Genomic DNA, 288,358 nt, shown 5'->3' with positions numbered 1-288,358 from the left:
AGGCTCGATGATGACGTGTTACCTCCGAAGGCAATGGAGCAGGAACCCAGAGGTTTGATGAACAGCGACTGTGCCATGCAGGGAGCGTCAACACATCTGGAAGGTCCAGGGTTTACACTCAAATGACTTGACAGCTTAGCTGCAGCTTGCACGTGAATTCAGGGTCGACTGAAAATGAGGAAGCTCTGCATTGTGAAATCCTGTTTATGCTGTATTGTCAGTCCTTGAGGCAAAATGCCATAGTAGCTACATCGCATTAGCAAGAAGGTGATGCGTTACCAGCAGGTTAATGCCTTAAAAATGTTCTTTATGTTACCGGCCTCTGTGTAGCACATTTAAACATTTTGAATGAGCTGTGGCACTTAGGGAGTCAGAAAGTCCTTCCAGTGCGGATCTGGGATTTTCATTGGCAGTCATGGACGTGTACTGTCATTTTGTGTGGTCAGTGGACCCTGGTGGGTCCAACGTAGTATTTATTGATGGTGAGTATTGTTACTTGGAGGATTAAGGAGTGTCTGATTTTGACAAAGGTCTTTGTTATTAACTATATAGAAGGGTTGGTGAGCTGTAGGGCGTTGCTGTTTATTTTGTTCTACTTGGGGGATGGTCAACCATTGTCCTGAGGTAAAATGACCTCCTGAGCAATATATTCATTCTTTTGCTACCACTTTCTAATGCCCCTACCCAGTCACAGTGAACTTGCAGGCTTAATGCAGATGCTAGTGTGACCAATATGCACTACCCTTCACTTGGAGTTTCAGAAGCAGATTATTGAGAAATGAATCAACCAACCAACTCAGCACCCACCAGGACCTCGATGCCACGCAGTTCGGATGCAAGCCCAACCACACTACAGAAACATTAATCATTGCTGCTACAGACATCTGCATGATCCAAGGAGACAGGGCAGCCGGCATTCTGCCGGATCCTTCAGCAGCATTTGACACGGGCTCACACTACATCCTCATCAGGTGTCTGGATGAGATTGGCATCCAAGGACACCCTCTCCTCTGGATCTGCTCCTTCTGAATGGACAGAACACAAGATGGAAGCCTAGCACCTTATTCCTCGAAAGCCCAAAATCTAATTTGCAGAATGCCTCAAGGTTCATGGCTCATCCCACTCTCTTCAATGCATACATGATCACTCTAGCCAATGTTATCCACGCACACAACAGCAACATCCCCTCCTATGCAGATAACACTCAACTCATACTTTCCTTCACGGACAAGACCCCCAAGACAACATATAAGTTCACCACCTGCATGACCGAAGTCCCTAACTCAATGAAAGCCAACTGTCTGAAGCTCAACACCAACAAGGCAGAGGTGGCAATATTCATCAATAACACCTCACAGTGCTACTCCAACTGGTGGCTGACTGAACATGGACTCACATCCACACCTAGAACCCACCTCAGAAAACTTGGAATAGTCATCAACAGAAAACTGGACATAAGCGCACAAGTCATCACCATTACTGCATCCTGCTTCTACACACTGAAGATGCTGAGGAAGATCTTCAAATGTCTCCCAAGCAACATTATAAAAATGGCCACTCATGCCCTAGTCACCCAAAAATTGGAATATAGGAACAGCCTCTGCGCCGGGATCATTAAGCAACTTACTAGAAGACTACAAACCATCCGTAACGTGCCAGCCAGACTCATCCTCAACCTCCCACACCAAACTCACATCACACCACACCTCAGAGATCCCTGGCTCCCGATACACAAAAGTACTCAGTTCAAACTTTTCACACAAACATTCAAGTTACTACACAACCCAGACCACCCACACTGAACAATTGTATCTCCTTCCACCAACCACCCAGAGACTCTTGCTCCACAGGACTCCTACTCACACACATACACAGGACCAAATCAGGAGGACCGGCGTTCTCTTGCATCGCTCCTAAAGCATGGAATGACCTTCCACTCCACATTAGAGCCTCCTCCTGTCTTCTTGAATTCCGTAAGAAGCCATAGACCAGGCCTTTAAAGTAAACAACCTATCATAGGAAGGCAAGGAACACACACCTGCTCAGCACCAGAATACTATCACGGGTGATAGTGTGCTTTACAAATACACATAAAATAACATAGTTGTACCTGATTCAAGATAAGTCTTCCTTATTGAATCCTGAGGGGAACAATCCTTCAACATCATGAAATATATTACTTCCTATGAACACAGGTTAAGAGTTATAATGGATGCACTCAACTTTCCCTTCATGCGCACAATACATTGTCTGGTCGCCATAGTTTAGGAATAGTGCAGGTTTGCAATGAAGCACTGGTCTAACAACTGCTGCAAAGATAATGTCACAATTAGTCCAGGAACTTGTTAGAATCAACTTCCTCAAAGACGTGTGATTTGTTAGCATCAAAGGGCACATCCAACAATTGTTTCCTCCGCAGATCTGGTTTGACCTATCCGGAAATGACATTTGCTGTGCTCTTACCTAAGTGAAGGTGCCTTCACTGATGCTATTAAATCTGTTTTCAGTTTACCTTATTGCAGATGATATTCAATACTTTCCAAGTATGTACATGTATTCATGACTGGAAGGAGGCATTTTATGTGCAAACTAAAACATCTGTACTTTCACCCAAAGACCTAGTCCATATGGTCCAATCAATGCTTCACCTCTTTTTCATGAGAATATACTCTGTAAAGACAAATATTGTGGATAGATTCCTCTTCATGGCAACCCTATTCTTTGGCTTTCTGCCTGGGATGCCAAATAAGCTGTGAATATATGTGGTCGGTTTAGTTACTTTGAATATTGTTTCTACTGACGGCAAAAATGTAAACAAATTACGTTTTAGGTAAGTAAATAGATTCAATCATGCAAACATTACTCGTGTGTGAATCAGAGACAAACGCGTCACTGAGAGTAAAGACTGGAGTGGCAAAACAAATTAAACAAACGGCTTACATTGTTTCTTTATTGACTTTAGTGGCCTTTATTCCCAGAGTCCTAAGTGATTTTGAAGGGTACATGAACGGCAACGAACTCAAGAACTCATTCCTGCCCAGTGTCCACTAGAAATGTGCCTTTGTCCCACCTGCAACACTGACACCAGTGCTACTAATGTTAAATAGTACTGGGTACCAAGCAGCTAACAGTGACTGCATGCCATGTGCAAAAGAGTGGCAATTCCGCCAGTCACCAAACCCACAACTCCCTTCTATCTAAGTTCAACAGTGCTATATAAGAGTCATGATCACAGCCGTGCTGGTCTCTAATGCAGAAGCCTACAAGATTTGTTGCAATCAAGTCTGGAGTGAGGAAAATAGAAAGAAGCAGATGGATAGACATGTCAGGAGTTTTCTTTCAAGTAGGCGGGAGTATATCCTTCTCTCCATTTTCACTTCCTTTTGAGCATCTTTATCCATCAGTCTCACTAAAGTGAATTCATCAAGTTTTCAGGAACTAATTTGACAGTCGCCTATGGAATGGACTTGCAAAGGTTAAACAATGGCCTAGCCATTAACAGGTGACAATTGTCTGGTCTAAGGAATCTTTTGATTTGATTTATTTTTATAGAACACACATATCTGTAGAAACACAGTTAGAAATGAAATGAAATGGAAATTTATAGAGCGCAAACATTCACCCAAGGGTATCATGGTGCTTGCTCAGCACAAGACATACCGGAACAATCAAGGCGGAATGCAGATTAAAAATGGTTGGATCTGAAACATAATGAGACAATACTAATAAGCATTTACAATGCAATGGTTTTGCCTTTGTTAAAGTTTGAGCTATTGGCATTGCTCTTGACATTTTTATTTATGTTTTTTTTTAACATAAATAAATGGCATTGTCATTTACAATGCCACTAGCTTTATCTCTCGCGAATGACACACAAACACCCACAGAGAGCCCCCCCACACACACACCCACACCGAGCCCCCCACACACACACCACACCGAGCCCCCCACACACACAGCCACACAAAGCACCCCCACACAGAGCCCCCCACACACACCCACACAGAGCCCCCCACACACTGCGAGCCCCCACAGACTGCGAGCCCTGCCCCCCACACACTGCGAGCCCCCCCCACACACACTGCGAGCCCCCCCCCACACACACTGCGAGCCCCCCCACACACACCCAATGCCCATCTGCTTTCAACTGTGTCCACACGCAATACAGTAATTTCCTCACAAACCCACCCATGCCCCTACCTAGCTGCCTTCATTCTAACCCAAAAGCACTTTCCAATTCCCCTCTCTCGAGAACTGTCCCTCAGCACCACATAACCACTCCCACCCAAAAATAATATATATATATACACATATACATATATTGCAGCTTTATATAGCTCGAACTTAACCCGAAGATATCAGAGCGCTTAACAGACAAGCACATTATTTTTAGGCAGAGGGGATTACGTGATTTGCACAGAATAACAATGTTTAGGCCTGCCGCCAGACAGTAAACTGGTTCGTTCCCCATCTTAAAAGTTGGCCGGCCCAGCCGTTAAGCCACAGCCTCTAGCACCCTCTATCTTTACATCATTAATCTCGTGCCCCTCACCCCTCCGGTGGCTCCCTCCATCGTCTCGGGATCAGCAGGCTGCGCACTGAGATCTCCAGACGGCTCCATCACGAACAGTATCTTCTGGGTGACGTCACGCCGCCACCCCCACCTTGAAAAAGAGCTTGGGCTGGCAGCGGAAGAGGAGAATATAACACCGCACAGAACACTAAATAAAAATCTTCCGTTGCTGAGAACAATTGATACCTCAGAGACATTTTAGTATGTTAAAAAAAGTAACATTTTCGGTAATTTATAAAAACATATTTAGTTTAAAATATAATACAACCCAGCAAACACATTTTTACTCCTATGAGTGGGGCTTTACCATCGTTTACCAGGTTTTTCAATATACCCTATATTTGTTTTTGTTTTTGCTTTGAGAGGTCACTAGCTTAGGTGCCGGCTCCTTCCCAAGATGTCCGCCAGTCCACAAAGATCGTATTCTCCCAGAGTTTGAGACCTGTCAATGGCCAAAGCTGCCCAAGCAGAAGGCCAAATCCAACCCAACTCCGAGCAGTATCAACCCAAAAACCAGCCCAAAGATGAAACGCTCACATTTTAAAACAAGAAAGCCCTGTGACAGGGCCCGCTAGGACACCACTGGCTGCCGCCGCCCACCCTCTTCAAATCAATCAAAGTCAATGGCACTCAAGCGGGAGGGGCGGGAAAGGGGGAGGGCAGAGGGGATTACGTGATTTGCACAGAATAAAAATGTTTAGGCCTGCTGCCAGACAGTAAACTGGTTCGTTCCCCATCTTAAAAGTTGGCCGGCCCAGCCGTTAAACCACAGCCTCTAGCACCCTCTATCTTTACATCATTAATCTCGTGCCCCTCACCCCTCCGGTGGCTCCCTCCATTGTCTCGGGATGGGGGGGGGGGTAGGGTGCGAAGTACTTTCTAATTACCTTCCGTGCTCTGACTGCAGAGTGAGTCATTTCGCACAGTGTGATCTTCGGCGCACGGCACCAGCCAGTCCACCGCCGGGGCTGCAGCCTCCATGCACAGGATGCAGAGGTAGCAACAGGAAACGGCTTGTGCAGTGGCAGTACGGCACACACTGCTCTTGGATGGAGGTGCTACTCTTGCATGTCCACGGACAGCACAGTACCCCTGCTTCCACACAATGGCAGCGCTGGACACTCTGGTCTTGGTTGGAGGGGTTGCTCCTGCGTTTCCACATACAACACAATCCCACGGCTTCAGCACTGTGGCAGCACTAGACACTAGTCTCGGTGGTAGGTGCTGCTCCTGCGTGTCCACGGACAGCAAAGTCCCCCAGGGAACATTCACACACAGTCTCACTTTACTTGCCTCAAGTGTTCCTCCCTGGACTCATGGAGGGGGTGGCATTTCATCGAGGTAGAAACATGGGCCTACAACCCCCCGCATGCATTGTACCCATGTATGGGTGTAGACTTGGCTGCCTCGACTGTAAAACGCGACACTTACCAGCCGCAAAGTCCCCGCCTGCGGTTGTGCTGACCAGGACTGCAAGTACCAGAATGCAATGGGAGTTGGCGGGGCTTGGCCTGCCCACAGCTGAAATGGAATAAAGTGTGAGGGGTGTGCGCCGCAGCACGCTGATTTATAGGCCTGCTCTAGCTCTTTAAGGCCTAATGAGAGCGGGTATTTTTTCTTTTAAATAGAAATAAAAAAATAAAAAGCTTTTCGCGGTTAGACGGGGAGTCGGTTGAGCTGGGGCCGGAGGTCATGGAGGACGGAAGGAATTTCAAGGAGCGATGGAAGGGATGCCTTTGTCTATCTTGCACAGTCACATATAGTTGCCATACACCAACAGTTATCTGCATAACTCCAGAGGCACACAGTTGCCCATTTGTAGAACATGCGGAATAGACACAAGGCAGATGTTTGTCCACTCACCTGAAACTCAGATGTGGAGAAGTACAGCACCCACAAAGCGCTCTACTCAGGCTGGGGTGTACCGCTGCCCCCAGTCATCGTCCTGTTGGCTGGGCTTCTCTTCCTAGGCCTCAGACGTAAGATGATGGCAGTAATGCAGCACAGAAGTGGCCGCAATGCTGCACTATGTCCCTTCCACTACTCGTACAGGGGGGTCTCAAAACACGGACGGCTACTATTGTTGTACTGTGCTTCCTTTGCATCGCTGACTCTTCTAGCGCCTAATAAATAATTAAAGCATTAAAAGCAGGTCTAGGCTCCACAGCTCGTTTTCCCGGCGCGTGGAAGCGCAGCGGCAGAGCCGAGACGGTGAAAAGCGGCCCTAGGCGCTGCGCCCACCCAGCCCCCCTGCCTGCCCGGGAACCTTGTGCGAGCTCGAAGGGCACACAAGGCTTCCTTCCGCGAAAGCTATTCCCACACTAAGCATTGGGGTGTTTTCCATGCTAATTGAGTCACTTAAAGCGCTTTCTAATTTAACTTTATAAAAAAAAGCCACACTGCGGCGATTTACATTTTTTTTTTAGGATATTGAAATGAAGACGCCAAAGATGAAACGCTCACATTTTAAAACAAGAAAGCCCTGTGACAGGGCCCGCTAGGACACCACTGGCTGCCGCCGCCCACCCTCTTCAAATCAATCAAAGTCAATGGCACTCAAGCGGGAGGGGCGGGAAAGGGGAAGGGCAGAGGGGATTACGTGATTTGCACAGAATAAAAATGTTTAGGCCTGCCGCCAGACAGTAAACTGGTTTGTTCCCCATCTTAAAAGTTGGCAGAGTGAGTCATTTCGCACAGTGTGATCTTCGGCGCTACTCGTACAGGGGGGTCTCAAAACACGGCATAAGTTTCGGTGACACAACCTGGCTAACAACCCTGTTTCAATATGCACGAGGTAAACGGAGGGGGGGGGGTCGGAAAGGCACGGAGAGCAGGAGGGAGGCCGGGAACGGCCACACATTGACAGCGGGAGGGGGGCGGGAACAGACACGGACAAAGCATTAAACAAAAAAAAAAGCACTCACCTGGACATCTTCCGGCAGATCTCTTGCTTCCTGCTCTCCACTCCTTCTCCCGATGACGTGGTGGAGGCTCGGCCGGCTGGGCCAATCCCAGCGCGGCCCTGGCTGGAGGCGGACGGCTGCTTCTTTCGGCTGGCCGGCCTGAGGAGAGGGAGGGAAACGGGCTGCCACGGAGCGGGAGGGAGGGGCTATCGAGCGACTTTTGTGCAATCGTCCCGAGCAGGAAGGCAGAGGCAGGTGCCGCCAATGCCGGACCAGAATCGGGGGCGTTCCCGGCTTTTGGCTGACGTCGCGTGACGTCGGCAAAAGCCAAAGAATCTCGGGAACGCCCCCGAATCTGGTCCGGCATTGACGGACAGGCCCCTCGTCCAATGGCTATGCTCCATTTATGGAGCTAGCCAATCGGAGGAGGGGGCGTATCCCGACCCACACACACAACTCAAGAGGTTTTTTGGCGCATGCGCAAAGCGCATGGCCAGGCAAAACCTAAAAAAGTGGCCAGCCCTTACAAAAAGGTATGTTTTATGACATTTACTGTGGGTAAGGTGGTACTAGATGGCTTTAAGATGTGAATTAAGTTTATTTCATAAATGAGGGTCAAGTAGGCAGAGCTAACAACATGCTAACTAACAGCATTTGGTGATTAAAAGCAGCAAATTAGACTGCAAACTTTGTGATTTATAGGAACTAAAATGTTCTTGTTGAGAGGACTTCACTGTTGCATAGGCAACATGCCCTAAAATTAATTCTGTGTCTGGTAGCAAACCAGTGAAAGTAGGTTCTAGCTTCTGAGGCATGATTCCAGATAGGTAACTCTTCACAATTCAAAGCTTTGTATCCTCTGTTGTTTGGGCAAGGTAGTTTCACATAAGCCTAGTGCTGGAAATTATGGTTACTAGTTGAGGGGGGTTGAAACCCTTCTCAAGAAGCAACCACAATTCGGGTGAAATCGGACAGCAAAGCCCAAATTAACCTGCTCTGTGTCAAGCTACCAGAGTGTTAAGCACAGTCAGGCTTAACTTTGTGACAATGTGTAAAGTATTTATGCAGCACTTCAAACAGTAATAAAGTGAAAACACAACACGAGAAAAATCCCACACCAATAAAAAAAAAAAACAGAGTAAAAGTTAAGAAATTATTTGACATCTAAACAACAAAACCCCAATCAGTAGAACTGGAGATATGCAATTTTAAAGATTTTAGGTAAGTATAGCACCAAAAAGCACAAATCGCCACTAACAGTTATCTGGTCGTGCGATACCGGATGAAAGTCACAAGGCTGACCACTATGGAGTGCGGGCCGGATACAGGGACCAGGTTAGTCCTGCTGAAAGAGTTACATTCAAAGTCCAGCGTAAAGAGTTCTGTTCGCTGTGTAAGGAGCAGGTAGAGGTTTGCGGATGGTTGTTGATGTAGAGCGAAGATCCTGTCGAGCGTTGCAGAAGGTTGTCGTTGAATCTTCATGTTGGTGGTCACTGCGATCTGTTGATACTGTAGCGAGAAGTGTAGATCTCGCGCTGCTGGGCGTTTATGGCAGTCGCTGTAGCACGAACAGTTGAGTTCGCTGGAACTTCTCAATGGTGGATGGAATTGAGTGGCAAGATCTTGGTGTGAACAGGCCTGTTTGGATTTGTAAAGAGCCCAAACCTTCAGCAGCGCACAACTGAGGGCACACCAAGGTCCAGGACCTGAGAAGCACTACTTGGTTTCAGAAACTCACCCCAGCATAGGCTAGCAGGGCTCTGGTAGGTCCAGACAGCAGATCAGCTGGGCAGGTGCAGGGAGCCGCAGGAGCCTGTTATGTCCCTGTAGCTCAGAACAGGAGGTCAGTCTGATGACCCTTGGAGTCATTTCAGCCTGGGATGTAGGGTGCAGGTCCAGTCTTTCTTCTCAGCAAGCAGGGCAGAAGGCCACAGAGCAGCAGAGTGGCAGTTCTTCTGGCTGCAGGGTGGGGGTGTAGAAGCTGAGTCCGTCGTTGAGGTATGCTTGTCCGGTGTTGTGGAGGGCTTTGTGTGCGTGGGTGAGCAGCTTGAAGGTGACTCTCTTCTCGATAGAAGCCAGTGGAGGTCTCTCAGGAGGGGGTGATGTGGCTGCGGCGTGGGATGTTGAGGATCAGTCGGGCGGAGGCGTTTTAAATGCGTTGCAGACTTCACAGGTGTTTGGCCGGGATCCCTGCGTAGCGTGCGTTGCCGTAGTCCAGACGAGGGCCTGGGCTACCGTTCTTCTTGTTTCGGTCGGGATCCACTTGTAGATCCTGCGGAGCATGCGGAGGGTGTTGAAGCAGGAGGAGGAGATGGCGTTGACCTGTTTAGACATGGAGAGGGAGGAGTCGAGGATGATACCCAGGTTGCGTGCGTGGTCGGTGGGTGTCGGTGCTGTCCCCAGCGTGGTCGGCCACCAGGAGTCGTCCCAGGCTGCGGGGGTGAAGCCGAGGATGAGGACCTCGGTTTTGTCCGAGTTCAGCTTCAGTCGGCTGTTCCTCATCCATTCTGCGACGGCCTTCATTCCTTTGTGGAGGTTGGTCTTGGCGGTGTGCGGGTCCTTGGTGAGGGAGACGATCAGCTGGGTGTCGTCGGCGTAGGAGATGATGTTGAGCAGTTGATGACATCTCCGTGATGTCATCAACTGCTCATTCAACTCTGCCACCTTCCCAGAAAGCTGGAAACACGCCGAACTTGGCGCCATCTTGAAGAAACCCACAGCAGACCCCTCTGAACTTAAAAACTACCGACCTATATCCCTCCTCCCCTTCCCCGCCAAAGTCATTGAGAAAGCCGTCAACAACCAGCTCGCCGCCTTCCTTGAATCTAACAACTCCCTCGACCCCTCACAGTCCAGCTTCCGAGCCAAACACAGCACCAAAACCGCCCTCATCGCAGCTACAGACGACATCCGAACGCTACTGGACAACGGAGAAACAGTGGCCCTCACCCTACTCGACCTCTCCGCCGCCTTCGACACAGTCTGCCACAACACCCTTATACAACGCCTCAGCAACATCGGCATACAAGGAAAAGCCTTGGACTGGATCATCTCATTCCTCACCGGGAGAACTCAACGAGTCCGACTTCCCCCATTCAACTCAGAGGCCACTGAAGTAATCTGTGGAGTACCACAAGGATCTTCACTCAGTCCCACCCTCTTCAACGTTTACATGAGTCCACTCGCCTCCATCGCGTGTCAACACAACCTTAACATCATCTCTTACGCCGACGACACCCAGTTGATCCTTTCCCTCACCAAAGACCCTAACACCGCCAAAACCAATCTTCACGAAGGCATGAAAGAAGTAGCCGAATGGATGAAACATAGCCGCCTAAAACTCAACTCAGACAAAACGGAGGTGCTCATCCTAGGAACCTCCCCCTCGGCCTGGGACGACTCTTGGTGGCCTTCTGCCCTGGGCACAGCACCCACACCCACAGGCCACGCACGCAACCTGGGCTTCATCCTAGACTCCTCTCTCTCGATGTCCAGACAAGTCAATGCAGTCTCATCCTCCTGCTTCAACGTACTTCGTACTCTCAAAAAGATCTTCCGCTGGATCCCCATCGAAACAAGAAAGACTGTCACCCACGCAATGGTCACGAGTCGACTGGATTATGGTAACACACTATACGCCGGAATCACAGCAAAATTACAGAAAAAACTCCAACGCATCCAAAACGCATCAGCGAGACTCATATTGGACATCCCTCGCCAAGATCACATCACCGGACACCTAAAAGACCTCCACTGGCTTCCTGTCAACAAGAGAATTACATTCCGTCTTCTCACCCACGCTCACAAGGCCCTCTACAAACTAGGACCCGAATGCCTCAACACTCGACTGTCCTTCTACACACCCACCCGCCAACTTAGATCGTCCAATCAAGCCCTCACCGCAGTCCCGCGCATCCGAAAATCCACCATGGGTGGCAGATCCTTCTCCTTCCTGGCTGCCAAGACCTGGAACTCACTCCCCACTCACCTCCGCCTCACTCAAAACCACATCTCCTTCAGAAAAGAACTCAAAACCTGGCTTTTTGACAAAAATTGATCCCCCCTTCCCCAAGCGTCTTGAGACCCTCTGGGTTAGTAGTGCGCTATATAAATCCCTGAACTTGAACTTGAACTTGAGGTGGTGCTGGCAGGCGATGTGGGCGAGGGGGGCCATGTAGACATTGAACAGCGTTGGGCTGAGGGATGAGCCTTAGGGTACGCCGCAGGTGATGTCGGTGGCTTCGGCGCAGAAGGAGGGGAGGCGGCGCTCCATGTCCTCCCGGAGAGGAAGGATGTGGTCCAGTCGAGGGCTTTCTTTCGTATTCCGGCCTCTTGGAGACGTGTCTTTAGTGTGCGGTGGCAGACCGTGTCGAAGGCGGCTGACAGGTCCAGGAGGATGAGGGCAGTTGTCTCACCGTTGTCTAGTTGCATCCTGATGTCGTCTGTGGCGGCGATGAGGGCTGTCTCGGTGCTATGGTTTCTTCGGAAACCGGACTGGGAGGGGTCCAGGATGTTGTGGTCTTCGAGGTGTTGGGTCAGTTGTGTGTTGACGACTTTCTCGATGACCTTCGCCGGGAAAGGGAGTAGGGAGATAGGCCAGAAGTTCTTGAGGTCATTGGGGTCCGCCTTGGGCTTCTTGAGGAGGGCGTTGATCTTGGCGTACTTCCAGCCTTCCGGGTAAGTGGCTGTCTTGAAGGAGCAGTTGATTACTTTCCGGAGTTGGGGTGCGATGATTGCATCGGCTTTGTTGAATATGTGGTGTGGGCAGGGATTTGATGGGGATCCTGAGTGGATGGCATTCATGGTCTTGCGTGTTTTGTCATCATTTACGTTGGTCCAGGCAGTCAGGTGGTTGGCGCGGGTGGTGATTGCCGGATGGGTGGTGTCTGGCGTAGTCGGTGCAGTCGTGGTGTTGAAGCTGTCATGGATGTCAGCGATCTTGCGGTGGAAGAAGGTGACCAAAGAGTTGCATATTTCTTGTGAGGGCGGGATGTTGTTGGTTATGGCGCTGGCGTTGGAGAGTTCCTTGAGGATGCTGTACAGTTCTTTGCTATCGTGTGCGTTGTTGTCCAGGCGGGCTTTGAAGGAAGATCTCATGGCTGATCTGATGAGGTGGTGATGTCTGCAGGTAGTGTCCTTCTGGGCTGCGTATCTGTTCGATGTTTGTTCGTGGATCCATTTCTTTTCCTGTTTCCGGGAGGTACGTTTGGACATCTGGAGTTCTTCGGTAAACCAGGCGGCTTTCTTGCTGGTGCGACTGTTGGATGGTTTCTTGAGCGGGGCGAGGGTGTTGGCGCAGTCGTCGATCCAGTGCCTGAAGTTGCGGGCGGCGGTGTCTGGGTCGGTGGGTGGGTTCTGGTCGAGGGTGTCAGAAAGCTTGTCCTCGGTGACCTTGTTCCAGCAGCGGCGGGGAAGCTGTTGGCTGTGATGGTGCGTGGTGGGTTTCTTGTAGGTGAAGTGGATGCAGCGGGATCCGTCCAGTGGAGTTCAGTTGTGTGGTCGAAGGAGACGCGGGTGCTCGTGGTGAAGATGGGATCAAGCGTGTGGCCGGCAGTGTGGGTGGATGCGGTGACCAGTTGTCTGAGGCCGAGGTTGGCGAGGTTGGCGAGGTTGTCAGTCAGGGTGGCGGAGTTGGTGTTGTTGTTGTTCCTCGAGGTGGAAGTTGAGGTCCACAAGGAGGAGGTAGTCCGTGGATGCGAGTGCGTGGGTGGTGGCGAGTCACCACTTAAAGCAGCCTGTCACTTCTCATTAGAGATGAGCACAAAAGCAGCTGTTCATTAATTCAATATACAATAAAAATTACAACTATGAGTCACCCAAGACACTGTCATCGATCTGGGGGGACCTGGTAAAGCCTGAATAGTCGCACTTGTACAAGGGTGATGGTTAGTAGTTGTGATGGTAGCTATTCGCAGCGCTAGCAGGGCAATGTGTGGTGCATGTTGCAGTGGCCTCCTGACGAAGCCCCTGGCACTTTTTTCTGTTTACAAACTAAGCACTGCCGCTCTCCTGAATGCTAGTCTAAAAGGAAGAATGCAAGACCTTCCTCTTTAAAAAAAATTAAATATTGGATGCAATTTTTCAGTTTCTGTTTACGTTTAGAGATGATCTCATACATTCTAAAGATACGTATTTAAGGCATTCCCAACATCCCCAAGCCTGATTGTAAAAGGGCCCCATATTTAAATAGTACTCACCTTAAAATCTCAACAAATAGAGGTAGTGAATTATGGATATTCTGTTAGATGCCACTCTTTGTACTATATGTTTGTTAACATAAATCGCTCTACCACAAAATGTGCATGTGCCATAGTAGTGTTATTTTGGTATCCATCACTCATTTATTTCAGCAACCGTGCAATGCCAAAAACGTTAAGTGGTAATTGATGGACTATTGTCATTTTCTAAGGTATATGTAATTCTCATATTGCAAATATTTCATTAGGAGTGGGCAGGTAACACAGTTGGTGTTGTGGTCGGATTTACTTGAGATATTAACCTGAAACTCAAGAATTGGTCCATGCTGACAAGGAAATATCATCGGCTGTCCTTCAGTCCATAGAGTTCTGTTGCTAGGCACCTGCTCATGGTATTGGTGTTTCAGACACTCTCAGGGGTTCTAAGCTAGAAGGCATGCTTAATAAGACTCAGATATTGCTTAATGTTAACAAATATAGTACTATGAATCACATCTCATGTTGAAAAATCCGATAAGTCTGTGGCATCATCCAACATTGTCCCAAAGAAATAAACAAAAATGTCCTCTACATCATCACTATAAGTTCAATTGGGAAAAAAAGTGCAGAGGTGGCACTCAATTAATTCTGAAATCTGCAATTAAAGCACAGAAGCACTAACACAAAGCCACACTTCAAAGCTGAAAAGGACATAACAGAGCACCATCACTAGGAGAGCCCTCAGAGCCTGATGCATCAATTGAAAATAGAAGGCCAAGACGGCCTCCAGATACCCGCAACTAAATGGAAAGAATGTCCAAGCCCATCAGCCCCAAACTTACGACCTCCAAACTGACCAAACTCATTAGCCAAAGAAAACTCAGGGCGCATAGGGGATATGAAGGCAAACACAAGGAGATGATGGATGGAGTGCTGAAACGTTCAGACATTGACCCCCAGTCCCAGATCTGGGTTGAATCCATCATCAATCGGAATATGAAGGCAACAGCAACCTCCAAAAGAGGACCATGGACAGAGTCAAAACGAGGAAGAACTATAACCTGCAAAAAGGAACTACCACAATCAAGTCCACTACCTCCTCCTATGCCATGGTCTGAAACTATGTGACCTCAGGGGCAGGAAAAAAACAGGGTAAATGCTGCTAATGCCAGCCTAGTTATACCCATCTCGGTGGATGGAGCTTACACTTTCAGTATAGTTCTGAAGTTTTTCCTGTCTTGAGATGGGAATCACCTCATCAGTAAAGATTGAGAGAAGGACGAGAGGCTTAGAGGTAATTGGGACTGGTTATAGAACAATAATAATAATCCTAGCGGTGAGGGCTTCCAACTGGTGTGCACAGGACAGGATTATTGCTATATCAATTCAATGTTATTAATCCAATCAATCACGCTCAGCCTTCTGTAGCCCACCACTGCAGGACCACCTCCAATGAAAAATACCACAATGAAGGAAACGCCGTATTCAGTAATCAGTATGTGCAAATGCAAGTTTGTTCCCAACTTATTCAATCAAAAAGACAGATTTCCTTGAATCCACAGAGCCACAATTTATTACACGTCACCTTAGGATAGTGTTTCCACAACGTTTATGATAGTTCATCAATATTAATTGACAAGCTTGTTGCAGTTCATCAACAGAAGTTCCTAATAAATTCAGGCAATGCGTTTTGTCCAACGTAGGACGTCATCAGGGCTATAGTTCAGTGTTCTTTCTGTGTAACTTCTACCTATCACGCAAAAGGTTCTGGTTTTTATTTTTATTTTTCTTCTAAAATAATGGTTTCCAAAATGTTATGAGCACCGTATTTCATTAGGTCATCCGTGCCTACTTAATTCCCAATCAGCAGTTCTTACATATATGTGCTTCCAAATTCAACAACGATTTCCCTGTAAACAGCTATTACAATGGTCTTGTAAAATCATCTCACTTATTTGCAGTCCAATCCCTTCATTAAAGCCCAATTCAGCTAAGACTACTTCATTCCTCGCAGCCGGCCCAATAAATCCCGCTGTCTAAAGAACAATAGTGAATTAATGTAGAAAGTGTAAACAACAATTCCCCACAGTTATTTCACTTTGACTGCTCTTCCTCCTCCACACTTTCATATGAATGGCATTTTACTTTGGCCCGGATAATCATCACAATGCCCTTTAGCACAGCAGGATAGTAATAATAATAATACAAACTTGTAAAATGCGAACATATCACCCCTTAAGGTTTCAAGGTGCTGGGGGTCGTCAGGGAAATTAAGTGAGCTGCTGTTCAGAGTCACATGATGCTGAGCTGAGCTGCTGAATCGTGGTCCCTGTGCTCCGGAGTCAACTGCTGTGGCCGCTGCACCACACCTCTCCCACACCTGGGCGATTGATCTGCAGTGGCCGCGGGACCATAATCTTGCCCCTGGCATTATGTTCAGCCAATATTTTTACCTTTTTACATGTATAACTTTGCTAGAGCTGCCTGGAGTGAAGTAACTAGGACTGAAGGCACCAAGTCAATTTGCAGCCACATCTACCATAGGAGATCCCCCCGCCACAAGGTGAAGATATCCCTCGTCTATGAACTGGAACAAGTTCACTCTGCAGCACGCTGAAACCACTGGACACTGGGGCTTTTACTTAGAGTTGAATTTGCTCCAGGAGTGTCCTGGAATATCAGGGAATCACCACTTTCTTTGGGATGCTATAAAAAGGAAAAAGCACTGAAGCCCTGCATAACAACAACTCTTTCAGAAAAACTTAAATATTTTTAAAGGGACAATGTCCCTACTTAAGTACAGGACACAAATACAATTAATTGGAACAGCTTTAACCCCTTCGATGCTGATGACGAGCTCAGCTCGTCATCAGCCACGGGTGACGTGTGCGGATGACGAGCTGAGCTCGTCATGTAACGCGGTTTTCAGAAAAAAGCCGCACAGCACAAAAATCACCGCAGCAGCGATGCGGTTAAAGAGTTTCCCTAGCTTTGCCAGCACCACTCACTAGGACTTTGAAACCAGAGTCTCGCAACCCTAGTCCACCGTGCCCTACTATCTTAACTAACAATGCCACACGCCTACAGTTCACCTACAATGTTTTTTGTAACACATTAATTTACAAAAAAGTAACTGGCATCATAATATTTACTACAACCATCCCTGAACCCAATAAATGAATCTCTCACCAACCACTGTAAATACATAACATCGCTCTAAATGCGAGAATTACTGTGCCATTAGTTACAAAACACGAAAAACAAATTTAAAATGATATTTGATTCCTGAAAAATAATAAAAGGTACGTGTGTTTAGCCACTGATGCGTGGAAAATCCATGCATTATTCTGGTACAAAGGAGCGACATTTGTAATGCACATTATAAATAGTAGCCGGTCCCATGACTCCAGCTGGCAGCGTTTTCACGCTTAACGTTCTCACCCTTAAGCTCTGCAAAGGCTGTCATCATAGAGACATACCAGAACAGCTTACCAAGCAAAAGGAAGCAGAAAACCAAAGCACTTCCGTTTAGGTACACCCAAAGCTGTTGAGGGAAAGAGAGAAGAGGTGGTGGTGGTTCACGGGCAGCCTATAACACGAATTAAATTCACATTTCTTAATCTCACAATAGGCGTCATACAGAACTAAACAATTTGGGAATTGAAAGGAAGACCTGTAAAGCAGCTTCTTCTGCCCATACCCGAATATGTGGAAGAGGGGTTCTTTATTTAAAAGCTACCTGCACAGAGTTCAATTGACAGTCGACTGAGGAGTGGTTGGCCTCACTTTGGGCATATATTTCTAAAAGATAACATTGCAATATTAAGAGCTCCACTGAAGACAAATGGGGTGGCCCAGGGGCAATAATAGCTGCTACAGACCTTCTGCTCCAATATGACATTTTGATACACAGAATGCCTTGCAAGCACCACCGTTTTTATTAAGAGAAATATGGAATCACTGAGTGCTAGGAAGTTTATTACTCCCTGCAGATCTGGAACTTTTCCTCATGGAAATGTGAGGAATATGCATGATTTTAGCTAAAGTTTAAGGCTTGCAGGGTATTCTGGGTAAGAAAACATTGTGGGATCAGCGCCGGCCATGCTACTGTGGACTTTCCTGGGGGTCTAGATTTCAGAAATGCCTAGGTTCAGAAGATTTCCCTACGGAGAGGCCTAGCCACGGCCCAAATACCATAGACACCCATATCGACAAACGGGTTAATTTGCAGAGCAAAAAGTTTGATGTCTTCACATTGTGTTTTGGGGACTGTTTTTGTTGAAGACGACAGGGCCTGCCACACAAGGAGATATCATTTTTATTGGAAAAACTATGGGAACACAGAACATTAGAGTTCCAGCACGAAAAACACCAGTTTACATTACTGGCACCACTTTTCACAACAGAAGACGTTGGGATTTATCACGATCCTATCATATATATTTCAACATCAATGATGATATTTGGACATTAGGACTGGATGGTTAATATTCAACAAAACCCTTTGCCGATATATTGGGGCCTAAACTACTTTGATGATGAATGGCATCTAAAACATGATCTCTCTCTTAAATTGCAAGTGTGCTTGCAAATAACTGAGTCACCATCCATCCGCAAGTGAAACGCAATATACGAAGGAAAACAAACTTACAATTACAGGCCCCGAAGTTACTACAAATGAGCCTTGAGAAAGCCCTGTGGGCGAAACGCGCGTCGGCTGCTGTGGTGCTTCTTGTGAATAGTGAATATTAAATACAGACCTCAACATAAGAAGATCTGATTGGACCATTTGATTTTCTTTCCCTTTCTCCTTCTTTATCTATGACATTGAGGATCTATAATATGTAAGACGTGGTGTTTCCACTGGATTGTTTGGAGAAATATTTACACATTTGTTCTTTTTGGAAATAATGAATTTGGTGTGCTCAGGTGTTCTGAATTTGCTTGTATGACATAGGCTTGATTCCTAGGACTGATTGACACTTTGGTGGGTAGGTGTTACACACCTTTAGAGCACCCCGGCCATAGATGCTGATTGACCAAACAAATTGTCTCTTTATAACTGGCATAACATTGAGATGTGCGGTTCAATGTAAGCAAACCCATGTTCTTGTAGTTGTACAGAACATTAGAACATGTGGCGCAGTGGCTAGAGCGCTAGACTTTAAAGCTGGGGATCCCGGTTTGAGTCTCGGCAGGGACATGCTACTGTGATTCTGGGCAAATCACTTAATCTCCCGGCGCCTAACAAAATTAATGTGTCTGTCTGTAATGCAACTGATGCCCATGTAAAGCGCTTTGATACCTTCGGGTCTAGTTTGCGCTATATAAAACTCCACAAAAAAAGAAATTATTATCAACTGGATTTTTCTCTATTTTTGTTTTTTAAATGTAAACCAGTGATCAAGAATGTATACGTTTTGCAAAATGCCCTCTGAATCACATGAGAGTATGGGTACACCAAATTCCGAGTTGTACAAATAACCACACATTCCTAAACTCAGTGTCATTGGTTTCCGTCATCCAATAGAATTTACCATATGAATTGCTGCAGCTCAGAAGCATTAGGAATATAATTTTAATCTGCTGTTCAGTTTTTAGCTCTGGGTATCGCATACTTTTGACAACTAGTATCCCTAGAATCATAAAGGTTTGGCAGATGCAACGATACATTACTTATGTAAATCAGCCATTTTCTACATATTTTCCTCATTTTTTATTTCAACAATTAATATCTGTGGGAAAACCAAGTGTAATCTATATTTTTTTAATCTATTTTATTTATTGAGTTTTGGATAGTGCAAACGTGAGCCAAGGGTATGAGAGCGCTTTACAGAGTTAGTACAATGGCGATTACATAAGGTGCTTGTGGTGTACATAGAAAAATGCAAAATGGGCAGTGACAAATAAAACAGAAGAGTACAGAAGACAGAAGGATAAGTGGATCAGAATAGTCCGGTGGTAGTTAAGGTAGCAAAGCAGCAATTACATGGGGTGCATAAAGGCTGAATAACATAACAAGATGTTTGTTCCTCAAAACTCGGAAGATCATGATTTTAGCACAGCAAATCTTTTGTTTATATCATTTTTAATTAAAGAAATATGCTTTCTTGCACAGCACTTTTTCCCATTTTTCCAAAAAGTGGGTACCTTGAGAATCCCCAACATTTGGGGAATAAGGATGTAAATTTGGCCTGGATACCTTCTGTGGAAAAATAGCTATTAAGGCTTCAGCGCGACTTGCCCCAAACAAAAAAGGAAAAGGGCTTCAGCAGGAGAAGCCTCAGCAGCTAAGGGGATCAAGGCCCTCGCTTCGATTATAGGCTTTGCATGCGGATCGTGCCTATAATTCAGGTTCTGAGCTTTTAACAATCGCATCAGCCCTAGGCTATGGATTAAAATACAACACTGAATAGTTCATGTGGCTCTCAGTGAATGTTGATTTGGTCTAGTGCAAGGCAGTGGGAACTTCGGAGTAGACATACACAAAATATAACACTTACAGCCAGATTCATCAAGCGAAATGCGCTCGCCAAAGAGCCAGATTCTGAGAATCTGGCCCTTTGAGAGTGCAATTTTTGCATTTGGGATTCATCATCCCAAATGCAAAAATCGCTAATACAGAATTCGCAAATTTGCGAGGATTAGCATTTAAGGAATCTCTAATAGAGATTCCTTAAATGCTATTCATGAAACATTTAAAAATTGCGAATTCGCAATTTAGGAGCGCTATTTACCACGAAGACAAACCTCGTGGTAAATAGCAAATATTTAGAAACATGCATTTAAATGCATTTTTCTAAGTTGCATGTTACACACACACATGTCCTTTGGACATGTGTGTACGCAACACCAATGTAGATTACATTTCAGGGGTGCTACAGGGTGTCCTTTGGACACCCCTGCACCCTTGAAATCGCATCCTTATTTGCGATTAGCAATTTGCTAATCGCAAATAAGGAATGTGTAGGAATCGCAATTTATTTAGCGATTCCTACATGAATCCCGATTTGCAAGTCCTTAATAGCGATTCCTTAATAATCGCTATTAAGGACTCGCAAATCGGGACTTTGATGAAGTAACCTTGCAGTCTAATCTGCGAAAACGAATTTGTTTGAAAAGTTTTAAAGGTGTTCTTCACTATAACTCAGTGAAGCATTTTTCTTTGAAATGCTGCAATCTTCATGTACTTTATAAAGTTTTTAAATAATTGGAAATATGCCATTCAAAGTCGGTATGGGTGAGAAAAACACAGCTAAAACATATTTAGAAAGTGATTCCTCAAGCAAATATTTTACAAAAATAATAGCTCACACAATTTTTTATGATGTGGTAAACATCTTAAGCATGCACATTTGGGTTCAAATGAGTCACAAAAGTAAACCCAGTCAAATTTGAAAACCGAGCTAAGTCTGAAGTTAGCTATGCTAGCTCAACGTTGAAAACATTGGTAATCTCGAATTTGAACTACAAGATGGCCAAAAGCTTGGCTATACTGTACTCTTGTTATTCCCAGTACCGGGCACACTCCTCAGTACGGAGCAAAGTTTCTGGTGCAGTATATATATATTTTCCCGGACAACACACTCACATTGAGGGTTGATTTAGGTGAGTCGGCTGCATGTTTTATGAACTGCCTACTTGTCATACAAGAATTGATGGACAGCAACTGGCTGATACTAAATTACTGGATATTGTAGACAATGGTGAAGGGCAGTAGTGATAATCTCGGATTATGTCAATTTTGGCTCAAAAAGCTGGGATCTTTTTCTTTACTGGTGGCTTCAGGTTCAGAATCAAGACTTTGGACTTAGCTCAGAGCTGTTCCATTTGCCTTAGGTAAACGTTGTTACTGACTTTCCTATTTTCATCACCATGTGTTGCGGAAACCTTTGCCTGCTTCAGCGTTAAAAGGAAAATGTCATCCGCACCAGTGATTGTTAGCTCCCTCCTGAATTAGTGTAAATTAGTATATTACAACTTGTGCAAAATACTGATTCCACAACTGTTCATTTATTCAGAAATATGATTCCATCTCATTTCATTTGCTGCAGTAGTTACCAACTGAAACGATAATTGTGTTAAAAGTGAGGTGCGTGAATCACAGTTCATTACCCCATCTACCCCCGTTTTTTGTTGTAAAAATGTATTTTTTTCTTCTCAGATTCCTCGGTGAGAACTACATTGCTCCAACCTGTCCTTAGTCTCTCTGCTGTCCACATTCATGGATATACTGCGGGATAGGATGACGTTTCACATATAGGTCCACATCCCTAGCCCTAGGATCTGTCTTCTTAAGCTTTTTTGGTCGGTTTCAGACAGGTTTTTGAAGCAATCCTAAAACAACATGCTTCTTTATCAATGCAGTAACGAATGCTCAAAGGCTGTAATCTCTGGGGTATTTGCATGCCCAATCATTAAATTAACCACATCGCATAATCTGTCGACATGGCAACTACACCATGAGTCCTTGGAGTAGCATACTTCCTGCGGACATGCGCTCCTGTTCAGGACACAAGTCGGGGTACACGCAGGTACACGGCGTTCACCCACTCTTTTCACAGGGTGGATGTCGTTCCCCCAGCCACATTTTGGGGCCCACAGAAATATGCTGACTTGTCCCGGTGTAATTTTCAGACACCAGGACACGTTCAGCAGCACCAGTTGTTGTCTGCTTTCATTTCCCAGCAACAACCTGCAGGCAGGAGGGAGCTTTTTGTCACCTAAAGCTGGGCCAAAGTTAGGGGCCATCAGGCCTCCTTTTTGTTTGAGTATCCTGACTGGAGGCGGCCTGGTACCTTACACTGAACCGTAAATGCCATGGAAGGGAAACAGAGGCACACAGCTTGTTATCCCTTCACAAGTACCTAAGAGACGCAGCTTTTGCCTTTGTACAGTCCCTGTATATAATGGATGCATGCGCTGTAGGAATGTCAGTTGTGTTGGTCTGTCCCAGTATTTATACAAATAAAAATTTCAATAGCACAATTTTATTTCTATTTTAGCAGTACGCAACCCAATGCAGGGTGTCAGAGCTCTTTACGTAACATACACATTATACTTTGACAATAAATCATGTACATGTGTAAATCAATGTTCAAGATGAGTTACATGAGACAGTGAGGGTTACGAGGTGATGGAGTCACATGTCCTTCATACCTCACTGTAGTCTTTTAGAAGGAGTACAATTTATGAACTGTAGGTAACATAATGCTCTCTGTGTTAAAAGCAGTAACCCACTTTACCACCTACATAAAATAAAAATCTGTCATCTGCGTGATTGATGATGTGCTTTGCAGGAGACACATTTACCTTCTCTCCTAATTTGATTCAGATCTGGGACTTTACAAAACACAGATCTCTCCAGCAGGTGAATTAACCACCAGAGTTATCTCACCATTAATACTATTTCCCTGAGATTTACTGGGCACCTTCACAGCAGATGCCTTAACCCAATCACATTTTTTTTAAATGTAGACTTTGCAACCAATTAAGCATAGCAGATCTACCACCATGCATCTCTTTGTTGCCAATTTCTTTCTGGCAGTGTTTGAAAAATAAATGTATTAGTTGAGGCCTAGATTTTGTGTCTGGATTACTCCACTTTTTTGGCACAACCCCAATGCCAAATCAAATTTGTTATATCTCATAATGCACTTAGATGTACTCCTGATATACCTGATAAACATATGTTTGAGGTCTTAATATCTGATGTCACTTCTCGTGATGTCAATTGCAGTAAGGCCACTTCCTGTGATGTCACGTGCAATGCCGTGTGTCGTGACATCGTGTAATGTGATGGCACGCATCATGATTTCCCTTGCATACTGCCTAATCTGGTTAATCCCCCTACTTCTTTTTTAGGTCGAGCCTAGAGCAGCGCGCATGCGCTGCATGCTCGACTTTTAGTAGGGTGCTTCAGAAAGCTTCCCAAGCTCACTACACGCTTGGGCGTGTGTTTTTTTTCCCTCACAGGCTAATGGGCTTTGCATGCGTCTTTCAAATAAAGACAGCAAGCTATTGGGCAAAGGTGGGTGCATTTCCCACCTTTGCTCCACCCACGGCCTATTGCTTGCAGTTACCCGCACAGGTCACATCTGTTTTCCATTATCGTTCCCAGACACGGGCGCAATAATTGAAAACAGATCGCTCGCTGTGGCGCGCGCGCACTACTCGCGGGCTTGTTTTTTCTTCAGACTCCCAAGATGCAACGGAGGATCAAGACGACAGATGTGGGCTCTCCCAGGTAAGATGTATTAGAACTGTATTCATTGAATTGTGCAGGCGTTTACTGTATTGTTGTTTGTAGAAAAGTTAGACGCTGTCACAACTGTACAAGGCCGATGTCAGTTTCTCATTACCTCAAACCGCAAGAGTGCTCAGTGAGCCCTTCCGTATTGATGTCAGTTTCTCAGTGCCTCAAAACCAAAGAGTGCTCCCTGAGCACATACACAGGAAATGGTTCTTAGCAGGGTAACATAACTGCATCGCAAGCCCTTCAATGCTTTGGGAGCGGTTTTCCGTGAGCCACTCTTAGCAGGGCAACGTCACTGCTAACAGGCTTTCCTCCCTCTCGCACAGCATAGCAAGCTCCTTTGGGCGACTTCCCTCGTGCACGGCCGTACAAACTCCTTTACACTTCCACAATCAGGATGAGTAGCTCGTGGCCTACTATGTGCTCAAGCTACTTATTAAATAAATATCGGTACCTGTGATAGGATAACGTGGGAATATCCATCACCAACACCAGGAACTCACTGTCAGAGGTTCCAGTCAATTAAAATCTTCAGTAGATATTCTCTTTACAGTTCGGCTTAATTTTCATTCACGTTACAATATCCAGGGGTGGGAATGCCGGTTGTCTGTCCCCTGCCAGACCAACTTGCCGCCATGTAAAGAAAACACTGATTTCGGTTTCTGCTTTCTTTTATTCAGTACTTCACGGCATCCCAGCAACATACAGTTGATTCACCAACACAGAGTTCAGCCTCCTTCTCCTCCCTGGAATCCTCCCTCCACATTCTAATTTCCATACAGTCAACTCCACAGAATCCTTTTTAAAACCTACCCTTGAAAATAAATGCTTACAAGGCTCTGCTCAATGCTTCCTTACATCCAAGTTAGCTAAATATAAGCCTTCATGCTCCTTATGCTCTCCCTCAGCAAATCATCTTATGATTTTCCATTACAATAGGTTTTTCAAGGCGGCGGTACTTTCTCTGGACTTAACCCAAAAATATGGACTTCTCTACCTATTGAATTGAAGTCTATACCTTTTCATCTACTGTTCAGAAACTGCCCCCAAATTCTCCTTTTCTCACTCCAACTTATCCCTCTTCTACTGTTCTACCTCCATGTATCACCTATAGATCTCCAGGGTATTTGTTGAAGATAAAAAAAATCAAAACAATAGATACACAAACAATTAAATGATCTTCAAGGCAGAGTCATAGTCCTAGAGAATGGAGTGAGGAAGACTGAACGCGCACAGCACCATAAATAAGAGTCTAGCGTAACTGGGATTTTTTTATACCAGCAGCTCAGAGAAGAGCAGGACTACGACCCAAAACCCAAAATCTTAAAATCTGAATTTGGGATGTCCTAAAAGGAGGCAAAGGAGACAACTTACACAACATTGTCTTGTAATTGTTACAGACTGCCCTTGACCCGCTGGGTCCCTAATGCCTTACCCACCCGCACCCCCCCCACCCCTCTCCCACCACGGAAGACCATTACAACTAGGCTACCTGCAGTTTCCTTGACATCAGGAACAAGCATTGGCATAGCAAATAGGTCTCGCCTTTGGGACCTTATAAGTGTTTATTTTTCCAACACAATATGCTAGGTGCAACAACATCAAGTGTTGCATGGCTAAGCACTTATAAGGTCCCAAAGGCGAGACCTATTGGCTATGCCAATGCTTGTTTAGGACTTGTGTCCTGCTCCTGTTGCACTTTAAATCAGAGGTATGTGTTTCTTTCTCAAGCTAGCCAGTGTTCCTCTGTGGGTAAGACAGATGCCCTCATTATGAGTGCAGTGGTAAACTCTGCTTGCACAGGGACTGGAATTCCAAGTTCTGCAGTAATTATTGTATCCTCACAGTATCGCCAACATTTATGGGAGAAAAACGTGTATACTCTAATACAGGGGGGAATTGGGACAGAACGCACCAAATTCTGCAAGTATTTTCTCATTTTCCAATAGTAAAGGCAAATGTGAGTCATTTACTCCTCCTAGTAAATACCACACCCCACTAAATATTTATTCAGCAATATCATGTGTTGAGAAAGGCTGAGATGTTGAATGTCCGCATCGGTGGGCAGACTGGTCCATCTATTAAATAACAAGTAGAGTGACATGGTATTTAGCACAGTGTGGTAGAATTTGGGTAGGGTTGTAATTTTTCAAGTTTGATAGCTGCACATAGATATTATTGTTTAAAGTGAACTGTGTGCTCTTACAGTATTTGTGCACATTGTGGAGAGGTGTGGTGCAGCGGCCAGGGCAGCTGACTTCAGAGCACAGGGTTCACGGTTCGATACCCGGCTTCAGCGGCAGCTCAGCACCAAGTGACTCTGGGCAATAGCTCACTTAATTTCCACAACAGCCCCCAGCTCCTTGAGACCCGTAAGGGTGAGTAGTTTACGCTTTACAAATACAGATTTTTTTTTTCATTTGTATTTACTTGTACTCTGCCATTGCGCTGATGTGTTTTTAATATTATGGTATGACAATAACAATAAGATTGCGGCCATTTTAAGTATCGCATAATGGTCGTGCTGATGAACATCGATCAGTAATGTTCGCATACCTTGTATTTCTGCTTAATTTGTTTCATTAATTCCAGGTGGTTGGCACTAGCACTCATGTTTAAAGAACATGATTTAATTTTCATCATCAGACTTTGACCCAGAGCGGGAGGGAGAGAGAGGAAAGGCAGAAAAAGGAGAGGAAAGGCAGAAAAAGGAGAAGAAAGCAGCAGAGACAGATAGGAAACAGCACAAAAGGGAGAAAGCAGAGTTAAAACAGAACCTACAAGAGTCCGAAAAAGTTACAGGAATTGTAGTGTTGTTTGGAAGAAACAAACAAATGAGGTTAAATGAAGACCGGGCAATCTTGGTATTTGGCAAACCCAGTTTTCTGCAGTGCCACATATCTGGGTAGCTAAAGTACCCAAGCGAGCAGTTAATGGTGTGAAAATAGTTTTCTCTGCATATATTTAATAAAATGTTATCAAAACTCTGCAAGTTTTGCTCATTTTACAAAGGTTGTACAATTTTACAATGTGAACAGTTTGAAAATATTTTCATAAATTTAGGTTTCACGGGCAAATATTTTTTCATAACCCATATTTTGAGGAGAAATTCCAGCAGAAAAAAAAATTTCTGCAGAAATTTCCATCCACAACCTACGTTTTGCAAAAGTGACAAAATGTGCAACGTTGTGAATGTTGTCTTCTTTTGAAACTTCGCCCAAGAAATTACAAGATTTATACAACCCTTAAAATTACCAAGATACTTTTCAGAAGAACCTTTTTTTGCTCACAGGTAAAATGCTGAAAATGAGATTTTAGAAGCGTTCCAGAATCTAGAAAAGGGATTACAGGGAATGCCGAGTAGGTCTGGAAAAGGGACTGCTGAGCAGTTAATTTACTGCACTGAAAGAATACAGCTCTGTGAGCTAAGAAGGGGCCGCTGTTTCAGGGATCTATAAATAGGGCATATTTCACAAGAAACGCCTTTGCAAAGACACAGAAGTGCCCAGTGCGCCTCGACAGCACTAAAGTGCAAATCTGCAATGGGCTCATGTGATTGATGCCGTGTAGACCTTCATCCATTAACTGTTGAGCCATCATTACTGCTTGGTAAATATATAAATAAATAATGAAAATAAATTCTATTGTTGCAGTGCAGTAACTTCTATACCGTTCTTGACTGTATGGATGTATGGACCTACTGCTCTAGTTCCTGCCCTCTGGATGTCCTTTAAGGTTTTCATAACCGGGAACCATAAACTGTTCTGCACTCTATGGTGTGACCATGGAGAGTGCCATCATGCTGTGCCCATGGAAGAGTGCCATATGTTTCGGTGATGATCGGTGGCATACGTCGACTTTCCTGGAATGCGCAAAAAATAAAGGTCCAGATTTACTAAGTGTTCACACAACGCAGAGCACCAATCAAAATTGCTGCACTGCGTGAATTGGACAGAGAACTAGGCCTTATCTACACAGAAATGGCACAGTTCTGGTCTCTCTGCCTGGCACCGCTGCACATAGTGCAAGGGTGTCCGCTTTGTGGTCTGCATAGTTTTTGTACAGGATGGGGCACCTTCCTGTACAAAATATGCTTGAAAGCTAAATCCAATATGTGGTGTGTTGCAAAATGCAGCACACATGCAAAGATGGACAAAAAACAGAGGAGCAATAAAGATATTTCTCCTTGTTACACGGAGGCATGGGATTTCGGTGTAAATTCATGTCTCAAGTGTTTATAGATATGGATTTGCATCAAAATCCATAGGCACCACCCAAGGAACGCCTCCCTGACGCAAAGTAATGACAGCACATTGACCGCATTGTGCAATTTGCCATTTGCATTGGTTAGTAAATCTCCAACAGGGTTTTGCGTCAGGTCTGCATTAAAAAAGTAACGCAAAACCAAAGCAAAACCTTTGTAAATCTGGGCTTTCTCCCACTTTGACAGTCGCACAAAAAGGAAAACTAAAGCAACATTTTAGTAAATTTGCAAAAGAAAAGTAAGCACAACTTGGTCATCCTGAAAAAAATGCCTCTGTTCAGAGATCAGATGAAAACCCCTGCATCTCAGGGACAGATCTTGAGGATGTAAAGTAAACCTAAATATGCCCCCTCTCTCCACCCTTGATATCATCCAAAGAAATTGTCCTTATGCTCAGATTTCCTTGCGCGTTGTTTCCACTCTTTATTTTATATATTTAGACAATATTTTATCGTGCACTGCTCTATTGGTACAGTTTAGTTTTGCTGGGATTACCAGTGGTAAACTTTAATATCATAATTGCTGCTTTTCAAGTAGATTCTGTAAAGTTCCTCTCAATAATGATTCAAACATTGGATCATTCTCCTTCTCCCCTTTAATATTACTCCCCCATCACAGTTCTCATTTTCTTAATCCTTAGCCACCTCTCCAGACATTCTTGCCTTCACACACTATTCTGCCAACAACTTTTACTTTTCCATCTATTCAAATTACACTTACTCAAGCGGTCACTAATCACTGGTATCCATCCTCTCTACTTCATAACCACACAAAACATAGCCATTCTCAACAAGCATTTGCATTGCAAAAGGTCTTGCATTTGCGAGGGTTTTAGCTATTGGATTTGTAAATGATAACGACTTTTATTTAAGTGTTGGTTTTTTTAAACCGATAAATTAAAGGCATTGTTATTTACAATGGCAATAGCTTAAATTCTCGCAAATGCAAGACCTATTAAGACTGGAATGATTTTGCAACACAACCGGGTGTTGCAATCCATTTAACTTGTGTCCCTGCTGTAGCGCTGGACAGTGGAAATGTGAATGTGCGTGCACTACATTTTCATTTGTATTGGTGGCAAAGAAAGCAAGAACCTGTGTTAATGTGAAAGCAGGCGACCATGTTGTTAATCTTAATGCAGGCACCGTGCTGAAACCTAAAGAGCGGCATCTGGGGGGGGTGGGACGGAGATGATGGGCTACAAGGGCCATTGGTGAATTTGTGTTAATTTTGGCAGCTGCGAATAACAAAAGAATTAAGCGGCTGCCTCGGGCATGTCTTAACAGCCGTTGCAGGAAAGTCGTGTCTGCAATAGGACAAAGTAATTAAAGAAAATAGTGCTCACGGACTAAATAAACATAAAGTGTAACTACACAAGTAAAAAGTCCAGTCCTCATGGGAGATTACAAATGCAGACAAGGAGTTAGTAAGAAGGAACTAACAAGCCTATTAAGGAATCAGAAGCAACCATTTAGAAAGGACAGCAACAGGAGCCAATCGAAAAGATGGGAGGAGAGTGGGCGGAACTTCAAGGCCATACCAGAGTACAGCATGCCTCACAGAGTAGCGCATGCGCTGCCCATGCTCGACCTAAAATGCGGTCTCCACTCCACGTTTCACGTTAGAATTATTCATCTGCTTTGCCTCTTTTCCCAAACTCTTGAAAGACCAGCCTTAGTTAGGATCACAAACATCCCTCAGGCCTAGATTTTATAAGGCTTTCCGCTGGCTCAAACGATGCAAAGTGACACAAGGGCTTGCATGGTCTTAATTATCCAGCACAAAAGGTGATTTTTATTTGAAAGGTGCCCTTTCTCGGTGCAAAAACGAATTGAACTGCTTTGCATCGCTTTGTCTCAAGACAGTATTACTCTGGCATATCAGTACGAATAACTATAGGTATTAATGCAAACCCTGATCTACAAAGATAGCCAGACTGGGCTTTGTGTACTACATGGGGAAATGTGTTCATGTCTCATTAAAACACAACGTACTACATGAGTACAGCAGGGCACAGCACACATCCAACACAATGGTTCCTTCTGAGTTTCTGGAAGTATGCAAATTTGTACTGGGAGGGTATGCCTTCAGTACAAATCGTATGCCAGGCAGTGTACACTCACAACAGCACCATGTTGCTAGGTTGTGTATCATAAAAGGCAGTTTTTGGGCCAGCGCTGAACAATATAGTTCTGGACATTTTTACATTTTTCTCCCTCTTGATTAACTCAGCACAGCAAATTTGGTTACTGCCATGGCCGGATTTGCCGTAGCAGTCACCGGGCGTTTTCCCGGTGAGCCGAAGGCTGTTTATTTTACCCGTAGGAGCTGGTTTTGTTACTGGGGGGCAGTTTTGCAATAGTACTGCAATATCACCTCCCTGTAACAAAAGCGGGAACGGTGCTTGTCCCTAGCACCCGCTCCTGGGTGTGGTCGAGGTGTGGTCGAGCAGCAACCTGCCAGGGCTGGTTGCTGTTCACAGTCCCGCCGTGGTCACTGCATTGCATTGTGTAAAAAAATAAAATAGCAAATCTGGGTCTACTTTTGTCATCACTGCTTAAAACAAGCATTTACAATGCAATGGTTTCGCCTTTGGAAAAGTTTGAGCTATTGGCATTTTAAATGACAACATTTGTATTTATGTGTTGGTTTTGAAAACAGATAAATAAATGGCATTGTCATTTACACTGCCATTAGCTTAATCTCTCGCAAATGTGAGACCTATTGTACCCTACGGACGAGCTCAGCAGAATGCAATTACTCACGAACAAAAATCACGCAACGAAGACGAGGGAAACTTCAAAATATCAGAAATTACAGCCATTTGAGCAACAAGAAACTCCAAGAAGCTAGTGCTCCCTCCTGTAACTCATATTAAATGGCAAAATTACAGGAAGCTAAAAATAATGACACAGACAGCGGAAGGGGGGGACGCATAGCTGCCAAGGTTTCAGATTGCCATGTGTGACATTTTCATAATTTCAGCATATTTATGAGTGACATTTCAGCGACTACGAGTGACACTTTCTCACGAACAAAAATCATGCAATGAGGACGAGGGAAACTTCAAAATATCAGAAATTACAGCCATTTGAGCAACAAGAAACTCCAAGAAGCTAGTGCTCCCTCCTGTAACCTCATATTAAATGGCAAAATTACAGGAAGCTAAAAATAATGACATTTCAGACATTGACAGCTGAAACGCTTAGCACTGAGAACTTGCTACACTGCATGAGATACATAAATTCACTACATGGAATTCAGTTGTGCACGTTTATTTTAAGGTTAGACTACTGCAGTGCTATATTGTAGGCCGCTTGCAGAGATCCCCCCCGGCCTTTTGACCAATTTTTAATGAAAAGTCTCACCTTGCTCTGGGAGTGACGGCAAAGGGAGCAGGAGCAGTGGCAGTAGGAAAATGATGACTGACATTAAGCGCAGGGCCCGTGCGTGAATAATCGCCGCCTCAGCGTTCTGAGAGGGTGCCCTGTCAGTGGCGGTTTGTGCACACCGTCATAGCGCGTCACTACAGTGGGAGTCGTGTGCGTCATTCAACGCACTTAAAGGAATGCACGGAGGACACCTGGAACTTTGATGGCAGCAAGGCAGCCATCTTGTCATCTTATGTTGAAAATGTTACCGTTGTTTTGTGTGTTTTAATTTTTTTTTGGGCAGCGCTGTAATCAATTAGTGCAACCGAACAGTGGTTTGATGCAGTGATTGGGACACTTCACGTGCAGTTTCCCTGCTCAAAAGCCTGCACTCCATTTCAAAGAAAATTAATTTGTGCATAATGATTATCGTGATTAAGAATGCGGGCTATGTGAAGCAAGATGCAATTCTTCTGGTGAGTGTTCCCGAGAAAGCTTACTCGAGGCCCGCTGTCTGATGCAGTCAGGCGGTGAGCAAACGCCTGTACCACAAAGGACTGCCATGCTCAACTTGTTCCATGGGCTGGCTCCAGTTGTATTTTCAACTCAGTGGGGGAGGGATGCTGCAGCTGTTCCGAGCTTGTGCTAAAAGCTGCTTCTTTTTAAGGAGAAACTGCATGCATGGGCTTCTCCTCCGAACTTCTGCAAGATTTTATTGGATGAAATCCCATGAGGCTGAAGTCTTGGACCACAGTAAAAAAAAACAAATCAACTGATAAGGCTGATAGCAAAAAGAGTAAGCTGTACATTAAGCCCTTGCACTCAATGAATGGTGGAGTTCCTTATATCCGTTGCCTAAAAAACAGGCAAGAGATCTTTCTCGCTGTCCTTTTAAATTCCAACAGTGCAACTGAGAGAGTACTTTGTGCGCTCTCAACAAAGCACAGATATTCCAATAGTTACCACTGCGCTGACAATATCGTTCTCCATCACCACACAAACAAACAAGGGAATTCATTAGACCGAGCCCTTAACATATGCCAACAGATCCCACATGGTCCTCATGGATGGCTATTGTGTGTTTCTAGAAACTCACATCTCCCACACTCGCCACTTTCAGAACATCCTAAAGTTAAAGGTGGAGACAACTATTGCACATTAACGCAACATTGCACAGATGGCCCACACAGACAGCGGGAGGGGGGACGGGCACACGGACAGCGGGAGGGGGGTGGGTTAACAGGCACACAGACAGCGGGAGGGGGGCGGACACACAGACAGCGGAAGGGGGGGGGCGGGCACACAGACAGCGGGAGGGGGCGGGCACACAGACAGTGGGAGCAAGATTCCGGCATAAACAGAGCACAACCAAGCATGCGCCTAAAAGTTAGTGCTTTGACACACAGGCATGGTAGCACTAGAATACATTGTCAGAATATCAACTGACATGAATATCGTCTCCTAGAAACCGTTTACTAAAATATCACACGGACAGCGAGAGGAGGGGCGGGCACACGGACAGCGGGAGGGGGGGCGGGGTAATGGGCTTACGGACAGCGGGAGGGGGGCGGGTGAACGGGCTCACGGACAGTGGGGGCGGGTTAACGGGCACATGGACAGCAGGAGGGGGGGTGGGTTAACGGGCACACGGACAGCGGGAGGGGGGGTGGGTTAACGGGCACACGGACAGCGGGAGGGGGGGCAGGTTAACGGGCACACGGACAGCGGGAGGGGGGGGCGGGCAGGCACACGGACAGCGGGAGGGCGGTAAGGAAACAGCCAGCGGGACAGGGACAAGACGAACAATGAACACAAACATCAGTGTAAAAAAAATTAAAAAGTACACGCCCACAGTGGCCACGTCTTCATGACGTTGCGGAGAGGGAAAGATTCGGTGGAACGCCCACCAATCGCCTCAGGAAATGATGGACAGTTCTCTCTTCCAATGGCTAGCCTCCATTTATGGAGCTAGCCAATGGAAGAGAGAGGCGGAACGAAGGTCACACTGTTCTAACATTAGATTTCGCCTGCGCCGAAAAGCTGCGCGGTGCGCAGCTTTCGACGAGGCGAAACCTAAAAAGGCCTACCATCTATCCCCAATCTTCTCAACTAATCTGGTGCCTTTGATAGAACAAACAATGACTTATCTTCCCTTTATATCTACATTAGCTGTCACCTGCACTGCACTCTCTTGACTCTTCTCAGACCCTACAGACCATTTCTTTCATGCTTCTCTTCCAGTAAAAGTTGAGCAGACCCTGGCCCTTGGAAACTTTTTTTTCCTATATGCAACCTCTCACACTGTATCATGATCTCCCTGTTTTGTTTTCTTAACCCTGCATGGTTGGACATTCCATCCTTAGTTTGACTTTGAGGACTGTGTTATACTATATCTAATATCAACCTCCATGTCAGCTTCCATAAACGTGGCTTTGACTGCTCCACTAAGATATCCTACAAAGCTAAGGAGGCTTTCAAAGCCCAGATTCCCATCTCAGAAAAAGTACCCAGCGTACTGATAGGAAGGGAACACATACACACCAACTTTGTTTTTGTGAAGGGGCCTCTACAACTTCAAGGTTCTTAAAAAAAGACAGGAAATTACTTTATGTTCTGCACCCTTGCACATTTTACTCATTTAGCAATTTTGATGTTACACAAATCCATTCTCCCAACTTTTCACTAATTTCTTACCTTTTGCATTTTTGCCTCAGGTACAGATTATCTATTTTAGAAAAAATTATATACTAATAAACATGTCTAAACTGTTTTGTTAATTCAGGCACCTCCTTGTCTTTTGTTGTAAAAGAAAACATGTGTAGGCCCCAACGAAACAGTTCCGATTGTGAAACATTAAATATGCCTTTGTATAGTTGTTGGGATTTTCTAAATATTGTATGTCCTGGGGTTGCCTCCATCATCACTGTATATTGATAATACTGTGTTTGCTACTGTCTTTTTTTATAAAGCTGTGCATGCAGGCCTTTGGACCTGAGAAGGACAATATCGGCTATATTGACTATCTGCAACCAGACATTGTACAGTTAATGACACAATTCAGAAAGCTTTTTCTGTGTATAAGTCTGACTTTAGCTCAGAAAAATGCCAAACTCTACATGAGTTACTTTACTTAGATTCACAGAGGATGCCCTGGCAAAGCTTTGCATGTGTATATTTGTCTCTTACAAAAGGGGACGTTCCTCAAACTCTACAGAAGTTTCTGCATTGATAAGTGAGAACTTCAAGGATTTCTAGTAGAGTGTCAGGTGATATACAAAAAAATACCATGCAAATTATGTAGCACAGAAAGTAAGGGGATCTGCATAAAATACCCAATTTCTCCAAACAGTGTCAGAGGGGAGGGGGGCTTCACAACGAAAACGTGTGTCCTTTGATGAATCAACAAACCAATGTTTGTAAATCACACATGCAGATTTACCTCAGTATGAAGAATCTGCACATGTATGCACACACATGGTTAGAAAAAACAGGCAGCCACAGTAATTTACAATTCATAGAATGGCTAATGTTTGTGCTGTATACCACAAGAGGGGACCAGAGAGATACAAGATAAGAATGGGGATACCTTCCCCAACAATAATTCACATAAACTGAAAAATGTCCAGGGGGTAGTTCTGAAGGGAACTATGTTAGAAAATCTCAAACCTACCTGATCAGAGATCTATGGTTTCTGCTTAAAGAACAAGAACCTTCACCCACCCAGAGCTGGCATGCTTCACCACAGGGCCCCATCTAATGTTACAGCCTTTACAGTATGTCATGTTTCAACTCTTTTCAGCTGTGTAAAGGGCTGAAACATGTTGAAGGGCATAACGATTCCCTTTCTAGCCTATTTTTTTAATCATGCAAAGTAGAGACACAAACAAAGGCATTAGTCTACCAGTAGGTAGTTTTAACTTTCCTCTCCTCTTTGTATCACATATTCCCCACACCAGTGATCCTGGTTTTGCGCAGCCACTCCATTGCATCCTTTAACCCCAAAGAGCTTCCCTCATTTTTTCGAGGTTTGAAGCCCACATTGGTATTATTATTATTAATATTATTATTATTATTATTTTTATTATTATTATTATTATGCGTGATTTGTAAAGCCCATGGCTACCTAAAAAAAGTTTCCTAGTGCTAGCCTCCTCACTGAACCAGTCAACCAAACATTCACAGTTGCAAATGTATCCAATCTTTAAGCTATTTATAAAAGGCTGTGAGCGATTTACAGGCTCTCAGAATACAATAATTCTGCTATCAATGTGATGAGGGCCCCTATGAAGAAGCACGGGCTCTGGGTGGGTGAGGGCTCTCATCCTTTAAACACAGAAACCAAAGTAATCTGATCGGTAAAGACTTGAGATCTCCCAGTATTGATTCCTTCATAACTATCCCTTGGTCAGTCTTGTGTTTATGTGTGATATTTGAGCTGCCATAATACCTCCACTTTTCATTGCACCAAAGCAAAACTCTTGTCCTAAATTGTATATTAACTCTATAGCAAAGACGGCCAAACCAAGTGTTTCTGAACACAAAGGGTTAACAATATCCATATTACTAACTCTCATGTAAGATCTACCTGAAGCCAATATAATTTCCTAAAATCTTGGCTAAAATATTAAAATGTCTTTGAATCTCTTTATCGTACATCTATACATAGGTCTGTTATCTTCCCATAGGATCATGAGATTTATTTTCTTATTAGAACATTGGAATGTTGAGAGCTCCTTGGAAGACAAAGGGGTTGCTCAAGGCAATAAGTGATCTAAAAGGGGGGTTATACCCAAGAAATCCACATGGGACTTGGGTGCTATATGGTGTAGGAAAGAAGGGTCCCAGTAGAACTTTGTACATTTGCTTACATTTATTGTAGAAAAATCAAATGTAATAACAGGCAATGTCAATTAATCACAATGCATGAGCCATATCATTTGGTAAATAAAAGTGCCCCAAGAAAGGAAACGGGGAGTGGGATAGCGTGATGCTGTGAAGGAAAAGGACAGTGAGGGGATAAAGTTGGTGACAACTTATATATTGCGAAATTAATTCAGAATGCAATACGGTTCCGTGGCTTCAGATCCCTGAGCCGAAGAAGTAGGGGATCATAACATATCCCAAAGGTATAAACTATTTCTGTTGACACCGAAGTATTCAAATTAATGGGGGAGTGTCAACTGAACAAGAGATGGAGGTAGCCGTCGACGTTTCGACCCCGCGCTACACTTGTAGGCGTGTATATTGCCTTACATCGGGGTCTTCATCAGGACAGGATAAACAGCAAGGGAGCACTACAATATTACAAATTGATGGCCTTGTAGGTGTGTTTGTCTTGTCTCATGGCTGGCTTTAAAAACTCTGCACACTTTCCACTTCAGAAGGATTTTCTTGCAAATATCTGTCTTTTCATGTCTTTATGTTCTGATAGTTGGAGTCTGCTAGCTAGGTGACTGGGTGTGGTCGACTAGGGGTTGATGACGGCTGGAAATGGGCTTGTTTTATGGCATGCCAGCAGCATGCCATCCGCTCACAACCGTTCTGCAGTCATGCTGTGGTTCCACTTCAAGATTGTCTCAGCAGTATTATACTCGGCTTGAAAGAACCGTTTTCACCAGCTCAAGAGTTATTTTGTAGTCCCCACAGGATACGGCAAAGAACTGGTCGTGACTCGATACCAGCTCTTCACACGCCAGCTGGCCCGACCTTCATCTCACACGGTGCCTTGAACTCGACCTCCCACGTAGACCAAATCGTCAACAAATGGAGCGGATAAGGGCTGCAATCTACTTGTGCCTCTAGCGTGGAATGCTTTAATACCCTTATAGTCCTTCTGCCTCAAGCTATAGTGCTTGTTAAAAGACTATGCCTCAGGTTCGGGGCATTAAGAAAGCAGTATAGCCCTCAGCAGCTGGCCATACTCGAGCCTTGTTCTGACATCACAGCATGCACGTGGTAAGGAATGACAATGTCAGGTTGACTTCTGATATCACAGTGGTCCTCTATTTTGACAAGTGATTTACCAAGTGAAGATGGATCATAGAGGACTGAACCTGTATGTGTCCTATTAGTATGTGAAAAATAGCCCTGTTGCTTCAAGTGAACAGACATACGGCCCCATTACAGTGGGACGGTAACCCGAAAACAGATTACAAGAAGCCCAGTATTTCCAGGCACACCAGGGCGAAGATACGCATGAAAATTGCCCAGTAATCAAGGAAAACATCCACTGGTAATGGTGCAGTAATACTGCCCAATAACAGTAATATGGGCTACATATGTGTGCCCTGAATATTGACCACAGAATACAGAGGGCACAATTTCGGAAACAAACATTGAAAGATAAGTATGTCTAGATTTTCTGTATCTAACGCTACATATTTGTATCTTCGTGGTATATACATCTTCAAGTTCAGCTGATGTGGCGTTAGGAATAGTAAATCCATCCTTACCTATATGCGCTTACCTTTCAATATTTTGACGCTCGAAATTAGCAGGCCATGATATTCTGGGAGTGGGAATTCAGTAATACAACCCTGGCTACAGTATTAGCCCAGATATGCCACTCAATGATCCCCTTGGAGAGAGAAGCAGGCCTATACTCCTAGGCCAATGAGAACTGTGTACAAATTATTATCGGTACAGTATATCAATTAAATGTATTGACCTTGGAATGATGAAAATGTATCACTATTTTAGTAGAAATTTAATGAGTCCTGTATTTGCAATTTTCCTTAACATCAGTTCCTAGACTGTATAACTTGTAAATAAGCACTTGTGCACTTTATTCACGTATGTCACTTTGCACTGCACCATTTATGGAGCACCTACAACATCAAATTTTCTACCAAAATGTTGACAGATTGAATCATTACAAGATCAATAAATTGTATTTATATACTGTAACCCATAATAATTAGTACCCAGTTCTCATTGGTCGAAGGAAGATAGGCATTATCCTCTCTCCAAGGGGATCACTGTGTTGTACATCTGATGTATTACACAAATCTCTAGGATTACGGGGTTCCCCTTATATGTGTTATACAGCATTAACACAGCATTTTTACTGGGCATATATACTCGGGTCCTCAATGTTTTGCCGCCTGTGCACCACCGCTCATGATGTGTCAGTTTGGCAACTGCTTTTCTCTCACTCGTGACTCCTTTGCAGTAGACAAATAAAGTGGGAGTGCTAACAACAAACAAAGCAGCAACAATGCAATGACTTCTGTACAAAATTCAGGCATGGCAAGAGATATTTCCATCTCCTGCTTTTTAGCACTTTTTGGAAACTATCAGCCAGATTCAACATCGTCCCGTTTTGCGAGTCCTTAATAGCGATTATTAAGGAATCGCTATTAAGGACTCGCTATTAAGGACTTGCAAAACGGGATTCATGTAGGAATCGCTAAATAAATTGCGATTCCTACAGCTTCCTTATTTGCGATTAGCAAATTGCTAATCGCAAATAAGGAATAACTCCCCATTCATTCCTATGGGCCTAAAGGCCCATAGGAATGAATGGGGGGTTAGGTCCATAGGAATGAATGGGGAGTTATTCCTTATTTGCGATTAGCAATTTGCTAATCGCAAATAAGGATGCGATTTCAAGGGTGCCAGGGGTGTCCAAAGGACACCCTGTAGCACCCCTGAAATGTAATCTACATTGGTGTTTCGCACACACATGTCCAAAGGACATGTGTGTGTGTAACATGCAACTTAGAAAAATGCATTTAAAAGCATTTTTCTACGTTTTCGCTATTTACCACGAGGTTTGACCTCGCGGTAAATAGCGGCCCGAAATTGCGATTTCGCAATTTAAAAATGGTTAATGAATTGCATTTAAGGAATCTCAAATAGAGATTCCTTAAATGCAATTCCTCGCAATTTAGCGAATTCGCAATTACCGATTTTTGCATTTGGGATGATGAATCCCAAATGCAAAAATTGCACTCGCAAAGGGCCAGATTCTCAGAAGCTGGCCCTTTGCGAGCCCATTTTTCGTTCATGAATCTAGCTGAAAGTCTCTGTGCATGAACAGAACGAATCATCAGTACTCATAACTGCTGTGCTTTCTCGGTGCAGAACTCGACCAGAAAATAAAACAAGCATTGATAAATCCAACAGCTGTGGCTACTTATAGCAAAAAGTCCTGGTAATGATGGAAGGGATGAAGGGGTGGGCTGGAGCAGCAGATCGCTCCATGAGAATGGGGTGGGAGACTGAGTGTGGTTACTGGAAAAGCAACATGTGCTTTGGAGTGGTAGGAATGGATATTATTCTATTTATTTATGCGTAGACTAGTTATGGTTGTACATCTGTATGTTTTTATTACAGCCATTTATAAAACAAACTAATTAATTGCTAAACCTATTTTTAATTTCGGAATTGTTTTTATATATATATATATATAGTTACTTATATGTATTTATGTGGTATTTACATAATGTGAATCTAACCAAAGAAAGTGTATGGGGTCAAAGATACAGGCAATGAGTCCAGTGAGCGATTGGGGGTATAACTGGGTTGTTACTGCATCGTGATGTAGAGTTCTTTAAATACTTTATAATAAACTGATTGAAATTCTGGCCTTTGGTATTTATAGTTCTTGGACTTATTGCAGGAAGGGATGTGCTAGAGTCTCAAAAATGCAAAATCCGTGGCTTGTATGTTAATCCTCCCTGCCACGCTTGTCCGCACTATGTTCTTCTGGGCACATCGCTTCATCTCCATGTACCTCCGTGTTTTAGTTGTCAGGTACAGGAGTGCTTAGAAAAAGCACCATAGGAGTATAAAGCGCTATGTCAGTGGAGACACTGCACAGGTGGCAGGGCAGCGATTCGTACGTGTAGAACGGAACATGTGGAAAGACATAGGACTACAAGGAGAACAGAGTATGTAACAGTCTATAGAATAATGCACATATAAGGCAGTTAGTAGCTGGGGCAGAAGCTGCATAAGACATACACAGATGACTGCATGTAAAGTGCAACATGGAACAGGACGATAATCACTGCACTAAGTCATCAACCATTGAGAAAGAATTAGGAATAAAGCAAGAAACAGATCACCGCACGCACGGCACAGATCGGTGGACACAGAATGGGGGCAAACACGGCACAGATCACTGCAAGTAGAAGGCACTGATCACTGAATGCAGCAGGACACTGATCATTACATGAGGAACGGACATAAGATAAAGTGTATTTGTAACATAACGTGTATTTGTTTGCGCACGTTCAGAGTATCTTGGCGCTGAATAACAGATGTTTATTGTTACTCAACTCAATGGTACTCATTTTATTGACTTCAGGGGGATGAAAGGCTGTGTGGACTCGCAGGGATTTGAACCTGTGACACAGGTCCCTACAGCTGACGCATTCGTCCACTAAGCCAACACACCCGGCTTAGCCAAGTAAGCAGCCAGGTACAGTTCACGGCAGGAAGACTGGACCATATAAAAGGCCACATTTGAAAGTATGTAGAAAATAGGCACTGGCAAAGTCAATAGGAATGGCCTTGAACTTCCTTGGTAAACTGGTGCAATGGTTTATGTTGTTTATTTTCTATTGCAAGCATATGATATAATGCTAAGAAAAAAAGGAAATATGATGGTGCCTACACCCGCCCTCCATATGCTTCAATAAAAATGTTGAATAAATAAAAAAATAACAATTGCCTATAATTTTATTGGAAAAGTATAGGTGATTTCTAGGCGGTCAGAGGGGTGTAAATGCAACAGATTTAAAAACGAGTTTTAATTTTAATGCACAGCACAGGAAAATATGGTGCAAAGAAAAATCATGACTGGCATGAATGTAACCTGAAGACAGTTTAAACACACATAGGTGGCTAAAATATATATATTTTTTTTAAGTATGAAAAAAGTAGAAAGCATCAGCAGTGTTGGCCCACCACCGCTGTCACTTAAGTGCACTGCTTTTTAGGCAGATGTACACATCTGATCAGAAAATGCTATTGCTCCAAGGGCAAGAGAGCCAGAGGCTAAAGTGGGCAGAGCCAGGGGTGTGAGCTGGATCTCTGCACAGAGAGGGGGCTGCTAATGGACCTCACTGACCTGTTTAAAGCCAGAGCCCTAACCACAGCTGCCCTTATTCATTGCATTAGACTTGTGCCCTTGATGACAAAGTGCTCTGTCCCTCCTGAGCATTTTGGGCTTCTCTCCCCCCTGTAAAGGCGAGGTGACAGCTCCCTGATGTATAAGGGTCGCTCCGTAAAATAATGCCTTGATTCATTTGGCAAGAGAGAGTAAATTGTCCGTAACCAGACAAGGCGAGAGTCTTGCATTTCGAGGTCTGAGGCGTCTTACTTTCTACCAGGTGCCGCTGATACAGAGGTCAGTGATATCGAGTAACATGCTGCTGACTGTGACTGCTTTCCACGCCTCTTGAAGTACTGGTGAGCTGACCAGCCTGACCCCACGGACAGCCTCCTGTCCCGATTAAGAATGTTTGCTGTTTGGCAGGCCGCGGAATGCAGGAATGTGACCTCCACAGTTTAAAGCCCTCACTCGTCCCATTGAGCAACACACCGAGTCAGCGAATGGAACATGGCTTGGCATTGAGTTACCAGAGCTTGTGCAATGGGCACAACTATTGCATCCTGCAGGCCGTACACGTCCAACGTTTGGACAGCGTTATGCTCCATTTTACACGTGCTGTCAGCTGTGTGCTTTTTAGGGTTGTCCGACACAGAGCTTCAAAGGTGTTGGCAGACTTAAAACTGAAAAAATGTATGTATATATATATTCACAGAAAAAAACATAGGTTTTAGGCCATATATAGTTAGGAATTTGCATTTACAAAACCTTGAAAATTCACTGAAAAAACCATTGGTTATAGACCATATATAGTTAGGGATTAGCCTTTTCAAAACCTTATTTTACTCACACAAAACCATTGAAATTTCATATATAGTTAGTTGCACTAACTATATATCGCGCACCCGCAATCCACTGCTGATGATGTCACATATTACATCATTCATGACATGGTTAGTGACATCACTGATGACATCACTGATGACATCTCAAATGACATCACTGATGACATCTCAAATGACATCACTGATGACATCACTGATGACATCTCAAATGACAACATTCAGTGACTGTATGTTTCTGTAAAGTTAAAATATGTCTTACATATTGAAGAATGAGTGGATGTATAAGTGTCTGGAAGAAGGATTTAGTAGGTGCATGACTGACTGTATGAGAGAATGATTAAATGTGTCTTACTGAGTGCATGGGTTAGTGACTAAACTGTCTTAATTTGTGCATCATTATATCTGTTGTTCTACAAACTGCTGCATGTGTTGATCAGTAGCTATATGAGTAACTGTATGGGTTATTCATTGGTTGTCCAAGTATTTGTATGGGAAACTGAGTGTGTGTGTATGGGTGGCTGGGAGGTGTGTGACTCTGTACATAGATGTGTGAGTAGTTGATTCACTATATGTATGGGTTCAAAAGTGCATGTGGAAACAGCTGTATGGGCGGTTGACTGTGCATGAGTGTATTAGTGAGTGAATGGATATCTCAGTGCTACATGTCAAAGTAAGTACATATGTAAAACACAGTACATGTGAGAGTTGCCATATATAAATAACTGTGCATAAGAGCCAGTGAATGTGTGAGTGGCTGTATGGATCATTGTGAACATGTATCAGGGATTGTATAAGAGAGTAAATATGTGTTAGTATATGTTTGAATAAGTAAGGTGTGTATAACTGTATAGTTGAGAAAATGGAGGTGTGATTGATTTTTTGCATAACTGACTAGGTGTGTGAGTAACTCCATGGATGAGTGACAGTCTGTGACTGTCTGTTTACACTGATTGTATCTAAGGTTATATTAGAGTCTGAAGAGGTTCATGGTATTATCACATGAATGATATCATCAGTGATGTGATCAGTCATGTCAAATGAGATGTTATCAGTGATTTTATCAGTGATGTCATTTGAGATGTCATCAGTGATGTCATCAGTGATGTCATTTGAGATGTCATCAGTGATGTCATTTGAGATGTCATCAGTGATGTCATCAGTGATGTCACTAACCATGTCATGAATGATGTAATATGTGACATCATCAGCAGTGGATTGCGGGTGCGCGATATATAGTTAGTGCAACTAACTATATATGAAATTTCAATGGTTTTGTGTGAGTAAAATAAGGTTTTGAAAAGGCTAATCCCTAACTATATATGGTCTATAACCAATGGTTTTTTCAGTGAATTTTCAAGGTTTTGTAAATGCAAATTCCTAACTATATATAGCCTAAAACCTATGGTTTTTTCTGTGAATTTCAATGGTTTTTAATAGCAAATATCAAAAGCTGTCAAATGTCAAGTACGTGATAGGTAAAAACTTTTCGTGTTTATGCATGCTGATGTGCTTTGAACGCTGTCCCCCCCTCCCCTCTTTTCTCTTAGTAGTACTCTCTCTTTGCAGATAGTGAAGAGTAGTTAACGCAGGCCTTTACCCCCGTTGTAATCCGTCGTGCCTGCTTGTCTCTCCATTTGATTGATTGTTATCCAAGCATTTACTGTTTTACAATTGATTCTCTTTGGTTCATTCTCTATTTACAAACAAGCACAAAGTCGCAATACTCTGTTTAGTCTTTGCAGATAGTGAAAAATCGTGAAAAATCGTGTAAAAAAATTAAAGTAATCGAGCAAAATCAGTAGGCCACTAATTGGATCTCTTTTTGACCTCGCTAAAATAGAAATATTAGGAACAACCCTTCATGAGAAATACGAAAATAGTGAGATGAACTGAGCTCCACACCATGAGGGCTGCAAGACAGCTCGGCTCCGTCACTCACCCCGCCCAAAATAACGACAAACCCTATGCAAATATTAAAAATATATACAACACACCAGCAAAGTAACAGGGTAAAACATTTTATTAAATAACTATTTACATAACTATTTTATACTTTTTATTGCCCGATCCGATTAGATCAATCGATCGAGCATGAAACTCATGCACTCTGATAGCAAGCGTTGCTACTGATGCTATGCAGACCAAAACTGGTTTTCAGTTTGTACATTTTTCTAGATTTTTCCATCCAAGGTTGGTTGAGTTTGTAGAACGATGGCTTCAGATTTTCAACATACGGTGTGGTGGCGCGGACTGGGAGGGGGCGCTTCGCTCCTGCCCCCTCCCCAAGTAAGATTTTCATACGTGAAAGTACGTTAATGGTTTTGGTCCCTGAGTTGCTTCGATGTCACTGCCATTCTCAAATGGCATAAGTTCTGGATGTTGGGTGCCATAGTTCAGAGTTCTGAGCAGCGCTTGTAACACTGTCTGAAGCTTATTTCCACCTACTGCAGCTTCACTATTCTCAAAGTAAGTGAGGGTCGTTTGTGGACCTGACTGCATTTGAAAACAATGTGATATGGTACCTCCCTAAACCGCTTGACGGAGGCCCCCGAGGGGCGGTGTGATGGCACGGACTCGGAGAAGACGCTTGGCTCCGACCCCCTCCCCAAGTCTTATAGCACTGGTGTAGCCTGAGATCGCCCCCGACATAGGCGGCCGGCTCCCGGGGTCCGGCGGAACTTTTTGCCTTTTGATGACTCTTCTATTCTGGACCTTGTCCCACAATCCGTTTGACCTGAAGACACGCTGTAGTGGGGCGCCCCTTTACCGTTTTAGTTACCATTCCGCCCGATTTTGCTACACTGTGCCTCTTCCGCCATTCAGCTGTTTACCGCCCGCTCTTGCGACTACAGCGTCTCGCTCACCATGTAGTTGAGTTGCTCCCGCTCTTGCGATGCAACGATAAGCGACTGCCACAGGACTCTCAAAATGGCGGCCGGCTCTTCAGATTTGGGCGTGGTCCACTAAAATGGCCCTGGGACACCTTGGAACTCGGACGCTTCCCTGATAGGGCTTGGGTCCCATTCTCGAAAGCGTCCCCTCAGCCGTGAAGATTCTACAAAAGTCTTGGGGGCCCCCGACTCCTGCAGGCTTCTGGTGGGGAGCGGCTGCCATGTTTGCTCGTGGAATGGCCATGACGGAGCTACGAGATGGTGGTGCTCTCATGCTGACGCCAGCTTTAGTCTGAAACATCCAGAAACACTGTAGACTACCAATTCGATCAGTTCCGGTAGCGCCCCAACATGACCCGGTAGAGAAGAACTTGCCCTCCCCTCTTTGACTGATGGTTCTTGTTGCCTGTCCCCTCTGTTGTCATTTAACAGAACTTTTTGGACTGCTGAAAGGGGTTGTGTTCCGAACGCTGGTTGGTGGAGACATTTTGACTATATTCTTGACCTACGTTGTCGCGTAATGCGTTATATGACACACCGCGTTAGCGCACCCGGAAGTGATCCGGGGCGCGGCGCGCAGCGCGTAACGTAAGCATAACAGGTCATGTGACTTGTTAATAAAACTTTTTATTGGTTCATTTTACTTTTGTTATTTTAATAATGAAAAGCTTGGTCATATGACCTAAAAAATACGCTTTTTATTGATTTCGAACATTTTTTTTTTTTAAACATATATGTTATAATGTTCCAGGCTAATGTACTTTCCCGGAAAATTTACAACTGTCCTGCAAGTAAAATATATTCCTTTTTCGAGAAAAAGGGCGTTTCTTCGTCCCATGACGGGGCCGTTGAGTAAAAGAGGCTCGGCCTGCTGTCTTACTCGCCGATACGCCTGATTATCAGATTCTTATCGATCACTTTATGTTGCAGGAGTGGAAAACACAACTGCCCTTGACCATTTATCTTTACTGCGTTCCTACGTATTATACCTTTTATCAGTCATGTAATTGGACTGCTTTATTTCACTTGCCTTTTACTGATTCGAAAACAGTGACTAAAAGTAAAAACTTTACCAATGTAAATACTACTACCATGTTTTGTTTTAAAAACCTTTATTGTGAAAATGTCAGTATACAAATACGGGCCTATAACCACGTGGGCCGGCCACGGAGCAAACTGGAAACGTATATGATGAGGAGACATTTACACTGTAGAGGAACGTAATGAGCGGGCCATTAGGTTGCAAGAACTAAGGTGTCTAACAGTTGCGGAATCGGTGGACGTACATTTTGTAATTAAAATACGACAAAGCCACTTACAAAAAAATCATCTAGATATACATTTGCGGGCAAGTACCATGGGTGACGTTAATTCGAACTTTCAATAGTACAGTAATCAATAACACATCAGAACTTAATATCAATAGGGATGTCGAAATATTCAATCAATTCTCGTCCCCGCCCGCCATGAGCATCAAAACTGCATTCATATCTCGTGATATCAAGGTTGTTCAACCAGTACACAACAAGGAGTTACGAGTCCCATTTATACCGGCGCCATTTTGGGCGAGGCCGGGCAGGTCCAAGATATAGTCAAAATGTCTCCACCAACCATCGGCCAGACCAGAACCCCTTCCGGCCCTTTATGCTACAAGATGGTGTCTTCCATTCAGAAAATATTGTTGGCAGCATTTTGAAAGGAAAGATAAACAGCTGTTCTCCTAGTGAGTCTCACATTGTTACATTTAGGAAGAATGTTGAAGAGTAGTATGTTGAAAATCTGAAGCCATTTTTCTACAAACTCTCAATCAGCCTTGGATGGAAAAAAAAATCCTGAAGAATGTACAAACTGAAAAACAATTTTTGTCTGTATAGCATCAACAGCAACGCTTGAGTCAGCTTTGTGTGAAGCCGCCATTTTGATTCAATCAATAACGTCCCCCTGCACACATTCAGGGACCTGGTCGTGTCTTCAGGTGAAACGGATTGTGGGGCAAGATGCAGAAAGGAAAAGGAAAAAAGTTCCGCCGGACCTCGGGAGCCGGCCGCCTATGTCATGGGCGATCTTGGGCCACACCAGGGCAATAGTGAAGCTGCAGCAGGTGCAAATAAGCTTCAGACAGTCTTACAAGCACTGCTCAGAACTCTCAACTATGGCACTCAACATCCAGGACTTGCCATCCGGATCTTGGCGCCTTGTGCTGGTTCCGACCTATTCACACATCGGTCCACTACTGACATCACCTCATAAGCCAACGGGGCACCCCACGCCGACTTTCGGCGCAGCATTGTAGGATGGCCACACCAGTGCGGCAACTTGCTGGACACCACCTCGGTGCCATCCGGATCTCGGCGCGTTCGAGTCACTGTACCGCAAGAGTGACCGGAACTCAGCTGGACACGCCGTCTTTCGGCGCAGCATTGTAGGATGGCCACACCAGTGCGGCAATTTGCTGGACACCACCTCGGTGCCATCCGGATCTCGGCGCGTTCGAGTCACTGTACCGCAAGAGTGACCGGAACTCAGCTGGACACGCCGTCTTTCGGCGCAGCATTGTAGGATGGCCACACCAGTGCGGCAACTTGCTGGACACCACCTCGGTGCCATCCGGATCTCGGCGAGCTGTGCTGCCTTCGGCCTACTGTAGCCGCAAGTGCGGACGCAACTCAGTTGGACGGCGAGTGAAAAGATAAGGGGCGCCGCACTGCAGCCGAGGAGCCTCCATCTTGGGGGAGACGCACAGCCCCCACTGACTGACGCGACCTTACAGGCCAACGGGGCGCCCCACGCCGACTTTCGGCGCAGCATTGTAGGATAGCCACACCAGTGCAGCAACTTGCTGGACAACAACTCGGTGCCATCCGGATCTCGGCGCGTTGTGCTGCCTTCGGCCTATTCGCACATCGGTCCGCTACTGACGCCGCCTCACGTGCCAACGGATTTTCTACGCTTTTTGTAGCCCTATGCCGCATAACAGGTCATGTGACTTGTTTATAAAACTTTTCATTGGTTCATTTTACTTTTGGTTTCCTAATGATGGAAGGCTTGGTCATATGACCTAAAAATAACACTTTTCATTGGTTTAGAACATTTTTTTTCCCAAACGATGAAAGCCCCACCTTGTTTCTGGATGTTTCAGACTGAAGCTGGCGTCAGCATGAGAGCACCACCATCTCGTGGCTCCGTCGTGGTCATTCCGCGAGCAATCATGGCAGCCGCTCCCCACCGGAAGCCTGCAGGAGTCGAGGGCCCCCAAGACTTTTGTAGAATCTTCACGGCTAAGGGGACGCTTTCGAGAATGGAGCCCAAGCCCTAGCAGGCAAGCGTCCGAGTTCCAAGGTGTCCCAGGGCCATTTTAGTGGACCAGGCTCAAATCCGAAGAGCCGTCCGCCATTTTAAGAATCCAATGGCAGCCGCCTATCGCTGCACCGCAAGAGTGAGCGCAACTCAACTACATGGTGAGCGAGACGCTGTAGCCGCAAGAGCGGGCGATAAACAGCTGAATGGAGGATGAGGCACAGTGTAGCAAAAGCGGGCGGAATGGCAACTGAAACGGTAAAGGGGCGCCCCAGTACAGCAGACGAGCCTCCACCTGGGGAGGCCCGTTCACGCCGCCACCCCCACACCTTCCCCGGGGCGCCCCACGCCGTTTTTCGGAGCAGCATTGTAGGATACCAAAACCAGTGCGGCAAGTTACTGGACATCACCTGGGTGCCATCCACATCTCAGCGCGTTCTGCTGCCTTGGGACTATTCGCACAACAGACCGCTACTGACGAGGCCTCCCCCCGCACCACCCGGGACGCCCCACGCTGTTTTTCTGAGCTGCATTGTAGGAAACCAAAAACCAGTGCGGCACCCAGGTAACATCACCTGGGTGCCGTCCAGAACTCAGCACGTTGTGCTGCCTTGGGACTATTCGCACAAAAGACAGCTACTGACCATTGTTGCTTCTTTTTGCCAAAAAATGTTTAAATGTATTTACAGTTTTTGTTGCGTTCGATATATTTATAAAGTTAATAAAGTTTTATAATCCTACTTTGTTGGAGTACTATATATTTTTAAAAAATCGGGTGAAAGGGCCTTGAATCGGGTTATTGTCATGTGTGGGCTTTGGAAGTGTGCTGCTACAGGATCGGACATTTCAAACTCAAATGCACGTTCTTTTTCTTACCTTTCCGAAGCATGGAGCGCAATAGCAGGCAGAGAAAGGGTGATGCAAGTGTTGAACACTGCCTGGCCTGGCAAGTTGCTGGCAGTGCCCCCCCCCCCCGCCCGCTCCTGAAAGAGGGCACACACACACCGCCGCCCCGAGTACTTCACATATCTTCAAAAGACCATGCGCTTGTTAATGAGGCTTAAATGGTTTATCACCCCTTCTAGAGCCCCTGCATCAGCCCTCTGACGTTTCCTGGAAGAATTAGCACGTAACACAATACCAAGCCCTGTCAGCTGAAACCCCCGAGGAATCGGGTTTTTGCTTGCAGGAATCGGGAGGCGGGAGACTAGCACTGAAATCGGTAGTCTCACGCCTGAATCGGGAGGGTTGGCATGTCTGGATTCTCTGCAGCTGGGGCCATAAACTACATCCGCAGGGCTAGGTGATAGCCTGGGACCGGCCTGGACAATCGGACACAGAGGAAGAGGAGTGTCAGAGGGTGCGGTAGTGAATAGGGTGAAAGGGAGGTGTCGGGCGGGCACAGGGTGTGATTCTCAGGGAAGAGCAGCGCAGATGGGGGGAAGTTTATGGCCCATGCATGAGAGAGAGAGCGGGGGTGACCAGTGCGTGGGGGAGATGCTTGCGAGGGTGGGGAGCCGTGCTGAGAATCGACGGCGTGCAGAGAGTGGGTCTGGTCAAGGCATCTAAAATGGCTGCCGTGCACGACAAAATTGTGGCATTGGAAAAAAGGCAAGATGGCGCAGACAATGTTTATCAATAAGGATTCGTTTATAACAAAATATTTTATCGCAGTGACAAATTGGCGGTCAACACTTCCTGATTTCCATCGAATCGAACGTTAACAGACGTCACGCAGCAAAAAAAAAAAAAAAACGCTCACGCACAGCCGCTGGAAGACATGTATCAACATATATGAGCCTCCTCAGCCACCCTCAGAAAACATAAGGGATCAGGATAAGTCTCCCGCACCCCCTTATACCTAGTAATTTAATTAAAACGAAACACAAAATGGCGAATTCCCGTTTCGCTACCAGTTTGCGGCCCAGTTCGCGGCCCGAGAAGCACTTCTACCGTGAAAAATCAATTTTTTTTTTCCCCACGGGACCCTTTAATAACCCCAACATCATTTCTAGGGGGTCAAGAGGGGTCTACCTTGCCCCCTTTCATTAAATTCCCCCTTCGTTTTTCACCTCTTCTTCTCTCTCGATCCTACCGAGAGATAAGATGGCGCAGGCACAGCCGCTGGAAGACATATATCAACATATATGAGCCTCCTCAGCCACCCTCAGAAAACATAAGGGATCAGGATACGTCTCCCGCACCCCCTTATACCTAGTAATTTAATTAAAACGAAACACAAAATGGCGAATTCCCGTTTCGCTACCAGTTTGCGGCCCAGTTCGCGGCCCGAGAAGCTCTTCTACCGTGAAAAATCAATTTTTTTTTATTTTCCCCACGGGACCCTTTAATAACCCCAACATCATTCCTAGGGGGTCAAGAAGGGTCTACCTTGCCCCCTTTCATTAAATTCCCCCTTCGTTTTTCACCTCTTCTTCTCTCTCAATCCTACCGAGAGATAAGATGGCGGCCGCTCCGGACTGTTTAGAATGTTGACAGACACCGGAAAGCCAATCAGCTTCGCATCGCAAAGTTCTGTTTCGCGAAAAGTAAGCGGACCGGAGCGCAGCCCGGAGCGCTGTTACAGATATATATCTTGTTTTGAACGTTAATTTCTCAAAATCCACTGGAGCACATATATTGAGACCTAGCAAAGGCACATCGGGCTAACAGTCCCTACAATTTTGCCAAGTTTCGTGCAAATCCATTCAGCCGTTCGAGCTAAAAGTGAGGCCAACCGCCCTATGGAAAACTCAATGTTAAAAACGCGTTTTGGGACCCCCCTTTTTTCTCGGCCCCCCCTTGACGAAACCCCCCCAAATTTTCAAGGGACGCTCAGAAACAAAATGTGCAATTTTCCTGAAAATTTCAGCCGATTCCGTCCACAAACGCCAAAGTTATTAGACATAGAATTTTCAAAAATCCCATAGGGAAAAAATCCTAACTATATATACCTACTGGCGACAGCCAGTAGGTAATATATATGATTAAATATAAGGCTTTGAGTTTGAACTCTTCATCCAATGGTCTACTCAGCTGTCATTTAGATTGTGCTTCTGCCCACAGTCTAGAATGGCTAAATAGGATTTGGTGGACGACTTTCATTTCTGGCACTTGTTTTATTTATAACACTGGTATCCACGAAAAGAAAAAGGATATTTCTTTGCACTTGTCCCCTTCAGCCAGATCACTTCCCCTCACCTGGCACTGTAGACCAGAGTAACAAAACTCGAGGCAATGAAAGCTAAGATAACAGAAAATAAACACAGATTCGATTTTAATCTTTTTAAAAGATGATCGTGCCAAAGTGGGGGTCAATGGAAGAATTCCTCATGATGTAAGTAGTCGCACCTTTCCATGGAGTGACCAAAAGACCACAAGTTATGGCTCATTTGAGCATACATTTTTTCTTCGGATTTGAATGGCTGGGCCTTAAGAAGGAAACATTTCATTTAACTTTTCAGGGAGATTTAGTAGTACAATGTTATTAGGATGTTTAAGTCGTTCTGTTTCGCGAGAATACTATATACACTTCTATGCTTAACACGTGCAAGCACATTTCGTCTAAAGAAAATAAAGTGCAAATAAATAGTTTGAGGTTGTCAGTCCCTCATTTAATAAACAAGCTAAAAGCCGCTCAGGGAAAAGTCCAGAACAGGGAAAACTATAGCAAGCCTCAGACGTCTTACGGAAGCTGGTGGAAGTCGTAATATATTGTTTTTTTTTTTTTTACTTCCTCGCTCCTAATACCATACATGCCAAACCTCCCGGTTCAGAAGAGAGACTACAATTTTCAAAGCAAGGCTTCTGCCTCCCCATTCCCGCATGCAAAAATCCGATTCCTCAGCGGGCCTTCAGCCAATCAGAGACCCGGAGCAGGGCTTTAAGTGGGCCGGGTCTAACTAGTTCTGAGTACTGGCAGTGTTTTTTAAAGGGGGCTTGAAACTGATCTCTTTCGGGCTCTGTTTTGTGCCCCAGCACAGGCGGTCCGTTTTTTTCCGCAGCCAGTCCGTTTTTTTCCGGACTGCAGTGACAGCATGCACATCGGTGTGCGCGTGCTCACACTGCTCACTTCTCATGATGTCATGCCAGGTGAGCGTTGTAAGGGAGGGGAAATCCTTTAAAGAGAGTAATTTTCTCTCTGGATTTCTTTTCTCTTTTTGAAACTCAGGAGCAGGAGCATTGTCGTAGGGTCACCAGGACTTTAAGTGGAAGCTTATTCAATATATGATAACCCCTTCGCTGCTGGCCCGTTTCCGCCGCTGTGTGATAAACAAATGAACAGGGCGGGGCCGTGACGAACCCCAGCCGTCATCAGTACACGAGCACCGCGGAGCGTGACGGCTGGGGTTCGTCACCAGCATGCAAGGGGTTAAAAATTGCACCAACAGTCTGTGAAATTTGCTTCCACCTCCCACAAAAACACACAGGACCCAAAATCTGTCAGGTTCATGCCCAGCCTTTAGCATGGGCAAGCTGGGCCCGGGACGCCAATAATCTGTATGCAGCGCCCTTCCCATCTTGCTCCAGCCCTGTTCTTGTCCCTGCCTGTTCGTTTTTGTCTGATTTGCCAATATAAAGTGGTTTTTAGTCCTTCATTATTATATGGTTGGTGATGTTTTTAACACCCCTTTAGCCCCCTTCCTTCAACTCCCTTCATCCTCTGACCCTTGCTGACACACATCAACAAAAACCATCATCTGCGGGACGCAGCTAAGCTATCTGTGATTTAGGTGAGCTGGGGGAGGTCGGGAGCGGTTTGTGTTTAGGGGCAGGTCCTTGCTCATCCAGGTACTGACCAGTGAGCACAAAAGAGAACCCCTTCTTCCTCATTAAATTCACTACTATCAGCAAGGGCGCAAAACTTCTCTCCGGCCAGGCCCAGGGCGCTATCTTAGCAGGTTCATGTAGTCTGTGCGGTGCCACAAAGCAAAACAAGGAGGAGGGAGCATACCCTCAACTGCTCGGTTCTTGGGCAGTTTCTTTTTTCCTTGCACCTCGTTTTGCAAGGCAGAACCACAAGACCTGCACAAACCATTAGAACATCATAATCAGCCTGTTTCTCACGTTCAGTATGCTTGGGCAGATTTTCTAGCTCAATTTGGCCTGCAAGCGCATAGAGAACATAGGCGGGCGAATCTGTGGAATAGTTTTGGCCACCTCCAAAACTCATCTACCTTTCAACATCATGAAGTAAAAAAAAAAGGGCGTAATTTTGCAGCAGATATTGGCATATGGGCTTAAAAATCACTGACATGATTTTGGCGGAAGGTTTTGCTTTTTAGAAGGGGGAGCAGATCAATACATTTAAGAAATAAATAAAAAAATTAGAGCTAAAAATAAAGACTAATCTAATGTGGGATTCATAAGTGAAATAGTGTTGCAGCAAATTAAAAACATTGGTAAACAGAACTGTTTAATTAGCATAACATCCTGCAACACATAGTCACTAAAACATTTGCCATGGCAAATAAAACACAAACATCATCAAACTTGTTGCAAAACGCTTAAATTGCTCTGCATCCCAATAGGAAAAGATGAAAATTATTGCTAACATGGCAAATAGAAAACTACAAGTGCACCAAGAAACCAACTACACCGCACATCAATGAAATAAAATTTAGTCTGGTTAACTTTCTGAAACTTTTGTAAATTCATCATTAAACACTCACAACCTTCAAAAAAGCGAATCCACTAGAAATGCAAAAAGCACCAACCCAAGCAAACTCTTCAGAAAGTTGAAACAAAATGGTCCTTGACAGCAAGACAATGACAAAACGTTGGGGTGAAAAGTTGGGGGAGATAATATGAAAACATCACCCTTTAAGCAAAACACTTGCATCCATCTAACTTATGGGAAAAGGGTGGGGGAATAGTATTGGAAATATTTACACTTACCAAAGTAGTCAGCCCTGGGCTGAGCATCCATCTCTTGCTCAAGACGCTTGGTGATTGCTTCCAATTTTATTTCCGCGGTGGATGGCCCTGGTTCTTGTTGCGGCCTGAGACTCTGGCAAGGCAATTTTACTTTGGTGGTGTTGGACGTTTCTTGGTGCAAACTGCTGTGGTCAGAATCTGATGGATGAATGTTGACTCCTGGAAGTGATAGGGGAGTGCGTGGAGCCACATGTCCGTGAGCTATTACGCCGTGGACATTCTTTTCAGGATATACCCCATGGTCACCACCAGCTGTTCCCCGCTGGTCCTCGTGATCTTTGCAGTCACTGTTTGTCGATGGGTAATATGTGTGGGACTGCTGACCCACTGCATTCGAAGTTAAAGGGCTAGGAACTGAACTGGAGACTAATGATTTTAGATTACCCTGAAACTGTGAACGATGTTCTGTGTCAACTTTGTGTGAAGAGTCATGGTCTAGCCTCCCATTTTCCGTGTGTTTGTTCAGGTACCCGGAAAATCCATGAGCAGGCAATGCTGATGGGACAGAGAAAGAGGAGGATCTTTGTTGCGTTAGTCCTACTGGCTTTTCATTAACAAAGTTGACTGAAGATGACAGAGCGGCTAATCGGTGCGAGAAAGAGGATGATCTTTGACCTAGTGGGGTTTGTTCATGATTGTTCCAGTTTTGAGATTCATTTGTGTTTTTTTGATTCTTTGAGCCAGTCTCTGTTGTCCTACTGATTGTTGGCAACTGTTGATAAGGATAATCGGCATGGTCTTTCACAGGGCTCTTTGGCAGCTGATTGTTGTTAAGTATGCTTGACTGTAAACTTCCTTTTCGAGGCCTTGAGTCTAGAATCTTCTCGCGACCTCCTCCCCAACCAGGGCTAACAACTTGTGCATCATGATGGTTTGGAAAAACTGGACGGGAAGCGCCAGGACTCATCTGTTCCAACCCTGAGTAGCTATACTGTGAGCCTGCCGATTCTCCTTCGGAGCTACCCCTTCTACCGTCGTGAGTATGCTTGTGCCGCTGCATATCTGTTGGAACATGGTTGGAAAGCATGGGTTGGCTGCTGCTGCTGCTCACATTCCCCGAGTGCCCCAAAAGTGCAGCTGATGAGCCCAGTGGTGGTTTGGCAGCACTTTCCACAGGAGACAGCTTGGTGCTTCCTGATGCACCCCTCAAAAGGAATTGCTGCTGCTGGCTTCCAACACCCACTCCTCCATTGAGTGAGCCAGAGCAAGACACATTCTGATCCTCCTGTTGCTCCAGCAGTTGCTTTTGCAAATGGATCCTTGCCATCTTGGCAGCAAACACCTTTCTTGTCTCCTCAAACTCAGGGTTGTTAACAACCCCCTTGTCCACCCGGAACAGCCCATCCTTCGAGGCTTCGTACAAGTTAAGATCTTCAATGAATTTGCTTGCTTCCAAGCCTAGGTCGTAGTTATCCATCTGTACGGACTGTAATCTTTTTGGTGACGTTAGATGTTCATCAAGCTTTAAATTACTCAATTACATATTACGTCTCTACATAACATACACAGAAGCACTTGTTCTCTGTTGGTTATTCACCTCAGGTGAGAAAACAATCATGGCTGCTCTAGAGTGATTTACATGAACACATTTCCAAAGTCATTGGTAGAGCGGATACATGGTCACAGGGCTCAAACAAAAATCAACATCTGACTAACCAGTCTGCTGCTGAAATTCCAGTGTAGGCTCAGTTTCTGCTCTGCTCAACTGCATGCAAGTCTTTAACCAGTGCAAAAAACCGGAGACAGGTAACCGCAGGTTCGCCGCGTTCTTCTACACTCCAAGCCAGGCTTGCGGGCATATGCCTTCTAATGGCGACTGGAGAAATCCTTTTGTTCTTCTGACGTCTCTATATCTGCCTCCTCTGGCTCACATCTCTGTTTTTTATAGACATCAGACAGATCAGGTTATATTTAGAGGCCGTGTAATGAGTCAGATGTTAAGAGACATTCATACGCTAGGGATGACAGCATTACTCTCAATCGGCAGAGATCCCAGTGGCCATCCCTAAAGGATGAAAACATGTACATTTTAAAGAAGGAAACCTTAATAGACTGTTACATCATTTTAAACAACATTTATAAAATAGGTTTATGAAGCCCTGAGAATAAACCAGTATGACAATTAAAATAAAGACTGTAGGCTTCCAGCCAGATTTGAGGATGGCATTCCCCCCAGGTCAGGAGTTAAGCTGCAGTTGTCTTTTTTTTTTGTTGCCCAGGGAAACTCCACAAGGAAAAAAAAAAGAGATCCAGTTCCTCGTGATGTGGCCACCCAGAATTCTTTGCATTGCTTCTGGCACATTCCAGACCACACAAGTATTACACCTGCACTTCCTTCCTCTCACTGCTCTGCCAGGCGAGTGCTGGAAACTAGGGAGCATGTAGCGGCAAACGGAGATCACAAGGCAGAAAGTCAAGCACTGGAAATAGACTTATCTGGAGAGCAGCCATGGGGACAAATGAACAGGAAACATACCTGGCACAAAAGGGAGCATTCCACTGGATTCCCTACTATGCTGTTTAGAGTAGAGTTATTATCTAAAGACTGAAAGGTCCTCTCCCTATTCAAACACTGACACTAAGAGTGGCGCGCTCAAATATTTCTTCGGTCACCGATCTTCACTTGAGTGAGGTTAAACTCCCTTGCCTGCTTCCATATTCAGCGCCACAGCCTAGAGTTCATCTAGCAGCTAGAAGCGGTGTACTAAGGCACCACTACAACCTGGATTACACATAGGGAATATTTTGGCCAACAAGGCTAGCCTTAGCCAGTCGGTTTCGGGTGTATTTTGCTTTTTTATGCGACATTCTAGAAATACACCATTACACCACTTTGCATACTTCTGTGCCATTCGCTGTAAAGATGTACCACAAATGCACTGAAACAACAACAATCAAACAGCTTTTGTTTGTGTTGGGTTTTTTTTGCACTTGTTTTTAGTGCAAAATGAGTCCTTGTGTCAAAAATTGGTGTGAGGATGCACTTGTGCTAAAATATAGTTTGAAATGGCAGATTTGCATTCCACGCAATTATGCGTGATTTTGGTGAAACTTGGCATAATTACATAGAAATATCTGAGTTTCACACACCCATAAATGAATCCCAACTCAGATCTGATGAGGTAGGAGTCAAGAGAACAGCTTATTTAGGCAAATAAGATGCATATTATATTGATTCTCAAGCTTACATGTTTTTTCGTGTGGTGTGATATGAAGATTTTTGATGTGTTAGATTCCCCACTTCTAATCCACCACTTCTGTTTGGTCAGGAAGGTAGCAGGAATCCCAAGCCTTATGTGGGCGATCAAGTCCCTTGAAGAGCTAGAGGGCCCCTAAGCATGATGGCGTGATGCTTAAATGTGCAGATCTGGAGAAGCAGTGGACTAGTGGTCTCCATCTATATACGAATTTGTGCTACATCTGCGCTAAGTTGTGTGTCACCTGCTTCATCGCGAAGACTTGCCATAGCTTATTGAACCATAGAGTGATGGGCAAGGGTCCCTTTTTTCCCCATATAAGGCAATATGTTGTGTCTCACCAATCCCGGTTTTATGTAGCCTCAATGTTCAGTTGTGTGATGTCTTACCTTCCAGATTCTCAGAACGTAGACCCAGGATAGTCAGTGACTGGTCTGTTGATATGGGAAATCCCGATGCCCCTTGATATATCCCACCACCGATTTCCATACTGTCTGGATGACCACACATGACTACCAAATGTGGGTGATAGTATCAATCTCATCCCCACTCCAACCCATATCTGACATAGTCAGTGAAATGTGAAGAAGACGCTTGGGTCTCATGTACCATCTATATATTATTGTGTGTGTCAATTCCCTGTTGGGATACTTTGGTATGACTTTGGGATGTCAACATAAAGCCCCTCCCATTCTTCCCGAGTTCCATCTCCTCCTTATTCTAACAGCTCCATTTCTGTGTTTGACCTGCTGAATTGGACTGTTCTGTAGATGTTCGAGATGAGCTCTCTGGAGCTGCATCCCTACAGACTAGCTTCTCTGTCGAAATCAGAGGGAAGGCTCTTTATACAAGAGCCTGAAGCCACTCAAGAGGGAGGTAAGTTCTTTATTCGATAATTGGCCCTTAGGTTACTGTATCAGCAGGTAGGGTCTGTCAGGACTTCATTCTCCCTCTAGCTGCCACCATCTCCTAGCTTCCACTACAGACTACACACCAACACCCTGTTACTTTATTTACTCTCAGTATTCCGGACACTAGCATAGATATACAGGAAAAGGGGACACACAGGATAATACATTTTCAAAATGTGTTGGAGGCCTAGTAGCTTCTGTAGCCCTGGAGGAGTGAAGTGCCCAGTCGGGAAGTTAGGAGTACTAGTTTGCTTTGCCGATGTTTCTCTTACATTGAATATCAGACTTAATTTGGTCTCAATGTCCTACATTCCTACCTTTCCCGATATCAGAAATTTCCATCCTGCATGGAAAATGTAAATGAGAGACAGTGAAGAATTGGTGTATTAGGCGATGGGAATTAGGTTAACCCACCATTCACTGCTATTTTATCTTATACTATCAAGAAATGTTCTTACTGGAGTTAATAGGAAGGCATTGCGTGGGCACTGTGACTTTTCTAACCAAGTTAACCCCATACATTGCAGTTCATTGTTGCTCAATCCATGATTAACGAGCCATTTGTTCTTGCTCTCCCTCACCACAATTCTGACATAAAACAAGAGATGCACCATACAGTACCACAGGATTTCTGCTTTGTCAGTCCTCTCATCCCTGAGGATGCCATAGGGACCTTTCTGGGAATACGGGACTATCTCCTCCTCACATAAATTCCAACAGATGCTGCAACTTCGAGCAAATCTAAGTGAGAGGGATGCTAATTTGGAGGGAGTGAAAGAGGTAGAGGACCCTAGGTATTACGTTTAATCGCCTCAACCAAAATGCGAATTCAGAGGGATTGAAAGAGGCAGAGGACCCTGAGGAATATGTTTATTTTGAGAATGTTTATTCACCTCAACCAAGATAGGTATAGGGGAGTCATCGCCTTAAATCCATAAAGTTGTTCACGTAGGGACACCAGTTCGCCTCTCTCCAGTTTTTCAATTTGCTTTTCAGGTTGCGACCCAGATATCCAAGTATGTGGGTTACTATTTGAATGGGTAACAGAGTTGGAGATCCTCAATACAGTTCAGAGAAATGCTCTGTTTAACAATGGTCGATTTGTCTGTCCTCTTAGAAGCTCAAGCTATTTTCAAACATATGTAGGTCCTCCCGTATAGTTGGTGAATAACTCTAGGATTGGCTAGGGTAAGTCCTCATCTGCAAAGTGGCAGATTCTGAAGCCTTGTCCCCAAAAGGAATTCCCCTGATGTCACTACAGGCACTAATCTTCACCACGAGGGGTCCAACCATTAGGGAAGACAGGAGAGGGGCGATCGAGCAACACTGCTTCCTACTCCTGCCCTGGGGAAACTCTGTGGATCTCAGCCATGTATCCTACCACAAACCAGTCCTTCATTCCCACCCTAGATAACATGTTCTCGAATACATCCTTCAGCATTTCCCAACTAACCCAGTTAAATGCCTTCTCCACACACAGTGAAAGCTAAATAGACAGCTTAATTTCAGATTTGATAGGCAGTTGGTGGCAAATAGTGATTTTAGGGATCATATGAGGAAGTGGATTAAGCTATTCTTTCAGGAAAATAAGGGCTCAGCCACGCAGGCCATTATTTGGGACACTTTCAAAGCGGCGTTCCGTGGGGAATGTATTAGCTTCTCATCTTTGAATCAAAGGAAGGCGAGACAGGAGTTGGATAGACTATATCAGCAACTAATTCAGTCTGAAATATTATTGATGAAGGGGGTAGTCAGCGGGGTGAATGACTTGAGTAAATTGGTGGACATAGTCGCAAAGGATAGAGCGAAAGTGTTGGGATTCTGGAGAGTAGATAACGCAAGGAGGTTTTTAACATCTAGGATGGAAAAGCACGAGTACGGTGAGGCAATAGGGAAAAAATTGGCGGTACAATTGCGAATAAAAGAATCAGCTAGCAACATTGTGCAAATGACGGACTCTGCGGGGGTGGCTCATTCGGATCCACAAGAAATACTTAAGATCTTTCAGCAGTTCTATTCAGAACTATATGACCAACAGAAAGGGGTGGATGATGGTGGACTAGATTGGGCGGTAATGTTAGAGGAGGGTTTAAAAAGACTAGACCCAACAGTTGCACAATGGTTGGAAGGTACTATCACGGGGGAGGAGGTGGAAAAAGCTGTGAAAAGTCTTGCCACTGGAAAAGCAGCCAGGCTTGATAGGATACCCGGTGAGGTCTACACACAATTTTATAATGATATTAAGGAGGAGTTACTAGAAGTTATGCAGGCTGCTCAGTTTGGTTCCCCTCCAAGGTCGTGGGCTGAAGCGACTATAGCAGTTTTCTGTAAGAAGGGCAATCAACCAGAGTTAGTAGGCTCTTATCGGCCGATATCACTGCTAAATTTGGATAATAAAATCTATTCTAAAATATTAGCTAACCGGTTAACTCACTGCATGGCTTCTTTAGTCTCATACCACCAACATGGTTTTATACCAAAAAGAGGGACGGTAGAGCATGTTAATAAAGTAATTTCTTTATTTGATATAGCTGCTGTGAAAAGGAACGATCTTGCGCTGATCTTGATCGAGTACAGTGGGGGTATTTGTGGAAATTAATGAGTAAAGTGGGGTTTGGTCAAAAATGTCTTTATGCAATTCAATCCTTATATCTACATCCTATGGCTAAGATTTCTGCTATGGGCCTACTTTCGGATACTGTTAAAATCACACGTGGTACACGTCAAGGATGCCCCTGCTCCCCTCTTTTGTTTGCCCTTTATATTAATCCTTTTATAGAGCAACTAACTCGGAATATTTTGATCCCACCCTACAAAGTTGAAGAATATTATTTTTCGGTTTTTGCCTATGCCGATGATATTGCGGTGACAACTGTAAATCCCGGCACTGCAATAAAAGAAATCGAGCGGTTGGCGAAGGTTTTTGGGACGGTAGCTGGATATAAACTAAATGAGGCGAAAACGCAAATTCTTTGTTCTGAGATTGTAGTATGGCAGGATTGTAGGGTAGTAAGGGAGGCAGCATACTTAGGTATTCAATTAAGGGCAAATATGACTAAATTAGTGGAGGTCAACTGGAATACGCTTATGGCCAAAATTAGGCAATCTCTGGATAGATGGGAGCGGCTATATTTAACCATTATTGGACGGTCAAATGTCTTAAAAATGAATGTACTGCCAAAAGTCCTATACTTATTTAGGTCTATACCGTTAGAAGTCTCAAAAGATAAAATACAGGCATTACAGGCAAGATGTGGGAAATTTATTTGGAGCCCAGGAAGACCAAGAAGGGCAATGAACTTCATGACTTTACCGTATTCAAGGGGAGGACTGGGGGTCCCAGATTTTTATTTGGATTATGTAACCTGTTTTCTTTTGAGGATGAGGGTTTTGATCACTGGAGAGACAGGAACTGATGTGGCTAATGCCCCGAATATTTTTGACATTCAGTTAGGAGCATTTGCAAAGCAATCTTTAGTTAAAGAGATTGACGGGAGCTATTACAAACGGACTCGGTTTAAGGCAGCGCTGGGGGCGTTTAAGGTTTGGAAATGGTTTGCGAAAATAATGGGGATAGGGAAAGTATCGTATTACACGTCCTTTAGCGCATATAGGCTCCTACCAGGTATCTTCTCTGACATAATGGGGATAGGGAAAGTATCGTATTACACGTCCTTTAGCGCATATAGGCTCCTACCAGGTATCTTCTCTGACGCAATGGCTTTAATTTGGCAGCGGAAAGGGATTAGGATCCTGGGAGATATGATTTAGGAGGAAGGGATTTGTAAATCCTTTGAGGATATGATGGATCAGTTTTCGCTGCCTAGGAGTTTTTTCTTAAAATTTTTACAAATTTGTGATTATTTAAATCGGCGAAGAGGGAAATTAGAGCAAAATAAATTCATTGAAGGAATCAGGAGGTATGTTAAAGTAGGAGTGGTATACCAATTATTACTGTCTGTTAAGAATGATGATATAGAAAAAGTAAAGATAAAATGGAGAATTAGTAGGAGACCCAGAGATAGAGGTGGAAGACCGTCTAATATTATCTAAGGAGGCTTTAATGTCTGCAAATTTGAAAGCCCAGTTTTTTAAGACCTTATATGATTTATACTACACTCCTAGAAGAATGGCAAAATGGGGAGGGGGAAATGAAGTTAAGTGTTTCCGGTGTGGGGAAAATGATGCTGGGGCGATACATATTTTTTATAGCTGTGTTAAACTTCAAGGTTATATCGTAGATCTTGAACAGTTTTTGTCTTTGGTGCTTAGAACATCTGTTGTTATTACTCCGGCAATGTTGTTACTGGGTAAAATTCCAAAGGACAGGATACCGGAACCACTATTTCAGCATCGTCATTTTATATTCTTTGCAATGACTGTAGTACGTCTGTGCATAGCTACGGAGTGGCTACAGGAAAAACCACCGGACTTCCATCAGTGGCGTGCCAGAATGCTCAGTTTATATAATTTGGAGTGGAGTCTTTTTCTATCAAAGGCTTGAGGAAAAAAAGACTGGGCATAAAAATTTGGATTGCGTTTAGGGATTACTATGAGGAATGAATTTTGCTGTAACACTTGTGGAAAATGTTGAAATTGTGAATTGGTTACTCTGTTTTTCTCTGCAGTTTTGCTGTGAAAGAACAATAAAAAATATTTAAAACAAAAAGAAAGCTAAATAGCTGGAATTTTCCTTCTTCTGTCCTTGTTCACGAGATATGCAATACACATAATATTATCACTCCTTTTACTTTTTGATAGCACCCACCCTCTTCAGGATCTACCAGGTATGGAATGTGATCCACAAGTCTGTTCGCTAAGCTATTTCTAAAGATTTTCAAGTCGGTATTCAAAAGAAATATTGGTCTATAGGCTGCACAGTTACTTTCATCCTTCCGTGGATTGTGAATTAATGTCATGTCCACTTTTTCAGTGTGGCCAACATGACCTCAAGTTCCTATGCAATTGTAGATCTCTATTGAGATAAGGGGACAAGGCCAGGCTAAAATCACAGGCTACCCTCTGTGTTCCCCAGTTGTGATGCAGGGTTTTCCTATAAGGTGGTCCTGGGCCACATTAGTGGAGTAGAGATTTAGACGACCGGTAACTTAAGGTGTATTAAGTCGCATGGTGCATGAGGTTAGTAGAGCTATGTCTCTCAGAGGGTTTGTGATTAAAACTAGTCATTGTCTGAGAGAGAAATGGTCTGCAAAATTATCTTAATCTTTATATATGTGCTCCCACCACCATGTGCCTTCAGGCAAGACCCCCACACCCCCCCATCTGGCGGCGCCTGGACCCCGGAGGGGTTATTATTGCTTCATCAGGGCATCTGGCTATTTTTTTGCTTTTTTGTGCAGGAGTCTGAAGTTGTCTTCTCTTGGAGCTCCTTTTTTCCAGGTATTGGTCTGCTTCATCCACGTGGTCTCTGCCGAAGCTTTGTAGTCTACCACCTTGATGATCCAAGAGGTTACTGATCTCAAGCAATGATCATGGTTGTTCCTTCCAAGTAAATTCCAAGCATAAAGGATCACCCCACTGCTATGACACTTGCTGAACCATGCAGAAGTCAACCTATGGATGAAAGTCTCTGCATTTTATCAGGATGATTGGTGAGAGGTCCTAGAAGAGCTGGAGTTTGTGACCTCTAAAGAGGATTGTGTCTTTCTCTCGGAGACTGCGCTTTCTTTCCTTTGTCTGCCTCGACCCTTGCCTCTGCTCACCAAAGGACCCAACACTAGCACTCAGGCGGGCTCTAAGGTGGGCTCTAAGGAGCTGGTGTACAGCCAAGGATTACCAACACGCATATTCTACTCTTCTCCTGTCAAAATCTCTTTGGGATGCTTTTACATTGGGCTGCATCTAATTTGCAAGAAAGGTCAGGCTCCATATTCAGTCTGTGTTGACATTTCCATCTTCATTGGGCCCCTCTAACCCCCTCCCCTATAGGGGAGGGGTTAGAGAGTGTAGGCAGAGGTGAGAGTAAAGGCACCCCACCATCCACATCGGGATATCCTTCTCCAAGAAGCACTCTCTTCAAGACTCCTGGGGGCCTTGTTCAGTAGCTGGATGTGTTCCCATCAGTAAACCCGCACGGGTCTGCCTTCCAGGCCATTTGCCTGCAGGGGGGCTAAAGGCCCGCTGCTTCAATCTGTCCAGGCATCTTCCTGTGGCCCCACCCCCTCTCCTTGTTCGCTGTTGGTCAGGGGGCTTGTCTGCTGCATGGCCTGTTCTCAGACTTCTGGGACTACTAATCTGCTACCATGAGCTGGAGGCAAGGCTCGGTCCCAGCCTCTTAGGCAAGCAGAGTGTAATGTCTCCCCCATCAAAAGTGTCCCCTCCAGCAGGCACAGTCTCCAGCCCACAAGGCCTCCCGGGGTCGCTTCACGGGCACCTGATGAATGGCCCATCCGCTTCCTGGCTCACTCAAGGTCCTCACTGGTCTCTTTCTTCACAGGCCTCTATTGCCCCGGAGTATGCAGTTGTGCGAGTCTTCTCACTCAAGGACAACTCTGCAGCGCCCCCTGGAGCCCAACCCATCTCCGGGATGCATCCTTACATTATTCTTTGCCAGGGTCTCAGCTTCTCTCCACGCAGGGCAGGCAGAAGAAGGCAACTCCGTGCAGCAGGTACTTTCTCTGATCTTCAATGCATACTCATCAACTCTGAAAGACCCAGCAACCTCCACAATCGGCTGCTTGATACATTCACACAGCCTCCAAGGTGGTGCCTTCTCGCATAACAAGATTAAGAAGAATTAATTGCAATGTTTTTTTAACTAGACTGTATTTTGCTGTTTATCTCACTAATTGCTGTCTTTCCAGAGTTTTTTAAATTTATTTATGATTATTTTAATGTTATCAGTTAATTCTCAACCTTTTCATTTTTTTATAACCATTGTAAGTTGTGTATGTGTAAAAGAATTAATGATTCAAATAAATTAATATATTTGAAAAATAGTAAAAGATATGATAACATGAAATAACGCAATGTAGGTTAACACGTATACTTGGGATAGGTAGTTTATACTTTGGATAATGTTATGTGCTACTGGTTTAAATGGGAAGAGCAGCAATGTCCTTAGTATAGTCATTATCCATAGCTTGAATTCAATAGAATTAGTATGCTTGGTTATATTCAGCTCACTGCCTCTCATCACACGTTGAACGCTTACTGGAACTGATGGGTTTTCAAAGTTCCCTGAAGAATGGGAGGTATAATTGCACTCCATGTTTGTGTCATTTTAACCTCAGTTTACAAATTGTCTTGGTATAGGAGAACCTGAGATTTATTTTTACGGCACAGTATGTAGTCAACTTCTGTAAAAAAATGTTTTAAAAAACACTGAATTCAGCCCCATAATGCTGGTGTCTACATCAGTTTGCACATTTTGCTTGTGAAAACCATACTTGAATGCCCGCATTGTTAAGCTTTACCTCCCTAGGGATCTTTCTACATTGGTTAATGTGACCATTTTATAATAGAAGTTGGACTTCTACATTATTTACCCAATGCAGTTCTTTGCAACTTGGTGGATTCTAGTACGGACTGTCGAACATCGCTGTAAGTGTAGCGTTGGACTGCATATCTGAGACCCCAACACACACTACGGTCCTTTATCTCAACCTTATGCTTCAGGCACCACAAGCCTTAAAAGAGTGGCGAAGACACAAAGCTAATATTTCGAACTATTTAGCCAGGGCTTGATGCTGCATGCTTAACCCGGTATCCAAAATTATCAAATTGATTTTTGCTTATAGGTGGAGACCTGATGAGCGCCTTGCATCTAAACATTTTTAGGGTGTTTTAAAACTAGAGTTTATAACACGAAACAGCTTCTATAAATGTATATCGATGATGGCCCCATAACTGCACAGACCTTTTATAAATGCTCTCTACTAGATTACCATCATTGCTATTGCTCTTACAATACTAGCTGAGAACGTAAGGCAACTTCCAATGAAGAAGTCCTGATTAAAGGCATTTCCTGGTAAATAACATGGTACATTCAGCAGAACCTATTCTACAGCTTTGACATGGCTATTTATTGGTCAAAGAGCTTTGCTAATGGATGACTGCTGCCATGCGAATCCCCCTTCTCCAGATGACTGTTCTATTGAGCCACATTTTAGGAGGGGAAAGCAAAGGGGAAGGACTCAGTCACTTACAAAGTTAGATTAAAAATAATTGCGGCTGCACCAGTAGGGGGATTTCTTCCCAAAGTTGTTGAGGGGTAGGACCAATTAGCTATGTGGGATAAGGACATGGCATGTTTTCAAACCCAAGCTCTGTTAGGCCCTTCCATGTCTACTTGACCGACATAGTGTCAGGATGATTACTCGGAGCATCTCACGATTTGGTTAATGGGGATATAATTTATTTGGATTTCCGTTCACACGCGACTGCCTTGGTGTTTGTTCCATTCTGGATATTGAGGTCCTTTCAACTGCCACCTCGCATTATAAGAGGCACTGTGTAAACTTCATTCTTTTTACAGATGTGGCGTTCAGCTCACTCAGTCCCACCCAGTCACCTGCTATGTTATTGGGCTCCTTTCGGTGGGAACCACTCCACCACAGCGTGCGGCCTATTTGATTCATCGACCCAAAAGTAATATCCTCTGCTGTCCTCAGGCAATCTCTGTGGCAGTCTAATTCTAGCATTACCAAGCTCCTGCTTCTCTGGCCTGTTTTCTACTTTTAGGGCAACCTATTACAGACCTCTGTAATATGTTTTTTGCCGCTGCACGAGACTAGGTAGCGTCCCTGAGGAAAAATTGTAAATAACTAGAAAGTCTACGGAGAAAGAGCGTTCTCTGGAAATTTGGAAGACAGCTTCCAGACAACACAAAATGGCAACATACCTATGCGTTCAACTGACGTAAAATTAGTAACATTTTAGCAATTCAATGTGCTTTTCTCTCAGAATAAGAACTTCTCGTGTTTGATTCTATGAGCATTTTGTTTTTTCCCCACCCCAATTTGTATTTATATATTCTCAGTGAAGGACTGTGTACGAAACTACTGAAGGTCATTCAGACCAACTGCATGTTGGAAGATTCACTGCCAACAATGGCAGCTAGAAAGCATGCAGCGCAGACAACGTCAGACCAATGGTTACCACATTAGCGAACAACTATTTGTTATGAGAGGCAGCTCACCCTAGTCTTGAAAAAGGTCTCACCGACTTCTCTCCTGAAAAGAATATTCTATGTACCTCTTAGGTTCTCAATTTTTCTAAGAAAAGGGCCCTGGCTTGGTATGGTAAGAACCTAGAAAATACACAAGCAAAGAACTGCATGCAGAATACTTCGGAGCCACCTCTGTTCCACATATATGTATATTAGGCCTCTTGTTGACCTTCTGAGAAGCCAAGCTCTCAATTTCAATGCCACACACATTTATCTGCGTTTTAGTGGGTCAGGCGAGGACTTCAGGGAGGCTGTGTATAACCTGTAGTGTGGGAGCTATATGGCAGAAACCTAATGCAGCCAATACCAAGGTGACATCCCTGGGGATAGGCATCTGCTCTCGGGACCTGCCCTATGCTCTTGGACATTCTTTTATAGACACAGTCAAGAAATTAAGTTTTACCTGAACCTAAAGTTACACCATTTGAGAGAGTCCTTTTTTGCCACCCTAAGATTTCCATGATGTTGTAGGGGTGCAGTATTTAACACCAAGTGGACTTACAGGAATGACTCCTACCGGAGTCTCCCTGAGGCACGGTTTGCAGTGATTACAGTGCACCCACAATGCGATAATCATGTACATTTTTGGATTGAAGAAAAGAGACAATATGTCAAAACTTGAGTGTGCCATGCGCTCACTGGCTGCCGCTTAAATCTAAGGTAATCTTTCTAATCTTCACCCGTGTTCAACAGCCTCCATAGGCTGGTCCATGTCTCCTAGTTGAAAACTGTTCCAGTATCAGCCTAATCAATTCTTCGTCTCAGGCGTCAAATGATTTTCACACAAAGCGCCCATCCCTTGAGGCTAGAAGATCTGGAGGCTGGGGACTAAGAGTGGAGAATGTTTATGCTAATCCACACTCGGCAGGAAGAATGGCGAGCAGCGGATAAAACATGCTCTCCTCTCGAGTGCAGTGATCTCTCAAAATCGTTGTTTGATGGTTCTCTTGCCAAGAACGATGCTGCTCACGGTGTGTCTATACAAAGATGACATTCAATTAAAATAAAAACAAGCACTGGTAAACCCTAAAGGCATGGGTTTTATGTGGAATACATGCACATACAAGCATTTTCAAATGTTGTGTGCAAGCGTTGCATGCATACATGATGTTTATCACATTAAAGCCTTCCCACTGGCTTTGCAAACGGTGGGAAAAAAGGTACAAAAAGGGATGTGACAGGGTGCGCTGCTGGAGAGTATTTTTCAGAAATTATGACTTTGGTGGTTGGGAAGATGTGGAGATGGCTTGCACTGAGAGAGGCATTGTGCTAGGGAGGTGGCGCAGACTTTGAGTTGATTTTCGGACCTTGGTGAGGAATTAGGTGAGGTGGTGAGGAAAGGCTCTCTTTGAAGGCCGAACGCCAGTTCGCCAGGGACATCTGAATGTATGCGTGGGCAGAACCAGGTAGGAGGTACAGACTGCTGGTGACAAAGGTGAGTGAAGAATGGTGCATGCGATCGAGTCAGAGAGGCGGTTACAGTTGCCCAGTTTGCTCCCTACGAAGGCACACGGGTAGATCTTAATGGAGTGGAATGTCTACCCTAATGTTTCTGGCAGACAGCAAGAGGGGAAATACTGTGAGGAAGAAAGAAAATGAGGGGGCAAGTATTTCTGTGCCTTAAGAGTGGTGTGTGTATCTGTTTTGCGTGGTATAAAGTCAAGTCAAGTCAGAGGATTTATATAGCGCACTACATACCCGGAGGGTTTCAAGGCGCTTAGGAAGGGGAGGAGAATTACTTGTCAAATATCCAAGTTTTAAGTTGCTTTCTGAATGCTAGGTGGTTCTGGGTAAGGCGAAGGTAAGCGGGGAGAGAGTTCCATGTCTTAGCAGCCAGGTATGAAAAGGATCTGCCTCCCATAGTGGTCTTGTTGATGCGAGGTACAGTGGCGAGGGCTTGGTTGGAAGAACGTAGTTGGCGGGGGGGGTGTAGAAGGACAGTCGTGAGTTGAGGCATTCTGGACCGACGTCGTAGAGTGATTTGTGTGCATGGGTAAGCAGTCGGAAAGTGATCCTCTTATTGACTGGAAGCCAGTGGAGGTCTTTAAGGTGACCAGAGATGTGATCGTTGCGTGGGATGTCTAAAATGAGTCTGGCTGAGGCGTTTTGGATTCGTTGGAGTTTCTTCTGGAGTTTTGTGGTGGTACCTGCGTAGAGGGTGTTTCCGTAGTCCAGTCGGCTCGTGACCAGAGCGTGGGTGACTATTTTCCTTGTTTCGGAGGGGATCCAGCGAAATGTTTTCCTAAGCATGCGAAGAATGTTGAAGCAGGAAGAGGATACGGCGCTGACTTGTCTGTTCATTGAGAGTGAAGAATCCAGGATGACGCCTAGGTTCCGTGCGTGGTCAGTAGGGATGGGTGCTTTTCCGAGGGCTTCCGGCCACCAGGAGTCATCCCATGCAGAGGGGGATGTACCTAATATGAGGACTTCTGTTTTGTCCGAGTTCAGTTTCAGACGGCTGTGTTTCATCCATTCGGCAACTTCTTTCATTCCTTCGTGTAGGTTAGTTTTGGCGGTGCAGGGGTCATTGGTGAGAGAAAGGATCAGTTGAGTGTCATCCGCGTAAGAGATGATGTTGAGGTTGTGTTGGCGTGCGATGGCCGCGAGGGGGCTCATGTATACGTTGAAGAGGGTTGGACTGAGTGAGGATCCTTGTGGTACGCCGCAGATGACTTCAGAGGCCTCGGACTTGAAGGGTGGGAGGCGCACTCTTTGGGTTCTTCCGGTGAGGAACGAGGTGATCCATTCAAGTGCTTTTCCTTGGATTCCGATGTTATTGAGGCGTTGTAGGAGGGTGTTGTGGCAGACTGTGTCGAATGCTGCAGAGAGGTCGAGGAGGATGAGGGCGACTGTGTCTCCATTGTCCAGTAGAGTACGAATGTCGTCTGTTGCTGCGATGAGGGCGGTTTCAGTGCTGTGTTTTGCCCGAAAGCCAGATTGTGAGGGGTCGAGGGATTTGTTGGCTTCGAGGAAGGCGGCGAGTTGGTTGTTGACAGCTTTCTCGATGACTTTGGCCGGGAATGGGAGAAGCGAGATGGGGCGGTAATTTTTTAGTTCGGTGGGGTCTGCTGTGGGTTTTTTCAGAAGGGCGGTGAGTTCAGCGTGTTTCCAGTCTTCCGGGAAGGTGGCGGAGTTGAAGGAGCAGTTGATGACGTCTCGGAGGTGTGGTGCTATGATGGAGTCTGCTTTGTTGAAGATGTGGTGAGGACATGGGTCTGTGGGGGATCCTGAGTGGATGGAGTTCATCAGGCGGATGGTGTCCTCAGTGGAGATTGGGTTCCAGTCGTTAAGGGTGTTCACGGGGGGAAGATGATAAGCAGATGGTAGGGTGGGTTGGTTTCCGGGTTGGTTGTCGAAGCTGTTGTGGATGTCTGCAATCTTGTTGTGGAAAAATGATGCTAGGGAGTCGCAGAGGGTTTGAGAGGGGGTGATGTCGTTGGAGTTGGCCGAGGGATTGGAAAATTCCTTGACGATGTTGAAGAGTTCCTTGCTGTTGTGAGCGTTGTTGTCGAGTCGAACCTTGAATGCTGTTTTCTTGGCTTTCCGGATTAGTTGGTGGTGAGTGCGGGTGGCGTTTTTGAAGGCGTCCTTGGTGCTGGTGGTTGGGTCTTTTTTCCAGGCCTTTTCAAGGGAGCGGCAGAGTTTCTTGGATTTCTTGAGATCATCGTTGAACCATGAGGCCTTCTTGCTGCCAGGTTTGTTATGACGCTTTTTCAGTGGTGCTAAGGTGTCAGCGGTGTTGGATAACCATAGGGTGAGGTTAGCGGCGGCTTCGTTAGTGTTGGAAGAGGGGGCTGGGGTGTGTTGAAGGAGCGATGCGGAGATTTGGTCCGTGGTGATTTTGTTCCAGTTTCTTTGCAGGGTAGGTTGGAGGTGGATGCTGGGTTTTGGTTTGTTGTAGGTGAAGTGAACGCAGCTATGGTCCCAGGGTTTAACAAGCATTAATCAGACTCGGATTCTTCCCTGTGTACAGATGATACACGCCATGGGAGGTGTTTACCCCCAAGTGATAGACGAACTTGAAAACATAGCTTAAAATACGTTTTAAGAAGATTAACATCCTGCAATGGAACATAGAGATAAACTGCTGAATGCACTGTGTGCACGAACACGTCCACGCTGCGTGGGCACAAGCACACAATGTGTTCTCTTGTTCGAATCCTTAATCACAAATATAATGTTCCTCCGTATACTGTCACTCCGTGGGAGCCTGACGTTTCAGCTGGAAAATGCGTTTCAGAGTGTTGCAGAGGCGAATGAGTCAAAATAACCATGTAGTACAAAGCAAAGCCATCATGTGCCTTAGCAGCAAACAAATCGCCTCATCTGATGTAGGAAGCGATTTTTTTTGTGCTTACGTCTGAGAAAAAAACAGGGAAGTATGAACTACCACGCTGCCCACGATTCCACCTTAATTCGCGATTGCAGAGTCCGTCAACAGCCTTTAACGAATCTGCCTTAATCACACTGAAAAGTGTGGATGCAGCGACTACAATAGGCACAGTTCATTGAAGATTACAAGCCGGCAGTGTCATTTCTGTGGAAGAGTATCTTTTTTCGCGCTCTGACTGGGCTCAGGGAGAAACGGTAAGAAGGCGGGACCGGAAAGCTCACAAACTTGGCACGAGGGCAGAGAGCCTTTCACACACATCTCTGATTCATTTCCACCAGGCGGCCGGTGGTCAGAGTCAATACTGTCTGAAGAGCATGTGAAATGAGGGGGTTTAAGTGGGTGGGGCTCACTTCAGAAGACATCAGCACAGTCGCTGCACTTTCTGAAACTTGTGCACAGCGCCAAGAAGCTGGCGAGCACGGCGTTTGAACTTCATTCTCGCCCACCAGAGAGCAGCGTGTACACGTCACGTGCCCCCGCAATCAGGGTTTCTCGGTGACTGTGCCCGCGGGGCATCGGGTTTCCACTGCAGGGATTTCAGATCCCCAGTTAATTCGTGCTGTCAGCTGCAGTCGTGGTTCACTCTCTGGATACCAAGTGAACTAACGTGCCTCAAAACAATGACTTATAAACAAGCATTGGCAAAGCCAATATACTTCACAAATGCGAAGTCTATTGGCTTTGACAATGTTTTTTACACGTTGCGCAGCAGTTGACCTGCTGTGCAGCATTGCTTAAAGTAAGCTTGTCAATTTGCAGTGAAGCATAAATACAACAAGCATTGGCAAAATACAAAAAGACACACGAAGGTGTAGGAGAGTGTTGACTAATACAAGGCAAGTAACACACAAGACAACGTTAGACAAGTTCATCCACTATAAGTGTCTTAATGGCATATGTTACTATGAGAGCAGTGCACATGGCACAGCTTGGCAAGTCACTAGTATGTGCCAGATGGTTTACTCCAGGTGCAATGGGACTGTATAAAAGTAAGACCCCTTTGGGGGAGGGGGAGGGAGTGATTTCTAGCAGATTTTTTGGGGCACTGAATATGTAGTCATTTCCATAACTGTGTCTACTAGGACTACTGCAATGGATAAAAAATAGTGGTGCCTAGCAACAATTCTTGGACATCGGTTTAGCAATTGGTAAACCTAGAGTTGATATGAGATGATCAATCAACTAGTCGATGGCACCTGAATAGATCCAAGATGTTAGGAACCAGACCAGAGTTGGCAGTGACCGAGGCTGGCAGTAGCAATGCTCAGGGCTCTGCCTCTACGATGAGGGATAAATCCCTGGAAACATTTGAAGTAGGATTTGGTGGGACTCTGAATCAAGAGTAGCAGATGTGACATCAGCCTTCATGAGTAATAACGAAGGATGCAAGTGATATTTGTGCTGTGTGGGACATTAGCGTCAGGGCCGCCACGTCCGTACAGGGAGGTGTGACTTACGGCGCAACCAGCTAGTGTCAATTTTGGAAGCCCGATTGCAGCTGAGAGCTGCGATAGTTACCCAATTGTGAGGGAAAGGTATTTTTTTTAAGTCAATAAGAATTTGCTTGAGGTAACTGGAAGCTTCACACAGTCCGGGCTCACGGGTGTTTTAATCAGCAGTTTCAGCTCATTGACTTGGGCTGGTGCAGCACAATGACAATTCTTACTTGCTGATTCAGTATAGATGTGTATTGTTCGGACTTATTGTTTTTCCTTTATTGGACAATAGTCATAATTTAATTGATAAAATTGACACAAAAGAAAAACAGCACTAAGTCTTTAGAGTATAAGCCAATGCAGACCGGAAGGGCTCCAGAAGATTAACTTTCAGTGCAAGACTAAATTGGGTTAAATAAACATTAAAGTTACTAGATGACTTCACGTCATTAGGAAGCAGCCATAATCAATTTTTGGTTATCCACAAACCCTTTCTATTTAGAACTTTTGTTCAATGGGCTCGATTGAGGTGAACCAGAACTACAGATCCCAAAATGCAACAGGTTTTTTAATGAGACTGTGGCACTGCTGTATGGTGTGAATGATGACTTGAAGTCATCAGGTCAAAATGAACTGATCCAAGCAGCTGAGGTTACTTTCAGCTTAAAACAATGTGGGCCAATGTAGACGAAAGTCACATCATGTAAGACGAACTGTCTCAAGATGAGCACAGCCATTGTAATCCCTGCTCGGACACCATGTCCGACTGATGCTTCTATTTGTACAACACAGATAGGAAAACAAATGCAGATTAGATTGTCTTGATCAGGAAGAAAAATCAACAATTCATGGAGGGATTAGCGAGCACGGACAGCAGTGGGGAATAACACGAGGGACGATTGGGAAGCAACATGGGATGGGCCATAAATACAAAAAGACACACTAAGGTGCGCGGAAGGGAGCAGCAAGGATGACAGTGAATGGGTAGGGAAACACACATGAAGGACTTGTGGGAAGAAACAGCTGGAGGGGGAGGTTGTAGGGAGCACCAACAATGGTAAGTGGCAGGAGGCTGGGTGGTGAAAACAAGACGAGGGATGCCTGCAGCCAGTAGAAGGACACTGGGCAAAGACAGGAAACTGTACTTGGTCCAAGCCCCATTGCAGACACACACAGAAGACTCAACATTAAAACCCCAGGATAGAGCAGGAAGGCGCAGGTGACATTGACAAAACAGAAACAAGGAAAAAAAAGTGATGTGGGAGCCAACCAATGGTAAGTAATGGGTGGGCTCTAAGCCCCTTTTAAGTTTTTTTTTCTTTACAAGAGATTTTGCAAGGGCTGTGCAGGTGAAACCTAAAAATAGAGAGACCACTACGCCACGCCCTCTACACGCACCTTCCTTCACCTGTTTCCCTTCCGGAATTTAGCCAACTTGAGGCCCAGGTGATGATGGGGAACCTGGGCAGGGGGGGGGGGGGGGGGGGGGGGGCTGTGTCCCACATATACCGTACCCTAGTGAACAATGGTCCTGCTTCCCTGGATCGACTCCGCGCTCGCTGGGAGGGTTGGGTGGATCCCTTGGAGGACGCGGTTTGGAGAGAAGCCCTTTTGGCGCCCAGAACCCTGACCACGTCTACCAGGCTGCGCCTGGTGCAGATATACTACCTCCTTGCGTCATACCTTACCCCGGAGCGGTTATTCCAGGCCCGATTGCGTCCCTCCAGTCCTCGGACTGTCCGAGATGTGGCATGGCCGCTGCCGATTTTTACCATATGTGTGGCACAGCCCGGTGATAGGGGTTTTCTGGTGGGGTGGAGCGAGAGCTTACACAGGCGCTGGGATGGGCGGTCCCTCACGATCCCCTGCGGCTGCTGCTGGGAATCTTTGATGGTCTAGATGGCTCTAGGATGGACAAACGGCTCTTGGGGACAGCGGCGGCGGTGGCCAAGAGAGGCATACCATTGCATTGGTCGCGGGCTAAGGCGCCAACTGTGGGGGGATGGAAGAAAGAGGTGGACTGGTGCGGCACCCAGGAGGAGGCCCTCTTTGAAGCTAGGGGGTGTCCGGAATTATTTCACAAAGTGTGAGGGAAATGGTTCAATATGTTACCACCATGATTTTCTGTTGCTCCTATGTCTCAGGCTATGCTGACACCGCCATGCAAGTTTTGCGGCGGACTGGACTGAACGGACCCTACCTGTAAATTTTATTGCTTCAGACCTACTACATATGTTGATTGATGAGCTGCAACCAATGAATTTTGTTTGTTTATGTGCAATCAATAAAGTTGATTAACAAAAAAAAAAAAATAGAGAGACCAGGAATGGGGGCGTAAGCATTCAAAAAATTGATAAATCTATATATCGTAGGTAATCCTGCTTCTCCACCCGTTGGACATTTTCAAAATCCTAAGAAGTTGGTCCAGACATCTATGAGAATTGCAGATTTCTGGGCACACCATTATTTAATTTGGTCATATTCCTGCGAAGTGCCCACAGGCAAACAAGCCACCAGACTGGGGTAAAGGAAAATGTGTATGTTGCATTTGCTTCCAGAGAACCCTGTTTATAATTCATGTGGAAAACGTTTTCTTTAGCTGGCTAGCCAAAGCAATAGTCGAACACACAAACACCCACCTTGCAACAGTCTGTGAAAGATGGCAGAGATAGTTAAGAGTGTTCCACAAGAAAAAATGGGAGAGGATATTGGCTTATCATTCAGTAATATCCAAGACCGGCTGGTTTAAATTTATACAGTGCACTGAAAAAAGGCTCCCATGAGTCGCCCCCAAGCTGACACGCTTTGGATCGCCTGTATGCGATGAGTGGGATTATAACTGAGAACATTGGCAACATGTCCAGCAACCTGTAAAAATTCTCCACTGATGAGGGAGGAACTCTGAAACACTGGTGTCTAGAGATACAAATTCGAAAGATGACAATAGCGGAAAAATAATATAAACTTTGAGTGCAAAACTGACTACAACTATCAAACGCTTTGTGGCAATGGCGCTGTTACATACAAGCAGTACGTTCCTACCCACTATCACCACCGTCCTGCATGGGGCCTATTGTCTGTCAAAATCAACCAATTTGGGGCATGGTCATCCAAGATGGCCGACAATACACTAATCAGGACTTCCCCAGTGCCATAATCAAATTTTTCACAATCGTGTATGTAGCCTGCCCACAAATCTGCCTTACCAGCTCCATAGGTGGCTGCCCTGTTGCTGGATGCCAATGATAGGCTGTACTACCGCAGACGCCGCCTGGCTGCGCTGGAGGACTGCCATGGAAGAGCTTGGGAGCACAAGGCAAGGGGAACGTCGCCTGGGGAGGATGTAGCCTTAGCTGCGGCTGGGCTGCCCGGCGCTTTCTGTAAATGTAAATTGATACTTGTTTAGCACACTACTCACCCGCAAGGGTCTCAAGGCGCTTGTACGAATACCGCTGTGGAACCCATCCTGGCTTTCCCTGTGAGGCGTCCACCCCTGGGCACCCCCAAGGTGGAGGCCAGGCATTCATAGCGTTGTGGGGGCTGTTGTGGAGATTAAGCAAGCTATTGCCCAGAGTTGCAGAGTGGGACTCCATGATTGGAATAGGCACCGAGGCGAGAATTATCAGGTCCGTGGAATTTTGAGCCCATTTCCCGCCGAGGCAGGGAATTGAACCCTGGTCCCGGGCTAGACCTCTGCATCAGGGTCTGCCGCTCTAACCATTGAGCCACACTTCTCCACTTTCTGTGAGGCCTCAGAGGACTGGGGTGGCTCCCAGTGCTGTGCTGCAACCCTAGACAGGCAGAGGGACATGGCAGACACCTGTGTTGTGGCGGCTGTGGGCTGTGCCAGAGGCCTGAGAGATGGTGAGGGACTCCTCCTCTCCTGACTGTGTCGGGGGTGCTCCTTGTTGCGTTGAGAGAGGAAAGCCAAGAAATTGGCGCAACAGTAGCTTGGGTGCAGAAGAGGGGGAGGGCACCTGTTAATGTGATGGTATCTGCCTCACCGTTTGCTTTTTGCATTGGTTGTTTTCTTTGAAAAATAAATGTAAAGCATTAAAATAAAAAAGAAATCAATCAATTCTTTCCAGGTGAAAACGCCAGCAGTCCTCGCTGTGGAATAGCAGATGCAAATCTGATACATATGGTGTGGTCTTGACCATCACTGTCCCAAATTGGAAGTCATGGTGAGACTGGAACGAGTAACAAATACACTACAGTAAATGCATGGGAGGCCTGCATACTGGGAAACTAAAAAGTATACCCTAACAGCACAGTTTCTTGATCTGGCTATTTTACTGGAGAAGGGGGCCTTCACAAGCGGCTGAAAACCATCAGTGTACCAAGCGCTCATGAGGGGAACTGAGCGCTGATGCAATGGGGTGAAGCTGATGGTTGGTCGCTCAGCGGGGAAGAAGTTTTCAGACTTAAGAAATGAATCCTGTCAAAAGTATCCTAGCACACTTCTGACTGGGTTCAAGGCAACCACCATAAACAATCTACACCTGCCTTAGTCTAGATGCAGAATGCTAGTGGAGCAGTGTAAATTTAGGCTCCATCTTCATTTATGTGCATTTACATGTAACCTACATATCCAATGTGTCTTTAACTTCATTAACCTGGGTGTTTCACTCGAATAAGAATTGTAGTAGCCATCACTTCTGAGCAATTTAAGAAATCATATGTAGCTGTACTGAGTTGAATGATAATCAATGTAACTGCTTTTTCTGAATATATTTACACTTTTAAAACACATTTTTCAATTGCTAAGGATTAATAATACTGTAATGTGTTTCCATTTTGATTTTCAAGTTAACTTAGCTTGACATTGTGCCCATTGCACACTTTAAAGTTTGCCAGTATGCGGTTATTGGGTTCATCGTTAGTTAGCATACCTATTGGGGTACTGTATACAGTGCACGTTTATTTTGACATGTGCACCACGTAGTATTATCTATATGCATATACACTTTCTGTACTTTTATTTGTATTACGAATGTGAGCGTAGAAGGGATCCTTTCGGTTCTGATGAAGAAGCCAGGGGAGGGCTTCGAAACATGTTGACATAGGAGAAACGGCTCATTATAGCATTGTATCTCCAACTCATTCCCCACTTTTAATAATACCAGCTCAATGGAATATTAAAGTTTTTTTCCCCACAGAGCCAGGTATTTTTTAACTTATATTAACTCCTTCACTCACTCACTCACTCCTGGCCCTTCCCCTCACGTTCCTACACTACACATAGTTTTGTTTTTTTCTAAAATTAGTGCTCCCGCACAGTAGTAGGTTGCAGCACGCCCCATTACACAGCGGGGCGGGCAGACACCTAAGATGAAGCATGACACCAAGGGCCCTTTTGGTGTGTGAGGGGTATTTAAACAAAGCTGTGTGCTTTCCACCATTGTAGGAGAAACACTTTGTCTGGGAGAACATGGTCATATATCAATTCTAGGGTGGATCCCTTTAGTTTCTCATATCCTTATTCTCAACCTCTTTGAAAATACCTAACTTTCTTTCATTTCTTAATTTAGACAGACTGAGCTCCTTTATGGAACACATCATTTGGATATTTTACATTCTTTATATATTGTTAGTATTTTGTATTTTCTAACAGGTACATTTAAAATACTTGATAATCTAAATATTCTGGCTGTATTATTATATTTTCTTAACCATTGCAAATTTCACTAATTGATGATCCGAATAATATTTGGAAAATAAACATTCACAATTGAATACTATCCTCTCGGTTATTACAGCAAAGCCACATTGGTTTCACTGTATTTGAAACACATTTTTGATGATATTAACTCCCTCTCAGCGCTCCAAGTCAACAATCAAAGGTCCATCCGACCATTGGGGGGGATTCCGGTTGACAATTTTTTCAAGAGATTAGTATTCAAATACCTGCGCTCCATCAGTAGTAAACTGTCACTGAGCTAGGATAGTGCCGGGAAGTGCGATAGCAATGTATGCCAAGATATACAGTGGACACTTGCAACACACTGTACCTGTTTTTGCTCCATGCCTGATGATAGCGCTGTTCACGTTTGGTATCCTCCTTATGTGCTACCCTACATTAACAAAAACAATAAAACTTGAACTTTGTTTCTTCTCCCTTAACCGCATCGATGCTGCGGCGATTTTTGCGCTGTGCGGCTGTTTTCCCTTTTCCGCGATACATGACGAGCTCAGCTCGTCATCAGCACACGCCAACCGTGGGTGATGACGAGCTGAGCTCGTTATCAGCATCGCAAGGGTTAAAGTTTGACTGAATGTCATAACATATTCCTGTGTTGCCTACTAAAATGTAACCGTGACAAGAAGCTGTGTAACCAATCTGGCCTGCTACACTCGCTGTTTGCAGTTACAATATGCAGTGTGCGTTTCTGCAGTTGTAAGGTGCATCTCTACCCAGACACAGATTCTGTTTCTGTGACTCAGATCTGTCAACTGTGGGTGCAAATGAAACTTAGTTCACACTTTTGACTTGGTCTGCAAGAGTTATGTGAATTGATTTGATGGTGACATAAAGCCCTCTAACAAAACTACAGACTTTAGACAACTTTTTTTTAACGTAAACCAGCTCCATTGACGTAACTAAATTAAAAAAACTTCCAGATGCGCAAGTATGTTCCAAACAAATTCTGTTATCAGTCTAAATCACCTTGGTGCAAACCAGTCAATACTTAATTGGTAGTCTTTTAATACCAAGTAAAACAATGTGCAGGTGCAATGCAAACAGGTAGGGTACACAAACAATACACAAAGTCGAAATTCAAGCATACAATCCAGCAGGATTGAGCAAGAATGCGACTATGAATATCACACAAGAGTAGAGTTTGAAAGGTCCCCCAGGGCCATCACGTCCAACTTCTAGTTGTTATGCAAAAGCAATCTCTATACTGAAGTTTTACTTACTTGATCATGAATTTCTATAAAGCCCCGCAGAGATGATCTTCCTGCTCCCTCCCACAGGAAGCTATTCCTGTTGCTGAGTGTTTTTGTTGCTGGAGAGAGCAATTCATTTATAAAGTCTTAAGCAGTTAGCTCTTGCAGCAACAATTGTGTTCTATAAAGGAGTCATTCTTGCTTGTAATTTACCCCTGTTATTTATGGAAAGCCACCACGTCCTCTTCCATTCACCCTTTTCACAGTTAAAATGGTCTCTTTTTTTAATCCGTTTTTTATTCTATTTGAAACAATCAGCCAATGTATGTTCTGTATTGTAATAAGGCATGAACACATAAATGAACATATTTTTCTCAATGTGAAATGAGATTATAAATTATTGCTTGCCTAACATCATTCGATTTTCCTTTAGAAATCCTGCTACTTTGAAGTTTCCACTTGTATAATGTGACCCTAGAGCTTTTGCCAAATGAATACAATCCCACTATTTATTACCAGTTTCTGCTTATAGTTTGGATTGGTGCGTTCTAAGAAGTGCAGCTCTGTGCTAATATTACCAAATGTTGCTGTTTTTCTGCATTTATTGTAGCTCTTCTGCAACTTTATGATGTTCCTTACTTTCAAGAACGTAGCGTCATCCCCGGTTCATAAGAGAGCTATAGACTCCAACGCCCTCATTGTTTGTGGATGCCATGCCAGTCACAGAAATGTCCCCTGAGGTACTCCATGGGCAGGCTTAGTTTAGTTTAAGGGTGCTCCTTTTTCCACTGTCCTCGTTGTTTATATGTTGCTGTACAGGGAGATATAGTTAATCAGCAGGTACTACAGGGCATGTATTACTAACGATGGGTAGTTGCAAAGAAAGAGTAAGTTGAGTATGATATAAGAGTGAGAAGGATTTCACTCAGAAGAATTTCCAAGCTAGTCAAAGGATGAGCTACAGAAGAAAGGGGATAATTGAGACCAGTAGTCACCACAACCAACCAGTGGAGACACTGAAGGTGAATATCATTCCGTGCCATCGCGGACACCCCTGAATGTTGCTTGCTTCCATGACATTGCCTTACCTGTAGTCTAGCGATCTGATCAGCACATGTTCGTGCTTGCTGGTCGTTGCTTTGGCTGCTACTCTTGGCTCCTGTTTCCCTCCTCCTACGTCTTCAGTTTCTTGAGATGCCTGGATATCTCAACAACTGCCTGAATTCTGCTACTGCTAGAGACAGAAGATTTTGCTGGCTTCTGCCTGTTTAGGCTGCGCTTACCAGGCAGCATCAATTGAAAAGACTTAAAATGAGCTGAACAGGAATTAGAGGCTTAAAGCCTGACCATTGCTTACCATTGGTTGGCTTTATTGTCCTCTCATTTGCTTGCTTTTACTCGTTGAATTTCCTTATTCCAGTCTGTTCATCTTATGTTTATTCTTCCCCTGGAGCATAGCCTCCTTATCTCTCTGCGTATCTTCTGTCTTTCAACCATCCAACCTTCTAGTTCTATTTCTTTCTTGTGTACTCCTCCCCCTCTCCCAATGCTTTGTGTTGTTCTTACCCGCGTGTGCTTCTTCTCCTGCTCCCTGTTGCTGTCAATATTGTGTGCTTCTTGCTCTCTCGTATCCTTCACCCCACCTCATGCTCTTCTCTCTCTGCAGTGTGTTCCTCTCTCCATGTGTGCTCCCCTCCCCCATCCAGTATTGCTTTCGTACAATGTTTTATCCTCCGTTCATGCATCAACTCCCTTCATTTGCTCCTCCATTTCCCCCAACCTCTGTGGTCATTTTCTTTTTCTTAAAACCAAGATTTCCCATTAAAAAAACTTTATTTACCAATTCAAGTGGCATTCGCAATTTGAGTCAGTAATTAAAAAATTAAAGCGAATGGGGTCTGTGTCATTCCACTGGTGCGTGTTTGAGCTCTGACACATGCACACTCATAAGTCTTCTCCCATGCATTCGCCAGTGACACGTCATCATATCATTGCACCTTTTGTATTTATTTGACAATGTTGTATAGCTTTGGGAAATAAGAGTGCATGTATCTCTAGTCCCTGCCTTCACCCACCATCTCTGACCTTGCCCCCCATCCCCCACCTGTTCTCCATTCTGTTGCGGTTCCCTCCCTCTTCCCCCACACCACCCTCATGTTGCTTGTTCCTCCTCTCCTACACCTTCCTTGTATTGCTTGACCTCCCCATCCTTCCCATGTCCGTTATGTTGCTAAACCCCCCCACTCAAACATAGGTTCTCTCTGACCTCCCCAACCATCCCATCCCAGATAAAGAACATTAATCAAAGGCAAATAGGTCTCCCAGATGCAAGTTTGGCTTTGTTAAATTTTTTAGACACACTGCCCAGCAACGTAGGCTGCTGTGCAAAAAAAGCACTCTGATTCGCTCAAAGCTGGTCATATCATAGCACTTTTATTTATTGTTTTCCCTTAGGCCATGTTGTACAGCAGCCCCTGCTGCTGTGCAACATCTCTAAAAAAACTGACAAAGCAAATAGATCTTGAATAGATTAAACATATTGGCTTTACCAATGTTTGTTTTTTCTAACCCTTGGCATCCTTTATAAAAAGAAACTTGCAACAACAGAGACCTTTGAGAATACTTGCATTTTTGCCATGTTTGCCTTCTTTCTGCAGCACAATTGCACAAGCTTCAGACGTGCTACCAGACATTTGTAAATACATAACAGGGATATACTCACTCACACATCCTGATAAGGTCTACTATACGGTTTCACTATATGGTTCTCTCTTTTTATTTCTGGTTTCTTTTTCAATAGCCCTGTAGTGTTCTCTGTTACTGGTTAAAAATAAGCGGCGGGACACTCCTTGGAGTAGCCGAGCGCTATAAAAGACACAGATAACATAACATAACATAACATTTGTACTAAATGTCGTTGGTTGCACTTTATGGGATCAGTGTACAATTTAAGACTTGCTCACCTTAATTAAAACTCTGAAGGAATGCATGATATGCTTGATATGCTAGGCTCTTGCCCTAAAGTAGGGGCATTGCTTAATAACTAATAAAAAGCTTTGTAATGCTTAGATCCAGAAAAATCATCATTGGTTACAATTCTACAGACGCGGAAAAGCCTGATTTTGAAATAATAATAAGAACACTTTGAGGAGTCAGAATTAGAGAAAGTGTAACTTGTCCTAAGTTCTGGGGAAAAACATGTGTTGGCTCATGCTCTTATGTGTGACGATAAGAATCATTACAGATGCTGTATAAGTAGGGTTGGATTGGGATCACAAATTGGCCCGGGCACACCAAAACAAAGTGGCCCACATTTGCGAGTTGCAAAACACTGCTTCAGCGAAGTTGTATGAAAAGAAAGCGGCTGTGTGGCATGTTTTATTAACTTCACTTTGATAAAAAAAATTGCACAGATTAGTTCACACTGCTGCACCATACATGAATGCAAGTGAGACCACTTCTGCTCAGGCCCCCTGCCCCCGCTCAATCAGCATACAATAATGCGCCGGCCCAGCGAAAGAAAGGGAGTGATAGCTCCGCCCAGCTGCCTCTAGAAAGGCAACGCAGGCACCCCCTGGGCCCTTGGCGGCATCCAAACAGCACGGACAGCCCACAGGCTGCCTGAAAAAGCAGCCCACAGCTGGAACTCGGCTACTGGCCCTTCGGCCATTTCCCGAGTGCCCGCGTTACCAATCCGACCCTGCATATAAGTGTTCTTCTGAGCAAAGGAATCACACTGAGGCAGCATATTGTGGAGGATTACCCTTGGCTGGCTCAGTGCAGGGTCCTGTACCCTTACTAGATGGAAACTGAAAACAAGCATTAGCAAAGTCAATAGGTCTGGAGTGGAGTGTGAAGTTGTGGATTTTGTAAAACTTTATTTCAAAAACCATTTAAAACAATGGTCACTTGTCATTTGTGCATAAGCATACACATGCATACATAGCCATCTGGAAATTATTTTTATAATATATGGACTAAAGTACTCTCACCATACATTATTATGACAATGCAAGTCACTGAGGAGTTCCAGGACCATATAGAGGAAGGAGACCAAATGACAAGTTCCTTTATACGGTTACCAAACTCCGAGGTGACCTGATCATGTACTGCAGGGGGTACTTTATTCCTTATAATACATGGTCACACCACCACCTTGCCTACAAATCACTTTAATCCTTGGTATGTAGCTCTTTCATATGAAAAAGAGAGCATGTTTGAAAATAGGAAGAACAAAAATAGAATCTCTAGTGCAAAATGAAACACAAAAAAGGCTGCTAGATATTAGCTGCAAAAGATATTAGAATCAGTTTAATATGTCAGTTTAAAAAAAACGCACAGTAGCTCAGAATGTGTAGGCACATACAGAAAGATTCAAAATGTTCTCTAATTAACTAAGGTGTGCAAAAAACAGTTTGCCACACAAAATAACCTTTCTGCTTGTTGCTAGAAAGCTAGAAAACCAGAAAGGAAGAAAAAAAAGCAACATTTGAGTTTGTTCCTTAAGTAGCAGTTTTAATTCTGCTACATGACCTAACCTACCTTTCCTTCCGGCTGATGGCAGCAGGCATTGTGACATCAGAACTGAACTGTAATGAGTTATAACAGATGAATTACGATGTCATTTCTTTATAATAGGTGACCTGGTATGTCACAAGCAGTCTATTATATACAGGATCAAGTACTCCTGCCTTACATTATAAGTATGTTGCAAGTCACAGAGGAGCCCCATGACCTTGTAGAGGAACGAGGCTGAAGGCTGAGTTCCTTTATTGGGTAATGGAACTTCAAGATGACTTGCAATATCCTTATAGTGTACGTCGGGGTATTTTACCCCTTATAATAGGTGGTCACACCATCCCCTTTGCCACAAACCACTTAAACCCTTGGTATATACCTCTTTCATATAGCCTTATGGCCTAGTGCAGAGGGCTATATCTGCTGTTAAAGGCCCTGAACCAGAGTTATTGTCCAAGCCACAGGCAAAGGCCTAAAATTGAGGATGTGGCCTGTAGCAAACGTTACAGCCAGAGGCAGAAGGGCTATATGGCTATTAGCACTTACCACCCACTAACGATAGAATGTTCTTAATTAAAAAGGAGGAACAGTAAGATCCACTATAAGCCCAGAGATATTCTAATGTTCTAATGTAAGAGAGCATGTTTGTAAACATGAAGAACAAAAATAGAATCTAGTGCAAAATTAAACACATCAAAAAAGAAGTGCCTTAATTGTTGTTAGAAGATATTGGAATCACTTTAATACAAGTCAGTTTTTAGGTCTCGCCTGTCGATGCGCATGCGCATCGAGCAAGCGAGACTATGGGGGCTTATCCACTCTTTGTCCAACTTGCAAGGAATCGTGGCGATTCCTTGCAGTGCCCGTGACTTTTAAGCTCAATGCGCATGCGCATTGAGCTTAAAAGCGCGTGCACATGCCCCCAGCCGCCTGCCTTGCCTACTCTCCTGCCCCCTCACTTCTTGATTGCACGGCAGCTAGGCCGTGCCTCCCTACTCTCCTCCCCCCTCCTCCTCCTACTCTCCTCCCCTGTCTGCCTGCCGTGTCGCACCTCTCCCCTCTCCGCCCCCTCCCCTGCCCGCCGTGCTCTCCCCTCCTCTCCTTTCCCACGCTCGCCTCCTGAAAGTCGTCTTCGTTTTGTCTCACTTTCACCCCTTTCTATTTAATATCCCCAATTTTCTCCTTTTTAGTTTTTATTTATTCCAGTTCGTGTGTCGCCTCTTTCTTCCTTTGACCATCCAACCTCCGTTTTTGTTCTTCCTTTGTCCCTGCTCAGCAGCCCCGCATGCCTTCCCCAGCAGCACCGCACACATGCCCCTCCCCCGCTGTCCCTGGAGCAGCGCGCAGACACCCGCCCCCTCCCCCGGTGACATGTCTCTCGCTGCCTCTGTTTGTGTTGGTGCAGCGAGAAATGTTCTGTCACAATCCCGTCCGTCAAATCCGGCTTCGTATCCTCACTCACAATGTCACGGGCACCGCGGCCTGTGCCCTCACACCTCCGACGACCACTCGGTGCAAATACGGACTCTCTCCGTCAGTACTGCGTCATCAGTGCCTCCCACGGCGACCCCCTCTTCCAACAGACCACCCTCCCAGACCAGCAGCCCTCCTCTCCCTTTCACCCCACAGAAACCGTGCCCGCACTCATGACGTACACGCCGTCCTTTCCTACCCACACACCTGCACTCACACTGCCTCTCATCTTCTGCATCCCACAGCGACAGTCTCTCTTATCCCAGGCGTCCCACGCTGAGTCTATTTCAACTCCGGCTTCCCACAATGACCGTTTCTCCCGCCTCATTGACAGTCTCTCGTTTCCAGTGTCTCTATCTCCTGCATCCCACACTAACAGTCTCTCTCGTATCCTGCACGCCACACTGACAATCTCTCTCATTTGCTGCACCCTACATGACAGTCTCCCACGCCTCGTACACACAGCAATTACAATATCTTGCGTCCCCTGCACGCCACACCGACGGTCTCTCTCGCCTCCTGCACTCCATACTGACAAGTCTCTCTCTCATCCTGCACGCCACACTGACGGTCTCTCTCGCCTCCTGCACTCCACACTGACAAGTCTCTCTCGAATCCTGCACGCCACACTGACGCTCTCTCTCATTCCTATACTCCACACTGACAGTCTCTCTCGAATACTGCACGCCACACTGATGCTCTCTCATTCCTATACTCCACACTGACAGTCTCTCTCGAATACTGCACGCCACACTGACGCTCTCTCTCATTCCTATACTCCACACTGACAGTCTCTCTCGAATCCTGCACTCCACACTGACGGTCTTTCTCGCCTCCTGGATCTTAGGCTGGCAGTCCCTCTCATCTCCAGCATTCTACAGTGACACTCCTCTTTCATCCTGCATGTCTCAGCTGCCTTTTAAATCATCTACGCTCCGCGCTCCACCAGACAAAGGCACCACGAAGCTTTGCTGAGCGGCTATAACTGTCAATGCCTAGAGCGTGGAAACAAATGTCTGGAGCTCGTGTTACAAACACCCTACAGTTGTAGCTAACATGGCATAGCCTCGGGCAACTAATGGTATAATATTGTGCTCTCCATAGCTACACAGTCCTGGACGGCTGCATTGCCGATTGTTGCTCCACCGGGGCAAGAGCTGTGCCACCCTTTGAAGATCCCCGCTGGCTTTGTAAATAAGCCCCGTCTGGGTTATATATATGCCATTTGGCTATCATTAACATTGAGCAGAAGACCTTTCTGTGCCTCCCCAACTCTCCTCCCCCCTCCTCCTCCTACTCTCCTCCCCTGTCTGCCTGCCGTGTCGCACCTCTCCCCTCTCCGCCCCACCCCTGCCCGCCGTGCTCTCCCCTCCTCTCCTTTCCCGCGCTCGCCTCCTGAAAGTCGTCTTCGTTTTGTCTCACCGCTCTCCGTTTACTTTCCTGCCTCCCCCTCTTTCACCCCTTTCTATTTAATATCCCCAATTTTCTACTTTTTAGTTTTATTTATTCCAGTTCGTGTGTCACCTCTTTCTTCCTTTGCCCATTCAACCTCCGTTTTTGTTCTGCCTTTGTCCCTGCTCAGCAGCCCCGCATGCCTTCCCCAGCAGCACCGCACACACGCCCCTCCCCCGCTGTCCCCGGAGCAGCGCGCAGACACCCGCCCCCTCCCCCGGTGACATGTCTCTCGCTGCCTCTGTTTGTGTTGGTGCAGCGAGAAATGTTCTGTCACAATCCCGTCCGTCAAATCCGGCTTTGTATCCTCACTCACAATGTCACGGGCACCGCGGCCTGTGCCCTCACACCTCCGACGACCACTCGGTGCAAATACGGACTCTCTCCGTCAGTACTGCGTCATCAGTGCCTCCCACGGCGACCCCCTCTTCCAACAGACCACCCTCCCAGACCAGCAGCCCTCCTCTCCCTTTCACCCCACAGAAACCGTGCCCGCACTCATGACGTACACGCCGTCCTTTCCTACCCACACACCTGCACTCACACTGCCTCTCATCTTCTGCATCCCACAGCGACAGTCTCTCCTATCCCAGGCGTCCCACGCTGAGTCTATTTCAACTCCGGCTTCCCACAATGACCGTTTCTCCCGCCTCATTGACAGTCTCTCGTTTCCAGTGTCTCTATCTCCTGCATCCCACACTAACAGTCTCTCTCGTATCCTGCACGACACACTGACAATCTCTCTCATTTGCTGCACCCTACATGACAGTCTCCCACGCCTCGTACACACAGCAATTACAATATCTTGCGTCCCCTGCACGCCACACCGACGGTCTCTCTCGCCTCCTGCACTCCATACTGACAAGTCTCTCTCTCATCCTGCACGCCACACTGACGGTCTCTCTCGCCTCCTGCACTCCACACTGACAAGTCTCTCTCGAATCCTGCACGCCACACTGACGCTCTCTCTCATTCCTATACTCCACACTGACAGTCTCTCTCGAATACTGCACGCCACACTGATGCTCTCTCATTCCTATACTCCACACTGACAGTCTCTCTCGAATACTGCACGCCACACTGACGCTCTCTCTCATTCCTATACTCCACACTGACAGTCTCTCTCGAATCCTGCACTCCACACTGACGGTCTTTCTCGCCTCCTGGATCTTAGGCTGGCAGTCCCTCTCATCTCCAGCATTCTACAGTGACACTCCTCTTTCATCCTGCATGTCTCAGCTGCCTTTTAAATCATCTACGCTCCGCGCTCCACCAGACAAAGGCACCACGAAGCTTTGCTGAGCGGCTATAACTGTCAATGCCTAGAGCGTGGAAACAAATGTCTGGAGCTCGTGTTACAAACACCCTACAGTTGTAGCTAACATGGCATAGCCTCGGGCAACTAATGGTATAATATTGTGCTCTCCATAGCTACACAGTCCTGGACGGCTGCATTGCCCATTGTTGCTCCACCGGGGCAAGAGCTGTGCCACCCTTTGAAGATCCCCGCTGGCTTTGTAAATAAGCCCCGTCTGGGTTATATATATGCCATTTGGCTATCATTAACATTGAGCAGAAGACCTTTCTGTGCCTCCCCTACTCTCCTCCCCCCTCCTCCTACTCTCCTCCCCTGTCTGCCTGCCGTGTCGCACCTCTCCCCTCTCCGCCCCACCCCTGCCCGCCGTGCTCTCCCCTCCTCTCCTTTCCCGCGCTCGCCTCCTGAAAGTCGTCTTCGTTTTGTCTCACCGCTCTCCGTTTACTTTCCTGCCTCCCCCTCTTTCACCCCTTTCTATTTAATATCCCCAATTTTCTACTTTTTAGTTTTATTTATTCCAGTTCGTGTGTCACCTCTTTCTTCCTTTGCCCATCCAACCTCCGTTTTTGTTCTGCCTTTGTCCCTGCTCAGCAGCCCCGCATGCCTTCCCCAGCAGCACCGCACACACGCCCCTCCCCCGCTGTCCCCGGAGCAGCGCGCAGACACCCGCCCCCTCCCCCGGTGACATGTCTCTCGCTGCCTCTGTTTGTGTTGGTGCAGCGAGAAATGTTCTGTCACAATCCCGGGAAATATCACCACCTCCGGGGATTATTTATTAACAAGCGGGCTCCTGCCCCGCCTCTCTCCTCATTCGATCTCTCTCATTCGGCTTCTTCTGCTGCTCTCCCCTCCTCTCCTTTCCCACGCTCGCCTGGGAGCCCTAATGAAATGTATTGACGCGGGGGCTTAAAAAGTTTGAAGACTAGGGCTCTAGGGCCTATTGGCTTAGCCTGTGGCCAATGTTAAGCTCCAAACTCCTACGAAAGGTGATGTCACCCATCAAATACAGGTAGCCCCGCCCACACTCCACAAACACCCTCTGCCTAACAGCTGAACAAAGCCACACTTGCGTCGAAGTGGAAAGTCCCCGACGATCTCTGTTCGATCTTTAGTCTGCTTTGCTTTCACTTTCTTTTAAGACAGTAAAGTTAGCATTTCCAGGAAAGGAAGGACACCCACGCGCAGTACATGTGAATGCCCTCACCCTCACTCACCCTCAACCCCTCACCCTCAAACCCTCACTCACCCTCACCCTCACTCACCCTCACCCTCACTCACCCTCACCCTCACTAACCTCAACCCCTCACCCTCACTCACCCTCACCCTCACTCACCCTCACCCTCACTCACCCTCAACCCCTCACCCTCACTCACCCTCAACCCCTCACCCTCACTCACCCTCAACCCCTCACCCTCACTCACCCTCACTCACTCACTCACCCTCACTCACTCACCCTCACTCACCCTCACTCACCCTCACCCTTACTCACCCTCACTCACCCTCACCCTTACTCACCCTCAACCCCTCACCCACCCTCAACCCCTCACCCTCACTCACCCTCAACCCCTCACTCACCCTCACTTACCCTCACCCTCACTCACCCTCACTCAGCGCAACCACAGCATCTTCACTAAATATATTTAATAAACTTTAAGCTATTGGCAATATAAAATAAAATCCATTTTATTTACGTATTAATTATTAATTGTTTTTTAAAGCCATTGAGTTTTTTAATATCAATACATATAAGTCCCGTTAATACAAAACATGTTGCTTTACAAATGCTAGAGGTGTCACATTTACAAAAATTATAACTATTGGCTTTGTAAAGAAGAAAGCTATTAATTTAGCCATTTAGAAAAAACAACACATAAATTAAAAACAAAAAAATAAATAACACCTATAGCTCAAACTTTACTACTGCGAGACCTATTGCATTTGCAATGCTTGTTATTAAATAACTCACAGTAGATTAAAATGGGTAGAAGCTTGCAGAAACATTCATACTTTCTAGAACTGCCTAAGCAGTGGAAAAATAAACATGTTGCAATAAATATCTCCTTTGTGGTTGCCACTCTACAGCTAGAAAAATAGTGCAGAAGAAACAAAGGTAGGGGTTTGTTTTTCTTTAAACAGTTGCTTTAATTATGCTTATGACCTGACCACCTTTTCCACTTGACTGCTGGTTCTAGCAGCATTGTGACATCAGAACTCAACTGTAATAAGCTATTACAGTTGAGTTCTGGCATAATTTCTTTATAAGCAATGACAGGGTGTGTCACAAGTCACCAATATTGAAGAAATTAGACAAGGACTTTCATACTATTTTCATATTATTACGAAATTATAGTCAGGTTTTTATACAGGGACTGCAAAATCCCATGTATTAGAATGTTAAACAAAATCTTTCAAACCTGGCTGCCCATGCATGCTCACATAGGTGCATGTGATAATTTTTTACTTTTGGAAAACATTCAAAGATGCCCAAACATGCATGGAGTGTTGGGGAAGCTACCAGACCCTTGTCAATGTTTAAACAATATATTAGTATTTTGTTTTTAAAGCTAAACTTATACACACTGTCACAGTAATCGCTGGCACTGAAAGGAGCTACTATTTGTGTGGATGTGCAGCTTTTAAAAAAGCAGAATGTAAAGTAAAGTTAAACAATGGCTGAAGTAGGCTGTCCCACTGCTCCACTGAGTAAGCTGCACAAAGTAGATGAATATTGTAAATGACACAACAACAAACCAATGGATGAAGAGGGTTGGCAGTAAGCCCTATAAGTTAAGTAATTATATGTATAATTTTGCTAAAATCAAAATGTCTTGGCTAACACAAGGCCTAAAAACGTTTCCAGAGCAATTTGAGCGATGCCCGTTCAAAGAGTCCTCTGCAGATTGTTCCTCATTATGTGGAAGGCTTCAAGGATTACAAATCAAAGGACTCAAAGCTACATCATTAAAGAGACCCTTAACTTATTGATTTTACGTCTCCATTCCTCTGTGGAAACTATTGAAGTGCTTGCTGTGGCCGTGGGATTGGCAAAACAGCACAATTCTTAACGAAACATAGTATTTATTGAAAATTATGTTTTAGTAACCAAGGGCCTTATTTAGAGTTTGGTGGATGGGTGTTTCCTCTTAAAAGGAATGCTGTCCACCTACTTATTAGGAAACTCTAAACGAGGCCCCAAGATAGTCTTAAAAGTTGTCTTGGGAGGTGGCATGGTAAGAGTTATAGCCTACCCATGCTAAGTGAAATCAGTCTTTTGGTCTCACCTTGGTATCATATGGAGATGACACCCAGTTGGTCATCTCCCTGACTGCAGAACAGTATTCAAAAGCAGTCAAACTAAAGCCATATCTCACAGCAGTTGCCAAGTGGATGGCTAATTGCTGCCTGAAAGAGAGCAATAAAAACAGAAGTCATGTTAATTGGAAATTATTTAAAGTGCTGGCCAGAAAGCCTTGGGCCCCATGCTCAGCCTAAAACAGTTATCAGTATTCTAGACAGGGCCGGCTTTATCGCTGGTGGGGCCCAGTGCGGCAATTCTTTTTAGCGCCCCCACACCCTATGACCGCCTCCTCTGATTTTCTTACTACCACCAAGCAAAATTGCCCCTCTTCTCTCCAATCATACCTTATTACTAAATACAGCGCCCCTCCTGAGATCAGCGCCCCCCTCCACAGGTCAGCGCCCGGAGCGGCCGCACCAGTCGCACTGCCCTAAAGCTGGCCCTGAATCTAGGAATCTAGCTAGATGACAAGTTGTCATTTAAGGCTCAGGTGAGGAACCTGGCTGCAGACTGTTTCGGCACTTCAATAAGATTCCTTAGAAAGGTCCTGGAGATACTGCCAAACACCACCCAAAGAACTGCAGTCCAAGGCTTCGTTACATCTCATCTAGACTATGGAAATGTATTATATCTGGGTATTTATCAATCTGCATTAAGAAGATTGCAGATTTTCCAAAATGCCGCAGCTCGCCTTTTATTGAGGTTGCCCAAACATCAGTCTGCATCAACTTCTCTGTTCAAAGTTCTTTGGTTCTCCCTTAAAAGAGATCCAATTTAAAGCCCTATGCTTAACTTTATGAGACTTTAATAACGAGGCCCGGAGCCTGTTGCCTCTTTTGGTACAACCAGTTATGGAATTCTCTTCCATCTGCGCTTCAGAACTCCCCTGATGAGCTCAACTTTAGGAAATCCCTTAAGAACTGGCTGTTTGAGCATTTGTGTTAAGATCGTATCTGGCTTCTGACCATCCTAAGACTGAGATGCCTTTGGTAGGTAACCATGCACTTTATAAGTAACAACATAATGGAATAGAATAAAGAATCTAATGTGCTTCACATTCTGGTAAATATTTGAGTTATAACATAGATAATCCTACTTAAATCGACCTTGAGCTGTACTTCTGTCAGGCTACAGCAAGTTTCAAAAGTTGTGCAGCAGAAGGGTTGCTTACTTAAGGGAGGCAATAACATTAGTTAGTAAATCTTCAGGCTCGGTTTAGCATCTGCTTATTACCCAGTACTAATTGTACTACATTATAATTGAGTGAATTGTAAATGACTTTACTTATTAATTATAGTGGAAGCAAATTTGTAGATGTGTATTTTGTTCTCCAGAAATCCTCACTTCTTCCTGTTTCGAGTGGCCAATTAGAACTATGTGCCACCTCATTATTATGGATAATGTTTGACATGTCTAGACTAGTTCACAGGTCAAGCACTACTAGGAGGAAATCTCAAGGGTGACGTTTCCACTGGACGCACTCCTCAGAACAATGTATGCTAAAGAACAAACATAGACCTTGAACAGGGTAGGACTCAAAGAGGATCACTGGGGTGCTCCTCACTTTATAGGCAAGGAATCTAATCACAAACCTGGAAACTCTGATTCTCCAGGAAGGATGCAAGCCATTTCCACGCCAACTTTGTCACCTCGGTATTATGTAACTTTGCAAGAAGAAGTGCGTGAGAAACCATGTCAAAAGCAGCGCTAAAATGTAACAGATTCAAAGCTGTGGTGCCACTTTGATCCAATGTAACTCTTTCATCCAGGACCATAGCCAGGAGTGCCGGCTCATTGCTATGGCCAGTACAGAATCTTGTATGTAAGCAATGAAGGAGACCACTCTGCTCCAGAAATTTAGACAGTTGCTTGTTGACTTGCTTCTATAGAACCTTTCCTAAGAAAGAGAGACTTTCATTTATTTAGATTTATTTATTTAGCAGTCTTACGTAGGTAAGCTTTGTTCAATTGAGAAGGTCAATATAGTCTGATCAGTGTGGTAGAACCTTGCCAGATGTTCTTCATTCGTGACCCCTCAGCAAGTTTGAAAAATTAGGTCTTTAAGTCGTTTTCTGAAATGTTTGTAAATTGATTCAACTAGCCGGTGTTGGTCAAGGGCTTTTCAAAGCATGGGTACATGCACTCCCAAGTATCTGCCTACATATTTAAGCCAATTAAACGATTGTTGGGCGACAAGGTGTGCAATTTAAAAGTGAAGTATCCTGGTTCGTATCTAGTGGGGATTAGAAGAATGTTGATATTTTGGATCTGTTCATCAGTAGGCTTTTTGGACAGTGCAGAGGATTTTGAAGTTAACTCCTAAGTCCAATTAGGAGCCCATGAAGCATTTACTGTGTTGGTTTTATGCAGGGCTGTATTATTTGAGATAGTTCAGTTACACTCTAGCTTTGGCTTTACCTCTGTTCAAACCTGTCAATGAATGTGTTACAGAGCTCTAAAAACAACTTAAGTTATGGTACAACTTGACCAACTTGACTCTCCATCATGATTCTTCCTTTTGTTTTTAGAAAAGGGAGCATTTTTGAGAGAATGGAGAGATGTACCTTAAACCCTTTAATGGGTGTGCTAACTTGCCTTAAAAAGAAGAGATCAGAATCAAACAAACTCTTTGCATGGTACACCTCAATTGCGTATGAACATTTGCAACGAAAGCACAGCGCCCAAAAATTATTTTTCCATTGGTAATCTCAGAGCAAATGTACTTTTTACGGCAGTAGGTTGGTACAAATGTCCTTTTTGCAATGGCCAGTTGGCGCAAAGGTCAGTAAAACACACCAATCAACCTGTGTTTTAGGCTCAGTGCTTCCCAAACTTCTTGGAACCACAACCCACGTTTTAGTATGACAAACTTTCTCGATCCACCTAGCTTTAATGGACCAGAGTCGAGCGATTTTATTTACTTAATTAAGCAACGCGTGATAGTGCATTGTTATTTGCAGACAGCACATTTTTCATTGAAATGGTCATTACGTTGGCGCAGATATACATTTTTATACATAACGGGAAGGTCAATTACCCCCTACTCACCACTGTTAATGCCTCCGTCACTCATGGCATCTTCTCAGAAGCTCTCAAGGCAGGGCAGATCTTCCAAACTCCTTACAACCTACACTAGACTCAGATGACCAGCCCATGGCACACCTATCTTTAATCGGCAAGGTCATCAAACAAGCAGACCAATATCACATCAGTGATAACAGCACAGACCACTACTGTACTGTAAAAAATTGGGAGTATTGGTTGAGGGGATGAGAATCCACGTTAAACCATTATCACATCCCTGTCAGGGCTGTATACAAAAGTCGCAAAATAAACCTGTTCTTAACCCTTTGGTTGCTTGGCACGAAAACAGTCAGACCTAACTTAGAAGCAATGTGAAAAATATTTATTCAGTATTCAATCAGTAATAAAGTGGAAACACAAGAAAAAATAAACAAATTTTGTTAAATAAAGTAAAATGAACCCAGAACAACAAGCGTCCAATAAGTAGAACCGGTGTAATGAATAATTCAAGTTTAAGGTTCAAAATACCGCCAAAAAGCGATAAGTGCCAACCGTGGTCATCAGGATGAGCTTGAGCAGGACAAAGTTAAAAGTTAAGGCTGATTGCAATGGAGAATGCGTAGAATACAGGGACCAGGTTAATTTGAATACAATGTTTTACCTGTGGACTTAGACTTTGGGATGGAAGAAAAAAAATCCTCAGTAGGGCAAGGCAGCAGCAGTGGCCAAATAGGGCTCCATGTTATTGGACAGCTGCTAAGGAAGGTCTTGTGAGAAGGTGCCTCACCAGCTAGCTAGATACCTTTCACACCTTTGGATTGGTCAGTTTTCTGGAGCTTGGATATTTCCAGAGGAGCAAGGCAGCAGACCGTAGCCGAAGAGGGCTCCACAAGTCCAGACACCTTTGCTATGAAGTCCAGCTGGATTGGATTTGCTACTGTGGATAAGAACGTAACAGGAGCAACAGAATCTTTGGCCCCTTCGTCAGATCGGCTTGGTAGGTTGGCCTTGGTTCACCATTGCTTGTCACAAAAGTTGAGAAACAGTTTTATAGTCCCAGGTTCAAAACATTTAGGAGGGGTACACTTTTACAACAGCAAAGGGCAGTAGTGGATAGCACTTTGGGGTTAGGACTTACTCCAGCAGAGGTCAGCAGCAGGGTTCAGGGCAAGTTCAGTTAGAACTGGTTAGCTGAGCTGATCAAAACAAGGTCTCTGAGAACTTGTTGGATCCCTGTAGCTCAAACAGAAAGTCAGTCAACTGACCCTTGAGTCACTCTGGGGTCCTGGGTTTAGGGCAAGTAGTCTTCCTTCAGGCTACTCGGACAGCAGAGTAGTCCTAATTCTAATTCTTCACAGTCCAGGGGTTTTCTGAAAGGGGTAATGGATATGTCATGTTTACGCCCAGTGCTGACCTGTGGATGGGTTAACTCCTGGCCACTCCCTAACCAATGGGGTAAAAGTTTGTATGGGGGACCCTAGCTTCTTTTGCAGCACTTCCTGTGTATTGTACTGTACACTATCCCACAGTGCCCTTTTCCACCTAAATCCAACATGGCAAAACCCTTGTTCCTCTGGTGAGAGCTCCCTGTGTACACCCAGAGGAGTGGCTTAATAATGGGCAAACCCTCTCTTGTGGTCAACCCAAACCAGACATGGGACAGATCCCCTGTCCCACTGGGTTTGGAGCCAAGCTGACCAGGAAGACAAAGGGAGGAAGGCCTAGGTGCGTCAGTGACAGGGTAGGCACACTCTGAAGCACAAGCAGCGGCTGGGCACAGGCTGCAGGCCATCCTACCCAAGTACGAAAAACACCTTTCAACACCCAAGCCTTTTGCCAACTGCCTGGAATCAATCTACATCTCATCACAGGGGAGCAATTCACCAGTCAGGTGACATTTGGCTTGAGCAGGAAATAAACAACTTACATGTCCTAATTTTCAAACACCCTGCCCTATGGGAATTTAGGGTCTATCTTAGGGGTGACTTAAAAGTATTAACAAGCATTTTCAATGCAATAGGTCTCGCATTCATGAGTTTGAGCTATTGGCATTGTAAATGACAATGCCTTTTTTTATGTGTTGTTTTTAAAACCGATAAATGAAAGGCATTGCCATTTACATTGCCAATAGCGTAAACGCTTGCAAATGCAAGACCTATTGCATTACAAATGCATTTGACGCCCGTGTTATAAAATTCTTAAAAAACATAAGGAGAGCGAGAGAGCATGTCCTGGCTGAAAAAGCTGGCAGGGCAAAGCTATTTGAAAAAATAGTGCTCGGAGGCTGTAATTAAATCCTACAGAGTAACAATATATTTAAAGAGGGGTGTCGCCATGGGAGGTTAGAAAATGAGACAAGGCAGTACTAAGGAAGGACTGCTAAGGCTATTGACCAATGAGCAGTCACAGTGTACAGTGGACAATGGACACAAGCCAATAAAAAATATGGGCGGAGCTTCAAGTCCCTACCTAAATACAGCAAGTGCCTCGCAGAGCAGCGCATGCCCAGGCTCGACCTAAAAAGGAAGGCTTAGGGCTGGCAAAAGGCTTATTTTGGCAGATTGAAAATGCCCACCCATGTTACAATAGCAGACCTATAGACTTGTTTCACGGTGCTTAGTGGGTAACCGAATGAGTGCTGCAGCCCACTACTATCATTTAATTTGCAGTCCCTGGGTCATGTTGTACCATATACCAGGGACTTACAACTAAATCAAATGTGACAAATATGTGTATGCCTATTTTATCTTATTTACAATGCAGAGCACAAGAACATTTCTATTGCTTAGCAGGAATAAAGTGTTCAGAGTCCTGTGGTCAACAAAAAATGGTTCAGCTACAGTAGCAAAAATCTAGGGGAATACCAAGGAAGATATGGGCATTTCCAACACTTACACATCATACGCAATGCCCTCCTGACCACAGATGAAGATGACTCAAGCCGCCTGATATTGCTGGATTTCTCAGCTCCCTTTGGCACAGTCAAACATCCTAATCAAACATCCTCATTCACATAGTGGAGTCTCTAATGGGATTTACTGCCAACGTCCTTCGCTGGTTCTCCTCCTACCTTTCTAATCAGCACCCAGTCTTCACATGGGTACATCCAGGTACCAAAAAATCCATTTCACTTGGAGAGTTCAGCATGGTTTCATACGGTCACCATCAATCTCCTAATGGAGCCTCCTGGGTTTCTACTCACAGATAACAGCATCAACATTCAACATTATACTGAAAATACAAAATTCTCCTTGAAAGTCTCCTCCACTCTAGACCTTGAATGCCTCATTGGCTGTCTGTACCTCATAAAGACTCAAATGCCCACTGTCTACCTGAAGATCAACCCATCCAAGACAAATGTCCTGTTATTTGTAAAAACAACAAGCAAGAGACAGTACAAACTTAACTCAATGACATGAACCTTGATGGCTTTGAACCCCAACATTTACTGGATGCCAAGTCACTTGGATTCACTCTGGACATCAACCTCGCGTTCAAGGAACACACTACAAAGAAACAAGGATGGCCTGGTACCAGCTCTCTTGTAAAGAAAATTAAACCATTCCTTCCAGAAAGCAACATCATAATTGGGGTTCAAGCACTCATACTCTCGCATCTGTATGGGGTAAAACTCTGCTCCACGGCCTACCAGATTCCACATTCGCCCCTCCCTTAAGGGCATCCTACATGCTGCAGCAGGCCTCACCCCCATCCTGATAGAACTCCATTGGTTCCTCTTGCTGGTCCACACCATCTTCAAAATCAGTTGCATTATTTACAAAGCCATCATGACCAGCACCCCTACTTATCATGCAGACACTCTCGCTATCTCTGGTGGATCTCGACACACCCGCATTCAGGGCATCATCAGAATGGAGACTAAGAAGGGTACAAAAGAAAAAACAAGGCAGAAAGCCTTTTCCATCCATGCGAACAGGATCTCATACAACATCCCCATAGCAGTCAAAACCAGCGCAATGCTTTTCAACCTATAGGAAATACTGCTTTAAATAACACTGCATCACAATTGAGTAAACAGGAAACCTCTGCTCCAGGTGCTTTTATCACTTATTGACTGTTGGCTTCCATTTCACCCGTTAGAGTGCTCCGTTGCCTTTTGGCTAGTTCCCAGATGTACAAATCCCACATACATTCATACTATTTGACCCTGATTTTATTGGCGGAGAATCCCCCTGAACTCTCTTATCACCCAATCACTTTCAAAGATCACCAAACTCCAATATAATACACTCCGAACGTCTGCATTTACGGTTGAAGCCATGCTGTTTTTTGATGTGCAGAAGTTATACACAGAGGTATTTCGATAATCACAGCACAAGGGGTTAAATTCATGAGTGAGAAACAATATCAGACTTAAAAGAGACATTGTACGTATGGCCACTTTTGTTTCCTTCTGTAACATGGTTCTTGAATCTGTGTGGCATTAAACTGTGTTTTCTCAAGTCATTAAACTGCACTTGCAGTAACAAGATGAAAGGGCACCTTTGTACAATAGAAATAAAAGTGGGAATCTGTGTTTATTAATATGGCTGCCGCCAATAATGTGTTATTGGGTCACAATTGAAATGGATCACATATTAAGTGGCAGTCCCAACTTTCGGCTGAAGCACCGGAGAGACCTCCTCCCCAAGCACCATCCCGCCCGTGGCAAAAACTGGATACGGCCTCATGGGCCCAAGCACTCGTCTCTTCCTCACCAGTGCTGGACCCAGACCCCTCCAGAGCAGACGTTCAACTACGCGGCTGGATCAATCAAACCCTTGACGCTATCCTTCCCGTCAAACCCCTCCCCAGTAAGAAGAGAACCTTCAAATCTCCTTGGTTCACCCAAGAACTACGCCAACTCAGGAAAAAGTGCAAAAAGCTCGAGCGCCTTTGGAGAAAGGACTGGGCGACTGAAAGCAAAAACAAATATAGGTCCGCCATGAAGCACTACAAAACCTGTATAAAAAACACCCAGGCAACCTTCTTCGAGGAAAAAATACTAGATGCAGCTAACTCTGCCAAAGAAACCTATCGCATCGTACGCCTTCTCACTAAAACCCCAGACCCTTTGCCCACACCAGACCAATCGGGCACCAGATGCAACCAGCTAGCTGAGTTCTTTGCAACAAAAATTAATAATATCCTCAAATCCCTCCCATCTCCCACTACCTCCCAACTCCCCGCTACCCCCCCCCTTGTTCAGAGGCTCCACGCCTCCAAACATTCACCCAGGTCACCACAGAACTATTCCTGACCACTTTACAATCCGTGAAGAGCGGGGCTCCATCAGATCCAGCTCCTAGGAGCAAACTAAAACTGGTCGCCTCCACTGTCGCCCCTCCCCTCACCCACCTGATTAACGCTTACCTTACACTTGGCATTGTTCCAGCCAACTGGAAAAAAGCTACAGTCAGGGCACTTCTCAAAAAAACCTACCTCGATCCAACGGACCTATCCAATTTTAGACCCATCTCTCTCCTCCCGGCCATCAGCAAAGTAGCTGAGCGAATTGTCAACCACCAACTATCCCTCTTCTTGGAATCCAACAATCTCCTGCGCCAATCCCAGACAGGGTTTAGACCTGGACAGGGAACAGACACCGCCCTACTAGCCAGGGTCGAGGAGGCAAGAACCATCATAGACGCAGGAGGATCAGTGGCAGTGATCCTCCTCGATCTGAGTGCCACCTTCGACACGGTGGATCATGCCATCCTCATCCACCGGCTCAGCTTGGTAGGAGTTTCAGGCACCGCCCTGTCCTGGATCAAATCCTTCCTTGAAGGCAGAACCTTTCAGGTGTCCGATGGCACAGTTATGTCCAGAGCTCTCCCTCTCCAATGTGGGGTCCCCCAGTGCTCCTCCCTGAGCCCCACACTTTTTAACGTCTACATGTCCCCTTTAGAGGACATTATAGCCCCATTCGGCATAAAAACAGTCATGTATGCCGATGACACCCAACTGGTGGTGTCCATAAACCAGTCGAGTAAAAGCCTGGACAACCTGGCAGCTTGTTTTGAGAACATCTTCCACTGGATGTGCGAATCACGCCTGAAATTAAACGGAGAGAAATCCGAGATCCTCCTCTTGGGAAACCCACGCAAACTCCCTCCATCCCTCTCTTGGCCACTCTGCATGGGATCACCTCCCACCCCCAAATCAGAAGTCAAGAGCCTTGGTATCTGGTTGGACCAAGAGCTCAACTTTAAAGCCCAGGCCAGAAAAACCACAGGCATCTGCTTCGGCCTCATTCAAACAGCGCAGAAGATCCTCCACCTAATCCCCTTCCAATCCAGGAAATTGCTCATGCAGGGGCTGGTGAACTCCAGATTAGATTATGGAAACGCCCTTTATCTAGGGGCCCCGGCATCGGTTATTAACAGACTGCAATACGCCCAAAACGCGGCTGCCAGACTCCTAACCAGGACCAAATCTAGATGCTCCGCCAAACCGGCCCTCAAGAGCCTATACTGGCTCCCGATTAAGGAAAGGATCACCTTTAAAACCCTTTGCATTTCACACAAAATAATGCAAGGCAGAGGCCCGCCGATCCCGAGATCCCTCGTCAAACCCCATCAGTCTAACAGACAACTCAGATCAGACGCCCTCTCCCTGGCCAGCGTCCCCAGAATAAAAAAGGCCCGCTTTGGGGGGAGACTGTTCTCCTACAATGCTCCAAAACTGTGGAACTCCCTTCCACTTTCCATCCGAAGAGAACACAACCTACTAGCCTTCCGTAGGCAACTAAAAACATGGCTCTTCCCATAATACTTCACCTCCTCTTTCCCCCCTCCGGAACAATAGGTCGATTGACAGCGCTGGGACGCCCCAGGGTAGCTACGCGCTTTATAAATCCGTATTCAAATTCAAATTCAAATTCAGTCAAGGGAGTAAATAAAATTATTCATGCATCCAAAAGAGTTGGACGTTTTTGCGGAGACGCTACATGAAATAATTAAATTGGTGGTCTGATGTTCTTGATCCCATCTTTCAATACCTTAGTACTAGTAGTAATAATTGTAATAAATGTATTTTAAAACATGCAATACCAAGTCAGATCCCACTTCAGTTCATCCGAGTCAAATACAGAGAACATTTAAAGTTGTTTCCAGAGTATAATCGACCGACATGTAATCTTGCAAGGTTGACACAGTTAGAATATTAACGAATGTGGTTGCAAGTTTTCAAGACCAGGTAGGTGGTTGTTGGGTTGTTATTCTACTTTGTGTAAGCATTTAGCTTGTCATGGGTTTTTTGGTGTTGCACACATTCACCTACAATTTCAACAATAAAATGTAAGCCAAAACCTCTGCAACAGAAACTTTCTGCAAAGAGTACTACGAATCCAAAGCTGATAAACAGATGACACAGCATGTTAGTAAATGGCGAGCGGGATCATTATTTACGATTTTTCTAAGAATCAGTATAATAAAACAAATTATAGAAAATGTGGTTAGGAGATGGAATGCTTGCTGTTGAAAGCCAATACACCCAAATATTGTATTTATTCAGAGTTTTCTCTTGATATACGTTTCACACTCAATCCAAGAATACGAAACCTGTTTGACTAAAGACAACAGACATTGCACAGTTCTAACATCTGCATCTCGCATATGTATACTGAGAAGATGCCATGCCAACAAAGCTTGCAAGCACAGCACTGCATTGTAAAGAATTGAGGGAGTAGAGGACAGAGGATATGTGTATAGGCTACGAGTCTATTGCACATCGTAGGGCGACTGGAAAAATATTGACAATAAAATTTACCAGCTGATAACTCTGTCATTTCAGTGTAAAACGTCACTGTAGAGTTTCCAAACGAGACCATTATGCTCACCGCATCCCTTCAGTAATGCCCTTAGCCTCTGAGCGACCCAAGATTGAGAAAAAGAACAGATTACTTTTCAATTGAGAATCTTAATCCCAATGATATCTTGCTAAATCAGGAGTACAGTTAAAAAAATTAATCCTTAGAGAGATTAGAAAAAGTATTGGGCCCACTAAGCAAGAGTGTTATGCGGCCCTAACTAATTTGCTCTCACTTGCGTTTGTAAAAGCAGCTGACAACCTCATCACATTGTATTCTAGTCTGATTACTTTACTCCAAAGTACATTCAGTAATAAACATTTTTTTCATAAACATTAATATGCCATCTCAGTAACAATTTAAATGCCTATTTTGGCAATAGTTGGTCGACAGGTTGTCTACAGACTGATAAGCGTAGCATTGCTATTAGTGAATAACAGACTTGTTGTGGGAGAAGGATGTAAGGCTGTTTGGTTCACCAATAACCTCCAAAAGTCAGACGCTCCTGCAGACGCTTTGAGAAAATCTGGCAGAAAAGGAAAACCACTGAAGACCAGAACAGCTACAGGAACGTCCTAAAGGAATACCACCAGCGCATAAGAGCCTCTAACGCAACAAACGATAAAGTACTGTGCGACGTCATACAGCAGTTCACCAAACCCCCCACCGAATACACAGATGTCTCACCATCCCAGGACCTCTGCAACAAGCTCAGCTCCTACTTCCACCTAAAAATCAAGGCCTCTACAACAGCTTCAGCGAACCTCCTCCAGACACCACCCCCGACCTCACCACCGACAACCAGCAGACCATCACAACCTGGAATACTGCTATCCCAGACGACACCATCACAACCATGCAGAACACCCACTCAGGAGCCCCCACGGACCTCTGCCCACCGCACATCTATCACAGAGCCGCCGCCGCTTTTGCACCCCAACTAGGCCAGACCGTCAACGCCTCCTTCAAATCCGGCATCTTCCCCGACGACTGGAAGCCGGCAGAGGTCATACCCCTCCTCAAGAAGCCCTTGGCAGACCCAACGGACCTGAAAAACTACAGGCCCATCTCCCTCCTCCCCTTTGCGGCCAAAGTCAGAGAGAGATTCGTAAACACCAAGCTGACCACCTTCATCAAAGAGAACGCCGTCCTAGACCCCTCCCAATCTAGATTCCGCAGCAACCATAGCACAGAGACTGCCCTCCTTGCCGCAACCGATGACATCCGCATGCTACTCGACCAGGGCCACACCGCAGCCCTCATCCAGCTAGACTTCTCCGCAGACTTCGACACATCTCACATCGCACTCTCACAGCCAGACTCCACAACGCCGGCATACAGGGAACCGCCTTCAACTGGATCTTATCCTTTCTCTCTGGCAGAACCCAGAGGATCAGACTCCCACCCTTCCTCTCCGAACCCACAGAGATCAACTGCAGAGTACCCCAAGGATCTTCCTTTAGCCCCATGCTTTTCAATATCTACATGGCCCCCCCTCGCTGCCATCGTCAGACAGCATGGCCTCAGCATAGTACTACACGCCAATGGCACCCAGCTCATCCTCTCCCTCTCCCTCAAGAAGAACCCTGAAGACACCAGACTCTGCTTCCAGCAAGAAATGAAGGACTTTGCAGCATGGATGAACAACAGCTGCCTGAAGCTCAACTCGGAGAAGACAGAGGTCCTCAGACCCTCCACCACAGCTTGGGACAACAGCTGGTGGCCCTCCGCCCTCGGGAGCCCACCCACCCAATCAGACCACACACGGAACCTCGGCATCATCCTTGATTCCTCCATCAGCATGGCCCACCAGCTCAACTCCATCACCTCCACCAGTATCAACTGCCTCCGAATCCTTCGCAAGACCGTCAAATGAATCCCCCTGAATGCAGAAAAACCGTCACCCATGCACTCATAACCAGCAGACTGGACTGCGGCAACGCCCTCTATGCCGGAATCAACAGAACTCTCCTACACAAGCTCCAAACCATCCAGAACACCGCAGCCAGACTCGTCCTTGGAAACTCGGCATGAACACATGACCCAACACTTACAAGACCTTCATTGGCTCCCCGTTGAGAAGAGAGTAAGCTTCAAACTTCTCACCTAAGCCTACAAATCCCTCCACAACATTGGACCCAAATATCTCAACGAGAGAGTCTCCTTCCATGTACCCAAAAGGAACCACAGCTCCACCGACCTCGCCCTGGCAGAAACCCAGCGCATCCGCAGAAACACAGCAGGCAGAAGAGCCTTCTTCTACGTCGCAGTCAATGCCTGGAACGAGCTCCCAGTCAACATCAGACTCTCCCCTACTCTGTACACCTTCAGAAAGTGCCTCAAGACCTAGCTCTTTGACTGACCCGGATCTGCACCCCCTCACCCACTCCCCCCTAAACCCCCCCCCCCCCTGCGCCTTGAGACCATCACGGGTGAGTTGCACGCTTTATAAAACCCTGATTGATCGAGATCTGGAAGCAAGGGTTCGAGATATGGATATCAGGATAGAACTGATGTTAAGGGCAGATCATAAATAAGAAGATAGAAAAGACAGGGGAGAACAACAGTGTGTACATATGAACACATACCTATTTACCTCAGTCCTAATACTCTCATAGGATAAAGAAAAGTGCTGTGAAGTGTAATTTCGCGATAAAAAGGGCGGAGATGATCCCACTCAAGCATGATGTGAAGCAAATAGAAAATGGGATAATTTACCACTCGATTCAAATTTCACACCTAAACAGGAAGCTATTGTTTGTTATGATGTCATAGGTCAAAATAGAAGGTTAATTGAGGTAATGCAACCTCAAAAAACATTAAAGTAAATTTAAATTTCAATTGGTATATGATCATGTGTTCGTTACTGTGCACCATTCTACTGGTCCAATTCACAAAGGAAAATGTTGTTGTAAATGTAAATTTACTATGTTTGTGCACGCCAGGAATGCACAAAGGGATTCAAGGCAGGCATCAATGTGTTTATGCAATTGTAAATCCCATTCAAGAGGTGGGAAGAGGACTTCCAAGGACAGGTTTGGAAGTTTGGGAATACCCACAAACATGCCTCTGTGGACTTCCCAAACTTTCAACCAACTTCTTTCCACCCTAGAATGGTCAGAGATTTACTCCAGCACAGGGCTGTCATAACATTTGTTCCAGGATGGGAAGCAGAGCGGATCACACCCACATTTGGTAAGGCTGTAGGAGAAGGATTTTCTTCAAAGGGAAAAATGATTTCCCCATGACGAAAAAAAGGTGTGCATTTGCACTTAGTCCTATATTCACCGTGTGAGTTCTCCTCTTATGGTGAACTCCTCAAAGGAGGACGAAGAGCATTTTGGAAAAGATGCATGATATTAGGAGAAGTAAACCTGCGCACAATATAGCTTCCCAGGCACACTTCTGGCAATGATTGTGAAGTGCAAAAAATAGGAAAAGTATGCTTAGGCGAAGGCATTAATCTCTTCACCTACTTTACTCTTTATTACGAAAAGAGCCCTCTGATGGTATACGCATTTGCCATTTCCATCTACTATGCATTGGTCTAGACACAAACTCTGTGATTTTCTAACATATCCTATACTTTTCTTTACCTGCTTCCAGTTTACATTTGTTAAACTGTATTTATTTAACATTATATTCAAGTATCTTTTATTATCTTGCTCCAATTAGCTTTCATCTCAGATGCTCCATAGCAACCCTCACATTTCTTCTGCTTTGATGTTCTTAGTTCGTTAACCATTGCAAAGCACTCCGTGCTGTGTCTAAATTAAATTTTCTCCCTTACAGAAACCTACTTTGGAACAATCACATTTGTCTATATGCCAGCGCTTTCTCTATCTTTAAAACTTATCCTGTAGTTTCTGTCTATGGCTCAAGCTGCACCACCCTGACTAGGTCAAACAAGGCAGAGAAATACTGTCTGTGTTCACATTCAAAGGGAAGGAGGCCTGGCAGCTTGGACTGCAATGTTTTTAATGAAGCAGGAATTTGAAAATGAAAGAACGGTCGCACTCCTTGTTCAAAAAGAAAGGTGATATTTTAATATGAGTAGGTAGGTGCTGTTTGGTATACCCCACTGAGTATTGGGGTCCTGTAAACTCACTGTAGCATTATCCGTAGGCACGTATTTAGTGTTCGATCCCAAGTACGTATCTTAAAGCGTCATAGCTTCCATAAGGTGATTTCGTTGGGAAAAGAACCCGAATGGATTCGAAATTAAGCGTCCGGCGCCGCCATTACTTCTAAGTGTGCGTGACCCGGAAGTCACACACACTTAGAAGTAATGGCGGCGCCGGACGCTTAATTTCGAATCCATTCGGGTTCTTTTCCCATCGAACACTAAATACGTGCCTACGAGACGCATTAACGTCCGATTTCTAAGAATTTCGAGCCCCTGAAGAAGGGCCTAGTGCCCGAAATGCATTGGGCATATAATTAGAAAATGGATATAAATGTTTGGATGTGACTGCAACATCATAAAGAAATGATTGGAAAAATGAAAACATAACCAAAAAAAGAACTTTGAATAAAACTTTATTCGTGCAAATCAAATTACAACAGTTTCACAATCTTCTTTACTGCGTGCGTTTGGGGACGTTACCCTCAATCAGGATAATGCTACAGTGAGTTTAATGAAGCAGGAACAATGGTTGATTTGAATAAAATTGGTCCTATCCGAAAGTGAACATTCACCAAAAAAGCAATATGGAAAGCAGATTTTTACTAAATTCAAGCATTTCTGCCCAGAACCTTTTGTTTTTTTTTCACTGAAATGCTGTTAGTTGGACTGGTATGCCCAGGTGTGGTTCTCATAGCTCACCCTGCCCAGGGCTAAAGCTGCACCTCACTGATGAGACCAGAGAATGCTGAAAGAGGTCTGGGGCTCAGGGCCGGAATGGCTGTAGCGGGCACCGGGCATTTCCCCAGTGGGTTGTCAGGGTGGGGGCCGGTTTTGGACCTCTTGGGGGCCGTTTTCGTTACCAAGGGCTGGTTTTGTAGCATAGCTGCAATAATGGCCCCCTGTAACAAAAGCGGCAGAGGAGAGACGGGAGTGGTGCTTCCAACTAGCCCCCGCCCCTGGGGCTGGCCTAGCTGTTTGCCAGGGCCGGTTTCAGTTCTCAGCCTGGCCGTGCTGGGCTGCTCATGTTTTCTTCCTTCAGAGGGGATGTGGCCTGGCAGTTCAGATCGGATTGCAGGACCAAGGTTGATATGCATATGTTTGTCTTTTTCTGCAAAGGTGCATTGACCAAACAATGAGAGACAGGACTGTGGTTCAGATTAATTACCAGTTGATGACCATAAATCAAGCATTTAACCATTGACTTTTTTTGTTTCTCAGTTGGATGCAATATGCCCAGACGCGAGTCTTCGAGCTCCTGCTCCTGAAAAACAAGCTGATTCTCACTGATGGGACCCAATAAGGCTGACAAGCAGTATAAGGTGCTAGTGTTGCCATTCAGAAGGGGCATGACCTGACACGTTGGAATAGGCAGTTCCTTTTGGAGCAAGACCAAGGCTGATTTGGCTCCTGTCTATAGTAGAACAGTGAACAAAAGCATGGACTGAATGTGGCCAGAGTAATTGTCAGTAGCTGAGAATACTTTAAATACTCCAACCATCGCCTTTTTGTTTTTCAGACTCAAATTCTCTATACCCAGATGCAGGTGCAGTAGCTCACTGCACTACACCTAGGACTCAAACTGCTCCCAACTGATGAGGGCCACTGAGGTTGAAACTGATTTGAGGTATTGGTGTTCCCACTCAAAGGGAAGACAGCCAGTCAGTTCATACTGACTTGTTCCTAATGGTGCAAGGCCCGGGTGATCTGCATATGGTCGGTCCCTGTTTGTAATGGCAGGGTAACGAAAAAAAAGAAGCGGGAATGATCAAATCGATGTTCTAGTTCAAGGTGAAATTCATTTAATAAGTCCAATTGCTAGGGGTACAAAAGTTTCTGAGTTTTATAGAACAGAGTTTTGTATTTCATATTTCTAGCTCCACTAGAGGAGAGCTCTGTATTTCTCCACCAGATTTCTTTTAGTGTCTGGAAAGGTCTTTCTTTCTAAATCTGCTCACTTACTCCTGGTCCTTTTTGGGTGGTTCTGTTTTCTTAGAATTTGAGGCACACAAGACAGGGGTTTGGGCTGACACGACTTTGTCAGGTTTATTGAGGGTAACAAAACCATATCTGTGTTTTTTGGGGTATCTAGACGGTGTTACGGTTTTTAGGTTAGAATACTATCATCTTGTTGACTGGGTTGGGTTTGCCATCCACTGGGTGGAGGGTTCTGAGGCTAGTATGCTTACATACAGAATGGGCTATCCTTTTTTGAGGAGTGTGCCACAAATGATAGGGATACGATATTTAGTTTCTATTCTGCAGGTATGTAGCCATTACTCTCTATTAACGCTCTATTTTAAATTCATACAGTATGGGATGGAAGGAACATGAGTAAAAAGACCAAGAAGGAAGGGGGGTGCCTACATAGGAGACCTGGGGTTTCCAACAGTAACCCTGTTATAAAGAGACTCACTGCAAAACAGGTTTCCACATACAATGATGAAATCACACAGATGACTGCAAGTTGACGTAAATAATTAATTTACTCTCTTAATTTCTATGCAGGTAAGTACTTAATCAATGATAACTCAATCAGAATGAAAGAAAACAGAGTCCGTGGTGTTAGAGTTTCTAAGGGTTTTATTCCTCATAAAGGAATCAGGATATCATGTTCTGACCACCACAGGGGTGTCAGAAGGGATAGAGCGCTGAATTTTATTGATAATACATAGCTTATATACTCGATTTATACCATGAGAATCAATGTAAGAGGCGTAACAGCTGAGAGAAGACAAGATAACAGTATACACGTGGTACTAGTACATCATCAAGAGGCGTAAACTAGGCATGAACTAGAGGTGTGTGCTAGAAACGTCACTGATAGGTGACGCAAGTGGGTGGCACCAAGGGGTGGTGCTAACAGAATGTTGCAATGTCAGCAGAAAATCGGAAGCTTGGATGCGCGCGCAGCTGCATGACGTGTGATTGACGGGGTGCAGGGGACTTGACATTCACACTGACGGAAAGAGACAGAAGTCTGGCATGTCAGATCAACTTGTACTTCTATCATATCTGATATCTGATGTTTAGGAACTAGACTATCTGGGCGGAAAGGTCTCTAGGGCAGAAGCTATTCTACACTAACTGTGGATGCGTGTATAAGCGCCTGAGTGTCTATATGTGAAGCGTGGGGCACGGGGCCTTCCATGGAAGCATGGCAACAGAGGCTATGATTTACTTGCGTTAAGACAGGTCGGCCCTTTGGTTCTGCAGCTGGAGAGGATGTTTACAGGATCTAGTAGGCAGGAATGCATTCTCGAGGAGCGGAACAGATAACTCGAAGGTTATAGTCAGTCTTGGCAGAAAGCAGGCTTGAGCTGAGCGCGAGGGGCCGCGCTGAAAGTAGGACAGAGTTCACGAGTACAGAGGTAGCCTGGGCAGAGTCAGGAGCCACAAAAGAGGTTCAGATGGCAGGAATTCAGGGCCTACTCTTGCTAGAGCAGGAAAAATACGAAAAGTGCACTACAAAAAGACAGTGGCATAGCATACTTAGGAACGGACTATATAATCCATTCATGGTGGATCTGGAAGAGGACATGTTAACGTTGGACGCAAATGTATTTGCGTCTTCATAGCTGACACAGGAGGGAAGTTACATGCACTTTAAGCTGGTACATGGAGTCGGTGGGGTACGCGCTAGGGAACACAACATGGCCAAAATTTAATTTTCCTCATTCCCTCCTTGTTCCCTACGGACCCTTCATGAAATATCGATCCTCATAAGTCGATCAGTCTGTTCTTGTAACATCATTTGTTCTTCTTTCTTTCGGTTACGTTTTGAGTGAAAACTGGAATGTTCAATACAAGAGGTGGCACACAGTCCACAAATCGCTGGCCCACACTGCAGGCACAGGCAGCAACTGAATACTAGGACTAGGCCAATGCCTAGGAAGGATAGGATCTTCCATCCCCAAGCTGTTAACGTTGTCCAGAACCAACCGGACCAAGTCCAGGTGCCTGGATTCTGATGTATCTGATTTGCAATTTTATGAAGACGGGTGATAGCTTGATATACAGATGGTGCATTTTGTGGAATGAAAACACAGCAGCTTGACCCGATGACCTTACAGGCTCCACCTCTATCTGCCAAGATGACGTCAATTACAAGACGATTCTGAAGGACAACAAATCGCATAGCGGACTGCTCTTCTGTTAAGTTACCTAAGGCGGAGGTAGTTTCATTTACTACGGCTTCAAGTGTTCTAGTTAATCTGCGTATTAATTTACTATTCTGAACAGGTCCTAAAAAGAAAAAGAATCCTTTATTAAAGTCAGTGTACTGTTCCCATGCCGTTTCTGTGTAGTCGACAAGTGGGACATCTCTTCTGGGTCTATTCTTTACTAGATTGCTATTTCTATGGTAATCAGGAGGAGCTAGAAAAACAGGTGGCAGGAGGAATGCGATGTAACAGGTACCATCCCAATCTGGAGGTAGACGAATGTATGCGGTATGACCACAAACAAAGTAGGAATGACTGATAGCTTTGAAAGATGATTTTCCATCATCACTGAATTCGACCACAGTAGAGCATTTACTATGACCTAAATGTACGGAACCTTTCTTCTTGATACATAATTCACCAGTGACTGGCAGTACTGACATAATAGGTAGAACTGGTGTGGCTTCGGATTCGACAGTAAGAATCATAAGGCTAACTGTATAATTACCTAATCCATACACTTCATTTTCTAGATCAGTTCCTATTCTAGTGGGGAGTCCCTCCTTATCCGGGTAACAGACGTCTAGTAGGACCAAGTTCAGGTTTCCCCAAACCCAACCCCCATCGAAAACAGCAATATCGGGATCTATAGAATTAATTATCTTAAACCATGCTCCACAGGAGCCATTGTGAGAGAACGGGTAAGAAAGAGAGGCAGGGCTCCCTTGTAATTCTGATAGGGAGGGAGTCGGCCACATATCCAGCAATTTGTAGCATTGTTAGTTTGATGAGAATGATGTAACATACTAATGAATGTATTGTTGCGCAGCGCGAGTCTGTAGGAAAGCTCATGAGGAGGTAACTCACTAAAAGTGTGTTCAGCAGAGACATTGTAAGCAGATTGTTCACGCTTGAAAATAGGATAGTAGATAGGTAATAAGATGCTAGCAATAATAATTAAAACACTGAGAATAAACATTATTATTAGTGTCACTATGCAGTGACTACGGAGTGATTTGCAATATGTACGTTTCTTTGCTTCTCTCTCTCTATCTCGATCTAGGGGATACATGTCAGAAACTATTTAACCGATTCACCTAGGGGAGGACTTAAACAATTAAACTGTCTGACTTGCTAGATCGTAATTTCATGCGGTATTGTTCTTGAGGAGTTTTTTCTCGTTTGGATTCGGTAAAGTCTTTGGTAACACAGTCTTTGGTGGGGGTGGGTGTGTCTTGTTCCGGTTTCAGTCCTGGGAATGTTTTGATATGGCTTAGGTGGACCCACCCCTTTCTGCCTTCCAATTTGACTGCGGTCTTTGTGGTAAGAAGAACGGTCTTCGGAGACTTCCAGCGGGGCTCCAACTGACTTTTTCTGTCGAAGTTGCGGACGAGGACAGTATCCCCGGGGCGGACGTCATGTGGCTTCACATCAGTGTTGTCAGGGAAGGCTGCGGCAACCTGTGAACGACATGATTGGAGTGCAGACATCAAGGAGGCAAGGTAATCTGTCAACATATTAGAATCAACATCAGTAATCTTTTTAGGAATGGGCGTCCCCCACATATTCGGTGGTCTTCCGAAGACCACCTCGTACGGGGATAGCCCTGATCTCGAATGGGCGACCATTCTCATATAGAATAGTGCCACTGGCAGGGCGACTATCCAGTCGACCCCTTTTTCCTGACATATTTTGGCAAGGCGGATCTTTAATGTCTGATTATGCCTCTCAACAAGGCCTGCGGCTTCTGGATGTCGGACACAATGGAACTTCCACTGGTATCCTAGTAACAAGGAAACTTGTTTCATTAATTCGGATGAGAATGGCTGACCGTTATCTGAGTACACGACACGAGGCATGCCGTATCGTGGGAAGAATTCACGAACCAACTGTTTGGCAGTGGTCGGAGCAGTGTAATCTGGGACTGGGTATGCTTCGGTCCAGCGGGACAGAGCACAGACAACTACGAGAACATATTTAAATCCTCGACAACGGTCCATCTGGATATAATCCATCTGGAGGACTTCAAAAGGGTGATCGGGAGGATGAAATCCACCTTGCTCTACAGGGACGCTTTTACCTGGATTGAACTGACAACAGATCATGCAAGTACGCACTTTCTGTTTTGCTGCTGCTCGTAAGTGTTTATTGTTCCAGAGATTTTGTAAACTATCTAGCATTGCCTTTTCTCCTAGATGTGCAGGACTATGTGCTGTATTTATCATGACTTGAACCATAGAGTCAGGGAGAAACCATGTAGATTTTCCCTTCGTCATCCAACCTTGATCTGTCTGGATCCCTCCTAGTTCGATCCATTTCTTTATTTCGTCTGCAGTAGCATGTGTCTGAATGTCAATAACATCTAGTGTGGGATCTCTGACTGTCATACAGTTTGTCGGATCTGTTGTCTTTGTCGTGTCAGTTGTCTGAGTGTGAGTCAGTGCTGTATGTTTTGCTGTCTGATCTGCCAGGTCGTTACCCTGGGAAACAGAATCTGTGACTTTAGTATGTGCTTTACACTTCATGACTGATATGGCTGAAGGCAGATGTATTGCTTCTAACAGTGCTTGAATGAGAGGACCATGCTGTATCTTTGTACCATGAGAGGTCAGAAAACCTCTTTCTTGCCAGAGCATGCCGAAGTCGTGTACGACTCCGAACGCATAACGGGAATCAGTGTATATGTTGACATTTCTGTTCTTGGCTAGAATACAGGCTCGGGTCAGAGCGATGAGCTCTGCTGCTTGAGCAGACAGTGTATCAATACGATGTGTTTCTTTAACTTCAGTTTCAGTGGTCACTGCATACGCGGCCACTAACTCTCCTGTACTTGTTCTCATGCATGAACCATCCACATAAAGTGTCAGGTCTGGATTTGTCAATGGAACATCTGTTAAATCTCGTCGGGGCTTTGTTACTGCATTAATGATCTCTATACAATCATGTGGAGCTGGATCTGTCATAACTGTAGGTAACAGTGTTGCTGGGTTCAAGATACTGCAGCGTCTGATTTCTATGTGTGGCTGGAATAATGTCAATTCGTAACCTGTCAGTCGTGCTATAGTCAAGTGTTGAGTCTGGGTTCTGTTTAACAGAACCTCGACAGAATGTGGGACTTGTACTGTTAACTGATGACCTAAAACAATTGAGTCGCTTTGTCTGATTGCTAACGCTGTTGCTGCTACTGACTTTAAGCATGCAGGGAGTGCCTGTGCTACTGAATCCAATGTACTTGAAAAATAAGCGCAAGGCTTATGTGAACCTGCTTGATCTTGAGTGAGGACAGACAACGCTGTACCGTCACGTTCTGTAACAAAAAGTGTAAACGGTTTGCTGTAACATGGTGTTGCTAAAACTGGCGCTTGGCATAAAGCTTTCTTTAATTCCTTAAAGGCTTGTGTATGTTCCTGAGTCCAAGGGAGGACAGTCGAAGTCGCTGCCTCCTGTGTCGTTAACTGGATGAGTGGTTTAGCTAGAAATGCATATTGAGGAATCCATTGTCTGCAGTACGAGGTGAGGCCTATGAAGGCCCGCACTTCCTTTTGTGTCTGGGGTCGTGGCATGTTTACAATTAACTGAATGCGATCGGGAGTGAGCTGTCTCCCCACTTTGGACAGCAAGTGACCCAAGTACACAACTTGCTGAACACAGAATTGTAGCTTCGAAGGAGACACCTTGTGTCCCTTGTTGGCCAGGAAATGCAAAACTGTCAGAGATGCTTGTTCACATTCGGGCTCACTTCGTGCGGTGATCAGTAGATCATCGACGTATTGCAGTAAAGCGGTGTTAACTGGCATTTGGATACAATCTAGTTGTCTTTTCAGTGCTTGACTATAGATGCTGGGGCTTTCTGTAAATCCTTGAGGTGCGCGGGAAAATTTGAAACTTCGTCCATTTAAACTGAATCCGAAGAGATATTGGCTCTCCGGGTCAATAGGTACACTGAAGAAAGCGTTCTTGAGATCGATTACAGTAAAGAACGTTGCTTCTGAATCAATAGCAGTCAATAGGGAGGATATATCGGGGACCACAGGATACTGTGGTACAATACATTTGTTCAGTTCTCGAAGGTCAATCACCAGCCGATATACTGGCGGTGCATTGCGGTCTGTACGTTTAAGAATTGGAATGATGGGTGAATTACAGATATTGGAGTCGGTCTCTACGACCACTCCCTGGGCAATAAGCTCTTCAATTATTTTCAGTAAAGCCACTACAGCATCGGGCGGTAACTTGTATTGTCTGATTCTGGGTAAAACAACTCCTGTCTTGAGTGTAACACGGTATGGTGTGATATGCATACAACCTACATCAGCTGGGCCTTTTGCCCATAAGTGATCTGGTACATTTTTCAATCTGACATCAAAGTCACGTAGAACATAATGACCCTTGAAATCCCGTAGAAAGAGTCTGACTCCCTCTGGGGAACAGTATATTATAGCTCCTAGAGCCTTCAGTGTTTTAATTCCTAACAGATTTTCGGGACATGATTTCGTAAGTAACAAATCTGTAACTCGAGATAATGGACCCACAGCTAGTGGTACTGGTTCCGATACTTCATTTACAATAGGCTGTCCTGAAAAACCAAGGGAAACATTCTGTGAGCCTGAGAGGGGTGCCCCTGGGACTTCATTGTGACTGATAGTAGTGCGACTTGCCCCTGTGTCAATTAAAAACTTTCTGTCTTTTCCTAATACGTGACTGTGTACATAAGGACCTTCTTGATCTACAGGAATTTCAATAAGAGGCAAATCACTTTCCCTCCCTAGGCTGTTTCATGTATAACGCTGATAATCTGGATATGCCGACTGGGCATACTGGTACATCTGTTGTGAGACTTGCCGAGTTGCGGCAGCGGGCTGTGTCTGAGCATGCTGTGGCTGCGGTACTGCTACTGTCTGTACTGTATGGGACTGATCATGCATAGGCTGTGTATTCTGTATTGGCTGTTCGTTCTGTGAGGTCTGTTGATGACCCTGTTCATGTCTAGGCGGACGCGGTCTTTCTTTAGTTTTACCTGTCTCGATGTTATGTTTCAGGACTGGACATTCATGTACGTAGTGACCTGGCTGCTTGCAATAATTACATGTCCCTTTAACGGGAGCGGCAGAATGATTTGTCTGGGCCCCACCTTTTCTATGACCGTCGGCTGGAATCGTCTGAGCTACTAACATTTTCATTTTCGTGTCTTTCATACGTTTCTGTTCCTGATCTTGTTCTTCCCTAATTCTGTTCTGGTGATATTGTAACATTTGTAACATCTGTGATGGCGTATTTGCCTGCCAAGTACTTTCAACTTTGTACACTCTATTTTTAGGTTTCGCCTAGCGGAAGCTGCGCTCTGCGCAGCTTTTCCGCGCAGGCGAAATCCTGTTGAGAACCGTAGGGTGCTTTGGTTCGGCCCTCGTCGTTGATTGGCTGGCTCCGTAAACGGAGCCTTGCCATTGGACGAGGGGCCTGTCCGTCAATGCCGGACCAGACACGGGGGCGTTCCCGACATTCTTTGGCTTTTGCCGACGTCACGGGACGCCGGGAACGCCCCCGTGTCTGGTCCGGCATTGCCGGCACCTCCCTTGCTCCCCCTCCCGCTTGTTTCCTGGTGTGGGAAATTAAACAAAGGTTTCTTTCTTCATACTGAAGCATCAGTGTGTTCCTGCAGATACTGACCTCGGTGGAAATGACAATGTTCCTTTAAGACGGCCTCCCACCATGAGGCAGCCTCGGCAGCGGCGAGGTGCGCCCTGTCTGCCTTGATGTCACGACAGGCAGAGGCCACCCCTTCGGAGCTCGCGGAGGCGGGCGTGCTGTTTCAGGAAGTGACTCGCTTTCACTTCGCTCGCAGCGGCTCTTCGAGACTTCAGGAAAAGAAAGTTGGGCAGAGCTGCAAGCTGGTCCGGCTGCTTCCGAAGGCAGGACCATGGGGTAAGCTCACGCGCTTGGCGTGCCTCTTTCAGCCCTGCTGTTCCACATGGGCCCGTCTCTAATAGAGCATCGTGTCTCAAGTAGGCAAAGGCTTGCATTATACGTTCTTTGTCAGACCTAAGAACATTCGTAACCTAAGACCACTCGCTCTTGTTCCCAGTAGGTTGGAAGGGCTTTCCAAGTGCAGGCGGCTCTCTGTCTGTCCCAAGGACAGAGGGCAGTGACCTGGCTCGTTGCTGCCCTATGTCCCGGGTTAAGTGCTGTTTGCTTGTTGGGAGCTGGCTTCCTCTCTCCAGATGTTTCTCTTGCTGCTGCGTCGAGAGCGCTGTACAAGTGCAGACTAGCACACATCTACAGTTCAAGCTTTCACAGGGGCAGCAGCAGGGTTTCTTGTAAGACAGCACCAGCAGTAACTTGTACACAGGATAGTACAACAGACTTATCTTCTGACACCCTACAGGGAAAAACCATGTGTAGTATTTACACCCTGCAGCGGCAGTGTTAGTAACACACATTGCTTACGATGGACAGGCAGGCACTTCTATAATTTGAGAGTACCAGCACTTTTCAGAAGAGGTGATGCACGTATATTACTAGTATAACGGCACTTTTTTGGTAGCATACGGGTGTTCTAGGATAGAGAGGGCCGGCAGTTTTACATTTTAATTTCAGTGATTGTGTGTTCACGTAGGCGAATAGGAGGCTCGCGTTTTCGGGGCTGTGTGGCGAATTTTAATGGTTGTAGCTTGTAATGAGCCAATTGTGAGTTCCAAAAAATTCAAGTGCCCCAAATTTGGTACCACATAGGGTATTCCGGACACCTCTGTGAAGCCATGCAGCAAGTACACCTTTGTTTTAGCAAAAATACTTGGAATGCATGAGCGCAGGCGTCCATATTGAATTCCTGCAGATTATTCCACCCCTCTACTTGTGCAGCCAAGGCAGTACCGGTTAGGACCAGTTGTGACTTTGGTTTACTGGGAACCGCATTGACCCCACCATGTTCTACCAGGCTCACCAGGTTCTGACAGCCACTCAGTGGCGATGTGCCTTTTTCTAAAACCATCTTTCTAGACCATTTTCGACGCTGCAGGCAATACAAACTTTGGTTAACGACTCTGGAGGCCATTCCCAGATGTTGGCGAAAAAACAGCTGATTGAAAGTGAGACCTGCTTTGTCTAACGTGATGTGTCTGTGTTATAAAGAGCAGAGCTGTGAGGCGGCACCAGTTTGTTGCGTGGTGCTTTGTGCTGGATAAGCTGGTCTTGAAAATCACTGTCCGTATAACTGAGGCACAAACTGTTCCATCAGTAATCTTGCATTAGAGATTGCTACAGAGTGCAGTCTACAGGGCGGGCCTCGCATGCTATTCTGTCCAGCCCCCTGGGGTGTCTACAAACAGCAGGTGTAAACTTTTGTCTACTGCTTGTGCAGTGCATGCATCACGAAACTGCATTGTGTTTTGATGTCCCCATGGTGGCCAGAGGTTTCTGGCAGAATCGCCATTGCTGCTCTTTTTAAGGAGTGGATCAGATTTAGCGTTGCAGAAACACACCCGATACCCTCAAAGCCCCCCCTTTGAGAAAAGCACATAAGCTCAGTTTCTGGAAGACTGCCTTGAAGCTCCTGTTGTAAGTGGCGGATATAAGTAGCCTCTTTGTTGACATCGACTGAGATTGTCCCAGAGTTGGTAGGGAAGTTCGGCTCAGCTGACACAAATCCAGGGGTCAGAAGGTCCAGGAGTGAGTCCAGAGAAGGCCTGGCATAGGACATTCTTGAGTTTCCTTTTGAGCTTAGAACAATCTTTTTTTGTTGTCTACAAATCCGGTTCAAACTGTTCCAAATGTTGTGGATCACATGTTCTCAGAGTTTTTCCATTGGCATCCGTTTTGTGGAAGGACATGGGAGTGATCTGTTGTCAGATGCTGATCTCGGGTTGCCAAAAAGGCTGTCATTTTGGAATAGTGACTGCTTGCCTTTGACACTGTACAGAGCTGTGCTGCCTTTTGGTTAGGTTCTCGCCATACAGAATCCACATATACACACACACACACACACACACACACACACACGTACACACACACGTACACACACACACACACACGTACACACACACACGTACACACGTACACACACACACGTACACACACACACACACACACACACACACACACACGTACACACACACACACACGTACACACACACACACACACACACACACACACACATATATATATATGAACACAAAACTCCCTCCAAAGGAACGAGGCAGAGACCCAGGAGGATACAGTTGGAAGCAACTTTAATGAAAAAACTGGCGAATGCATTTCGGCAGACCACTGCCTTCCTCAGCGCCCAAAGCGTCCCAACTGTGCATTCACAGCATAGTGGTGAGTTCAACCCCCATGTACCTTGTTGGAGCAGGTACGCTCCTCCCCCTTTCAGCCAATTTCCACACCTGCGTTGAGTCCCGTTGTGTAGAGGGACTTCATTTCCCAGAATCCAACAGTGAGACCCTTGGGAATTGTGCGCGGGGCGAACAAGAAACAGTTTGTCAAGAGTCAGTGCGGGGGGTACAACGAACAATGTCCAACCACTGGAACAAAGGAAAAGGACTGTGCATTTGTAGATGGGGTTTTCTTCATTGCCTACCATACACATTTCTCATGCCTCATTTCCCCACCTACTTCCTGCGAGCATAATGCAGTGGTAGTCCCTAAGACAGGTAGCCAACCCTGTATATCAAGGTATTAAAGAGATTTGTTGGCTTTTATATGGGTCAGTACAATCAGTGTTGTCACAATATGCCGCAAAAATCCAAGCAGACGTCATCAAACAGCAATATTTTAGAATGTCTATTTGTGGTGATTGTCACTGATGCAGGAGAAGGTAAACAAAACTGTTTACTTTCTTCCCTTCACTGCACGTCCCCTTTGAAGGCCCCGTATGCTTGTCAAACTATATATGTGTGTATATTTTTTATTGTGGGGAAGGTGCAGCGTATCATTTAAAGACCTTTAAGTGTAAATAAGTTGCAATCATTAGAAGTCTGTGAGGTTTTCTTGTGAGTTTCATTGTTTCATTGGCGTGCCTCTGTGGGCAGAGGAACATGTAATTGAGCTTTACTCCTTCAATAATCCTAAAAAAAACCTGAAACTACTCTTTATTATACTAGACCATAGGGTTTCGGATCTAGTTGGGCAGACGCTCGTGGGCTCGGGTTCTGTTTTTGAGTCCGTGGCAGAATTGCTAGTACACAAGTCAGTTGTCCGTTTTGTTACTCTGCCTGGTCTAAAAAGTTTTGTGTACGTGTGCATAGTGATGGTGCAATTGTACGGACATGTAAGAGAGTCTGTATTTGACCAGACAGGTATAGATGCTCACAGTCCATGTACATATTGCTATATCGGGACAGTCCAGACTTCCACTGTAGACCCCTGTCGCAGCCTGTTAGATTACAGATCCAACAACACAAAGCTGCCTTAATAATCCTTCAGTCCAGAAGTAGGACGTGGCTTTGTGCCAGTCGAGTGCAGATGTTTGCACAACTACTTTCAGATGCTTGACCCCGGGCTTCGTGCATGTCTGTTAAAGTACAGAGAAAGATGTATTTACAGTGTTTAAGTTTGACATAAAAAGTAATATTTATTGGAGGAATGAGTCTGGCAGCTGCATACGCTGGCGGTACTGATGGTGGAGTGGGAGAAGCTCAGCTTTGTGTAGTTGAGGAAAGCCCTACTTGTGTATTTAAATGCCTTCTCCTATTGGAGAGAGTCCTGAAAGCTGGAAGTCACCCCCCCCCCTTTGCCCAGGTCTTATTTCTGCCAGCTGGCAGTGGAAATTGCTCATTGCAGGACCACAGCGAACTGTTCTTAATGTCATTGTGCTGTTTCTTTGTACTATTTATTGTGATCTCTTAATTCACCCTGGATGTTCACCTGGTGAACGTGTGAGCCTGGCAATGGCTGCCTTGAGGATTCGTATGTTGGGTGCATTCTGCTGTGCGCTTTTGCATTCCATCAGTTGTTGATGACGGTTGGAGTCCATTCTAAACTTTGTAGGAAATATTTCTACTGTGGTGGTGCTGTCCGTCAGCTAAGATGAAAGTGAATTTTTATGCCCCTACATGCTGCTCAGCCCCAAAATATGTTAATTGTAGAGAATCATTTCAATGCTCATGCAAGTACTGATGCCTTTTTAGGAGATTTGAGAGCTAAGGTCTCAGATTGAGACTCATGCAGGTTGCTACTAGTTGCAATCCAGGAAGGAATTTCCTAATGTTAATAGAGACTATAGTCCAGACCTAGGTTGTTTTGTTTGATATCAGGGTCTGTTAAATGTTCTGGTTCTCAGAGCAACTTAACATTTAGTTCATGTTGTCTGGAATTTGAGGCTGATGTGCCAACAGGTGCTTATGCAACTGTTTGAGTCTCTGACCATCCATGACTCCTTTATGGTGGATACAAGAATGCTGCCAGCGGCATACAAACTCCTCAGAACTTTCCCAGTTATTACTATTTACATGGTGTGTACCTCTTGGGGATTTTATATGGCCTCCAAGGTGAAGAACATTGGAATTGTGATGAACTTCAACTTTGCCATAAACAGGAAGCTTTTCATAAGACTTGCCCTGTTATTTATCTCCGAGAGAAAGTCCTCTTTCCTTGCTCGCTATTCCCTTATACACAATCTTTGCAACCCCCCGCACCCCAGTATATTTTGGACAACAAAGGGATGAAAAGATATGCACACTCCAAATCCAAGGACTCTGGCAGAGCACGTTGCAGCTTTGGGGGCAAAACAGTTTTAGTACAACAGTTGTTCTGTGGCATGCCTACCACAGGATTGCAGAAAACAGCAAGAACACATACATTTTAGCAACATTTTTTAAACCTTCCAGTTTAATGAAGCCTTTGACGTTCTATCTTAGGCCCCTTATCTCTCTCTTTATGGTACTTATTGGGTGCACTAAAGTCCAGCTTATGAATCATGTACCCCAAGATGAAAAATATCATAGCAACATTTTGATGTGGCATGTGTGCATCTTATTGTATTATTTTAACTTGTTTCTTGGTGCCTGTCTTTACCTAATGAATAGAGCATCAGGACGGGACAGGGCCTGCTCAAATCATTTTCTCAAACAAAAGTAAGGCTCACCTGCACCCTAAGCCAATGAAGACTTTTACACTGAAGGGCATCCTGAGGTTCTTTACTCCTCCCTTTAGTACATAGGCGATGATGCTGTTTTTACAGTCATTAACGAGTGACTGGGTGATGGTAACTTTAATTGCGACATGGAATATTTTATTTTTAGTATTTTACTTTTAGTTCCCTGCCCCCTCGCTGTGCTTGCTTCCCTGCCCCACTACTTCGAGAGAAAGCCCCAGGCTGCTGAAAGGCCGGTGTATGTTGGAAAAAAAACAAATAGGGCTTAGAAAAACAAACGCCTCTCTGCGTGGCTTCCCGCCGGTGAGGGGCGAGGGCGCGTTTCGCCAGGGACCCCCATTGTCATGCGGGAATGTGCGAGGGACTTTCTTCTCATTAGGAGGTGGGGGGTGGAGCGGCCGCCGGGGCAGGGCGTGGTGCTCGGCAGGAGATGCAGAGATAGAAAGAGAAAGGGGGCTCTGTGCCCTTTTCCGAGCCGGGCTAGCCTTCTCTTGTCACTCACCTGGGAATATTTTAAGTGCGCAGTATGGAAATTAGCGAAGACGCTCGTTTTATACTTTTTGAACCCAAAGCTACTCTTTTTGTTTCTGAAGGAGGGATTTAATTAAGCTATTTGTATTCCAATAAAACACATTTTAATACATTTATAGTACAGATCCAGTAAAAAAAGGTAGCATTCTTCATATATTTGATTAGGCAGGAACACACCCAAAAAGTTCACACTAGTAGTTTAAACTCACTATTTCTAATCATGCATCTTTACTGCTGTTCATCTGTAAAGCTGTAATCATACATATTTTTTGTATTTTGCTGCTTTCACGCCGAGACTATATTATACATAGGGGCCCATACGTGCTCTTGAATATACATTGCGCCACCTGGCAGCTCTGCGACACGAGCTCAGAGGATACTGCCACTACAGTAGCTCGGAGTGTAGTCTGTAAACAGAAAGGTGGGAATAAAGCAAGTGTCAATTGCAGAATAATTGGTACCACTTGGTACCACTGCACCAGCCACACTACTTCCCTACTGACCGTTCTCCACTTCAGCCCCGTCTAAATTACAATTCCTGCTTGTGACCCTTTTGCCTGCTTGTGCTTGTTTTCCTGACCCTGTTGCCTGCTTGTGCCTCCGTGTGCCCCTGTTGCCTGCTTGTGCCTCCGTGTGCCCCTGTCGCCTGTTTGTGCCTCAGTTTTCGTGCCCCTGTTGCCTGCTTGTGCGCCCCTGTTGCCTGCTTGTGCCTCCGTGTGCCCCTGTTGCCTGCTTGTGCCTCCGTGTGCCCCTGTCGCCTGCTTGTGCCTCAGTTTTCGTGCCCCTGTTGCCTGCTTGTGCGCCCCTGTTGCCTGCTTGTGCCTCCGTGTGCCCCTGTTGCCTGCTTGTGCCTCCGTGTGCCCTTGTTGCCTGCTTGTGCCCCTGTTGCCTGCTTGTGCCTCCGTGTGCCCCTGTTGCCTGCTTGTGCCTCCGTGTGCCCCTGTTGCCTGCTTGTGCCTCAGTGTGCCCCTGTTGCCTGCTTGTGCGTCCGTGTGCCCCTGTTGCCTGCTTGTGCCTCAGTGTGCCCCTGTTGCCTGCTTGTGCCATGTGGGTGTGTGTGGAGGGCTCTGTGTGGCTGTGTGTGTGGGGAGGTTTGTGTGGCTGTGTGTGTGGGGAGCTTTGTGTGGCTGTGTGTGTGGGGAGCTTTGTGTGGCTGTGTGTGTGGGGAGCTTTGTGCGGCTGTGTGTGTGGGGAGCTTTGTGCGGCTGTGTGTGTGGGGAGCTTTGTGTGGCTGTGTGTGTGGGGGGGGCTCTGTGTGTGTCATTTGCGAGAGATAAAGCTAGTGGCATTGTAAATGACAATGCCATTTATTTATGTTAAAAAATACATAAATAAAAATAATGTCAAGAGCAATGCCAATAGCTCTAACTTTAACAAAGGCGAAACCATTGCATTGTAAATGCTTGTTTACTAATGGTAGGGCATTTTCTACTAATTTTGTTACAAAAAGGTGTGGATATGACTCACTACTAGTTTTTAGACCACTATTGATAATGAAACATTTCTCGAATCTTGAATAAAAGTCACTAGTATCTTCATCTTGTTTCTGTTTACAGGACGAGATTGCGTCCCAATCTTCCTTTCTTGTTGTCAATAATCTTGGCAAAACCTGTACTATTAAACCTGGTAATGCTTTAGTCTTATCCCCAAGGCCTAACCCTGGGACTCGTTTGCTTTCTTCGTCTTCTATTTCTGCCCATGCTATCTTTGACTCTCCCACCTCCCAATCTTTCTCCTTTAATTTTTCGTAAATGCCCGTGGGCAACAGTACTTTTAACATTTTCATAATATCATCGTACGTGTAATCTCCCATCAGTAACATGTCTTTAAGCTCTCTATGAAAACCTGCAGGGTCTTTATCATGGCACGGAACTAATTTCTTCATTTCTAACAGTTCTAACTTAGTCAGTGGTGTGTGAACATACACACGCTTCAAGCGTTGGTCCTCACCCATAACTGGATGTACTTCTCGTAAGGGATTCTGACTTTCAATGCCACCACCGCATTGGATGTGGTACGTTTTTCTTTCTGGAGGCGGGGCGGGAACATATTCAGAGCTTAGGAAGGTGTAATACTTACGTCGCTGTTCTAGAATTATTTGTATTAATTTGGTACTGAAACCTCTCCATCTATCCATGAGTAGTGCTTCTAATGTTTCGTGTAAGGGACCTGGATCAGAATGATGGTTTCTGAACTTGATGAGGAGGTGCTGAATCATATATTCACCTGCTATTTTCTGCTCTTCCGGGGAAAGGTTCAAGAATGTCTGCACTAACGTGTCATCATTATACATGTCTGGGTTCTCGGCCCATAATACAGCTGACCGGGCTAATTCCTGTTCGTCCATAGAATTGAGTACATGGTACCCCATTCGGTCTCGAAGTCTTTTATCAGTTTCCTGGAACTGATGTTCAGAAGAATTCGGATTTGTCAACTCAGAGAGAAAGACTCTCTTGCTTTCTGGACGGACACCCTTCCTAAGGTAGGCTCCCCTACCTACATATGCTATAGTATCTGTAGACCTTCCTGGTGTTTCATGTTCTTCTTCCTCCTCGGAGGAAGCTTTATCATTCCCTTCCTGGTGTGCAGTCAATACTGCCTTTCTAATTTTCTGGGACATACTGGCTATGCAAGCCCCCTTATCATGCTTTCCGTCGGCTATATTTTGACCCCACTTATTTAATGCGTCTAATTCACTTTGATCTGTCCCGGGCCTGTCTCGTTCTCTTATTACACAATTTATGAAAAATCGTAATATCTGTGCTTGAATGTCAACTTTCTGTTTATGCATGGCAGCTTTGACACTGTCGGGGTCTTTCCCTGTCAGTATGAACTTATATAGTCTGTCGAGAATTTCCTGCATTCCTACATAGCATAGCAAGTTATCGGTGGCAGATCTTAATCGTAGTGATGCCAATATCATTAAATCGTCTTTTCCGGGTACTGGATCATATCTGCAAACTGACATCTTATCTTTGAATGCGTCAAGCCGGGATGAGTGGGGAGACTGGAAAGGATTCTGCGTGTCCCTTAAATGCAATCTGTGTGTCGGTGGCGGGGTCTGAAGACCCGCTGTCGCACCTCTTGAGGCGGATGCTTGAGCATTATCTCTCTGCGGAGTCTGGATCTGAGTCTGAATCTGTCGTTTAGTAAGATCAGGTAGGACTGGTTTCGGTAGGTCTGTTTTGAGTACGGGGAGTGGCGGAGCTGTCGGAACAGAGGAGGTCTGTCGCGGTACCGGCGGAACCGGATCTGGGGGCGTAGTGCCACCCCCATCCCTGTCAGTAGGCAGGGCACGAACAGGCAGATTGGTGTAAGCTGGTACTACATCCTCTAGATATGAATTCAGGAATATGTCTTTAGTAGTTTTATGCATTACTTTAGTTGGAACTAATGGTGTCGGTAAGTTTTTCGGTATCTCTGATTCAGTTTCAGATGTGCCATCTGCTGCAAGATACATACCGTTTACAAGATTATTTCGGGCACGGTCTATTTGTTCTGTTTTTACTCGGATCCCTTCAGTAACTAATTCGTTTTCCTGTTCTTTATCTGATTCTTTAAGTCTATCCTCTCTACGGAGTGCTTTGTCAGCACGCTTACGTGATTCCTTACGCCAAAATTCTATGGCGTCCTTCTGAGATTGTCTAGCTTTCTTTTTCCATAATGCTTCTTCTACCCTCATGATGCACTCGGCATCCCACGTTCCGGTAACAGGCCATCTGTGTCTTTCGTCTAGGTGCTTGGTATAATCGGCCCATAAATCTAGATATAATATGGCATCTATGCCATGTTTCTGATACATAAAATTGCCTGGAGTGTCCCTAGGGGGGATAGGAATTTCTTCCTCCAGTAACCCTTTCCTAGTTCCTATCTGTTTTAACTTGTTGAAGAACGGCATCTTGCTTACTTATTACTGAACGCTAGATCTTTATTCCTTAATACGATTTTACAGCTAGTTGATACAAGAAACACAATAATACACATTTAAACAGTCACATTCATACCACAACATTAATCACATAAAAACATTGAAGACATAGATGACTACCCCTCTATACTAGATGTACTGCTCAACAGTACGGATACACTGGTGTAACAGTGCAGAAATTCGGAATACTTGATATACTGCTAAACAGTACAGATACACTGCCTAAAAACAGTGCAGACCGGACTTGTGTACCCAAACCCGTCTAGATACGACCCAGCAATGGTACTCACCGGGAAGCACGGAAAACAGAAGGCCTCGGAAAACTCGACTGGACTCGACTCGAAACTTCGGAAAACTTCGGAAAACTGGTGGGCCTCTTCACACCTCGGACCTTGCTTCTTTCGGCTGGGCTCGGGTCGGGATCCTCCGCACTCCTCACCGCCTCGTCTGGGCACTGATCGCAGTCTTCGTCACCTCCGTGGGTCAGAGGGAGATGCAGGAAATCCTGCCAGTACACGTGTGTTCCGTCTAACTGATGGCAGGGGACAGAGTTTGCAACGCACCAACCGGCGCGTGAGGTGGGGGAGGGGTCCCTATTCGGGCGCCAAAATGACGTAAATAATTAATTTACTCTCTTAATTTCTATGCAGGTAAGTACTTAATCAATGATAACTCAATCAGAATGAAAGAAAACAGAGTCCGTGGTGTTAGAGTTTCTAAGGGTTTTATTCCTCATAAAGGAATCAGGATATCATGTTCTGACCACCACAGGGGTGTCAGAAGGGATAGAGCGCTGAATTTTATTGATAATACATAGCTTATATACTCGATTTATACCATGAGAATCAATGTAAGAGGCGTAACAGCTGAGAGAAGACAAGATAACAGTATACACGTGGTACTAGTACATCATCAAGAGGCGTAAACTAGGCATGAACTAGAGGTGTGTGCTAGAAACGTCACTGATAGGTGACGCAAGTGGGTGGCACCAAGGGGTGGTGCTAACAGAATGTTGCAATGTCAGCAGAAAATCGGAAGCTTGGATGCGCGCGCAGCTGCATGACGTGTGATTGACGGGGTGCAGGGGACTTGACATTCACACTGACGGAAAGAGACAGAAGTCTGGCATGTCAGATCAACTTGTACTTCTATCATATCTGATATCTGATGTTTAGGAACTAGACTATCTGGGCGGAAAGGTCTCTAGGGCAGAAGCTATTCTACACTAACTGTGGATGCGTGTATAAGCGCCTGAGTGTCTATATGTGAAGCGTGGGGCACGGGGCCTTCCATGGAAGCATGGCAACAGAGGCTATGATTTACTTGCGTTAAGACAGGTCGGCCCTTTGGTTCTGCAGCTGGAGAGGATGTTTACAGGATCTAGTAGGCAGGAATGCATTCTCGAGGAGCGGAACAGATAACTCGAAGGTTATAGTCAGTCTTGGCAGAAAGCAGGCTTGAGCTGAGCGCGAGGGGCCGCGCTGAAAGTAGGACAGAGTTCACGAGTACAGAGGTAGCCTGGGCAGAGTCAGGAGCCACAAAAGAGGTTCAGATGGCAGGAATTCAGGGCCTACTCTTGCTAGAGCAGGAAAAATACGAAAAGTGCACTACAAAAAGACAGTGGCATAGCATACTTAGGAACGGACTATATAATCCATTCATGGTGGATCTGGAAGAGGACATGTTAACGTTGGACGCAAATGTATTTGCGTCTTCATAGCTGACACAGGAGGGAAGTTACATGCACTTTAAGCTGGTACATGGAGTCGGTGGGGTACGCGCTAGGGAACACAACATGGCCAAAATTTAATTTTCCTCAAAGTGAAAACCAGCAGCAAGGGAACGGTTCATGGGTAAACCTTTCTTGCCCTCCCTTTGTTTTTAATGATCTACTGAAAGAGGTATGGTCCCTTTCTAATAGACTAAATCTGATTAATTGTGAAGGAGAGCCAAGCCTTCAAAGGTCAAAGACAACTGTCTTGATTAATTAGTACTATTCGTTATTTGCTTTAGAAATTAAATTAATGTAATTAGATGCGTAAGAAAGTGGGTTATTGGTTGAGGGGGTTGGAAGAAACAACCACAATCCTTTCCAGGGTGAACAACAATAGTCACTAAATGAACCTGTGCTTAACCCTCTGGCAGCTTGGCACAAAGCAGTCAGGATTAACTTAGAGGAAATGTGTAAAGTATTTAAGCAGTACACAAACAGAAATAAAGTGAAAACACAACAGTAGTAAAATCTCAAGCAAATTTAGAAAAGTAGAGTACACTCAAATAAATAAAATAATACCAGAATGACAGAAAGCCAATCAGTAGAACTGGAAATATCTAAATCCTAATGTTCTAGTGGAAATAGTGCCAAAAAGAACAAAGCATCATTCACAGTCATCTAGTCTTACTAGACCAAGGGGATGTCACTAGTTGAGGCTGATTGTGATTGAGCACGAGCAGGATACAAGGACAAGGTTAGTCCTCCTAAAAATGTTACCATCTCAATGTCCAGCGCAAAACGTTACATACATGGTGAAGGAGGTTGCGAGGAGCTGGGAGAGTGTCACAATGTTCATCACTGCAGCATGGGGAGCAGGCATCACGGACAGTTGTTGCTGGAGCTTCATGTTGGTGGTCACCATGGTCTGCCATTGCTGTTGCGCGTAGTGAAAATCTTGCATTGCCGGTTGTAACTTTAGCATGAAGAACAGGTTGCACTGGAGCTTTCTGTTGGGGGACGTCGCAAAGAGTCCAAGCTTCAAGATTTCACCTCCTGTTCTTTGGACATGCTCAGATTGATGCCAGCCAGGCATTTAGTACTAGGAGGACGCCTCTTGGAGATCAGGAACTCAGTCTAGTAGAGGGCAACGGGGCACAGGCAGGCCAAATTGCAGGTCTAGTGCACCAGGTCATCTGGGCAGTTGCAGAGAGGCCTCTAGCGCTTGATATGTCCCTGTAGCTCACACAGGTCAGCTAACCAGAGTCACTCAGGTTAGACCTGGGATAAAGATAAGCAGGTCCAGTCATCCTTCTCAGACACCAAAGCAGTCCTCAGCAGTGGGGCAGTCCAACTGTAATGTCCACAGGTCCACAAGTGTTCAGATGAGTGGCTTCGGAGGTCCAATATTCATACCTGGTACCAGATTTTGTGTGCAATGGATTCTCTATCATAACCCCCATCTTGGTCTGGAAAGGCCTTCCCCTTCTCAAGGTCAAGGCTCCAAGCTTTCTGGGTGACAAAAGACATGGAAGGCCTGTTGTCAGATTCTGGTTGTGATGGAGTGGAGTTTGGTACAGGGACCAGGTTAGTCCGGCTGAAAAAATTATGTTCTCAAAGTCCGCTGCAAAGAGTTCTATTTGCAGTGGAAGGGCAGCGAGGAGCAGGCAGAGAATTACGGATATCATCACTGTAGCATGAAGAAGAGCAGGACAGGCATGACAGGGTGTCATCACTGTAAAGTCAAGAGTCTGTTGGGCAGCGCAGACGTAGTTGCTGGAGCTTCACATTGGGGGGGTCACTACGTGTGGCTGATAGTGTAACCCAGAGTGTCACTGTAGCGTGAAGAGCAGGTTGCACCAGAGCTTTGTATTGGCTGTCGTCGCGGGCAGTAGAGTCTCGCTGGGAAGGGGCTCTTCATGAAGAGCCCAAACTTCTGGGTTTAACCTCTTCTTCTTTGGAGGTGTTCAGACTGATGCTAGCCAAGGGTCCAGAACTTTGGGGGTGATGCTTGGGGATCAGGAACTCATTCCAGCAGAGGTCAGTGGGGCTCAGGTAGGTTCAGTATGAGGTCCAGTACAACAGTTCAGCTAGCCAGTTGCAGGGAGGCCTCTGGAACTACTTATATCCATGTTGCTTCATGCAGGAGGTCAGCCACTGGAACCTTTGAGTCACTCAGATTATTCTCATTTGAAGGTAAACAGGTCCAGTCTTCCTTCTCAGACAGCAAGGCAGCCCTCAGCAGCACAGCAGTCCTTCTTCCGTAATGTCCACAGGTCCAGGAGTGTTCTGATGAGTGGCTCTGGGGTTCTAGAATTTATACCTGGTGCCAGCCTTTGTATGTGTGTGGGGAGGGTCGTGGGGGAGTCCATGTCCTACTGCCATATCTGGTTTTGGAAAGTTCTTCCCCATCCCCAGTCAGTGCTCCAAACTGTCTCACTGACAAAAGATATGGCAGGCCCGGTGTCAGATTTCTTTGTATGTGTGCAGGAGGCAAAGCCCTTTGGAATTTAAGGGGGGCTGGTTACAGCCCCTCCCAGTTACCTAGCCAGGATAGCCCAGCCTGTCCACACAAAAGGCCCCTTTGCGTTACTGACTGGAAGCAATACACAAACCCCAATAGCAGAGCCATTCACAGTCATGTGACCCAGAGCACTGCCAGAAGGCACAAATGTTTAAGACAAGTAAAAGCCAAATTCCTAACAGTCGTAAAAGGGAGAGGGCCAAATATTAGTAGCTAGATTTGGCCTTGTTAAAGTAGTAGTACGACAAGGAACCTAGCTACCATTTTTTGTGCTGCTATCTTCTTAAACAGACGAAGGGCCAATATATGATTTCATTGGTTCTGGTTATTTATTTAGCCATTACTTCATCATTTCATAGTGTTATTTTTTTTTCATTTCTTATGAGTCTGAAATGGAGAAAACACTCTGTTTCTAATAAATGTAAGACAATAAATTGTGAACATGACTAACAGCACACTATACACAGTACTTTACAAATAATGCAGGCCAATAATTTAAAAATAATACAACAAAACAATACACCAGTCGGTTGTTTCAAGAACATCAAACATAAAGCAATCCCATTGTATGTAGTTCATATGGTCCTTAAAGGGATGCTAGCCATTCGGAACAAACATAAATGCCGTTGAGGTTAAGTCAACACTAAATATCCCTCAACGCTGCTTGTATTCATAAGTTGGTATTTGCTCAATGGAAGAAAAATGTGCTGGCGCGTTTCAAGTCCCAGTCACACTTGTGGAATTTTCAGAATTGTAACTTAAATTTCAAATTTACCATTAAAGCGGATTTTAAATTACAATTAATTTGAGTGTAAATAGCTGCCTGCTACCAATAAAGTTATCACTTATTAAATATATAAAAAGGTAACCCAGTTTTAGTCAATGGAAGAGATAGGCCTTACAGCAGTGAAAAATTATTTTAGGGTTTTTTCACTGCCAGGACATACAAAGCTTAAACGCACATGTTCTACTTATTAAATACAATGTACACCCACGAGCCCTTAAGGTCTACCATAGGGGTATATTATAAGTATTAAATAGGAAGGTTTAGGCCTGACAATAGGTTTACTTTGCCAGGTGGAAATGGCAGTTAAAAACTTCACTACAGGCTGTAGTGCAGGCCTCAGACATGTTTTAAAAGGCAACTTTAGTGGGGGGCACAATGAGTGCTACTGCCCACTAGTAGCAATTAATTTACAGGCCATAATGTAGTACCATTTACTAGGGAATTACAAGTAAATTATATGTACCAATCAGGTAGGTGCAACTGTGCTATGTTTTAGCGAGAGAGCACAAGCACATTATCACTGGTTAACAGGAGCAAACATCACAGAGTACCAATACCAACAAAAACTGGTTTATCACCAGAACGCAACAATCTGGGTGACACCCTACAAAAAAGAGCCAGGTCCACAAGATGCCACCACTTTACAAGCATCTATAGTGATCGGAGCTCAAGCAGTAAGTGTTGTTAACTAAAACAAACTTTGGAACTTGCTCCTTGTTCTAGTGTACATAAATAACGAAATCTTCCTTTTCAGGAAACAGATTAGTCTTTGCTCCTCAGGTTGGGTTCTTACTGCCTGGATGCCTGTTCTCTGGTTGGTTTAGCGCATAACAAATACATTGAAAATGACAGAAAGGTGTGATTAAATATATGCCAAGGAAAGTCAGTCCAAGAAGCTTGTGGGCCCAGACTTTGCTAGTCTTGCCTAGTCTTTGCGCATGTGGATATAAATCTCTACACCTATCTGACAGTCGAGTTGACAAGGGAGAAAAATGTCTACTATATTATTTCTTTAGGACTATTATATTTTGGTGGTGCATAGAAATAAGTGCAGATATTAAGCATAACATGCTAAATTAATCAAATGTACTGGACTGATGGAAAGGGATTCAGTAAATCTGTCAGAGCACTTGGGCGTCATTGTAGTCAACAGAGAAGCATATTTCCCTTTTGAAATAAAGTGTAAATCACATTTGTGATTGTTTTTAGTTGCTTAAAAATGTAGGGAGGAAAGGTTCTTTTGAATATAATGGGCCTGGAGGTTCTGGCTGGAAGGCAATGAGCATGGTGCAATAATATTCATGACGCCAAGGGTTATGACTATTTCTGCATTGAGTAATGATGGATCTGTTTGAAAAGGCTCTATTGCTCAATGCAATTTAATATTTGAAAGGGCATTTGGCTGCAGGCTAGCACACTTCACCTAACATGAAACTCAGTGACACAACCTGTGAACATGTACAGTATGAATTCATGTTGAGAGTCAGATATCTCTAGCTATATAGTTTTATGAAAAGCTTACATAGGTATATGGTTCCAAAATTCAGAGATGTGGTTGACAATTTGAACCAATCCCTCCCCCCAAAAAATCTATCCTTTATGTGGGTCACAGCTGGGCTGAAGCAGATGGGGGCAGCTTAGGACAAGAGCGCCATCAAAAGGAACAAGTATTTTCAATGCAATAGATCTCGCATTTGCAAGAGTTTAAGCTATTGGCATTATGAGTGACATTGGCTTTTGTTTACATGTTTTGATAATTAGCACATAAATAAAAGGCATTGTCGTGTACAATGTCAGTAGCTCAAACTCTTGTAAATGCAAGACCTGTTCAAAGAAGCAGACGCCATTGGCCCAGCTGCTTAGAAAGTGAAAGCGCGCATGGCGCGTTGAATGTTGCAGGAAAGAATGTCTGTGTCTGCAGTAAATTTAAAGAAAATAGTGCTTACAGACTAAAAAAGACTCACCCTGTAACAACCAGCCCTCATAGGAGATTACAAATGAAGATAAGGAGGGACTAACAAGCCTATGAATTAATCAGAAGCCAGTATTAACGAAGGACAATGACACAAGCCAATTACAAATGTAGCTGGAGAGTGGGCGGGGCTTCTATTCCATACTCAATACAGCAAGGCTCACATAGCAGTCAGTGTATGTGCAGCCCAGGCTCGACCTAAAAAGGGTCTCTGTTACTTCCCAGTGATTAACGTCATCTATAACAATTCTTGTACTGCAGGACTCAGTTATTCAGCCCTTATGATGGGTCACATCGCAATGCAATAGCGAGCAAATCATATTCAATTTCCCCTAAAGAAGACATACTGAGAAGCAAGCAAAAGGCCCACTCTTCATTTAGGATTTTTGTATTGTTTACTTCGTACCTGACTAGTTGACGGTGCTAAGTATTGGAGAAAAACACTGATAAATGTTTTTGTCTTACAATTGCAGGCTAACAGAACTATTCTGAACAATTTACCACTTTAAACGTTTTTTCCTAACTGATGAATCGATCTTTTTGACTACCAGTTTGGATGGAAAGCTCTATTCTGGCTGTATTCTGCTTTTATTTGAAAAGGCACTTTCTGACCCTTTTTTTATATCAAATTTCATGGACATCCTGCTACCTCACAGTAACTTCCTACATTTCCATCTCCTTCTCTTATCAATTCCTGCTCTCCAAGGCTTATATTAGAAATTCGTTTTTTAGTTGGCTTGTATGCAAATTCCCCACTCTACCTTTGCTCCCTGACTGAATCTTCACCTTACGACTTATATTCTGGTGCGTACTCCTTAACTCAAATACGTTGTCTTCTCCTTTGAAAATTCTCAATTGGAGACGGAAGACTCCTGCCACAGAAATAGTCAACAGACTTTACCTGCCATCACTGCATCCTGTTGCCACAGGTTTCTGTATGATTTAGTTTATTTATTTTTGGTGAATATTTTTTAGTTTCATTTGGCCTAGTTTTAGGAAATGTGACAGGTTTATATCTCTTTTTCAAATGTTTACTTTTAAATCCCTGCACTGGAATACGATATTTTTAGTTATGCATTTTCTCGATGTAATGAAAATACATAATAATATTTTGAAAATAAAGATTTTCTCCAGTTTGATTTTTGTCAAAGAATGTTGTCATAATAGTTTCAACAGTATCACTGTATTCAACTTGTTCACGTCCTCAAAAATGGGATGATGAAGCTAACTCAGCACCACGCTCCCTTAGCCAGCTCTAGTAAACATGAGTGCGATTCCTATTCCTGCAAAACAATTTGATCCTGTCCAAGCATTCCTGTGAGACATAAGAGTAAAAGGTATCCAAGAAGATGTGGACATGAAGGCCAAAGGGCAGCATACCAAGAGCACTGGTACATGCATTCCAAATAAAAATAATCCATCATATCCAAGTAGGGTAAATGGATACAGCTTAACCTTGAAAGGTGTAGACGGATACAGAAATAGTATCTACATAACTTAGAAAGTAGGGAAGTGGGGGAGTCCACAGAGAATGAAAATGGAAAGTTACAGACAAAATAGTCCTGTAGCATAACCACTATACGAGAAAAGGCATGGGAACTACAAACTACGTCAGTAGTCTGAAAACTATGGTGCCCCATTCTGTATGAAGAGCCAAGAGGGCACAAGCTGATTGAAACTCTCTCCAATAGCATTTTGCCAGCGTATTCGGCAAAGCGTAAGATACAACTGATCAGCATTAAATTGTTTCAAATGTTAGATACTTTAATTTACGTAGGTAAAAGGTAATAATAAACAAACAGTAATTGTTCTCCAATATTTTTGGAAAAAATACATGCCCCCTCCCCTTTAGAATCCCATCTTAACTCTGCTCCCTGGCTTATATCATATTTTAAATGGTATGTAATTAAAATAGTTTTGCGAATTTTCTTTCAAGATGAATTCCATGTCTATACTGAATTGAAATGTTTTATAAGGCATATACAAGACTTTGTTTACCTTTCTACGAAGAAATGCTTTCAAACTCGACTGCAGTGTTTTTATATAATCGCAATATTTTAAAAAATGTAAATTAACAAAATAATAATTTAGGGGGGACAAATTGACAGACGTGAAATTGATTAAAGAATACAGATCTTGATGGAGGCATACTAGCGCAGATTGAACTCAAAAGACTTACTGCCAAGAGAACAGAATAGATTCTGATTGGCTGATGCTCATCTTATACATGAGCGCAACCCCTTTAGCTGTTAACAAGGATGGGACTGTTGTCCGAAGGTCTCAAATGATCAAGAGTAGTTGACTAATTTTACAATACTTTCTGTGCATGTACTCAAGCACAGCATGCCTTACTTTGTCAAAGAAAAGAAAATGGCAGGTCCATATAAAAACTATAATTCAGCTATCAGTTTTGCCATATCATATACACTTGATTTTTACATTGCCAGCAAACGCCACTACTTCTGTGTTCAGAGTGAGACGACCAGTGATGCTAATAATGTGCGACTCTAAGAGTGCATACATGAGCGGTTGAATCGCAGAGTAAACTGGGTCTCTGGGCAAATCAATCCTCTGGTAATTCCTGGGAGAGCAATTAGAACAATCTTACTTTTGGTTTACAGGTTTGCATGGTTCCAGAGGGCAGGGGTGCACCAGTAATTGGGTAACCTGGCACTCTTGGCACTTTGAAAGCGCAGCCCTGGAAGACATCAACTTCAGAACTGCACCCTCAGAAGGGCAAGGCCAATAGATGAGCTAGAACTCACAAGCTTGCAAAATAATCTTGGATGATGATTTGCCCAATAAAGAAATGAACAGGAACCCCACCATATCCATCATCTTTTCTTGATGGGTGACCACGCATCCCTGAGTAGCGCTACGCAACTCTGCATTGACTCAATACATTCCTAGAAGGGAGTGAAAACGCATATAAGAAGCACAATTTTTTGCTTGTTAAAAAGAGGCCACTCCACAGAATGTGGTGGTGGAAAGGTAGAAGGGTAGTGAGGAATCGGTGGTTATCCACCAGAAAGACTGTTTCCTAAGGTAAGAAACTTGTTCTTTTGATGGATACTTCTAACTGATCACCTTGTAATAAATACCAAAGCAGTAGTTCCCCAGCTATAGGCAGTGGAGAAGACTCATACTAAAACAGTCTTGTAGAACCAAGTGAGTAAAACGCCCTTTCTGTCAGGGGCCTGGCTGTCAAGGCACTAACGCACACATCACAGCCTGATAGATGTCAAGGACAGGCATTCTGCTTGCCAACACAGTGATTACAGTATTAGCCCCGGTGGAACTGGCATTCAGACATTCTGTGATTGCTTCTTAGCCAATACAAAGCAGATCTTAATACAGAGGACTATCCTTCTCTTTCTTCACCCTGAGAAATAAAAAAGCAGTTGATCATCCACATGGGGTTCCTTCATACGATCAATATTAAAGCTTAAAGACCTTTTGGGGTCTAGTCTCTCCTTTTCTTTAGAGATGTGAGGAGGGGCGAAGAACACTGATAGGATGATGAATGGAAGTGAGTCAGTACTTTAGGTAAGATCACCAGAGTCCTCACCACCAGTTTGTTCAGAAAAAAGGTAGTTTAGGGTGGTTGCACAGACAGTGCCTGAAGTTCACGCACATATTGAACTGAAGTAATCACAATAATGCAAATAGTCTTTAGACTCAGAAGATGCAATGCGCATCTGTGCATCGGCTCGAGAGACTTACACATGAGAAACACCAAGATAAAGTAAAAGTCCCACCTTTAATAAACCCCATCACAACACAAGGACGGCTGGTCAGGCAAACTCAAAAAGGCTGGCAAATATTTTTTTATAGTGCCCCCTGCAATGTCTTCTTGGACCAAAAAGAAAATGAACAATAGAACATCCAATAGTTTGGCTTGTAAAGGGACTGCCCTGCGGACTCCACACCAGGCCATAAATTTGTCCCACTGACCACAGTAAATGAACTTCGTAGAAGGACGCCCGGCAGCAAGGATGATATCCAGTGCAGTTACCTGCTGCCGCTCAACAATGACTCATTGAGGTGTATATTGTGCAGGTTTGAGTGAAGAGCCTGCCCTGCTGCTTTGACAGAAGATCCTCCCAAAGTGGTAGTCTGATCGGCAGACAGCTGCTCATGCCCAGACATTCTGGGTATCATGCTCTCCTAGCCCAATCTGGATCCACTAGGAGGGCTTATGCCCATTCATTCTGGATTTCTTTTTCAGAACGTAGGAGAGTCATGGTGGGAAAGCATATAGGAGTCCCATGTTCCATTCCAGATGGAATGCATTACCAAGTGAGTCGATTCACTGAAACGCCTTTGTGCGAAAACATTTAACCACTGATCATTTTCATTGGTGGTGAAAAGATCTAGCCAGGGTTCTCACCGCTGTTGCATGAATCCCTGTGCCACCTCAGGATGTAGATGCCATTTGTGATGTAGGTGCCGCCAGCTGAGCTTGTTCCCCCTGTCATTCATGCAGCATGCCAGGAGGATCACAATCAAGGAAATGCCCTGATGCTCCAGCCAACTCCAGAGGCTCACTGCTTCCTGGCACAGGACCCAGGACCTGACTCCACCCTGCTTGCTACAGTAAGTACCACATGGATGTTGTGTTGTCTGTGAGAACCTCCACCAGCCTACCCTTGATGATTCGCAGGAAAGCCTTCAACGCAAGACGAATGGCCCGCAAATCCAACAGATTATGGCACTTGGTTTCTGCTAGAGAACAGAGTGCTCTGATCTCCATCTCCCTCTGATAACTTACCTAACTCAGCAGTGATGCTCCATCACCACCATCACCTCTGGTTGGGGAAGGGGGATGGGCCTGCCACTTGTCCTGTTGAGGTGGAGTAGGCACTGCTGCAGTCTGTGTGCAGTCTTCCCTGAAATCTGAATCGCATGCAATAGGTTTCATAGGTACTCGCCCCACTGGAACTTCAAATTCTATTTTAGAGCCTGAATATATGACACCTGGGTAGCTGACAAGGAGGATGCAGGAGGCCAAAAGACCAAGAAGCCCCAAAACTGCTCTCACCGAGAGAAAAAGCAGAGAATGAACTATCGAGGTAATAGCCTGAAGGTCGTGGACTTGTTGCAATGAAGGAAAGGCCCTGAACTGTACTGTATCCAAGACAGCTCTAATAAAAGGAGGCCTCTGTGAAGGAGTGAGGTGAAACTTTGACTCATTGGTCATGAACCTCAATGATGTCAGGAGGTTCAACGTCATCTGGAGGTCATCTACGACGGACTGTGGTGAACCTGCCTTCAACAGCCAGTCGTCAAGGTAGGAGAAAACTAGTATCTTCGACTTCAAGTGATGGCTGAGGCTACTGCCAATCTTCAATGTGAACACACTAGGGGCACTGGTGTGGGGGAAGGGGGCACAGCAAACTGAAAAATACTCTTGGTCCACCTTGAACCACAGGTAATGTCAGTGAGACTGCATGACTGGTGTATGAAAATGTGTCCTGCAGGGCTGAGAACACCATCCAGTTGCCAGACTAGACCAGATATGAAACTGAAGGAGCATTTTATCCTTCCATAGGACGGCATTCCGAGCACAACGGCCTGAGATGGGGCTCAGTTCTTAGCCCGAAGAGATAGCAAGAGTATCAACACTCCAGTTTCTAACTCTGGAACCCGCTCTGTGGCTCTTTTGGAAGTAAACTTGCACCTCTTACAATAGAATGGACACGTGTTTCCCTGAGAATCACTCTGAAGTGGGAGAATGGTTGGTGGAGCAGAAAGAAAAGGTAGGATTTAGCCTTGTCAACTGTGATTGTGTGCCTCTAATGGCAAGCTCAAGTGGCTTGGTGGCTGCTTCCATAGAGGAAGGAATTGGAAGGACAGCCAGGTCTTGAGTATCCTCCTGAAGGTCAGCAGGTCTTGGGTCTGTCGTAGGCTCAGTGGGAGGGTGTTCCATGTCTTGGCGGCGAGGTGAGAGAAGGATCTCCCCCCGGTGGTTGTTCTTCGGATGCGGGGGACAGTGGCGAGTGAGAGGTCAGCGGAGCGTAGCTGGTGGTCGGGGATGTAGAAGGAGAGCCGTCTGTTGAGGTAGGCTGGGCCGGTCTTGTGGAGTACCTTGTGTGCATGGGTGAGGAGCTTGAAGGATATCCTCTTGTTGACGGGGAGCCAGTGCAGATTTCTCAGGTGGGGGGTGATGTGGCCGTGGCTTGGTACGCCGAAGATCAGTCATGCCGAAGCGTTTTGGATGCGTTGTAGTCATTTGATGAGCTTGGTTGGGGCTCCAGTGTAGAGGGCGCTTCCGTAGTCGAGTCTGCTGCTGACGAGGGCCTGGGTGACTGTCTTTCTTGTATGTGTCGGGATCCATCTGTAGACCTTGCGGAGCATGCAGAGGGTGTTGAAGCAGGAGAAGGAGACGGCGTTGACTTGCTTGGTCATTGAGAGCGTTGAGTCGAGGATGAATCCTAGGTTGCGTGCATGGTCGGTGGGTGTCGGGACTGCCCCCAGTGCCGTAGGCCACCAGGAGTCGGCCCAGGCTTTAGGGTTAGAGCCTAAGATGAGGACCTCCGTCTTGTCCGAGTTCAGCTTCAGACGGCTGGTCTTCATCCAGCCGGCGATGGCCTTCATTCCTTCGTGGAGGTTGGCTTTAGCAGTGATGGGGTCCTTGGTGAGAGAGAGGATCAGCTGAGTGTCTTCAGCGTAGGAGATTATGTTGAATTTGTGCTGTCGGGCTACGTGTGCGAGCGAGGCTATGTAAAAGTTGAACAGCGTTGGGCTGAGGGAGGATTCCTGGAGTACGCCGCAGATGATCTCGGAGGCTTTGGAATGGAATGGGGGAGGCGGACGCTCTGGGTTCTGCCGGAGAGGAAGGAGGTGGTCTAATCTAGAAACTGGTCTCGGATCCATGCGGCGTGGAGGCGTGCCCGTAGTGTGCGGTGGTAGACGGTGTGGAAGGCGGCAGAGAGGTCTAGGAGGATGAGTGCTGCGTTCTCGACGTTGTCCAGCAGGGTCCTGATGTCATCTGTGGCGGCGATGAGGGAAGTCTCGGTGCTGTGGTTGCAGCGGAACCCTGACTAGGAAGGGTCCAGGATTCTGTTTTCTTAGAAATATCGGGTTAACTGTCTGTTGACGGTTTTCTCCATGACCTTGGCTGGGAAGGGGAGAAGAGAGATGGGCCAGAAGTTCTTGAGGTCTCTTGGGTCTGCCTTAAGTTTTTGAGTAGGGCGTTGATCTCGGCATGTTTCCAGATCTCTGGGAAGGTCTCGGTCTCGAGGGAGAGATTGATGACGTTGCGCAGGTGGGTTGCGATGGAGCTGCTTGCTCTGTTGAAGACGTGGTGCGGGAATGGGTTTGACCGAGAGCCGGAGTGGATTGTGCGCATGGTCTTTATGGTGTCATTGATGCTCACGCTGGCCCAGGCTAGCAGGGGGTCGTGGTTGATGGTGTGCGGAGGGTCTGTTGTGTTGCTGTTTTTGGGGCTGTCTGGGTGTTAAAGCTGTCGTGGATGTCTGCTATCTTGCGGTGAAAGAAGGTGGCGAGGGAGTCGCACAAGGCTTGCGACGACGGGATGTCATTGGTGTTGGAGCTGAGGTTGGAGAGTTCCTTCACGATGATGAAGAGCTCTTTGCTATTGTGTGCGTTGTTGCCGAGGTGGTCTTTGAAGGAGATCCTCTTGGCCGCCCTGATGAGGTGGTGGGGGTTGTGGATGGCGTCCTTGTGTGCTGAATCGGCTGTCCGGAGTTTGTTCACTGTGCCAATTCTTCTCTAGTTTCCGGCAGGATTGCTTGGAGGCTAGGAGTTCTGAGATGAACCAGCTGGCCCTCTTGCTGGTGTCTCTGTGGGGGGTTTCTTCAGCGGGGCGAGGGTGTTGGCGCAGTCCTCGATCCAGCGTCTGAGGCTGTGGGCAGCGTCGTCGGTGTTGGATGGTTCAGTAGGTGGGCTGATAGCGAGGTTTGCATGTAGTTGGTCTTCGGTGATTTTGCTCCTGCAGCGGCGGGGGATCTGTTGGGTGCGGTGGTGTGTGGTGGGCTTCTGGAAGGCGAAGTGGATGCAACGGTGGTCGGTCCAGAGGAGTTTGGTGGTGTGGCTGGCATATTGCCTGCCAGATTTATGGCTGTGGACTGGGAGTACTCCTGCAGTGGCTGGGGAGACTGACGGTGCCTATATGCCAGCCCCATACATTAGACTCAGAATTTCTTTCACTGTGAGGAAACTGGTTAGCAGGGGGTCAAAACATTCGGAAAGTGTGCCATGGCTCTACTTTGATGTAAGCATTCTATGGCAGAATCAACATTTTTGCTGAACAGGTGAGAGTGATTGAAAGGCATATCCATGAGAGATGCCTGTATGTCTTCTCAGTTTCGGATGGACATCCACGTCTGTGATGTCTGGCCACCTGCCTAATCACCGATGGGCAAGAACAAGGCATTGGCCAGGTGCCCATTAAAGTGCCGGCAAGGAATTCATTGAAAGGTAGCAAGGGCTCAGATGTGGCTGGCCCAGGTTATAAGATTTCTGCAAGGACAATTATTTGAACCTCAATATTGGGCAGTTGTTGATCCATGAACTCCGCTGTTGGTCAGATTACCACTGCAAATGATACACTTTCCTCCATTGGAGGTCCAAATGTTGTCCTGTAAGTCCATGTAAAAATGGTCACCATAATGTAGGGGTACCTCCTCCTTCCCCACCATCATCAGCTGTGGATGGTGGCAAGCTTTGGTCAGAATCAAAACCAAAAAGATAATGTAGCCCACGGCTTCCTCTTGAATTTGGTGACGTACAGCTTCATTTCTCCGCTCTGTATTGCCTTTGGGTGCATGAGGGCGCAGTGGTTGCATGATTCCGAGTTACATCCTGAGCCTAAACACCAGAGATACACCACGTGCAGGTCTGTGACTGACATCTGTTTTCTACAGTCTGGGCATGGCATGAAACAGGTCTTAGGTTAGGCCATTGTTCCCAGGCTCACTGGAACTGGCGAAACTGTGAGTGGTGTTCCGGATGTGCATCAGAAGGCATGGAATAAAGGAACTGACGTCAGCGCAAAGGGGTAGTGCTTATTTGAGGCACGGCTCCTTCACGTCCGAGGCAGTATGGAGTCTCTGCGGAGCTGCACAGTGCCACTTGGTGGCATGCAGGACCAGGGGGAGTTCCTCCACATGGGCGTCTGAGTGTCGCTCCACTGCTTTATCGCAGTGCGAGAAGCAGAAATGTAAAATGGTACAAATTCCATTTTACGTTACTGATTTTCGCACTGCGAGAAAGCAGAAGAAGGGTATGCCTGGTTGTCGGTGGGTGTGTGGGCGTGTCGGGGAGGAAGCCCCAGGGCCGACCAAACCAGTCATAGCACATCTCTGTATTCTTCATGTAGGCTGCTGCGCAGCCTGCATGTAGAAAACGGCCTCCACCTAGACGCCTGTAAGGACGGCTTAGGGGAAGAGAGGGAGGCTACCTTTGGCTGCTTCGTTTTAGCAGGGAGAGCAGGAGGCGTGATGCGGGAGTCCGGGACCGGAGGCGGAGTTAAGTTTTTTAATTTTATTAAATTAACCCCCCACCCCCTCCCCGCGTAACCCCTAGTCCAATCATTAATGCAGGCCGCAACTGTGCAGGACCATTGGTGGTGAAAGATTTCCGGATCCAGTCTGGCACCTGGGCAGTATTTTAAGGTTGGAACCTGCGGTTAAGAGTATCCATCAGAATAAATTCTTCTAAGCCAGTAGCGAAAAGGAATAGATTTTCTTACAATCCAAAGTTACGTGAAAATGCATTGAAAAAGAGAACATATTTTGCACACCGTGGGCCCGATTCACAGAATGAACTTAAGACTCAATCCTAACCTTACTACTATTTTGGAATTCACAGAATGCACTTACTACTTTTGGCATTCACAGAATGAATTTACTACTTTTGGTATTCACAGAAGTTAGGATTTTGTCTTACGTTTGTCTTAAGACAAACTTAAGACAGACTTAAGACAGACTTAAGACAGACTTAAGACAGACTTAAGACAGACTTAAGACAGACTTAAGACAAAATCCTAACTTCTGTGAATACCAAAAGTAGTAAGTTCATTCTGTGAATACCAAAAGTAGTAAGTACATTCCGTGAATGCCAAAAGTAGTAAGTGCATTCTGTGAATACCAAAATAGTAGTAAGTTTAAGATTGAGTCTTAAGTTCATTCTGTGAATCGGGCCCAATGCTTTCTATGGTTCTGGCAATATCTGTTCTGACTTCTCTTTTATCTTGGCTCGTTTACCAATGACAGGTTTAGGATTCTCTGGCTACTTTCTGCTCATCTAAGGAATGGATCAACTTTTGGATGAAAACAACTGTGAATACATACTCATTTCAGAGAAACGTGTTAAAATCACAAAAGCATTGAATATGACACAATGAAGCATGTTTCAATTTCAGACCATTACATTTTTAAGTAATTATTACATATATATTTTAAAAAACATTTTACTGGACTCAGAATGCACAAATGGTGGCAACTACTCAAACGGAAATATATACTTAAGTAAAAGCTCTAAGCAAAGCATACACAAGGTTTTCGTAAGATTCTGGCCAATGAGTGAAGCTAACCCCAAAGTTGGAGAGGGGAGGTTGTATATCAGAATACAGATAGCAAAAATATGGATAGAAATATTGTCATAAATATCGTTTACAAAAATATCACTTTGGGTGTAAATGGTCTATCATTATGTCCAATGTGGCAATATTTTTTCAAACAATATTTTGGTGCACAATATCTCTATCAGACAGTATTTTGGTTAAGATATTCTGGTACCACACTGAAAGACGAGGGGTGTTTGGGGGAAGAGTGTTCTTGCAAACAGCTGAAATGGTATATTACTCAAGGGACAAACCATAAGCTCTCGAAAATCACAGGGCACACCTGCTAGCAAGCGGATTAAAAGGTACCTGAAGTTCTGACAGCAGCCCACACGGACATAAACTCACAGATTCTTAATGGACTAGGCCCCTGGCCGGGGAACAACCCTCCGCATACTTTCCAACTCGTTTTTAATGTGTTGAACCTGGTAATCATATGGACCTTCCCTCCGAAAGTCATCTTCAATTAGGCTTTTTGTCAGACCAATGTCTCTGCACCAGTCTTCAAGACATTTTTACAAACTTCCTGAAGCCCTTGCTTTCTTTGTTGGGTACCTCGATCCAGGAAGATCAGAACTTTTTGTCCCAGCATGAAACTTGCTCATATTTGACTTCTGCCACCACATTAAAGGATCTCTTTGTGGCATGCCTTAGTCCAACCATATTAGTTCTTTCAAGGACCCAGGTGGTCCCTATTTGAAAGGTTTTATCACTCTGAGCATGTTAACGCATGGGGCCTGATCACCATTTATGTCAGGGACTAGGAAACCATACAGAAGCCTATCCCCAGGTCTGACTCAGGTGAGACCTGAAAAGGAAGCATTTGTTACGATCCACCCTGATCAGAATACAATATTGCAATGCTGTAATAGAGAAAGGAGTGGAGTAACTACCTTTAAATCGCCACTGAAGCCCATTCTCTACAATTCAGACTTTCCCCTCAGCCTAAGCGACTTGGGTTTTAGACAATGGCCGGATTGCAAGAGGCAGTACTAGGTAATGTATGAGGGTTTACACACTTGGTCCCTTGACTCATGTACTCAAATGTGGCTGTTCCAACCCATCGGTCCATATCAATACACACAGCTGATACACTGGATAGGACAGAGAGAGTGAGGGTGGGTGCAACTGCAGAGCTAACAGCTTCTGAAACTCTGCTGAGAGTGCAAAGCTTCAAGATGGGTATATTCAACTCTCAGGTAATTTAAATGTATCATCCAAAGCCACTTATATACCTGCATGGGAGGCAGAACAGGGAATAGAAATCTCAGGAGAATCAGACACAAAAATCTGACAGTGAAACGCACACCTCTGCATTTCAATGACAGCACCAGGCAGGAAGTGTCATTAGATAGTGAAACGAGCAGCAGAACACACTAACAGAACGTGCACTTTAACACATTTGAGTTGACGTCATCTGGAGTGGCACGTATCAAAGAAGCACAACTTTCAGTGACTACATTGAGAAAACGTTGGATGAGCTGGACTTCCTTTGAAGAACTACAACAAGGCGAACAAAGGTAGGGTGCAACCCTCCTTCCGGAGGGGCCCAACTAAGAGAGACACCTCCCTATCTCCCCGATCAGTCTTCCGCGCCGGGACACTTCTGAGTATCAGTGCGCGTTACAAATGGCGGCTAACATAACATAACATAAAAGAGCTGAACAGGCAAGAGGTTGGAAGAGAGCCTCCTATGAGAAATCAGAACAGGAGTGTGACTAGTAACTTAGTGGTCACAGTGACAGACACACTAAAACCAATGACCCTGTACAATAGGAGTGGTGGATGAAGGAGTCTGTGTTGCAGACTTAAATGGATGACGAGAGGCACGCCTGGAGAGTAGGTCATGGAGAATTGCCTTGCCCTCACTAAATAAAGACATCTGTGGCAGGCACACCAACAGCAATAAATCATTTCAGGCATGAAAGATATAAAATGTTTTGACTTCAATTAGTTTTAAAGAAAGATCTGAGTAAATCGTAAGGGAACTTGCGTGCTGCGTAAGTGAGAAACCTAACAATTTGAAGAGACTATTTAAGGAAATACTTCACTAGGTAGGGCAGCTTAAACAGAGTGCCATACAGCAAAGGGATCCTACCATAGATGTCACTTGTAAAATGTAAACCCTCATTCTTTTTTCTTAAACCAACCTGAAGAACCTTGTTATATCCAGAGAAGACAGGTTCAACGTAGTAGGTTAATAGATGATTTATTCTCAGGAACAAGTACAGCTCTCAAACTGCCAGAGTGCCACTCAGTCAAGTCCCCAACATTCCAACATTGCTAAGCAACTACAACATAGTAAAGAGATACCTAAGGCAATACTTCTTAAAGGATATATACAATACAAAAATCAACATAAACAGTAAGGCAAATAAACTAAAAAGATAAACTAAAACAAAGAATATAACAAACCTCCATTAAGCTAGGTGCAGTATAAAAAAGTATAAAAAATGATGCAAGAATGCGTGGGACCAATGTTGGCGTTAAATGTAAGTTACCTTTACTAGTGCACTGTTTAGGAGCGGAGGGGCAGGAAGTACTAAACAGTTTTCCAGATTAGGAAACAGGCTTGACTCAAGGTCAACATTTGAAAGACATTTGCCTAAAGAAGCTTGCAATATACTAATTGTCAAGTGGACCATTGTAGAAAGGTATCATTTTGGACAAATGGTAAAAGGTTAACGGGAGGCTGTTGAGGAATATGTTGGTGCTCACAGAGAATTAGCCTCCAGGTGCAAGTTTTGTGCCTTAACAAATGAAGGATTCAGAGACCAGTTTCTGTTACATTGTAAATTTGAGAATGTCTGGGAGGAACTATGGTCGAAAGATGAGCTGCTATCTTTTTAAGTATTGGTAGAGTCTAATGGGGTATAGAAAGGGTTTAGGTCTGCAGGGAAAAAGCAAGAGAATCAGAGTGAATTTGGTAGGAGACAACAAGCCTGATAACAAGAATGTGAGGGATGGCAGATTCAAAGGACAGCATTTCAGGAGTGAAATTAATCTTTACCTGGTTAACAGTAGTGATTGCACTGACAACTAAGAGCATTTTGCAACAGATGTGAAAGAAAGATCATTATGTAAAATCTTGCAGAAGCTGTATGTAGGAGGGATTCAATGAAGTGAAGGAAGTTTGTGATGAGATGGTATTACAGGTGATGGAGCAAGGTAAAGAACAAGATTTTGTTCAAACTTGTGAAATTGATTTCCTATAATGGTAATTTAATTAACAAGCTTGTAGTGAAATTATTAATCAACTTAGATTAAGAATACATTCATCATTATACGTGGGAAAAACTAATGTGCTTTATGTTGCATACGCAAAGAAAAATAATAAATTAACCTTGTCTATTGACTTTGTCAGTATTAAATGCGGCAGTTAAATTAATGGCATGTGCTTATTTTATGTGCTTATGTTATGTCCTTCTGTGATAAAAGCTCATGGAGTTCCTGCGGTTCGATAAAGGAGAAGTAATTATAATGCTGCCTATTTGTGCTTCTGCTAGGTAACATAATTAACAGGATTAATTAATAAAGAGGGAGGGTAACAGAATGTGTTTCATTTCTTTCATTAATTAATGTCTTGTGTTTGTTTAATTATAGTTTCCAAAGTGAGGCCAAAAGATGGTTAAGAAAACATGCCTGACAGAGCTGCAGACGTGAAACTTGTCCAGAGTGGAGCATATTGCACATGCGCAGCAGTGAAGATTTTTACTGCATTGTTACTGTGAATTAAAAAGCAGTTTCTTTGGTTGTGTTGAACATGCTCATGGAGAGATTGCTCAAGGACAGGAACTTGATTTGTCTGCCAAGGTTAGGAAGTAAACGTCCGAGGCTCGAGAAAAGTATCATTCTTGAGGAAGCCGAATACGTGGAAATAAAAGACAATGGGGCCTATATGAAGCCTGGACTTGGTAAACAGTCGGTGGTGACATAATAATTCTTAATCAATGGACTGACACTGGACAGCCAATGAGAAGCTTGGTTTTGTTGAAAAGAATGTAAAATGTAGAAAGTTTAGCTAGAGAAAAAGGTATAAAGTCTGACACTATGTGCAAGGAAAAAACTCTTACTTTCCGATTCCTGAGACATGCTGATGGACCTTTGGCGCATGTAAGGACAGCAGACTTTAAATGATTTTTCCATTTTAGATGAAGAGAGAATTAGTCAGGGAAATAGATTTTAAGGAATGGGAATTGTTATTTTGCTAATACATTGTTTTCCTGAGCTTGCTTTATAATGTCAGTTTTAAATTAATTTCCTTATTAAAAATGCTGCTTTCTTATTTGCTTATAAAATAAAGATTCAAAACGTAAATGCCTATTTCCTTATGATTAATAAAATTAGAATTGAAGAAGACAAGCTGTTCTTGTTTATTCATGGTCTAGTTACCATCAGTTGATTCAATCGCCTTAGTGATCTGTTTAATAAATAATAAATGTTTAAAACCATGGCAAAGATGATAAACTGCAGTTGTATATAATAGTGTAAGTAATAAGTGAGCAAATATATTAATCAGATCACCTGATTCAGTTGCTCAGAAATTGTCGAATTGGTATTATGGGCCTTTATATGTTTTTTGTGATAAATGGTGAGTATTGAGGTGTTGGGTAGCGTTTATGAGACAGTTTTTCAATAGGAGCGCTGGATCACAGGTGGGAAGTCAGAATGGAGCAATTACAGAGTTGATTGAAATGGAAGGGGAAAATAGACGTGATGTTTGACTCGTGAAACAGATTACCACAGTTTCTGATGTACTGTACAACTAACTGTTGAAAAACAGAATAAAACTAGGTAAGATGGACATTAACCCCTTCGATGCTTATGACGGAACGGTTCTGTCATCAGCGTCGGTTGGGCTGTGCTGATGACGGAACCGTTCCGTCGTGACCACACCCGTTTTTCGAATCTTCAGCACAGCGCGAAAATTCGCGCCGCGCTGAAGAGATTAAGCTAGAAGGTTATGGGGGGACAAGATATTAAAATGAAGGGGCGTAGCCAGGTTTGTATGGAATTCATGGGTAGGGTCATTGTAGGCAAGGTGTGTGTCTCTTAAAGGGAAAAGCATTTTAGGATGGGTTCATCAAAAGAAAATGGAGTGTACCTGGACCCAAATGCTTCATCACAAATACAGGTACGTCAGATTGAAGGGGAATGTGTGGATTTTGGATAGAAATACCTTGCTGTATTTGACAATATCACATTAAGCTGAATAGTAAATCACAAATCGTCACCACTTATATTAGTCCCATGGGGATATTCAAGTTTTTCAGTGGAACATGACAGCTATTTAAGATAAGCTTGTTGGTTAGAATATATTTTATTTATGGAAAAGCAGTGGAGGAGCATAATGAACATTTACGAAAAATACTGCCAAGACTTGAAGATTACAGTTTGACACTAAAAACTGAGAAATGTTGTTTTTGAAAAAAATGAAACCCATTACTTGAGACAATGTATATCGGGAAGTGGTGTCAGTCCAAAGAAAGAAACGATGGAGACCGTACAGAATTTAACATATGAACAGGTATCTTTTTTTTGCAGGGTATAATTCTATGGCAGGTCTGTGGAAAGCTTGCTAGAGTAACATATGAGAAGGAGTTTCTCCGCAAACAACGTAGTGTTGTGGTTACCGACTTGAGTGAAAACAGTCTTGGGACAGTGTTAATACAGGTTGTTGAAGGCACTGAAAGTAGCATAGAATCTGTTTCCAGCTCATTAAGAGGGGCTGAGTTGAATTACTGATATATACAGAGAAGAAGGAGCTTGCAATCAACTGGGCTATCAAATTTAGAAATAGATTTTGTGGGGTAGCGTGTTCACAGTGAAATCGGATCACAAACCACTGTGGGAAATTTTTACTAAGAAAATACAAGGTTCAGTTTTTGTTACATTTTTATTTGTTCTATTATGTTTTTGTGGTCTTAATAGAAAAAGAAGATTTTATATCCTCGGCTGTATGCCTTTAACCCTTATGACATCTTAGTTCTGTGGTACTGATATTATGGTTTCATGTTGGAATGTAATGTTTAGTATGTAAGCAGAGGAGTAGTTAGTTGAAGGGGAGACCTTCTTACATAAGACCCTGACTATCCGTTCTCCTGTCACTGCAGTGCCTGGCTCTAATAAATCTTACCTTTATTAGTGAGCTATATTGTAAAGATGAAACAGTAGCTCCAAGTTCTTCTGTGAACAAGGCACAATTTAAGTACGTCTGAAAGGTCAACATAACAATACACAGCTGTACACAACTACAACATTTGTTATGTAAATAAAGCCGCCTACCTGAAAGGAAATCTGACATAATGGTTGACCAATCCCCTGGGGAACTGCGCAAATATAAATGTATAAAATGTTTCTGTAAAGAGATTAAATAGAAAGGGTAAAATATAAAAATTGGGAAACAAAGGGTAAAACACAAAGTCAATAGGAGAGTCATCACACAAGATGAATTTAAAGGAAATTATAAAACATGAAAATAAAAGACCTTTCACACTAAACAAAACTCGGAGTTAGCATTACAACCCCACAGTCCACTAATGGAATTACCAATCTTATATTTAGCACCATTATGTCAGTCACATGAAGCACATATTTTTATGGCTCCTATGGAAGAAAGAGGTTTTTATTCACAGAAAGGCCTGTAGCATTTCTATGCGGGTGTGGGAGATCAGAGGCTTGGATGTCATTCCCATCAATTAACATTGCTGGAGAAAAATGTCGCTTGGGAAAATATGTGGCAATGCAAAAACCTTCCTTTTCGAAGAAAGTGCATGCCCCGTCTGGACAGTATTTTCGTTTTTGAAGCGTCCAATTTAATAACACGTTTCTGTTGACATCTTACAAAGCAGTGTGCAGGGATTTACCATTCGTACTGTAGAGCCCAGGGCTACAGGCGGGCTACAAAGAAAGCCAGTCCTCTTGTTTTGTCGAAGTGTTGCAAGTGATAGTAGGCTTCCATAACAGTGTCTTCACTACCCTTAATTAGACAACAGAGTAGTGAAATAGTGCTCCTGATTAAAGTATGCTCTGCTGATTACAGTTCTCAAACTTTTCAAACCGTTCCCAAAAAGTTTGAGAACTGTAATCAGCAGAGCATGCTTTAATCAGGAGCACTATTTCACTACTCTGTTGTCTAATTAAGGTCACCCAAGCCCTTTGTGAAAAACATGTTTTTCACTGTTTCCCATCCATAATTCTGCATGTTATCAGTGTATATAGGATATGTAAATGTATCTTTCTTTTTCACTTTCATTGGTAACAAATGTAGAAATTGCAGCCTCTCTCCGAGTTTGTGGAATTCTTTTTGGTGAACAAATGGAGGTCTACATGTGTACTTGGAGCCCTCATTGGACGCTGAGATAAATACAAGTTGCATTAGAAAGGACAGATTAAAGTTCACTTGTCAATCCAGGATACACAGTAGAAATCAAATAAATCTGTAAGCGTCCTTATGTGAGTTTTCATGCACCATAGTTTTATCTATTCAATATTTAAGTGATTAAGAGAAACCCCTGAAGAAGTCCGGCGGACAAAATATGTGATGGCTGAGATATAAGAATAAATCTTGATTTTCATACCATGTTCTTTTAAAGTCAAGATACTTGGGGATGGTCACAAGTGAGCATAAAGGAACATTACATTTACAGTTTGAATCACGGTTTGAAGTTATTGTTTTTGAGTCAAAACAAGCTGGACAACGAAGCCATGACTATAAAACCTTTATGTATATAATACAAAGGAGTCTGTGTATAATTAAAACTTGGACTATTCAGTAAAAAAAAGCGATGAGCATTCATTCGTTAGCAATGGTGTTGTTTAGCATTGATTAGCACCATTGTGATGCAAAGGGGCATTTTTATGATCTGGGTTTACCGCGCAGCTGTCACACAATTCTGCGAGTATCGCCAGGAGCGGGACTTTAGCTCCACCCATATGTCGGGAGCTGGGTGTACATTTTGATTGGGTAGAAGTTGCCTGCTTCCACAAAAAAGTTCTTACCCTTCACACAGCTGTGATCATTTTGTCTATTTCCAGCTCCCTGAGCTTGACTTTTCAGGGGCTCACACGCACGTGCTATTACAATGCAATTAAACTGTCATAGATAACTATATAATTGATGACATTTATCTCTGGTGTTAGCACAGATGGGAGGAGGGCAGTCATTAACATGCATATATTTTTAGGTCTGACGTGATAGTGCATTAATATGCCAGACCTACTGGCATTGCCAAAGCTTGTTTACACTGCCAAGACAAAGGGGCTTGGAGCTGTCCGATGCATGCCTCTATGCCCAGACAACCAGTTACTATCTTTTCAACCTGCCCCCTGCTGTACCTGACCTGCCCATCTTGACATCTCTGCTCATGACTCCATATACTTAGAGAACTACAGTCAACTACATTCAAGTCAGCATGGTAACCATGATGCACCAGCGCAGGATGTGCAGTAAGTGCAGCCATTAGGCAGGCCTCCTGCTCTCCCCGCTGCCACCACTACCCTGGGTCACTCCTGGGCTAGGAGCCTGCCCTTTGCCAGCAGCAGCCAGCAGACCTCGTGTCAGGCCCCTGTGCCTGCAACCAGCACAACGCCCCTCAGGTTTCTTGCCCCCAGGCCCCTCTCCCTGCACCTTCCTCTTTCTGCCTCGTCTTCCTGCCCTTTTCCCGCTCTGTCCCACTCCCGCCACCCCAGCGCCCCTCCCAGTGGCCTAGTTGATGAAGGCTGCAGCATGGTTGGGCAGCGTACTCATCATTGGTGCACTGCGCCAAAGGCAAGCCTGTCTGCACCTGTCTGTGCCTGGACCATGCCCAGCACCAGGACCCCTGGTTCTCCCACCATCTGCTGTTACTCCACAGACGAGCTCCTGGACATCAACACCGGACGGCAGAACTCCCGCTGCTGCACGCCGTTCCAGCGCTCCACCAAAGGACCTTTCCCCTGTCACCACTGCCGCTTCTTCTGCCTCACAGAACCACCTACCCATACAGGACCCAACAACACTACTTCCTATAAACCACCAAACCCAGAATAGCTACACTGCATCCTGCTCAACGCCCGCTCCCTTAGCAAAGATGCCACGGAAATCTGGGGCACCATCACCACTCTCACACCAGATGTTGCCTTCATCAGGAAACATGGCTCAACCCCACCTCCAACCCCGACATCGCAACTGCCACCCAAAACAGATACAAGATGATACACCGGGATCGCCCCAACAAGCACGGCGGAGGAATCGCCATAATATTCATTGAAACCATACAATGCTCCGCCATGAATGACGACCCAACGCCTTTCAAGGAGCCCCTCATCTTCCTACTGCACATTGAAGACAGGACAACCATAAGAGGCACCCTGGTCAGCATTCTGAGGTGCCATCAGCAACATCATCACCCCCCATCGACTCACTCCACTACGTTCTGCTAGGTGACCCTAACTTCCACAGTGAGGACCCCAAGGACACCAACTCGACATCCCTACTGGAGAATCTCAACAACATCGGACTTGCTCTCCGAACACACCCACAGAGCCAGACACGCCCTCGACACCATCTTCTCCTCCAGTGACAAAATCAAATTGACCCACACCACGGAACTCTCCTGGACCGACCACACAATCATCCATTTTACTATCTCGAAGGCCCAGCACACCACCACCAAGAACCAAAGCGCCACCCATGGCAGCTAGAGAAAAGTAATGGAGAGCAAATGGTCGCAGACTCTCAGTACAACACCACCGGACATGTCCGGCAACCTCGACCAGGCTGCGCACAACTTCTCCGAGTGAATCAGCAAATGCGCAAACAACGCCCCCACCCCCCTTCCCCCCCTCCCGAAACTGACAAACACCAACAAATCACCAAGACAAGCCACCTGGTCGACCTCGGAGCTCAGAACCACCAAGTGCAACAGTCTTCTACTCGAGAAGCGATGGCACATCAACATGGACCCCTCCGACAGAGCCTCACAAAAAACAGCACTCTACGACTACCACCGGCACATCAAGGAGGCCAAAGAATTTGCATGTAAAGTCAAATTAATGGAAAGATAGAGGAAGCAGATAAACCATCAACTCTGTCTCTAACGCCCTATAGTTTATTCACTCTTATAAACATTGAGCACCATGTTGCTTCTAATATTTATCCAGAAGGACAGCCAATTCAAAACTCTAACATCAGTAGAAACTTCGAACAAATATCTCCTAGATCACGGATAGTGCACAATACTCATCAACCATTTTTTTCACACTTCTTTCATTTTTCACAAAATTACTTTAATAGCAAACTTATGTATATTTGTCAAAAGTCCTGCCCCTCCATGTTTTACATTTAGCAGCTATTTATGAATGTTAAAGATTGGAAGAAGTATTTTATTTGAATCATGAAATATAGCGTAACAGGTTATAGCTACAACTTTTATTTTTTTTAAACCTTTATTAATCAGTTAGTTTCATGTGAACCAACTTTGCAGCAATAAAAACAGTAACCACGGTGTACAGCAAGCAGGTATGAGAACACTATCATACAGAGAAGTAAGCATCATTATTCACCATCAAATATGTAGACTATAGCCATACGGTAGGGCAGGCCGGACACATCACCACCCCAGTCCAGAGACGCTGAACAGCAAAGGTCTAACCGTCTGAATCAGCGCATTCATCACTGAACAAAACAGCATCCCGGGAGGTGAACCTGGCTCCCAGGTTCCTCCATGCGAGTATATCAACCCCCTATCTTATCATCCCTCCTGCTTAGCTTCATGAGAATATTCTCTACTTGCATCCATTTCTCTACATCTGTGTGCCAGTGTGACACCTTCGGTGCACGTTGACTAATCCATGTAATAGCCACCCGCTGTCCTAAAAGGGACAGTGCTAGCTGCAAGAATCTGTGTGCCATCTTGTGGTCTTTTGGCCTACTTAGATTCCCCAACAAACAAAACTGTGGCATGAGGGTAGCATGCAGCTTAGTGGTACATGCGAGTTCGTCCAACACCAGGACCCAGAAGTCCTGCACTCTGACATTCCCAGGCCGGGTAAAGGTAGTCACCCCCATAGGACCCATAGTGAGGGCATTCGTCAGACCGGACCTGTGATATCCCTCTTAGAGTGTGGGGTGTCAGATAGGTAAGATGTAAAAAGTTATAATGAACCAGCTTAAAGCGAGCATTACTCAAAACAGTATTCGCGAGGGCGCAGACGTAGGCCCAATCAACATCTGCCATAGGGGCCCCCGGTCAACCTCCTGGGTCACCTGGACCTGCAACAGGCCACCAGCAGGGTCTGACACTTTGTATATCAAAGATATTAGATGCTTCCTTCACCCACAGGACAGCGGTGTCCCCAGAGTGCCCAAAGCCTCTGGGGCCACTGGAAAGTTGATCCAGGTTTGCCTAGGTTTGCCCAGCCCCAGTGCAAACTCCACCTGCACGTCCTCAAATGAAATGCTGTGTTCATTAGGGAGGACCCCAAGTAACTCACAGCCCCCATTTCTCCACGCTTGAAAGTATATATTTTCTGTCATCTAGCGGATCGGCGACAATAACCAAACCAGCAGCTCATGATGAAAAGGGGCACGCCACAGAACTGTTACCAGCTTCTGCCATATATGAGTGTTCTGCCTAATCACGAATGATGCGTCGCCCAGGGCTCCAGAGCCCTCCATCAATATTTCCAGGAGCTGCCCAACATCAACCGTTCCAGCCAGCATATGCTTCTCCCAACAGTCTCAATTTTCCAACGAGCATGCAGCATGCCGCATGTGTGGTACATAGTAATAGAATTCGAGCAGCAGCACTTAAAGTCTGCCCCCCTCACAGCATTTGGTCAGGGTCGCCAAGACCATCCTACTCTGCTTCCTGGCCCAGATAAGGGAGAGAAAAATTCTGGCCAGCTGCCTGAACACACTAGATGGCAGCAAAGAGGGAATTCTGTTTACCGTACAAGCAAAGCAGCAGTAGCACTGTTGGACCTGGCTCTTTCTGCAGGGTTATACCACAAAGTTTTGCCTTCCTCTGCCTATTTTTCTGACATTCTTTTTGTTGGCTTTAGGACTCTGGGTACTTTACTACTGCTAGCCATTGCTAAAGAGCATGTCCTCTCTCCTCTAAACATAGTGGGCCCGATTCACAGAACTAACTTAAGACAAAATCCTAAACTTACTACCATTTTGGTATTCGCAGAAGGCACTTACTCATTTTGGTCTTCACAGAAGACACTTACTCATTTCGGTATTCACAGAAGTTAGGAGTCCTAACTTTAGGACTCCTAAATGCCTTATGTGAATACCGAAAGTCTTAAAATTAGGATTTTTCTCAGTTTAGGAGTAGTAAAGTTAGGACTCCTAACTTTAGGACTCCTAAACTGAGAAAAGTCCTAATTTTAAGACTTTCGGTATTCACAGAAGGCATTTAGGAGTCCTAAAGTTAGGAGTCCTAACTTTACTACTACTAAACTGAGAAAAATCCTAATTTTAAGACTTTTGGTATTCACAGAAGTCATTTAGGAGTGCTAAAGTTAGGAGTCTTAACTTTACTACTACTAAACTGAGGAAAATCCTAATTTTATGACTTTCGGTATTCACAGAAGGCATTTAGGAGTCCTAAAGTTAGGAGTCCTAGCTTTACGACTATTAAACTGAGAAAAATCCTAATTTTAAGGCTTTCAGTATTCACAGAAGGCATTTAGGAGTCCTAAAGTTAGGAGTCCTAACTTTACTACTACTAAACTGAGAAAAATCCTAATTTTAAGACTCTCTGTATTCACAGAAGGCATTTAGGAGTCCTAAAGTTAGGACCCCTAACTTCTGTGAATACCAAAATGAGTAAGTGGCTTCTGTGAATACCAAAATGAGTAAGTGCCTTCTGTGAATACCAAAATGGTAGTAAGTTTAGGATTTTGTCTTAAGTTAGTTCTGTGAATCGGGCCCAGTATGATTGGGTTACACCTGTTTGGCATACTTGATTTACTTATCCGTTCCTTGTAAAGTGGTAAGCATAAACCCAGGGCCTTTAAATTAAATGCTACAATTGGACCTGCACCCTTGCTTGTGTTACCCACAGAAGAAGCCCTTCAAACCTGTCTCAGGTCTGTCACCTCAGGGCATGTGTGTGCAGTTTACTGCCACTTCAACTTGGCATTTAAAACTACTTGTCAAGCCTTCAACTCCCGTTTTATTGCACATAGGTCACCCCTAAGGTAGGCCCTAGAAAGCCCTTTGGACATAGGGCTGTGTAAGTAAAAGGTAGGACACGTGTCTTTGTGTGAGGTTTGTCCTGGTAGAGACAAACAGCCTGTTTGGTTTTTCATTGCTGTGAGGCCTACTCCTCTTACAGGCTAGCATTGGGAATTCCCTTACATATTTTGTAAATGGCAATTCCTGATCAGAAAGGAGTGGCATTGCCCTGTTTGGTATGTTTAGAATAGTGGTGATAAATCCTGCTTACTGGTGTAGTTGGATTTTACATCACTATTTTAGAAATTACACTTTTAGAAAGTGGGCTTTTCTCTGTGTTTATGACTCTTTGTGCTTTGCAGTCTGACTGCAGTACACCTCTGAGCTGGCTGACATCTAAACTTGGTGCATACTTTCCAGAAAACACAAGAAAGGAAGAGCGGAGTGTGATAGGGGATATATCTGCATTCATCTACATATTGACAGTCTTCCTGTGCTAGGCGAAGTGGTTCACACTTTACAATTGTATAGGTTGTGTCTTGCTATCACACAAAGGGCTGATTTACCCCCACCCGATCGTCTGGAACCAAGGCTGGGTTGAAAGGGATTGTTGTGCACTTCTAAGGGTTCATCACCCCTTCATCAAAGATATTCTTGAGTACATGTACTGAAGCTCTAACTCAATGTTTTTAGACACTGCATGGGATTTGTAATCAGACACTGCTGGCTCTACAAACTGCAAGGAGCATCCGCCATTTGGACTACCTGCTTTGTTGTGCTGGCCTGTTGTCTGCTGGGCTGCTGGAGGGAATGCTGGTCTGCAACTGGGACGTTTGTGCTGCCTGCCTGCCTGCCTGCCTGCTGCTCTCTTTGTGCCCCAAGTGTTTTTCAAGGACTCATACCTCTCCCTAAAGTCTCTAGCACTTTGTGCAGCCCTCCCCCACCCCCTTTGGGAAGACATTGCCCCAATCAGCACATGGCTGAGCCACCGTTCTGCACATAGGGAGGCAAGGCACTTCCTGGGGTATCAAGACGTTGCCCAAGCGAAGAGTTAACTGTTTCCCTTTGCGGAATTGGCATGCATGACGAGCCGCATTTCTCGAACAAAATGTTGCTGAGGAAACAAGGAGACACCTCATGTCACCAGCGCTGCAGTGACCCCGCCCCCAGGGGAAGCCTGGGTTCGGGTGCCAAGGGCTCAGCTACCGAGACCCGCCGTTGCTCACAGCACTACATAGAGGAGCCCCCTTTCATGGCTGATGCCCAGGTCAGAAGCGACCTCGGAGGTACCTGGGCCAAAAGGGACTTTGCTGTACTTTGCCCAAGCAGCTGCATTTGGTCTGCTAGGTGCAGGTAGCTGAACTAGGTAGCCCCGCGTGACTGTGCAGGTAGGTTGCCCCACCCCCTTTGGGATGTATCTTGGGGACACTTGATCGGCGGTTGTCATTACGGGGTGAATCCTCGACAGAGACACCTGAGCACAGCGTGGAACCGCTGCTAGGGACTTGCCTGACCTAGGAAAACTTTGGATTATCGTATTAAAGATAGTAGGCGCGCTGGTGCTTCTGTGACCTACGTTGTGTACCTGATTACCTTATAAAGGTTGATAGGATAGGAGCGCAGGAGCGCTGTGTCCTATGGTTTAATGATGATGTATTGTGATTTATGTGTTTTTCCCTAACTTAACTTGCATTACATACTCTAATGATATAATGTGTGTCGTTTTTTATCTCGCCTTGATCAGGATACTGAGTACTATCTGAATAATTGCATAGTGAGCAAAGTATTTATGATTTATGTCATTTTGGTTCCTACGTTGTGTACAATGTAGTATATTTTTTACATAAACCTGTGTGGAGTCTCTTTTTCTGGTGTATTGTTTGTGTTGTTGAGTGAGTGTGTTGCACAAAAGCTGTACACATTGCCTCTCGTGATAAGCCTACCTGCTCTGTGCCAAGCCACCTGATTGTGAGCACAGGTTATCTTTGGTGTGTAACATTTACCCTGACTAAAGTGGAAGGTTCTGTCTTGAATAGGTGCATACCCTAGGCAATCAGAAACCCCATTTCTAACAAGCACCAACTAGGAGATTGCTATCCTGCCCATTAATGATAGTGGGAGTGTATTCCAAAAGGCGACCAGAGTTCGCAGTGAGACCAACACACTCCCCACATTAAGGTGCAAATGCTTCGCCCCGGAGTGCACAACCATAATCCCCAGGTAGCGGAAATGATCCAGCTCCCAATGCAAGCCAATGTCCAGCAGGCGCTCCACCGGAGTTTCCACCACTGCAGCAAAAGGAAACAGCAGGGACTTGTTGCGGTTGATCCGCAGCCCCAATAGGGCCCCAAAGTCGTGAAACAGACGAAACAGAATCTCAAGAGTGTTTTTGGGGATCTAAGACTCAAAGCATCATCCGCATATAGCAATATAAATGGACGGACATCCCACAACTCTATGCCCCAGTCATGCATCTCCCGCCGAGCCCACACCGCCAGGAACTCCTTTGCTAGAGCAATGAAGAGTGGGGACAGTGGGCAGCCCTGTCGCGTCACCCTGCCCAGAACTCCACTATCTGAACGGTACTGTCCCACATGCACTCACGCACTGGGCTCAGTGTAAAGAAGCCTGATCCATCCCAAGAACAGGGGCCCGAAGCCAGCAGGACCGGCAGGACCTTGAACAAGTACCTCCAAACAACAGTATTGAAGACCTTTTCCAGGTCAATAGAAACCAAGGCCATTTCATCCCTACAGCCCGGAACCTTGTGCAGCACATGCGTCAAATACCTAAGGTTCATCCCAGTATTGCGTCCTGGGATAAACCAGCATTGGTCTTCATGAACGAGGCTGGCCAAGATGGGGTTCAAACGATTAGCCAGCAAGTTGCAGAGAATTTGTACACCAGACTTAATCATAGTGAGAGGTCTATATGCCGCTGGGTAGGTCTTATCTGTGGAGAAGTGTGGCTCACTGGTTAGAGCGGCAGACCCTGATGCAGAGATCTGACCCGGGACCAGGGTTCAATTCCCGTCGCGGCAGGGTCTTGAGCTCAATGTCCGCGGACCTGATAATTCTCGCCACGGTGCCTACTCTAATCATGGATCTCACTCTGCAACTCTGGGCAATAGCTTGCTTAATCTCCACACCGGCCCTAATCGCTAAGGATGCCTGGCTTCACCTTGGGGTGCCCAGGAGTGGGCGCCTCACAGTAACAGGCCAGGATAGGTTCCTCAGCGGTACAGCGCGGGGACACACTGGCTAGTGTATCCAGGTGCTTTATAAGCTCACTTACTTACTTACTTATCCACGAAGACGTACAAATCAGCATACAAATGTCCCCCTCCCTCATGGCGAGCAACAATGCCCCCTCTCCTTTGCTTCCACGAAGACCTCAAAAAGGCCCTGTGTGAGAGCAGCTGAAAACTACTAGAAAAGCACTGCCGGGAAACTATCCCCACAGGGAGCTTTAGTGCACGAAAGCATATGTAATGCTGCACACATTTCGTCGAGCTCAAGGACAGAGTCTAAGTCCTTATCCACAGCCTTAACAATTCTAGGGAGCTTCAAACCCTCTAGGAATCATAAATCAGTTCCTGTGTGATTCGGGGGTCTGCTCTATGCACATTCTCCAGGTGTCCCTGAAAGGAAGGTAGACACAATGTCCACCCTGGCTCTCACACTTGCACCATCAGTGAGACACTGGAGGTGGCATATTCTCCCTCTGCAGATCCATGCAAAGCAAATTGACATCTATGGAAATAGTTTCCATTTTTTGTTCAAGCGCAGTCAGAGTACCATGAATAGCTGCCAGCAGCTCTGCCCGCGAGGGCTCCGAGTCCCTCTATGGGGATCCCCAGGCAGATTACACTGCACCCTAAAAGGTGATCCTCTGGCACAGTTGTCGCATCATAGTATACTGCGTAATTGTATCAGCAGGGTACGAGCCGCCCTTTGCTTCCCCAGTGCATCTCTGCAGGTCAGCCGGGGTTCAGCGTGCTGTTTTGCTCTAGTTCATATGTAGACAGGCTGGTACCACGCCCATACATGTGCCCAACCTATCGGCCCCCGGCCAGCCACAGGCAGTTCCACAGCCAGGTGTGTGCATTCCCAGGGGCAAAGATGAACCTCACTGCAATCTCTGATCTTCAATGGCACTCAGCGCCCAGACCTCTATCAGTCGCTTGGGCGTACCCGCTCCTGCCACCTAGCATTTGTACATGCAGGTCACCTCATGCTGACCCTCCCAGTGCTCAGTCAGGCCGCTGAAAGTCTAAGGGCATTCATTCGCCCACCGAAATGCCAAGGGATACCCCCTTATGGTATCCTCACTGTTCTGGGCAACCCACTGGTGATTCAGCTAGGGCCCTGCCCCTGAACCGTGTGGCATGCCGATCCAGGTCTTCACTCCACCGTTTGGGCTTCAATCTGTGCTGCGCAGAGGCCACCACAGCTCCAGCGTCGACCCTGGCTCGCCTGATCGCTCCCCACTAGCCAGGGAGGACCCCCTGGGGCCTGCCGCCCAATGTTCGCCCGTCGTGGCCATCCACCCGTCGATGCCCCAAGGGTAGCCGCAATCCTCTGCACTGGGGGAGAGGGAATGACTCACCTGGTACCCACAATGCCACTGAGCCCCAGCAGCTATGTCACGGTAAAGGCATGCCATGGGTAACGTGGCCTCCACAGCCCCCTCCTAGCAACAGCCACCTGCTCCTGGGCCACGTCAAAAGCCTCACAGTATGCCCCCAGCCCCTGCCTGAAAACTAGCAATTGTCTACCGGATCACACGGTCAAGGAGACCCTCTCAGCTGCCGTACCGCTCCTTTCCTGCTCGCCTGGCTCCTCCCAGCGGGGCTCCCTCCACCCGAGCGGCACAGGCCTCACAGCCACTCCAGGCCAAGGCACCACTGGTAGGACCAGCAGTCTTCACGGCGGGCCCCAATCGGCACAGCCTGTACCAGGTCTATGGCTCCACCCCAAAGTGGCTTTTCAGCCACTGTGCAGTACATGGAGCAACAGGATTCTTCAGGATTTCGAGTGAATGGGCCAGGAGCTCACGTCCTGTCAGCCATGTTACTAGACCACGCCCCCAGTGATAGCCATTACTTAATTAGTTTCATAAAGGTGAATCTCAAGCAAATGCAGAGTTTAAAACATATTAATTGTAAAGAAGACATGTTAAATTTCATAAGTGTAGCAGATGCCATTAGCAAAATATATGATTTTACATTTCCTCTACTCTACACAAGCTTCGGGATGATCTGAAAAAAATTATGATCGAAGCAGGAAAGTGTAGAGTGAGAAAAATAAGGGAAGACAAAACTATTTTACTGAAGCATTATTGTGAAGATATTTTAGTGGCTCTTCGCTCCCCAATATTTGAAAATAGGGGCTTTCTCCACAAACTTGAAAAAATCTGGAATCCTTGGAGGGATAATCTCCAGTGCGACTAGCCTCGTGAGAGCCATATGGCTTTTGAAGCAGTGAATTAATAACATCTTGCTAATGTATGTGCAATGTCTATTGCCCTATTGTGGGCAGCGCCCCACAAATTGGGTTGCAAATATTAACTGCATAGCCTGAGGGTTTTTGGTTTGTTGTTTTGGCGATCAAAAATACTAATAACAAGTTCATTAAAAAAAATTATGTGTCTGAAGAAAGCGGATGGTGGTTACAGGTGCCCTAATCCCTTTGAAATAAAAATTACTTCTTACACCAATAACAAACTAACAATCCTGTGATGGAAACGTGCATGCTCAAAAAGCCTTCTGAGGCAAAGTGATATGCTGTTTACAGAAATGGACATCGTTTGTCTACAAAAACCTGGCTGACCACAGACTTACTAAACCGGAAATATCACATATTTCATAGAATAGGAGTTGGATTCAAGTTTGTTCATTTTTTAAATAAACATTGGGATCCTATAATTAAATGGTTCATCACAATAATTAATTAAAGATGATACGCCAATACCTCTTCATAGGAATCCTCTTTCTTAGGCGCTACCTCCCTGAAACGAAGCTGTGTTCGAATGCTCGTCAGGCTGTTCCTAAACATTGTTCCTAAATTCTGATTAATTTTTGTGACCCGACTTCTCTGCTGCTATCTACACGCACTGGGCACTTTACCGGCCACATTGAGGGGTAGAATTACTGGTAGGACACTGCCATTCTGCCGGTTTGCGGTCTAGTTTTTTCAGCTGGGCTTGCCTAACGTTCACGCTGTCGCGACCGCACAGTGGGCACGCCTTCGGCGTGCCTAAGGCAATCCTGTCTGCGCTCGTCCGCGCTCGATCCTGGCTTAGGGCCAGTCCCCCTGGTTCTCTCTTACCAGCTACTAGATTCTACTCCAGGGAGCAGCTGTTGGGTTGGGATCCTGAGGGGGGCAAGGCCTGTTGCCCAAGGATTATTCCTGAATCGATAAGGGAAGGCCATATCGAGTGTTGCCCCAAGTGTCGTATTTTGCCTCGCATTTTGGAAAACCCTATTAATGGGAGGAGCAATGCACTTAGGCCCAGTCAAACAGCTCAGGTACCCCTCAAATGTCTTCGCCTCAATGCTAGGTTATTAATCAAGCATAGTGTAGAATGTGCCTTGTTCATTGAGGATCATAACATTAAATTAGCTTTCATAACTGAATCTTGGACTGATGAAGCCTCGGGACCTGACCTTGTTAAAGCCATTCCCTCTGGCTTTCTCTGCTATACGCTTGACAGACCTATTATAAAAGGCGGTGGGCTGTCAGTTATTTATCATGATTCCTTGAAGCCCTCTTTTATTAAGGCTTACAAACAGACATGTGAGGCATTGTCAAATAAAATCCAAATATCAGACCATGATACCTTCAATGCCATCCTCCTCTATCGACCCTCGGGTCCCAGGGGAGCATTTTTAGACTCCATTGGAACTCTTTTAGAGGAAGGGTTGGGTGATACGTTTTTCACAGTGCTGGGAGATTTCAATTTTTATCTTGAAGATTTTACTGACACAGACGATATCAGACTGCAGCAATGTTTTAATGGAGGCGGCCTTAAGCAGCTTCTGGTAGATCCCACTCACTCAGAAGGACATACTTTGGATGGTATCTTTTCCAATAATCCTAACAATACCTATACAAAAACAGTACCACTTACGTGGACTGATCATGTGGCGATCCTATTTGAATTGAAACAAGTCAAGCACTATCAATATAAGCCTCTTGTTAGGGCGGCTACAATTACGAGGGCCTGGAAAAGCATGGATAGTCTAGCTTTAGGTAATCTCCTGAAAGCCTCATTACCTGCCCCTTCTTCTAATGCTGAGGAAGCCACGGCCTCCTACACGGAATGGCTGGATTCTGCTTGTAGGAAATTAGTGCCTGGCAAACTATACATTTTTAAACGGGCATCGCCTTCTGCCCCGTGGTATACAGAAAAGTTACAATTACATAAGCTAGATTGAGGCTGGAGAAATGGGTACAAAAATTCAGAGAGAGAGAGACATATAAAGTAAGCCTTTCCAACTATAAAATATTGCTCTCGGAAACTAAAAAGATATATTTCGTGGAACAAATCAGGAATGCGGGACCCTCATATAAAGTCCTGTTTAAAACCATTTCCACACTTACAACTCCCTCCAGCCCCAAGATTGCGAGCAACTCTGATTTTTGTGAAACTCTTGCTGCTTTCTTCCTACAAAAGGTGGAAAACATTTTTTCCACATTTACTCACACGCCCAAGGTTGCTGATGAGGACGAGGTAACAGAGCTCTATAAGAACAATAGGCCTACTTCCGTATTAGATCATTTTACATCATTGGATCTACAGGGAGTTTTTAAATTACTATTTGAAATTCGGTCAGGATCCCCCCTGGAGCCTTGTCCAGTTGCCATATTGCAACAGGTTCCAGAAACTATAGAGGAAGTTCTCACCCCTTTGTTCGGTTCTATCTTCAAAACGGGTCACTTTCCAGGACCGTGCAAAAAAGCATTGATCCTTCCCTTTTTAAAGAAACCTAATTTGGATCCAATGGACGAGAACAACTATAGACCTATCTCACGTCTCCCTTTTCCAGGAAAGATGATTGAGAAAGCTATGAATGGCCAACTCAACTCCTTCCTCCTGACCACACAGTTTGGTTTCCGAGCGTAACACAGTACAGAGTTGGCACTGATCAAATCTACAGAGGAAATCAGAGAGGCCTCGGATCAGGGTGGTGCTGCTAGTCTTATCATGCTGGACCTTTCGGCCGGATTTGATACGGTCCATCATGAAGTTTTGATGGACCATGTATCTGCGGTAGGGGTATAAGGCAAGGCCTGGCACCGCCTGAAAACCTTTCTGACCAGTAGGACACAAACAGTGGACCATGGCAGAGATAGATCTAGGCTCTTCTCCCTCCCCTGTGGTGTGCCGCAACGGTCCTCGCTAAGTCCCACACTGTTTGATGTATAAGTGGCACCACTGGCAGTTCTGATCAGATCATTCGGGTTCCAGCTAACCTCTTATGCGGACGACACACAAATTGTGTTGTCCGTTCAGAAGGGGTCAGAGGCTGAGACCGGTTCAAGATGCCACGACTGTATGCAGGCGATTGCAACCTGGATGGCATCTAATTGCCTCAAACTTAATGCAGGCAATACTGAGGTGATTGTTTTTGGGAACATCCCTAACCTCTGGACTCCCGATTGGTGGCCAACTGCAGTGGGCACACCCCCAGTCACTGTGGCTCGGGCAAAGAATTTGGGAGTGATTCTTGATCTGAAACTTTCTTTAAGTGATCATATCAATAGGGTTGTTTCGTCCTGCTTTTTAATTCTTTGAACCCTGAGGAAAATTAAGTTCCTCCTTCTGGAAGACAGCCTGAAGATAGCAGTCACAGCGCTCGTTCTGTCACAACTGGATTACTGCAATAGTCTCTATGTAAACATCCAGAAGAGAAATGTATCCAGACTCCAGGTCATACAGAATGCGGCAGCCAGGATGCTAACAGGGACACCCAGGTTTGTCTCGGTGAGGCTGGGCCTCAGAACTCTTCACTGGCTCCCCGTCAAGCAACGGGTAGAGTTTAAGGCCCTGTGTATAGTCTTTAAGGCTCTTAATGGCATCAGCCCGGACTTTCTGAAGCACGGGATTCAGTGGTATGTTCCTGAAAGAGTTTTGCGCTCCTCTAAAGCCAAAAAAGTGATCCATGCCCGCTATAACAAAGCCAGCTGGGGTGGTCGGAGTTTTTATCATTGTGCCACTAAGGTATGGAATTAGCCTGCCTCTCAATCTCAGAAACTCAATTGAGCTTCTATCTTTCCGGAAAGAACTAAAAACATGGCTATTTACTTAAATATTTATATCCGCTTATGGCCACAGTTTCTCTTAGGTATGTAGCGTATAGCGCCAGGACACCTCAGGGTAACAGAGCGCTCTAAAAGTCTCATTAAAATGAACATAACATTAACATAACAATAGACTGGAAGTCTAAGCAAGCAATAACATAAGCGGAATACAATCTCCGAATGAGGCAAGAATAGTCAATTATTTAAATTGCTCTAGGAAATAAGAAGTTTAAAGAATTGTGGCATCATATTGCTACCAGATCTGCTGGTAAATAAATTAGAAAGAATGTTACTCCTTTTAAAATATTAAGGACCTGCTTCACAATTATTACAATATATTTAAAATATTTAGAACTATATCTAAAACATCACATATGTATTATTTATTTGTAGTGAAATAATAAATATGTACTCTTTATTATATTTGTTCAACATTAATATATAGTGTCAACTATTTTCGCAGAGGCCGCCCCGCAGGGGGCTCGAGGGCCGGCGCCTTAACCCACACCAGGCCCCTGGAAGGAAAACCGGTTCGGGGCGGCACCCCCAGAAGCGAGAAAGTCCGGGTCGCACATCCTTGCGGCCCCCCGCTAGCCTCGCCAGGTAGGCGCCTCACCCAGCGGCCAATGGGGTTGGGGCAAGGGGTAAACCCCCCAATGGGGAAGGAGGCCGGCTAGCCAGAGATGCTAAGTCGGGGGCATAAGAACACCGCACCCCTGTCCAGTTGGCATCTTGAACCCGGGGACAGCGGCAGCACGGTGAAAGGCTCTTGGCCCAACCACCCACACCAAAGGAACAGCAAATGTCGCAGTGCTGGAACAAGGGCTGGGAATGGGTGAAATAAGGAGATAATACTTGCTACGGAGACACACCGACGGGCGGTGTGTAAGAATTGGGACCCTCACACTGGGATGCCGAACGGCAGGGTGAGTTGTCAAACAAGGAGAAGGGGGTAGCAACGGAGACAGCACTCGCCGCCCAGCCCCCGCCGGCTGGCAGGGCACAACAGAGACCAACATGGTGGCGAGTAGGGTCCTAACTCCGGGAAGGAAGCTACCCCCGCTCAGAGGAAGCGAGGAGACAACCCAAAAGAGAGAACGAGTAAACCGCCAGTCCAAAGGGACAACGAAGTGATCCGCAAAAGGCAAGCGGATGATTTATGACCACACATGACAAGTCATGAAATAGTGCTGTATGACAAATGCCATATGACGTATGAATATGCATGTATGATAATAAAACTGCGGCCAACATTGCCACTAAGAGAATAAAACAGTGTTGGCTTATTTATTCGGGGGACCATCGAGGGTCCCAAGCATATGGGTACATACACATGAATGGGGCGCAGTGCGGGGGTTATAAATAATGTAATTTAAAATTATTTCCTATGGGACTTTATTTTAAGTCCCTACCTCCATTATTTTCTATAAGTGATACAGTACCAGTGGTTGGTCGTTTCTAGAGCTGACATTACAACAAAAGTGTAAGTTACTGAAAAAACGTAAGTTACTAGAAAAGTGCAGTTTGTGAATAGCAAAAAAATCAAATATGGCAACTTACACACCTTTATGAATCAGGCCCTTGGATGGGAAACCATTTTTCTAGATTGTTATGCAGTTGTGGAGAACATAGAATATGTATATATTCTGGAACATCTACACAAATTCTCCTTAGCAATTGGGATGCTGGTTCAATCCACTGAATCTTTCAGGATATCAATAACTGCAGCTGTGAAGTAAGGCACAAGGAGCAGACAGCTTGCTGCCATCTTTATCCAGCAACCTCCTGTGTCTTAATTTTTCATTCACCAGTTACTCTTCAACTATATTCAAAAAGCGGAAATCCAACCTTCTGTGAAGGGAAGTTTAATTACAACAGTATTTTTAGAAGGCCATGTAGAGGGTATCATATTCTAGCCCACCAACAGGTGCCCATCACTTGTCACTATGCTTAAAGGAACAGGCCTCACTTTATTTCAGCTTGATTTCATTTGTAATATATAATGCACTCAACGGGGTTCTCTGCTTTCCTTGTGCATGTTGTCTCCATGAGCGTGTTACATGCACTGCCTCCCTGTCAATCAGACCCCACAACCATGTACTGCACCGCTGACGTCTTTTTCAGCACCGAGGCCCACAATCACCTTCTCACTGCTCAAATGTCTACACTACAGCACAGTTACAGCCCAGAAGTGGTCGACTTTTCAACCACTGTGCTCATTTTGGTAAAAGTTGCTGATAACCTGCCTCCCAGCACACTCCTAGGCTATCTATCCTTCTAGCATGGGCGCTGGAAGAAGTGGGGGGGGGGGGGGGGGGGGGAGAGGTGCAGCACCTCCCAAATAACCATGCTGGAGTTCAGAAGGTGAATGGGCAATAAAGGTGCCTTTACATTTTGTTTTTATCTGGTCACATTTATGGTGCGTTCAAAAACAAATCTCAGGTTATTTTCTTTCTGACAAATTGATGCTTATTCTTTTAACGTGGAAATTGGTGTTTACTTTTCTTCTGATGACCACAAATTTTGAGTATTTTGTGAAGTGAACTATCTGCCAATCTGGCTGTAGGAAGTCAGTTGTATTATAAAACAACAAGTATAATATATCTGTACCTGAATTTTACCAATATTTCAAAATATATCAGCAATTATTAAAGCACAACTGAAGCACTTTTATTGTAATTCTGAATGGACAGGATCAAAACAAATCAAGACACTTTAGTTGGTGATGTGCAAATGGTATATTGTCTTTTCAGGAAAACTGCATGTCAGTAAGAATTTTTTTTTTTTTAGCACCCATTTTCATTGAAATTACTCAGTCTGTAAACAACAGTGTGCTATTACACCATGCATTACGACAGTGTGCTTCAAAATGTACCAGCAGCTACATACCACTCTCAAGCTGAGTGGGCGTGGCTCATTTGCTACACTTGTTCTGAGTGTGGCACTTGGATGTTTCACAATCTCTAGGTGAGGTAACACTGACGGCAGCACTCCCAGTCTGAAAATTGTTTCAGCACCACTGTCTTCTAGTTTCCAAGCACTCAGTGTCCCCACAGGTACAAACCGGCTCCCCAGGGATCTCGTTGCCAACAAGATGAGATAATACAAAAAAACGTTTTGTGGAATGCTGTTTACTGTAACACGAAGGAACAGTTAGCACCGCCATCATCCTGCCAACATCTGCCAACCACCCAGCCCGGTCCAACATTCCACACTCTCTCTGTGCACACACATTCCAATCTCACTCATGCGTGCGCCGCCACACCAGCAGCATAAACAATACTAGAACACTTAATAAATGAGTCCAGATGCCGCTTTCTATAGCAATCACCGTGAAATGAAGTCGCAGGTCATGCATGACAACTACATTCTTTCTACAATCATCTTCAGTCGTTTTCCTATCTGGCTTCAAAACGTACGGATCTTTCCCAAGTCAAAACATTTTGTACTTGCGCGCTTACAATTTCTTTCTACAAACACATTTTGTTCAAGCTTATATTTTCTGGAGATCCGGAAACGCTCGTGCCCCGTTACTTGCTATTATTTGTTACATCGCTGATGAAAGTCGTGGCCTTGTTTTGAATGCTTTTGGATTTTTGTCTCACGCGCGCACGTGTTTTGTTTTTTCAATGAATGTATATATTTTATTGTACCTCACACTGATGTATTTGATCTTGCCCAGTTTTACAAATGTTTTAAATAAAAGGAATATAAATGTTTTAAATAAAAGTGAGAAACAAATCGTACTTGGTGCCAAGGAAAGGCGGAGTTTCTGTCTTTACTGAGCAGTGGAAAGCTTTCTATATTAAGGCTACAATTCATCGCTGTCACATAACACCATCCTGTGTTCAAGTTGAGTTTCCTGTAGCATCAAAATATGGCGGTGCTACAGCGCCTGGCAAACCGGATCCAGTCACCCGGGGCCGCACACTTCACGGAAGCGCTTCCGCTTCCTGCTCACGCAACTTGGATGGAATGCGGTGTGGCCAGAAATAGATTCCACAAAGTGCTGATGGGCTACTTTTCCAGTCTTGAGCGAGATCCTTTTTGTTGCAGTCAGCAATGCAGAATAAGGTGGGGATGGGTGTAGACGCACCAAGTTGGAAGTTTGTTAGCAAGGCACATAGCAATCCTCACGCCCCCTCAAGGACGTGGCCCCCGATCGTGCAGCAGGTGGAGTGCCACCGAGGTCCAAAGCCCTGACGGACGCATTGAAACCGGAAAATTGTTGTCTTTTAACAACCCAACTTAAGTTAAAGGGTCTATTTTCCTTGCTTGTTCCAATATTCATGGCACCCTCGCGCGATTCAACTTCCAGTTCCCCTAATAAGGCCCGGTTCTAGAGGGTAGGCCAGACCCACCCAAGGAAACCTTGGCCCACCCAAGGCCAAATCAGAACTGAAAAAAAATGCATTTTTCACCTTAATGTTTCCGTGGGATCTCCCTTATCATTTATTTGAATGATTAACACCTTTGATATGGGCTACTTTCAGGCCTGGGGAGAGGTGTGAAGTCAGCAGAGTTTATTAGCTGCTGTGATGCACAAATGGCATGGATATCCTGAAAACTGAATTATGATTCTGGGCTTATTGCATCGTGTCTGTAAACTTCAATGCTTTGCAAAGTAAAAAGTTGCCAACATTTTTAAAAACATGAAAAGCTGTAAAGTAGCTCTGTACGGCAGCAGAAATATTGCTGCTGCTGTATACATGACCAGGAGAATGCTGCAGTCTCAAAGTTCTGCATCTTAAAGATTGGACAAGCAGCGTCCCTCCCCTTGCCCAAAGCTGGAAGCACATCAAAGAACCAGCTCTTTGGGTGCTGATTATTGTGTTAACAATGTTAAATGCGGACTGATGCGGATACCAAGGGCCGGCTTTAGGGCAGTGCGACCGGTGCAGCTGCACTGGGCCCTGGCCGGTAGAGGGCACGCTGATCTCAGAGGTGGGGGTGGGGGTTGGGGCGCTGTGTTTAGCAATAACTTATGATTGGAGAGATGAAAAGCACTTTGGCCCAGTGGAATTGAGAGAATCCAAGGAGGCGGTCATAGGGCATGGGGGAGCCAAAAAGGATTGCTGCACCGGGCACCACCAGCACTCAAGCCAGCCCAGCCGATACCTAAAATATCCAATCGATTAAATACTTTGTTGTTTTTGGCCAGTACACACTCACCTTCATGACCCACCCATACTTCTTTATGGCCCACCCAAAGAAAGAATTCTAGAGCTGGGCCTGCCCCTAATCAAGATCAGAAGTTAACACCTATAAAGCAGCCCATATCGCCAATATACATTATACGGCTGGGCACAAGTCGGGGGTGCAAGCGGGTGGACGACGTCCACCCACTATTTTCACAGGGTGGATGCCGTATACCATGCCAAGAAGTTGGGCCCCACAGAATAATGTGCTTAATGTGAATAATGTGTGTAATTTACAAACACCGGGACACATTCAGCAGCGCCTGCACATTGTTTGCTTTCGATAAGCAACAACGTGCAGGCGGGGACGGGCATTTCAGACTCCTGCTGGGCCTATAACAAAGGTCCAATTTGAGGGGTCATCAGGCCTCCTTTGTTCGAGTCTCCTAGCTGGGAGCAGTCAGGAGCCTCACACCTAGAAGCAACAGCAGCAGAGATGAAACAAAGGCTCACACCTTGGTAGCACTTCACACATAACTTTTAAAGATGCAGCTTTTCACTTTGTTCAGGCTCTGTTTATGCTGTGAGAATGTCAGATGTGTTGGTATTCCCAGTATTTACACAAAATAAATGTAATTTATATAGCCCTTACTACCCATGAGAAGGCGTTGAAATAAGCGCTACTCATCCTAATGTAGGGTGTCAGAACTCTTTACATCACACATACATATTACATTTACAATAAATCATTTGTATTTGTAAATCATTGTACAGGATGTGTTAAATAAAACAGTGGGGATTACAAGGTGCTCACTGTGCTCTGTTAAATGATTAACAATGCAACTGCAAGTAACCCACTTACCGAGCTACCTAAAATAAAATCTGTCATTTGCATGTTACTTGTGCTTTGAATTAACCCTCTATGCTACTTTGAGTCAAAACTGATGCTAGCCAAAACACAGATCTTTCAAGCAAGTGCATTAACCTCCATCCAGAGTTATCTTACAATTATTATTCATTCAGATTTACTGGAACACAAAGATCTCTGCAGCAGGTGACTTAACCACGTAAGACATTTTGAAATACAGTCTTTGCAACCAATTAACCAGAACAGATTTACTGTCAGTTTTCTTCTTGTTGCCACTTTCTTTGTGGCAGAGTTTAAATAAAAATAAATGTATAAGTTGAGGCCAAGATTTTGTGTCAGGGTTAAGTCACTTTTCTGGCACAACCCTGACGTAAATGTATTTTGGTATTTACAGTACCACACATTGCCCTGCCTTGCATTACCTTGCAGCAGATAGGCATTATATGGCTGGTGCTGGGGCATCCCTGTGCATCCATTGATATATTTTGCCACAGAACCATATTTACATAGACTTGTAATGGTGAGTCTACCCGAGGCTGACTTAGCAAGAAGAAATATATACATTTCTCCTCATTATTTCCTCTTTGCATATATGCTGCATTCAGCAGCACACATACAAAGAAGAAACAGCCTCAAAGAATAGTTTTTGGGGAACTTTGGGAAGAAAAAAAATACACAAACTTTTTCTTAGGGTCCTATTGCTGAATGGCAAGGTTGCAATAACCTTTTTCTTTCACTACCCTACACTTGCTTATCCTTGCAGGTTGTTTTTCCAGCCCCTTTTATGCAATCACCATTGTTTTCTTCTCTCTTTCCCGTCTTCCCTTTCAGACTTTCTCTCTTGCTTCAAGTGATTGTCTAGTTGTGAAAAATGAGCCCCAATCTCCTAAAACGAGTGCAGGTGGGTAAGGCGGAGTAAGAATACTTTGCATAGGAGAGTGGCCTCACCTCTGGAGAGCGCAGGCAGCTAAAGCTATCACATCTACATGGAAATGTGCTGCATATGTAATATTATGCCTGGTTGAGTAGGATGGTGGTAGAGCTAGTTTGTTCAATCCTTGGGTAAAGGAAGCTTTACGCTGACATAAGGCACCATTGTTTTATGTGTAGCTTACAAAAGTGTGAATCTTCTCCTGTAATCAGGAGGGTTTGCATGTATACTCGAATTGCACTGAAATGTACTCATGATAGACATGCTAAACATATATGTGAGGGATTAAGATCTGATGTCACATCTGGTGATGCCACTTCCTGTGAAGTCATGGCTTGTGATGCCACTTCCTATGATGTCAATTCCTGTGATGCCATGTGTGATGTGCGCTGTGTTGTTGTGTGCTGTTGCAGGCCATGATGTCACTTGCATACTGCCTATCTAGGTTAATCCCCCCACTTTTTTTTAGGACTTGTGCCCTTATTATACAAAATTGCAGTCACTCATGTATTTTAGAGGTGCTCGAGCCGATGAAAGCTCGAGCCAGGCTGAAGCCTGGCGTTGGCTCACCTTAAGGTCCTTTTGGAACCTTGAGCCCATAACGAGCCAAGCTTTCATGTGGCATCGGCGTGCCACCCTCATGCACAAAAGAGATGAAAAGAAAGCATAAACAGTTGGGGGAAAAAGAAGAGACCTAGATACCTGTTTAATGGATGATTTGTGCAAAGTGAAACCAGAAAACATGGATTATTTGCAGCTTCCCAACTTAACCAAATTGTATGATCGTAGACAAATATATTTTACTGTTCCTCCTTTTTCTTCACTATCACATATGAAAGCACCTTTCATACACTGGAGTTCAGAATTCCAGCTGTACAAACAACTATTGTTTGATGTAATAGGCTATAATGTTGCTTTGTCTATAACATGCTGGGCCACATACAGCGTTCACATAACTACTTTCTTGCCTCTTAACCCACTCACTAATGGCACTGTTGCCAGGATGGAGTACAGGGGCAGGACTGGATCTAAGTTTATGTTTAAAAACTAGCAATTTCAATAAGTACATCTCGGTGCAGTGCTATAATGTAACTTAAGCAGGCTCCCACCCGACCTGTATTGCTCTCTATAGGCTAACTGGAGCTCAATGGGCTGTCCATCACTGAGCTGTGTAAAATCAAAAACATAGGCATGCTAATATTTATACTTTTATTATGTTTTTAAACTGTTTTTAAAAGTATTCATATTACTACAATAAGATAATCTGCTTATACAAAGTTTAAAACATATTTGTGAAAGACCGTCAGCAGACGTGCCTGACTCAAGATGCAGTCAAACACAGGCATGATACAACCTAAAGTAAGGCTTGGCATACAGAGCAGCCTGACCCAGTACATAAGGTTGCAACTCAGGCACTTAGTGCCCTGGACATGATATTCTGACTAAAAGGGCATCACTTTACCACATTAGATTTGCACTTTCGGACATTGTTGCCATCTACTGGATGGACTAGCCTAGGAAACATATAAATCGAACCCAGGCTGAATGCACTGGATTTATCTTTTGCCTCTGCATCCTTTTGGTCAGACCCTCTTGCGGAAGCCTAAGTAATCAGCAGGGACTTTGATGGTACCCCCTACCACCCACCTAAAAATAGATAAATGGTTGGTCCTGATGAAGGTGGATGTGAATTGTTTGTTTCACCGAAACGTGCGTTGACCTGGTTGTTTTGAATTCCCAACCTACACAGCAATTACAGATATTCCCTGAAGTGTTCTCTCGGTTATTTTCAACAGTGTATGTCTTAGCGGTTGGGGAGGTTATGTCTTAGATGTGAGAATGTATTTTTGTGTATGGGGTCAGAATGGTTGTGTGTGGTTAGATATAGGGGGCATACCATATGTCAACATTGATGAATGTTTTATTATATATGTATCTGTTTTAGCATGATAGGATACATATTTGCTGTATCACAATGAGGAAGAGTTGCAAATTTTCATTCGTGAATAAGTTGTGGCTTCACAAACATGGTTTTGACTTTGTACAATCAGATTATCTTTTTGCAATAATATAATAATATGAACAAGTTTAAAAACAGTTCAAGACATAATACAAGTATAAATATTAGCATGCTTATGTTTTTGATTTAACACAATTCAGTGATGGACAGCCCATAGAGCTCCAGTTAGCCTATAGAGAAGAGATACAGGTTGGGTGGGAGTCTGCTTAAGTTTCTTTTTGTCTTTTCCCCTCTAGCTCCTGGAGCTATAATGAATATTTTTTTAGGGGGTACCTTTCCTCATATATTGGCAATGCTATAATGTGACATCATAATGCCAAAGCTTCAACATGTTAAAGAAATACACTTTTTCACATTTTAAAGAGACTATCATATTCTACTCGATGCTTGTAATATTTACATGGTAACTATTTTCAAGGCTTGGGTCATTCATAGGCTCTAGGAGCTAAGCCACACTCTTGGCTCGGATCGCCCTATTATTTGTTGGCTCGCCAACTTCTAATGCTTTCTCTACCAATCCCTCTTTCCTCCTTGGCGAAACAATGGCTCCTCTGCCATATGCTGCAGCACTACACCCAAACTCTCACATATTTAGCTTCACTCTCAAATCCTCAGTATTGGTGCTGTTTTTGCAGCACATAAAAACAGCCCCTGGAAGACTAAACTACTACACAAACCACCCACAAGACATTTAAAGCCATCATCAAGAAACTGCAGCTCTTGCAAAATTCTGTGGCAAGCACAGTTCTTAAACATCACTGATGGGCACAAGATTCACATGCATTAAGAAAATGACATTGGCTGCCTGTAGTATCACGGATTAAACCTAGATCTCTTGAACTTATACACACTAATACATGACAAGACACCGAAATGGCTGGCTGAGAAATCAGGGACACCTTCCCAGGTATGGCATAAAAGAAAAATCTGCTTTGCCTCTAAAAAGTCTTACGGATAAGACTGATGGGAGCAAACTTCTTGCTACCGCCAGAGAGGACTGCAACATGCTTCTGAAGAATATGAGAAACATGGCTTAGCACATGTGACTCAAGAAAGCGTTAAACACACTGTCTTTGAAGGTGCCTTCGATTTATCTAAAGTGTTTAACAACATTTCATGGTTTTGGCGCTATAGACCTTTTAATAATATGGACAGAGACTTATTGAACAGTCACTTTATATTCTTAAATTAAACATTTTAAAAGATAAACAACGATGCAGCACACTTGTACCTTGAAAAAAAGCAAATCACACTGTGTTGTAACAAAGGTTACGTGATCATGGTTGCCCAGTGCCCGGGAGATTTCTACAAACCGGACAGGTCATTTACTATGGACCTCGTGAGTCACCTCTGACATTACCTATTTTAGCACAATGGTCTAACAGGCCTTCTGTTGACTTTTTAATGACTGACAAGTCTCCTTGGTCTCGTCTGTGATGGGCAAGACATTGGCTATATCATCGAATCTGAATCCTACTTTCTTTTTAGGAGGCACAATGACTGTATAACAAATCTCCAAGACAAAATCAAAAAGATAGCAAAACAAAAAAGTCGCTTGAATTCTTGATATTATTCAACGTACTAGGGTACATTTTTCAATAAGACAAGACCAAAGGTAACTGCGGCGTGCAACTGATTATAGGGAATACTTTTTCTAGTGCACATGCATGTGTGACTGATTTTAGTACAAATTTATTATTATTTATTTTACAGATTTTCTTTTTTTAATACATCTCATTAAAAAAATTATATGTATTGAGCGGCAATCAATTCCGATACAGCAGTGAAATGTTCCCACTATGGGTCTACATATATACATCCACCATAAAGAACCAGTCAGAACAGCAGGTAATTACCACATTAGGTGTAACCCTGGTATATTTTCCACATACCCCATATCTTTTCGAATTTATTGGGGCAACCTCTGCTCTAACAAACAACTTTCTCAGTACCCATACATCAATCCAGATCTTTACTCCATTGTTCCGCTGTGGGTGGGTAAGCCACCCCCCATAGTCTGGCAATTGTTCATCATCCCACGGCAAGGCAAAATTATAGAACATATTCTGATATTTACTAAATGTGTTGTCTTCCCATGTTCCTAGAAAGCATAATTTCGTATTCTGGAGCAACTAAAGGTTGATCACACCAGACACATTTTTCAGAACTTTGTTCGAAAATTCTTGTACCGTGGGGTATTCCTATTTGCTGTGGATGAGTGTACTAATTAGTCAACATCCTTGCAGGCATTCATTAGTACTCGCTAACCCAATCTTTGGTGATAAGGCCCTTGTGTAATAAGATTTTTTTTGCATATAGGCGATACTGCTTTTTAGGTCTCGCCTGAGCCAGCGCTGCACTGCGAGACAGTAAGTAAGTGGGTTTTTCAAAGTGCTTCCACACCCTTTTACTGGCCTCAAGTTTGCGGTTAAGCACGCGTGCAAGCGCGCAGCCGCCATCTGGCTTTCTGTTATGGCTTATTAAGCCTTACAGCGTGCAAATCACTTTTACTACCCCTTCGCTTCTCCCCCTCCCTCCTTGCTAACTTACGTGTTTTTTAAAAAAAAATCTTTGTGCTCGCGCGCGCACACACACAACTCCCAGTCGCGGCAGCACGTCTTTTGACGATGTTGCACAGGGTCCCGATGCTGTACAGCACCACCAAAAGCATTTGGCAGAGCCAGTAGGTTCCAAAGTCGATAACGATTGGATTTGCCATTGCTTGCTCTAATTCGTGTCTCTCACAATCTCTGCCTCCCCCCATGGCCCACTCCGCTTAGTACTTGCCCCTGTCCATCAGCCCTTCATTCGCACGCGCCTATCCTGCTCGGGCATCAATTTCAGCTCCATGCCCTAATCGCCGCGCTCATTCTCCCCATCCTGTTGATGTTTTCATGTTTTCCCTTCTCTTTATGCTCTATTTCCTTTTTTTTGCAGATTTATATAGCACGAACTCGACCTGAAAGTATTGGAGCGCTTTACGTGAGTACCGGTTACGTTACACAAGAACTCCTTTCCATGTTTCCTCCTCAATATCCCCTCTGTCTCTCCCTTTACCCCTTACTCTCTCATACCCAAACCTTCACAGCCTTCTTTCTCTCTCTTTCTTCCCCCTCCCCCTCCTCCTCCATGCCCCCATTTATTACTCCTTACCCCCTCTGATTCTCTATGCCTCCCCGGAGCTCAGGAGACCTCCCCGCCTCTGGTTTCACGCTGCCCCGGGGGCCTGCTCCCCAGCCCTGTCTCCTGGATGTGTTTTGTTTCCTGCTGTCTGTATTTGCGGAGTCAGGACGGGAGCCCTCCCCGGGGGCACATTCCCCACGAGCATCATGGTCAGGCAGCGCCAGCATTGTGTGGCTCTTTATTTTCCTTATGAATGATGCATAGGTGCTTTCATTCCGCCCAGTCGCTGAGCGCGAGCCGGAGGGGTTGCGGCATCGCCGAGTGGCGTTTCCAGTGCCTTGAAGACACTACCGCATGGTTGCCTCGTTTTGGGACCTGCAATTTACGGAGCTCGGACTCATGGAGGCGGCTGTAAATCCATAGACTATGTGCTACTGCTTAAGATGCAGCAGTTCATGGCTTGTCCCACGGCTCCTTGAGTATTTACAACGTGAGGACCCCTGGACTGACGCATTGGTCCTATGCTACGCTATAGTGCTCACAATGCTTTGCATGGAATCACAATTACCATTATACAAGGCATTGCTCCCTGCATTCTGTAGAGGGAGAACTTAATGACCAAGTATTCTGAAAACTTTACCACCCACTGGTAGGCACTGTGTGAAACTCACTTTGCTGAGTCTGCTGCTCTCACCCTTTCCCTTGCAGAGGCCCATGAGCAACCTCCCCCCAACCCCTGTGAGTCACCTCCCCTGCAGCCCCCCCTCCACGCCACTGTTTATATTTAACTATGGCGTGCTGTGAACTGCCCTTCCCCTGCTATCTTCTCCCACAGCATGCTCCTGTTTATTATTTACAGCGGCTAGTAGTGCTGTTAACAGGACAGTCCCAACAGTTTTATGGCACTGGCGTGAAAGGCTTGCACGGTGTTTTGATACTGTGAGAGAGGCACTTTAGTACAGAGTGGGCTTAGCATAAAGTTCACAGGAGGGGTGGGGGCTCGTGAAAAGCGTCCTCTTTGCGGGGGGTTCTGAAGAACTGCTCAGCTTCAGGCCACTGTGACCCCCCTACCCCCACACACACACACTTAATTGCCCAGATCGCCAAGGGAGTGTTGCATGTTTTCCCCTGCCTCCTGTGCAGGGCGTTTTGGCTCATTGAGTGGCCGGACTTCAGTGCAGACGCTTTAGGCAGCCGGGAACATCAGGCAATGTCCTAGAAACGTGCTGTGTGTGAGAGGCAGGCAGAGCCAACTTATTATGCCACAATCGATGTCAGAGTGGCGATGTGCCTGCTTCTTCTATGCTGGCGGCTTGCATCCCAGTCACTCTCTGTGTGTAGCTGCCGGACTCCACAACCGCCTGCCTAGTGTCCCATGGGCAGAGGCAACAGACCTCGACCAACTTCCGGGAGAAACAGTGCAACTACATGGAAGCACTTGAATGCATTATCTGGACTCCTTTAAAGGTAGGTGGAGATTCAAACTACCACATTTGTTGCAACCCGCAAAGACAGCCCAAGTTCGCTTGATGAACTCCATAGAGCAAGACTCGCAGTAAATGTTCATGCTTTATGTGTTCCTGCATTCTTTCATGATAAGCCACAAACGTTGCGGTTCATTATTGTTTTTTTCCCTCCACCATGCCACTATTTTGCTATTATGGGAAACTACATTTCGTGCAAAGATTAACTTTAATGGTTTGTTCACATACCCAGGACTAGTAATGTGCATTTTGGATTGCTGTTATTAGTGCTAAAGAGGGAACTGGGAATCAGAGGGATTATACTTCATAGAGGTAACCTGAATAAACTTCGGTGGTTGCATTTATATATATTTCTTTATACCATCACTTATGTCGTACTGTATTTGTCCCCGGAGCAATGTGTTGCATAGCTAAACGCTTTTACGGCCAAAATGCGAAACCTATTGTCTATGCCAATGCTTGTTTTGTTAGGAGTTCCGTCAAAATTCTATCCACCAGGGGGCTGACATCCTCTACTAGGGTACCCACAGGTATATCAGTTTGAAATGCTTGCCTGAGTCTAATATATCTGCAGACCCGGTTTTCTGGCATTTTGTACACTTCATTTAGAGTCTGAAAAGCCTTCAGGACATTGCTGCCCCATACATCACTAAATGTTCTTCTACCAATTATGTCCCAACCCCCAAAGCCAGTCAGGCCGCCCATGTCACACAATTGTGCTGAGCCCCAAAGTGGAATGTTTTTTGTTATCTAGTACACATGTATGTGCAACTGATTATAAGGAATACATTTTATTGTGGAATGAATGTTACCCCATTTGTTTTAATTGCTAAATCCTCAAGTATGTATGGCATCAGTCACTTCTTGAATCCGAACTCTCAGAACAGATGAACTAGATACAGCGAGGCCTACAACAACTGAGTTAAATATGATAGTAGTACTTAAGAGTCTATGAGAGCTATGTGTCTAGTGTGATTGAGTCCATTTAATGTGACCCTACTTACTAGATTTTATTACAAGTCATGAAGCTCTATTATACAGTCTCTATTCTTGCTTTAATTTGTACAGCACTTAAAAGAACACTACAACTCCTACATTCTTGCTCCTCTGGGCAGGAAGTTATTAACACAAACAAGGGGCATCCCTACCTATAAATAGAAGTGGTACATACACCATTCTATTGCTACTAAAGAGAAGTCCATTACAAAACACTGTTTGCTAGCATTGGATTGTGATTTACTGTACATGTATTTATTCTTGTTTTGCTGTTTAAATCAAGTTTTGATTTCTTTTGGGCAGTTTTAAAGGGTCTATGTTAAATTGTTAGTTTGTTTTGAGTCCATTTCACAAGCACTTTCTTTAACCCCTTCGCTGCTGATGACAAGCTCAGCTCGTCATCAGCCACGGTGGTCGTGTGCGGATGACGAGCTGAGCTCGTCATGTAACATTGCCATACAAATTTTGCCGCACAGCAGAAAAATTACCGCCCGCAGCGATGCGGTTAAGGGTATTTGGTTGTGAAATTGTTACTTTGTTTAGTTTTGAAGCTGGTTTGTTTATTTAAGGTGAAATTGGCCTGTTTTAAAGACTCAGGTAAGAATAATTACATTGTAACAGTGCAAGGCTACTAGGGACCTTTGCCCATATTTATTTATTGGTCAGATACATTGTATTATTTGTTACACAACAGAGCTTGCCTGGGGCAGCGTTTATGCAAGCAGATGTCTAGATTTATGTGAATGCCATTTAAAGGAACAAACTTTTTCCTTTGTGATCGTTTTCATATATTTGATAGAGCGTGTTCAAAGAAATATTTTGGGGGATCAATTCCACGTTGTTTGCAGATTAAAATTGTTGACCAAAAGTTTTATTAACCAGGAGAATTTTTTCAGAAAAACCTTTGTGAATCTTTGAACAAAACACTTTCAAATATAATTCATAAAGCGGTCTCTTCATCATTTATACTCGTGGCCACTGATATAGGAAACCCAAGGCGAATGCTATTACAAGCTCTTTAACTCCTGTAGAAAACAGGTTACATTTTGTAGCCATGGAGGCAAAAGAATGATAAATAAAAATGGTTTTTCCTCCCGAGTAGGATGGAGATGAATTTGGTGGCAGTTCAATTCCACAGAGAGAGAACCACTTGCTGTCAATGGCAAAACCATATTGTGGGTAGTATGGCAGGCCTAAGTAATGGTCTGTTGTAATGTTGTTTACAAGTCAAAGGGCAAATACTGTAAACAAGGAGTCTCATAATCCTCAAGGCACTCCACCTTACCAGAGACCCTTGCGAGTCAGGAGACTTCCTCAACATTTGCATGATTTCATGGTGGGATGACTCAATGTTCTCTGTCTCATGTTTCTGCCTTTCCCTGTCCTGTCTTTTCTTCTCTTCCCATTCGCCTTCCCTTTTGTTCTTTCAAATTCCCTACCTGCGTGTAGAGGAAAGGGGGGTATGTTGTAATCTTGTTTACACTGTGGCTCCGCTCCTCGTGCCACTGTGAAATGTTGGGGACTGAAGATTCTACAGTGAGAGGCGCACGCTGACCTGTCAGTTGGAAGTTGCTGGCTGAAGGCGGCAGGAGCGCTGACTCTGTGTTGCTGTACATTAATAAAACCTGGAACCATCATGTTGTTGCCCTTTATAACATGTTCACTAAATACTATGACAATTATTAAGGTGCTGGTGATGATGGTACTCATGTCCTGAAAAAGAAAACCTGACGATAAGCCTCATATTGTTATTTTGGACGAAGGAGGTAAACCATGTTTGAGCTTTGCCGCATTCAGCATCCAAATTCAGCGATTGCCGTTTATTGATGAATAAATTAGTTCCAGGATAAAAAGTTTAGTGGACAGGTGTAGTTGACCAAAAATGAGAGCGGAGCGCACAAGGCCAATAATATCTGAGAAAGAAGCCATAATAGATGCTAAAATTGTAACTTTTTTTGCAAACTCTGGAAGAACCTTAGAAAAGGTGTGGCTGGGGCATGGTCCTCACACCAAGATACATTATTGGATAGCCTGGGCCCGGTTTCCCATATTTTGTGTGCCTCTGAAGAAGCAAAATAGTCACGGGGTCAATTGGATTTAGAATCAATTTCTGGTTGAGCTCAAAGGACAATCTGTTTTTTTGGGGAACAGAGGGCTTTGTTTGAGAGAGACACTGGACTGTTGTTGCGTATTGATGTCAAACTTTAGGAGATAGCAGGCTTGGGTGTAAGGGCTAATTCTCAAGGGTCTCTGTTTGGGAACTAATTTGTTAAAGAAATTAGCTGATACATTCAGTACCTTGACTCTCTGGACAAGGTGCAATCACCATTGGACCGGGTTTTTGGACAGGTCTCACACAGGGCCACACATAGGGGTCGTTTCACTGACTAAGGAACCTTCTACCCTCAGCAGTATGGATACGTAAGGCCAACATTCTTACCACAAAGAAGAAGGGAAGGACGTTTTGTCATCAGCAGTGGCAAAGCGGGAACTCAAGGTAAGTGTAGTGCCCGCTCTCTTTGTGACAGTGAGAGGCAGGTTGATAGCATAGTCAACAAATATTTTTTAATATCAAAAGACCCATGGGTATTACAGAAGATAAGAGAGTTTCAAACAGAATATTATGCAACCTCAATATAGACTAGATGGCCTTTGCCAATCCAGTTTTCTCATCATGGTTGGGATATGGTCATTGCACGCAGAGGTACAGGAGGTGTTGCAGAAAGGGGTTATAGAGCCATGTCACTCACATCCCAAAGGTATTGTCAGCAGCATCTTCCTACTGCAGAATAAGAACAAAAAATGGATGAACGTAATACATTTGATGGAGCTCAACCAATGTGTTCTAATGTTGCAGTTTCAAAGTGGAGCCTATCATAGGCTTTACAGAAATCCTTTTTCCATCGGACTAGATGGTGCCTCTGGATTTAAAAGACACCTACCTGTTAGTACCGATATGTCAAGCACACAGGAAGTACCTGTAGTTTCTGTGATAAGGACACGTATTCAGTTTAAAGCCCCTTTCATTCAGTCCATCCTCCACTCCTTGGTGTTTACCAGACTAATGTGTCCTCTGGCGGCAGACCTCAGAGCACAGAGACTAAGGATGGTGGTGTGTTTGGAAGATATCATATTCCTAGGAAAGCAGAGAGGGAGGCTGGTGAACGAGGTTCAGGGGGCCATAGAGTTGATTCAGTCACTAGGTTTCATTATCAATATGGAAAAATCTGAATTTGTGTCTCAAGAAGGATGAGATTCTGGTGGGTTCCTGAAAGGAGATTCTTCTGTTGCCTGAAGTAAAGTTAAAGGTGATGAATAAGGAGTTGAGGGTGATATCACAACACCAGATTTCTTTCCACCAATTGGTGATCCAGAAACAGAAGTCTACTAGGACAAAAGCAGAGTCCTTCAGCAACCAGACAGTGGATCCACAAGAACTGTCTTGGCATCCTGTTCTCTCCCCTTTCAAGTGTTCTCCAAGTGTCATATGTGAACCCATCAGACTTGTCAAGCAGGAATGGACACTGCAGTGTCAAAAATTATGCCCACAGCCCCCACCGTATACATTCTGTGGAGTTCACAGGGGCCATCTCTGCCCTTTCAGGTCAGCCTATTGTTTGATCCTGGGAGGCATTGCACACTTATTCAAGGCTAAATACGGGCTGTAGAAGCTAGCGAGACAATGTAAATTAGCCTTCATGAACTTTCAGAAGGGATACGGTATCTTTCTAAAAAAAGTACTTTTACTTAATATCTATTCACATTCTGACTTCACCATTGATTTTGTCTTTTATTAACTATTAAACATAGATGTTTCTTTTCTGGCTGGTTCCATTCCTGTGATGCAGCATTAGTATTTTAATCTGTATTCTGGGTCTCTACACAGGACAACTAGGCCTACCACTGTGAAAACAGTTTTGGGGTACTAGTCACTTTAAGAACTTTTTAACATTATATTTGTACATGTCCTACTTTTAAATACCATGTACCCTGCCTTGCAGGCTACAGAGGGAAAAGGTTTTACATATCAAAAGGCTTTATGTTGAAAGGTCACAGTGCATGTTTTCCATTGTTGCAGTTAGAGTACAGTGGTGGGCCTCAAGCCATGTTTGCACTGCGACTGTATGTAGTAAATGGCACAATAGGTACTGCAGTCCAGTCCGCTAGTGACATTTAACTTCCAGGTATTGTGTACACAGCAAACGATTTAGTAGGGACTAATAGGAAGTTCAATATACCAATTAGAAACATGTCACTTCGACCATGTTAAAATGTGAGGCAAAAGGACTTTACTACTAGATGGCAGGGGAAGTGCACAGATTTCTAAAGCCAGCAAAAATATAGGATCCAGCAAAAAGTGAAAAATCTGATGCGACCACGCAGATTAGGCAGATTTCCTACAGGGAGCACCTGCTGGTCTGTCAATTATTGAAGGGTATCATGTATATTCATCCACCTAAATGTAGGTGTTCTTCATGGGATGTGGAGTTGGTTCTACACCTTTTTTCTATCATGGGAGGACAATGACATGTTATCCTTGAAACTGTTGTCAGGAAAATTGGTATTGTTAGTCTGTTTGGTTTCTTTTCAAAGGGTATCAGATGTTAGAGCACTAGATATTTCTGCCATGCTGTTTTCTGCTCTGAAGGAGGGGTCATATTTCAAGATCAAGACATATCAGAAATGCTTCTACTTCAATCAAGTTACCCGCCTTTGCTCTACAATCTAAGCTATGTGTGGTCAAACGTCAAGCGGTACATACAAGTAACAGAAACGTTGATGACATGGGATGGGGAACATAGTTTGCAACACGGTGTTTACACCGCACTACCTTAACAACGCTGCCATTACAACACAAGTCGTTACTGCGACTTGCGCTGGATGGCACTGTTGGTTAACACCGGCGCGAATTTTTGCGCGGTGCTGAAGGTTCTAAAAAACGGGCTTGGTCATGAAGGAACGGTTCTGTCATGAGCGTCGAAGGGGTTAAGGAATACTGTAATTTTATATTCCAACACCTTCCCTACTGTTACGTGGACTGGTGTTGGAATATAAAATTATAATATTCCACAGTCCGCGTCCTCCACCGCAAGTCGTAACGACTTGCGTTATAATGGCAGCGTTGTCAAGTACCGCGATCTAAAAGATCGCGTTGTACTGACATACATCCACATGGGATCTGCAACTTTTGATAGCTTTGTGCAAGCCATGTAAGCCTGTGGGTTCTACCACCCTTAGCCGGTGGGTTAAAAGTATAATTGTCATGGCAAGAGTACACACAGATTGTTTTGGGGCAAGAGGTGCAATAACTTTCAAGGATTTTGGGCTGGAGCAAGGTTGAAGGATCTTTTGAGAACTGCAGATTGTTCAAGTGTATCTACATTTAAAACTTTCCATCAATAGAGCATGCAGCTATAGCAGTTGTGAACCTGTATAATAGAGCCCCTAGTCTTGTAATAACATTTCAGATTCTCCTAGATAATATTGAAGGTGAGCCCCAATTGTATTAAAGACAAAGGAAGCGGAGGCGAATATTATCCCACCTCTGATATTGGTTAGTCCTCCCTATGGCTGACAGTTATATATCTGCCAAATAGCGCTAGTGCCAATTTAAACTTGCCGAGCAACAGGTTCAAGCATCTAACCATAATCTGGCTGCCATATGGCAAGCACCACAAGCTGAACATTAGTCCTAGGAGGAGAATAACCAAAGAAAATAAGTTCTTTGGCTGTTTCTTTGTTTTCAGTTACTGTTTGTGAATTTTCTTTTTTTCCATAGAATTTGACTCATCAAGACAAGAGGTACTGTTGTTTGGGCAGCTGTGGGGATGTCTTTTGTTTGTGTTAAGAACTCCCAGCCCAATGGAGAAGGATTATAGGATTTGTGGTGTACGTTTAAGCGCTGTTCAAACTACATTAGAAGAGAGACTGCATAATATTTGCCTCCTTTGTCTTTAATAAAATCAGAACTCTCCTTCAATATTATCTAGGAGAATCTGCAATTTTGATTTACTTCGGCAAATCTCCTTGGAATCCTTGATGTCGAAATGTAGGTATTCCTTGATAAGCATTACAACAGCCAAAACCTCGCTGCACGTTTTCTAGGGAAATAATCCCAATTGAAGGACTTTAAGGAGCAGCATGGTGCGTGTACATTTTGTGATGAAAATATCTCCTTTTCACTGCCAAAAACTAACTGAGTATTATGAATGTGCAGAATGAGAGCCGTACAGTAAGGTGGTTTGTTTAAATTAAATGGCCTTTCTGTTCCTCAAACTTCACTAAAATCAATTTTCGAACTATTTATGGCCTTTCTTCGGACTCTGGTAAGTTCTCTGGGAATGTTTAAAAAAAATAACTTTTTCCAATAATTCTATGCAAAATTTGCAATGTAATTAGTTTGTCTTCACACTTGGCCAGGTTAAAAATGAAGCCAGATGGACAGCAGACCGGGAAGCCACTTTCAAAATTAGGAGTCTGCAACGTCTATCGCTATTGCCAACTACACCTACAATACGAGGATGGCAAAGAGTAATGCAGAGATACCTTATATTAGAGAAAACAAAATATGAAATGAGAGCTTGTCCACACAAATACCAGAAAACTTGGGAACCAAGGATTGAATTTCTAGCCTTGATATGTGAACTGGTATAACATCGTCACTAACTATGACTTACCCATACTGATTTCTTGGGCTGTGATATAAAACTATGTAACCTGTAACTCGCTGATCCTCTTGTAAAGCGATCTGATACCTCCGGGTCTAGCCAGCGCTATATAAAACTTTTCAAATAAATAAATAAACTCGTTCTAATGTGATGATGTATAGCTCCAATGGTTTGTCACACTAACACTCAATAAAAATCTTTTTTTTTTTAGTTTCTGCAATGTCTCTGTTCTTGCAGACTCCAGTTCGAGCACCCATAGCTTCTAGCACTAGAATGTGACTAAATATGGATAACTTGTATTGGTGTTGAATACGCCTACTCAGGGCCAGATCTACATAGACTTTCGCACCTGCACTTATGAAGGTACGAGATAGTGTGATTTATAAGCCGTAATCAAGCGGGCAGCTTCCCAGGGAAACTGTCACATCTTTTGACTATGTTACTACGTTGTAAATAGATCCTCTTCAACACTGGAAGTAATCAAACTATTTCACTCTAGGCAGAATAAGTCTTCTTCTTCTTCGGACATGAAGACCTGGCACAGACCTTGAATAAACATGAGGTCACTCAGTACACACTAATTCTGAGAAGATACTCTGCACAAGAGTTGTTAGGTAATAATGCAGCATGCTTGGTGATGCCAGAGCTTGAGAATTATCAAGGTAATTATCAACAATCATGCCTAAACAAGATACCTGTTATTTCCAAGAATTATTCAACCTCCACTTTCTACATTGTTTTGCAGAACCAAAACACGTATCCCACTTCTGCGTGATAATTTGCAATTTCAAGTTCAAAGCTCCCGGCAGTCCTGAAGGAGATAGATCACAGAGCACAGCATATATAAACATACTTGTCTAAGATAATGGTCAAGGCCACATATACAAATTGAATAATAGTGACGCCATGACACACCCTTGTGAGACCACTTTCCCCACTATTTTAACACCTAATTTAACAGCCAACCAGATACTGGTGCATCACTCACTAAAATCATTATAAACTCACTTGGAGTAACCACCTGTTCTAATCAGGCCCATATTATTGTCAAATATGGTGTAAAATGCAGATCGTTTATACACAAATGCATAATATAGTTGAGCTGAGCCAACTGTGAAGCTCTTCTTCCCAGTTATGGTCAGCGTCACTCATTACACCAAGTGACAGGTGCATCCTGCTTTGGAAACTAATCTGGGTTGTTGAACTGATGACTGTCGCTGTGATCTTATTACATGTAGTAACCGAATGAAACTACATATTTCTGTCTATTAGCTGAATAACAAACTTTAAAGGTTTCAAAGGTTTATCAAAGGTTTTATTGACTGCACAATTAATTAAAATCTTTGCAGTAAAAGAGTAAGTACAAAAATCAATAATTCTAAAAATAACCTTCTAAATAAAATAAAGAGTAAAGAGGTATACCTATGCTGATTAGGATAATGGTATATAGGGGAAAGCAGTGTGGGTACAGAGGAGTGCAACTCCCGCAGTCTTAGTCTCATTAATTAGGGGTTCCCAGCATTTATAATGGTATGGGTAAGACTTTGCGTTGTTGATTGCAATGGCGAGCTGGTGACTTTTTCGGAGGAACAACTGGTCTGTTCAGCTCATATCAGTACTTGTTGTGGTGAGTATCCTAAGTTAGGGGGAGGTACTCTCATTATGAGTTTTTAGTGCTATACTAAATTTGATGAACAAATTTCGCTGATCGCGCTAGGAACATGGTATTGGTTGTTGACAGGCACAGGGCTGATGCTTCTGAGCATGTTGTAATGCTCTGATTGAGACAGATCGGGCGCAGCAGTCGCCGACGTTCGCTCTTGAAATGAGGACAGCAGCAAAGAAGGTGCAACCAGGATTCCCTCTTGTATGTGCAAAGCCTGCAGGATGTTGGGGCCCCTTTTTGGAACCAGGCTGGGTTGAAATCAGCTATCCCGAGCGTGACCAGCCTCATGGATAGAATTTTACTTCGGGCATGTGTTGTAATGGCCTCGCTTAGATATGGTTGTGCTTTGCCCACCGTATAGGAGTTGTTTAGGGGTTCCAAGTTGGAGCTTCGACGGATGGATCTGTGATCAAGTTCAAAGGAGATTTCATTCACTTGTTTATTGATAGCTCTCTTCCAAAAGTTCAGCGGGATGTCCTGCCGCGGTAGATTTTCTTCTACTAACTTAAGGGCTTTAGTTGCTTTTCCCAGCCTAATGTGCCATGTCGATGCTGGATCTTCAAAGATGGGGCGCAGATGGTATTTTAAGGAGTTGGCCGGGGCCTTTAATATCCTTAGGTACAGTTTGATGAGCTCCCCCTGGCCAATCACGTCTGGCCTTGCAAGGCCAAGCTCCAGTCTCAACCTAGTTCTCCTGGCGGACCTTGGGATATGTAACATAAACTTGTACGCCCTAATTTGGGCAGAGGAGAGGAATGCATCCAACTTCCCTGGAAATGCCAAGTGCCCGTAAGAGATTGCGGGCAGAAGTTTTGCCTTCAGAGCTATCAAGATTGGGCTAGCAGAGGGGCTGATCAGGTTCCGGTTTAGTTGTCTTAACAGGTGTGTTACCTTATTAGCTTTTGAGGCCAGATGATTGAGATGGACATTTGCTTTTGCCCGTTCCGAAAACCAAACCCCCAGATAATTATAAGAGGCCACTGAGTGTATTTGAGCGTTCCCCAGCTGCCACTGGGCGTGCCGTTTATGACGGAACGATCCGAAGATGATGACCTTGGTTTTTCCTTTATTGACCGTCAGGCTGTTGGCAACGTTGAAACTGTTTAAGGCCGTTAGAGCTCTTTGCAAGCCTATCCTCGTATGATCCATAATGGCTGTGTCGTCGGCGTACTGTAAAAGTGGTAGCCTTGTGTTTCCTAGTCTGGGTGCTACTAAACTGGCACCTTTTAGAGCCTCTCCCAAATCCGCGGTGTATAGATTAAATAGGAGAGGGCCAGCACGCACCCTTGCTTCAGCCCATTTGCTGTAGATATTTTGCGAGTGACTGTGTGTGAGCTTGTTTTGACCCGCACCCAGGTGGCCTCATAAAGTGCCATTATAGCCTTCAAAAGTTTCGATGTTATCCCCCATTTTTCTAACTTCCACCAAAGGCGTTTTCTGTCCACTTTGTCAAATGCTGTACTGTAGTCCACAAAGCAGCAGAATAGTGGGGGATGGTTCTTCTGGGTTGCCTTAGCTGAAAGATGTGCTAACGCCAAGACATTGTCCATTGTAGAGGCCTTGGCCCTGAAACCAGTCTGATATGTTGGTATTATTTTTTCCTCTTCGGCCCATTTTTCCAGATCGGTGAGTAAAAGGCGTGCATATGCCTTGACCTCCAAGTCAAGCAAGGCAATGAGCCTATAATTCGAAGGCTCGGAGCGGTCGCCTTTTTTGAAGATCGGAAACAGTATGGAGCCCCTCCAGGAGTCGGGGATTATTGTGTTGTAATAGGCGTAGCTAAAGAGTGGAGTTAAGAGTGTCGCCCAGAACTCTGCTGCCTGTTTAAACACTGGTGCTGGGATCCCGTTGGGCCCCGGCGCGCCGTCATTCCTCATCCGCTTGATGGTATTGATGACCTGTCTGGTGTTCGCCCAGGTTGGTGTTGTTGTGAGGGCGGCGGCCGGTGGTCTATTACACCTTACGTTGTTTTTTGGGGTTAGGGTGGCTATTTCTAACTGGAGGCAAGGCTGTTGGACTTTCTCGGTTAGCTCCACCATATCCACTGTCGGGGGATCCTGGCTGGAGGCAGATTCGTATAGCTGTTTCACGTATTGGATCCAAACTTTTTCGGCTACTCCGTTTTCCCTCGTTGGCCCTCGGTTGCTCAGCTGATTGATGAAGCTCCAGAGTCGGGCGGGGTTCTTTTGTTTGAGAAGAAGGAAGACTTTTAGCCATTTACTTTCCGTGTCCGTTTTTTTTAGTTCCCATAACTTCTTCCTTAGGGAGGTCCTCCATTCCGATATTGAGGGCCCTTCTGCTTGGTGGCCGCTTCTTTTCTTTACTGTGCAAGCCTTGCGCAGAAGTTGTTTAAGTTCCCGGATATCCTGGGGGCAAGTTCTCCGATTCTTGAAGGGCACTTTTGTTGTAGGATTATGTGATTTGGGGTTACCGAGTTTATTTTGTAGGTCCTCGATGATTTGCACCCATCCTGTTGTGGGGGGACCAAGTGCGGGCAGTCTCCCTTGCTGTATCTGACAAAGCCATGATTGAAGTTTTCCCTCTGTCTTGTCTGTCCACTTGATTCTCCGCAGGGCAGTGTGTTTCTCCTCCCCGCTTGACAAACTTTAAACTTCCTTTCATTGGGTAATAAAACAGTGTTTAATCCTTTTTATAACAGAACTAAAAAGTAGATCACTTTTCATTGCTTGATAAAAAAGTCCATGTCCTTTTTGCATATGGCTTGACAGCGCAGCAATCACCAGACCTTATGCGATCAAACGAAAAAGAGATTTAAGCAGCACCACTGAAAGAGGGACTGTGGCTCTGCCTACATGTTGATTCTTTTAACTACACAATTTAGATTTGAAAAAGTGTTTGTTTTGCACTTGATCTCCTGCTGTAACCCTCTGCTCAATAGAGTAGGCCTAAAAGGGTTAGGATGGCAAGCCAATGATGCCATAGGTGTATGATCTGTTAATTGTGAAAAGTATTACAAAGGTATTAGGCCTGACTTAGTTATTGTGAAAGAAATATTTTAAAGCGAATAGGCTTTAATAGTGGATTATCAATACATGGTATTAAAGCCAGTAGGCAGGTACTTTGGTATATGGAATCACACACATTTCATAGTAGGCACCCATTTTGATGTGTGTTACTCCAACCCCTGACAAGCCCCGGGATAGGGAGATTTGTATTGTGATATTCCCTGCCAGTTCCTCATAGGAGTGAATTTACATTATTTCATAAAATGTAACTTTTTACACATTTGTAATTGTATGACTGCATACGTGATGGGTGCCTTGTGGAAAACCTTATGCTCAATACAGTGGGTGCGAGTTAGTTCTGGTGACTACCCCATAATAAAGGATGTAGTTCTGAATGTTCCACTTGAAAAGTTTTGTCAGACGCAATGGGTTGGATATGTCGACTATGAAAAATAACAACAAAGGCAGTAGACCTGACACATTCATTGTGAAAAACATATGTTAACGACAATAAGCCGTTATGGGTAGATTGTTCTTACGCAGTTTTAAAGCCTGTAGACTGGCATTTTGTTATACAGAGTCTCATAGATTATTGTAGAAGTAAAGATTTCGGTGAAGGTTACCCCCTCTGACAAACTCTTGTAGCAGAGTATTTGCACTGTGAGAATCCTTGTGTTAAAGGCTACAGGTCTGATTTGTGTAACATCAAATGACTTGTAAGGTGTCGCAGACCTGGTATATTTATTATAAATATGTACAGCAAAGGCTTTTGTCTTATTTACAGTGCGAAACATTTCTTAACACCATTGGGCCATTTGGCGTGGATTGGTATTGTTTGTAGAACGGAATTTAGTTACAGAGAATTTCAAAGACTTCTGTAATAGGCAAGGGTTTGGGGGTTGGTTCCCTCCGGCAAATCGTTGGGATAGAAGATTTGCTCTGTGAATGTGTTTGCTAGACTTTCTTAGGTGGTGTTGTCTATTGTTTTGCAACTGTAATTTTGTACATATTTGTAATATTATGCATACTATTTAGCTCTGTGTGTATTAAAGCGCTATTAGATCTGGCCTGACCGCTTTGGCTGTCTGCCAGGCTTTTGAGATAAAAGAAACACATAAATTCAGATATGTACATAGGATGGTTGTGGGTCAGCACAGTTTCAGGGTTATTCACATTCCATTTCGACTCATGACAGCATGGGGACAACAGGTCAGCCTACTTCAATCAATGGCTCCATTGCCCTGTGAGTAAGTAAGTAAGTGTTGAACTAAGCGAACTAAGCCCAAGGGCATCAAGGCGCTAAGGGATGCGAACTAGACAACATGCTCATTCTGGAATATGTGAAAAAAGCCAGGTTTTTAAACTTTTACGGAAGAGAGAGTGAGACGCCTGACCAGAAAGCTTTTCCGGGAGGGAATTCCACGGCCTGGCTGCTGCCAAGGTGAAGGCTCTACCTCCCCACCTGGATTTTTTAAACCTGGGAAGTATTAACAGGTTTTTATTTGAGGAGCGAAGTGGTCTACTAGGAACATACCGCTGGAACCTCTCCCTGATTCGCTCTGGGCCTAAGCCATAATAGGCGTTGTGAGTCAGGCAGAGAGATTTCAACAGGATCCTTTGGTCAAGAGGCAACCAGTGCAGTGATCTAATGGAAGCGGTGACTAAATTACATTTCGGGAGATTCATCACCAGCCTAGCCGCAGCATTCTGCACCATCTGCAAACGTCGCACTAGACCCTTGTTAATGCCCAAATAGAGGGCATTACAATAGTCCACTCTGCACGCGACCAATGCAACAACAGCATGCTAGCGTGTTTTGAAAGAAAGAAAATGAGCAATTTTTCTAAGGACCCTAATGATCTCAAAACAGGTGGATATAGTCCTGCTGACCTGACGATCCAGGGAAAGTGAATTATCAACGATGACCCCCCCCCCCCCAAGTTCTTTCCATGTGAAACCAGACAGGGGCAAGCACCTAGACTGGCAGGCCACCAGTCAGTAAACCAGATGTCCAGTTTACTGCCGAAGACCAGGACCTCTGTCTTGTCTCCATTTCATTTCATAAAGTTTTTCACCATCCAGGAGGAGACGGCCTGCATGCAGTTCCTAAAATTGAGGGCATAGTCCTTGATGTTCCGAGTAATGGAGACCATTATTTGGGTGTCGTACGCATAGGACAACACCTCTAGCCCAAAGGATCTAACAACCTTCGCCAGTGGTGCAACATAGATGTTAAAGAGCATTGGACTCAAGGAGGAGCCCGGAGGCACACTCATGACAAGGATTTGGAGGCCGAGTAGAATGGGCTAAATTTAACAGTTTGGGCCATTTCACTAAGAAAGGAGGAAAGAAGCTCCAAAGCCGGGCCCCCGATCCCTATCTTCCTGAGTCGTTCAACCATCCTCAAGGGAGACAGGGTATCAAAGGCAGCGGTAAGGTCAAGTAGAACGAGGAGGGTGGTATGCCCATTGTTCACTTTGGTACGGATATTATTAAAAACGGTGGTAAATGCTATTTCCGTACTCTGATGGCTTCTAAATCCGTGTTGGGACACATCAAGCAATTAATGGTCCTTCAGGTAGGTACTAAGAATGGAATTAAGGTAGGTCTCCTAAATCCTAGCTGGGACCGGCAGGAGGGAGATTAGTCGATCATTTTTCAGTTCTCAGGGGTCCAGAGAGGAATTTTTTTAAAGTGGCTTCACTAATGCCATCTTCCATAAGGTGGGGTACTGCCCTTCGGAATTGGCCGCATTGAAGACAGCCGTAAGGTGGGGAACAATAACTCTAGGGGTAATTGTTAACACTTTGAGGGCACAGGGGTCCAATGGTGAGCCTGATTTGACTAATTCTAAAAGATAATCAGTCTCCTTCGGCAGCAGACTGGGAAACGTAAGAAGCCTAGGAGAATCATCCAAAGGCAAAGCATCACTGGGATAGGAGGCAGTGTGAGCAGATGGAACAGCCCTGGGGTTAGATGCTTCCGACAAGGAGTACATGTCTGTGATTTTAGATTGAAAAAACTCAGATATTTTATCACAGAACTCTTGGGAAAATTCCGAGGGGTCTGCTACATGAGGAGAAATGAGGAAATTGATTATTTTGAAAAGATCCCTAGATGATTTCATGATCCTGTGATCTTTGAATAGTATAGCCCTTTTTCCTCCATGATGGCTGCCTTATAATCCTTTAGGCACTGTTTGTGCAGTTTCCTGCCTAGAGGCTCTAAGTTGGTGTGCCACTGCCTCTCCTGTCTACGGCAATCCTGTCTCATTTTTCTAAGTCTATCTGTGAACCAGGATGCAGAGGGTTTTTTTTCCTCGCTGAGTAATGGCTACTAACAAGGGCAAGGGTATCCATTGCTGCTGGCAAATGCCAGGAAAACTCAGCTGCTACAAGGTTGACATCAAGGGACCTAACGGGTTCAAAGTAAAAAAAGAAAATTAAGAACGACTCCGCTAATAAGGTTCAAGTTCCTCTTTTCCTCCACGTTTCTTAGACCCAGAGAAGACAACCCTGATGTCAAAAAGCATAGGTCAAAAGGGAGGGCAAAATGGTAGGACCAAGCGAGTGGGATAGGTTCTCAAACCCTAATACGAGGGTCATTTGAGAAAACACCATACAAAGTATGCCCCGCGCTATGGGTAGCATTCTTGACCAGCTGTGAAAATCCACATCCCCACATAGTATCCACAAGATTTTGAGTATCCCTGCAATGCATGTTATCTAGATGAAAGTTAAAATCACCCAAAAGAATGAGATTGGATCTTTCCAAAAAAGGCTCTAGGAGGCTACTAAAATCATGGCTAAAAGAGGCCCTGGGGCCGGATTGCCGATAGCATAACACTCTGGAAAAGCTCTCAGTAGGATGCTGATTAATTGAGAAATAAAGAGCCTGAAAGGGATGGGGAGGGGCAGTGAGTGTTAAAGTATGGCATATCATGTCTTCTCTATGAAGGATACCAAGACAGCCGGAGGGTATGGAATCTACAAGGTCAGGACCTGTAGAGTCAGTAGCCCATGTTTCAGTAATAAAGACCAAGGTAGGCTTCCTTAATGAGACAAAGTCTCTGAAGGCCACCTTGTTCTTAACCAACGATCTTACATTGATAAGGTAACCATGAGCCACCCGTTCTTTCTGACTGGACTTGAGAGTCTGGTTATCACTAGAGATATTGCAGGAGGAGGCATAGATAACGGGAATCCTACATTCATTACAAACCACAAGCTTTTCCTTGACTAAATCTTCAGGGTCCATGGAATGAAAACAGGAAGTCCTTAAAGGCCGTAACTCTGAAAGTGCCCTTGTAGAGTAGCTCACCCATTCCCACTGCACCGTAGAGGCGGGAGCAGCATCTCTGGCGTGGTCTTGGCGCGGACGGGCTTGCATTTGTCACACCTTCGGCGCACCGGCGACGCGTCCGCTTCGCGCCCAGTACCTCATGCTAAATTTATAATCCCCTAAGACTGGGTGGCTAGGCCCCTGACTCCGCCCTAAGGATTCCCAGAAAATTACCTACAAGTACGCCCGCGCCCTCCAAAGTAAACTGGAGACCCGCGGTGGACTGGGGCTCTGGCAGCAGAGCAAGGAGCACTCTAGCGAAAGGTAGGAGCAGGCGAGTGGCAGTGAAATGTGTGAAAGTACAAGGGAGTATTAATAATTAGAATAAAAGAAGCCAAAGTTAAAAACACAAAGCGGCGCAATAAAACAGAGTCAATGCCCAAAAGCACACAGACTTCAGCATAGACTTGCTGTTTGCGCACATCCGCTTCGATCCCAGTAGGTCATGTGATTGACTATTTCTCTGATCGCATGTGCACATCTATCTGTAGCTCTGTGTGATTCAGTGGCAAAGCTTGTGCCTCAGCCCTTTCGTTGACTGTGCTCTTTTTGATTTTGTCACCCTAAGTTAGAAGGGTATGTCCAGACGTGGGTCCCGTGCTCACTGTGCCACTGGATCCAAACTAGCCTGGCTGATGAGGAGTGATACGCCGAAACCGGTCCCAGGTTGCTCGTTTCCAGGCCTGGCAGTTTGGGCTGGACTGTTCCCATGGGTAGCAGGGGCAAGACCGATATGCATATGGTTGGGTCCAAACTTGGGTGGAGTGGTGAGCAAAAAACAATGGATTAAACCCAGATCTGTGACAGGGGGTGAATGTTTGATTTGTTCAGCATTTCATCCATCATTTGTTCTTTTTACTCTTTATGAGTACTCACAAACATTTTTCAGAACCATTACTACTCTGGAAACGATTGGAGATGTACTTCTCCGAATGACAAAAGTAAATTTTTGTTGCCTAAAGTAGGAACTGTCAGACATGTTTTTTTTTAAAAAGACAAAAAAACGGGGTGTTCCTTTGGAGAAAAATAAACGGAAAAAAGCATTGGTAATGCTAATAGGTAATGTTAAATGCACTGTGCAAGAAAACAAAGTCATGTGTAAACACTGTTTACACTTTAAAGCCGGAACTACTTGCTCCCATTTGCTTTAGAAAAGTAGTACAAAATTACAACTTAATGTTTTGAATGCATATTAAAGATAAATAATTAAATGTGACAGTGTGATGACTGCATTTACTTTTCAGAAGTTAGGCAGTTTCTAGATGGCAGAATAGTACATCAAATAGCCAAGTGCACGAGGTGAGAGAAAAATCTCCCACTGGGAGGATCCAAAGTAAATTCTTTGTATGTTTTTAAGAGTATGTAACAATATGTATACAGACAGTATCACGCCAGACGTAAGAAGGCAGCAAGGGCATTTTCTCTTGTTCTGAGATTTTGCATAAGCAATTATACACTAGCACGTCTGTTGATAAGAACATGGATTTCACAAAAGGACCTCAGAAGTACTCCTGATAAAATGGTACAGTTGCAGCTTCCTGTGAGTAGTCCTCAAAAACTTTGTAAATTTCCCAAACATAAAAAATACATATTTACTCCTAACATAGCAGGAAACTTACAAGAGTAAATTTAAGATTACTTTAGCAAATAGGGTAGGTTGTGTTTTAGGCAAAGTGATACAATCACAGTAAAATGTGCGGGAGAATTTCTTTCTATATTGTTGTGTATACAGTATTACAAGCACATTATGGCGCCCGAATGCAGTATTAAAAATACCACTAAGCTACTAGTGATTGCAGGCAAGCAGTAATGTCACAGTGTCCTCGATCACCTGTGCGAAATCTGTTAGGATTGGACTGGGCAGGGAATTTGAGGCGGGTTTGTCGTACTCTTTATCTTTGACCTCACTCATGGGAGAAGGAAACCCTCTCAAAATGCTGCGAATAAGTCCACACTCTTTTCAGCTGATTAGCGAAGCAGTGAAATATATTTCATTTCATCCATATGTGCTGTAAACACTATATACTAAATTATCTTTTAACGCATAAATATATGGCGTTATTTACCACCCTACTGGTGTTCATTTAAACCTGCAACATGTGCTACATTTGTATATTTCTGCAGAAACCATTGAGCAACATTCTATTACATGCTGCGTGGTGTGTTGCCGAATATCTTATTGATATATGTATATCTATCTTTCTATCCAGACATAGACATACACACACTTCCTTTAGCTCTAATCTGTTTCTTTGGTACATTCTTTTTTAACACGAGAAGTGGGTGAGCCACTGAAAGCTCGACTCAGAGGCCTAACTCTAGCTCAGCTCGGAATCCTCTTGGACCCTCGAGAACAGAACAAGCTGAATTTGATGTTGCTTCTGCCTACACTCTCTAACCTCATATTTGAAGGACTACAGAAAGGAATAGCCATCTACTGGCTCAATTTCACAACATGAAACCAGAAAACCTGGGATCCCACCTGACTTCCTCAGTTGACCACTTATATATCCTAAGCAAATACTTGAGTTAATGGAATCATCTTTTTACATTATGCATTATTTACATTGCAAATGTTGTAATGGCTCGGTCGTGCATGGGCGCTTAAAGCTAAGCCAGACCCTTGGCTCGGCTCTGTTATTCTGTTGGTTCGCCCACTTATATTTTACACTGCTAATCTGGCTACTTCAATATGTTGACAGAGAACATAGAAAATCTCTGACAGACACAAGGTATGACTTGGTGACCACCAATGCCATGTGAGGAGTGTCATCCAGCACACATCAATAACTCTTCTAAAGGCTTGGTAACAGAGAGGAATGTGCTCACAAGAGGAAACATCAACAATCACTTGACAGAGACAACTTCAAGCAGCCTCCAATCACTTGACGCAGGCAACCGCAAGCAGCCTCCAATCACTTGACATACACAACTTCAAGTAGCACTTTAGAACCCTACAAAGTTATTATGGCTGTGGAAAATGTCTATTACACCTACATAACTGGGAATTTGGCAAAATGTCACGCTGTGGGATACATCTGACTGTACAGTATGCCCTCCACTTGAGGTTTCACACAATATAACCAAGTGGATTTCAGGATTTTTCACCAAATTTTGCACACAAACAAAATGCAATTTCACATACCCTTTGCACACATCCGACACAGAATAGATTACCATGTAGGTGGGTATCACCACAACACTCTTCACAAGGACACACCATGCACTACCATTCAATAAACACCTGAAAAGAGAACTAACATACATGCAACATCTATTGACTGAATCCCCCCCACACACCTGTGCATTAAAGGATATAGTCCCAAAGGGAAACCATTTATAGGCTCTGTGGCATATGGTAACTTTGCAGTCCTGGGAACAATTGTGAACAAGCAACGAGGGAGGGGGGGCAGGAGAGCAAGCACAAGCAACGAGGAGGGGGCAGGACAGGAAGCACAAGCAACGAGGGGGCAGGACAGCAAGCACAAGCAACGAGGGGGCAAGACAGCAAGCACAAGCAACGAGGGGGGGGCAGGAGAGCAAGCACAACCAGCGAGGGGGGGCAGGAGAGCAAGTTCAAGCAATGAGGGGGGGGCAGGGGAGCAAGCACAAGCAACGAGGGGGCAGGACAGAAAGCACAAGCAACGAGGGGGCAGGACAGAAAGCACAAGCAACGAGGGGGCAGGACAGCAAGCACAAGTAATGAGGGGGCAGGACAGCAAGCACAAGCAACGAGGGGGAGCAGGAGAGCAAGCACAAGCAACGAGGGGGGCAGGACAGCAAGCACGAGCAACGAGGGGGCAGGACAACAAGCATGAGGTGGCAGGACAGCAAGCACAAGCAACGAGGGGGGGCAGGAGAGCGAGCACAACCAGCGAGGGGGGGGGCAAGAGAGCAAGCACAACCAGCGAGGGGGGGGGCAAGAGAGCAAGCACAACCAACGAGGGGGCAGGGGAGCAAGCACAAGCAACGAGGGGGCAGGAGGGCACAGAGGCACAAAAACCAGATCACAAGCAGGGCACAGAGGCACAACAAGCAACGAGGGGGCAGGGGCAGGAGAGCAAGCACAAGAAATGAGGGGCAGGGGGGCACAGAGGCACAAAAACCGGATCACCAGCAGGGCACAGAGGCGCAACGAGGGGGCAGGGGCAGGAGAGCAAGCACAACCAGCGGGGGGGGGCAGGAGAGCAAGCACAACCAGCAAGGGGGGGGGGAGAGCAAGCACAACCAACATGGGGTGGGCAGGAGAGCAAGCACAACCAACGAGGGGGGGGGGTCAGGACAGCAAGCACAAGCAACGAGAGGGCAGGACAGCAAGCACAAGCAACGAGGGGGCAGGACAGTAAGCACAAGCAACAAGGGGGCTATAAACCATGGTAATCGTCTCCACCTGCTAGTGCTACCCCCAAGTGACTTCTCCCTTCACACAGTCACACTGATCGGAGTAAATGCAACAGCTGAGTACACAAAAGGCAGCTGCCTCAAGGGTGGCCAACTGCACAGTACTGTTAAAAATAACCCGACTCAGCCGAAGGGGCAGTCAACACTTCTATCAGATCAGACATTACCTTGCTTTTGTGATTCAGAACGGTCAGGTAATTTCTATGACGAAGCTGGTCACAAAATTTAGTTCCAGTGAGAGACTTCAATACACAACCCAAATGTACTTTTTGGTTTCTCGAAGTCATGGGGGTCTAACACTGCCGTTTGCTGTATGGTATCTACGTAAAGGAATACCTTAAGAAAGTTACCAATATTTTGAAAATGCATAACTGATGCTTGTCCTTCTCCTCTTTTAGCATTTCCATTGCAGCCAAGTAGACCAAACATCACACTCCTGAACGCCATTATCCTCACCAGTGCTAATGTTAGTGCTATGATGTCACACTAATGGCCACCATTCATCTCTACAGTGTGGCTGTCAGTACAATGAGGTCATACTACTGGCCGCCATTGCCCTCAACGGTGCAGCATTCCGGGCGATGACGTCATACTACTGGCCACCATTCCCTTCGACGGTGTGACTGTCAGTGTGATGACGTCACACTACTGCCACCATTCCCCGTGACGGTGCTGCTGTCAGTGCAATGACATCATACTACTGGTCGCCATTACCCTTGATGGTGCGACTGTCAGTAATGTGACATCATACTTCTGGGCACAGCTTCCCTTACCATTGCTATCTACGCAGGTCCAATGGTTGCATCCAGTGTGGAGTGGCTCACCGGTGCTGTGACGCACTTTCTTTCTCCTTCGCTATGTGTGGCAGTAGGCTACTTGTGGTTCAGAACTAAAGAATGAAATGGAAGGACAACTATGAAAAGCGTATGGCCATTCTTTAACGAGTTGAACACAAAGGGCTTTTTGATTACTTTGTGAGGTTTAAAATGTTGCCTTAGTGTGACTATAGCTTTGCAGCTATCTTTCTGCTCCGTGTTAACCATGTCTTTATGTTGTGTCTGCCTATGGTGTGTACATTCCTGTCTCCAAGAGGGGGAGGACTCCAACGTTCTCCCTTGCTTCTCAAGCGGCGGTCAAGATGAAATGGCTTCAGCAAAGCGCCAACATTTTCCGATTCGGGGGCGTGGTTTTCTTTCTCTCCTCTTCCCATTGGCTGGAAGGTAAGATTCCAGCCAATGGTAAGAGGAGAGAAAGAAAAGAAAGAAGCAAAAAAGACGCCCCCGAATCGGAAAAAGACGGGGCTTGAACGGAGTGATGCCCCTCTCCTCCAATGGCTGGCCTCCGTTTCGGAAGCCAGCCAATGGAGAAGAGGGGCGGGTTCAAGCACCCATACTAAGACACATTAAATCTCGGACCGAGACTGCGCAAGCGCAGCCTACGGTCCTCGACCTAAAAAACAGTTCATCTGAAGGTACATGGGGTTGAAAGAGTAACATTCTTTAATGTACATACAGGTACATTTCGAATACAAAAATTACTCGCTGTGAGTGTACAGGTTTAGCTTTTGGTGCCAATAGGGGCTAAAATAGGAATGAAGTCTTCCATATGTGGTCTTTGAGTGCGAATAAAATGGAGTGATTTTTTGACGGCCCGTTAAGAAACACGCTCTCCATAAGTGGTTCCTCCTCAACAGGTGCTGAGGAGAGATGCGCCAGAAAGCATTATCTAGAAAATGTGTGCAGCACCCCTGACAAGGCGGTATGTGATAATGCCTAAGCTGCAGTATCTAAAAGCAATCTAGTGCAAAATATGGTTTGAATGCCTACGCTGCAGTATTTAAATACAATCTAATGTAAAATACAGTTAGAATGCCTAAGCTGCAGTTTCTAAAAACAATCTAATGTAAAATACGGACACGTTAACACCTAACCGAGAGCTATTAAGTTTAGGACTATAATCTCGAAAATATGGTACAAAAATTAATCAAAACGTGGAGACCAGAGTTAAACATAAACACAGACTGTATTTGAGGTCAATCTAGTAATCAAATATGTAGCTTCATAGTCAGGAATTATTGAATCAAATGGAAAGTTTATTGAATTTTTATGTTTCACAACGACATGTCGATTCATCAGGGCCCCAAAAAATATATAAAACGGTTTTACAGACCCCCCCCCCCCCCCCCCAGCTATAGGCGCTACTCGTCCTTTGTATCGTGAGAGAAGTTCATTTTTATCCTATTATCTACATGAATCAAAGACATACATTTTAAAACTGCCTAATACCCAGGAGAATATACTCAGTTCCTCTTTGTTCATCATTGCACAAATTTTTTTTAGAAAAATGATTTTCATATTGCGTTTGCAATAAGTATATATTCTTTATTTTATTTATTTTATTTTAATTTCTTCTATAGCGCAGGAATCAATCCCGTAAGGGTATCTCTGCGCTTTGCCAGCTGAGAAGGTATTAGGTAGAGCAGCCTAAGGTTTATGTGGAAGGAAATGCTTCTAGGAAAAGAAGGGTTTTTAATGCCTTTCTGAAGGACAAGTGATTTATGGTGGTTCTTAGGTTAATGGAAAGATTGTTCCAGAGGGCAGGACCGACAGCGGAGAAAGCACGGTCTCCATGCCTAGTCTTCTTTGTGTTGGGAGGTTTTAACAGGGCTTGGTTGCAGGAGCGGAGGGACCTGCTGGGCTGGTACAGTTCAAGAGACTGGGCTAGATATTTAGGACTTGCTCCATACAGACATTTATGTACCGTGCAACAGATCTTGAAGTGGATGCGCTGTCGTATGGGAAGCCAGTGCAGTTCTTTCAGCAAGGGCTTAGAAGGAGTCCTGGCAGGTGCACCCATGACCAGTCTGGCTGCCGTATTCTGGACCACCTGTAAACGGCCTACTGCATCCGTATTGGCTAATGTCAGCAGGCCGTTACAGTAGTCCAGGCGGCTAGTTACCAAGGCCTGTACAAGTGTCTTTCTACATGTGGCAGGAAGAAAAGGGAAGACACGCCTGAGTAGACCAATGGTGTGGAAACATAGACCCGCGATGTAGTTGGTGTGTTCTTTCATGGCCCTGATGAAGCGACATGTTGTTGTGAAACACGTGTTGGCCTATAAAGGAACGCTGAAATCAATAAACTTTTCATTTGATTCACTAATTCCTGCCTATGAAGCTTCATATTTGACTACTAGATTGACCTCAAATATGATCTGGGCTTAATATATAGCTTAAAGCTTATACAGGACTGTAGGGGGGAAACAACCTTCATAACGCCGTCATTATATCGCACTACCTTTAAAACGCAGTCATTACAACGCAACATCCTTTACATCGCATGCCATTACAACGCAGCCATTTCATTGCATGTCACTACAAAGCATGTCATTAAAACGCAATATAAGCTAAGTAATGGGGAATAGTAATTTTTACCCCTCCCCTCTCCAACACTTTCCCCACTGTTGCACTCACTGGAGTGGAAATTGTAATTTTTACCCCTACACTATCCAACACTTACTCTACTGTTGCACTCATTGGAGTGGGAATAGAAATTTGTACCTCTCCCCTATCCAACACTTACCCTACTGTTGCACTCACTGGAGTGGGAATAGTAAATGTTTACCCTACACTATCCAACACTTAACCTACTGTTGCCCTAAAAGTAATATGCTTGTGATGGTATGCGTTGTAATGGTGTGCGTTGTAATGGAATGTGTTGTAAATGTAGTTTCTAAAATTGTGTTGTGATGGCATGCGATGTAAAAACATACGTTGTAAAGGATATTGCGATGTAAAAACTGCATTTTAAAGGCATGTGTTGTAAATGTTTGTGTTGTATCATCATACATTCCTGTAGGGTGGTGTCCTATAAACCCTTTTGAGGTCAGTGTCAAACCTTTAGACAGTCTCCTCTCTCCTCCCTTTTTTGGCAAAAAGTTAAACCTAACTCTCACCTTGAAGTTAAGCTTAAACAAGGGGACTCTAACGCTAATTCATCATTTACTCTTACCCCAACACTTGGGGCCTGATTCACTTAGGTAATCTTACACTTTTTTTGTAAATGTATGCTTGTTTGCTATTCACAAAGGTATTTTACATGTCGTATCTCTAGGACTGCAAGGCTCCACCCATAAAAAGATGGGATTGTTCAATCCTTTTATGTGCGAAGACTCCAAGCTCCTAAACATACTACTCCTAAAATACTTTAGTGAATCACAAACAATCGTAAATAACACTTTTCCTTTGATAATCAGACCCTTAGAGTTAACCAAAACCCGTGAACATAATCGCTCGCCAATTTGGGTAAAAAAGAACAAACAAGTATTCATCATACTTTTATTTTTTATTTTTAAATATTTCACGTATATATTCGTAGTTTGTGGTTTAGGTCTTTCGTTGCTTCAGTTATGACTGCATAACGGAAAGGGTGGCAGGGGGACAGAGACTGCCGCTACCCCCGGCTGACAGACCCGGGCAGCTGCCGCTCCACTCCTGCGGTCTACGTTACACTGCCAGCACCTGCACTTTCGATAACCCCTTCCAGACACTCCCTGCACACTCGGAAACAGTTTGTAAGACCCCCCTTTAAAACCGCTGTCTTTCCTGCGCATGACCCGCGTGTCTCTAAAAAATGACTTTCAATGTGCGGTGCCATCGACTCTCCGCCGGAGCGCCGTTCCCCCAGCTCAGCAGGAGGTACGGGTCCCTAACCTCTCACTTTTTAGGATCACTAGTGTGAGTGCCAAACGTTTTTTACTCCATTTAAAACCAATTCAAGTCCCTACGTTTGAGTGTGGCGTGAGACCGTCCCCCTCTACTTTTTTACTTAAAAGTCCAGATTTAGACCTAATGCTGGAAGGTGAGCCATGCCATGACCTGCCCCTTCCCAAGCACGTCCATGCATGTAAATACACTCTCCCGCTCTGCAGCTCCTTGAAAAGACCACCTCTTAGCACGCTTTAGGGGTTCTGTAATAGTTGTGGGGGTAAAGAATCTGCACTACTCACTTAGGACCCGGTGCCAGTCTGCTGAGCCTCCCTCTTCTCGGTGCCCCGCTCTCGTCTATCCGGCCAGCGGCTCCTCCTGCAGAAGGGGTGGGTATGCGGGCTGGTCCCTCCTCGCGCAGGAGCCCGGTGCAGGGGATGGCACACAATGGGGCTCTCTTCTAGCAGCAGGCACGGCTGCCGAGGGTAAACAGGAAGCAGCGGTGCGAGAGGCAGCAGAGCAAGGGAGAATCTGAGCAATGCAGAGGTGCACGAGGGACGGCGGCGACGAGGCCGACAGCGCCACCTGCTGTCAGACAGAGCGAGGCGGAGAAGTGAGGATGGTTGACAGGAGGTGGACGCAAAACCAAAGGCCCAGAAAACAAGTCGGAAATATGCTCCTGTGCGTTGCTTATGTTTGGAACACACTTCCAACATTTTATGGATTTAACAGAGAAACATGACTGTGTCTCAGGAAATAACATACACATAAGTCATGTAATGTAATATATTGTCTCCTTTATACAATATCTGTAAAGCTCTCTGTCCCCCGAATGGGTCTTGTTCGCGTTATATCAAATCCTACACAAAGAAATGATCCCTCATCCCCTCCCTAATTTCAGGAAGAAACAAACCTCTGCTTCACCAAAAATACATAAACCCTCCTCACTGAACCCTCTGTTTGGCCTGATGCTCCTATCCCACAACCCCCACGTAAGTTTAAATATCTCTACCGCAGGGGGAAAACAGTGCCTCTACTCCCCTTACGCTCCTAACCCCCCTACCACAACGATATCTGTACTATAGTGTTCACATGTCCTACTGTCCATCATACACTTATTTTATACATTGTTACAATGTATTTTATTTACACTTTATGTAACCCGGGTGCTTGCTGCTATTCCGTTTACATATCCCACTCTATGTGCACTAGAGAGATCAGCACTCACTATTCTTAATGTTCTCTGTCCATAAGTTTCAACCAAGGCAGTATTGAAAATCACCAAATTCAACTACTCGGGTTATTTGTTCGAAAAATGTTTCATATCCAAATAACACAGATTCCAATTAGATATGTAGAAGCACATTGTTAGTTGCTAAATTCTTTACTCATATTCTTAAAGATCATTCAGCCACTGTAGCCAAAGCGTTTTGTCCCTTTCTCTGGACTTCTTCAGGGCTTAGTCCTTGTCTGTTTGTTTCCTCATAATATTTGTTTGGGTGCTGATTCCCTAGGCAAATATTGACTTAAGAAATTTAGTTAATAATCGCAGTTCCTTAGGTGCAGTTGTATTCCACGCATGTGAAATATTAGCCCATGTTGGCAACCGAACCTGACAGAAGGCTGGCAAATATGCACCGTCTATCATTGGCTACAATGGCCGTATAATCTATAAGAATATGGTGTAGAGCTTCTGGTACACTTCATGTGGGGATGGGCTAGGTCTGGACATAAAATATGCCAATTAATGATTGTTTAAGGTGTTCGTAAGAAAGGAATTGACCAGAGAGAAGGCTAATCTGCCAAAAGGGTTTGGAAATGTTGCAGCTCGCTGTCAACAAACAGATACCCCAATTGCCTGCAGCATGCCACTGACAGAGTTGCCCTGAGCAAAGCATTGTGTGCGAGTGGGGAGGCCTGCAAAGGTATTGGAGGAGCATAGAGTTGCTTCATGTTAGTAAATATACAGGTTCTAGTAGGGCAAGAGAGAGCTGTGCAGGATACCCTCAGGTGTTGTTGGGTAAAATGGTCAGTAGAAAACAGTGAATAGTGCAGGAATACCTCCTTAAAATCTTTACAGGTATATCCCGCCTTATGCAGGGGTAGCCAGACAGCCAGCGAGCTACCTGAAGTAGCTGTGCAGCTAAATATAGCATTCTAAGTCTGCAGCCTACAGACCATGTGTTGGCTACTCACATCCTGACAGTAGGTGTGAGACTGTGGCCCACACGATTTGCTCTAACTCATGAATTTCTTTTTAAGTTTAACATTGACTGGAGGTTGAGGTGAGGCAAATGCTTTTGTTTAACTTGTCTAAACTAGAAGTTGGCAACTTGCCTTAATGCTTCCCAAACTGTCTGCCATGTGTTTTAAAATGTTTAGAAACATAATCAATATTTTGCTGTTATTTCTATCTAAGAAAGTTTTGGTAAATCTGGATATAGTTGATGTACATGACACCATGCTCAAAGGCATTAATTTACTATTAAACAAGGACATAATGTGCTACCCAGGGGTGTTACAACCCCCCTAATAAATGTACTTTCAGTTAAATGGTTGGGTACAGGTGCTTTCAGTCGAGTATGGTGAGGGGTCTTTCGGAATTCACAAGGAATTTTTACATAAACGCAGACATAAATGCCACACGCTCTTACCTCTTTACTTTGAAAGTCTTCCAAAAAATTTATTTTCCATAATATAGGGTTTTCTCTCACTTACTACCCCTATCAATCCGCATTTGTCTCTCTTTCCACTACCCCTTTATCCTCTCTCATGTGCCCTGCTTGTCCTATTATGTATTTTAACATTGTATGCCGGCATGATTGTCGGAAAATCTGAAGCTCACACCCCCCAATCTTATTGACTAAGCTACGCCTCTGATGCTTCCTGAATGTAGCATACCTAGAGGCAATCACATAAAACCATAGTGAATAAATAGTGCTGTGTAGAAAATAGTAAATACATGCATGGATAAAGTAGTGGGGTGTGGCCGCTCCTTGGATGAGTCTGTAACAATGACATTTTGTCTTGAATTTTTGTCTTGAATTTTGACCCTTTGTCTTGAAAGTGCTCCAACTTGAGGGGGGGAGGGGTAGTCCTATTAGAAAAAAAGGCATCTAAGACTTTCCTTCCTAACTAACCGGGTGCCTTTGGCTGGAATCGAAACCCACTCCCTTTTCTTGACAGCATTTTATCACTTTGCACACCCACTGATTCTCACTATCCAGTGGCTGTGTGAGGCACACCATTTTCACCTGCCTTGCACTACCTTCTACAATGGGCATATACCCTGCGCTCTGACATCCTCTTTCACTAAGCGAACTTCAGCTTGCAGCGCAGCTTACCAGGCCTCAAATAAAGCCATGTCCTCTTTATTACTCAACCCCACATCTTTATTATGCCCTTTTGAATGAAGTGCTCTCTTTGATACTTTATTAGTGCACAATCTTTTAACCGGTAGCATCACTTTGGTGCCCTGTTTAATGTCCTGTTTTTGTTGGGCCTCGGATTTTGAGTCTTGCAGCCTAACACTGTGCGCTCTTGTGCCATCTGCTGGCCAACCACCAAAATGCTTCTTACCAATCCAATCCAATCCAAAATTTCTTTATTTCGGCCATTTGAGACCATAAAAGATTCATAAAAACATTTAAAACAGATAAAACATACAGTAAAATCAGGGCAAGGAGCAACGTACAATCAGTTCGATTCCAGGAAAGTCAGGGGAGCTATAGAGACAGTTAGCTACATTTCATTACAGTCCAGTACATTTTAGTAGGAAGTTAGCCTTTCAATTTTTTCCCCCTTATCTGCCACATGGCCATTAAATACTTGGCAACTGCAAAAACTATATGGTGCATGCTACTTGTCTTCAAGATTCTATTTGATTGTAAATAGTTTCTAATGCCCAAATTCCTGCACAGTGGCGCTAGCCAGTATTTCCTCGGTCTGTTGTAGGCAGGGCAAAAAAAAACAACACATGTAGTTCGTCCTCCTCATTCTCACTGCACCCAGGACAGTTTTTATCGTCCGACATTGTCCATTTACTAGTAAGGGCTTTAAGGGGCAGCGTTCCAAACCTCCATTGAATGAAAAGCTTCCTTGCAAGGATAGGAAATATGATGTCCATAAAACCTTCAAAGTAAAAAGAATTTTTGGTGGCCCAAAATTGTTCAGTTAGGGTGCCGACTTTTGATAAGCACACAAACGAGAATAGACTTTTATCCTTGAAAATCTTAGTAACCATCTTGCGTGACACCCCTTGGCAACCTCTTTGGGGATTGTCCCACAACTCAGGTAGTCCCAGGCGATAGAATTCTCGCTTAACATATGCCACCCATGGAATTCTATCAGAGTGGTTTAAGTCCAGGATGTTCTTGAGATCTTGCCTGTAGTGGGAGAGTTCATCCGTGGTCCATAACCTGTGCCAAAACCTCAATGGTTTTATGGCCAATTCGTCCCCTATTGAGGGGAGCCCCAGATCTAATCTCAGAGGTAACAAGGGTGTGCCTTGGGGAAGAGCCAACAGGCATCTAAGGAAGTTGTTTTCCACCTTGATGAGTTCTGTCCCAGCTTTGTGGCCCCATAGCTCACCACCGTAGGAAGAGGCTGCTCTGGCTTGAGTTTTATACATCTCCAAGGCTGGACTAACAGGTTTGAAGGTTGATGAATTCGAGACCTTCAAAATTGCTCCCACCATTTGGGATAGCTTTAAACGGGATCTTGCTATCTGTGGACCCCAAGATAAATTTTCCTGTAGAGTTACCCCTAAATACTGGAACGTTCTAACCCTTTCCAGCCTTTCGGATGCCAGGGTTGGGTTTGGCCTAGTTGTTGAGGAGGGATTGAATACCATGAATTTGGTTTTTTGTGCGTTGATCTCCAGGCCATGTGCCTTGCAGAAATCCCCAAACCCATCCAGTATCCGTTGGATCCCCAACGGGGATTTGGAGAGCAGGAGGGTATCATAATTGCCGAGACCCTCCTACCTGCCAACCTAGGAGCATCGTTGTCCCTAACATTATCAAGATGGAATATGACATTGTTAACAAAGAGGCAAAACAGGGTCGGTGCAAGGACGCAGCCCTGTCTTACCCCCCTGTGAACTGGGAACCTAGAAGACAGCGCACCATCCCTCCCACACCTTACCTGGGCAAAATTGCCAACGTGAAGCCTGATTATTGCCTGTAGCAAATGTGGAGGAACGCCTAGCTCCTTAAGAACCTCCCATAATTTCCTGCGGGGTACCAAGTCGAATGCAGACTTCAGGTCCACAAACACCATGTACAGACTCTCCCCCCCCCCCCGATCCCCACTGTTTTCCAGTAAAGAAGAACGAGACGGAAAATCTGGTCCATGGTGGACGTGTTTCTCCTGAAGCCCGCCTGGAGGGGACTAAGAATCGCATTGTCCTCCATCCAGTCAAGGAGATGGTCCAGGAAAAGGCGGGCAAAGAGTTTTTGGGGTACGTTTATGAGGCTGATCGGCCTGTAGTTGGCTGGAAGCAGAGGAGAGCCCTTCTTAAAAATCGGACCTATCTCTGCCCCCAGCCAAGTGCAGGGGATATCCATCCCTCCCAAAATGGAATTAAATATAACTTGGAAATAAGGACCCCAGATTTCTGGATGATATCTAAACAAATATCCTGGGAGTTTGTCGAGGCCAGGTGCCTTCCCCAGCGCCAATCTCTCCATGGCATTTACCACCTCACCCAGTGTAAATTCTAATTTGTCTGCGAACTCATGGGTGGTATTGAGTGTTACCTCGTTGGCAAAACGGGAGTATCTTGATACAATTTGCTCAAATGAGATTCCCAGACTGAGGCAGCAATATTCGGCTCCACAGCTGATTTCAGCTCGCCTGTACCCGTATGGACGAGAGACCAGAATTTCCTTGAATCCCTGGTTTCTAATGCCAGGGATAGGTACTGCCATCTATCCCAATGCCAATCTGACTTTGCCTGGGCGATGGCTTCCCTATATTTACGTCTCAACTCAAGTACCTTGTCCTTATTGGCACCAGACTTTATCATAAAAATTAGCTCGGTTTTAATCTTTTTAGACGTAGAATTGTACCAAGCTGAAGTTAATGTCCTTTTCTTCCTAGTCCCCACCTCAGGGTAAAAGACCTCACCTAAACTTCCCACCAGATCTGCATGGATTTGGGCTAATTTCTCATTAAAATTGGTGGTTCTGGGCTTGCTGATTAGTTCATCCATTTCAACTAGCTTTGGGAGTGCCAGGAAATAAATTTTAGTGATACACTCTGGTGAGGTGACCAGTTTCCCCCATCTTATTAGAAAGAACTAAGTTCCCTGTGTCCTCACTTAGGTCTGTACGTGGCGTCCCTACTTCTGGCACAGGGTGTACCATGTCTAAGCAAAGGGCATTATGGTCACTATCTAATCTTACAATTACCCTGAAATCCAAAACCTTGGGCCACATGCCTGTATCTACAAAAATGTAGTCCAAGCGAGACTCGTGGTCCGTTCTATTAAAGGTACACAATGAAGGGGTGTCAGATGGAGTGCGCCCGTTACAGGCCCTCAGGGGATAGTTCAAAGTTAGGGACGTAATCTGCACCGCTAGAGGGGACCATGATTTCGGGTTGGGGGATTGACAAGGGGGAATCCCCCAGTAGTCATCCTCGGCAGTTAGAGCACCCTCCTTCAAGCCTTCCAATGGTTCGAAATGGCAGTTGAAATCACCGCCCATCAGTATTTTACAATCGACGGGTAATTTCCCCAGAAATAAAGATAGATCATCCAAAGTGGGTGATTCCAACGACACACTGACTGGGCGCGAATACACATTGACAATCGCCAGATTGAGGGCGTTTGGCCATTTAAGAAGAACGCATTGAATGTCCTCCGAGGAAGTTGGTATTTCCTCCGCACTGCAGCCAATGTGACTCGCCACCTAGACAGCAAGTCCACCGGAAGGCCTGCCTTTACCACTCCACCTGGCATGGGTATAGAAGGTAGCATAGCCCACCCTGGGATAAATTTCCCTAGCCCAAGTCTCCTGAAAGAGACAGATGTCATTACTGTCTACTAGGGTACCCCAGTTGTTGGAATCTAATTTATTGGCGATGCCTGCAACATTCCATGAAAGGACCTTCATAATTCCTGAGCCTGACTTAGGTGCCATTTCCCTCGCTTTCTCACAACATTATCTGTAGATGGTGATAAAGGCCTATCCCATAATGCTGCTTGCCCCTCAAAGACCCCCAAGTCAGTTGTTATTTGAGATGTTGAATTACAATTAAATGATCTTAGGGGCGGGTTGGCGGGGTGGCCCTGGGTACTAATGGTAGGTAAGCTCTCCGATGTTAATACAATAGAGCTACAGTTAATATTAGCAGTGGCAACTGTCCCTGTTTCCAGCAGAGCGATATGGGGGACCACCCCTTCACTTCACCTATCGGGAGTCAATCAACCTGGTCAATGCAGCTATATCTATTAGCATGAACATAATTGCTGTATGCTGATATGTCATGACGAGGGGGCCTATACCTTGACCCATCGGTAGCAAATCCAACCCTAGTCCAGCCATCGTGAGCCCCCAAGGTCAAATTATCTCACGTGGGTAGAAAAACGAGAGCGGGACCAGTTCTATAGATGTGTTCCCTGTACTTCCGAACCAGTTACATATATGAGGGATAATCTGGGAATTCTTAAAGCTTACAAGGAAACAATCTCCCCCTTTTTCTTAACAGTATACCCTACCCATGGGACCCTCCTAACCATCCGTACTTCTCCTCTCAAATTAGGTGGTAAGGGCCGGTGAACATTCAACCAATTAATAACTTTATTGCGTAAGGAATCAAAAGATTCCACCGCATTGCCAGAAAGCTCGGGTACCCCGGTCAGAATTACAGTATAAGCCGCTGCCTCCGGGGGCAGATTAACTACTTTTGGCCGGTTTGAGCTATTACTAGTCCGGGGAGGGCAGTCGGCCGTTACATTGGGCAGTTTTTCCTGCCTCGTTGCAGTGGTCGAAGTAGGCAACTTCGACCTTCTAGCAAGAGGAACCGGGGGGATTTGCCTTGGGAGAGGTAATGGGTCGGGTTGAGGTGGGGTGACTGTGGGAACATTCACTGTGCGAGAGGAAGTGGACTGAATTAGATTCACAGCAGTAGGAGCACTAGGTGGGAGTGGAATCCCACTATTTATCCCATTTACTCCATTAGTGCTAGATCGCAGCCCTTGGTGGACGGCCTTACCCCCGCTTAAATGTTCTATGGCTAAGAGTCTGGCATCGATACAGTCAAGCTTAACCAGCAGGGGCTCAAGCAAATGTTTAATAATGTCAGTGAAAGAGTGAATAATGTGGTCCGAGCTATTAGAGAATCCCTCTCCGAAGAGGAACGGGCCAGGGGCGGGTGTGTGTGGGTGTGGACAGGGTGAAAAGGGCTCACAGGAGGAGATACTTCTGTGGCGTCAGTAGTGTTACCAATGGTGTTTAAGGTATGATCTACTTTTGCCCTCTTGGCACCCTTTGACAACCTAGGTCTTTTCCTTTTCTGGACTGCACCCTCCTGGGGCCCCTAAGATGTGGTGCAGTAGAAACATCCCCCTCTACCCGGGTTGGAACTGTATGGGATGTTAAGGGAGGGGTCGACTCTTGAATAATCAGTAGTGAGTCTCGATCTCTTTGTGAGTGAGATGGTGTCCTCAGCTGCTGCAGCACTGACTCTATTGTTTGGTCGATGCTATCCAGAAGGGATAGATGTGTAACATCCAGCAGTTTGGGGGATCTGACGATCATGGGTGAGCCCGAAGGATCCAGCTCTGAACTTTCATGCCCCTCTACTAACTGTTTTTCTGGGGCTGTGGGGCCATTGTTAACCACAGTATTTGCCTTAACAAAGAAACTATCGAGGGTACCAGTGACCAGGGCGGCCGCTTTGCTCCTTGTCTCCCTTGATGCCAGTTTGTTCAGCACCTGCTGCAAGGAGCCTAGTCCAGGTAATGGAATCAATCAGCTGGAGGAAAACTTAGGGGGGTGGCCCGGTCCGGTCTCACCCGGGCTTCGCCCATGCGCGTCCCGCGGTAGCGTTAGGGGCGTCACTTAAATAGTGACGTTGGGGAGGAGGGGCGGGAAGAGACACCAGGTGCGCCTAGTTGGTGCCGTGCAATGCCCTCTGGCTCTAGCAGTCCCGCACTCCCCCGCAGCGTCAGCTCCGAAGTTCCAAGGATTGTGAAATGCACTCCAGGCCCGGTAAGAGGTCAGCACAAGAGTACATCTATGCACCCGTAGGGATTAGCAGCAGTTCTACGACTACGAGCAGCACCCGCGAAGCAGGGGCCGCGAGTCGTATTAAGGAGGCAGGAGGGTGTGGAGGAGGGGCGGGAAGAGACACCAGGTGCACCTAGTTGGTGCCACGCAATGCCCTCTGGCTCTCGCAGTCCCGCACTCTCCCGCAGCGTCAGCTCCGAAGTTCCAAGGATTGTGAAATGCCCTCCAGGTCCGGTAAGAGGTCAGCACAAGAGTACATCCATGCACCCGTAGGGATTAGCAGCAGTTCTACGACTTCTTACCTCTATACTGCTGGCCAGCATGCTTCTCAGCGCTACCTGCTGGCCAGCGGATTCCATTGCACCTGAACTGACAGCGGCAGACCCCGCCTGCCTTCGACTAGCCTGCGGCCAGGCTCATGCTATGGTCATTGCACGCCCCTCTTGTGCTCACAGCTGCCTTGGAAGAATGGAGGATTGACTGCTCTTCCTGCGACCCCCCCCCCCCCACTCTACAAATCAATGGAGTCCCCGCATCACAGAAAGGTGAGCCGAGCCCTACTGCACCTGCTTTTGGCTCTGTGGTAGATCTATGCCCCACCTCACCTCCTGAACCATGATCTACCATGTGGGCTGGAACAAGCCATTACTGGGGTTGCTATCCTGCCCAGCCCCTCCCACTGCTTTTCTCTTCAGCCAGGCCGAGCAAGGCCAACCAAGCATAGGACAAGACTCACGGTTTGATTAATTCTTGCCGCCCACTCTCACAAAGTATCTTCAAGGCCTTTGTGACAGCGTTGGGCACCATTGCTGTTTAATAAGACCTTCGATGTAAGAACAATTTCAAATAAAAACTCCCCAACAACCCAGCAAAAGAGTGGCAGTAACCTCAGGACCACAGCCCCTCACTAAAGAGGTCACTTAAACCTCCTGTCACGAGTAACTGTCCCTTTAGCCTGCCTTCAAACTCAAAACACCCTATCCCTGTCCATCTTATCCCTGCAGCAGCCACCCACATAAAGATTCCGTGGGGAGAAGCCCCCCAGCTACTCTCCCCTGGGTTCCCATTGGGCAGGACAGCGGACATTAACCAGTACAAGGAATGGAGAAAAAAGGGCTGCTTTATTGGGACAGCAATGCAGGTAGTACAAAAGCTAGCTAGCTAACACATATCACTAACCGCAACTGCCACCCTTAATCCTTCCACCCATCTATGAAAAACTTCCCCCAAACAAACAACCCAACATCCGCTCCCTTCAAACATCCTATCACACCCCTTCATTTCAACCTGCCACAAACGTTGCCTCAAAATATCTCATCTTCAAAACCCATCCGCTGACCTCCCAGGCTTTCCATCCTCGTACCATCTACTGTACACCCAGGGCTCGAGTCGGGGTACCACGCGGGTGGACGGCGTCCCCCCACTTATTTTACCGGGGGGACGCCGTCCCCCCTGCTAAACAGCTGGACTTCACTGTTTGGTCTCTCTGGGACGAGATCGGAGCTCACAGCACGCTGTGAGCTCCGATCTCGTCCCAGAGAGGACGCAGCGGTAAGGCGGGCACATTCCATGAGCAGATGGGCATTTGATGGAAGATGGGGCGGTGTATAAGAACTGCACATTGTGGACAATCGAGGGGGCGGTGAGATCTGCGGACGGTGGACGCAAGAAGCCGCCGGCTGAGCAACAGATACAGGACTGGAGAAGTTAGAAGAATAGAGATAAGTGGAGGGGGGAGGTGGGGTTGGAGAAATACAGGAGGGGGGAGACTAGGGTTAGGGGAGCCCGAAACAGAAAACGGGGGAATGGCAGAGTCCCGTTCTCTTCTGTGCGAGGAAGATGCGAAGCTGTTCTGGGGAAGGGGCGGAGGGCTTTTAAGTTAGGGATGTGACATCCCCCCCTCCCTATGTTCATGCGATCACTGGCACAGCATGGCTGCGCTCATTGGTGTGAGGTGGGGCGGTGTGGGGAGGGGGTGGTTCTATTGGGTTTGGAAACACATGGGGAGGCAATGAGCTCAATTTTGCAAGCCACCTTTCGTGATGTCACTTCCTGTTGTGACGTCAATTCCGGTGACAGCATCCCCCCACTTCTTTTTTTAGGACTTGTGCCCTGTGTACACCTGCCACCTGTCCTAACAGCAGCAAGAAGATAGCCCCACATCTGTAGTATGATCAGAAAACACTTCCAACAAAGTGACAGAACAATGGCCTTTGAATAAACACTCCAAGGAGGAAAAGGAAAAAATACACAGAACAAGAGAAAGGAGAACACCTCGTAGGAGATGGGAACATTAAGGAAGGGGAGGGCCAGCAAAAGAATGACATCACTCTCAGACCACAGCACCTGATAGAAGAGCTCACTATGACCTACTGTCGCCTCATCTGCGACCCTGAACTCAAAACACCCTATCCCTGACCCTCTAGTGTGACGTGGCTGGCCCCATTTTGTAAGCATGGTTTATGGCTTATTGATTAAAGATGTAGATTCTTTACTGAAGTAAAGGGTTTGATTTGAATCCTATTTTTTACATGGTCATGCATATGAACATATTTTAAGGTTTTCTAGCACCAGGAGCTAATAACATTTGCATGCAAAACTTAACTTTCCCACTATGGTCAGATTTGAAATTGGGTGAGCTGATGCGTTTTCATTCCATAATTACTATATTGGTGTATAAATGTGTTAATTTAAATCTGTCTTGAATTTGTATTACCTTGAGCCTCGCCCTTCCTTTACCAATGTAAAATCGGACAGTAAAATAGTTTAAATAGATTCAACACTAGTCCCAGTCTTTAGAAAGATCATGTGTTCCTGTGTGGAATTAGGTATCATGCCCAAGCAGAAAGCAATTAGGCTATCACAGATAATGCTGGGTAAAAGTTGCATTTTAGTCACCTTATTGTCACTAAGCTAAATAACAAGGATTTTTGAAAATAAAGTTGGAATAGTACATGCACATGTTTATTGAAAGCTGGCAACACACGCTTGAGTGTATCCAGAAACACCAATTTACAAAGTGCACGATAGTACTATAGTAATCACTTGCACATTTTTGTTTGTGAAAAAAATCCCATCCAATTCTTAGCTTTACATGGCTAGCTTTCATAGTATTGGGCTTGCAGTCGGCCTGTGGGCACACTTCTATCATATTTTAGGCTGTTCCAATTTTAGTTTCATTTATTTCCTCTAAGGATTTGCTCCTTGCCTTTTCACCACCGTTTGTGGGCTCCCGCATCACAGAGCGTCTCTTCCGGTCTGAGGAAATGGAGGAGTCCTCACCCAACGCATCTTGTTCCTCTAGCACCTGTTGGCTTTCCCGAGCGAATGGGGGAATATGGGGTGAGTCTCTCGATAAATTGGCTTCAGAAGAATACCACATGCAGGATAGCTTTGTGCCAAAGGTTTGCCATAATAGTTCAACTGACTGCAGTAGCTCTAATTTCCAGACTCACTTAAATCCTTTCAATGGAGCCACAAATTAATATAACATTGCACCTGTAAGCTATGTTGTTACATTCTCTTCTCAATCCAAGAAGGCGAAATTTTTTTTAATGATATCATGTCCCACTTTTTCCACTATACAATGAGGCCCATTGTGATGTCCAGCTGCGTTGCAATTGTTACTGAATCGTTGCTCGATCAATGGACTTCGTGGACTTTCCGTGTTCTGTCCAGTTTTTTCTTCTATTTGCCCTGCTGCTTGGGGTGGTCCGCTAGAAGGTTTTTTTTAAGATCTCTAATTTTATCTCCCTCTGGCTGGATAATTTGCTGGAGCATTGTTAGACTACCTGTACAATCTGGCATGTGGTACTGCCTTTGGAGATACGCGACCATTTCTACGACATTTCCTATTAGGTTTGTCGTTAGCCAGGACCTATTGATTTGACTGCTTTTACTGAATTATATGTGTATGGTATAATTGCCTCTGGGGGCAATCAGCCGGCCATCTTCATCCATTGATCTGTTGTTGTGTCTTTCACATTTTATTTTGTGCTCCAAAGCGTACATCATACAGAGTTGGTCAGCCCACTTCAGGCTTTAGCTCACATTTCAATGTGGTTGAGGACATTCTGGTTTTTCACAAAGATCACTAGACATTTAAGGTCTGTTGAACCAGAGGTTCACCAAACTGCAAGAACCTCAAGTGAAGTGCACAGCAGCTGGGTCAGTTGTCTCAGTAATCCAACACAGGGAAGGATGTTTGACATGAAGGGAAGTGGTTTTGATCTTGGCCGGTCCAATTAACCTTTCATCCTCATGAAGTGGCCATCTTGGAATGAGTTTCCTTTTGTGGAAATCCCTTCCCAAAATTTGCTGCCGTTCAATCATCATAGACAAACATGAAGAGAAAAACCTATGTACACCTGAATGACCAGCAGTGCTGCATTGCCAGTCCTTGTTAAAGTGGGTGTTATAAAGTGACACTGTAACATTGTGGCTGCCTGCGATGATGATTTATCCTTGCCTCCTTCACAAATAATAATAATATTAATAATAATAAAAATGCACGGCACAATCAAAGGGCTGGTATTTAAAAACAAATCAACAGTAAAACAGCACCAACTGTGAATTTGTTTACATTTTAGATTTGCATTGCATGCGAATGGAAGCCACATTTAAGTGGTGGCATATTTTCTTTTTTTGTTCCATACACTTAAATATAAAAAATTCAATAAATTAACCCTTACATCAATTTGACATGGCTAGATCAATTGTCTTTGCCAATGCTTGTTATTACATGAGTCTGGCGACACATTCAAAGCTGTACCTCGACTGTATCAATAAGAAATAAGGCAGTTTCCTCGCGTAAACGATTCCCACCCACCGTGTGAGAACTTTAGCCTTACACCTTGGCGTCAAAAGGAGCTGGAACACGCGCCATATTTAGGGAGAACAAGGAAAAGTTATTTAATGCATCAACGGCATGCAGTGTGTCTGCGGAAGCAATGACAGTTCCAGGCTGTGGATTACTGCCGAAAGAATCTCAGTCATGCCCTCAAAAACTGCCGAAAACATTCACTGAGAATGAGATCGAATTTCCGTTGACCAGCTCTGCATCGACATCAAGCCCAGTTCAGCGAAGAAACAAAAGGGTAGTCAGTCAGCCAGTGACACGTATGTGGTACGTCACAGAGATTTGTATGGAATTTCCCAGCATGCTTGTCGATGTGATTTCTTTAATCAGTGACTGATCTAAATAGGTTTTTTTATTTGGTTCTGTATTAAGCATTAATACTGTATTTACATTTCCTAAAAACAGTGTAATTAGAATACAATTAAAGTCCTACTCTAACTGTAAGGAAACGGCTATATTCAGTATTTATATAACGTAGTCCTTCTCTCTGCGCATCGGCTGGTCCGAAAGCAGTGGGTTATCTCAATTGATTGTTCAGTCAGTAACAGAGATCCATGTTCTTTCTTCCCCTCATCCCACTGCTGCACTTGACTAGTCTTTTACTTTACTGTAAATACATTTTTGCATGCTTTCACTATTAATGCGACAGCACCTTTAACAATGTCTTTTTATCGTTTCCTGTTTTCTCTCAATAAACGGACTTGCATTTTTTCTGTTGTTATTACCATTTCACAAAGCACGGATATTCTGATTCCAGTTTTTCGTTTAAGGACATGCATTTTGAGTTATTTTTTCTTATTGGTGAGATATTGCATTGGGTTTATTTGTTGTGGCTCGTAGTTCGCCTGAGCACCTCTATGCGGTGCTATGAATATTCTGAATAGCTATTTCACTTTGCAAATTACTTTCTGAAATTATCAGATGACTAAGTAAAAAATTAAACAAAACATACTATAATTAGAGCTCGCATAGGCTGTGTACGAAAGGGCGAAGGTTACAGTTAGAACTCTTTGGAAGTTTTGGGTGTGTTTGCTTATATTTTACAGACAGAGCTTATTTACAAGCCCCTTGCGCCGTCCGTACCTCACTTTTTCCTCATATTAAAAGTGGCGTATTTATGGCTTGTAAATAAGCCCCTATAGGTTTAGAACAATATGTCATGTGTACACTAATATTCGATAAGGGCGTGGGGCAAATTACCGCTGGTGGTCCCAGTGATATACAGAATAGGAGGCGGACATAGTATTGGAGACACTTTCAAAGTCTGGGGGGCCTTCCAGGGAAAAAAAAAAAGCTTGTTGCTGACCTTTGACAGTACTTGGCAGAGGAGTGATTTATTCCACATGGGCCATCTTCCTCGTGGAGAGGTTACTTCAGATGGATAGTACTGAGGGTGATGACTGAGCATGAAATCCTTCTTGTTGCTGCTGGTGTAGAGAGGCTACAAAGGAGGGTATCATTAGCTCAGCAACAAACCTGACCCCAGGTCACTCGCCACGCCGCACGGCTCCTCCTGATTGCCTGAGTCTCTGCCCCACTGCTCCGCCGCTGCCGAGGGTTCACCACTGGTAACTGTGTTTTTTACCCTCTGTACTGCCAACCTTCTCCTTTGCTGTGTACTGTATTTTGTATTTTTTGTATTTGTATTTTTAGGCGCTCCTTTTACGCCCCTGCCCCCTGTGCCCCCCGTATCCCCTGCCGTCGCCCATTGGCCCCTCGCTACCGCCTCCCAGCTGCTCCTCCCTCCCACTTCGCCTCTTATGGAGGCCGCGCAGCGGCCGCGCCGCAAAGAAAAGCCCGTCTGCGCCCATCCGCGCCTGGACGGCACCCAGCGCCAGAACCCCTGGTCCCCGCGCCCCCATAACGCCAGACTGCACTACAATTCCAGCACCCTCCACGTACTCAACACCGGACGAGACCACCCCTGCTACCGGGCCACCCCGAAGCGCACCTAAGGGCCCTTCGCCTGCCCGAACTGCAGATTCACCAGCATCCAGCCCACCAAACCACCAACCAGAGAACCCAACCACCTCCGCTGCATCCTCCTCAACACTCGCTCCGCTCGCAAACACGCCATCGAACTCTGGGACCTCCTAGACTCCACCGCCCCCGACGTCGCCTTCCTGACGGAGACCTGGCTGAACGCCACCTCAGCACCAGACATCACCATAGCCATCCAACAGGGCTACAAGATCTCCCGCAGAGACCGCACCAACGCAGTGGGAGGGGGAATCGCCATCATCCACAAAGACACCATCAGAATCTCGACCAACACCGACGACACCCTCACCACCGCTGAGCACATGCACTTCCAGATCCACACCGACCCCAACACCACCCTCAGAGGAACACTCGTCTACAGACCTCCCGGACCACGACCACAGTTCAGCGACACCATCGCCGACCTCGTCAGTACCTACACCCTCGCCTCCACGGACTACATCCTCCTCGGGGACTTGAACTTCCACCTCGAGAACAACAACAACGCCAACTCCACCGCCCTGATCGATAACCTCGCCAACCTCGGATTCAAACAGCTCGTAACGACACCCACCCACGCCCCTGGACACACTCTGGACCCCATCTTCTCCACAAGCCCCCAAGTCTCCTTCAACCACACCACCGAACCCCACTGGACCGACCACAGATGCGTCCACTTCACCTTCAGGAAACCCACCACACACCACCGCACCCAACAGCTGCCACACCGCTGCTGGGGCAAGGTCACCAAGGACCAACTGACTACCACCCTCACCCTGAGACCACCCGCCGACCCCACCGACCCAGACACCACCACGACCAACCTCAAACAGTGGATTAACGCTTGCGCCAACACCCTGCCCCTCTTAAGACCGCCACACCTAACCACACCAACAAGAAAGCCGCCTGGTTCACTGAAGACCTCCGGATCTCCAAGCACACCTGTCGGAAGCTGGAGAAGAAATGGCTCCACGACTGAACACCTGAGAGCCACACAGCCCACAAGAGCGCCACCCGCAGACACCACCAACTCATCAGGGCTGCCAAGAGGACCGCCTTCAAGAACCGCTTAGACAACAACTCACACAACACCAAAGAGCTCTTCAGCATCGTGAAAGAACTCTCCAACCCCAGCTCCAACACCAACGACATCCCACCATCACAGGACCTGTGCGACTCCCTGGTCACCTTCTTTCACCGCAAGATCAACGACATCCACGACAGCTTCAACTCCGACACCCACGCACCCACCACCGAGCCCACTACCCCTGCGACCGCCACCCGCAACAGTCGCCTGACCGCCTGGTCCAACATCAGCGATGAAGACACCATCAAAACCATGAACTCCATCCACTCCGGATCCCCATCTGACCCCTGCCCTCACCACGTCTTCAACAAAGCCAGCACAACCATCGCGCCCCACCTCCGAAAAACAATCAACAGTTCCTTCGAGACAGCAACCTTCCCGGAAATCTGGAAGCACGCCGAGATCAACGCCCTTCTGAAGAAGCCCAAGGTGGACCCGAAGGACCTCAAGAACTTCCGGCCCATCTCCCTGCTCCCGTTCCCGGCAAAAGTGACAGAGAAGATTGTCAGCAAACATCTAACCCGCTACCTCGAAGACAAAAACATCCTGGACCCTTCCCAATCCGGTTTTCGCAGCAACCACAGCACCGAGACCGCCCTCCTCGCCGCCACCAACAGCATCAGGATCCTGATGGACACAGGAGAAACAGCCACCCTCATCCTCCTGGACCTATCAGCAGCCTTTGACACAGTCTGCCACCGCACCCTATCAGCACGCCTCCATGACGCTGGAATCCAAGAGAAGGCCCTGGCCTGGACCACATCCTTCCTCTCCGGCAGAACCCAGAGCGTCCGCCTCCCACCCTTCCACTCGAAATCCACCGAGATCATCTGCGGCGTCCCACATGGATCCTCCCTCAGCCCGACGCTGTTTAATATCTACATGGCACCGCTTGCCCACGTCGCACGACAACATAACCTCAACATCATCTCCTACGCCGACGACACCCAGCTGATCATATCCCTCACCGAAGACCCCCACACCGCCAAAGCCAACCTCCACAGAGGAATGAAGGCCGTAGCTGACTGGATGAAGGACAGCAGACTGAAGCTGAAGTAAGACAAGACGGAGGTCCTCATTCTCAGACCCACCCCATCCGCCTGGGACGACTCTTGGTGGCCCACATCGCTAGGCACAGCCCCGGAGCCCACAGACCACGCACGCAACTTGGGGTCATCCTCGACTCCACCCTCTCCATGACCAGGCAAGTCAACGCCGTCTCCGCGTCCTGCTTCAACACTCTCCGCATGCTCCGCAGAATCTTCAAATGGATCCCTCCTGACACGAGGAAAACCGTCACCCAGCCCCTCATCACCAGCAGACTCGACTACGGGAACGCCCTCTACTCAGGAACAACAACCAAGCTCCTGAGACGACTACAACGAATCCAGAAAGCCTCGGCACGACTGATCCTCAACGTCCCCCGATGCAGCCACATCACACCCCACCTGAGAGGCCTGCACTGGCTCCCCGTCAACAAGAGGATCACCTTCAAACTCCTCATCCATGCACACAAAGCCCTACACAACACCAGACCTACATACCTCAACAACCGACTCAGCTTCCACACCCCCACCCGAAGCCTCCGCTCAGCCAACCTCGCCCTCGCCACAGTTCCTCGTATCCGGAAAACCACTGCAGGCAGCAGATCCTTCTCCTACCTCGTTGCCAATACCTGGAACGCTCTCCCCACCAGCCTACGACAGACTCAGGACCTGCTAGCCTTCAGGGGACTCCTCAAGACCTGGCTCTTCGATCAGTAGCGCCCCTCCACCTCCCACCCAGCGCCTTGAGACCCTCACGGGTATGTAGCGCGCTTTTAAATGCAGTGATTGATTGATTGAAACCTGATCATTGGAAGGAGATGCCAGATGCCACCACTACCTTGGAGTGACAGAACTATGAAACAAAGGACTTAACTTTCAGGATACTTGTTAATCACCGGTCTGAGCCCGGGCAGAGGGCGGGCCGTCTGTGGCCGTCCGGGGCCGGTAGAGGCTCGGCTGGGCCACCCCTCTTTGATTACCAAACCCGTGGTTTGCAATAATATATAGTTATACATTGTATTATCTTTATTCTGCTATCATTGATGCAATCAGTGTTGTAGTGTAACTTATATCTAGTGTGTTAATATCGTGCACTTTGCACGTGTGCCACTATTTTTAAACCCATTGGATTCATTGCTTAGCAAATATGGTGAAAAACGCTAAGGATAAAATAGCTGTTAATCCCCCCCTACCTACTCTGACAGCAATAGATCGAATGCTGCAGCAGACGATTGGGGTGGCCGCTTCTGCTATCGAAAGCACGGAAAGGCGCCTGTCCCTGCCTTCCGGTTTCCTTCCCCCCTTAGCCAATTCAAACACGACAATGATGACTACCAACTCTCAGGACTCCTTATTAGCCCCCTCCTGTGCAGGCTTGCCTAGAAGAACTAGTATAACTCCAATAAATGAGAGGTCTTGTAGGGATTCCACGGACGTTAATGAATTATTACCTTCAACTGTAATACTATCCGTGACTCCCTCCCTATCTCCTAGTAACCAGATTGGCGATCCTACTCCCCTAAATGAGGATGCCTCAGATAATGAGGGTCAATATATTTCAGAAAGCCCAATTCCTATTTTAAATATTAGTGACAGCCCCTGTATGAGAACTAGAGGGCAGAAGGCTAGATCTAAACAAAAACATGTTGCCAGAGATAGGCAACATAGCAAATCAAACAAAACTAGTAAAAAAAACACAAAATGTAAAGAAAATAAATCTACAGTAAATAAATCCATAGAAAATTTAAACGGGAGTATAGGGAGTGAGATGAACGGCCACCCAGAGACTATCTCTCTCCAAACTATTAATAGAGACCTAATTGATGAACCTTTCTGGGAGAGAATGGAGACTCTATTAATGACTTTCTTTGAGCCTATAACCTTAAAAGTAAAGAATATAGAATCAAGGCTAATTAACATCGAGGGTAAACTTGCTAAACAAACGACCTCCAGTGAGGTTAAGTCTTTACCTCACACAAGTGTACCATGCTCTAAAACTGGCTATTCAGCCTCTGTAAAAGTGACAGTTCCAGTTAAAACATCAGCTCCAGTTAAAACATCAGCTCCAGTTAAAACATCAGCTCCAACTAAAGCATTAGCAAAGTCCAATCATTTGAACCCAAAGCTGACTGAGCGGCCTGGCCAAAATGTTACAAGGGGAGATACTCTAATTCCGGATAAAGGGCCTGTAGATTCACTTACGGCTACTCCGAATGTTTCTTCGCTTGTACCACCATTACTAAATAGAACAGCAGAGCCTCAACATGGGGAAGGTGAAACACCGGATCTCTTTAATTTAAATCTTCCTCCAGAAGCTACACCTTACACTGTGGTTTTAACAAATGTACCTCCACTCGCTCCTAATACCAATGAAAATTGGTTAACTCTGAGAAACAAATCCCTCCACTTTTTGTCATCTAGGGTAGGACTAAAAAATCATTTTTTCTCAGAGTTCAAAATGGTCAGATGAGCTAGGTGGGTGGGTACTTCGATTAAAACATTGAGGGGTGTTGTGTAGTTCTATCATTTCGGTTCCCCCAATTGGTCCACACAATATTGGAAAGAGCTGCCATGGGGACTTATGATCAACATCTTGTCAACATCCTCCCCCTTGGTTATTTTTACTTTCCTCCTCCACATAGTAGACACATACTCTCTGATTGTTATCCAACCAGGAACTGTGAACAATCATGGTCTAGAAGATATGGAGTTCCTACATTTAACTACTATGATACTCTTAGTGGGATGGAAAACATCGACTGACTGCAGTCAATTACAACAACTCCCACAGTATCCGGTTTAAATGAAGTTATACAACTTGATCCTTGCATGGAAGGATGCGCAGATGAACCCGGGGAGAAATGTTTACCAGTAGTGCTAACCACGTGTGATGTTGTGGAGCTTGCGGGGGGTGTTCTGGCAGCAGAAGATGACTTGGTGCGGGGGGGTGACCGGCTTGCCCCTCCTTTATACGTCAACTCCACCTTGATATCTCCTGCAGTTCAGCCTATTCTTTCAAAGAGTCCAGCGGTGTTTAAAATTTCTTCATGGAATATAGCCGGTATTAGATCTAAAGTTGAAAACTCTATTTTCACAGACTTTGTTCAATCTCAGGACTTGCTTTGCTTTCAAGAAACATGGAGCCTTGAACCAGTGCACTTGTTAGGTTACAGAACATTCTGTACTCCAGCTGTAGCTATTCCTCATGGGAGGCCGAAAGGTGGCTTGAGTGTTTATCTATCAAATAGATTAGCGCTTGAGAAAATTACTGAACCTATCAAAGACATTTATTTTCAAACGTTGGTTCTCCATCAGACTCAAGACATCCCAATTGTTGTCGTTAATATATATAATAATATCCCCTGCGATGATGTCACAAATGTCTTAAAGAAATTGACTAAAGCGTTGTTTACCCAGGGAAAACTTTCCAAGCACAAATTGATGTTGATTATGCTGGGAGATTTTAATTGTAATTTGTGCGAATTGACTAAGGATAACAGGTGCGGTGTAGCACGAGATGATGGTGAGTGACGTTTCCTTTTTAAACATAATCTCTTAGGGGAACAATTTAACATCTTGCTAGCTAATTTCGATTTAGGATTTGCAAACGAAATGTGTATCTCTGCCCCTATATTAGCCCCAACATTTAATGGTAGAGGTTGCTCTACAACTATAGACTATATCACAATTTCAAACAACTGTGGGAATAGAATACATTCTTTTAATGTTCATGATATAGTACTGAGTGACCATTTTCCGCTTCATGTGTCTATCCTGCTGCCTACTCCACCATTATTGTTTAGCGATGGGGTTAGTAACAGTCTGGTCACCGATTTAGCAATTGGTAAGACTAATGGTTATACCCTTAAATGGGCTATGATAAATGAGGCAGAGATAACTAAAATGGTGGCTGAAAATTGTTTCTCAGAAATAGTTACCTGTTTAGAGATAGATTCACCACCTGAAACTTGCCTTGCATCTTTTTTTGTTATTTCAAACTAAATTAAAAACTCCCTTACTAGGCAATCGAAGAATCAGAAGAAGGAGGGAGGCTGGTTTGATTCCAGATGCACTAGGGCTTATACAGCCCTAAATAAGGCGTTGCATAACAAACCTAAGTCTGTAGAGGACATCCGCAGACTCAGGACTGATTATAAAATGGCAATTAGAGATAGGAAAAATACTCTGAGGTTGGAAGCCTGGGAGGCTCTTCATCTAGCCTCCAAAAGAAATGATAGTGCGGGCTTTTGGAAGACAGTGAGAACACCCTTTCTTAGTGAGGAGGTGGGGCCAAAAATAGATATAGCAATACCTGAAACAGACTAGGTCAGTCACTTTTCGAGAGTATATGAGGGAGGAGAACATGATGGCGAAGAGCATACGGGGCCTCTGATTTCCCCTCTTGACTACCCCTTGAGTAATGATCTCTTCTTTACTCTTGAGGAGGTTGAAAAGGCCCTGAGTAGAAGTAAGGGTGCTAAGGCACCTGGCCCAGACGGGGTTCCCATAGATTTATTTAAAAGTATTCCATCTTTGTGGGCGCCCCTTCTGGTCCAGGTGCTTAACGCCAGTTGTGTCGCTGATTTCCTCCCCACTTGGGTGGAATCTGTTATTGTCCCGATTTACAAAAAGGGAAACAGACAGGATCCAGCTTGTTATAGGTCCATTTCCTTATTGGACTCCTTTACTAAAATAGCGGGTAGAGTCATCCTGGACCGACTTCTGGATTGGGCGGAAGCAAACTTCGTTCTGTCTGATCTTCAGTATGGCTTTCGTTCTGGTTTGGGGACAGTAGAACAGGGCCTCAATTTGATGATGCTGGTCGGGAAATACGAGAAGGCTAAAAAAGGCAACTTGTTTTTGGCCTTCGTGGATCTCTCGGCCGAGTTCGATTGTGTGGAACATTCTAAACTGTGGTTGATATTAGAAAACCTTGGGGTTGATTCAAAAATTATTTATTATCTTAAACGTTTTTATAGTAACGCGTCGGCCCGCGTCCGCTACGGCCTTAGGGGAGAGTGCACAGACCAAATACCAATCAGGAGTGGGGTCAGGCAGGGATGTGTCCTGGCCCCCTTCCTTTTTAACTTATATATCAATGGATTGGAAGATGCCTTGTGCAAGGATAGTTTGTATCCCCCATTTGTAGGTGGTCGCCCAATACCAGCACTTTTGTACGCTGACGACGCTGTACTCATGTCACGTACTCAAGTGGGCTTACAGCGGGTGGTTGATAGCTTCTGCCGCTTCATGAATGAGCTAGGCCTGAAAGTCAATACCTCAAAGACTTTCACTATGTATTGTGGCAGACAAATTAAATCTAGGAGGCCAATTTTTATAGCGGGACAGAAGCTTGATTTCGCTAAACAGTTTTCTTATCTGGGGATCCTTTTTGCCCAAAACGAGACGTGGTCCCAAGCTGTTTCTGCGAAAAAACTTGAGCTTACTAGATCAACCCCTGCTCTGAAAATCTTCTCAAGTAAATTAGGGACCAGACCCCCTGTAGAATTGATAAAAATATACAAAGCCAAATGTGTAGCAGGTGCTACTTATGGTAGTGGGGTCTGGGGTTTTGCAAACTCTTCACCTATTCAGGTTGCTGAAAACTCCTTTTTAAAATATATATTGGCACTCCCCAAAAGCTCCTCCAATTTTAACTGTCGCTCTGAATTAGGTCTGTGTTATATCACAGACCTGATTAAAATAGAGCCAGTGCTGCTGTGGCACAGACTCTGGACTCAAGAGGCAACCCATTTAAACAGAGACGTTTTAACAGACATTTTGAAATTGGAAGGTGCTACAAAAATACCTTGGGTGAAGTATGTTTTTAAATTCTTGAAAGATATTGGGAGAGAGGAATATTTCTCGAATCCCACAGAAATCTCACGAAAAGATTTGAAGAAGCAGTGTTTTGCCCTCTTAGATTCCCACCGGGTTGCTGCGGAGGTCTTAAAACCCTCTGTTCAGCAGCACCAATTGGTTTTAGCAACCTTTAAGATTCAGCCCTATCTAATCTATGTAACTAATAACTGTGAGCGTTTCTTACTCTCACGCTTTAGATTTAATATCTTCCACAGATTGGTCAGTTTTCCTACGATCAATAACTGGACGCACGATCTACCATGCTGTCCCTGTGATAATGTCTCCTCACAGAGTACCATACATGTATTTCTATTTTGTAAATTGTATCATGAAATGAGGAAAAATGTTCTATTGCTACTTTTAAGAGTATTAGGATTTCGTCATTGCCGTGCGGCGATGACTAGTATGCAAGCGTTAGATAATCATGTATCTGTAGCAACAACGACCTTGTACCTAAGGAATGTAATGATCATCAGGAAACGTATGACTACATAATTGCACTTTAAAAAAATAGTAATTCCTTTTTAAAATTGTTAATGTCTTATTTATGAATCCAATAAATTATTGTATTTTTATATTCCTCTTTTATATTGTAATTTGTAATTTTTAACTTGTACTTTTATGATTGCACACAACAATTGGATAAAGATATTTTGAATTGAATTGACTCAGCCAAATGCAAATCCGTCTTGACCCTGTGCCTCATGGGAACAGCCCAGACTGAACTGCCAAGCCAGGTCCTCCCTGGACCGGAAACAAGCATCCTGTGACCAGTTTCTGGGTATTACCCTTCATCAGCCTGGCTAGCTTGAATCCAGTGGCACAGTGAGCAAGGGACCCACGTTGGGGGATACCCATCCCACTTAGGGTGAAAAGTGTTATGCAAACAAATGATGGACAGAATGCTGAATAAATCATACATCATACATTCACCCCCAGTCAACAGATCTGGGTTAAATCCATTGTTCTTTTGCTCACCATGCCACCTCAGTTTAGACCCAGCCATATGCAAATCAGTCTTGACAATGTGCCTCAAGGGAACAGTCCAGTCCGAACTGCCAAGCCAGGTCTTCCCTGGACCGGAATCAAGCATCCTGGGACCGGTTTCTGGGTATTGCCCTTCATCAGCCAAGCTAGCTTGAATCCAGCGGCACAGTGAGCAAGGGACCCATGTCTGGCCATACCCATCCCACGTAGGGTGAAAAGTGCTATGCAAACAATAACACTGCACAATAAGTTAATTATGTCCCTCCAACAACCGTGCATTGTTGTTTTGTACTAGCTGCATCTCTTCCACAAGTGCCTACATGGGCACCTCAGTGAAGTATTGCAGTAAGTAATGCCAAACCCTCAAATCTGACTTTAAACTAGCAGAGAACCTCACAATATGTGCAGAGGTGGAGGAGCCAACAAATTAACAGGTCGAGCTGTGCCAGAGTTGAGCCAGGGGTCAGGCTTTTATCTTAGAGCCTTTGCAGGAGCCGAGCCCTGAAAATGTTTGCTATGTAAATTATACAACAATCATCACGTAAATATTATTTATTTATGTATTTTATCTATCAAGTTTTGTATAGCGCAAACTTGACTCAAAGTTATCAGAACACTTTACAGAGTTAGCAAAGCAGTAGTTACATGAGTTACATAAAGTCTCTTCAAAATTCAAAAAAGTGTATTGTAACATGTGGAAGCTTTGACATGGATACACCACATTCAGAGATGTTTTAAGGCTTGGGCAAAGTGGGCAATTGCCCAGGGACCCCACCTCCCATGAGGCTGCCCGAGAATCCTTATTAGAAAAAATAGACAAGGAAATATTGGACTTCAAAGACTACACTGTCACCCAAAAAGAAAACAATTTTGAGAGAGACAAGAAAAATTTTGTAATAGATAAAGCATATCCGTATCTCCAACCGGATTTCTATTCGCGGCCGAGAGCAAAAAGATTCCTCCCGGACAACCAAGCCAGATCGAGGAACAAATATATAACCTTTTCAGATACATCTTCTTCAGGTGGCAGTGACTCAGATAGTGGCAATTACCGATAACCTTTCCCACGACGCGGTGGATACCAATCAAATTATCCACAGAACTTTCAATCAAACTACCAACAAAACATTCCCCAACAACAACAACAACAACAACAGCCTTTTTTATCACAGGGCCAATCAAAACCCAGAGGCAAAACGAGATATCAACAGCCATGGAAAATGTCCACGAGGAGACAAAACTACAAAAATTAGAAGAATCACCAATTTACAATCTTTCCACTAAGTCCCTCACAGAAATTGAAAGAAGCGTCTTGGAAAAAGGATTAACTTTCGTGCCCACAAAAACTATAGATTTTGTTAGACTAAAAACAGAATTCATTGAATTCTGTAGAAAAATTAGACTAACTACCTTTTTTTCTGGAAAGGAAATAACTCCAAGCACAGAAACAACTGGACTAAGGAAAAAATCCAATTTTTGCCCACCTGCATATAAAGTTCCTAAAGAAGTAAAATTTTTTGAAAAAAACAGTTCTCTCTGCCATTTCATTTGAAGAAAAAAAGAGGCGGAATTACATCAAACCCAACCTCTCAAAAGCTCAAAGAGATGCATTATATAATCTAAAAAATGATATAACATTATAATAAAACAAGCCGATAAAGGCGGATCTATTGTTGTTTGGGGAACGGATGAATACATTGCTGAGGCCACCCGCCAACTGATAGATCAGGAATGCTATCGCAAAATTGATCATGACCCAACTCAAGAACTCCAAACAGATCTATTTTCTATATTAAATAAAGGGTTTGCAGAGGGTTTTCTTGGAAAAAATGAATTTGAATATTTGCAAAATAGACACCCTCGAACACCATTGTTCTATGTACTGCCCAAAGTACATAAAGACGAAAGATCGCCACCAGGGAGACCGATCATTTCTGGTTGTGAATCACTTTTCGAACCCATATCCAAATTTATAGATTTCTTTCTGAAACCATTCATGTCACAAGTTAAATCATATTTACAAGACACAACAGACTTCATCAACAAACTTAACAGCTTACCGTTTACTGAAAACCAAGACCTACTTGTCAGTATGGACATTGTATCTTTATACACACAAATCCCTCAAGATCAGGCCCTAGAGGTTTTGGAGTTATACCTAGATCGGAGAGATCGACCAACCAAGATTCCCACTCAATTCATCCTAGAGCTAGCAAAAATTGCCCTTACGAGGAATTATTTTAAGTTCAAAGATGACTTCTTCTTCCAAATTAAGGGAGTTGCGATGGGCTGCCCTTTTGCCCCTGAACTAGCCGTACTATTTATGAGCCAGTATGAAGAGACCTTTATTTACAACAATAACCCCTACAAACAATGGATTGGAGGTTGGGTCCGGTTTATAGACGACATCTTCTTCACCTGGACAGGGAGTGAAGATGAACTCAGTAACTTCCACGGGTGGCTAAACAACCGGACAAGAGACATACAATTCAGCATTCAGTTTTCAAAAACCAGACTTACCTTCCTGGATGTAGAAGTCTAGTGTTCAAATGTAGAGTTGGTGACAACTTTATATCGAAAAAAATCTGACAGAAATAAAGCGCTCCACTTCTCGAGTAATCATCCGAGAAGCCTCAAACAAAATCTACCGGTGGGCCAATTCCTCAGTGTAAGAAGGAATTGCACATTTAAAGAGGAATATATGGAACACGCCAACTCGCTCAGAGAAAGACTACTCCAAAGAGGATACCCATCCAAACTTTTGAAACAAGCTCAGAAAAGAGCGTGGTGGACGCCACGCGAAGAATTGCTAAAAAAGAGAAAACGAGAGAGACAACCCAGAATTGTTTGTGTTTCCACATACTGTCCTTCATCAAATTGGTTAAAAAAGACCATTCACCAAAATTGGCATCTATTAAAAGAACAAGATCCTCAATTTAACAAAGAACCCCTCTTTGCTTTCAAAAAGGACAAGAGCATTGCCAATCAGATAGTACGGGCTACAGTACCAAAAGTACCCAACCCTACGTTGAGAGACTATGTTGGCTTACCACCCATAAAAGGCCACCACAAATGCGGCACTAAACTGTCCATCAACAATGGAAGGATTGCTGTTCCAGCACGATGGGATTTTTTGGAAACATTACAGTTTTACAAACTGTAAGACCCGTAATGTGGTCTATGGAATTGTTTGTCCATGCGACAAATTGTACATCGGAAAAACAAATCAAGAGGTACGACAAAGGATCTCACAACATAAATCAAGACTGAAAAAGAAGGTGCTCACAGCACCATTAGTACAACATTGGATAGAAAAGGGACACAACGACAATGATTTGAGATGGACAGTCATCTCCAAAATTGACCCTGATGCAAGAGGTGGCGACCAAGAAGCAATACTAAGTCAGAGGGAAGCCATGCTCATACTCAAATTCAATACCGCGACTAGTGGACTGAATGAAATGTCGGAACTTTACAATTTATAAGACCTACCGTAAAACCTGAACTATATAATTAGAAGGAAGTGGACTCATGTAACATCAAATATTCCACATCACACACTCTGACAATAAAGAGGTAAACTTTTTGAAAAGAAAATGAAACAGTCCAAATACTTTGTCTACACCTCAAATTCTTCAAACTAGTGATTTAGGATCCATACATAGGTACCCTGCCGTCATGGGACGTAAACGCCACGTGGGCCGCTAAAGCCGAAGCAGCTTATGGAATAGACATCAGAATAAATATACGCTCCTCTTTGTTTATTAAACCTGTCATACACGGAAAGTGATATAGGATTCGATTTTGCTCCGCGCATGTGTCTTCGATTTGTCTTGCCGACTTTGGTCGTCGTATATGCTTAAAATCACCACCACAGCCCTTATTGTAGGATAAAAACACTCGGGATATGTGTCATCCTCCGCAAAACTACAAATCCCACCATACCATGCGAGAATCGCCATCCCGCTATTAAGCGCCGAAAACATGACGTTCAATAGTGGCGCCATAGTCAATTGCCAAACGAGTGTACGGGAGACAAAGCAGACCGACGGTAAGAGCTCTTAAAATCCCCGCGCCCCCTCTGCCACAGACGAACCGTGAGATTTTCTTTGGGTACTAGGCTCGTACGTGCCACACCCCAAAGTCCACTAACAAGCTCTAAATCACAGTGATATACATCCGACCCCGAATGAGAGAAGCAGGCTTGTATGAATATCGTCAGGCTATGCACCAAACGAGTAGTGACGTGTGTCCAAGAACACAACAAATATTTTCATTTTTTAACAAAAAACCATCTGAGCTTTGGCTACATCTATGCGATTGCGCTGTGTGTCAGTGGGTAGCCAAACCGCTCCCTTTAATGCTCTTTCATTGTCCTTCCCCTTCCTCCAGGAAATTTACACAGAATACCAAGAAAGATTAAAAAAAAACTTCCTCTCATCCAACTGAGATTGATCTACAGATGTTATTTATTAAGGAAATACATGCGCCTTGATTTCAGTGAGTAACATCGATTATTAAGGTCAAGAGTTCCACATATCTAAGGTTCAGCAATTGACAGAAATATATAATTTTTATACCTGCAGTTTTCATCAAAGAAATCCAGAAGAAACCCCGACAGGTACTACATGAGTGAGTGTTGTTCTGAATGTCAAGTTGAGAGTCTCTTTTGGCTGCTGATATTGACTGAGTGTTTTTGTTAATTTTATGTTTTCCAGATTTTATCTGTTTTGGTCCCGAAGAGAGTCCCATGAACTAACGGGATTCGTAACGCGTCGACCTACTTGTATTGACAGACCTGTTCATATAGACTTTATGCCTTCATGATTTGTATTGGATTCATTTAATTGCATTTAAACCTAGCTACTAACGGTTCTTCGAAAGAGAAATTCAGTTCGGTAGGCCCATTGTAGTTGTAAATATTTGAGAGGGCCAAACCATTGAGGGTAGTACGGGAATATTATCCTATATTTCCCTTATGATCCTGGATTGTTAAAATTATTGATTCAGGTCTTTTACTTCTATTCACTTGTACATACTTTTCTTTCTCTTCATCACTTTGTATGTGTTATATATTGTTTTGAATATTTGTGGTATGAGTGACGTTTTGTAAGTTTGACGAATAAGTGTTTGAAATATATGTAGTTTGTCCCCTTTTTCGTCTTTGTTTACACAATCCTTTCTACACCAAACTGTATATATTCACTATTTTCCTCCAATTATTTGGATTTTCTTCTTAGCGTTTATTCAAGAACAAACAGAATTACTTTAAATTGTGATCCATGAACGCTTGATGTTTAAAAGCAAAAGAAAAAACTCAAAAAATTCTTGTTGAAAATAAATAAATTTATATTTTTTGTGATACATTGCAGGACTGAAAGATTGGTCTTTTAAGTTGAGAATGATGAACTCAACTTATTGATTCTTTGACAAAAACGATTTGAGCAGTATTGACATTTGTTTTGTTTTGTTTTATATAGATGTGGCGCAGCCTTACTGCGCTTAAGCCAAACCCTTCCTTGTTCCCAGGCCCGAGAAGGTAAGCATTCTTTTATCTAGCTCACCTCTGTCTTTTTCCATATCAGCCTCTCTCCTCTCTGCGTACTTCTACCCTAGAATCTCTCTCTTTTTGCCCAGTGGCATTTTACAGATTCTTGAGGTCCCTGGAAAGACATATTTCAACTGCTTTGCGTGAACCTCGTCTCTAAAAGATCATTCATCATCAAGAAGGCTTCAATTAGCAGAACATGGGGTCCCAAAATATGTATGGCCCGGAGCTCAAAAAACCCTTAAGACAACACTGGTCACATAGCGGCCACCAGTTGAACGGCCGCGGCTCGACTCCCGACTCCCCGGATGCAGAAATGTGAAGATTAAACGAATGCTAGCCTGCGGATAGCAATCGTACTACGGACAGTGGACTACGGAGATTCCTCTTCATGATTACTATGAATTAAGATATGAACTTGGTAAACTCACTGTGCGCCGAGAGGACTGGGAGATCTGTGGAGATCGACGCGGGCAGTCGCAGCAGTGGCTGCGTTGGAGGACACAGCTGGTACGCGCGGTGGGCGAAGGCGGCTCTGGCACGAAGGAGACGCGACTCGGCTGTGCTCCTGTTCCTGTTCCGGGTTGTGAGTGGAAAAGTCGACAATGGTAGAGAAAGAGGTGGTGTGAGTACTGTGGGGAAGGAGGGAGACAGAGCTGAGGGCTCAAAAGGAGATGTCGAGGTGAACACGGCAGGAAAGGTAGGCAGTAAACATACAAGGAAATATATTTTGAAAAACACACCTCGAAGCTCTTTATATGCAGAGAGTCTCATAGATTTAAAAAGCAAAGAAAGCGACCCCGGGGGTATAGCCAGATGGATGGATGGTGCCAACGCTAAGCTTGCTGATATAGCTGGACAGGAGGTCGTAAAATCAGCAGAAGGGACACTAAAAAAAAAGTGCCAGTTCAGGCACAGAATATTAAATTTAATCGATATGCCCTGTGAGCCAGATTGGTCTTAGACCCCTTACAGGATAAATCAGTGTATCCACCTCGCGTATCTCCCCCCATCTCTGAGGTTAGAGTCAGCAATAGAAAGGGCAAATCTAAAGCCTGTAAATCTAACGAGGTAGTTGAGGTTAGTGCAAAAAAGAGTGATGTTGGTGCTAATAGAAGAAAGGGGAAAGCCAAGAAGTGTACACCACCCCAGATAAAAGTAACAGCCTCACTCAAAACTTATTATAAGGTCATGGCCACCAGCAGTGCCTCAACATCTCTAATAGCGCCTACAGCCTCAACACCCTTAATAATGCCCATACAACTTAAGGCAGAGAGGGGGAATCTACAATCTTTGACACTAGTAGCCCTGGTAACAAAACAAAATCAGTGAGCGGAGCAGTAATAAAAGCATCAAGCAAAACGGAAGCAGTGGATCTTCCGTCGACGATACACTCAGATGTAAATCTGTCAAATAAATATTCAGCTCTGACAATTAGCAACACTGAATCTTGCTCTATAGTCCGATTATCCACTGACGAGCAGGAAAAACAAGGAATACCAAGGGAAATACCAGTGGAAGCAGAAAGCGATGACAACATCTCTGCTGAGCCTCCATCAACAACAACTCTGGTTAGTGTTCATCAAATCAGATGTTAGTAAAGTAGACGTGACGTCATCTACATTAGCAGGCATCCTCCTGGCTATGAAGGAGGAAATAACTAGCAGATTTACCGTCTCAGAATCCAATCAAGCAGAGATGGCAAGCAGATTCTTAACTTCCGAAACAAATCAGGCTGCAATTCAGACTTCCTGTGAAGTGCTAGCTAAGAGACTAGACAATGTCACTTTAAGAACAGAAGCTATGGAAAAGGAAATTCCGATGATGCGGGATTCTATTCGAACTACAGAAGTTGAAGTAGCGAGACTAAGTGTACAAAATAAAGAGCTAAAAGAAGATATTGAACGTCTGGAAAACCATTCTCGGCGGAATAACCTAAAATTGTTAAATGTCCCCGAATCTCTTGAAGGAGCGGACCTGAAGGGATATGTGATTTCGCTGTTGATGGGAACTGTCCTAAAAGGAGTCAACGATGTCGATTTAGCCAGAGAAATTCAAAGGGTACATCGAGACCCCTTTAGAAGAAATCCAGCTAGGCAGAAACCAAGAAAAAATGTTTTCAATTTCCTGACCTACTCAGTAAAGGAACAGATTTTGTCTTTGGCCCTGAAGGAAGAGTCAATCGTATTCAATAGTTCTAATCCTTTTAGCTTCAAAATTAGATCTGACATCTCCCCTGTAACAGCAACTAGACAGTTGGAGTTAGGGAAAAGAATGGAAGAGTTGAACGGACTGGGACAAAGCCTCAGCTAAAATTTCCTGCACACCTTCGGGTGATGTGGAATAACCATATGCATCTGATCAAATCCGGAGATGAGGCCTACGACTTGATTGCAAAATCAGGGAGGAACAGGCAGCGAAGAGGTAGTAGTTTGATACACCTAACCTAAGCGATTGAAATAGAGAGGACAAGAACTCCACATCCGTAGATCATATAGTACTTTAGTGTGTATATCCGTAGGAACATAATTTTATAAAAAACCTGCATCCCAGGAGGGGTTGGGGGGTGGGTAGAGCCAAATATGCTTAGCCTATTGGAAGGGAGGGTTCCACTGAAGAACCAGGTTTTTAAAACCCAGCGGAGCCAGGGACACGCCCAAAGTCTTCGGGTTCCCCTGTCCTAGAATACAGAGACACGGGATACTTCTCGGTGGCGTCAAAGATCAAATTTACTGGCTGCAACCAGGAACAGAAGTCTACGAAGTACGACACAAGTAGGTTTGTCAGAAACTGCTAAATTTTAGTAGAGCGAGACATTGTCTTTTATGCTAAAAATCACATTCCTAACAAACACCCATTATTTACGAATTGTCCAATCAGAGGTAACATTACAAAAGGTATCGCATGTCGACAAACCCACTCTTCAGTTGTCCAGCCCACCATTAATTATACAGGAAAGTCCAACATTCTTGCTCGAACAGGCCGGACAAACCCATAATAAAAGACCACAACCCATATCATAAACAGACCATAAAAGAAGGAACAGAAACAGATGAGAAGCAAGATAGAAGGGTGTGTGTGTGTGTGTGTGTGTGTGTGCAATAAACTCAGCAATGTCCTGCTCTTTGATCCTAATCTCGATCAACTACCGGACAAGGAACTGGCTTAGCAAGGCTAACTTCAGGCAACGGGGTCAGTTCGCTCAGGTCACCTAGGAGTCAGCTAACGTGTACGTGTACCAAAAGACTCGCTCGGCCGTAGTCATCGGCCTATGTGAGGGCAACCACAAAATGGCTGCTGTGCACAAAATGGAACCCGAGGGTTCGGAACAGAATCCATAAATACATAGGGAAGCCATCGGTTTAACATGGCAAAATCACTCGTACATGCCGCACTCACTAGTTACGGTTCGCTACCATCAAATTCATAACAAAACCATGACCTTTATAATACGGGTTCAGAATTCACGGAACCTCAGCCCCTCCTTTTGCCCTTACATAGGCAATAACCTAAACTCACGTCAATCTGAATCCAGGTCTATATTCATCAGATCATCAAGATGTTGCTGGAGCATGATCCTAGTACTTAGTACCTCTCTCGATACAGGTCTCTTTACACACGTAGTAGCACAACAGCCACATATAGCAGGAGCACACTCTATACAAAGACAGAACAGGAAAAGAATCGCTAGAACCATCCCAATGATCATCAGAATCTTCCATCCCCAAGTGGATAACAATTCCCCAAACCATCCCATCAACGACCAATCTCCTTCGCCCATATGTACAGACTCGGAGATCTTATGCAGTTTAGAAATGGCCTGGTATACTGTCGGGGCATTGTCTGGAATAAAAATGCAGCAACTCGATTGGATCAGTTTACATACCCCTCTTCTATCTGCAAGTATGACATCTAACGCAACACGATTCTGCAACGTCATAAGACGATCCGCTTGAAGCTCTGCAGTCACATTACTAAGGGCACCAGCTGTCTCATTTATGGTGGACTCAACCACTCTCGTCAATTGCTGCATGTTCCTACTGTTAGCCATAGGTCCCCAAAACGGTAGGAAACCCTTGAGAAAATCTCCCAATTCTTGTCCTGCAGTATCTTCCTTACTGAAGACACCTCTACTAACTCTCGTTCTATGGTAATCTGCTGCTGCAGTATACGTAGGGGGCAACAAAAACGAAACATAACATGTTCCTGAAAAATCAGGGGGAAACCATATATATGCTCTGTCATGGCAGACAAAATACGTACCCTTAGCTGCTAAAACGGTGGGGAAGTCTGTGATGCAAAAACATACGTCTCAGTGCAAACACTCTTCCCTAACTGAGCTCTCGGATTCTTGCCATCGCCTTGCTGACTAAAATGACCACGATGGGGTACGATCCAAATCGGGGATGACCTTTTCCCTCGCTGCTTCTCACTCAGACTAACACCATGTCCAGTCACGTTCCATCCAATATATGCTCGCATCTCCTCTCCAGGAATAGTCTCATAGGAATTAATTCCTCTAATCATGTCCACTATTCCCTTCACCAGAGCACTATTACTTGGATTATCTTTCATGGAACGCAGAGGATAAACTTCATGGGCATAAATGAACATCGTCCTATACGCCCACACAGAACCATTATAACTGAATGGCAGAACCAGATAAGGGATACCTTTATCCGTAGTATGAGGCATAAGTCCACACACCCAACAATTAGTGGTATTCACTACTAACTGATGCTGATGCAAAAGTTGTACAAAGGAGTTATTAGCAAATTCCAATCTTCTAATAGACTCATGTTCAGGCAAAGGATGAAAAGAATGCGAAGAAATAGTCGGAAAAGACATAGGTTGTGTGGTGGGTGCAAACGTCACTTGAAAAGAGAAAACGACATATCCACCCAAAAACATCATCATACTAAGAAGCATTAAGAGACACGTTATCAAAAAACATTTCCTGTTCATCAAGTTACACAGTTTTCTCTTAAAACTCATTTCTTCAACAGCTCTCTCGATCTCAAAAAACTCCATCCTCTAACGTGCTGTTCGCAGCGGTTGGTTCTCTTCTGCTCAAGAGTGCTTCTTCCAGTCCAGGGAGTTCCCCAGACCACCCAGAACCGTCGACCTTGTGTCTACCCGGTTGCACACTCAAGTCTTTTCACCACGACCCTACAGCTGAACCCGGATGGTGGTTCGAAAAAGGAAAATAGATCAAACCAGCTTTCTGGATGAGAGAGTGCAGTATTGTCAAAAAGCAGCAAAAAGAAGAATTGTGTTTCTTTTTTATTTGTCCATAGATCTAGGTCTCAAATTGTAGCGGCCTTTACCAGGCTCTGTCTGACTCCGTAATAAAAGCTCAGGTTCAGTAGTGTCTAGTTTCAGAGGAGAAGATACAGCTGCTTGTAAAATATCGTCGTCCTCATGCTCAGAACTTGTCTTAACTAAACGCGCATCATTGAATGGGACAAAACGTGGCACAGTCTCAGTCTCTGAATCACCAACACCTTCCTGGACCCACTGGTCGTACAGCAGAGGCAGAGAAAGCCTCTTACAATGTACGCCGTGGATCCAGTTCTTCTTCCCGTGGACTCTCACTGCGGTACGGGTCGACAACAAAACTTGGTAGGGACCGGTCCAGCGGGGCTGATCATTCTTTGTCCGCTAGAAATTTCGGACGAGAACCCACGAGCCAGGATCAATGGCATGTCCTGGATCTTCAGATGCTTGTGGAAGTGTATCGTGAACCTGTTGGTGTAAGACACGCAATTTAGCCGTCAAATCATACAAATAATCAATCAATACAGGATATTCAATTTCACTAAACTTGGTCGGCCTCGGCACTCCCCATATGTTTGCCGGGCGACCAAAAACAATCTTGTATGGGCTAAGGCCCACTCTAGAATGCACTGTAGTTCTAGTTGACAAAAGTGCCAATGGCAAAGCATCGGGCCATTGGAGACCAGAGCTCGCCTGAATCTTGGCAAGTTTCAGCTTCAATGTGCTATAACACTCCACTAGACCCGCTGATTGGGGATGATTTGCAGCGTGAAACTTCTGACGGATTCCTAAACCCTCACATACTCTCTTTATGACTCGACCCACAAATTCACTTCCATTATCACTCCACACCATTCTCGGCAATCCATACCTAGGGAAGAATTCCTTGAGTAAGGCTTTAGCAGTGGACAAGGCATTATTATCTTTCAAAGGGTATGCTTCTATCCATCTCGAAAAGGCACAAACAACAACAAGGACGTATTTTAAGTTATTACATCTCTCCATATGTATAAAATCCAATTGCAACACCTCAAACGGGTACGTGGGAGGTGCAAAGTGACCTGCTGGAGTTGGAGTTCCCTTACCAGGATTATACATCAGACAAACCATACAATTCTTGACAAGATTCTCCGCACACTTGGTAATTCCAGCATTCTGCCATACTGGAGCCAACTACTTACAAATCCCTTTTGTACTAATGTGAGCCATTCCATGCGCCATTGTAACCACGGCAAGCACATACGCATCAGGTAACAACCATCGCTGATGTTCTGACAACTCAATCCAACAACCAGTCGAATCCAATTTTCCCGTACTCTCTCTCCATACACTCAATTCTTTCTCAGTAGCTTCAGCCTGAATTGATTTCACACTCTCTATCATATCTTCACACATTCCTCTATCCGGAACCCATCTTGCTGGACCGGCAACATACATTCGACTCGTCACATCTTTCCCCGTCTCTTTCGCAACTTCATCTGCAAACGCATTACCATGACCAACGTCATCGGTAACCACCTTATGTGCACTGCATTTCACAATCGCAACTTGCATCGGTAACGTAAGTGACTCAAGAAGCTCATTCACCAACTGCCCATGCTGTATCTTTGTACCGTGCGATGTTAAGAACCCACGTTCTTTCCACAAGCGCCCAAAACTATGGGCAACTCCAAACGCATACTGGCTATCGGAATACACAGTCACTCTCTTTCCTTTCGACAACACACATGCTCTCGTAAGTGCAATCAACTCTGCTGCTTGAGCTGAATTCTGTGGAATACGTGCAGCTTCAACAATCGTATGCAAAGTCGTAACCGCATATGCTGCAGTCGTATCACCATTTGGAAGCTTAAAGCATGAACCATCTACCCATAAAGTACCATCAGACTTCGCAAGAGGAGTGTCTTTAAGGTCTATTCTACCCTTCGTTTCTTCCTCTGTTCTAAGGAAGCAATCATGCTGTTCCTTACCATCTGTATCTACAGAAATCGGCAACAATGTCGCAGGATTCAATACATTGCACCGCTTTATATGCACATGACTAGCTAAAAGCGTCAACTCATAACCCGACAACCTCGCACTAGTAAGATGCTGAGTCTTTGTTCTATTCAATAAAGTATCCACTGCATGTGGAACCATCACAACCAGCTGATTATCCATCACCAAACCAGCAGACTATCGGATAGAAACAGCTGCTGCTGCTGTAGCTCTCAAACAACTCGGCAACGCTCTAGCTACCGGATCCAAAGTCGACAAGAAATACGCACATGGATGCTGCTTATCACCAAACTGCTGAGTCAAAACTGACAACGCACACCCCTCTCTCTCGTGGACATAGAGTGTAAAAGGCTTACTGTAGTCGGGAGTACCCAACACAGGACCCAAACACAATGCATTACGCAATTCAGAAAAACTCTTCTGACATTCGTCAGACCAAGGAAGAGGATTCGGAGTATCCTTAAGAGTAAGTGCTAACAAAGGCTTCGCAAGCAACAAAAAATTTGGGATCCATTGTCTACAGTACGAAGTAATACCCAAGAAAGCACGCACTTCTCTCTGTGTAGTCGGCACATTCATTTTCGCAATTGCTTGAATTCGTTCTGGGGTCAACCTTCTTCCCTCCTTCGATAAGAGATGACCTAAGTAGGTCACTTCTTGTCAGCAATAGTGCAACTTCGAAAGGGACACTTTATGATGAAAATCAGACAAATTTCGCAACAAAGAAAGAGTAGCTTCTTTACAGGTTTCTTCATCATCAGCAGCAACTAACAAATCGTCGACATACTGAATAAGAGCAGCACCATCAGGCAATACAATCGCATCAAGCTGTGTTTTCAAAGCCTGACTATAGATGGAAGGACTTTCACCATAACCTTGAGGTGCGCGCTTGAACCGGAAACTTCGGCCTCCTAAAGAGAAGCCAAAAATATCTCTCCTCTCCTCGAAAATCGGGATACTGAAGAAAGCATTCTTCAGATCAATCACAGAAAACCAAGTAGCTGAAGCAGGAATCATAGTCAGCAAAGCAGTAATATACGGAACAACAGGAAACTGTGGCACAACATTCTTATTCACCTCACGAAGATCGATCACAAACCTATATACAGGCGGTTGAGAAGAATCAGTATGTTTCAGGACAGGTAAAACCGGACTATTACACACATTACCTCTCGTTTCTTCGATCACACCTTTCTCAATAAAATCATAGATAATCGCTAAAAGCGCTCTTTCACCATCACTAGAAATCCTGTATTGAGGAATACGTGGCAATTGGACATTTGCTTTAAGCGTCACTACATAAGGTGGAATCTCGAGGAGACCCACATCATTAGGACCCGTAGCCCAAAGAGTAGCAGGGAGAGAACACAATTCCAGTGGAAGCCGATCTTTAGACAGATACATCAGATAGATCACCATCTTACCCAATGTAAGATGTACTCCCGAAGGAGAACAATACAATGTTGCATGCAATCTCTTTAACAAATCCAGACCCAACAAATTCTCACCACAGCCTGTCGTCAAAATGAGGGGTGCTTCCAATTCACAAGGTCCAACCGAAAGAGACAAAGGACTCAAAACTGGATTACAAACTGGGGCGCCAGAAAAACCTACCGAAACATTTGTCAAGCCAGACAAAGGTGCGCCAGGGAGTTTAGAGTGCATGATAGAACTCTTCGCAGCACCAGTATCCAACAGAAAAGGCTCTGACACACCTGATGTAATCACTTCAACATAGGGTCCACTCTGATCTACTGGAACTGAAACAACTCCCTCTCTTTGTCTATTGCTGTCCTAGCAATCATTACCGTCAGCATGCTCACTCTCAACATAATAGTCGTCAGCATAGTACTGAGTTGATCTACCAGACGCAACATTCTGCTGATCAAAACAATTCATCGTATTCTGTGGAGGAAAGGATCGTGCGTTCTGGGGGAACACACCACGTCCTCTACCTCTAAGAGCTTGCTGAACACCTCAACCTCTCACACCAGAAGCACCATTCGTACGCTGTAACAGAACCGGACAACTGCTCTTAAAGTGACCCTCTTCTCTACAATATGCACACTGATTAGGGCCTACAGGAACACGCTGCTGAAAAGACTCGGACCTTTGGGATCCTCTCTGAAACTGCTGAGGTTGCTGAAACTCACGCTGATTATAACGAGGCGGACACGCTTGTTGCAAAAGAACCTTCGTCTTCAAATCTTTAGTCTTTCTTTCTACCTTCTCTTTCTCATCCTTATCCCTATTCTCATAATACTGTGCAGTAGCCAATATCTGGGCAGACGAAGAAACAGCCCATGAACTTTCTGAATCCTTCAGCTTATTACACAACTCGGGAAGCAAGTTATGAACACTCTTATCTACGAACAACCTTTGGCCACCTTCCGTACTCATGTCTTGACCACTGTGGTCCATAAAAGTCTCTTCAAACCTAGTGAAGAAATCAGACACACTTTCATCTTTCTTCTGCTTGCATTCAGACAATTTATCCCAATTCACTCGCATAGCAGGCATCATAGTTTTCATCAACGTAATAATTCTACCAGGTAATTCCGCAACTAATGGTTCAGGTTTAGCTCCACCTACCTGTCGACCATCTGTAGCAACAATATTAACCCACGTATCACCTAACTCTGCCGCATGATTCTCGTGACGAATCTTTGCCCATAAGGGTTGAGGAACTACATTACCAAACAACATATCTATATCAGCCAAATTCATAATGCACGCATCGGCTGTCTGCGACAACTCTTTATAATACCCTGCAGGATTCTTTCGGGGATCAGGTAGAGTTTGCTTAAGAGCCAAAACTTCAGCTCTCTTCCACGGATAATGTGCCCAAACACGCTGAAAATGAGGCAAAATAACCGGATTAGCGTTTGCGTTCCCTTCTCTCCAAACTGGCGGAACCTCTCTCATTGGATACTGTCGCGCTTCCCTCCTGACAGAAGAATCAGGCTCATATAACGACCGAGAAGTACGCTCACTCCTAAGCGAAAGCAACGTTGCAACTGCTCTCTCAACGTTGAGACCCACTATCGTTCCCTTTGCAAACTCGGACTGTACATGAAACAACTCTGACGGAGTCTGACCCAATTCCCCATCTTCCCATTCCTCACGGAGGAAAGTACACATGATGTCGAAGACATACCTCTGCTTTGGTGCTTCCCATTGACGGAAGACATCCATAACCGATTCTAAATCATATCTCGAAGAATAAATAACCCATTTACAAGCCAAATTATCCAACACTGCCCGCTCTTCGGGACCAGGCAACTGGCTACGCAACTGTTTACGCATAGAAACAGGGGTCACACTCAATGACCCAAAGAGAGGAGAGAAAAGACCAGTAACAGTATCAGTCATTCTCTGCCGAACAGAAGGAGAATTTGTCATAAGGACAGGAGACAAAGTAGGCTGAGACGAAACAAACGTAGGAGTAGTAGCAGAAGGAGTAGCGAGTACAGGAGAAAAAGTCGTAGGAGTTTGAGGCGGAACTGTTAGCAAAGTCGGCGGCCCTGGAGGAGGCTGCGCCGTAGGAGAAGAAACCAGCTGAAGAGGATCTGGCGGCTGTACAACAACAGGAGGCACAACAACTGGAGGCTGCGCAACTAAAGGTTGCAGAGGTGCCGTAGCACTCTGCACATCAGGGGGTGGCAAACTCAACAAATGCGACATCAAAGGATCCTTTTCAGGGTCCTCCTTGGCATCTCGCAAGAGTGGTGACAAAGCTGGATAATCGATAGCCATTTTATGTTGCCTGTGCAATTGCTCACTCGCTAGTTCTTCCTCATTATCTTTAAACTGTATAGCAGCCTGCATTATCGATATACCCTTTTCTCTTTTATTCTTTTTCGCTTCTTTAATCGCTTTCTGTTTGGCTTCCTTACGCCAGAGGCGGAAAGAGTCAAACATTGCCGGCCGGGCTTTCTTCCTAAATAGTTTAACTTCTAAATTATCTAAGATCTCTGTGTCATAACTACCATATTGGGGTCATTTTAGAACACCGTCTTTCCTAGTGTATTTGACTTATACTTATACTTCATTAAACCTAATAGGACCCACACCATGTTTAAAATAGAGGTCATAAGTCGGAGTTCCAACCGGAGGTATCGGACACGAATCCTCCAATCGGGAATCCCAGTTACTACTACAACAACCAAATATCTTTTCAAATCTGCTAAGACCAGGCATCTTCGCTCACTAGTCTAGCTTCAAACTTCAAGGGATTATCAAAACATGATAGTCTCATATATATATGAGTCCCTCGGCTTTGGTACTTGCAAGTATCAAATCAAAGATCCAAGGAACCCAAAAACTAAGGACTCAAACTAAGGACTCAAAGAACCAAAGAACCAAAGAACAAAGGACTAAGGACTGGGAGCGACTTAACTGAGGTATCAGTCACGTCACAAGAAGACCCGTCTATCGTCTCGCTCTACAAAGCATCACAAAAGTGTCCAAGACAGGATGACAGTCAGGGCAGCAGTCCATTGTAGCCGTCGGAAAGCGGGAAGCCTCGCAGCAAAAACCTTCGGACCACGACGACATACAGGGGTCGATGAGGTGGTTGGCCTTCCTCCAGAATTTTCTCACGAAGCTCCTCACGATCTTCAGGCTTGGACTGGTACCACTGAAGTCGAGCCCCACGTTGGGCGCCAACTGAAGAACCGGGTTTTCAGAACCCAGCGGCGCCAGGGACACAGCCAAAGTCTTCGGGTTCCCCTGTCCTAGAATACAGAGACACGGGATACTTCTCGGTGGCGTCAAAGATCAAATTTATTGGCTGCAACCAGGAGCAGAAGTCTACGAAGTACGACACAAGTAGGTTCGTCAGAAACTGCTCAATTTTAGTAGAGCGAGATATCGTCTTTTATGCTAAAAATCACATTCCTAACAAACACCCATTATTTACGAATTGTCCAATCAGAGGTAACATTACAAAAGGTATCGCATGTCGACAAACCCACTCTTCAGTTGTCCAGCCCACCATTAATTACACAGGAAAGTCCAACATTCTTGCTCGAACAGGCCGGACAAACTCATAATAAAAGACCACAACCCATATCATAAACAGACCATAAAAGAAGGAACAGAAACAGATGAGAAGCAAGATAGAAGGGTGTGTGTGTGTGCAATAAACTCAGCAATGTCCTGCTCTTTGATCCTAATCTCGATCAACTACCGGACAAGGAACTGGCTTAGCAAGGCTTGCTTCAGGCAACGGGGTCAGTTCGCTCAGGTCACCTAGGAGTCAGCTAACGTGTTTCGTGTACCAAAAGACTCGCTCGGCCATAGTCATCGGCCTATGTGAGGGCAGCCACAAAATGGCTGCCGTACACAAAATGGAACCAGAGTGTTCGGAACAGAATCCATGAATACATAGGGAAGCCATTGGTCTAACATGGCGAAATCACTCGTACATGCCGCACTCACTAGTTACGGTTCACTACTATCAAATTCATAACGAAACCATGACCTTTATAATACGGGTTCAGAATTCACGGAACCTCACCTCATGGGGTAAAGGGGTATAGGCACTGGGATCTTGGGGAGGGGGTGGGGGTGGTCACCTGGGTGGGGAGCATAGGGAAAAAAGAAAAAATATCCTCATCTCATCGTAGTCGGGAATATAGGCTGTGCAGGCAACAGAAGAGATGTCCGGGGACTAAGGGGTAGACAGACCACCTTTATTTCCTGGAATGTTAATGGTATGAGGTGCCCCCGTAGACAGAGACTAATCCTTAAATATTTGGAATTGCCGAGTGCTCAAATTTGTCTATTGCAGGAGACCCATCTGAGTCTAACAGAAAGTCGGCTAGTTTTCTCCAAAACACATTGGATAAAATACTTTACTGTGTCCCATCAGACCTCACACAGTAGAGGTGTAGCAATACTGATGAAACAAGATATTTCATGTTCTATTAAGGGGATTCAAACGAATACATCTGGGAGATGGTTAGTTGTCAAAATGACATTAAACAATGCAGACATAACATGTGCTTCATTCTATGGCCCCAATATCGACGACGCCTCATATGTGCTCCAATTACAATCAATATTGACGTTGGAGTCTCCGCCGTACATCCTCAGGGAAGATTTCAATGTACTATTAAACCCCGTGAACGATAGATCTAACTTGAGCCACTATATAGGGGCCCCTAAGATTCATCAAACGTTATTAAATCTGATCCACGATTTAGACTTAGTGGATGTCTGGAGAGCTAAAGAAGGTTCCCGACAGGGTTTCACATTTTACAGCAAGAAATTCGGGCATTCTTCTAGGATCGATTATGTCTTCACCGATAGACAATCTCTTAGAAATATCAAGGAGATAGTTGTCGGATCACGCTCCCCTGCAGTTTGTCCTCTTGAGCAGAAGTTTGCAGGTACAGTCCAGATGGACGTTGAAAAGAACTATGCTCCTTAACACAGAAGTAATTGAATCCATTAAGTCCTTCTCTCTAGAATTCTTCCCACAAAATATTGGGTCTTCAACCTGGCATTTTATCTGGGACGCCTATAAGGCCTGTTTAAGGGGGAGATTACACAACATCATCTGTTTTATGAACAAGGCAGAGGCTAAGATATTGAAAGACATTGAGGGGAAAATCAGTCAGTTAGAACTGGACAGAATCAGTCTGAATAGTGAAGACTCAGAACCACTTTTGCAAAATCTGCAGGAACTGGAAGAAGCAAGACAGCAGTATAGGGGAAAACTAGAAGCAAGATGTAAAGCCCAATGGGATTCCAGGAATATGGAAAACTTTGAGTATGAGGAGAAGGCCGGAGCATTACTGACGTGGAAAGTCAGAGTAGATCGAGCTAAGAACGATATTAAAGAACTAATCGTAAACAGCAATGGAGACATATCGAGCAAAGATGAGGATATGCAATCCTGCCTCCTCTCACTCTTTACAGATTTATATAAAGAAAATACTGCACCATCCCTTGAAAATATAAACATATGGCTGAGCAATAAAACATTACCAAAATTTCTGAGGAGGGCAGGAACCGTCTAGATGCCCCCATCACCCTGGACGAGATAACTGAGCAGATCAAGTAATCGAAAAATAAAAAAGCTGCATGTTCGGATTCACTTCCAAGTGAAGTGTATAAACATCTAGTAGAAGAATTGTCCCCAGTGTTGGGAACAATCTTCAATTCAGTTTATTCTCCTGCACGGAGAGTGTCCAACTCATGGAAAGAGGCAATAATTGTTTTGATTCTGAAGCCAGGCAAGGACCCCTTATGGGCAGATTCGTATCGGCCAATCTCCTTGCTGAATGCCGACTATAAGATCTTTACGGGTGTTCTAGCTGGGAGATTGGCCAAACTGGCTCCCAGGCTGATTCACACAGACCAGAAGGGGTTTGTGGCCGGAAGGCATATTGAAGATCAGACTCACCTCTTGATTGGGAATATAGGTCTAGCCATACAAAGATCAGATCCCTTGGCCGTAGTCACACTGGACGCGTCTAAGGCGTTCGATAGAGTCTGCTGGGTGTACCTCTGGGCAGTTTTGGAGAAAATGGGGTTTGGCCCTGTATTTATTCAGACTTTACAGAATTGCTACAGAGGTGCCTCTGCGCGGATGCTCTTCAATGGCCTATTAACATCCAGCTTCAGCATACAGCGTGGAACTAGACAGGGGTGCCCTATCTCCCCGCTATTATTTAACCTATATATGGAACCCTTAGCTCAAACCATAAGGTTAAAAGAATCAATTGCTCCATTACAGTCTGGGACCTATAGCTCTAAATTGGCCCTATACGCAGATGACCTGATCTTATATACAAGCGATCCAGTTGCGGCGATACCTCAGATTGAGGAGTTGCTGGTAGAATTCGGGTCTATGTCAGGTTATGAGGTCAACGGATCAAAAACGGAGGTCATGTGCTGGAATTTGGATGAATGGAGGGGCATAGTGAGCTCTGAGTTCAGATACTTAGGAATATACATTGTGAAGGATCTCGACAATATTCCCCAGCTAAACTTAAATAGGGTGACCAGAGAAATTGGCCGTCTTTTTAGTAGATGTGATCATTTTTGCCTTGTGATTCTTTTTGGCTGAAAGCATGAGGCAGTGATACAATACTACATTGTTTTGTTTCATTTAAAACTTTTGTGCAGAGCTGGAACTGGACTTGCGGCCTTTCACATAGATAGAGCGGGGAAGGGTTATGGGGGGAGGAACAGTTCTTATCTCAGTGCCAGGAGCGACGGGCGGAGAACCCGAAAGAGGCTTAACAAGCATTTGCAATGCAATAGGTCTCGCTTTGGCAAGAGTTTAAGCTATTGGCATTGTAAATGACAATGCCTTTTATTTATTTGTTTCGATAATTAATACATACAAATAAAAGGCATTGTCATTTACAATGCCAATAGCTCAAACTCTTATAAATGTGAGACCTATTTCATTTTAAAGAAGCGGGCGCCATTGTCTCGGGCTGCTTGGAAAGTGAAAGAGAGCATGGCGTGCTGAATGTTGCATGAAAGCATGTCGTGCCTGCAGTAGGAGAAACTCATTAAAGAAAATAGTGCTTACAGACTGAATAAGACAAACCGTTTAACAACAGAAATGAAAGGGCCAGTCCTCATGGGAGGTTACAAATTAAGACGAATCAGAAGACAGCACTTACAAAGGACAATGAGACAAGCCAATAAAAAATATGGGCGGAGAGTGGTCGGCGCTTCAAGTCCATACTCGAATACAGCATGCCTCACAGAGCAGCACATGCGCTGCCCAGGCTCGACCTAAAAAAGGGTGTGAAGAGCGTCCTCTCCTCTGTACTGTGAGACAGCCCCTCCTCTCTGGCCAGAGGGAAATGGCTTCCCCAGGGCACTCCCATTCAAATGCAGTAGAAGGTGGAGACCGCTCCTCCCCCGCCACCAGACACCAGGAGGTGGGCCTGTCATGCCCAGACCTGTTGTGGGATCAGCTGGGCTACGGTGAGTCGGGCTGCCCTGTGACTACATTAATTGCTGCTGGCATTTTGCGCACTGGACACTTGCGAGGCAGTGCCCTGTCTATGTTGCTGTTACCTGTGTTTGGGGAAGTATTGTGTGTCAGATACACAGGGATGCCATTGTTTTACAGTCATGTTGTTGTAATACTGCTTGCTTTTAACACAGCTCTATTAACTGAATGTGTGTGCGTGTTTATCATAATATGACCCAGGCATGATTGATGGACATGTGTGAGTTGTGTGTGCTAGTGGGTCAAAGTGATTCTCAGTGTCAAATTTTGTGTGCTGTGATAGTAGTGAGGTAAGGGTGTGATTTTATGTATCCAAGTGTTTATTCAGGTGTTTTGAACCTCTTGTTGTCTCTGCCGCAGAGGTTCAACGCAGACACTGACCGAAAGTTTCGGCCCACTCCTCTGCCGGACTACTCCATGGGGCAAATTTGGCAACAAGCCAACTAATGTTCTCAGAGGGAATCCCCTTCACACATGTAAAGCACCTTAGCGAGTGCTACACATTTTTCAAAATTACACAGTCACTTAAAATTAAGTACTTTGCACCTACACACTTTGGTCCTGAGGAAAGCCAGTTTTAATCATAAAGGCCTGGCTGAAACATGTAGACCACACCTGGATGTAGGAGACCCTAATTAACACTCCTATAACATCTAACAGCCTTTCTTAATGCTAACAGTGACCCTGTTATTAAAATATAATTTACCCTCGGGTACTGGGATCCCTGTATAGCTTTTAAATTTTCACTTTCACGTCACTACACTGCACACTCAGAAACATACCTGCTCCGCTGTATTCAGGCGTCATAGCACACCCGGGACACACTCGGTGTCACTGGGTGGGCCCGATGATGAAGCATGCCACTAACCAGGTTGGTGGGTGAGGGCTTCATGAACAACCAAAACGGTTTGTACCCTGTTTTACAGTCTTGAGTCTATGTAAATTCACAAATAGGCTAGTCCTTTTTGATCTCACATATTAATAAGATCACATTAATCTTTTATAGACACAGGGAGAATAAGTAATATGCCCACAATCACAGGATGTTGAGACGAGGCAGAGACTCGAACCTGCTTCCTCAGTTAAAATGTCAGCAGCTCTGGCTGTAATGCCACAACCTGAGTACTGGGAGGGTGGCAGGCAGAAGACACATGGAGGCTTGTCTCGTTATGGTCACTAGGTTTCAACAGAACATTGAGCTGACCAGAGCCATGCTTCAGGCTCGAGCGTGCCGAGAGCTTTCAGTGGCTTTCCATCTCTAATAATGTAGGAGCTGCACCCTGACATGGTAAACCTAATCTCCGGCAGACGGTTCTGCATGCCCACACCCCTTTACGCACCAAATTTAAATGATCAAACAAAATTATCACTTTTTTTTAAATACATTATCCTTGCTTACACTGCTACATCCAGGAGGCACAGCATTTTTTTCAGGGAATCTTGCTTGCATGCAATTTGGGCCTAGCTCAATTTCTAAAATAGTTAGCACTGAACTAGGTCCCTCTGTCTTTTCAGACTATAAAGGCACATTCAATTTTGCCTCCATATTCTGGAATTGTATCCATACAAAACTACACAAACCCAGTTGCAGCCTGTGGAGGCAGGGTCGGACTGGCCATAGCGGGCACCAGGCAATCCCCCGGTGCGCCGCATGGGTGGGGGCCGGCTTTGGGCCCCTAGGGACTGTTTTTGTACCAAAATCGGCCGAAAACCGTCCCCTGCAAAGAGATCGGCAGGCCCGGACTGGCCGTAGCGGGCACCGGGCAATCCCCCGGTGTGCCGCACGGGTGGCAGGGGCGTAACACAGGCCCACGCAGCCCCCACGTTGCGGGGGGGCCTCTGCGCTCCAGGGGCCCCCTCCGCGGCGGTGGGGCCGCGCAGCCAGTGACGTGGGATGAGCGCTGTCGCGTTAAAAAAGAACCGGCGGCAAGAGGAGCACCACCACTAGGGGCGCGGTGTAACACAGGGCCCCCGCGCTCTAGGGGCACATTCGCGGCTGCGCAGCCAGAACTTACTTTTGTGAGCGAACGCGCTGGTCACGTTTAAAAAGAACCGGCGGGAGGAACACCACTGAGCTGGATGCAAGAGCGTGCTGCAGCGGGTGCTGAGCACGCTGCCCCTGATGAGAGCCAGAAATAGGATCGGCATGAAGGCGAGCACTATGCAAGCTGTGCAAGCTGTAGGAAAGATGCAGTCGTGCTTGCGAGTGTCATGACCTGACAGACAGATGACGGACAAGGCGACAGGACAGTAGGGACAACAGGCACTAGGACCCTGTGGGTCGTGAGGGAGGTGACCAGGTCACCGGACACCACATCCGGTCAGGGGACAGGAAGAGGACAGATTCGACCAGGGCGACCACGTAGAAGGACGTGTGTGGGACCAGCTGTAAGCAATACCATAATAAAGAACCGTGAGCGCACCTACCTGTGTCCGAGAGTGATTGCGCTGCGCAGTGCCACCCTTGCAGACACGACAACTGGCGACGAAGGGTGTGAGAGGAACAGACGTACATTTTGACGACATCGACATCGGAAGAACCAGGTGCCCACCCTGGATGTGCCCAAAGAAGAAGAGTGAAAAGAAGCGACATCGGAGCCCACCCGACCGCCTCTGACGAACAATCCGGGAACACTGTGGTAAGCGCGAAAGGAACGCGCGAAATCTCAAAATAGGCGCGAGCTCTCGCGAGAGTCTCGGCGGCCATTTTGGGATCAGGCGGCTAGACCAATCAGAGGCGAGATCGGGGAAGCGGCCATTTTAAGGCCAGGCAAGCGAGATTTCGAACGCGAAATCTCGCGAGAAGAGCGGCGGCCATTTTAGGAGAAAGACAAAAACAGGAAAAAGCATAGAAATAAGGAGAGCGGCCATCACGGAGTCAGGCGAATAAGAAGAAAGTGCAGAAAACAATAAAAAAGAGGCAAGAAAAGCATAGAAAGGCTAAGAATATAAACAAAAGACTAGAAATATAAGAATACAAAGAAGAAACAAACGAAGAAAGAGAAAAGAAAGTCACAAAAGAGACACATAAGCAAAAGGAAAGTAGAAAGATTAAAATAAAACAAAGCAAAAGAAGAAGAAAAACAAGGGGAAGAAAAGAGACAAAAGAGAAAGGAAGATAAAGAAAGAGAACAGAAGAAGAAGAAGAAAAAGAGGAAATAAAAGAAGAAAGAGCTGATAGAAGGAGAAGAAAAACGAGGGGAAGAAAAGAGACAAAAGAGAAAAGAAGATAAAGCAAGAGAACCGAAGAAGAAGAAAAAAAAAAGAGAAAATAAAAGAGGAACAAACAGATAAAGAAAGAAGGAAAGAATGGCAGATCCGAAGCCTAACACACAATACAGGAGACCACTACCGTTTAACCTATCGGAGCCACAAATAGGAATAAGGTGGGAAAAGTGGATCAGACGGTTTGAAAGATATGTAGACGATACAGATGTAGCAGCTGGAAAGAAACTGGGACTACTATTGAATTTGGCAGGGGACGACGTCGAAGAACTTCTGTTGACACTGCCGACCGAAGAAACAAAAACATATGACCAACTAAAGAAATGTCTAACAGCCAAATTCGACCCGCAACGAAACATTGATTTAGAACTATATACTTTTACCATCGCATGTCAACAAGTCGGCGAAACACTAGACGACTTCGCGACCCGGCTGAAGAAATTGGTGACCCATTGTGAATTTGACAAATTCGATAACGAACAAGCAATCAGGCTACGGATCATAGAAGGCTGTCGCGACACAGGATTCAGAGCAAGAATACTTAAGGAACCAACTTCGTTGGAGAACATCCTGTCACTAGCGAGAGCAGAAGCGAGAGCAGCGAAACATGCCAAGGAAATGGAAAGAGGGAAGAGCGTTGAAACAGAAAACGCACACTTTACGACAAACAGATATCGCACAGACCAACGAAGAAATGACTGCAGGGAACAAAAAGAGAGGAGACGACCTGAAAGAACATGTTACAAGTGCGAAATGGATTTTCCGCACAGAGGTCAATGCCCCGCATTTGGCCAGACGTGCAGAAGATGTGGTGTAAGAAATCACTACGCCAGTATGTGGCAAGGTGCCCCATTAAGAGACGACAATGGGAGAACAGGAAGACAACAGGAATCGACGACAAGACATGTCAGGTATGTTGACAACGAAAGGAGGAGTTCATCACGAGGGTCAGGTGAAGAAGAGGAAGTAGAGAAAGTAGAAAGACTATATCACATGTCGGAGGTGCACGACGAGCAGAGCAAGGAAGAAGAAGCAGGAGAAACAACACAGCCAGCAGACAAAAGCACCCGAGGAAAGACAGACCATGCAAAGATAAGAGTAGGAGTGCATGAAACAGACTTTGTACTGGACAGTGGTGCAACTTGCAATGTCATGTGTGCATCGGAGTATGAGAGAATGGAAGTAAAGCCGACCCTGAGAGCGTCCAACGTAAAGATCTTTACTTGGGGGACAAGGAAAGAAGTAACTAACCTGGGGAAGTTCACAGAGGAACTGAAATACAATGACAAGATAAATAAGGAGGACATTCATGTTCTACAAGGCGATGTACCAGGGCCATGCCTGATGAGCAGCAGCACCGCCCAAACGATGGGCCTTATAACAATGACATATAAAAAAGACAACAGCTATGTTGGGAGCAAGCAAAGAGAAGACTCAGGGAACAAAGAAAGAGGAAGAGAACAAAAAAGAACAATGGAGAGAACAAATACAACTCAAGGGGGCGGTAGAAATAAAGGAGCAAGAAACAAAATGGAGGGCAGAGAACAACGATCAAGGCGACGGGAGGCCGGCAAAACGAGAGCAGAAGGAGGACAACGGAAGGACAGAAAGAAAAGTGAGAGGAGAGAGCAACGACAAAGAGAAAGAGCGACTGGCAAACTGAGAAAAGACGGAGAACAACTGAAAAGCAGGAAGAAAGATGACGGCAGAAAACGACGATCAAGGAAGGGATGCAAAGGGACAAAGAGACTACGTAGACCGAAGTAGGAAACAGAGACTGGGGAGACGGATCGACGAGACTGACAAAATCTCTCTCTCTCTCTCTCTCTCTCTCTCTCTCTCTCTCGCTCTCTCTCTCTCTCTCACTGCAACGACGAGTTAATGATGTAAATGGTGGGGACGCGGAGTGATTAGTAGAACTGAGCCACAAACTGTTGTTTGCAACAAAGGGGGAGATGTCATGACCTGACAGACAGATGACGGACAAGGCGACAGGACAGTAGGGACAACAGGCACTAGGACCCTGTGGGTCGTGAGGGAGGTGACCAGGTCACCGGACACCACATCCGGTCAGGGGACAGGAAGAGAACAGATTCGACCAGGGCGACCACGTAGAAGGACGTGTGTGGGACCAGCTGTAAGCAATGCCATAATAAAGAACCGTGGGCCTCATTTATGACTTTTTGCCGTAGGGAAGCGCAGCAGGCCTTCCTGCTGCGCTTCCCTACGGCAAAAGAAAAGGGCAGAAATGCGCCGTATCTATAAGATACGGCGCATTCCTGTCCTTTTCCCCTGCGCCGGCGCACAATGGGCTGCCTGCGCCAGCGCAGGCCCCCTTGCACAATGGTGCAAGGGTGCCTGCGTTGCGGGGAAGATTATTTTTGTACAGGAAGGGAAACCTTTCTGTACAAAAATAATCACAAGAGGCTTTTCCTCTTTCTATGTGTGCTGCAGAATGCAGCACACGTAGAAAAAGGAAATACGAGGAGAAATAAAGACATTTCTCCCTGTTGCGCCTCCCTTACGCCTCCCCTGGGGAGGCGTAAGCTTTTGGCACTGCTTCAGAGTTACGATTTCTCGTAAATCTGGGGCAGTGTCAAAAGGCCATGGATGTTGCTGGGAACGCCCCCAGCAACACCCATTGCACGCCCCTTTAACGCAGAACACTGCGTTAAAGGGACTGATATTTATCAGGCAGCAGTACGCCACAAAAACTGGCGTACTGCTGCCTGATAAATACCACACAGGCTTCTGCGCCACGGAACTTCATGAAAAGTGAAGTTCCGATGGAGCAAGGGGCCTCATAAATGAGGCCCCGTGAGCGCACCTACCTGTGTCCGTGAGTGATTGCGCTGCGCAGTGCCACCCTTGCAGACACGACAGCGAGCAGCCTGGAGGGTGGCCCTTTCAGGAGTTCAGGGAGGTGATCGGGCCCCCCTCTACCGGCAAGGGTGAACAGAAATATCACCAGGATCGCAGTGTTGGAATTTACCAGAACGGTAATGCTCAGTAGAAAATGGCAATAAACAAACATTCAAAAAAAGCAGGAATTTTACATTAAGAAGCCAGCTGTCACATTGTTAGTCGGCAGTGCTCTCTTGCCCTCGAAACGGTTAAGGACAATACATAGTGAAGGCAAGCACAACAGCAGCTAGGTTCCGGTAAAACATGAAGGAGGGGGGGGTGGGGGTGCGGGGCGCAGCGCAGTGTTTCCTTGGGTTAATGCTGCGGAGTACCGGGTATAGTTGGTCTTGCGTGAGAAGAGCTAGTAGAGTATAGGATTTAGCACCAGTCCCTATAGCTATAGCACTAAGAACTAAACGAGATATCTTTGAAGGGGATGGACTGCGGTTCTAACCCCGACCAGGCAATATATTGGAAAATTGTTTGGAGGCTCTACAAACAGAGAATCTAGCTTGGTATTGTTTAGGCCTCTACCTCGCTGAGAGTGATGTCCTCAGCTCCCATGCCCTCTTAGTTCTTGGGCAGAACCGGTGTCTCTTACGTTATTGATTTTCCAGAGTAGACGTTTTCGGTAGGTCAATTTGACTTTGCCAACCACCCAATGTGTTTCTCTTACGTTAGGTTAAATGTGCACAAATGTGCACAAATATGGATAAAACTGCAGTATCAGTTTACAGCACCTTATCCCAAACCCAAATGGCTCGCTAGACTCTGCTAGTGTCCTACACTATTTTAACTAACAGAGGAGATTTTGTTGCTTGTCTGCCTTTTAAACGATTTTCAGTCATGTGTCGCAGACATTTGCTCTTGTGTAATCGAAGGTAATTTGAACAATTAAGGGAAGATTTTTATTTTGGCCATTTAGTACGACTTGGAGCTTTCTAAAGACAGACAGCCAGTGATTATTTGTTGTTGTTTGCACTTGCTATTTGTGATGTCAGGGCGCACTGATCTCATATTTGCTTGTGCTTCTCCATTCCTACAAATATGTGCTTGGGGACAGCGTGGGAAGCGAAACAGAGTGGGGGGGAGGAGGGTGCAGCACGGTCTGTGTGCAGATAAACAGACCATTCATGTGGGTGACGTACGGTTTACTGAGCTCAGTGACATCTGCAGCCAACTGACCACATTTTTTGTCTGATACCTCTAATAGCCCTGGGTTTATAGCCAACAGCACTCTGCATTTTCTGATTAGCAGTTTAACGTTTGTCATTATAGTAAGTGACTGCAAGCCCTGGACCCTTTGGAAAAAAGAAAGAAAACATGAGACCTGGCTGCAGGTGTTGCACTGGACATGAGGCCACGTGGCAGCTCTGATTTTCACAATTATGTAGTACCTCTGGCTGGTAGCTAACATTGCTCACAACATAGCTAAGTCGACCATCAACAAGCTGTCAGGGTGAAGATGGGATGAATAATGCTGGCAAGGATGGGAAACTGAAAGGAACATGCGGTAGGGAAGTGTGACGTTTCAGAGTGGGAGGGGACAGTATCCATGGTATGTGTGATTGGGTGTTCTTGTGGCCCCAGGGTCCCAGAGTTACTTGAGCAAGAGGTGGTGTTGTGTTTCCAATGGGAGGGTATGCACTGGTAAACAGGTGGTGATTAGTGAAAAAAAATCGAATGTGGGGTCAGACTGGACAAGGTAAGGAAATGGTGAGGAGGATTTCGTCTGCCCATGTACGCTTTTTAGGAGGTATGTGTGGCTGGGGCTGGAGGTGGCATTTTTATGTTAGGAGTTGAAACTGCCTCAAATTGTATTTTGTAATGTGCAATCGAAAGGTCTTAGGAAATGCGGCAAAGGTGTGTGCGTTCTTTGAAACATACGTTTTGTACTGCAAGAAGAGCCTTCCAATAAAAAACTATGCTTTTAGGCTTGTTCCACTATGCAATTCATGAGGAGAATTTAAAAACCTTTCTCCTCGTTACACCAGTCTTCAGGAGGTGTAAGATTTTGTCACAAACCCCTCTCTACCAATGATTTAGATAGGGATTCGCATCAAAGCCCCTCAGTGGTCACATGGCAATGCCCATGCACCAAACACAGAATGCCCCGTAGACGGAAAGGAACGTAAAGAAGCGCATTGCGCAACTTTGAGTTCCTTTGGGATAGTATCCAATGCAAATCATGGATAGTAAATCACACCCTAACACTTTGTGAGAGGTTTGTGTCACAGAAGTGTCACACACCCTATACATAGCATTAGTAAATGTGGTGAACGATTAACTTCAAAAAACATGTTATATTTAATAAAAGGAACATTGTGCAAGGACATATTTGTTATTGACTAAACTGGCTCCTAAGAGAGTTTGGATGGGACTTTCAGACCTGAGGCATGCAGCAAGGCCAATAAGGCTGCCAATTGTAAAATAAGGATATTTTATGAGTTGGAAAGGACTCACAGAATTCATAGGGAGATTGAATTTGAGGACTATGTGTGATTTATTGACAATGATGCCTGCATGTATTTTTTTGGGGAATGCGTACTACTTGCTGGAGTTTTTAGCATGAATTATACTTTATTTTATTTCTGGACTCACTGGACAGTTTGGCAAAGGGTGGGCATAAAAATTGATAAGCCTATGTCAAAAGGTAATTAAGGACTTAACTGGAGATCAGAATGAAATGGAGAGACAGACTGAGGACAGGCTGAGGATAAAGGAGTCATAGGGAGAGAGGACATTTTATTGAGGCGGATGGATAGGCTTGAAAGGACAAGGGTGGCTGTAGGTCCAAGTGGGTGGGTCTGCTTTATTAGTGAAGCAATGAAATTAGGCTGAAGGCAATATGCATGGTATGCAATTTCATGACCGTGCACCTGCCAAAGCGTTATTTTACACATAAGACCCATCAATTAGAGTTACTCAAAACTCACAGTTTCGGCAGACACAAAGCATGATCGTCTGACTAGAGAATTTGTTTTAATGGGGTAACCCCACCTTTGGTATTAGGACCTTTGGTGGTTCTGGGGACGCATTCACCAGATCAAACATGGAGGAATTTGTCTCCAGAAAAAGGCCAGAAATTGGGGAATTAGTGATGGAAACAGGTGTGGCAACCCCAGTTTTGATGTTAACTCTTCATTCCTTAGAGGCTATCTCGAAATCCATAGGTGATTTGGCAGCACAAAATTACCAATACCCATGCTTCCTGTACTTTCACGGTCAAAATTATCACATCAGGATTTCCAATATACTAGGAAATGGGGCCTAAGGAGATAGTCTGTTGTGACTGCGGCATCTCCCCCAACGGCAAAATTGACCTAATTTAGAATCTTTTGACACACGGCAGCGCAGCAAGCCTTACTGCTGCTCGGTCGTGCATCAAAATAAAAAGGCAGGAATGCTCCGTATCTACAAGATATGGACCATTCCTGTCCTTCTCCCCTACACCAACGCACAAACAGCAGCCATGCATCAAAGCAGACACCCTTACATCAGTTTGCAAGGGTGCCAGTGCTGAGGAGATATTTGTTTTTGTGCAGGAAGGACACCTTCCTGCACAAAAACAATCATTAAAGGCATTTTCCTCTTTCTATGCATGCTGCAGAATGCAGCATGTATAGAAAGAGGAAAAATATATATTTTTCTCCTTGTTGTACCTCCTTACGCCTCTCCTGGGGATGTGTAGGATTCTGGCGCATTCTCAGCTGTACAAAATGTTGTAATTCTATAAATTGTGTCAAGTTCCATGGATGTTGAGTGGGAACACTTACAGCAACACCCATGGAATGCCCCTTTCACGCAGACTTATGCGTGAAAGGTTAAATATATTTACAAAGCCATGAAAGTCATGCAGGATGACTTTACATGGACTTGTAAATAGGGGGAAGCCCATTACGCTGCCGGTTATCAATAAACGTGATGCACCGGCGGCGCAATGGGCGTCGAAATAAGCCCCAGTATTTGCACGCATAATGCAGGGAAATGTGCGAGAAGGAAAATGAGAGGGGATGGTTTCATAAGCGCCCTCTTCTCTAATAGGACTCTCTACCAAGGCTGGACTTACCATTTATTCCATTGGGCATTTCCCCATGGGGTTTGGAGCCATAGGAGGCCAGTTATTGAGGACATAGGGCCGCTTCTGGCACCCCTGCCATTTCCTCCAGCTCCCCCAAGTAATTACAGCAGGCGCATCAGGCACTTTAGAAGAGAGACAGTAAAGAGGAGACCAGGACAGAGAGATGAGAGAAGAGGGGGCTTAGCTATTGTTGTTGCAGCAGCTGCAGTGGCACCAGGGCACAAAACTCGAGGGGGCTCATTGAACACTGATAATTGCTGTATGTTACTATTCCAACAGCAGTCAAAAATAACATTTTCCTTGCTCTTCCTGAACCCATTCTATCCTTGCTACACCACAGTACCCTTTTCTCTCTATTTTGTTTGGATGAACATATAACCACTGGGTTTTGTACAGTGTCATGCAGTGCTTCATTTGTAAAAGAATACGTGCCAGGGCTCTTCTTGGAAGGCCATTGCAGCCTGCACCATGCATTGCTCCTGCCAGCCCTGTCAAGGACAGTACCAGCATAAAACCTAGCTATCGCACTCCTACAAGTATGACAATGCAGACTATTTCAGGCCACACAAAGCAATATTAATGGTGTGAGAGCTTGGTACCATTCATCCTCAATGCCATGTGACTTAATAAACATGGGTGTTGTATACTCATCTCAAAATTAAACAGACCACACCACCGTGCAGTGGATAGTCACTAGAGCCAGTGCTACCAATTAAGTGCTGGTACCAAGCACCGGAAAGCACTGGCTCAAATTAAGCATTTGTGTCTTGCATATTATATGTTGTAAATATGATCACTATGTGAGCACAGCGTCCTCTGCAAATGTATTCTGTTGTAGGACTGTGTATTATATTGTACTACACATGGATTGATTTAACCCCTTCGAGGCTAATGACGAGCTGGGCTCGTCATGGCGCTTACCTGCCGTGCGCGGATGACAAGGCCAGCTCGTCATAAAATAATGTAAAACAATAATCCCCAGCGCAGGACGGGAAAACGCCTAGCAGCCATGGGGTTAATACTGATGTCAGAAACTCACATTTGCTTCCTAATGCAATTCAGTTGGAACAGAACTACATAACTTATATGTTTGGGATTCCACTAATGTCCAGATGCGATTTCCCTATGCAAACGAGAATACATTTTGACCCCTTGCCTCATGTCAAATAGTGGTGTCTTTGTTGAGTATATATAGGAGCTGTTAGAGTGGGCAAAGTTAATATGTTAAATTACAAAACAAGAAGACCTAAAATAAAAGAAAATATTACCAGGTTGTCTCAGTGGCCTAACAATAGCCTCGAAGCTCCCGCGGTGCGGGGGTACCCGCAAGCTTCAGGGAGACGCCTATGGGTCTGAGAGCTCCTGACAGGCTACGGAGTGTGGGGGGCCCCCTTCATAAACTTTGCAGGGGGGCCCCCTCAAGTTTTGTTACGCCACTGACGGGTGGGGGCCGGTTTTGGGCCCCTGGGGGCTGATTTTGCTACAGGGCCGTTTTGCAGCATATCTGCAAAATCGGCCCTGTAACAAAATCGGACGAAACCGGCCCTGGCAAAGAGCTCGGCGGCACCCCCAACCCGGGAGGAGGGGGGGGCACCGAGCACTTTGCCAGGGCCGGTTTTGCTTCCCAGTCCGTCCCTGTGGGGAGGGAGTTCCGTGGGGTGAAAAGGTGGGTAGTAAACACCGGAATATGTATGATTGCAAGTAAGTAAACAATTAAATGAATAAAATGAATTTCGTTGCACGCCCTGCATTGCAAAATGTGATGCAGCGCACTCTGCCCCTCCCTGTCTTTCCGCCCCACGGAACTCCCTCCATGGGCCGCAACTGGTGCTGTGAAACGCTTGTTTGCCGCAGCTCTCCTGCACCGGCCCGACACCGCTGTTCAACGTGCAGACAGAGGTGAACATCTGCAAGGCAGAGAGCCTACCTACAGCCTGTGGCCCAGGTGTACCTCCTTTCCACAGACGCCCGTCAAGCACTGCAAGCCACTGGCAAGGCAGGCACTGAATGCGAGGCTGCGCTTAGATGACATGGAAATGGCGGCGGCTGAGGCGCTGTCAGTAAAACGCAGACAGCGGCCCCGTCGGGACTCGCTTTCACTGACCCAGGAGCACATATTCAAAGCACTGGGGTGCATATCAGAGGAGCCGGAGACCCACCTGTAGACTGTGGACCCAGAGACCCACCCGTTCTGCAGAGGCCCGCGCACACCACTGGCATGGCAGTCTCTGGCCACATGACCCTGGAAGACAGATAACCGTGGCCGCAGCGCTATATGGGAGGTGCAGACGGCAGCTCTGCTGGGGCTTTTCCTGATACCCCTGGAAACACAGGTGACCCCAAGTGAGTGGTAGGTAGGACTACAGCAGGTGCCCAGGAACGCTGCGGGGTGCGGCATGATGAATCAGGCCTAGACCCCATGTAGGCCCGCAGACACCTGCTGTCCTCTTCCCATGCTGGGACTTTGTCCAGGCGGACACCGACAGCTACTCCAGAATATACAGTGCTGGCTAACATAGCAGAGGTGAGAGAGCGGTAGGGGAGTGTGCAGTGAATCCACAGAGCGCCCCCGGGTGCGGTAAATCTGACAGGCTCACCAGGCCTCTGCTTCCCCAACAGAATAACGTTCCATGGCGCAGTCTGAGGGATCCTCCTTAATGCCTCCACTTACTGGTTGCCCTGTGACCAGGGGCTACCCCTGATTCGACCCAGCCCTAGTCTGAAGTACCTGGTCCAGGGTGCGGCCCAGAGGGCTGCTTGAGGACCCCCCTGCGGTTAGTGCTTGGCCTCAACAGAGCTGTGTGGCCCTCTTGGAAATACTAGGCCCGGGGCGAGAATTTACTGGCTAGATAGAGGCCCTGAATGCTGCAAGGCACCCCCTGGGCCTTTTTAGATGGATGCAGGTGAAGCGTCTCCTTCCTAGGGCCCAAGTGCGGCAGATGCCTCCAGCAGACTGGGGCCACATTACATCCTGGGATCTCTCCTTTCAAGGGAATGCCTTGTGCCTCCCTGGCACTCCTCAGACAGGGGAGGGCAAGAGGACCTGTCTTTTTGGCGACCATGGCTACGGCACGAGTGAAAAAGGAGAGATCCCTTAAGGAGATGCTGACCAAACCAACTGAGGGCCCACCCAGGGAATGGCCAGCTACACTCGTAGTAGATTGAGATGACAGTGATGGGTCAGTGACCCCTCTTTCCTGGAGACTCTGTGCACCTCCCTCTGGGCGATCTCCAGACAGTTAAAAGAGACCTCTTCCAGGACTTAAAGAAGTTCTGTCACGACCTAACAGAGTTGGGGAACAGAGTCTCCACCCTTGAGGACTTTGAATAGCTGTGATGAAGAAATCGAGCAACTCCAGCAAGAGGTGCTCCACCTCAAAGACAAACAGATCGATTTGCAGGCTCATGCTGAGTATTTAGAGAATCCATTGAGACAGAAAAGCATCCACATCAGGGTGGCCCCCACCAAAGATGAGGAAGAGGACATTGCGGTGTACGTGTAGGGCTTGTTCCTTCAGATCCTGGCAGCACCTCCCGACAAGGAGATACAACTTGACAGGGTTGATTCGGCCGACATTTTGGCATGTATCCATGATTTCCAACTTAAAGAAACAATCCTTCGCAAAGCCAGAGGCACCTTTAATAAAGACAGTGCAGTGCTACAATGAGACCTATCAATGGGAAAACATCTAAATGTTAAAGAAATACACTGTTTAGATATAGAATATATTTTATTCGTATTTTGAATGATTTTCATGGCAAACAGTTTTAGGGCTCGACTTGTGCACGGGTTCCGACCATCAGCTCTGGCTCGGCTCGCCCGTTGATTTGTTGTCTCGTTCATCTTCACTAGTTTGAGAAATTTGTATCGGATGAAGATGCGCTCCACAGGCCTCTGGGAAGCGTGTTCAATGGTTATTTGCTTATGCTTTACTTACTTACAGGGATCGGGCGGATTGGCCTCAGTTATTCAACAGTGCTGTGGTGCCACCTAGAGTACCCAGGACACATTACTTCCAGTCTTAGTTATAAATAGCGTTAAGAGAAACTGATGGACAGGGCAACTGGAATTATGAGGCAGGGAAGCACCAAATTATGCGGCATGGGAGCCCCAAACTATGAGAGGAGAGGGCAAATTATGTGGTATACTGCGGCTATTTTTATGATAGCATTACTTCATTATTTTGTTATTGTGACACATGGTAATGCTGTCTCGCCAATTCCCATGGTGGGTAGAGTGGCGCACTTGGAGTAGTGTACACTCTCCCTTTGAGTTAGCCTCCATAGCCCCACCAACTTAAATTAAAGATCGCACTTGCGAACGGTCCCATTCAGATTCAAAATATTTGTTTCAGCGAAAAAAAGTCTGCAAGTGCTTATGTATTTTTAAAGTAACTTAAGGATTCTGAAAAGGAAGCAGACAGAGATCTGAAGACGGCGGCCCCAAACCCACATCAAGCTAAGCTTCATCACAATTCCACATGCATTACCCTTGGACATTGTGCGCTGTGCTGCCTAGCCCCAACGCAGGCACTCCTGCACCATAGTGCAAGTGTGCCTGTGCTTTGGAGCCCAACACGGAGAGCAGGGGGGCCGATGCTCTGCCATACATCCAGGGGGGCCCGATGCTCTGCCATACATCCAGGGGGCCGATGCTCTGCCATACGTCCGGCGGGGCCGATGCCAGCCCTGCCTCTCCCTTCTATGTGTGCTGCAGAAATAGAATGCAATAGAGTAGTAGACATAGACAGAGGGAAACAAGGGATCAGAAATAAACATTTTTCTCCTCGTTACGCCTCCTACATACAGGGCCGGACTGGGAACGTAAACCGGCCCTGGCTAAGTGCTCAGCCGGCCCCCTCCCGAACTCGGGAGGGGAGGGGGGCGTTGGGGGTGCGACCCAGCTCTTTGCCGGGGCCAGTTTTCGGCAGATTTTGTGAGCGGGCCGATTTTGCAGCTATGCTGCAAAAACGGCCATGTGATAAAAACGGCCCCTAGGGACTCAAAACCGGCCCCCACCCTTGTGGCGCACCAGGGGATTGCCCGGTGCCCACAACGGCCAGTCCGGCCCTGCCTACATATTTCTCCTCGTTACGCATCCCCTTGGGAAAAGTCACAGTTTGGGCACATTTCCAGGTCTACCACTTATGGTAAATCAGGGAATGCGTCAAAAGCATTGGATTTTGCTTGAGAACAGGCTTTCTCCACTCATGGAACATCTCCCGGCGGCAGAGTAATGCCACTCTGGGCCACGCAAGGAGGCCTTGTATGCCTTTATAAATCGCATCTTACGGGTTGCATAGCTTTTACAACCCATTGCGTGATGCAAAAGCAACGCAGCCCTTTGATAAACATGGCCCCGGTGAGCCTGCTTGACCCAAGCTATGTCCATTAGACCTCATCAAGAAAATATCGGTGGCAGCTCCTCTGCTATGGAGGAGGGGTGTCCCACCACTGCTTTTGAGCAGTGAAGTACAGGAAATGCTGGAAAGGAAAGTGGAGTAGTGCGGCTCACTGGTTAGAGGCGGCAGACCCGGAAGCAGAGGACGGCCCGGGACGAGGGTTCAATTCCCAACGTGGCAGCAGGGTCGTGAACCAGGGTCAGCGGACTCGATAATTCTTGCCTCAGTGCCTACTCTAACCCGGTGTAAGAACAACAGGAGAAAACCCATAAACCTCGTTGGGATGGGTGTATCATGTGAGCAAAGAAAGTTCCCAACAGGTATTATGCGAAGACAGTTTTAGAAATGTATGCAACATGCATTACAAACAAAGGAAAACCAAGGAGTCAAATGCTTTTCAGAAAGGGTAATCTTATTTTCAAAAGCAAAAGGAAAAAACTTTCAAGGGTCAATACAGTTAAAGCAGCACTGTACAGAGTGGATCTTGTGACAACCCGGTGACACTTGGTGCAAGTGCTATATACAATCAGTGACAAGTGAGTGTGCAAGTGTTAAAAACAACAGCAAAGGCGACGCATTAGCCAGGGTATAAACATCAAATATTGGCTCCAACAGAGACAAGTTGCAATCACTTGAAACACAATTATTTATATGGGAGCACAAGACGTGATATGTGTCGTAAAATTCAAGCTGTCTAGTCGACGGCGTTTCGATCCCCTTTAGTCGGGATCGTCATCAGGACGGGGTTGTCGATGGGAACAGTGACTTAAGCTCAGGCAGGAAGGCGTAGTTGAAATCCTGTTTTAGAAACTCAATGGTCCAAAGTTACTGATTGTTTCTTCCGTCTGGGCAGCGAGTAATACTGGCAAGGCCTGACTTAATCAGGGCTGTAGGCCGTAACCGGGGCTCTGCTATCAAGCGGGCTGCAGGCACTGAATGCGCTAGCTAACCCGGGGTCACACTCGGCAACTCTGGGCATTAGCTTGCCTCATCTCTACAACAGCCCCCCACAAACGCCGGGGATGCTTGGTTTCACCTTGGAGATACCCAGGAGGGAACATCTCACAGGGAAAGCCAGGACGGGTTCCCCAGCGGTCTATAGCGCCAGGACGCCTCCGGGTAGCAGTGCGCTTTACAAGACACACACATTTACATTTACAATATAAAATGATAATTACTTTGATTTATTATCATTTTATGTTCCCTTTGTGGGTAGGCACCACTGGAATGTACGCCACTCCAATCTATGCCACTCACAACCAATACTTCACTCTATGCCCCTCCACTCCACACCACTTACCCCACCCTACCCCACTCCATTCTATCCCACTCCACTCCAATGTACCCCAATCTACCCCATCCCACTGCAATCTACCCCAATCTCCTCCACTCCAATCTACCCCAATCCCTTCACCCAATTTACCCCACCACAATTAACCCACCACACTCCAATTTACCTCACTTCAATCTATCAGACTCTAACCCTATCTATCCCACTCCACTCTACCCAGCTCCACTCCATTGTACCCCAATACACCCCACTCCACTCTTCCCCAATCTACCCCACTCTACTCCAATCTACCACAATATATCCCACTCCACTCAAATCTACCCGATCTACCCTGCCGCTTTCTACCACACTCCAATCCACCCAACTCCGCCGGAATCTTTACCAATTAAATCTAATCCAGTCTACCCCACTCCACACTACCCCAATCTACCCCACTCCACTCCACTCCACCCACTCCACCCACCCCACGCCACCCCCTCCAATCCAATCTAACCTAATCTGTCCCAATCCACCCAACTCCATTCTTCCCCCACTCCACTCTACACCAAACTATCCCACTCCAATATACCCCATTCCAATCTACCTTAATCTACCCCACTCCAGGCCACTAACTATTAGTCCTGCTGAACAGCAGTCACACTGGTGTACATAATAGCTAAAATACATTGCCAAAGCGCATAGGCGATACCTGTTGGCTTTCTCAATGTTTGTTGTATTGAAGGCCTTTAGGAAGAAGGCGCATACCCCTGCCTCAAAAGGTAAGACTACTATGTGCAATGCCTTCAGGACTGCATGTCTGAAGCAGCTATTCCAGAGGACCAGTCCTGTGGCCCCGTAGCCAGACAATGTCTTGACCCCAGCCTACACCAATGTGAGTGCAGACACTCCAGTGCGCAGTGACTGTTTGGTCGGCCCTTTCGGGCTGCCCAAAACAGTCATGTGCGCTCCCCTAATCTCCAAGAAGGCTGCTTTATAGCCTTCATGGAGAACATGCCCACCCCCTACAGCCCCTGGCTGAGCGCGTATCACTGCACTCAGGCCAATCACAATGTTCCATTGGAGCATTGTGATTGGCTTAGGGGTGGGAGCCTGGCTGCCTGCTTCCTGTTCCGACCTGGAGTCAGACACAGGGAAGCAGGAGATAAGACACGAGACCCGGCGGCAGTGGCAAGGTAAGTTTTACTTTTTTATTATTCTTTTTTTTTTTAAAGCAGCCCGGGAGACACACCATCCCTCCCCCACCCCCATGCCCACCCCGCCATCCGCGAGCCATGCCGGCTGCCCCCGGTGGAGGCCTACTGCTGGTGGTGATGGCAGCAGTCTCTTCAATGCTAAAACCAGCCCTGCCCTTCCAGCCTCCCTGGGATACGCCTGTGCCCGAGGGGACTAGTCTGGCCCTGGGACCAGTACATGGACCAAACAGGTACAGGGGACAGTTACCTGTTACTTTTAGCAGTCTCCAATCCAGGTTCAAATCCTTAGCAGCAGGATCACTATTGAAATCAACAGAGTGATTCTGAATCAAGGGATACAGGATGCTGAAGGATGCTGGACTGGTGCAGTGGGCCTTCCTGAGGCAACCTCTTGGTCATTGAGTTTTAAGGGGGGGCGCTTTTGGCTCAGAGGTTGAGTTCCGATAGGATCTTCAATAGGTTCCAGCACAGGTGCAGTTGCCACTGGCCAATTGCTTTCCAGTTACAGCAAACTCAGCGGTTTCCTTTCACTGGTGACAACTTTTTTGCACGGCGATGAGTGGACACTCTGATGGCCTGTATGAGTTCAGCAAACTGGGGGTACCCGTGGGAGTCTGGACTTGGTCTCCCAGGTTACACCTTTGCATTCAGCAGTGATCGCGGATCTTAGCACTGGCTCAAATAGTTGCAGGCTTCTCAGCCTTCATGATACTGTGGCAGTAAGGAGTCAGCCAGCTGACTGTTAGAGTCACTTCATCTGTCTATCACCCGTGGGCAAGTTTTCCACGTGTGGGGTACTGCAGACACAGTCCTCTGTTTACCAGTCCTCAGGTTCAGCAGGTGCAGTCCAGCCTTTGATGCAGACTCTATTTCCTGGGTCCAGGGAGCAGCAGGACAGTACGTCTTATGTCTGCTTTCCAGGGCAGTAGTGATCTGAGGTCTGGGGGCTATGGGTCCCACTTTTATGTCTGCTACGAGCTCAGGGAGTGGTGATGACAAACTAGCCAAGGGGCTGTAAGGTCTCCTCCCGCTTGATGACTACTTACTGTGAAGTATGGCATCTAGCTATCCCAGTATTAATTAATTAATTGTGGGTTTGTAATGCGCTAGAATCGACTCCCGAAGGAGTATCTCTGCGCAGTAGACCACTGGGGAACCCGTCCTGGCTTTCCCTGTGAGATGGTCCCTATTGGGTATCTCCAAGGTGAAACCAGGCGTCCCCGGCGTATGTTGGGGGCCATTGTGGAGATGAGGCAAGCTAATGCCCAGAGTTGCCGAGTGTGATCCCTGGTTAGAGTAGGCACCGAGATGAGAATTATCGAGTCCGCTGATCCTGGTCCACGACCCTGCCGCGTCGGGAATTGAACCCTGGTCCCGGGCCGTCCTCTGCTCCCGGGTCTGCCACCTCTAACCAGTGAGCCACACCACTCCATGCATGCACTATTAAGCCTACTCTCAGCGTGGTGTGAACATTTTCTTGGTGTGTGGAGCTCCCTACTTCAAACCATAGGCATGGCTACTTGGGGCTACAGTCCCATTGGAAAACTGCTTTGACAACAGGCTTTCCCTCTGCCTGAGATGCAAGCCTAAACAAAAGAGCAGGGACCAACGTTTGCCCTTCAAAGCCAGCTTCTTTGAAGCTCACTGCCTGGGCCCATACCCACTTTGGCCATCCTGCCAGAAGGCTGCACCTCTTCTCTCAGCAGGTCCTTTGTTTCTCTTCCTGAGGGTTGTTCTCACTTTTTCCCAGGAGGGCAGCAGTCTGTCTCAAGGGCAGCAGGTGTTTGCAACAGAAAATGGCTATAGGAAAACTTGAGCAACAAAGTGGCAACTTTCTAAAGTCGGTATTTCTAAAATAAAGCAGCAATTGTTTTGATAGATTGAAGTATCAGATTTAGCAGTCCTATCCAGAAGTTAGCACTCCTGAGTTGTTAGTGCATATCTTCACACTAGTAAACGGGGTTACTAGCCTTAGTACAGTAAATACAACAATGCAGGGTTTTTACTGTCAGGGAGTGTAAATTCATCATCAAAAACACATTCCCTTTTTTTTAATATAATGCACCCTGCCTTTAGGGTCTACCTTAGGGGTAACTTAGTAATATTAAAAAGAAAGGTTTGGACTTTGTCAAGGGTTTATTTGGCCAGGTCGAGGTAGCAGTTTAAAAAACACTCTGCCAGTCTGCAAAGGCAGCCTGGGAGTCATGCTTTGCTCTGTCATGCATGTGGTGGCATAATAGATGCTTCAAACCATGAGTACATATAATGTACAGGCCCCAGGTATACCTGGTACCATATACTAGGGACATAAAAGTAATTTAACTTATGCCTATTGCGTTGTTGTGTTATGCATATACTATAATTACGCATATACTTTTACCGCTCCACCCAGCTCAAAGTCAAGGAGCAGCAGCCATGACCTTTGTAGCTCTCCTTGAAGTTTCACTGGAAAGGATGTGTAAAGCCTTTTGCACTTGCATGGTTAATCAAGCCTCCCATCATTCTGGTTAGACCAGTCTCTATCGGTAGTTGATACACCTTACAAATGACAGGCCCAAACCTAAATTGCACCTTGGACAGCACTGTCTCTGTTCATTCCTTTTCTCCCTAGTACTTGGGACTGTGTGGCACTGGCTTTACCTGCCCCTAGTTTAGCTGTGCCACACTTAACTTAACCACTAAGGCCATCCATGCTAGAGTAGCCCCACCATGACCAACAAGGTCAATGTGCCCATCTTGCTCCCAGGGCAGGACCTGATCCCCATGCTCCAAGAGCAAAGAACCAGCAAAGGCCAATGACAGCTTTGAGTTACCAAACCACATCTCTATCTCTCTACTGATAAGGTCAGCTGTAGGTCTCATTTCCAGCCTCAGGTCTGGCAAGGATTCACCCACTATATCTTTAGATTCCTCGAGTCCTTTTTGGTTCCTGGAGAGAGGGTTTACTACCTTAGGTGGCAGACACCCTCCTTTTGCTCTTTCTTAAGTCAGTTCAGGGCTGGGGCTGAACAGATGCCTGGTAATTCAGGACTTCGAGGGCTGACAAATAGTCTTGCATAAGGGCAAGGGCAGCAGACAGCAGTGGCCTCAGAGTGCCAGAAATAGGGCCCTCTCCTACCTACAAGGTTGCACCAGGCTCTCTGGTCTCCTCTCTAAGAGTAGCCCCCCTTTTCCTCCCCTTACTGTTTCTCTGAGGCGTCTGTCTTCTGCGCATGGGGGCAGTATCCCCAGAATTGTTGAGCCTTGGGCACCCTGTGCAGCAGTTTCCACCCCCTCTAACTTTCTGTCCTCACCTCTGGGAGCTCATCGCCTAAGATACAGCCTAGGGACAGTCAGGAATGACTTCCACCCTACTCAGAGTAAGTGTGCCCTTCCTTTCAAGGGACACTAAAGTCACACGGTGGACAGTGACCTATCCCTGGACTGTCTTCACTCTTACAACCTCTCCCAGAAAATACCTGTCTTGGAAAACATCCTGTCCACCACTATTTTGTGTCTGGAACCCACATCCCTCGGAGCAGTCGCTGGGACCCCATTAAATGTGACCTCGTGGCAGTGAGTGTTACCACCCTCAAGGATCACCAGCTACCTCCTGTTCCCACTTCCCAAATTCAGTCAATAAAAACAGCTACCCTTCTGAAAGGGTTTCTTCACCCATGGGTACTTACTACTCTGCTTGCCAGAAGTGGGTTGGGTCTTTATCCATTATTTAGGGATCTGGAGCTCTAAGGAGGTTTCTCTTGTAGGCTTACTACTACCCTCCTACCATTTTGTTTGCCGAGCCCCCCCCCCCCCCTTCTTGCCATCACCCCCTTGGGATTTCTTAGATACCCATGTACATACACACTCATCTACTGCCTTACCCAGCCTGGGGCTGGACAGCTTAGAGTCTACTAGATCCTGGTGTAAGTTCTCTGTAGGACAATTATTTAAGATGCTCTTTCACCACCATATTGTAGAGCCCTTCATAAGTGCCTACTTTGTTAACTTTTATGTAGCCTTCCAGCACCATGACAGAAGCCTCTACAACATCTATTCATGTCTATTGTGCCCCCTAAACATTTGTCTGTACTCCTTTAGGGGAAGACCGAACAATTAGACAAAGATTGCCTTCATGTGTGGGTATGACTACTTTCTCATCTTCTAGGGTCAGAAGCCTATCTCTCCTAGAAGACATGCTCCCAGGACAGGTCCCCAGCAGGAATTGCTTTCACACATTTAAGGGTGCTCGTATCTTATTAGCTGAATGTGCACATGAAGCTGCTTTATGAACCTTCCTGTGCTGCAGCCCCTTTCTCCCAGCCACCAAAAAGCATTGCTTGCGTGAGAACAGTAAAAGCAGTGGGAGACCAAAATGCAGAACAATGGGGGCCATATTATGATTTACCGTTGTCAAGGGAGCTCAAGGGTGATGTAAAACCTAGAATGGCATTTACCAATCCACACAAGGGAAAGACTTGGTAAGTGTGTAGTAACGCAAGGCAGTGCAAGCTGCTGTTTTGCATTACTCTGCCACATTAAGGCATTCCCTTGGTAGAGCATGGGTGTCCCCATGCATTTACCCGTGATTTACCATTAGTACTACACCCGGGAATGCGTAAAAATGCTACCTCTTCCCAAGGAGGATTGGTGCATTCTGCAGCACATATAGAAAGAGGAAAAGGCCTTAGAGGATTTTTATTGTGCAGGAAGGTATACCTTCTTGCACAAAAACAATCCTGCATGAAACGCAAACACCATAGCACAATGGTGCAAGTGTGACTGCGTTGGGGCTAAGCAGCAGCTTGTGCCCCAGCGCAGGCAGAGAGCAGGAATGCACCGTACAATTTTAAATATTGCACATTCCTGCCCTCTTCCTTTAATGCAGCGCAGCAAGGTGTGTTACTAGGTTGCCCAAGGTGTCTTGTGGGTAGCGGGTCAGTATTCCCTAGATTGCACAACAAACCTGCAGAATGTGTCTTGTTGCACTGGGCACAGAAGAGGGGGCCCACTTTGTTAGGTATGGTCACTGAATGGCATGGGGCCCCAATTACAAAAAGACATCTCACTCTCAAATGGATGGGTACAGGAAGCTCTGTTAAAAGCAAAACGACAATCATGAACATTATCTGTGCCATCTTGTCTGATGGAAGTTCCTACGTGCACATAAACTGCAGTCATTCTGACCAACTGCAGCCATTTTGTATTCCATTGGTCACCTTTGTTTCACCCTGCCCTTACTAGCTTCCCTCTGACCAACCTGGTATGTGAATTGGGGGCTACAAACTATTGCAACGACAAACATCAACACCACCTGCTGCCACAAACTCGTTTTTCCTCTCACCTCTGCTTACAGGCAAACCCATGGACACTCCTACACAAACCGGTTCCAAATACCAAACAGACTCTTGCAAACATGGTTTATCGCACTGCACACAGCAAGACTTGTTTTTGCCAACAATGGGACCTGTTTTTGTCAACAGAACGGACTCTTAGATCTGGCCGTTCTCACATGTTTTAGACCCTGAAGCAAGATCCAGCTGCAAGATTAAACTGTCTGTTTTGACCTGGGTGGGATGAGAATTAATGTAGGGCTTGTGTAACCATGTTGATGAAACAATGTTGGGCTTGTGTGACAACCTGCCCGGGGCGAAGACTCCAAGCTTGTAACCATGATAAATGAAACAAATACATTGTGTCAAACCTGTAAAAAAGGAAGAGCCAAAGCAGTTGCCAGCAGAACACCTCCCTGAGACATACCGGTGTCTGCAGTTGACGTGGTGTCCTCTTAAGAGTAATAAACCTTTTTCTTGTCTTCCAGTTTCCAGCGCCTGCCTCATTATTTTGGTAATGAACCCAAGGTGAATTAGAGGTGGGACCCTGCCACCGGGCAGCATTGGGGGTCTCAGAAGACTTTCTGCTTTTCACATCTCAAGCGAATTAGTGTTGTGAGGGTAACATGTGAGAAGCCATGGCCTGGCTCTGGTGAAGAGGCCCCATATTCGGGGGTAGAGTGCCGGACACTGGGCAGCTGCACACACTGCCCATGCAGTGGCACTAATTAAGATGGTTGCCAGAGTCCTGCGGATGCACAGTGGAAAGACCCTACCACCACTGATGCTGCAGTGCTTCAGGTGGCTTAAGAGTCCCTGAAATGAATGGTGGGAGCTGCAGCACTCTTACCATCATGGAGATGTTGACTTGCTAAGGAAATGGTCGTTAGACCCTGCGGAAGTCACAATAGCTAAGTGGAGCTAAAAAAGTGCTAGCAACATAAGGGTCTGGGACTGATAATATTGGTGGATTGAAGCACATCTAGGAAGTGGAGTCCAAGTAGAGAAGTGCTTAGTTTGAACCGGTGGTTGAAAGTGGAGCCCACTGGCACTAACTATTCCTCATCAAATTTTGACCCATAACAAGAGAAAGAAAAACCCAAAAGATTTAAAGAAAAAGAAAACATTCAGAAATATACTAATAAAGAGATAAAATAGGAATGAACAAGAGCGGGCAAGAGTTAAATAAAAGGGCAGGGATTGTATGGTGGTAGAGGAAAGAGGCATGAGATGGAATCAAGATTATGCAGCCTTGCTCTTCAGCAATTGTGACATTTGCCAACATCAGCCGGGGTCTTCTGAGAAAGACCCTTAGGCATCTGCTCTAATTCATTTAAAAATTAAGCACATAACCTCAGAAAGACTGACATCCTGATTGGTGTTACAACTCCCCGATGTGGAACTGGCACTCGAGAGGTGTGTCCTTTATTTATTTGTTAATATAAAGTGACATTATTAACATACCTCACTATAACGTCACTTTCCATTTTGGTTTTTTCAGTGAATTTCTGGGGGTTTTAAAAAAAATGTAAAGTAAAGCCTGTCACAAAGCATAGTCCAATCCAGTTGCCTGCAGGGCCTGGCCATTACAATTTAAGGGGGTGTCACTTAAACAAAGGCAAAACTACTGGCTTTATCAGGTGATCAGTATATATATATATATATATATATATATATATATATATATATATATATATTACCTACTGGCGGTCGTCAGTAGGTAGTTATAGTTAGGATCTACTTTCCATAGGAAATCCGCAACATTCTATTGGGAATAACTTTGGCGCCAGTGGACGAATCTTCCCGATTTTCTCAAAGTTCGTGGCCCGCTCCGCTCCTTCCCTGAAAATGTGGGGGGGATTCGTCAAGCGAGGGCCGAGATAAAAAGGGGGTCCCAAAACGTGTTTTCCCCATGTTAATTTCCATAGGGAGGTCAAACTCACTTTTAGCCCGAACGGCTGAATGGATTTCCACCAAACTTGGCAAAATTGTAGGGACTGGTACCCCGATGTGCCTTTGCTATGTCTCAAGATATATGCTCCAGTGATTTTTACGAAAATTAACTTTGAAAAAATATATATTGGGCTACTTGGGCTATATATATGTTAGAGCCCAAATGTAGCCCAATGTAGCCCAATGTAGCCCAAAGATGGCCACCAGAGACAAAAAAAACAAAGGTAGCCCAAATATCAGCCAGATGTAGCCCAACAATTTGCTATTAAAAAACCTATGAAATTCACTGAAAAAACCATAGGTTTCACACACGTTATAGTTCGGAATTAGCATTTAAAAAACCTTTGAAATTCACTGAAAAAACCATAGGTTTCACACACGTTATAGTTAGGAATTAGCATTTAAAAAACCTTTGAAATTCACTGAAAAAGCCATAGGTTTCACACTAGTTATAGTTAGGAATTAGCATTTAAAAACCTATTAAATTCACTGAAAAAACCATAGGTTTCACACCAGTTATAGTTAGCTGGAAATTTTACTGACCTAAAACCATTGAAATTCCCACGTTATAGTTAGTTGGACTCACTATAACTTGCGCACCTGCAATGCACTGCTGATGACGTCACATATTACATCACTCATGACATGGTCAGTGACATCACTCATGACATCACTGATGACACCATCCTTGTGACAGAGTGACAGACCTCCTTTCAGTGTAATGTAACCCTTGAAACACATATTCAAAAATAGAAACTAAAATTTTCAAAAAAATAGATACCCATACCAGTTTCAACAACCAATTCAGTAATACCACCATCTATATACACATCCACTCATTCACCAACAGTTCTTTATAGTCACTCATACATATATTTGCTCATCATATGTAGTGAAACACCTATACATCCTGTTACACACCGACAGTCATCCAAAAGTTACTCACACACATAATCACACATGCAAATAAACTATTGATCATCCATTTATTTGCATATACAGCTATATACACACTACCACCTTACTTCTAAGGAAACTTACACATGCTTACTCTCTTAAACAATCACTTATAGAAACACATACTTATTTAAACAGGAACTCTTACAATCTCTCACATATACTCACATATATACATCAATACTCACATATACTAGATTAAAACATATGTAGTTACTCATTAAGACACTACTGAGACAGTCATTCACTCACTAACACACACATATACACACTCATCCACCCATACAGTCCTGCACAGATGCGGTCTTCAAAACACATACAAACAGTGAGTCAGTCATTGATGCATCTATGTGCTAAGTAATACCCCCCACCAAACCATACAGACACTCATACTGATACTAAATCCAGCAGTCGCCTTCCTCGATGGTATGAGGGCGCGCCAGAAATGGCCATATTTTATGTTTACTCGTGACCACATTTCCTGTTTGCTACCAGCATGGACACAAACAAAGGACCAGTATATTCTAATGGAAGCACCATCTTAGAACATCAACCCCAAAAGCATATGCAAATTGTTACTGCAAAAATGAATTAACTCTGCAGCACATAGTCACAAGACAAATATATATACATATAAACTGCGACTTCTTCAGTAAAATAAATTTTACCTTAATGCTTATAAATCCCAGGATTGGCAATTTCGCCACATATCGATGTAAGTTAGTACGGGATGCGCGTAGGATCCGCGCATCCTAGCGATAAAAAAAAAAAAGAAACACACTACCCCAGGGACCGCCACCCACGGGGTTCTAAGTTAATATATGCAGGGGGCTCACGGGGCCCCCCGTAGTCCTGGGGACGGCCACCCCCCGGGGCTTTAAAATGTTAGCTGGGGGTCTCTGAGGCCACCCCAGCCCCAGGGACTGCCACCCGCCGTGGCTCGATTTTAATGTATGCGGAGGGGCACAAGGGGCCCACCCGCAGCCCCGGGGACCGCCACCCCTGGGGCTTTAAGATGTTAGCTGGCGGGGCTCTGAGGCCCCTTCAGCCCCGGGGACTGCCACCCACCGGGGCTCAATTTTAATGTATGTGGAGGGGCTCACGGGGCTACTTTGAAATGGGTGGGGGGACTCTGAGGCCCCCCCAGCCCCGGGGACCACCACCCCCGGGGCTCGATTTTAATGTATGTGGAGGGGCTCACGGGGACCGCCACCCCCCGGGGCTTTAAGATGTTAGCTGGGGGGGCTCTGAGGCCCCTCCAGCCCCGGGGACCACCACCCCCGGGGATTTAAGATGTTAGCTGGGGGGGCTCTGAGGCCCCTCCAGCCCCGGGGACCACCACCCGGGGCTTTAAAATGTTATCTGGGGGGCTCTGAGGCCCCCCCAGCCTTGGGTACTGCCACCCACCGGGTGGCAGTCCAAAAAGCACGATCTCGGTTTTACCGGCATTGAGCATCAAGAAGTTATTCGTCATCCAGTCCTTGATTGAGATCATGCACTTTTGGTATCTCAGTTTAGTATCGCTGGGGTCAGGGCTTAGGGTGATCAGTAGCTGCGTGTCGTCCGCATAGGACACGGTGTCAAAGCTGTGCACCCTTATTACTTGTGCTAAGGGGGATACATATAAATTAAACAGAGTGGGGCTCAAAATTGATCCCTGGGGCACCCCCTTGTCGTTATCTTGCTACTTTGTTTAATATCTATATGGAACCCCTGGCTCGCATAGTTGAGGCTTATGGGGTGGGCATTGTTAGCTACGCTGATGACACCCAATTGATGTTCAAGCTTACGCCCGACCACAGAGAAGATGCCACCAACTTCTCCAACTGTCTTTCTTCCGTGGCCGCTTGGATGAACTGCAACTGCCTCCGCCTCAATGGCGATAAAACCGAGCTGCTGGTGGTAGGAAAATCATCTTCCGCATGGTCTCACATGTGGTGGCCTGCGGAATTAGGCAGTCCGCCTTGTCCTGTGGTTTCGGTGCGTAACTTGGGCATAATACTTGACTCAAACCTCTCATACATGCCTCATGTCAGCAAAGTCACAGCTAGGTGCTTCAGCGTACTGAAAGTTCTTCGGAAGGTATTAGACCTCCTTCCCATGGATTCCAGGAAGACCATTGTCCATGCCCTGGTAACCCCCCATCTGGACTATGGGAACGCCCTGCTACTAGGGTTAAGCAAAAAAGGACTTTACCAACTCCAGTGTGCTCAGAATGCCGCTGCGCGCCTTGTGCTCAAACTTCCTCGTAGAGCCGCAGGAAAATCTGCCTTGTCCAAACTCCACTGGCTCCCCATCAAGGAACAAATTAAATTTAAGTCCTTATGCTCTGCCCACCGTATCGCTCATGGCACTGGTCCAGGATATCTTCAACGCCTCCTCACAATACATCGCCCCACCAGGAATTTGAGATCTTCTGGAACGATGTTGTTTAAAATCCCTAAAATCACCAGAGCCAGGATGGGTGGTTGTTCGTTCAGATACTTGGCTGCCAAGTGCTGGAATGAGCTCCCACTCGAGCTCCGCATGGAACCCTCTGAAAGCAGGTTTCGGGGAAAACTTAAAACTTTTCTTTTCCCACTTACCTAACCCACATCCTTTCCCTTGCCCATGTCTAGCGTACCCGAGTTCCTTCCTTTGAGCTTCTTTGCAGTATTCAGCGTGGGGACAATCTGTTCTTTGAGTAACCAGGCGCTTTACAAATGGTTTATTATTATTATTATTAGAGGTGCAGGACCCAATTTGCACCTTTGAGCGCCGTTCAGTTAGGTAGCTTTTGATCCAGAGTAGGGCTAAACCTTCAACACCCATCTCCAGCAGACGCTCTAAGAGAATGCCGTGAGAGATGGTGTCGAAGGCCGCCGACAGATCGAGCAAGACAAGGATGGAGGATTGTCCTGCATCGAGTGTCAGACTGATATTATCCACAATCTCAAGCACTGCTGTTTCAGTGCAGTGGTGTGCCCTGAAACCAGACTGAGATGGGTCAAGCAGCTGGTTGGCCTCTAGGTGTTTACACAGTTGCTTGGTAATTAGGGATTCCATGATTTTTCCAAATATTGTTAAGAGGGAGATAGGGCGGTTGTTGGAAAGCAGTTTGGGGTCGGCAGAGGGTTTCTTTAGGATGGGTCTTATGATGGCCTGTTTGCAATGAGAAGGGACAGAGGGGTGGGATAGTGAGAGATTTAGGGTTTTCGTGAGATAGGCAATTAGGGCAGGTGCAATTTTAGCAAGAACTTGAGAAGAGGTAGGGCATGTAGGATATCCAGATTTCATTTTGTTCAATGAGTCAGCTACTTCAGTTTCTGAGAATGGTAGGAATTCTTTAAGGACTGCGGCACGCAGATGAGGGGGCGTATCAGACTGATTAGGGGGTAAGTTGGTTGCCATTGCGTTGGTCATCCTGGGGAAGGTTTCATGGATAGTATTGATTTTATCCTGAAAATAGGATGAGAGGGTGTTGACCCAGTCCTGGGATTCAACAGGTGGGGGCTGCCAGGCCGGAGGGTTCGTAAAATCTTTAACTATTTTGTATAGTTCTTTGTGTGAGTTGGCTGCCAGATTTATCCGGGTCCCAAAGTAGGTTCTTTTAGCGGCAGCTATCTCATTCATATAGTGTCTGTGTGCAGATTTGTAGTTTTGTCTATCTGTTGGATCCTTAGTATGTCACCATTTACGTTCAGCTGCCCTTGCCGACTTTTTGGTTTTATCTAAGTCAGATGTGACCCATGGAGATAGTTTGTAAGAACCTTTGGATACCTTTTTGGGGGCAATTAAGTCTAAGGTGGAGGTAATAGCGTGTTCTTGGGCAGTTGCTGCTTTATTAGGATCAGTGCACTTAGTGATGGGCAAGGGAGAAAAGTGGGTGGTGAAAGATTCAATATTGATCTTGTTCCATGGCCTGCTCCATTTCACGTGGTTTTTGACTGGTTGTGTTGCGTTAGTGGAGATGAAGAACCTAATGACAAAGTGGTCTGACCATAGGACGGGGAGTGTTTGATCAACCACCACTTTGGATGAGTTTGTGAATAGGAGATCTAATGTATGACCTGCTTTGTGAGTGGGGCCAGTTGCTAACATGTTTAGACCTAATGAGTTAATACTGGTAATGAGGTCACTGGTGTGGGGTGGACTCTGAGCCCCCCCCCCCCAGCCCCGGGGAACGCCACCTCCCAGGGCTTGATTTTAATGTATGTGGAGCCACCACCCCGGGGACCACCACCCCCCAGGGGCTTCAAAGAAATGGCCCTGGGGCTTCAAAGAAATGGGCGGGGGGGCTCTCAAGCCCCCCCAGCCCCAGGGACCGCCACCCCCGGGGCATCTGAGAAATGTGGGAGGGGGCTGTGCGGGAGCCCTTGATGGCCCTGGGGACCGCCACACCCCCAGGGCCAGCTCCTGCAGTGTCCCGGGTAGCCAACCACAGGACACTGCAGTTTGCAATGGTAGGGCGGGAGCCTCGCGGCTCCCACCCCGCCATTCCAAACTGCTTTCCTATTTGGAAGAGAGAGCATGGAGAATGGGGTCCCCGGGGCTATTAGTGGCCCGGGAGGGGGGCCACGCGGCCCCTCTTCCCCCCATTTTTTTTTTTATAAAAAAAAAGTGCTGGCCTCGGAGGATGGGGTCCCCGGGCCAAAAGTGGCCACAGGAGGAGGGCCAGGCAGCCCCCCTCCATTTCCCGGGGGATGGGGTCCCCGGGGCAGATTATTGCCTCAGGAGGAAGCCAGGTGGCCCCCTTCCTAATTTTTAAATATTAAAAAAAAAATTGGGGGCAGGCCCTGGGGGATGGGGACCCCAGGGCCAAAAAATTTTTAAAAAGAAGGGGGGCTACACAGCCCCCTGCTTAAAAAAAAAAATAAAGGGATCGTGGCCGGACGCCAAGCCCTCTTATTGAACCACTCTGCAAATGCGCGAGGGGGCGCATTTGCCGAGGGGGAACACATTCCTCTTGAATACTGGAGGTCTATGAGGTCCAACTAGCCCACCAGGTACCTCCACTATGTGCCATGGGGCTACGTTGCAGAGAGGTGTTCTGAGGACACGCCCCTTTTTACACCTCTCTGCAACGCAGCTCTGTGGCGCTTACTAGAGGTGGCTGGTGGGCTAGTTGCACCCCAGGGACCCTCAGTATTCAAGGGGAGTTACTCCCCCAACTTAAAACACGCAACAGGGCGCATTTGCACAGTGGTGAAGGGAGGGACGGGGCCTGAGTTCATATGTGTGCAAACATGCCCTGTGGCGCGGTTTAAGTTGGGGAATTAATTCCTTTCAAATACTGAGGGTCCCTGGGGGCCAACTAGCCCACCAGGTACCTCTAGTAAGTGCCACGGAGCTGCGTTGCAGAGAAGGAGCCTGGCCTCTGAACACCTCTCTGCAACGCAGCCCCCTGGTGCATACTAGAGGTACCTGGTGGGCTAGTTGGCCCCCAGGGGACCTCAGGATTCAAGGGCACTTAATCCCGCAACTTACAACACGCCACAGGGCGTGTTTGCACACATGTCACCTCAGGCCCCGCCCCCTTCCTTCTCCATTGTACAAATATTCCTATAAAATAAGCCGAACTACGAATTCCAATTTACTCACCTGTTATCAGGAGAGATCCCAGTGCTGCATCTTTTAGCCCAGCACGGACCATGAAAAGTAGTTCTAAGCGTACTTACCAGTAACTTGTATTTCCTTCCATAGGAATCTATTGTGTGGTTTTCAGCAGAAAAGTTTCCAAGTGTTGATTTTTGAAACGTACAAATATTCCTGTAAAATCAGCTGAACTACGAATCCCAATTTACTCACCTGTTATCAGGAGAGACGTCAGTGCTGCATCTTTGAGCCCAGTACTGACCATGAAAAGTAATTCTAACCGTACTTACCAGCTACTGGAATTTCCTTCCATAGGGGAACATGGACTGGTTTCACTTGGAAATTATTCTACGTGTGGAGTTTTTGAACTTTAAAAAATTCCTATAAAATTAGCAGATCTACGAATTCAGATTTACTCACCTGTTATCAGGAGTGACCTCAGTGCTGCTACTTTGAGCCCAGTACTGATCCTGAAAAGTAATTCTAACCATACTTAGCAGTAACTTGTATTTCCTTCCATAGAAGTCTATTGTGTGGTTTTCAGCAGTAACTTGTATTTCCTTCCAGAGAAATCTATTGTGTGGTTTTCACCAGAAAAGTTTCTAAGTGTCTATTTTCACAAACTAAAAATATTCCTTAAAAATTGCCTGTATGACTTAAACGCATTCTTTCGACTGTTTACAGGAGATGCACCCGTGCTGGAACCAGAATCCACCACTGAGTAAGAAAAAGTAATGTTAACAGTACTTACCTGATAAGTGAGTTTCCTCCCGTAGGATAACATTGGTGATTCTAGGTGAAAAAGTTTAAGTATCATCTTTTAAAATACAATAAAATTCCTTAAAAATCACTATTTTAACCAAAACGCTTTTACTCAACTGTTTACAGGTGATGTCTCAGGACTGAATTTAGGATCTAGTCCTGTGGTTAGAAAAGTAATCCAAAAAGTAATAATTGCATATAACTAGAAATTCACATTGACCTCAATGTTGCATTGTGTTTGAAATTGAGTTGGCCATTGCAACAACTGTAACTACTGTACATAAAAGTCTATTGCCTATTTACAAAGTATTTAAACTAAAGTAATTCATTCTAATAAAGTATATTTTGTAATGTAATTATAATGTAATTTAAAAAATAAAATATCAAAAAACAAATGTTTAAAAAAAATGTAGAAAATCAGTATACAAAAATAAAAATAAATACATTTAAAAATTGTCATTTACAAAATCTTTGCAATTCACTGAAAAAACCATAGGTTTGAGGCCTGTTATAGTTAGCAATTAGCATTTAAGAAACCTATGGTGTTTTCAGTGCATTTCTGACATGTTATAGTTAGGAATTAGCAGTTAAAAAAACCTTGGAAATTCACTGAATAAACCATAGGTTTTAGGGGTGTTTAAGTTAGCTGGACATTTCACTCGTATAAAACCATGGAGATTCCCCTGTTATAGTTAGTTGTACTAACTATAACTTGCGCGCCCGCAATCCACTGCTGATAATGTCACATTTTACCTCATTCATGACTGATTTACATATGGCTGGGTCTGAACTGGTGTGGCAAAGTGAGCACAATAATGATGATGGATTTAACCCAGATCCAATAGTGACAAGGGTGAGTGTCTGAAGTTTCAGGTCTCCGTCCATCATCTCAATGTGTTTGCTTTAGATTGGTAGTCCTTGGCACAATTAACCAGGCATCAACATCTATATCCGTCTCTTTTCCCGGGATAAGATAATCCTAGCTTACAGCCCTTTCTTGAAAAGGAAGTCCTAAGAAGATCCTTAAAGCTCTGGTTATTAAGACTTATTCCACGGCAAATAGTTTGATTTTACGGATGCTTAAAGAGTTCTTTGCCAATAATCCTTTGGCAGTATTTTTATATAGGCGGAGGCACACTGCAGTACCAAGACGCTGAATAGGAAACTGCTAGAAGGACTGTATCCAATACCTAAGCTGAAGCCAATAAACTGTGAAAAGTAGAGACCCTGCTGTTTGAAAGTGATAGTAGGTGGACCTGGCCACAGAACTAACTGAAAAGCGCTAGGACTACTGCTGTGCAGAGGGGAGCTCTATTCAACTATAGACATCAAATTAATAAATCTCAAAATCCTACACTGCCTTTACTATACCCCCTAAATATATGACCAAGACCAGGGGACAGGAGGGGTGTCAAGTGCAAAAGATATCTAGTAGAGGACACAGACTTTCTACACTTTGAATGGAAGGTTGCAACTATCACTGCATCTGTCCATTCTTGCACGTGACTCATCTCAACCTTTCCTCTGGGGGCGTTAAGTTTAAGGGGGGGGGACGACTGTGAAGCATATACGAAATTCTGGGAAAGGACAGAACACACTGGAGCTAGGCAGCAGAAGTGAAAAGAGAAAGCTACAGAATGTAGCGTTACCCCTCATGTAGTACACTGCAACCACTCAAGTGGAGCTGGAAGTATACATCCAAATCACCAATAGCATTAGATGAGAGATGAATACTCGATTGTGATACAAAAGATGAGCAGAGGCTGGTCGAAGTAAGCCAATGGTTCAAAGGGGCAGACCCAAAACCCACTATATGTATATTGTTAGTAAAAGGTCTGTTGAACCGAGACCTAAAAAAGGTGGTTAAATTGCCATTCTCATACAAAGAACCAAGATTACTGGAACACCTCAGCTCAAATCTATAGTCATTTCAAAAAGACCAAAAAATCCAATAGTTTTAGAATGCGCCTGAAAATGTAGAACTTACGTTTCTCTTTATAGTTGTCATGGTGCGGACTCTGGTCAGTCTTCTTCAACCTTCTTAATTTCAGCATATAAGGAGACAGACCTTCCCTACATACCAACTTGCAATATAGCCTTAGAGCCCACCTTAGAGGGTTCTACCAGTCATTAAAGGTCTGCTCCAGTGTTAAAGGCCCGAT

General features: G+C 45.1%; 1 protein-coding gene across 1 annotated transcript; it reads right to left on the bottom strand.

The window, feature by feature from the left end:
* Positions 1 to 54,486: 54,486 nt before the first annotated feature.
* LOC147722392 (LIM domain-containing protein 1-like) lies at positions 54,487 to 207,183 on the bottom strand. The gene is made up of 3 exons (XM_086967306.1): positions 206,980 to 207,183; positions 151,183 to 151,255; positions 54,487 to 56,577 (listed from the first exon to the last, which is right to left on the bottom strand). Exon 3 carries the CDS (start codon positions 55,987 to 55,989, stop codon positions 54,487 to 54,489), a length of 1,503 nt encoding a protein of 500 aa, XP_086823432.1. The 5' UTR covers positions 55,990 to 56,577; positions 151,183 to 151,255; positions 206,980 to 207,183.
* Between the last annotated feature and the right edge of the window lie 81,175 nt (positions 207,184 to 288,358).

This window comes from Lissotriton vulgaris, chromosome 4_1 (genome assembly GCF_964263255.1).
Source record: "Lissotriton vulgaris chromosome 4_1, aLisVul1.2, whole genome shotgun sequence".
In the NCBI taxonomy this organism is placed as follows: Eukaryota; Metazoa; Chordata; class Amphibia; order Caudata; family Salamandridae; genus Lissotriton; species Lissotriton vulgaris.
Note: the sequence above shows the minus strand (reverse complement) of the source record. Positions and strands in the feature narration are given on the sequence as shown.

Bases quoted from the DNA above. Each gene is read 5' to 3' on its own strand.
- LOC147722392 (XM_086967306.1), bottom strand. From the start codon at position 55,989: ATGGATAACTACGACCTAGGCTTGGAAGCAAGCAAATTCATTGAAGAT.